The sequence below is a fragment of the Lontra canadensis genome, unplaced genomic scaffold (assembly GCF_010015895.1).
Source record: "Lontra canadensis isolate GAN:19392208 unplaced genomic scaffold, GSC_riverotter_1.0 scaffold5, whole genome shotgun sequence".
NCBI lineage: Eukaryota > Metazoa > Chordata > Mammalia > Carnivora > Mustelidae > Lontra > Lontra canadensis.
Window position 1 is genome coordinate 22,364,914 of NW_022630999.1, and position 288,358 is coordinate 22,653,271.

A 288,358-nucleotide genomic window follows, 5' to 3' on the forward strand; every position below is an offset into this window, starting at 1 on the left:
CATCTGAGGCCAGTTAGGCTGAGAAGCAGTTTTAGGAGGTTTTATTGATTGAACATACTGCCACCTCCCTCCTTGAAGGGACATGATGGACTGGGGTGAACAGATCCAACCACGTGATTAGAGATGGCATCGGGACAGAAAGAGCACTTCAGATGGTGGGGAACCGGCCGGTACAGAGATGGACCTTAGGTTGTTACCACTTAGGTTGTTGTGCTGTTATGCCCACCTTTAGTACCAAGCCAGGCAGGGGACTGTGCCTCGCCTCTGCACAGAACGCTTCCACGGGCATCCTGGGAGAAGATGCTTGCTTCGCACCGCTGGATCTGACTGAGAACTCCGCCGTCAGTTTGTCTGGCCTCTGGGGTTAGTCCTGTCTCTGCACTCTTCCAACCCTCATCAGCAGAGGGCAGCAGGGGGGCGGGCGGTGGCCTCGCAGAGACCTGGAAGTTTCTTTAGGCCTGAGAGGTTTGCATCTTGAAGGTTGAAGCTTCAAGTCTCCTGAAAGTCTAGGAGAGGAACGAGAGGTCTGTTCTCACTCAAACCATCTGGATGGAAAGTGAGTCAAGCACTGAGCGGGGTGCTTCCAAGAGGCACAAGACAGCCCACTGTTGATGGAGCACTGAAATATGCCAAGTGAATAAGTACTGAGCTACAGGCCTTATCTGCACAATTTCATTTCGTCCTGCGTTCCCACCAACCCCATGAGAATGTATTCTTATTCCCATTTTACAGATGATGGAACTGAGGCTTTAAAAAGCCAAGAGAGCTTGCCAGAATGACAGAGCCAGGAGATTTAGAGCCCACATCTGTCTGCTGCCAATGCCCTTTCTTTGTTTCTGTTCAATGCTGCCTTCTACTGAGGATGAAAGGGATTGCAGAGGAGTTAAATAAGCTGGGGGGCAAGACAGAGAAAGCCAATAAAGAAGTCAACCACCAAAGGGTGTTTCTCCCTCAGAGGCCAATATGGTTGGCCATGTAGCCCTCCAACTTGGAATAGGATCTTCTTGTTCTCATCTGTCTTCTCATCTTTGTTAGAGTTAATGACTTTGGAGTCACTCCATTAATTAACCCTTTGACTCACCCACCCCTCCAGAGTCATGTTGCATGAAGCCATTTCTAGGTGAGCTTCAAAGCAGTTTTGAACGGTCCGCCTGCAGGTATATAAATGCTTCCTTTAATTATCATTTCGACTTCGAGCCAGCTGCAGTGCTCTTCCACACTTTGTGGGGAAGGGTATTCCCTGATGTAAGAGAGATTTCATTTTCCTGCAGCGTTCAGATAAAACTTTCAGAGAGATTATTAGATGGTGTTGCAATTAGCTCTTTCTATACTGTGTGATATTTTGACCAGCTGGAGATTCAGATGCATAACTTGTAACTATAATTATTGTGAAACTGGTTGCCTCCAGATAAAACTCTATCATTCAGAAGATGATCTTACTCAACATATCCAAAATCATCCCTGTTTACTTTCTGGCATTTTGTACATTCTCTTGTGAAACCCTTAATTAGAGGTCATTTCCGGAACATCCAGCCTGAAGGAAAACATCAAAATTGACTGATTTCTCTGGTCTGGTTTCAGAAATTGCCCCTCGTATGGTGTTATCGTGTTCAAGCTCAGAGTCACTGGGGCCTTAACTGACTATGTTAACTCCCCAGTGTCCTATCTTGCAAAATGGGCTTCCGGCCTGATTTTTTGCTACCCCTCTCACAGTTTGAAAATGGTACCATGCATTCACAGGGAATTCCCTTATCCAAGGTTTTGGTTCCAGGTGCATTTTTAGATTTTGCATTTTGTACCTCTTAAGGCTATTTCTATTTGGATGTATTGAATATTTATTAGTGTACAGTGATTGCTAGGATTCACAATGAAAATGTTATAAATATCTCTAACCGTTTATAAATCACACATAGTTAAAGGTTGGTTCTAGCAAATAGAACTGTATGTTTTAATAAATACAATATATATGGCCTGGGTTCAGTATTTGCCCAAATGTCAGACAACCAAAAATTTCCCTTAAATAAAAATGATTACGTGGCTTCATGTTCCACAAAAGAAAAAAAAAAATGGACTACATATCATTCAACATTTGTTCAACAAGTAAACATCAAATGCTTCCTGTGTTCCTATGATACACTCTGCTGAGAGCTATGGAAACAAAGATGAAAAAAGCAGTCTAATTTACTTTTTAGAAACCCCAGGTAACTCATTTAAAAAAAAAAAAGCAATAAAATTATAATCCATCATTTAGGGAAAGAACAGAAATTAGTCAAAGGGGAGAAGAGCTCAGAAAAAGTGATGGAATCTCTCAGGGGAAGGGGGACATCAGGAAAAACTTTACAAAACCTTGCTACTCAAAGTGTGGTCCCAAGACCATCAATAGCAATATGACCAGCTTATGAGAAATCTGAATTCTCTGACTCTACCCTGAGATTCCCTGAATGGGAATCTGTGTTTTCACAAGATCCACAGGTGACCATAAGCACATTAAAGTTTGAGAAGTACCATCATAGAGGATATAATGTCTGACTCAGTTCTGAAGATGAATTATGGGGTTTTTTTAGGAAGTAAGTGGGCAGAAATAAGAGAAATACTTTCCAGGTAGGGCTAGAGGAAATTGAACGTGTGCGGAAGCTATTATCAGTTTATCTCACTGGAGCGTAAGTTATGGGGGTGGGCGTGAGGTGTTGGCAAAGGTAAGGATGATGGAAGGAGTTAGGCAAATTGAAACAGAAGCTATAAGTCTAGGTAAAGACCATATTTTGAAAGACAAGAAATGTGGGAACTCTACCGATAGATAGGAAAGATGTCACGGAGCAAGGAGAGAAGGTCAAATCTGTGTTTAAAAGCTCATTCGGGCAGCAGCACAGTCAGTGGATTTGAGAGAGCAACGCTGATGGAAAAGAAGCCAATGTGAAGATGATTTTTTGCCTTGTTCCTAGTACCAGAGTATGGTTCATACTCATTCACTGTCATCTGCTGTGTGGGTGACACGTGGAATTTGTAATTCAGAGTTCTTCAGTCACAGCTGGGCAGCAAAAAGTACCTGTACCTGCCTCTTAAAATCCCAGTGAAATAAAGGCCGGCTTGTATTTTCGGTCTGCTGAGCTCTCCCTGTACCTTCTAGTTTGCCAAATGTCGACGTCCACGGCAGGAGCCGATTCATGCACCAGAGGACCGTTTGGCACGAGGAAAAATGCCTGTGGTTTCTACACAGTCTTTGGTGGTACTCCCCTTTGGGATTGCCTCCCACTGGGAAATGACCCGGATATGAAACTCCTAAAGCAGTTGGATGAGCAGCTCTGCTTCTCAGAGCATTTATCTGGCAGACCCAACTTTCTCTGGAATCTCCCAACACACATGTCCACCACTCTGAGGAAGAGATGGAACATAATCCATTCAGCAAGATGGGCCGTGTATATTTGTGTATTTCTGCGTGTGTGTGTGTGTGTGTGTGTCTTCAATGACTTTGAGACTCTCTGCAAGTCATGATGTGTAGTTGTCTTGTGGGATCACAGAGTAACTGTTAGAAGGAGTTTTAGAGATCATTTAGAGATCATTTCTTTACTTCATAAATAATAGTTACCGATTCACCTGACATTGCCTGGTACTGTCAGGTGTATAAGATGAATAGGATATCTTATCAGTTAGGCACCAAACACTTCACACTCAAATTAAGATACATCAAGGAGGACTTATTTATGAAAGGGAAAGGATTATTTAAAAAAGAGTGTGGGTCAGGTTTAGAGAGAGACCCACAGAAAGTAGTACAGAGGAAAAGAAGCCAAGGAGCAGTTGCCACCTGGAGGCCTGAAGAGACAAGAGGAGGAAGTGCTCATTTGAATGTGAAAGCAGACAGTCCCCTGAAGGAGGTTGCCTTGAGAGGAAAAGACCTTTAGTTAGGAAGGCAATGTCCGTCACAAAGAGGAGCCCAGGGGAATAAATACACTGACCCTTTCATCAACTGATCTATACATAATCTTACACACTCTCCTCTCTTACCCCATCAACTGCTGGTACTTCTTGTTGGTTACCTAGTATGGACACCAGCCTTCCCATAAGAAGTCCTCATGCAACACGGGGGGTTAAGGGGGTAGGAGAAGAGTAAATGAAACAAGATGGGATTGGGAGGGAGACAAACCATAAGTGACTCTTAATCTCACAAAACAAACTGAGGGTTGATGGGGGGAGGGGGGTTGGGGGAGGGGGAGTAGGGTTATGGACATTGGGGAGGGTATGTGCTATGGTGAGTGCTGTGAAGTGTGTAAACCTGGCGATTCACAGACCTGTACCCCTGGGGATAAAAATATATTATATGTTTATAAAAAATAAAATTAAAAAAAAAAGAAGTCCTCATGCTACTAAAAGAAAGTCCAACACATAAACAAATACAGCTGATGCCCGTTATTTACAGCTTCTATACGTGCAGATTGCCTGCTCGCTGACATTTATTTGTAACTCCCAAATCAGTCCTTTCATAGTCATCCATGGCATGCCCATGCCGGCGCCATGAAAACCGTGAGCTGCCCTGCACGCACATCCCCAGCTAAGGGGGAGCAAGGAGCTGCTCTGCCTTCTCGTTTCAGCTCTCATTCTGTAAACAAGTATCCTTTTTGAGGTCTATTTAGTGCCATGTTTTGCACTTGGGTACTTTTTGTTGGTCATTTTGCTGTTTAAAATGGTCCATAAGCACAGAGCTGAAGTGCCGTGCAGTGTTCCTAAGAGCAAGAAGGATGTGACATTTCTTTCAAAGAAAGTGTGTGTCAGATAAGTTTCATTCAGGCATGAATTATAATGCTGTTAACTGTGAGTTTAATGTTAAGGAACCCACAAGTATATTAAATAAAGTGTTGTTGTTGTTTTTTTAACACAAATATGGGTAAAACAGGATCATGTATGGATCCGTTGATGAAAACGTGACCAGAGGCTCACAGGAACCTATCCCTATACTTCCGCTAGGAGCAATGGTTCAGTATTCACTCCTTCAGTGTCCATGGCAACTTTATAAAACACACGTACCAAATAATGAGAATCACCTGTGATTGAAAAGGGCTGTTGTAGGTTATGGGATGGAGGAGTGATCACAATATGAGAGCACAGAGGGTGAAAACACCTAAGGGATCAAGGAGGGCTTCCCAGAGGAAGTAATGTTTGAGCTGTGCTGAAGGGTAAATAGAAGCTCCCAAGGAAGAAAGAGTCTAGAAGAACATTTCAGGGAGAGAAACCGGAATAAAACAAAACAAACAAGCAAAAAATACATCTTATTCCACCTTCTTCCCTTGCATTATTTTTTAGTTAGGACTGGGAACCTTGAGGACAAAGGTAATAGGTGCTAGCTAACATGGTCACAGGACAATCAGTCAAAGGAGCTGAGTGCACTGTGACTCCTCAACATCCAGGTCCACCTCTACCCACACCCATTGACACCCATCCGTAGTTGTGAAGGAGTTTCTGGTCCCTTTCCAGCTTCTCAGAATGATTTAGAGTACAAGTGCCGATAAGGTGAAATAAACTATACAAACATTTCATTTGCTTTTCTCTTTTGTATATCTCAAAGCACTTTCCCATCTAAGATGATGTTTGATTTCTCGGCACCTTTGGGATGAAAGTGGGAGTGCATGGGTCTCACCTTACAGAAAAGGAAGTGATAAAGAACATGCCAGAGGTTGTAGAGCTATATAAAAAGGTGACATTAGAACTCAGATCTCGGGGCACCTGGGTGGCTCAGGAGGTTAAGCCTCTGCCTTTGGCTCAGGTCATGATCTCAGGGTCCTGGGATCAAACCCCATGTCGGGGTCTCTGCTCAGCAGGAGACTGCTTCCCTCTCTCTCTCTGCCTCTCTGCCTACTTGTGATCTCTGTCTGTCAAATAAATAAATAAACTCTTTAAAAAAAAAAAAAAAACTCCGATCTCCTTCCAAGTCCTGCATTCTTCCTAGAGGTCACACCAAAATTCGAACCATGTTAATAACAATAATAACAATAAAAGCTTCCGTTTTTGAGCACTTATGATGACTCTGCTTAGCATGTTACATTTACTATTTCATTTAATCTTCTAACAGCCCAAGGGGTAGGTACAATTACAATCATTTGAATTTTACAGATGAGAATGGGGCTCTGTAAATTAGGGAAACACTTCATGGTCCCACAATTAATGAGTGACAGAATAGGGGCTTGAAGCCAGACCTGTCTGTCCCCAAATTCCACGCTCCCATCCCTTCTGTGGGGCTGATTAGGGGGTCACCTTTGCTAGCCCCTGACAGTACAGCAGCACGTGGCCATGTGCCTGTTACATTGGTGCATTCCAAATTCTGTTCAGAATATGCTCTACCCTCCTTAACAGATCTTATCTACAATCACTGTGTATACAATTTGTTTAAATGAAGATGAAAGGTTCTTTGCTGTGAAGTTATGTGCAAACGATCTGACCTTCAAGGGAGACCAGGTCCGTAGAAGTTGTGAGAAATGAGCAAAGTGAGAGAAAGACAGCATGAAGGGAGGACATGCATTTCCAAATGGCCCAGTTTGGAGCTGCAGTCTTTCAGCAGCACACCAGCTGTCAATAATTCGTTTATAAACTAATGGGGCTAGTTCTTAGGATTTCATGAGGATGAAATGAGCTAATCCATATATAGTACTTAGCACAGAGGCTGGCCCTCAAAAGACATTTAATAAATGTCAGTTAAAACATATGTTTTAGAGGCACCTGGGTAGTTCAGTGGGTTAAAGCCTCTGCCTTTAGCTCAGGTCATGATCCCAGGGTCCTGGGATCGAGCCCCGCATTGGGCTCTCTGCTCTCTGCTTCCCCTCCTCTCTCTCTGCCTGCCTCTCTGCTTGCTTGTGATCTCTGTCAAATAAATAAATAAAATCTTTAAAAAACATATGCTTTAACAAATTATTCAGATTCAAAGAAGGAAATAGGCAACCCAGTTTCCTATGGAAAGACCTGGGTCTGGGTCCAGCCGCTGTTGGGCAACCCTTCCTCTTTCTGGGCCCCAGTTCTTTCATCTGTAAAATGAAGCAATTTTGAGCAAGTGCTCAGGTTTTATCTAATGGACAAGGTAAATTGCATAACTGACCATCAAGTTTCTCTTTTCCTGCTAACAACATGCACCAAGTGTGTGAGTCTACTGTATGGAGCAAACCCATTGCACTTAGAAACTTCTTTTGTATTATTCACAGTTTCTCGCCATCTCACACCTTTTTCCTTCTTTCTTTTTAAAAATTTATCTTTGCGCGGCACTTGGGCGGCTCCGTTGGTGGAGCTTCCTCCGACTCTTGATTTTGATTCAGGTTGATACCAGGGTTGTGAGATCAAGCCTTGAGTTTAGCTTCGAGCTCAGCCTGCTTGGGATTATCTTTCTCCTTCTTCCCCTCCCCCCACTTGCACTCATATGCTCATTCTCACTCTCTGCCTCAAATAAATAAATAAATAAATAAAATCTTTTAAAAAATTTATTTGTGATTCTAGAGGCACCTGGGAGGCTCAGTCAGTTAAGTGCCCAACTCTTGATTTCAGCTCAGGTCTTGATCTCAGGGCTGTGAGTTCAAGCCCCACATGGGGCCCCACACTGGGCATGGAGCCTACTTAAATATATATATATATATATATATATATATATATATGGATTCTAAAACATTTTAGCCATTATTGTTAATATTAGTATTTATGTTTTCTCTCTCCAGAACCAATTCTTATACCTGTTTTAGATACTCCGCTATTGGTTTCTATGAAGCAGGATCTGTGAATTTTAAACAGAGACCTGGATGTCCTAAGTGACCTGAGACTCTTCTAAAAACAAGGCAATGTTGCCACACATGGAACCACAGTGCGTGGGCCACAGCTTAGCAAGTGGCAAAGCAATTTTTGCCTGAGAGCTTCGATTCTCTCATTGCTGATGGTACAGCCGGGGGTTGGACATGAAACATATCTGGAGGCAGTAGACAGATGGCTACACATTTCACTGGCAATATGTAAGCTAAGATTTTACTTTTGATTATTCATTCAACTCATATTTACTGAACTCCTATTAAGTACTAGTCTCCGAGGAAATGTTGAGAAGCAAGAAAGACACATCCCTTCTCTCTTTGATTTTATGCTCTAATGATGGTATGTAGGAAATTAGGTCAGCAATCACCACACAGCACACCAAGGAGGGATGACAGAGGAAGTCGAGGGGGCTCTGAGTGCATGAATGACTAACCCTAGCCTAACGCAGACAAGAAGGGAGCTTGAAGGAACAGACAGGTAAATGGATCCCAGAAGAATGAATAGACGTTAGGCAGCAAACTGGGGGCAAGTGCACAAGTGGGAGGGAAAGGAGGATAGACCATTCTAAGCAAAAGCCCAGCTTACACAGAGGCCTAACACAGCAGATATGGGAACCTAAAAGATTGCTTTTAGCTAAAAGCAAAGCGCTTGCTCACAACAGAAGAGACCGGAGAGGTAGATGCTAGATCATGAAGAAAGACTCCTGTGGGCCATTAGTTAAGGAGTTTGGGCTCCACACTGAGAACAATGGGGAGCTAGTGAAGTCCTTTAAGCAGGGCAGGAGCACGTCTTTCTTATGTGATTTTAACTTATGTGATTTTCTACATGCAGAAGGATTTTGGAATATATCCATCTTACTTCACTGTATAGAGGAGGAAACAGGTGAAGTGACTTGCCTAGGGTCACTTAGTTGCAAAACTGGGACCAAAAGGCAAGCCTCTGGATTTCCAACATAGTGGTTTGAACAAACCACCTTGCTTCCCCTTTTAAGCAAATGGAAATCAGGGGTCAGGGAATTATTTTTGCCTAAGATCTCAACAAATATATATGTAATGGTCTCTTTGTTTCTTTTAAGCAACTTGTTCTTGGAAGGTGAAAAGACAGGAAAGGAACAACAGGGAGAAATAGGTCTTCCAGAAATCTACAATATCCAAAATAGTTGTCCCTTTAGAATGAAAATCCAATCTCTCTTGTTATATATTTGTAAACACTGACACTCAAAATCCTAAGAATCACAGTGGAAAATGAAAAATTAAAAAAGAAAGGGAGAAATGAAAAGGAAGGGAGGACGGAGGGAAGGAGAAAGAAAGAAAGAAAGAAAGAAAGGAAGAAAGAAAGACAAACCAGTTTTTAAAAAGCCATCCTCCACAAACACCTCCACAGCTTTCTCACAGGGACAGAAATGTGTGTGTGTACATATATAGATAAGTCATCCTTTCTGAAATAGCAATTTAAATTAGAATGAGTGATGTAACATTAAACCATAAGGGATCATGAATTCTGAGTGTCTGGGAAATGGTATGAGATCAGTGAGGGCAAAGACTTCACAAGTCCTTTCCTAGAGACTCGGGTAATACGGCTCCTCTATAAATAGCCCCTAACAGGAACAGCTAAGTGATTAAGTATAAATTTGTGGGCCCTACACAAACATTTCAGAAAGCTTCCCTTGTAACAGGACTTCATCTTTTATATCTACACACACATTAAAATGTCTCAAATGCTTTCCAGTGTCTACCTGTGAGGTAGGAAGGGCAATTATTATTCCTCACTTTCTAGTTACGGAGGCTTCTCAGGAACATGAAATGACTTGAGCAGGGGGTCTGGAGGATGGATCCGAAGGTCCACCAGGCTGCAGCTCAGGGAGAACCGTTTCTTTGGCCAGCCCTGAAGGGCAGATAAGCCTCGAAGAGAAAGGTGCCTGCCTGTCCTTTCAGGTTCCTCCTGTCACCGTGTGTGTTCCTTTTTGTCCGTTAGGCAATTCCTGAGTGAGGTTGAGGCAGGTCCCTGCTTAAGAGATGGCAGCTTCAGGGATTTGACTCCAAGGAACTGAGAAGGTATTGCTCAGCAGAGGCGCAGCACTGGGGACCAGACTCAGTTGCTGCGAGTCCCCTCTCCCCAAACCTCAGCTTTATTTTCCATCATTTCACCCCGTTTCTTTCCTTCGCAGAACTTCTTCCAGCTGTAACTGCACATTACTAGGGTAATTTACGCCCTGCCTCTCCTGGTAGATGACAAGCTCCAAAAGGGCAGTACACCAGTGCATACTCAGCTTCTGGCACGGGGCTCGGAACAAAATAGCTGCTCAATAAATATTAGGTAGATAAATGAGCACTTGGAAATAACGTGAGATCGATGAGACCTGAACCGAGCCCAGAGCTTCCGCCCTCCCACTGCCGCAGGTGTGGCTCCCAGGCATGCGAGACCTGGCGGCAAGTCCTCTCTCCCTTCCCCATCCGGAGGGCCGCGCGGCTGGCTGTCCTGGGGCAGCAGCCGGGGTGCAGGTCGGGGATGAGCCGGCAGTACGCCCCTCGCCGCAGCCATTTCCTGCTCTTTGTGTGACAGCCGCCGCGGCGGAGGGGCCGACACCGCGCGCGGGGAGGAGCCTCGGCGGGCAGGGGGGCGGGGCCGAGGGCGGGGCCGAGCGCCGCGGCCGGCAGAGCCGAGCCCAGCGGGGCAGAGCATCCTGCGCCCCGGCGCGGGGCCCCGCGGTAGCCTTAGGCTGCTCCCCTGGACCTGCCGCAGACCCAGGTAAGCGGCGCTCGCAGGCCTCGGGGCCGGCATGGGGACCGGGATGCTGCGGGGGACGTCGATGCGGCCGTGAGGATGCGCAAGGGGCCGGCGCCCCTTCTCCCAGCCCGAGGGGGGCGCTCGGCGCGGCGCTCAGGCTAGCGCGGCCTCCCTCCCCCCCCGCCTCCAGCCCCAAGCCCCTGGAGGCTGGACTCCAGGCCCTGCGCGGCCCCCTTCGCCCTCCGGCCCACCCTGGGCCCCGCGGTGCGGACCCTCTGCGAGGAGGCGCGGACACTCAGCGCCGCTCGGGCGGAGCTCGGGCGCGGCGGCGGCAGTGGCAGCGGCAGCGGCAGCAGCAGCAGCAGCAGGTGCGCGGCCTGGGCCGGAGCCGTGGGCCGGAGAGGAAGCGGCGCTAATCCCGAGCACGGGAGACACCTGCCTCGGCCGCGAGCCCCGCGGCTTGACATCCCCGAGCCCAGGTATTGCAGAGCGCCGGCCGCCGCCTCTGCCGCCGAGGCCACCATCACCTGCTCCAGGGCCAACGAGAGCCGCGTGGGCCTGCCTGGTAGACGCCTGGGGCACACAGCGCCCTGCAGTGAACGAGAGATGGGTGGGGCGAAGGTCGGAGCGCCAGTGTTCGGGGGTGGGGGATTTAATGAGGGAGGAGGCAAGTCTGACCCGCTTTGAAGCCTCCTGGCCTACACTAGCATCACTCCCCCAGCCGGTTGGCTGTGGGCGGGGGAGGACAGGGGGAAGGGGATGAGTGGGCTGACTCCTGGGGAAAAGGTTGGATTTTCTTGAGCTCTGGAGAACCGGAAATATTGCCTACCTGTGTGTTGTAGCTTCTGCTTTTCAGGACAGCCCTCCCCCTCGACGGGTGGGTGAAAAGGAAGAGAAGGGGATGCTCTCTGTTTAGCGGTGGGGGTGGGGGCAGGAAGCATGGTCCGACAGGAGTATGGTTCTCTGTGCTGAGGAGAACATGGCAGGAAAGAACACTGGCACTGCCCTGGCCCTTCCCAGCCCAGGGAATCTGACTTTGACTTCTTCTTCCCTAGTGTATCCAGCTCAGCAGAAACACTCACCTAGGGCTGATGGGCCATCTGCTCCCCTTCCAGCCAGGACAAGAAGGTGGCAAGGATCTTTTCCTGCTAGCTCCCAAGTGCTTGTGCCTTCCTGGCGTGGATGAGGAGACTAGGGCTGTCCTGCAGGCGTGAGGAACGAATTAGGGGAGTGCTCTTTCTCATACTCCACTTTTCTACCTTTTACCTATGTCTCCCTTAGGGCATTGTGTCTTACCTTACTTACTTTTGGGCACAGGCCCTGTTGGGAGCCATGCTGCTAACCCCGGAGATTATAGATGTTAGAGTGCAAATTTCTAGGTCCATATCCCTGAGCAAGATTGCAAAAGCCATGAAGTCTGTTTCAGCACCATAAGACCTTCTCTGTGATGCTCCCTGAGGCCTCCCACCTCCACCTCCATGTTCTGTGCTTCCCCCATTCTCCTGTGTCAAAAATTATTTTCAAGAAAGGAGCCAGTGAATATGTTTATCTTTTAAGAGCTAAATACAAAAGAATTTGCCATTCGATGCAGAGCAGGTCCTTTAGAAGTCATTTAACTGGAAAGGAAACAGAGGCCAGGAGGCATTTGAATGGAAAACAAAGCTTTAAGTCAACATATTTGATATCTCTAGCGGTGGAATTTCAGGCAGTGGGCTGCGAGTGGGAACAGAGAACTGGGTAGCAATTTGGGGAACAGCTCACTGAAATGACAGTATCTAGCCGTGGTCAGCTCTGTTTGCTGCTGGGGCAGAAGTACTATAGGACCGTGTGTATGTGTCACTGGCCAGGGGTTACTGTCACTGGAAGGTATGTGTGGAGCACCCAGTATCCACTTGGGGGGGAGGGTAAAACTTTCCTATAGAGAGTTACTCACTGGCACTGGCTGCCATCTGCCTGGGCAGTTAGGAGGCCACAAGAAGAGTATGTTGTTGCTTACAATGCTAGTGCTTCTGCCTAGTTCTGAACACTGAGCCTCTGGTTGGGGACATTAGCTCTTTGCTCACTAAGGTTCTTTATTATATTTCCTGGCCAGTTCTCTCCAGTTCTGGAGGCACCCAAGCCTGCCTTGTTCTGTCCCTGCTGAAAGTGGAAAAGGAAATACTTGCTTTAGGCATTGGGCCAAGAATGGGGTATATGATCCAGTGGGGTTGGAGAGTTTTTCTCAAATCAAATCGGAGGCTGGCCCAGAAAAGGTAGACATGAATTTAAAATCTGGAAAAGCACCCCAGGAGAAAACTCCACATCCCCTCTGATAAATTGTGCCCTCTTGGGAGTTCCATGGGCCTCCACTGCTGTCATTGACCAGCAAGCTGAATGAGGTGATGAATAAGCAACAAGCTAATTAGCATTGGAAACAGCACTCCTGGAAAACAGCACAGGCTCTGGTCCCTACATTTGAGGATTGGCCTACACTCTCACTCAGAGAGGTTTCGTTTGGCTGCTGTCGGCCCCAGGGATCCACCAAGAACTTCACAAAGTGGTCTTTTGTAGCCTCCGTGTGGCCACCATAACAATGAGTCTATTTCTTTACTAGCAAGTATTAATTATTCACTTGTACTTGACGAAACCAGACATCGGTCACTTCATTGGAGCCTTTGTAACAGGCCTTCGGTCTTGTTCTGAGCACACCCATGCCTAGGGTCTAGAGGATAGACCTGTTTTGGTAGTGGAGCATGCTGGGCAGTGACTGGGAGGCCAGCAGGGGTGGGGAAGGAGTTGGTCCTTCAATGGGTGCTCTTTTTAAGTGAGGGACACATGAACGTGTTGAGTAGAGTGTCTAGCACATAGTGAAGTGATATTCCATTTATGCATTTATTGGTTATTTTGAAGATTTTATTTTATTTGAGATATGGAGAGTGAGAGAAAGAAAGACAGATAGAGCACGAGCAGGGGGTAGAGGCAGAGGGAGAGGGACAAGCAGACTCCCCACTGAGCAGGGAGCCTGATGTGGGACTTGATCCCAGGACCCTGGGATCATGACCTGAGCCGAAGGCAGACGCTTAACCAACTGAGCCACCCAGGTGCCCGTGTATTTATTATTTTGATGTATTAATTACATAATCATTAAGAATATGGTTCATGTGTGTAGTCAACCCATAGCTCTTCCCAGCTCCTCTACCTCCAGGGCCTTCCTGGATTTTGCTTTTCCCACGGGGAGTTGGCTCTGTGGCCAAGAAATCTAGCCCCGGCAGGGTTACCTGCAAAAGGTAGCCACGAGAGTGATAGGATGTGCTATCAGTAAGGCCTTCAGGTAGGAAGTGCTCTTGAGTATATAACTTGAGTAGGCAGAAAGAAGGGGAGGGAGTACACTGAGCCCAAGCGCAGAGGTAGTTCTCACATTTCAACGCACAAAGAGAGGTCAGGAAGGAACTTTCTTTCTGTATGCATTTAGCAATCAGCCAAAAATGTTAAGGGCACGCTTCACTTCCCAGGCAGACGGAGCAGCACCGTGGCCTTCGGACACAGGAGTTATCCTCGACTTGCTGTCGTGCCTTTAAATCCTGCGCTGCCTCTCTCTCACTTTCTGAATTGGCCACGGGAAAGCAGCTTGCCCAGCCTGTTACCTACCTGTTGCCACAGGAGCCTGCAGATGAGATAATGTCTATAAATCCCAGTCTTAGAAGAAAAGGCCATGGAAACAGAAGAGAAAGAGGTTTCTGAATGTGTGGCTCTTTGGGAGGACTGCCCTTTATTCCTAGAGGAACAAGTTATTAATTATATATTGTGTGTCAACTTAAGAAGACAAATCTGTGGCCTCTCTGTAACAGCGAGCCAAGGGGACACTGAAAGGCACTGTGTGATTCACAGATTCTGTCACGGCCCCTGGACGGCCTTGTCTGTACAAAGACATTTCAGATTTCAGTCAGTGGGTGTGGGGCGCCTCCCAGGATGCAGAGTTTGGATACTGGCTTCCTAGCCATGGCCATTATGCCAAGGGCTGTGTGTGGTGTGCCTCAAAGGAAGACCATTCAAGCCATACTTCTTGGGCCTTGGCAGTAGAGGAGGAAACCAGTTCAGTGCAAGATCCTTGAAAGAGATTGCTCTGAGAAGGCAGAGCTGGGGTTCAGGCATAATTTCTTGCAGGGACCCTTCTGGGTGAGTGGCATATGGCTAGACTTACAGCAACTCAGAAATAGTGCAAGGAGAGAGGGAAGTAAATGTGACCTTCTGGAGAGATACCAGAGAAGGACCCAGTGATGACTTCATCAATAGGCCTTTTGATTGTGTGTTTGCATCATCATTAGGTCATCTTAGAGCTGTGGTTCTCAGACTTTAATCTCTTCGTGGGATAGAAGGATGTTTAGTATGTCCATGTTGTATGGTTTCTGTCTTCTAAATAAGGGAGGAGATGATGTCCTCTGCAGAAAGTAAAGGTGGCAGACTGGTTAGGAAAGTTCAGGAGACTTCCGGAGGTTTGGAACAGCTGCCTCTGTGGGTGGAATTAGAAATTAGCTGGGGATGAATGAGAGGATTGTCTCACTTTCTGAGACCAGAGAATCTGCAGGGTTGACCCTCACAGAAGATACTCAGTAACCCAGTATTAAGTGAAGGGATACCTGAGAAAGATAGCCAATTTGTGTTTTTAAATCGTGACGTCTTAAGACTGATTTTGGCAAGGTATGAAGGGTGAGAAAAGAATTCAGGACTAGGGGTTGGCCATCAACCTTCAAGTATATTATACTGTCACATGGGAAAGAGAAATAAGGACCTGTGTCTTACGGGTTAGGGTGAGATCGGTGTGTTCTAAAGAAGTCCCCTCAGAGTCTTCTAGCAATAAGGCTGACTTAGATGTGATGTCATAGAGAACTATAATGTTTTAAGTTAAAAATTTTTTTTTTTACCAGAAGACATGAACTTGGGCCACTCGCCAATGTAGTCAACAAGTTGTTCCTGTAGTGCTTATTAAGTAAATAATGTATAGAATGTGCCCTGATCTGTACTAGGGCTATGGGTGAAACAAAAAAAAAAAAAAAAAAAAAATGACTATTCCTGTTTTTGGTGATCCAAAGAATTAGTGAACACATAAAGCAATTTATAATGCAGTAGGAAATTGTGAACGCTGAGACTGAGCACTTTAAGAATCCAGAGAAATGGAGGTTTGATGGAGTTTGGCTGTTCAGAACTTCATGGTGGCCTGTCTTGAACTGGGCCTTGACAGGGGTCAAGGGTAGGATTCCAAAAGGGGAGAGGACAGTCTACTGGAGAGTGGAGAGAGTTGGAGCAAAGGCAAGAATGCTCATGGGCAGGTCCATGGCCTCTCATACATCTTGGCCAGAGTGGGTGTCCATGTTAGAGAACCGTGGTCTTGAAGGAAGCCCTTTGCATGGAGGGTCCATCTGCTGTCAATGTCTTTTTTTTTTTTTTTTTGAGTTGGAGGTGGACAATATTGACATGTTCAACCCACCACAGCCACAGCTAGCCCCTCCCCAGCCACCCCCACTCAGGGAAAGAGATATAAATGCAAGCAGGGTAACATGGGAGCACTTGGAACTCTCCCAAACACGTAATAAAAAGTACCTTGTTTACAAACCTCATACTTAAACTGTCACTGGTAAAAGTTGCCCATAAGAACCTTGACAATGGACGTTTTTTGACATCACAGTAGAGAACCACTGCCTGACCAACCTCCCTGTTTCACCGACAAGGAAATGACCTTTTTAGAGTGAGTGAAGATGTGATTCCAGGGCCTAAGTCGGTCTTCAGTTGGAGCCATAGTCGAGCTGCAGCCTCGTGAAACTGAGGCCTGCATGCTCTGCTCTTGTGGCTGAACTTGCCGTCTCGCTTTTTGTTTCCAGGGCAGACCCAGGGTGACTGGCTTCCCTTCCTGAGTTTGAGTAGGTGCTGCTGAGACGCAGCTCCTCTCCCCAGACAGAGGTCACGTTGGTACCCCTCACGTGGTGGCTTGTCCCAGGAGGCCCCACTGGGAGCAGATCGGCAAGCTGGCAAGCTGCTCTCAGAGACATGACCGCCCTGCCACCTCCCACCCTGCCAGAGGATGGGATCTGACCTGCCCTGTTGGGTTATCAACGGAAAGGATCCCTCAACCCTCAACACTGACAACACAGGAAGCAGCTGGGTAAAACGGCCGGCAGGAGGTGGGGTGGCAATGTCTCTAACCCAGCCACGGTATTGCTCTTTGCTGTAAACAACCAGGAGGGTAGGACTTCTCCAGAGGCCCAGGGCGTGGACTTCTCTGCTCTGTCCTCCTGTCCCTTGTGTGGAGAGAAGCTGCTGGGGATGGGGGTCTCTGTCCCAGAAGACCTGCAGTGAGGGAGTCCAGGAGTGAAGGCTGCCTGAAGACAGTGCTAGCGGCTGGTCAGATGGCATCAGAGATGCTAGGAAGGAGGCCTTGGGTTGTTGTCTTTTAAAGTAAATTTAAAAATTTCGATCAAAGCAATACATGCTTTCAAAAGATCAAATAGTGGGGTTCCTGGGTGGCTCAGTCGTTAAGCAGCTGCCTCCAGCTCAGTTCCTGATCCCAGGGTCCTGGGATGGAGCCCCACATCGGGCTCCCTGCTTGGCAGGAAGCATGTTTCTCCCTCTCTCACTCCCTCTGCTTGTGTTCCCTCTCTCACTGTTTCTATCTCTGTCAAATCAATAAATAAAATCTTCAAAAAACAAAAAAGATCAAATAGTATTCAAAGACGCATAATGAAAATAGCCATCCGGTGCCCACCTCCCCAGAGAGGCAGTCACTTCTAACTCACTATTTCTCCCAGCTCGTGCTTCCAGATCTTTTAGGAATATGCTTATGCTGCCATTTCTTGATTTATCTGCTCTATGCATTGTCTGTTTACTTCCTGCTGTGATAGATGAAGACTTTGCTTTCTTATACCATCCGCCTCCCTCCCCTGTCCCCATCTCCCAATATAGCGAGAGCTCTGGCTTTTTTTTTTTTTTTTTTAAGATTTTATTTATTTATTTGACAGAGATCACAAGTAGGCAGAGAGGCAGGTGGGGGGTGGGACTTGCGGGGAGACAGGCTCCCTGCTGAGCAGAGAGCCTGATGTGGGGCTGGATCCCAGGACCCTGAGATCATGACCTGTGCTGAAGGCAGTGGCTTAACCCACGAGCCACCCAGGCGCCACTGCGAGAGCTCTGTTTTAACCTAAATCGTGTCTGAAGCATCTACATTATTAAGACGTGTAAATGCTGATCACAAAAAAGATAGGTAATGTCCTTTGATTTATCTCCTTTCCTACATGGCTTTTTTGTTTTATTGTAGAATTAGAATTTTCTCCCGTCCCCTTCCTTCCTATTTAATATCACTTTTTTTTTTTTTTTTTAAACAGCTCTGTCCTATCTGTTAGTGTATCAGATCCTCCTATCTTCCGGGGCAGTTACTGTGTTAACCCCAGCTCCACCCCTAACTAGCTAAGTGACCTTGTACTGGTCTGTCTTATCTCTCAGCCTCAGTGCCCACCCCCCCCCCCCCCCCCTTCCCAGCAGAAAGAGAGCTCAAGGAAGGAGGAGGACTCTAAACTGGTCTTTTTCTCATTCTAAACCTCAAAGACCATTCCCCCATCTCAGAGGCTGTTGCTGTCTGAGCAGTCTCTTCCCCAGGGTGGGGAAGCCTCCCACCCAATCAACAGATGGCAGTGCACCCAACCTGGGGGGATTGGGGTGCTGGTTTGGGCCCTGCCCCACGGTGGTCCAGCTTGTCCTGCGGTCTAGGGGCTGCCCCATGGGGTCCTGTGGATGGGTGTGTCTGTTGCTCTCTGGTTCTGTCCCACTTCCTCTGGTGATTTTTATTCAACAGAATCTGTGCTTGTCAGGGGGGCAGCATCGTGGTTCTCAAACTCGCCAAGCTCCTACTCCAGCTCTCTCTCTCTTTGTACCACTCCTGCATATGTAATACCCAAACCGTCCCCAAGTACTCATGCACATAAGAACATTTTTTGGTACCAACACTTCAGTTCACCACTTAAAGCATATGGTTCAGTAATTTTCAGTATATTCACAGAGTTGTGCAACAGTCATCATGATTGATTTTATAACATTTTCATCACCCCAGAAAGAAGAACCTTCATGCCCATTAGCAGCATCATCTATTTCCTCCAGTCTCCACCCGGAGCCTATGCACCCACAAATTACTTAATGTCTCTTTTGATTTGCTCACCCTGGGCATTTCCTTTAAAAAGCACACTATGTGTCTTTCCCTTAGCAGATTTTCGAAGTGCATGTTGTGGTATGTGTCTCTACCTCATTCTTTTTTATGGCTGAATAATATTCCGTAACAGGGATAATACCATATTTTATTTACCCATTCATCAGCTGATGGACATTTGAGTCATTTCCAGGTTTTGGCCATCACAAACGGTGGTGCTGTGAACATTTATGTACCGGTTTTTATATGGACATATATTTTCAGTTCTCTAGGGATTAGACAAAGGAGTTGTAATGTTGTATTTGGTAACATTGTGTTTGAAACTTGGAGGGACTGCCAAACTGTTTCCCAAAGTTGCTGCACTATTTTACCTTCCTTTCAGCAGGGTATGGGGGTTCCAGTTTCACATCCTCACCAACATTTGTTGTTACTTGTCTTTTTGAGAATAGCTGTTCTAATGGATATGAAATGATAACTCACTGTGATTTTGATTTGCATTGCCCCAATGGCTAAAAATATTAATAATTTTTATGTGCTTATTGTCCATTTGTATATCTTCTTCGGAGCAAGGTCTGTTCCTATCATTTGCCCATTTTAAAGATTGGGTTGCCTTTCTGTTACTGAATTTTAAGAATTCTTTGTATAGTGTATGTAAATAGCAGACGACATCCAGGTGGTCTCTTCCATCCTGTGGATTGTTTTTTCACTTTCTTGATGATGTTTTCTGAGGTACCAAAGTTTTAAGTTTAATTTTGATGCTGTCTATTAATAGACAGCTAATAAAATCAAAGATACTTAACCTATTTTTTTATTGCATTGCTTGTACTTTTGATGTCATTACATATTCCCGAGTCACAAAGATGTACTCCTGTGTTTTCTTCTAAGAGTTTTATTGTTTTGGCTGTTATAGGTCTTTGATCCATTTTGAGTTGATTTGTTGTGTGGTGTCAGGTAGAAGTCTGGCTTCGTTCTTTCACATGTGGATATCCAGGTGTCCCAACACCATTTGTTGAAAAGAATATCCTTTCCCCATTGAATTGTCTTGGTACCCTTGTCAAAAATCAATTGACCATAAATATGAGGGTTTATTTTTAGATTTTCACTTCTGTTTTATATCTTTATACCAATACCACACTTTTTTTTCCACACGGTTTTGATTACTGTAGGTTTGGACTAAGTTTTGAAATTGGGAAGTGGGTATCCTCCAGTTTTGTTCTTTTGGGGGTCGTTTTGAATTTCTGTGTGAATTTTAGGATTAGCTTGTCAATTTCCTCACAGATGCCAGCTGGGATTTTGATGGGGATCACCCTGGATCTGTATCAGTTTGTGGAATACTGCCATCGTAACAATAAGTCTTCCAATCTATGAAAATGGGATATCTTTCCATTTATTTGTGTCTTCTTCAATTTTTGACAATGTTTTATAGTTTTCAGAGTGTACATTTTATGCTCTTTTTTTTTGGGCAAATTTATTCCTAAGGATTGTATTATTTGTGATGCTGTTATAAATAGAATACTTTCCTGATTTCATTTTTTGACCATGCATTGCTAGTATAGAGAGATACAATTGACATCTGTGTGTTGATCTTGTATCCTGTAACCTTACTGAACATAGTTGTTCATTTTAATAGTTTTTAGTGGATTTCATAAGGATTTTCTATGTATAAGATTAAGCATCTGCAGATAGAGATAATTTTACTCCTTCCTTTCTAACGTGGATACCGTTTATTTTGTGTTTTGTTTTGTTTTGTTTTGTTTTGTTTTTTGTTTTTTGCCTAAATACACTGGCTAGAACCTCCAATATAATGTGGAATAGAAATGGAGAGAGCAGACATCCTTGTCTTCTTCCTAATTTTGGGAAAGCATTCAGTCTTTTACCATTAAGTCTGAAGTTGGCTGTAGATTTTGTTTTGTTTTGTTTTAGCTGCCCATTATCAGGTTGAGGAAGTTCCCTTCTGTTCCTAGTTTGCTGAGTGTTTTTGTCATGAAGGAGTGTGACTTCGTCCATTTTTCTTTCTGCATATACCGAGATGACCCTGTGGGTCAATTATCACATTAATATTTATTAATATTAATTAATTATTTATTTTAATGATTATTAATTTATTTTTGATTCAATAATTTAATTTGATAATTTATAATTAAATATTATTAAATATTAAAATAAATATTATTAAAATAAATATTATTAATAATAAATAAAATAATTTAATTTGATAATAAATTAATTATTAATTTAAAATATTAAATTATTTAATTGACCCTGTGGATCAATTATTACATTAATATTTATTAATATTTATTTATTAATTAATTTAATAATTATTACATTAATACAATTATTACATTAATAATTACATTAATAATTTTAATGTAATTAATTATTACATTAATTGATTTTTGGATGTTAATGTTAAACCCATCATACATTTCTGGGCTAGATCTCACTTTGTCATGATGTATAATCCTTTTTATACAATGCTGGATTTGGTTTTGTTGGGCAGATTTTATTGAGCACTCTCCACCAAGCAAGCTGTTTACATGAATTAACTCATTCAGTTTTCAAAGCCTATGAGGTCGGAACTGTTATTATTCCTCCTATCAGAGACAGGGAAGCTGGGGCTCAGAAGCATAATGCCATCTTCCCAAGGTCATAGAGCCAGCAATGGCAGTCAGGATTCGAGCTAGTTCTTCATCCCACTCACACCAGATAAACCACCTCTTATGAACATATCAAGAGTGATGCGAGATGATTTTCAGATGATACCCATTGTTTTCATTGTTTTTATATTTTATAGTTTCCCTTTGTTTATGCCCAAGTGATACTAGTTCTCTGTTAGTGATTGTAATCTGAGCTTCCTTCTAAAATATATTTATAAAACCAAACATAAAAAGTCTTTATAGACAAAAAAATTAAGTAAGTAACTGTATAGACAGTTTATGGGTATAACTGCATATTTCATATTGATTTAAGTTATCAGTGCTGTCAGTAGTGAAGGAGAAGGAATGGAAAAACTAGAAATGAAGACATGGCCAATTCAGGTCAGGGGATTTCTCCTGTGTCGTCAGGGGATTCAGATGTGTTCATGCATTCATCTGCTACTTCCTCAGTGCCTAATCTGTCTTCAGAACTCTGCTAAGGTCTCTGAGGTTTTTAGTGACGGCTAAGAAATGGCCTGTCACCTCATGGAGCCTACACACGCATGCCTCATTCTACGCATCTGTGTTTTCTTTCATGGGCAAACGCAGATCAATGTCCAGTGCCCACCTGGACCTCCGTGTTTCACGAGGAGGGTTCTGAGGCTGCCTGGGGACTCACTAAGAAATAAAGCCATTATCAATTAGTAACGGTGGCCCTGACATGGAAAGAGGAAGTATCGGTACTCGCCACCCTTCCCAGGCAGCACGTGTCAGCAGAAAGGTACTGCTGGTGGACCTAGGAGTGCCATTGCTGTGTCAGAAGGTCACTCTGTGTTCTAAAATTTGAGGAACTGCTACAGTTTCCCAAAGTACCGCATTGTTTTACTTTTCCTACTGGCCACATCTGAGGGTTCTTATTTCACAGCCTCACCAACACTGGAAGGGAGCAATTACATCCTAGCGTGAGTGACCTTGAAGGATGAGTGAAATCAGGTCATACGGTGAGAGAAGGAAGAGAGTTTATTTCAGAGATAACTGTATACAAAACATTGAAGCTTTTCGCTTTAAGTGCTCGCATGTTAACTATTTGAACCATTTTGAAGGAGTTCTTTCTAAAATATAAACAGGTTTTTTGCTATTTATATTCCTTTTCCTCTGTTCCCACTTTTAAAATTCTGGTATCTAGAACATAGTGATGGCTTTCTTGATGTCTTGGGTTCTCTGGCCATTACTCATGAAAAAAGATTTTTACTTGAGAGAGAGCGAGGGAAAACACGAACAGGAAAAGGGGCAGAGGGAGAAGTAGGCTCCCTGCTCGCTCCCTGCTGAGCACGGAGCCTGACCTGGGGCTTGATCCCAGAATCCTGAGATCATGACCTGAGCCAAAGGCAGATGCTTAACCAGCTAAGCCACCCAGGTGCACTTACTCATCGACTAAATCTTTATGTAACTACAAATGTGTGCTTGAAACTGTGCTGAGAGCTGGGTGTCAGACACAGCTCCTGCCCTCAAGAAATTTGTCATTTAGGGCAGGAGAGATGTGGTAATAGGTATAATAAAGCATTATGGATGCCACAGAGGTAGGGACACACTGGGTTTTAAGGAGGGCCAAAGGGGAAAGTGAATTTGGGTAGTGGGTAAGAGAGTCGGAAAGGCTCCTGAAGGAGTTAACCATTCCCTTCGGTCTCCCTGAGCCCTAGGGTCATCCTGGCAGTGTATGAAGTGTTTGGTGAGTTCTGTTGTGTGCTGTGATATTCAGCAATATCTCAGCTAGGATTTAAGCTATTGGAATATGTAGAGTTCTGCTTCTGTACTTTGTGTCCCCAACTCCCATGCTTGTAGTTTCCTCTCCATGCACCATGGTGAGGCTTGCTGCTGTCAGCGTTGGGGCTGCGCCTAACTTACGGTTTTATTTTATGGACCGGGCGATGCATTAAAAGAAGTGCCAAGGGGCGCCTGGGTGGCTCAGTGGGTAAAAGCCTCTGCCTTCGGCTCGGGTCATGATCCCAGGGTCCTGGGATGGAGCCCCACGGCGGGCTGTCTGCTCTGCAGGGAGCCTGCTTCCTCTTCTCTTGTGATCTCTGTCTGTCAAATAAATAAATAAAATCTTAAAAAAAAAAAAAAAAAAAGAAGTGCCAAGTGGCTGCAGTGAGCTTTGGAACCACAAGGTTTGACCATGGAGTCAGTGGAATGTTCTTGTAAAATTCTTCACTTCCAGGGACACCTGGGTGGCTCAGTGGGTTAAACCACTGCCTTCAGCTCAGGTCATGATCTCAGGATCCTGGGATCGAGCCTCGCATCGGGCTCTCCTCAGCGGGGAGCCTGCTTCCTCCTCTCACTCTGCCTGCCTCTCTGCCTGCTTTTGATCTCTATCGAATAAATAAATAAAATCTTAAAAAAAAAAATTCTTCACTTCCAGACTATTCAGGAAAAGCCACATGCTCCATTCTGGTGGGGTCTTTGGAAGTCCTGTAAGATGCACACGGGTGACTCTGAGCCTGCCTGGGTCCTGCACCTGTGAAGTAGCTGCCTCTGACATGTGGAAGGGTCTTGGCTGCAGAGGAAATACTGACCCGTTGTCCCACGTCCTGTCACTGCAAACCTGGGCCCCTGCACAGTCCCCAACATGCCCAGTGTGTACACATGATACACTCCAGGTTCCTTCTTTGGATTTTTCCTGCTCAGTCAAATGCTGTGCAAGAATACATTTTTTTTAGGGGGACAGTGTAAGCCTCCTTTTATTTTCTATGTATTTATTTATTTACATATTTAATTATACAATATTTCTATACATAAATACTCACATATTTATCAGTTTTAACTATGTATTTAATTGCTTTCTAGCTGGAGAGATTTACAGGCAGGGAAAATATTTCCTGACCTCTTGATGTTTGTAGGACTCAAAGGTGACAGTTACCTAATCTTTCTAGGTTGGCAGAGTCTTGTCCTTCTTGAGGAGGGAAAAAGCAGCCCACCTGGAGGGGAAAAAAAGAAGTAAAGTCCTTGGTACCTTTTATAAAGGTACAAAAGTAGGTGTGGCCTAGAAGAAAGGGCATTGAACTGGGAGTCAAGATATCCACTTTCTGCCCTTAGCTCAGCCACCAGCTGGCCACGTGACTTTGAAAGAACGTTTTTCACTTCTCAGTAACTCTGTGCCCTCCTTAGAAAAACAGCAAAAATAACACCTGTCCTCTCGAAACTGCAGGGTGATTGCGACTGAGGAAATCAATATGAAAGACCTATAGAGTTGAGATGTTAGAGCTGAGATAATAGTAGTCCCCTCCTTTTTTTTTTTTTTTAAATAGAATTGTGGCAATGTTTGATTCATCCATTCATCACGTTCAAAAGAGGCCACCCGCCTGCTAACATTTCCCAAGGGCTTACTTTGTGCCTGCTATTGGGCAGCATTCCACATTCTATAATGTTATATAATCCCCAGAATAAATCATCGAGAGCAGGGACCATTATTAATTATTGCCCTTTTAAAGGTAAGGAAACCAAGACTCGAGAGGTTAAGTAATACACTTACGGTTATGTAGCTAGTATGTGGCAGATGACAGATTTGAACCCATGCTATACTTAGCCCGCTATTCCACTTCAGTAAAAAGATCTTGTTATTTTTCCTTTTCCTTCCAGAAAGTCAAATAGGAAATGACAATGCAGATCTTTTTTGCTTCTAGATCTTTTGCTGGGTTTAGGGTTAGTCAGCACCTGTGTTCCCCAAGCCAGGTTCTCCTGGCACCCACCTGGCATTTTGGGGGCCTACCCCCACTTGCTCGGACTCCATCAGCCATGTCAGCCAGGGTGCCCCTAAAGCCCTTCTCCGAAGCAGATTGCCTTGGAGCCCAGTGCTGTGAGTCCTCGGTGAAACCAGGCCACTGCGTTTGAGCTCGTTAGAGAGATGCTGAATTTAAATCGGCTGTGAATGCCCCACCCTGAGAGGCCGCAGCTGTGCCTGGTAAAATGACACTCCCAGAACACGGTTCGTTTTTAAATATTTTTATGAATTTCTCTTCCAAAGTGGCAAAATGGCCACGTGTTCATTGACTGGATATGAAGACTTACTCTCCTTTGGAAGATTGCATAATAGGCAGGACACTTGAGCCAGAAAGCAAGTCCTTATTTTCAGCTGTATTGCTTAAAATTTCCAGAATGTCTTTTTTTTCTTTCTGATTGATTTGGAGTTGGCAATGACTTACAGCCCTTGAGTTAAAAATGTCTGATTTCCTTCTCCCTGAGACAGTGAATGATCTACAAACAAACACAGGAATCCATTAAAGAAGCTGCATTTACAAGGAGAAAAGAAAGGTTGCATTAACAGAAATAAAGACTTCTAATTTACTGGCTGGTAGGCTGTTCACTTATTGATTCTCTTCGAGGGAAGTGCAGGGGTGTTACTGTGTTAAAGGGAAAACCTTAGGGTTATTCTGGTAGAAGAGTTATTTTGAAGTGTGTGAAGTCCAGAAGAAACCCAGGGTGTAGGAGGAAGGTGAAGGGAAAGATCATGGCAAGTGGGAGTCAGGGAAGGTGAAGGAAGGGGAGATCGGTTCGAGCTGGTGGTGTATACACCGAGCCTGAGGATTTCATGAACATTTTGAAACATGTGGCATTGAATAGAAAGATACAATAAATCCCCATGTAAGCATCACACAGCATTAACAGTTACTAGCTCACAGCCAATGTTGTTTCCTCTGTTACTCACTTTTTCCCTCTCTAGTATTATTTGGAAGCAAACTCCTGTATCATTTTATGCATATTTTAGTAGATGTTTCTAAAAGATGCAAACTCTTTTAAAATATAACCTTGATATTATTTTCACATCCAAAAAATAATAGCACTGTTTCCTTAACTTTATCGAGAACCCAGTCACTCTTAAATGTTGCAATTTCCTCATATATGATTTTCTTCTGATGGCTTGTTTCAAAGACAAGGGGACACACTGTGGCAGTCTGTTAGTCCCCTATAGGCGATGGCTTCCCCTGCATCTCTTGTTTTCACCCCCATGGAATTTATGTGACACTGAGTCATTCGTCCTGCATAGTTTCCCATAGATTATGTTTTACTGATTACATCACTGTGACGTATTCTAACGTGTTCTTCTGTCCTGTTCATTTACTATCAATGGGTGTCAAGGGCTTGATTGGGTTCCACTGTTTGTCTTTGGGTCCAGCATTCTTTGTAAGGCGACGGTGTGCTTTTCCATCAGGAGGGACATGATGTCTGATTGTCTTTCACTTAGGGATATTAGTGGTGGATGATGGTCTGTGCCTATATCCATTTGAGGAATTAGAAATACAGGGATTTTTTTTTTTAATTTTTTAAAGATTTTATTTATTTGACAGAGAGAGAGAGAGCACACAAACAGGCGGAGTGGCAGAAGGAGAAATAGGCCCTCTGCTGAGCAGGGAGCCTAATGTGGGGCTCAATCCTAGGACCTGGGGATTATGACCTGAGCTAAGGGCAGATGCTTAACTGATTGAGCCACCCAGGGATGTTTTATTTGTCAATATTTCTGGGGAAAAAAAAAGAACTTCTCTATCTGTAGAGATGAACATTCCCCTTGGTTACCCAGTGGTCAGTGTGTATAGGAAAGGCACGTTAAATGTTTGCTTCTTTGCTTTTTTGTGCCTACTTTCAACATAAAGGTGGTTCACTGGCATCCTCCAGCAGTATAACAAAGTAATAAAAAAACCAACGTTTTAATAAATGTCCTTATGATTTCATGGATTTAAACCTATTTTATATTGCTTCCATTGTACTGAGTTATACTAACTGATGCTCACAGTGCTCCTTCGTTGGCCAGTGGAAGCTGCCTCCAGTTGGCTCCTGGGTCCCTTGGACACACCGCAGGAGTCCTAGATAGAGAGCTGCTGCTTTGCTTTCTGCTCTGACAACTTGTTCTAAGCCTTTCTTATACATTTTCTGTCCCAGACCTGGACTGAACTATTTCTCCAATATATTGGTTCTTTTAGCAGGAAATAGTATTTGCAGACCAAAGCCAGGCAGTAAAAGTGCTCATTGCTCATGGGTTGGTCATTGTGTCCTTGTCTTTTCAGTGCACAGAGCTAGGAGATAAACACACATACACATACATACAAACATACATATATATGGTATATTTAAAGTCAAAACATGTGATGACTTCCTACTGTTACCCCAAATTCATATTCAGGGCTATCTAGTTGACTTGGTTTTCTATGTCCTTTCTCTCATCAAAAATACCAATTCTCAGCACCACCAGGAATGATAGAGTATTCCACAATCGCTATTTTGTCTTACCTTACAGTGCATTCAAACTTTCTTACTGCAACAGTTAACCAATTTTTTATGAAAAAAAGCTCGAGATACTTTATTGCAACTCTTCATCATTCTTAGGCTATCTTCAGCCAGAAATTTCTGAGTTTTAAAATCACTTGGAATAGGTTCTTTCTGTGTAGTTATGCCAAAAACTAATACACATATACCTTAATTTGTTTTATCTTACTTTTGGGGGGTAGTGGTTGCTTTTTTTTTTTTTTTTTGAGATTTTATACATTTATTTGACCAAAAGATAGCACAAGTAGGGGAACAGCAGGCAGAGGGAGGGGGAGAAGTAGACTCTCCACCAAGCAGGGCACTGGATGTGGGGCTGATTCCAGGACCCTGCCATCATGACCTGAGGCAAAGGCAGCCACTTAACTGACAGAGCCCCATGGAGTGGTTGCTTTTTAAATTTAAAAATATATTATAATTATGTAAAATATATGGTTTCAAAGTCAAATCTACAAAACAGGTTATTTTCAAAGAAATCGTGCCTCTATCCCTACCCATTTAACCATATTCCTGTTTATCCTTCTTCCCCAGGGATGGCCAGATTTTAAAATTAGATGGTTTATCCTTCCATTGTTTGTTTTTTAATGTGTGTGTGTGCATGTATACATCACTCCTTTCTTAGATAAATGACAGTGTATTGTACACAGCATATCCTGGAGATCACCCCAGACTTGGCATGTACAGATGGATTCCTCATTCCTATTTACTGCTGCCTAGTATCTCGCTGTGCGGTGGCACATGATCTATTCAGACAATCTTCCGTTGAGGCATGTTTGCATTTTGCACACTTTTGCTATTGCAGGTAGTGCCCCAGTGAATAGCCTGGCGCAAATGTCTTTTTGCATTTTTATCAACGTGTCTTTGCGATAGTTCTCTAGAAGTGATTACTGGTCAAACAGTGAAATGCGTATACGAGTTTGTCAGATATTGCCAGATTTCCTTCCTTGTGCTGTTTCACATCCTTACTAAGGTCCTAGGGATGGAGCCCAAGCCTTTTATTATTAAAAAGCCATGCCTGTGCGGGGTGCCTGGGTGACTCAGCAGGTTAAGCATCTGGCTCTTGATTTTGGCTTAGGTCATGATGCTGGGGTCATAAGATTGAGCCCCACATCAGGCTCTGTGCTCTGTGTGGAGTCTGCTTGATATTCTCTCTCTCCCTCTCACTCTGTCCCTCCCACCATCAATAAATGAATAAATGAATCTTAAAAAAAAAAAAAAAAAAAGCTGTGCCTGTAGTACTTCGGCATAAGCACCAACAATTGAAAAGACTTAGCACAGGGCCCCTGGGTGGCTCAGTTGGTTAAGTGTCTGCCTTCGGCTCAGGTCATGATCCTGGGGTCCTGGGATCTAGTCCCACATTGGGCTTCCCTGTCAGCGGAAAGGCTACTTCTCCCTTTCCCTCTGCCTGCCGCTTCCCCCTGCTTCTGCTCTCTCTGTCTCTGTCAAATAAAAAAGTAAATTTTTTTTTTTTTTTAAGAGAAGACCTAGCATGGAGATGGACCTCGTGTCAGTACACACAGACTTGCAATGTGAATCTCAGCACTTGGAAGGAAACCCCAAATCTGAAGCTGGAGACATCTAGATTCCAGCCCCAGCCCCACACTTTTCAGCACTTGACCTTTTGAAATTACTTCAGTTCTGAGCTTCTGTTGGCTCTTTTGTAAAATGGGAATAATCATAGCACCTACCTTTATAGGGTCCATGCAAGATTAAAATAGGGGAATGCTTGGCAGAGCATAAAGGGTAAAAATATGTTGGTTTTATTACTACTACTACTACTACTATTATTATTTGAATTAATGAAGAAAGTTCTTAGGGCTTTGGTGCTTGTAGATCATTATGCTCTATAAAATTATTAGTCCCTCCTATAAAATGAACATAATACTAATGTAAGAAGGGAGACAATTTTTTGTGTGTTGGTTGGCAAATGGTTTTGCTGTAGAACTGGATACCACACTTAGAACTCAGGGGAGAGAACAGGAAGAAGCATAGGTATGGAGAGGACCTAAAACCACCCCCATGAGGCTGAGTGCCTGCAGCGAACAGAGGGGAAGTCACTTCGGGGCTCCTCAAGCCCTCCTTGGCTATGGCCTTTGCTGTTGTCCCAGGCATGATGGGGAGGTGTGCTAGAAGGCTCAGTGACGGGTGCAGCAACACTAGCTGCTTGGCCCTGACCTGCCCTCCCAGCCGTGGGCCGGACAGAGACGCTGGTTTGGGGCAGCATGCCCTGGGGTACACTCTGCAGCCCCTATACCCAGCTGTCATGTCAGTGACCCTTCTCTGCCCTCATGTTGGACACCACATTTCCTGACAAGCAATCAAGACACATTTTCTGACACTTCAGAACTCTAGCCTACAAGCCCATCTCACACTTGCCTGAGATTGGGGAAGGGAGGGGTGCTCAGACCATCAGCACAGTGGGCTTTCTGTTGGTTTCCTTCTCCAAGTGTGCTAAAGGGGAAGCTCGCTGTTACTATTAATCTCATGAAAACTCAGTTTTTAGACTTTCGTTCACCTAGTCTGCTCTTCCTTTTGTTCTTTGCTTCATTTATTTCAGCTTTTGTAATGCTCAGTGCCTGCACTCTCATTTCTTTGGGTTGATTTCTTATTTTAGATTTTTTTTTTAAAGATTTTATTTATTTATTTGACAGACACAGATCACAAGTAGACAGAGGCAGGCAGAGAGAGAGAGGAGGAAGCAGGCTCCCTGCGGAGCAGAGAGCCCGATGTGGATCCCAGGACCCTGGGATCATGACCTGAGCCAAAGGCAGAGGCTTTAACCCACTGAGCCACCCAGGCGCCCCCTTTTTTTTAGATTTTTGAGTGAAAATTAGGTTCATTTAGTTTTACTTTCTTATTTTCTGCTAAATGTGTTTAAGACGTTTATTTATGTTCTCTTTCAGTCCTAAATGGTTTATGATTTCTATTTGAATTCCTCTTTAACAACAAATGGCCTTGAGGTATTTTTTACAGATCTTCATAGGTAGGGGTGTTTTTTGGGCTGCGATCTGCATTTTTGATTTTTAATCGTATTCATGGTAATCAGTTAATGTGACTTCTAGGATGTCATGTTTGGGGGAACTCCTAAGAACCTGTTCTACGGCCTAAATCATGATCTTTTTTTATCAGCATCTCACAGAGGCTTTGAAAAAAATGAGTATTCTGTTTGCTGGGGGCTGAGTTCTTAAAATAGTAGTTAGCTCGGCCTGGGTAAGTGAGCACGTCTTCAGATCCCCTTCTGCCTCACTGCCCAATGCAGCTCTTGTCAAAGCCACCGCACTCTGTCAGGGTCCAAGACACAAAAATATCCATTTAGGACTGATGTGTTTGGTGTGCCTCACAAAACCCCTCCAGGCCAAGGAAGATCATGGCACTTCCATTTTTGTAAATAAGGTTAATCATGCTAGAGTCTGAATTATTTTAGTTCTGGCTTACTTGGCCTGTAAAACGTAGGCCCTGGTTTGAAGTGGAGAATCGTGGCTTCTCCCGCACGGGTGTTGGTGCTGTGCAGTGATTCAGGTGCGGACCGGCCATGTATCTTCAGAAGTAGCCGAAGCTGGGGGCCGGCCACGGCCCGTGTCCAGCAGCAGGCCCCTCTGAGGCCGCTGGGCCTTCTTCATGGTGCTTGTCTGGGCGTCCCATGACTGCGCCGAGCCTTCCCTCTTCATCCCTTCTGTGGCTAAAATACCACCCGCTGTGTTGATCACAGGGGGTTGCGGGGTGGCCCCGTCCAGACAATAGATGTTCCAAAGGAAAAAAACAGCACAGGAGTTTGTAAACTGCAAAGAGATCGTCAACTATCAGGCATCAGTTGCAAACACTTTGTGAAGAAGGAGCGAGTGGAAGTGGTCTCAGTGCGTGTAAACCCTTTCTTCTCTGGAAGGAGCCCCCCCAGGGGGAGGCTGAGAGACCCTTGGAGGCCCCTGACGTCCCTCTCCGTCGGCGCAGAACGGGGCAACCGCAGCCATGACCACCCACGTGACCCTGGAGGACGCCCTGTCCAATGTGGACCTGCTGGAGGAGCTGCCCCTCCCCGACCAGCAGCCATGCATCGAGCCGCCACCGTCCTCCATCATGTACCAGGTCTGCTTGCCCGGAGCCCCGGGTGTTCCCTGAGGGCTTGCCCTGAAGGCCCCCGGGGGAGGGGGTCTGGCTGCCTCTGAAAGGTGAAAGGCCCCGAGCTGATGGAGTCCCTCGAGCCCTGCCGGAGCCGAGGATAAGGAATAGATTAGCTCGTAAACGTACACCGGGGCTGTTCTCCTCCCCAGGGAAGGCTTGTTGATCTGCTCTGACCCCAAATACCTTCCCGGCGGTTCCTGCTGCGGCACCAACCAAGGATTTGGCAGCTCTCATCTCATGAATTAAATATTACAATTTAGAAACCCCTGGAGCCTGCCTGGGTAATTACTTTTCCGTCATGTATGTGAGAAGAGCTTTCAGCTCCCCAGAGCAGCTAATGGCTCAGGGAAGCCAGTCACCATTGTTTGCGTTTGCCTGAGCTTGTGACAAACCATGATCAGATTGCTCAAAACCATGACCGATCCCCCTCACCTTAGGGCAAGCTGGGAAGGGCATCGGTGTAGCTAGAGTCAGCCTCGCAAACAGCCCCTCGTCTGGGCGTGCTGGGTGAGTATGCCACTTGAGGAAAGAAGTTATACACATTTTTAGTTGTATTTGACCTCTTGTAGGTTCTGGGGCTGCTAACTGAGACTAAATATGAATGCATAATATATTTGTAATTTCGTTCATTAGTTAGATTTTATTAAGCACGAACTTGGCCTAAGGGTCAAGTCACAAACTTGGCTTATTCACATTTTCTAACCCAGGTTGAATTTTTGATTACATAAGTATCTTTTTTATTACAAGCAATACAGAAAAGTATAACGAATAAAAATCACCCTGTAACTGTGACTACACACACACACACACATACACACACGCCCCTTTTTACCATATATATGATATAAATATATATCATACATAGATATAGATATTTTTAACCAAAAAGGAAACCATACTATATATATATGGGTCTATGATTTGGCTTTTTTAACTTAAAATTTATTATGGGTATTTTTCCATGACAATACTGCAATGCCACCATTTTATTTTTAACCCGACCTCGTACTTTTAAGTCCATCGTATGGATATACTATGACTTATTTAGCCTTTTGCTGTTAATGGATATTTGGACAGTTTCAAGTTTTTTCTGTCGCAAAAAATGCCGCAGTTATCGTCCTTGTACGTAAGCATCTGCAGCCTCAGGTGAGTGTTTCTGCAACGGCCAGGTGAACGCGATGCCCATCTTAACGTTCAGCAGCTAGTTAGGTTTCTGAAGTTTACCCATTTACTTCCAAGTCTCAGGCAACCTGGGGAAGCAGGTGCGGGCCCCGTCTCGCCGGCGCCTGCCCAGTGTGAGTGAGTCAGAGTGGGATTTTCCTGGGGGAAGATCAGAGGACGATGTGGAGATAGGTTTCCACAGAGACCTGTGGTGTTGGTTGGCAAAGGTTTGGACTCATTTTTGGACACCCAGCCACCTTGGACTTGTTTACCAACAAATGTTTCTGTCCTCTAATTCCTGCAGGCTAACTTTGACACAAACTTCGAGGACAGGAATGCATTTGTCACAGGCATTGCAAGGTACATTGAGCAGGCTACGGTCCATTCCAGCATGGTAAGTCGCCGCGATCCTGCCAGCACCGGAAGGAGGGGCAGGTGCTCGGCTCTCCCGGGAGCTGCCTGCCTCAGTCAGACCCATCTCCATAAGCCCGTTCTCTTGCCCTGCCCCACCCTCTCCCAGGGCCTGGGGCATGCTGTTCTGTCTTCCAGCTTTGCAAGCCCTACTCACCTGTAGGGCCCCACCTGACCCTACTCTTCACGTTGCTGAACTTCTGGAGCAGTATAGGCTAACATATGATCAGATCCTGCCTTGTCTTACACTCTACAGCTTACTTACTGGCTGGGTGGACATTTCTCTCTTGACCAAAGCAGAAGATTTCTCAGAATGAAGAGATGATGGTTGTAGAATAATATGTCATTTTCCCAAGGCAGTTGGTGGTCCGAGTTATTCACAGGGGGAGCGATGGTCGGATAGGTCTGTACCTGACCCATCTGTGAGGAAGCCCCCTCTTCCCTCTTGGGCTTTCATTGATGTTATTCTCCTGCAGCCCTGGAATTTGAGGCATTCAAGAATCCTCCTTCAGAGGCTTCATCTGCAGCTCACTGGACCTTTCTCACTGTACCAGTTATATGCTAAAGCCTGGACTTACCGTCCCTGACCCCATCCATTTAATAAATACTGTGTACCTGGTTCCTGCAGAGACTGTGCTAGATGTTGGAAGGGGATGTCCAAGGACAAGTAGGGGCCAGTCTTGATTCTCAGTGAGGCAAGTGGGAAATAGACAAGTTTTCCCTTTATTGAACACTTTCTGTGCAGAGAGTTTATTTATTTTAAATTTTTTTAAAATTCTGGTGTAGTTAGCATACACAGTTATATTAGTGTCAGGGGTACAATATAGTGATTCAGCACTTCTGTACATGACTCAGGGGTCATCATAGTATCCTGTCCATCCCATTCCACCCAGCACCCACCCACCTCCTCTCTGGTAACCATCAGTTTGTTCTCTGTAGTTAAGAGTCTGGTTTTTGGTTTGTCTCTTTTTTTTCTCTTTGTTTGCTTATTTTATTTCTTAAATTCCACATAGTGAAATTATATGGTATTTGTCTTTCTTAGACTAACTTACTTTGCTTAGCATTTTAGTCTCTAGATCTCTCTAGGTCCATCCACGTTGTTGCAAATGGCCAGATTTCATTCTTTTTTGTGGCTGAATATTCCATTGTATATCTCTACCACATCTTCTTTATCCATTCATCTATCAGCGGACACATAGGTAGCATCCACCTTTTGGCCATTATAAATAATGCTGCAATAAACAGGTGCATATATCCTTTCAAATTAATGTTCTTGTACTATTTTTAATTTGGGGGAAACTTCCAAATGGACTTCCACCGTGGCTGCACCAGTTTGCTTTCCCACCAACAGAGTGCGACAGGACTCCTTTTTCTCTACATCCTCGCCAACACTTGATGTTTCTTTTGCTTTTGATTTTAGCCATTTTGACAGATGTGAGGTGATAGCTCATTATGGTTTTGATTTGCACTTCCCTGATGATTAGTCTTTTTGAACACATTTTCATGTGTCTGTTGGCCTGTCTGTCTTCTTTGGAGAGATGTCTGTTTGTAAGCTCTGTTTTGGATATTATAACTGCACTGTTTGAGTCAGGTCTCACCTCTACCCTGTGAGACAGGTTTTATCACAATACCCATTTCACAGACAGGGAAAACCAGAGTCCAGAAAATTTAAGTAAATTACTCAAGGTCCCACCACTGACAAGTGATGTTGCCAAATGCAGGTCTGTCTGACTACAAAACCCGTGCTCTGGATTACTCTGCAGGCAAATAGAAATGCACAAAGTCAAAGGTAAATGACATGACAAAAGTTTAAAGCTCTGTGTTTTTGAAGGGTCCTTGAGAGGGTCAGAGAAAGCTTGATGAAAGAAGGGGCTTTTGAATAGGGCCTAATATACTCTATGTATAGACTCACACACACATTTTAACCAAATGTAAGATGACTTAAAATGTATAAGATATTCTCATACATGATCTCATTGGAGCCTTATAACAGCCCTGTGACTTGCAAAGGGATCATTACGTCCATTTTAGAGATGAAAAACTGAGACCTGGAGAAGTGAACAAGCAAGTTGCTCATGATCCCACAACTAGTAAATCACAGGGTGGAACCTGGGATCCAGGCTTTTGATTCCGAGTCCTGATCTCTTTCCACTCATCTCTGCTGTTCCACATAGTTGGAATTCATCTGTCAGAGATGAGGTGGGGAAAACATCCTAGGTGGTGGAAACAGCAGGAGGAAAGACACAGACAGAGATTCTCAGAGACTCCCGGGGTTCGGGTGTCTCTGCGCATGCACATATATGATGTCCCTTTCTGTGCCCAAATTCCCTTTCCTGAGCCACACACTGGAATTGCCTTGAGAGCATTAAAAAATACTGGGGCCTTGGCTCCTCCCCCAGGAATAAGGGTTTGGCTCTGGTGGGGCATGGCCTGGGCATCAGGAGTGAACTGGTGATTGGGGCCAACTCTACCTGAGAAAACTGGTGACATTTTCAAGGTAAAAGGTGAGCCCAGGCAGAGCCAGGATCAGGACTTAAGTCTTCCCGAGGCCCCACTTAGGGCTCTTTCTGCCACACCGTCCTGATCCCTGTCCTCCAGGCATCTGATGGATGGGCACTGAAATACCCACAGGGCAGAGTCTGCACCGTTCCCGTTTGCTGCCCTGTTCACGCCACAGAGCATAGAGCCTGGGACCCCGACCACTTAGTAAAGCATTCACTGGGTGAAAGTCAGACTCCTCCCCCTGCTGGTGGGCTGTGTGATGCTAACACGTAGACACACATTCCCGAGGTTATTATTGTCACTTCCCATTTTTGACCTCTGTTCTGAAGCAGAAGCAGCAGGAAACCCACAGGCTTGATCTTGGTGCCCTCTGGTCCCAAGGACAACATGGTATTGATTTTAAAAGGGGTCCAAATTAAGAATTGAAAGTATGGCTCCTCATCGACATTTGCTATGGAAATCAAAATTATAAGAAGTAATAAATTCCAAATGAAATCCGATCTTGTGCTAAGGAGATATTATGAAGTAAATGTGATACGTGGAATAAAAAATTTAGGCTCATTTAAAAAAATTTAATAAAAAAATTAGGTTCATTTTTCTATCAGCACAGACATTTACAAGAGAGAGAGTCTGGCGATGCCATTTTTATTGCTTTTTTGTCAACTTCATACAGCATCAAATTCACCATTTAAAGGGTATAATTCAGTGTTTTTTAGTGTATTTACAATGTCATACAAACATCACTGCCATTTTATTTCTGTCACCACAAAAAGAAACCCCAAGCCCATTAGCAGTCAATCCTAAGTCCTGTCTCTCCCCATCCCCCAATCTGCTTTCTGTTTCTGTGGATCTGTCTGTGCTGAGCAGTTCCTCTGAATGAATGACGAGCCAGGTGGCCTTTGGGGCCTGGCAGAAGGTTCTCCACGTTGATCCACGCCGTGGCCTGTATCAGCACTTCCCTCCCACCTACAGACCAGCACTGCTGCTTTCTGTGGCTGTGCCACCCCGTGTTTATCCACGAAGCAGTCAGTGGCCATTTGGCTAGTTCCCACCTCTTGGTGTGAGGAGAGCGCTTCTGTGAACAAGGGTGCACATTTCTGGGTGGACGTGTGTTTTCATTTGTCTTGGACGTATGTACCTAGCAGTGGAATTGCTGGGTCACGTGGTGACTCCGTGTTGCATTCTTTGAGAAAGTGCCGGACTCCTCTTTTTTTCCTAGTAATACTCTTACTTCCCTTTATGGACCACCTGAAGTGGGGTGTGCGTGTGTGTGTGTGTGTGTGTGTGTGTGTGTGTGAGAGAGAGATTTAATTTTTGTGAAATCATTGGAGGTTGTCCTTGTCGTTATCATTAAACAGATACTAAATGGAGAATTTTAGGTTAACTGACTTCTTGACGATCAAAGGACTAAGAAGTGATGAAGCTGGGATTTGAGCCCAGCTATGTAGAACCTGGGTTTAGGGCTCTTAGCACTTGGCGAGGTGAGGTGAGTCGTCACTCTATTTTTCGGATTCGTTTTCCATGCTCTTACCGGTTTTGCCATCTGCTGGGAATTATTTAAAAAAAATGGAGCTTAATCATTTTCCTGCTTCTGGAATAGTAGCATGGGCTCTTATAAAAGGGCAACCTCGTACTCTGTCATATGATAGAGTGTGTCCAGCCCCACGGAGAGCTCACTCGTTAGCTTCATGACTCTTGTACCAAAGTATTTTTCAGTACACAGCAGTGTACTTCCATAATTATTACTCTTTGTTTTTTTTAACCTACCGGCTGTACGTACTGTTTTGCTACTTGCTTATTTTCTTGCTCACAGTATACCCGAGACAAGGCAGACTTTTGATCTGCCGCCTTTTTTCTAAGGTGTTTTCCATCTTTGAAAAATGCAGCCAGCTGGTAGCTCCCTGGGGTGTCTGAGGAGGCTCCCTGAAGCCGGGGCTTCTTAAACCTAAGGGTGGACCTGGGAAGATGAGTCACCTGGGAGCTGTATTGGAATACAGATTCTGATTCCATAGGCCCAGGGTGGGGCCGAGAGTCTGCACGTCTCCTCGCTTCCCAGGTCTCCGAGATGCTGCTAGTCCCCTGGCCACTGTGAGGCATTGAGGCTCTGAGGGGCCCTGAAGGAGCCTTCTGCCACCAGCATAATTTCTCCCTGCTGAGGGCGTGCTTTGCTTTCCAGAATGAAATGCTGGAGGAAGGGCATGAGTATGCGGTCATGCTTTACACCTGGCGCAGCTGTTCCCGGGCCATCCCACAGGTGAGTCTGTCCTTGCTTGGTGGCTCTCCGGGGCCCTCTGCTTCGGCCCCAGCCAGAGAGCAGAGCTTTCCCAGCTGGCGGGGAGTGAGGCAGGGCCTGGTAGTCAAAGGAGCTTGCTCAAGACATGTGGAGAGCTTCCCATAGCACTGATGACAACTTAAAAAATATTTGTTCAATTTATTTCAAGATCAGTATGGACTACCTGTGCGACACCCAAACCATGGCCCAAAGGTATAAAGTAAAAAGCAAGACATCCCCATCTCCTCACCCCCACCACCCAAACTCACCTCCCACCAAAGCAGAATCACTGTGAATACTTTGCTGCATATTCCTCTGGATCTTTTCCCTTGAAATCACGACTATTCCTACAAATGTTATTGTAAATTATCATTGACTTATATTTATAAATGTATATTGTTTATACTTATTCTGCCATTTGCTTTTTCCACTTAATTCCTTTTTAGTAACTTTTTTGTGTTGAGTCATGCAGATATTCTATTTACCATAATTATCAACATCATATAGTTCATGGGTACCCTTATAACAAAATGAACAAACCACAGGTGTGCAAAGTAAACAGAAGCTATTCCTCTCTCTTCCTCCTACCCTTAGTCCCCAGAGGTAACTACTTATTAACAGTTTGCTTTGAGCTCTTTCAGATTTTCTATGCCTCTATTATATATGGACACACACACACACAGTTTTGTTTTGTGTTTTGTTTAACAAAAATGCGGTTCAATTACCCTTCATGTCCTGCCGGTTTTTTCACCTGTCAGTTTATGGTAGCAATCTCTCCATGTCACTTCTAGCTTCCCCATGTCCCTTCTAGCAGCTTTATGATGATGTCATATGAATATATCATACTTTATCCATTTAATCATTGACTGGTGGGTATTTAACCTTCGTGCTACCATTTTAAGAATTCCTAAGCAACGGTGTGAAGAATGTCCTCATTCTTATCCTTCACTCACTGTTCAGTTTCACCTGACCAGTTAGCAGTCTTGGGTGTGCAGGCTATGAAACAGCTTCCATGGGATTCTGATGTGTTGAAAACCAATGGACAGAGAAAATGGGTTTCTGGATGGGGCCAGGCATGGCCAGAGGGCCTCATGCTGTGTGCACGCAGAGCAGTGGCTGGCACATTATTCTCTGCTTAGACGCTGATGGGCTGCAGTGGGTTAGGAGTGGGGGAAAGGCTGAAGGAGGGAGACCTTGCAGACCAGGGTAGATGTGTATACAGCTCAAGGTCAGGGCACTGAACAGATTGAAGCGGAGGAGGGTTTGATCTCAGAACCAGCTGGTTTCTTTCCCACAGCCAGGGTCTGGGGAGCAGTTCTGCTCTTGGTCAGACCCATCAGACAGGGCTACCCCAGCCCCCCGCTCACTAGGGTGATCACTGCATTTATCATCCTAAATGAGGTGCCTTCAAGAGTGCAAAAGAGCTCTGTTAATAAGACGACAGATGTGAACCAGAACTCCCTTGGCAAAGGAGGGTGTGTGATTCCCCCCTCTCCCTACAGGTGAAATGCAATGAGCAGCCCAACCGGGTTGAGATCTACGAGAAGACAGTGGAGGTGCTGGAGCCGGAGGTCACCAAGCTCATGAAGTTCATGTACTTTCAGGTGAGGGTAAGGGTGGGTCTGAATCAGGAGACTCGAGAGGCGCGGCTCTGCCGGCTACTGGGGCGTAGATTTTTGACCCAACTTATTTACCTTACCCACTGAGAAGATACCCCTTGTGTGCTCCTGACACACTCCTTGGTGAGCAAGATAGATAAGCCTCCCTCTGTCCACGTGATTTACGTCTTAGGGAGCCCATGAGTGTGTTTCGGGAGGAGGAGAGACTGCCAGTAAAAAACACACAATCCTTTTCAGGGTGTAGTAAGTGCTGTGAGTAAAACCAAATTAAAAAATCCTAAGTCTGGGGTGGAGGGTGTCTGTGACCTGGTGTAGCTGTGGGGATGGCCTTTACACTGAACTCTGTAGGTGACAATCATCTGGCGTGTGATGACCAGAGAAAGAAGGTTTCAGGCGGAAGGAACTGCAAAGGCAAAGATCCTGAGGCCTGAAGGGGCACAGCGTGTTTGAGAAATAATGGGCAACCAGGGCTCCCCAGTGAGTAGGGCGGCTGATGGAAGGTGACCCGGGGAAGTAGAAAGGACCCGCTCTCCAGGGCACTGTAGGCTGGGAGGTCAGACATGAAAAGATTACGTGCATTTTGCTCAGGCCTCATAGAAGCCCCTGTGTCCTTGTGACATGTTCTGGTTTGAGGTTTTGCAGCACTGTTCTGGCGCTGTGTAGGAAATGGATGGGAGGTGGGGAGACAGTTACAGATGCAGAAGGTGGGAGGGGAGAAGAGTGACAGCAGGGAGGCCAGCTGGGAAGCCAGGAAGAGGAAATCATTTCAGGAGGAAAAGAGAAAAGAGCACCGTGGGGCCTCCATGAATGGAAGGCAAGAGGGCAGGCTGCTTAAACAGGAATGGCCAAGGGAGAATAAAGCAGAGTGGTTGGTTCCGACAGTCATGTCGGACCCCATGCGGGACTGCAGGTTGAAGACTTCGAGGCTGGTCTGCACCCTGGGGCGGGAGTCGTGGCACACACTCTCTGCCCTCCACACGTTCCACTGAAGAGCTGAGTGTCATCAGGAGCCTCGCAGGCCCTGGCCGGGTGTCCAGCCCGCGCCCAGCTCTGCCCAGGCCTCTGGGGGCGGGAGATAGGAATGGTTGGGGAAGGCGCACACGCGTGCAGCCCAGGGTAGGAGGGCAGCTTCCGAGGCAGAGAAACTCAAGGTTCTGCACACTGTCCCTGTGAGACTGTGTGTTCTGTAACATCTAACCCCTTCAGCTCTCTCACCTTGGAAATCATGCCTCGTCTCAGGTGTGTGGGAAGGATAAAGGAGTTCTCTTTGTGGAGAGCCAAATGGAGCCCTGGTTGCAGAGTAGGTGTGACAAATGGCAGCTGCTGTGACTAGCCTGGTCTCTTTAGGAAGGCAGGCCCAAGAGAGAACTATCCAGAGGCTGACTGAGTACTAAATGAGGGGGCCTTCCGACAAAGAATTTAGAGAAGGGAGGATCTGGAGTAATCTACAACTATGTTGTTGAACATAGTAGCCATTAGCCATATGGGACTATCTACGTGAAAACTAAATAAAGTTCAGGTCCCCCAGCACACTAGCCATGAGGTGAGAAGGGCTCAGTAGCCACATGTGATGAGCAGCTTCCATATTGGACAGTGCAGTTATGAAACATTTCCATCATTGTGGAAAGTTCCACTGGACCTGGACTTGAAGGAGAGAGGATGGCTTGTCTGGGCTTTGGAGAAGGGGAATGACTGACTGGGACAGGGTATCCCATGTCCATGGAGTGAAGTTCACATACCAGGAGGGATTTCTCTCCTTCCCCCTCTCCCCCTCTTCTTCCTTTACTTCCTCCTCTCTCTGTGTCTTTCTCTGAATTGCTGCTTTATCTATTTTTGTTATTGGTCAGCTGCTTTTTTCGGTAACAGATTTTTTGAGATGTAATTCACATACCATACAATTTATCCTTTAAATTGGACAATTCAACAATTTTTTATTCGTATATTCACAGGGTTGTGCATCCATCACCACGATCAGTCATAGAACATTCTCACCCCCCCAAAAAAATCTCTTCCCTTTTAGCTACCACCCCATTATACCCTCCCCTCCCCCTCTCCAGCTCTAGGTAACCATGAATCTGCCTCACAACTCTATGGAGTTGCCTCTTCTGGACATTGCATATAAATGAAATCACAGAATAATGTGATTTTTGGTGACAGACTTCTTTCACTTAGCATATTGTTTTCAAGATCCATCCATGTTGTAACATGTACCAAAATATATGACAAAATACTAAGCTACTGTATGAATCTCCCACATTTTATTTACATATTTATTAGTTAATAGACATTAAGGTTATATCCACTTTGGGATTATTTATGAACAAGGCGACTGTGAATATTCACGTATATATCGTGGGATAGACATATTTTTATTTCTTTTAACTATTCTCCTTGCTTCTATCTTTGCCCCCTACTGTGGATTCTCACCACAGCAGCTATTGTGACCCCCTTACAGTACAATTCAGACCATGTTATCCTTGACTCAGTCAGTGTAGAGACCTGAGCCCTCACAAAGTCCTGTGAGAGCCAGTGGCCCTGGTCCCTCTGTGCCTCCAGTTTCTTCCTTCTGCTCACTTCACTTCAACCACTGGCTTCTTGCTCATTCTTCAAACATGTCAGGGATACTTCCACCTCAGGGCCTTTGCACTGGCCACTCATGCTGTCCAGAATGCACTTCCTTCAGTTATCCCTGTCTTTCTCCTCTTCTTTCAAACTCTTTTCCTAAAAGTCGCCTCTGGATGATTTCTTCTCTGATCTTCCTACTAAAGTGTACAGCTCTCCCTGCCCTCCCTATCCCCCTTTCCTGCTTTATTTTTCTCCATGGTGCATATCACATTCTAACATAGAGTATTTGTTTTGTTTTCTGCCTTCACTCACATATAAGCACCTTAGGGCAGTTTTTTTGTTTGTTTGTTTGTTTGTTTTTTCCTGTTTTGTTCTCTACTTTCCTGGAGTACCTAGAATGGTTCCTGGCATGGAGTAGATGCACAATAAATACAATTTACTGGCTGCATGAGTCTCTCTCTCTCTGAGTGTGTCTCTCACTCTTGGTCTCTACCCTACCCTGTCTGGTGCCTGGCACTGTCCTAGGTGCTGGGATACAAAAAAATGAATAAGACACAATGTTGCTCAGCAAAGGCATAGTGAATGAATTCCTTGGTTTGACTCACTTGGCTGCAGGTTCTAGGCTCCCCTCTCAAAGTAGCTCTGGATTTAGGGGCTCCGCTAAGAAAGATCTCCTTGCAGATCTGACTCTCTCTAAATGTCCACACTCTGACCAGAGCCCCAGAGGAGGGAGTCTTGATCCTGCTCTCCACCGAGAGCACCTTGAGCCCCCTCCGGGCCGCCTGTCCTTACCCGCTAACCCTTCCCCCACAGCGCAAGGCCATCGAGCGGTTCTGCAGTGAGGTGAAGCGGCTGTGCCATGCCGAGCGCAGGAAGGACTTCGTCTCCGAGGCCTACCTCCTGACCCTGGGCAAGTTCATCAACATGTTCGCCGTCTTGGATGAACTAAAGAATATGAAGTGCAGCGTCAAGAACGACCACTCTGCCTATAAGAGGTCAGGGCACCCTCCCTGCCCCTCCCCCTGCAGAGCCCGCCTAGGGGAGGCGGGGCCTGGAGCCCTTCTGCCGGGCTCCTCCTCCAGAAGCGAACCAGCCATTCCCTGCCACGGGGGGGGGGGCCTCTCTGTTTTTGTAGGTGTTCTGTCTCAAGACGAGGTCAGAGCCTCATTTTTCCCGACCTATAGTGGTTTCCCATGCAGTTTGGGACCAGAAAAATAATCATAAGATAGTCACATCGGTCAATTCCTGCAAGATTCAGAAAGCCAATTCACACTGTTTCTGTAAAAGAAGGAACTGGATTCGCTCCCAGAACGGAACGGTTTCACTCTATCTGGATCCAGATCCTCAGGTGATGGTGGTCCAGTTCCCGCTACCCCTCGGCTCAGCTTTCCCTGAGAGCAGCTTCATTCACAGGCCGGCCTGTGCCCTGGGGTGGTTGCTGGCAGCTGGCGGCTTCCCTCTGACCAGCGTGGCAGCCCAGCTCCGAAGGAAAGAAGGGGCGCTTCTTTCAAGTACTTTTGCCAAAGTCCCATGGAGGATTGTCCTGGCTCTGGTCTGGGTGGTGTGTGGAGCCCTCCCTCTGTTACTGCTGGCAGTGGGGGTTCCAAGGGGCAGGTGCTGGCCAGCGTCAGCTGAAAGAAGGACTGAGTGCGTCAGGGACTGTCACTCTCCAGAAATTAGGATACAGCCATGCAGAAGGTGGCAGTGGGCATTTGAAAGCAACAGATACTTTCCTGCATGTTGTTGAGGCTCCCATGAGCTCTGCAGTGTCTAGAGACGTGTCTTGGGAAGGCTCTTCTGTGTCACTGATGAAGAGGGCCCCTCCTTGAATCACATCCTCTGGGCCTCCAAGATAACTGGAGAAACCCGGCAACAGACCAATTCCCACCATTTTCTCTTCCTGAGGGACCTGCGTAATCCCGGGGTGCATGTCCACAGGCAGAGCCCCATCTCCAGACTGGTTCAGAAATAGCCGCTTTCACAAAGATTTCGTAGACAGCACATGGCTTACATAGTTTCTCCCATGCCCCTCCCCACCATCCTTCCTCCCATTTCTTCCCAGTTTGGGCTACTCTTTGCATTGTGATCCCAAGTGACACACTCAGAAGCCACGTGAGCAAGGCATACCTATGCTCTCACAGTCGGCCATGACTCAGGATGCACCACCACCAGGCTAGGCTGGAACTGCGCAGGGTACCGTGTGGTTCCCCTTTGAGCCCTGTGTATGTTCCCCATGCCCATGATCCCTTCCCCTCCAGTCCTGTTAGGTGGAATAGACTTCTGTTTCCATGCAGTGCTTTGCTTTAGAAACTTGGAGGTTTTCTGTAAATAACATAATCCACGCAAAACCAACGCACCCTGCCTGGGATTCCTCTCCATGACTGCTTGCGGTTTCACAACAGGTCATAGCCCAGCACGAGAGTGCTCATTTCACTCTGTCTTGCCACCTCTGGCTGGTTCCTAGGATGCTAGTTGCCCTTAAACTTGCTGGGTTGGACCTATTCTTGCCTCTTAATTGTAGGTGCCCTTAATATAGGGTGTACATAGCCCCAGATGAAATGACTCCAGAATACGCTCTCCTTTGATTTCAGAGTCACCTGTGATATTCAGAGCTCCCTAACCCCAGGGGACAGTGGAACTCTGGGTTAGGTGGAAGTGGGAGCCCCTGAGGCCTGGCTTGGGCGGGTTATGTCTGAGCATTCCTCTCCATGACACCATGTACAGGGCAGCCCAGTTCCTGAGGAAGATGGCGGACCCCCAGTCTATCCAGGAGTCACAGAACCTTTCCATGTTCCTGGCCAACCACAACAGGATCACCCAGGTGATGGCACATTCCTTGTTCATCTGGGCCTGGGGTCTCAGGACACAGGCAGGGGCCTGACAATGGAGGGACCACGAGCTGGGAACCAGTCCAGATAAACATCCCCACTTTCCTACTCGTGAATTAGCAGATGTAAGTCTCCTCTCCCAACCACAGATGACCCTTTTACCCTCTGCGGGGTTTTGTTACCTGAAAGCCTTCTCGGCCCACATGCCGCCCTCACGTCAGTGAGGACTGAGAGCCTGGGTTCTGGAGTGTGACGGCCTCGTTTTCTAATCCTGGATCCTCCACTGACCCCTTGTGAGAACGTGAGCCAGGTCTAAGCCACCATTTCCTCATCTGTGAAGTAGAGCTGTTATTTTGAGAATATGAGATTCCATCTCCTAGGACTGTTGTGAGGAATGAGAGACCATTTCAAAAGGCCGTGGTGAGCAGAGCCTGACGAATGGCAGAGCATAAGCTGCCATAGCTATGGTTACTGCCGCCACTTTGCCGGGCACCCCTGCAGCTATGGCTCTCCCGCTCTGACTTTATGTAACCTGTCTTGCTCACGCATTAGGCCAGCCTAAACGGGCGCCAGTGAGAATGTGGGCAGGGCGCTGGCTGAGAGGGACCCTCCATCTTGGAAACGTTTTCAGGCCCAGACCTCTCTTGGGGATGCTGCTGGCTTCACTGGGCCCTTCTTCCTGTTGGCTAACTGCACAACACTGTCAGTGTTGACATGTTTCTTTCCTGAGATTCAGCCCCAGGTTCTGTGGAAAGCCATAGCAGTACCTCCCACGGCCTCCCCCACAGGGCCCCAGGTTGTCCCTTTGGAGAGAAAGTGCCTGAGGTGGAGACCACAGACCCTTCTCTGATGGGAAGTGCTTCTGTACCACCGTGCCCTGCAGGAGGGGCACGCCTGCTGGTCTTGCTCTCCTCCCCTGGACTGGGTCTTTCTGTTATCATCTGAGATGTCATAGCTAAGTCTACGCCCTCAAAACCAAGCCTAGATTACCACAGGCCTGTTGCTGGAAAGCTGTACTGCTTTTCAGTTCAGCCCAAGAAAGGAATTTCTAACTGTCAGAATTGCTAGGAAATAAAATGGAGTCTCCAAGCGGGGTGGCTTCCCCGCTGTGGGAGAGTCACAGGAGCTCTGACCAACCACTGTGGGGACTTTGAGGAGGAGACGCAGGCTCCGTCCACCTGGGATGGTCAGGGGGTTATGCTCTGTCACTGCCAACCAACTGTGGGCCTTCTAGGGTGGGGGTGAGGGTGGTGGGGGCGGTGTGGGGGAGGGCAGGGGAGCAGGAGAGGGGCTAACCTGCAGGGGGGCGCTGCTGTTCAGTGTCTCCATCAGCAACTGGAAGTGATCCCAGGCTATGAGGAGCTGCTGGCAGACATTGTCAACATCTGCGTGGACTACTACGAGAACAAGATGTACCTGACCCCCAGTGAGAAGCACATGCTCCTCAAGGTACGACAGCAGCCACACAGCCCGGGGCCTGGGCTTGCCCCCCCCACCCCCGTGCCTACCCCCCCACCCTGCTTACTGGAAATCTTAAAATACACACACACACACACACACATTTATTTTTTCTTATTTAAACACTGATACAGATCTTACTGGACACCATTTTTTATAACCTGGCTTTTTTTTTTTTTTTTTTGCCTTTAATATGTCATATATACCTTTCCAGATGTTAAGGGTATTTTCTGGGATGTCGTTTTTTTGTTTGTTTGTTTGTTTTTTAAAGATTTTTATTTATTTATTTGACAGAGCAAGAGATCACAAGTGGCAGAGAGGCAGGCAGGGGGTTGGGGGTGGTGGGGAAGCAGGCTCCCTGCTGAGCAGAGAGCCTGATGCGGGGCTCCATCCCAGGACCCTGGGACCATGACCTGAGCCGAAGGCAGAGGCTTAACCCACTGAGCCACCCAGGCGCCCCTGCAATGTTGTTTTTAATGGCTGCTGAGTATCCCAATGCCCGTGGACATTGTCTTTAAACAAATCCTGTCATTGGCTATTTGTTTGCTAAACTGCAGTGAACATTCTTACAGCACAACCCCTGTGTCCACACTCTTGCCAAGTCAGACGTCCCAGAGGAGAAATTGCTGACTCAGAGGGAAAGCAGCATCTTCGAGCTTTTGCTGTATTTTGTCAAAGTGGTCACATTGGTTTCAGCAGTTTACAAGTTTCATTTTTAAATTATCAAGTAATAGTTATTGTAGAAAATTGGGAATATATGGAAAAGCACAGAAAGTTTTTCTCCCTACAGTCTTTCCATCCAGAGGTAACATTTTTAGCATTCTGATGTATTTTCCTGTACTTTTTCTGTGCTTACAGACGTTTTCAGCATATGCCATATGCATAAATTGTGTGTGTGTGTAATTTTTATCGCATTTGATTAGACGTAGCGGGAGTGTCATGCTGCTGCTCAGTGACGCAGTCTGGATACCCTTGAATTTCTTACCCATTCATCCGCCTCTGGCTGCTCGGGTTGTCCCTGATTTCTCTCAGCAGTGGTAGCACAGAGACGAGCGGCCTTCTGCATGTTCTTCTGACACGCCGCCCAGCCCCTTTTGAGTCTTCTCCAAAGCCTCCCCTTTTGATGTTCTCCTGGTATTTTATTTTTCCTCCTCTCCTTCGTGCCACCCCCTCTACCCTAGAAATCCCAGCCCTGTTGGGTTCCCTTCTTTCTATTCCCATCGTGCCTTGATAGTGTTTGCAGGACAGGGTGGCTCAGTGACTTGTTCACTCCAGCTTCCTCCGCCCCATCAGAAACCCAGAGTGCCCCAGAGCCTAGTGGTCTCTCTCAGCCCCTTGCTGTGCCTCCGGAATGGCTGCTGCCACATACCAGCTCACTAAATTCCAGCCCACCAAGCACTCTGAGATGCTGCCAGCAGATTTGCTCTCACCGGCTTTTACGGTCTCCGCACCTCTGCTTCCCAGCCCTGAGCTCTCCACCTCTCCCAGCCCAGGCTCCGGGTCTCGACGCTGGCTGTTCCTCCATTTTGCAGTTAGTGTTCATGAACTCAGATGCCACCAGGGTGCCTCTCATCTAAGGTGGGAGAGTCTGGCACACACCCTGCAGAGCATAGGATCAAATGGGATGAAGAAGGGGGTGTGACCTTCATAGTCCTCTGGTCCAGGCCCTTACGTGTCAAGGGTGACTTCCCCACAGTCACAGCAGCTGCGAGCCAGGAGAAGCTGCCTCCAGCCTAGCTGTTCAGGCCCTGGTCAGGCTTGCTGCACATTTGATAAAAGGAGCAAAACATGTCAGCTTTCAAGAAGCTATTAAATGGACCGACATATCAAGAGTCAGCCTGGGACCTGCTTATAGAGTGTTGTCAGGCAACAACAAAATGTGTTCTGAATGAAGTCACCAGCAGCTCCTTGGGAATCCGTGCATTGTTTTAGCTTCCTCGAGGAAAGAAGTGAATAGTTTTCACATTCATACAACACCGGGCATGTATTTTCAAGTCCCTCTGACAGGCTAGCCCCCAAGGAGGCGGCAACAGGCAGTGCTCAGCCCTGTCTTGCAGGAAGCCTCTACTTGAATAGAAGTTGTGGTCAGGTCTGCCTTCAGACCCTGTCTCTGCAACCTATTAGCTTTGTGACCTTAGCAGGCTGGCCAACCTCTCTGTGTCTCTAATTCCTCGTCTGTAGAATAAGGTCACTGTGTAAACTTGACTCCTAAGATGGCTGTGAGAATTGAGGAAAATATCCAGGGAAGCCCTACGTACAGACTCCGGCCCCAGGAAGGATTCTGCAAGCGACCACCATGATAACCTACTACAGGGTGGTCTGGACCTCTACACAGAAGTCCAAGTTTAGTTGAAGTGAGGTTTATGTCTCCTTTCTTCAATTGAAGACACGTGGGTTTTGAAAGAGGAGGCATCCCTACAGGATGTGCATGTGTGCGTGCAGAGTCCTTCTTTTTTTTTTTTTTGAAAAAACTTTTCCAATAGTCATGATGGGCTTCTGTGCTCTGCCCCTTCTCACTCTAGGTAATGGGTTTTGGTCTCTACCTGATGGATGGAAACGTCAGTAACATTTACAAACTGGATGCCAAGAAGAGAATCAACCTCAGCAAAATTGATAAGTTCTTTAAGGTCAGCACCTGAGGGTGGGGCTGCACCACAGGGTGGTCCCTCTGGGGAAAGGGAAGAAATTGGCTCCAACCAGTGGGGCTTGTTGGTGGAGCTTGTAAAGGCCCCCAGGAGGAGGAGGAGGAGGATAGAATGAGAGGGCTTTCCGCTGCCCTCCCGTAGAAGCTGCTACACTAAGTCTGCTCAGGGCTTGGCTGAGAGGCCTGACAGTTTTTCTGCATATTGCCTTTGCTCTTTCCTGAAATCCCTTGCCAGCTAAAGAAAGAGGTGCATCCCAGAAGACAGCTCCTGCCTTAATTTTCCACATAAATCAGAGCTCACAGAAGCAGGAGGATTAAAGACTGGATTTTAAATTGATTCGCATTTGCAAAGTCACAGCCTCTCCTGGTCCATGGGCGGGGGGTGAGGGGTTGGGAGGGGGGGGGGCTCCCTTGGCTCACCCCTCCCTCTGGGCACTAGGCCTCATCATGGTCCCTTATACACTCAGACCTTTGCAGTGCCTCAGATGTGTGATCTTATGGCCCCAAATTTCTAAAAATAAAACCTTGGGATTAAATGAAGCCTTTGAGGCTTTCATGAAGGGATTTCCTGCTTTGGAATTGAATTCCATGGTGTCAGTTGTACTAGCATTGGGCACGCCAAGGTGGAGCCTCAGAGGTCAGACATGGAAAAACCAGGCTTAACATTCAGAGTGGAACCACTCAGAAGTGTGGCATGGGGGACACTGGGCTGGGCCTGGGTCTCCCTGACTCTTCCAGGTTAAGGGGGAAATGAATCACCAAAAGGTATCCTGTGGCTTTGCATGTTTTCAAGGCGGGAAATTTCACTTTTCTCTGGAGCTGCCCCAAATGAAAACAGGGCTCATCTCAGGAGACTTTGCAAAATCCACCCCTGCCCTCAGTCAGCATGAATGAAATCGGGGTGCACTTGAAGAATACAACTTTGCCACAGTCGGGCCTGGGTTTTAGTCTGGCTCTGCCATTTGATAGCTGGATAACTCTGGGGAAATCACTAAACCTTTCTGAAATGGAGTTCCCCAGTCTGGAAAATGTGAACACTTAGGGTATCTACTTTCTAGGGTTCCCTTGAGGATTCAGGAGGAAGGACATAGGTAGGTCAGAGCCCTGGATTATAGTCCTGGGTCCTTTGTGTAAAAATCACTTGAGTTACCTAAACCTCAGTTTTTTCATCTGTGAATTGGGGATGATAATAGTACTGACCTATTGAGGGATTGAGATACTGTTTTTTGTTTAATAAACTATTTTTTAGAGCAGTTTAGGTTCACAGCAAAATCGAGCAGAAAGGGCAGCGTTTTCCCATTTCCCCAGAGTCCCCCGCCGTGAGCAGCCTCGCCCACTATCAAAATCCCCCCACCAAAATCCCCCTCGCCCACTATCAAAATCCCCCCACTATCAAAATCCCCCCACCACTATCAAAATCCCCCCCCCCATCCTCTACAATCTGCAAACCTCCACTGACACATCATTATCACCCAGAGACCATAGCTTACATTAAGGATCACTCTTGGCGTTTTACATTCTACGTGTTTTGACGAACACAGAATGATGTGTATCCACCACTGTCCTAAAGATCTTGGGGGTTTGAAGAACTTGACAGGGTGCCTACCGCCTAGAATCCAGCAGTCCTCACCGGCCTCCTCTCCATTTGGGCTGGTCTTCACTTAGGACCTGTCTGCCTCACCCAGCTAGCGGCATCCAGGCACCCACTCCTAGTCCAGCATTCACAGCGGCAAGGACCCACGAATCCCAGGGAAGTTAGAGCAGAGAGAACCCTGCCCTGGGAGGCAGGCCGTGTCTGGTCCTCTTCCTTCATCCATTCTGCCTGCTGTGTCACCTTGGACAAATCGCTATGCCCCTCTGAGCTCAGTTGCTGGAACATGGGTTGGCTGGAGGCAGGGGAGGCCCTGTATACTGTCTGGTGACCCAGGAGCATGATCAGAAGCAGAGCCTAGGGGTCGGCCTAGAGGTCCATGGAGGAGGCATGCTTTCCCCAGTGGAAGGCAGCCGGCCGGCCCCTCCCTCAGCATCTCATGCCTTGTGTTTGCTTCCTTTGCAGCAGCTGCAAGTGGTGCCCCTTTTCGGCGACATGCAGATAGAGCTGGCCAGATACATTAAGACCAGTGCTCACTATGAAGAGAACAAGTCCAAGTGAGTGCCTGCCATAATGTCTCTCGGCTCCCATGAGGACGCCCGGCCCGGGCAGGGGGCCGAGGGGCCACTTCAGCCCCTCCCCCCTCCCCAGAACCCTGGGCAGGTGGATTCCATTGCCACACTGGCACCCAGCCGGCCGGAAGGGAACAGCGGAGGGTGCTCTGAGCCCTTTTGTATCTGCCCTTTGCCGCCAGGGTTCAAAAGCTCTCAGAGCACAGCCACGCCCCTTCTGTGTCCCGGTGTTGACCCATGCTGCCCGCAGTGGGACAGCAGGAGCCCTCCTTCCCTGGAGAAGGGGGAGGACTGGCTGGCCCTCAGTGGCCAGGCGGAGCAAGATGGTGTTCTTCAGCATGTTCATTCTCTCCTCCGATTTGTGTCCGTGCAGTAAGTATGTCATTGAGAATATGGTGTAGACGGCTCCACCTGTGAACTGAGTTGATAGCTTCACCTTGGATTGTTATATAAGCCACTGTTCTACGTCATCTGTGCTAGAACCCGGGGTGTCAGGGACTCACGGCAGGTGGGTGACACCCAGCTGCGGTCTGGGCCTCTCCATTGATCTAGGGGGTTGTTAGTAAGGTTCCTTTTGTCTGCATCTTACCCAAAGCTGAATGAATATGACCTTTCCCTACAGAGAGGGACTGACTGTCCTTTAGTCAAAAGTGAGTGTTTGTGCCTGAAAAATAGGTAAACAGAGTGTCCTTCAACCCCACCAGCCTTGAGCCCCCGAGAGGGAGTCTCACCAAGGAAGCTGGGTTAGTCTCTTCATAACCTGATTGCTGCTAGCGTGTGAGGAGGTTTTCTAGGAGGAGCATGGAACCGAGAAGGCTGAACTCCTTTCTTCACGTTTCCTATGTGTATTGTGGGCCACCTGAAGTTGGGTGGGAGTGCTGATGTGGCCACAGAGGGGTGTCAGAGGTGTAAGTGATTGTGTCCTCATTCCTGTACAAGTAAGCCAAGATAAAAGTCAGGGCAAAGTATAAGCATGAGGAAGTCTATCCTCAGTCCAGGCACTCTTGTGAAAACCACTTCCGCTTCAAGGAGATCCTTTTGAGAGACTAAATTTTTTCCAGAATGTTTATCTGTCTTGTTTGGTGCCCATGCTTAGTCTGTCTCCTGGGTCACCCAGCACCAGATGACAGAAGGCAGTAAAGGGGCCTGTCTTTTGGGGGGGGGGGAGGAAGTAAAGTCTTTCATTCATTGATTTCCTCTCCATTTTAGGATGGTTTTCCCAATGATATCTTTCCAAAGGAGAAAGGGGAGGGGCAAGGGGAGCAAGAAGGTGGTGGGGGGAGAGAGAGAAGGAAGGAGGGAGAGCATTTCAGCAATACCTCTCAGAACACATGTTATCCATCACCGTGGAGTCCTTTCATGTTGCCCGATCACTGTTGAAACAAGAGGCAGGATCCCTGTGAGCCTCCGCAGTCCCATCCTAATGGCCCCAACAAAGCTAGCTTCAGTCTCAGGATGTTAGTGCTGACCGTCGGTAGGTAGGCCCGGGGAGGTTGCCCACCTGGCCTTTTCTTTGCTCGGTTTCCAGCTCTCTGTAGCCCTAGAGAGGTTCCTCATTCGTATAACTGGTAAGTACTGTGGACACAAGTTACCTGGGAAAGCCTGTGATTGGATTTTAGAGGAGGAAAAAGATTATTCTGCTCAGCCTGTGGCAGGCTGTCTTCTGGTGACTGGGACACTTGCTGGGTCCACCCAGGGCAGCCAGCCACATTTGGCTGAGCACCAAGAACAACTAGTGAGTGCAAGGAGCCTATCCCACTGTGGCACATCGGGCTAGGACGTTCTCCAATCGTGTGATTTTCTGCCCAGGTGGACATGTACCCAGAGCAGCATCAGCCCCCAGTACAACATCTGCGAGCAGATGGTTCAGATCCGGGACGACCACATCCGCTTCATCTCCGAACTTGCTCGCTACAGCAACAGCGAGGTAAGCTCGCCCTGCCTGCTGAGAGGGAGCCCAGGGGGGGCTCAGGGTGTGAAGGGGCAATGACTGGCCAGAAAGGAAATGATCCCAAGGATGAAGGAGAGCAGGAGTGAGGCCATACATATCGGAGGCAAGAAGGCAAAGGGGCCAAGGGCATGGGTTTTAGAGCTAGACAGAACTGGCTCTGCCACTGACCTTCACAAGTTATTCACAATCTCTGAACCTCAGTTTCCTTATCTGTAAAATGGGATAATCGTGTCTGGAAAGGTTCACTGAGAGACTAAAACGGTAGAATGCATGGAAAACGCATCCTGCGCAGAAGATAACAGTGACCCAGTAATGTGGTTCATCTGCACATGATCCCAGCCATTTCCACTCTGGATGGCAAGAGAAACAGTTCTGAACACTTGCTCAAAGCATGGAGTGTTTTAAAACTCCACAATAATTATGCTTGTAACACATCAGAAAATACAATTAGGGACAGAAGAAGCCCGTAAAATCTCTTGTAATCCCACCAATTACATTTTTACTGGTGTTACGTTTTTCTTTCTTTTTTTTAAATATGGAAATATAGTCAATGCACAAACCTCAGAAAAATTACAGATATGCAAAGGAGGGAAATCAACCATGTAAAATTTGACCAGCCAGAACCAACTGTGATTAATATTTGGGTTTATCTGTCCTCCTGGACTCTTCCCATATATACCTTTCTATTAAATGTGTGTGTTGGTTTGATAAACACGGTCCCTGATTTGAACCTGGATGACTGCTCACTGCTTCCACCGTGTGGCTGGCAGCCATAGTGCGCATGCTTTCCAAACCCAAATTCTGAAAAGGTCTTTGATCAAAGGGCAGCATAGTTGAAGTGAGGACAGTCAGACACGGGCACACGGTGTGGTCGTTAGACAGGTGGCCCATATTCTTATGAGGGCTCCGGGAAGATATGGACCGAGGTTAAGCCCCACCCTTCGGCTTTCTTGACCATATGCCACAATCATCTGAACTAAAGCAATGGGAATAACTTCAAAGCCAGGCCTCCTTCATCCTTGTCAAGTCTTGATGTGATGTAAGAGCGAAGTTGACGTCAAGGTTTTTTTAAGTTGTACATTTTATGCATGTGTATCCACAAACAAGTCTCGTTATTTGCAGTAATTGTATTCTGAAAAGTGGGCATGAATCCTGGATCAGCAAATACTGAACAATTCCTCCCAAAGGAAGTACAGAGTTAAGTTCCTCTGGTCACGACATTTTCATAGACTGATGAATATATAACCTTGTTTTCTGTGCGTTTCTATTTAAAGATGCCATATGTAATATATATTGTTGATTTACGGACATTAACTCACATGCAACAACACTATCATTTAACGTCCAAACAAAGCGTATCTGAAAGAGGTGCTTTTCCCCTCAGGCACGTCATAGCCTTCTTTGCAGTTAGGATTACTACACTGAACTTTAGTATTACACTTGGGGCCATTTTAAGTAGTGAAGTCACCGGTAAAAAGTACAATGTGGAAAACATGGCGTTAAATGGACCATATATATACAGTAGCGTCACTGAAATGAGAACACTCAGAGTCGCTGTGTTCCGCCTCTGCTGGACAGGACTCAGAATTGTCACCACTCTGCACGTACCTGCAAATGACCAGTGAAGGGACTGCAAATACTGACTTGGGGATTACAAATACATTTTAGGGAGCAGGCAAATTCACAACTGCAGAACTCAACAAGAACGAGGACTGACTCCATACGTGTGTACGGGTGTGCACGTACTTACACATACGCCCCTGCATACATCCGTATTGCCTTATGGAATAGTGCACAGCCAGACAGAGGTTAGTCTTCAGCGCTTTTTAGCTGGTGGGTCATTATCTAATTACGGAGTTGTACAGTTAATTCAGTGAGTTATGATGGGCATTTTGTAGGACATGGACTGGCCCATCAGAGGAGTTCTCATGTGTTTAGAATAAAGTAGCTATATGAAAAGAGTTGGTGTATATTTATATGATATTTAAGATCTCTAGGCAGGTATGTGTTCCTGAGTCACTATGTAGTGTGCACTTCCTACTGTATTTGCAGTTGAAAGAATTTGAAAGCCGCAGCCCTGCAGGGTAGTTCTGAGTGGGGCTGTGGGTCACACCATCTGAGTTTAAGCCCTCAACCATGGACAAGCCATGTGGCCTTCAACAAAGAACTTGTCTGAACCTCGGTTTGTCTCTCCAGGGGGTATAACAATAGCACCTCCCTTATATCATTCTTGGGGGAATCAGAGAAATAACGTCTAAAAGGGCCAGGCATGTACATGGTGAGGGTGACGGCCCATGTTCCCAGGTGGTGACGGGCTCCGGACTGGACAGCCAGAAGTCAGACGAGGAATACCGAGAGCTCTTCGACCTGGCCCTGCGGGGCCTGCAGCTTTTATCCAAGTGGAGCGCCCATGTCATGGAGGTGGTAGGTGTCCTGCAGGCAGATGCCTGCTCTCCCCGAACCCCTCCAGCCTGACCTCTGTTCACAAGGACCCTTGTCTGCCCCTGCCTCGTCCCAGCATTCTTCTTTTAACAGCCTTATTGAGATACAATTTGCACACCATATCATTCACTCATTGAAAATGTAGATTCATTGGTTTTTAGTATATTTGCAGAATTGTGCAAACATAGTCAAATTTAGAATCTTTTTATCAGTTCCAAAAGAAACCCTGTGCAATCAGCCCCCATTCCCGATCCCCACAGCCCTGAGCAATCTGTCTCTGTCTCTAAAGAGTTCCCTCTTCTGTATGTTTCCCACAAGTAGGATCATCTACTTTGTGGCTATTTGCGTCTGGCTTCTTTCACTCATGCCTTCAGCCAGGATCTGTGTTAGAGCATGAATCAGAACTTCATTCCCTTTTATGACCGAGTCATATTCCCCTGCATGGACGCACCACATTTGGTTTTTCCCTTCATCTGCTGATGGAATTTGGGTCTTCCCTCTCTCCCCAGTACTCCTGGAAGCTGGTTCACCCCACAGACAAGTTCTGCAACAAGGATTGCCCTGGCACGGCGGAGGAGTATGAGAGAGCCACACGCTACAACTATACCAGCGAGGAGAAGTTCGCCTTCGTCGAGGTGAGTGCTGACCCCTTGCCTCCCCCCGCCCCCGCCCCCACCCCGAGGCTGCTGCTTGGTGTCCATCCTGGTGGCTCCAGGAGTGCTACTGAGCAGGGTGGCAGCCCTGGTCCCCTTAAAGACTTTGTGTTGCTCACTTTCTTTTATTACCATATTTCTTATCCTTTTGTTTGGTTGGTATTTTTTTGTGTTTGGCTTCTTTGACTCACCACCATAATTTTGAGTTTTATCCTCATTGTTCTGTGTATCGATCGTTTGTTTCTTTTTCTTGTCGAGTAGTATTCTGTTGTATGGATACTTACTGTGATTTGCTTACCCATTCAGCTGTTGATAAATATCGGGCATTTTCCCCTTTGGGCCAGTATGACTGAAGTCGCTTTAGGGATTTGTGCCGAAGTCTTCGTGTTGATGTAGGTTTTTCTTTCTCTTGGAATGGTCGTAGGGTCGGTGAATGCTTAACTTTTTAAGGAACTGCCCAGTGGTTTTCCAAAACGCATGTGCCGTTTCATGTTTCTGCCGACTGTATCTGAGAGCGCTTTTGCTCCACACCCTCCCAGTCCTTGACACGGTTAATTTTATTAACTTTAGTCATTTGAGTGGCTGTTGAGTTGAGGTTTGAACTTGCCTTTCCCTGAAGACCGATGACATTGGGCATCTTTGCATGTGCTTACTGGCCACTCATCTATCTTCCCTGCGAAATCCTGTCTTCTGAAATCTTTTGCCCATTTTTTAAATCGGGTTTCTGTCTTCTTTGTATTGAATTATGAGAATCTTTGTTGCAGATACAAGTCTCTAGTCATATATATGTTGTAACTATTTTTTCTAATTGGTGACTTTGTCTTTTCATTTTCTTAGGTTGGGGGGGGGGTATCTTTTTAAGAACAGCTGTTTTTAATTTTGATAAAGTCCGACTTATCAGTTATTTTATAGTTTGTGATTGTTGTGTTCTAGCTAGGAAATCTCTGCCTCGCCCAGAGTTGCAAAGATTTTCCCTTAGGTGTAACAGATCTGTACACTCTGCTGTGTTTGGAATTATTCTGAAACATCTCCATTGTCTCTTCCTTCCTTTGTCTCATTATTTCCTAGTACGTCTCTAGCCAGAAACCCAGATGCTTTTGTGATGTAATTTTCCCTTAAGGCTTCTGTCCCATTATCTCTCTGCACTAAAGCTTCTCTCCAGCAAAACCACTATATTTGTTGTTCTAATGAAAATCCTCACCGCCTGAACTTTGTTCTCACCCTTTCCTCTGACTCAGATATATGTTCTATTATTCCTTTAAGGTTTAGAGGAAGAAAACATCTTAGCATGTAAACTCATTCATTGCCTTATTCATTCCTTTTCAACAAAAATATTCTGATGGCTCACTACAGGCCCAAGCGGTGGGCATAGGGCAGGCAGGGCGTCTCTGGGCCTTGCCCCTGTGCACTGAGAGCCCAGAGCAGAGCCTGGGAGTCTGGGACATCATCATGAGGACCTGCTATCATGTCATCAGACCTGACCCATCATGTCGGGGGCTGACATGGCTTGCGCTATACCCTCTGAATTCTGAATCACCCTAGATATTAACACTTGTGGCTGATAGGGGCCAAAGGCTCAGGCTTGTTGCTGGGGAAGCTAGACTAGGGATGTGGCTTGTACCCAAGGCCACCCAAGACTTCTTATTCCTCCTCCACCCCATTAAACTTACCTACTGGGAAACCGACAAAGCAATGGCAGAAACACATGCCTCTCTTCCTCGGGACAGGGAGGGAGGAGTAATTGCTCAGAGAAGAGAGGAACTCGGGAGAGAAGGTACATGCACACGCCAAGGCGGGCCAGGATACACTCATCCCAAATATGTGTCTCCCCGTGTCTGCAGCTGGGGGAGCAAGTGAAGGGACTAGGGAAGCGGCAAACAGAAGGGCAGAGGCTTCCCCTCACCCGAGACTTCTGTAGAGATTTTATGTCACAGGAGGAAGCTCTCTGGACTCAAGCAGCAAATGGCCAAGTTATTTCAAAGGCAAAGATTGTAAAAATTCTATAAAAAATATTATGGTCAAACAAAGGTCTATTTGACACAGTCGGTGGGTGCATGGTAGATAGAGAGGTCTCTGGAAATCAAAGAACCATGAACTGGCTGCTGTTGGTCAGCCGTCAGCACTAAGATGGGGAGCTGGTGTCAGAGTGGACGTCAGCCGCATCCTGAAGGTCACGGTTCCATTTAGCTGACATCTCTGCTTGCAGCAGAACTTGTCTGATGCAGGAAGCAGAGCGCTCCTCTCCATTCTGGCACACGTCTCTCACCTTGCTGTGAACTGGCACTTTGAATGGCGCCGGCCTCTGGCTTCTGGACATCTCACGCAGCACCCTTCCTGCACTCTGGTGGAGGGTGCTGGATGGATAGGTAAGCTGAGGCCCAGTGAGCCTGACCTTGATCTGTGTGGCCCGGCCAGGTGATCGCCATGATCAAAGGCCTCCAGGTCCTCATGGGCAGGATGGAGAGTGTCTTCAACCAGGCCATCAGGAACACCATCTACGCAGCCCTGCAGGACTTCGCCCAGGTGACTCTGCGTGAGCCCCTGAGACAGGCGGTGCGGAAGAAGAAGAACGTTCTTATCAGGTGGGTCTCTAGATGGCCCTTTCCAGGGGTCACATCAAAAATCAGAGGTGGGTCCAGACCACAGGGGAAGTTCCTGGCTCAGTTAGCTTGAGCACCACCTCTGCACATACACAGACCTTTCTAGCAAGTTCTAGGAGGCCTCCTTAGGAGATCAGACATTTGAAATGAATCAAGCCTCAGGCTCTGGGGTTGAAGTCTGTACCCATCACTAGCTGTGTGCACTTAGTCAAGTAACATACTTCCTCTGAACCTCAGTTTTCCTCATTTGTGAAATGTGGAATATAATGGTACTTACTTCATTGGCTATTGGGATGATAAACTGAGGTAATCAGTGTGTTGACCTAAGCACATGGCAGCACGGAGTAAGTATGCAATAAATGTAAGCTATTATTAGAACTTCAAACATACGGAGATGTAATTGGACTAATGAAACTCCCCTGTAATGAGAAGGAAAAAGAGCCAGTGGGCATCAGAGTCCCCTGTGGTGCTTATTGAAGAGCAGACTTGTGGACTGTGGCTCAAGCCTGGGAAACCAGAACCTTTTGGTGGGGGGCGGGGGGCGGGAGGGCAGGAATGAGCGTACTTCCACAGTGCCCAGGATTTCTAAGAAAAGGTGTCCTGGACCATCACAGACTCCAGAAACAGGCTTGCAGGGCCTCCTTCCAATGCTAAAGCCAGGTCTGAGTATCGGTTCTTCCTTCCCAGTGTCCTACAGGCAATTCGAAAAACCATCTGTGACTGGGAGGGGGGCCGAGAGCCCCCCAATGACCCGTGCTTGAGAGGGGAGAAGGATCCCAAGGGGGGATTTGACATCAAGGTGCCCCGGCGTGCTGTAGGGCCCTCCAGCACACAGGTAAGTGGCTCTGAGGCCAGCCAGGCCATGGTAGCTCAGGGGCAGGGGGCTTCAGGCAGGAGGGCAGGGTCCCCAGCAGTGCTAGTCTTACTCTGCCATCTTGTTTTAATACAGGAGGGAGGACTACCAGCTTAAGATTCAGGAGACCTGGATTCTAGTCCTAGAAACCCATGTGACCTCAGGCACACTGTACAGTCTCTTTGTGCCTCAGTTGTCTAATCTGGCAAATGGGGGTCATATCAGGACTGGCTCTCTCCTAGCCCTGTGAAGTATAGGCTTCATAGCATAGGAGGAGTTTCCAGTAGACTCTGTATGCATCTATGCTGTCCCTCTTCACTGAAGCCGGGCCCCCTCACCCTGCATTGACATCCTAGCTTGGGAACTCAGGAACTCAGCCTCTGACGTGCTGTGTGATCTTGGGCAAGCGCCGTGATCTCTCTGTACTCTGATTATCATCTCCATTTGGTGAAAAATTTGAAGTAGATCATGTTCCCGACCAAACATTATTACTATTATCCCCTCAAATGCACAAGTATCAGAAGCCTGACCCCTTAGAGAAAGCCTAGTATTCGGAGATACTCAGAGTGGCTAAGCAAAGCTTCTGAACAAGAGGTCACCTGTGATTTACCCAGAGTAGTCATTAAACTACACACACACACACACACACACACACACACACACACAAAGTCAAAAATAATCTGGGCATCTTGGTTGAATCCTTGTCACTTCCTTAAGGATAAGCAATTCCTGGTAGGCTTTTTGAGGTATTAGAAAAAAAGCGTAAGGGTCCATCAAATGTTCAGGGGTCTTACAGGAGCTCCCCCTTGACGTGACCTTTCAGCCGGTCTCAGCTCTGCAGCCATGAATCTGAACCATCTGAGATGAGCTGTCTGAGCCCACCACCCCCCTTCTATGTGAGTGTGTGTGTGTGTGTGTGTATGTGTCTGTGTCTGGGGAGGAGGGATGGGGCAGGACGGCTTCTCAGCACCGTAACTTCCCTTGGCTTCAGAGCCTGTGGGCCAGTGTGCACTAATCTTGTTGGTCTTGGAAATCCCAAGGAAGCTTCTATAAACACTTCTGTGTAATGTCCAGGACCAGAGGCCTTTCCAGCCTAGAATATCCTGGAGGGGCTAAGCAGGGCTTTTGGGTGTGTCTGTAAGTCCCAAGACTTGAGTGAAGAAGACACGGACAAGGCAGAAGGGAAACAGGAAAGGAGGATGAGGCTAAGGGCCAAAGAGGCAGAGAGGGAGGGAGAGAAGCAGAGGAGTAGAAGGAGTGTCTATACAGGTGGTCTGAGAGGGGAGTGTAACCAGGAGTTAACCCCCCACCACCGCTGAATCCTTTGAGGTGGCACGGGTGCATCGGGTAGACCCCAACAGTCAGAGTTGGAAGAGCCCTTAGAGACAAGCGAGTCCCAGTATCCTCCCTGTTTTACAGATGGGGAAACTGAGGTCCAGAGAGGGGAAGTGACTTGTCTAAGTCACAAGGCGAGTCACTGGTGGAGGTGGGACAAGAACCCAGGTCTCCTGACTCCCACCCCGGGGCTCTGTGAGGGCCTTCCGAGCATAGTAGACAGGGGCACCTAGCCCAGCTGGGATGTTGGCTGATGCCTTGTTCAGTAGAAGGAGGTGGGGAGAGGATGGATTTTTAAATAGAATTTGATACAAATCCATCAATCCCACATGGGTTGTACTTGAAGAATCCTTTTCTGGATAACTCCCAAGGCCAACATAAGAACGGTGCTTCTCAGTGCTGAGGGATGATCAGGCCCACCCCTCCATGGGGCTGGCGAGGGTGGACCGGCCTCCGTGCTAGCTTGCGGACCGTCACGGGAAGTGCTACGGTAGGGGCACTGCTCCCCTCCCCTATGTGGCTGCACTGCCCGGCCCTGGGGCCAGGCGCATGGTGGGGACGGTTCTGGAGGAGATCCGGAGGCAGCCAGGGCGGATGTGGTGGCAGAGGGAGGTTGGAGCTTCTGAGAGGTGGTCGGCAAGTGGCCCCTAGCACTCGCGGCGGCTTTCCCACCGTATACAATACCTCTTGCTTTTCTCTCTCTCTCTCTCTCTTCTCTCTCTCCCTCTTCCCTGTCTCTCCTGCCCTCCCATCCCCTCCTCCTTTCTCCTATCTATGTCTTAGGCCTGCCAGTGGTCCCCGCGGGCTTTGTTTCACCCCACTGGTGGCACACAGGGCCGAAGAGGCTGCCGATCCCTGGTATAACACCGCCTGGCTGGGTTGGTTGGGGTGTACTTCTCCAGGAGGCAGCAGGAATGGACTAGCCTGGCTCCTCAAGGCCCCTTCCAGCCCTAAGATTCAAAGGCATATGATGTGGAAAGATCTAGATTAGCACTTGCACCCTTTGCACTTAAGGCCCTCTGTAAGTGGGAGTTGGTTGTCTAGTAGACCTCCTGTGTAAGTACCTGTCCTTACCCGCTTTCCACCCAGGATTTTGGTTGGCTGTGCGACGCAGCTGGCGCCACCAGAGGGCGCCATCCTCAGCAGTGGATTCAAAGTGCTAAGGATCAGGAGCTTGAGGTGGTGGGGTGGGGGGCTTGCTCTGATCAAATGGCATTTCGCAGTTCCTCAAAATATTAGAGCTGGAAGGGACTGGTTTGAGAAAGCATCTGGTGCAACCCCTCATGTTAGCAGATAAGAAAACTGAGGCCCAAATTGGGACTTTGTTGCCCAAGATCACACAGCAAGACAGTTGCAGTGCCTGGCCCTAGACCCAAGTCCAGGGCTCTACCCATGGTGCCACCCAGCCAACCAGTAAAGCAGAGACTGACTCCAGAGTGATGTTACCTGGGGTTCTCCTCTGATGCCCACGCCCTTGGCCAAGCAGAATGGGCAAAAACCTGGGCCTTGAATGACTTCGTATCAGGCCCTGGGTAGACTTTCCTTCCTGGGCTGGCCGGTCTCCCTCCTGAGGGTTCACATGTTCCAGATTCACTTCTCCAACCCTAAACTGGTGCTTCCTTAAGACAGTGCTTTTTAAGAGCAGACATCTGCAGAAAAAAAGAAAAACATAAATACAGCTCAGAGACCTTGACCCCAGGGTGGAGGGCCAGCCCCTGACCTTCTCGTCTTACTTTCTTTTTCAAGCTGTACATGGTGCGGACCATGCTCGAATCTCTCATCGCAGACAAAAGTGGCTCCAAGAAGACGCTGAGAAGCAGCCTTGACGGACCCATCGTCCTCGCCATAGAGGACTTCCACAAGCAATCCTTCTTCTTCACGCACCTACTCAATATCAGCGGTGAGCCGCCGCGTCCAGGCAGCGGGGAGAGGGCGAGGGTCCCCGGCCCCAGACCCACTTAGGCTTTGGACCAAAAGTTGCAAAAGAAGACAAACAAACAACAACAAACCCAAAAAACGTGGTCATTGATCAAAAGAGGCACATTTTGCTACCGAGATAAAAAAAAAAAATGCACCCTTTCTGGTGGACTTGGAAAGGCCAGACTCAGTCCAGCTATTCTCACTCTGTTAAATTTGTCTGGTCTTAGTCCCCTCTACTAAGGACTTTATTAAAATCAGCAGCACACCCACAATGACCAGGCATTCGGTCAGTCTTTTGTTTCTAAGCAGTAGCTTTGAGCTGATTTACTTGCTGCTTGTAGCGAAGGAAGCTTCCGGGCTACACCCAGCCCTGTGTCCCCGTTTCCTGTGTCCCTGTTAGCAGGACGACTGTGCAGGTGGGATAGGGCAAGGGGGAGGGAGAGCGGCAGCCAGGGATGTGGGAGGGATAATGCATCTGTCGTTACTGAGAACTTCTCCATCAGAATGCAGACCAGGGCACTCCATGGCTAGTAAGCGGATAGAAGCCAGAATTACCGCGTACAAGGAGGCCTGACTGTGGGTTTTTAGGATGGCCTTGTAGGGGGATCATGGAGATTACAGGCACCTCTACATTTCTAAAACATCACTGCTCTCCTTCTGCCTGGGGCTGCTACCATGAGCTTAACAAATGCTGTTTTCTAAATAGATATTAGACTGACCTCCAGGTACAAGCGAGTGGGACCTACTGATCAAGTCGTACTTATGAGCACCTGGTGTGTAGTAGTGTAGGGGTAAGAACAAAAAAGCAGTAAGAACAAGTTAATAACAATAAGAGCAAAGATCTTTTGGTGCTTCTCGTGTATAAGCCACGACTCTCTCCTTTTTGCTTTCAGAAGCCCTGCAGCAGTGTTGTGACCTCTCTCAGCTGTGGTTCCGAGAATTCTTCCTGGAGTTAACCATGGGCCGGCGAATCCAGTTCCCAATTGAGATGTCCATGCCCTGGATTCTAACAGACCATATCCTGGAAACCAAAGAACCTTCCATGATGGAGTAAGAGGCAGGCTTGGGTCCGAAAGGAGGTTCCCAGGGTGCAGATGGAAAGTAGTTTGCTACAGAGCTCTGTTCTTTCCAGAACTTTCCAGATCAGGCAGTGTGCCCTTCTATGGAGAACGCTCGTCCCAAGGATCAGGTCACACCAGATTTGACTCAGCCTTGCAGATAGGCTCAGGATTGTACCGGCCCAGCTGCCCTTCCTGGGTTCTGTCCATCTCAAAGCAGCTGTGCTTGGAAGATAGTCATCTCTGGGGACCAGGAAGCTAATGTCCTTAACTGCCACCTCATTTCTTTTGGTCCCAGACTCATTTTTTCAGGACGTGGATTTATTAGCATCATGAATGTTCGATTTCTACAGGCAAACTGTAAAGTAAGGCATTCCGGAGGCAGCCTGGAAACATCCGAATGCTGGGAGGCTCTCTCTTCCCGACCCCGAGCTTGTTCCCGTGTTCACCCAACCCTTTGTTTCCCAAGCTGCATCAGTTGGCTTGTCTTCGGAGAGATTAGTAAGCTGCCGGCCTCTGCTTTTCTCTCTTCAGGTACGTCCTCTACCCTTTGGACCTGTACAATGACAGCGCCTACTATGCTCTGACCAAGTTTAAAAAGCAGTTCCTGTACGATGAGATTGAAGCTGAGGCAAGTGATACGCTTCTTTTGTTCCTGTAATCTTAATCCTAGAGTCTGGACTTTTTAAATCTGTAGCTATCAGCACAAAGTGGGCTGTCTTAGTACACTCGAAGGCTGCTATACCAAATTACCCCAGACCGAGTGGTTTATAAACAGCAGAAATGTGTTTCTCACTGTTGTGGAGGCTGGAAGTCTAGATCAGGGAGCCAGCACTGTTGGGTGAGGGCACCTTTCTGGGGCACAGACTTCTCATAGTCCTGGCAAAGTGGAAGGGGTGCGGGAGCTCTCTGCGGTCTCACTCTCATTCTTTTTTTTTTTTTTTTTTTTTTAAGATTTTTATTTGTTTATTTGACAGACAGAGATCACAAGTAGGCAGAGAGGCAGGCAGAGAGAGAGGAGGAAATAGGCTCCCTGCTGAGCAGAGAGCCTGATGCGGGGCTCCATCCCAGGACCCTGGGATCGTGACCTGAGCTGAAAGCAGAGGCTTTAACCCACTGAGCCACCCAGACGCCCTCACTCTCATTCTTTTTTTTTTAAATTTTTTTTCATTCTTTTTTTAAAGATTTTATTTGTTTATTTATTTTAGAGAGAGAGAAGGAGGGCATGCACACAACTGGAGGGAGGGGCCGAGGGAGAACATCTCAAGCAGACTCCACGCCAAGCATAGAGCACAGTGTGGGGCTTGTTCTCACCACACCCAGTCTCTTGAACAGTTAACCGACAGAGCCACCCAGGTGCCCCCCGTCTCTCTCTTATAAAGCACTAATCCCATTCATGAAGGATCTACCCTCATGACCTCATCACTTCCCAAAGGCTCCACTATCTAATACCCTCACTTTGGGGGATTAGAATCTCAACATATGAATTTTGGGGGAACACACACATTCAGACTGCAGCAGTGCGGGATCAGTGACTGGTTCTGGAGAATAATCTCTTTTTATGACTTTTCTTTAAGATTTCAGTACAGTTGACACCAAATGTTACATTAGTCTCAGGTGTACACCGCAGTGATTCTACAACTCTGTGTATCCTGCTGTGCTCACCACAGATGAGCTCCCACCTGTCCCCACTCAGAGCTATTTTAATATCATTCACTACATGGAGGGTGGTCTTTGCAAATCATGATCATCAAAAAGGACCCAGACCAGGAGGATGGTCTTTCTTTTTTCAAATGTATTAAGGGATGGCAGATGATGGAACTGCATGAGTAAAATTAATTTTCTAATAGGTCTTTTATGGTTGAATTATTTGGCTAATAATAACAGCAATATCATGTATCAGTATTTATACATTTACAACTTGCCAGGTGCAGGGTTAACCATGGTAGAGAGAGATTTTTTCAATAACCTTTACAGCAATTTAAGGAGGTATATGCTATTATCTGTTTTACAGGTAATAAGTGTTAGACTTGAAGTGGTCAGTTATTGTTATGCCAAGGTCACACAGCTTAGGGTGTCACTTGCTAGTACTACTAGGACTGAAGAAACAATCCTTCCAACTATAAGTTGTTTATTAGAGAGTCACTTGGTAGCTTTATTTCTCTGACAAACAGGATAAGCTAGGTTATGCTGCAGTAACAAATAATCACAAGTTCTTAGTACTTTGAAATCAAAGGCTTATTTCTCCATTATGGGTTGGTTGGGGACTCTGGTCCACATAGTCTTCAAGTTGGGACACACGTGGAACGTTCACTAATTGCCGTGTCAGGGGGAGGTGTTCCTGGTACTTAAAGCTTCTACCTGGAAATGATACATGTCATTGGTCAAAGCAAGTCTCATGACCACACCTCCTTTTCAGAGAGGAGCAAGGAAGTACAACCCTGCCACATGCAAGGACCAGAAGCACGAGGCCAATGGTAGTGATGGCTACCAAACTTTCTCAGTTTTGCCTTCTGGGAACTGGGATGGTAGTCTCGGTTCGGCTTAACTGCATGGGACTATATAAACACAGACTGAGGCCCATTAGGTGAAAATGTCATAGAAATTTATGACATTCTTTCTTTCTTTTTTTTTTTTTTTAATAAAAAATATTTATTTATTTGACAGAGATCACAAGTAGGCAGAGAAACAGGCAGAGAGGGGGGGGAAGCAAGTTCCCCACTGAGTAAAGAGCCTGATGCCGGGCTTGATCCCAGGACCCTGAGATCATGACTTGAGCTTAAGGCAGAGGCTTAACCTGCTGAGCCGCCCAGGCACCCACATTCTTATTTATAAAGGAAAGACATGAACGTTTCACCACCAACTTAGTCTGACAGCTTATGTATCTCAAAGGAGATCTAGTAGAGATGCTGCTTGCTTTCTCTAGCCTCCGATTTCTATGGGAGTTGAAGATCTTCATGGGCCCCAATACAGATCTCTTCTCCCAAGCACAGACTTGGGAAGAGAGATTCCAGGAGACCAGTGAACGGGTTACATCTCAGCTCTGACAGCTTCATGTTCTGACACGATCTTATATACTTGTGTTCTCCAGCAGGTGAAAAACAAAACAGATCTAGAGTGTCATGTGGCCAAGTGAGCTTTTTAAAATAAATGGAAAGAAAGCACACAACCAGGCCCTGGGTAATATTTCGAGGGCATGCGGCCGAAGTACACATCGAGACCCCCAACTTGTGGCCTGCCCCCTTTCTCTTCCTATCCCCCAACTCTGTTCTGCATGACGAAGGGCCTCATGTGCACGTGTGCGGATAGCCAAGCTGTGGCTGCCACCGCTGCCCACAAACCGTGGCCCCTGAGCTAACCCCCGACACCTGCCGTGGGGTCCACGCTCAGGGGTGATCCTAGGGAGAACAGCAGACAGGCCTAGAAGGGGCTTGGGCTTCTGGGGCAAGGACACGCAAGGCTTAGGGTATGAGTGGGCACCCTGACCTTGACTCTGCAGGTTCTTCAACTAGAGGATGGCCCAGTGGGGACCCTTGAAACACAAAGTCCAGAGCAGAGGCCTTGGTTCCCTGCAGATGAGGGCAGAGCTGCACACAGCTCTGGGTTGCATGTTCAGAATAACATCTGGGGTGTAAAATCAGAGATATGGGAGCTCCTCAGATAAATAATTAACCTTCCGGAGCTGAGAATTCGGAAGATCAGTCACCTAAATGGGCTCCATTGGGCAGTCCCACGGCACCCCACCACCACGCAGCCCAGGCTCATCGAAGCCCCACCCTGGGCTGCTTCTTGCCCTCCGTGGACGGTTTGGTTTTGATCCTGTGTCCGACATGAACGTCTCACCCAAGCTTCTTGGTCTGCCACCAATGTGACGAGTCGCTGAAATGGCACAAGCATCCCATATTCATTAAGAACCAAAGGTTTTTAATGAAACTTTAAGTTTGGAAAAAAGAGATTTTTCAGTTTCCAAGGACCATCCGATTCTTCCTTGGTCAAGCAAAGGCAAATAGAGTGAAAGGGAAAGGTGAGGAAGTCCAGCAGGAGAGAGGATGGGTGGAACGATGTGAGCCACTACAGGGTATGAAGAGCTATCTTGCCTTCCCCGGGGAGGGCTGTTCCAAACAGCTCTTTGAACTTTGCCTTCTCTTTGCCTAAGGGCCTTGAAAGTGAGGGACCAAACCTCTTAACTTACTTAACTCCAGAATCTTTTTTTTTTTTTTTGCTATTCAAAGTGTCTTGCCCCACAGCACACAATAGCACCCAGCTATCCCCTTGCGTCTCATGTATAATGTAAGCTAGACATGCGCAGCTGACGTTCCTGCTTCCCTGTCCCCAGGTGAACCTGTGCTTTGATCAGTTTGTCTACAAGCTGGCGGACCAGATCTTTGCCTACTACAAAGCCATGGCTGGCAGGTACGAGGGTCCCAGGGCTGTGAGCAACAAGCGTTCTCAGCCGGCTACCTGTGAGACATGGTTTCCTGTCATAAATCCTCTCTTCTTCTTTAGCCACTGAGCGATCCTGTGGGCCTGGATTAGGTGCTAAAATATAGGAGAAAGAAAAATAGGCAGGTTTGGTGCTGCCCCTCATGGAGCTTACAGTTTAGGAGGGATATCAGACATTAATACAAACCAATAAGAGCACAACAAAAGTGAGGTTGCGTGCTTCCCACAAAGGAAACATTCATGGTAATCTGCAAATCTATGACAGTTAAACCAGGACTAGTCTTCGGGGTGAGGAACTGGAAAGGCTGTCCTGAGAAAGTAACATTTGAGTTCTTATCTGAAGTTATAGACATTAAATGAAACTAAGGATGGGACAAGAAGTTGCAGGCAGAGGAACTGCTTGTGCAAAGTCCCTGTGGCAGAAATATTGTACTGACAGCATGCCCACTCCATAGGGCAGTTGAGACTGTTACAGTGAGTTAGTTCCTGTAAATGTCTCGTCCACAGGCCACAAGAGGAGGCAAGCTGCACAATAAAGCTGTAGAGATAGGCCAGGCTCACGTGATGAGCCTTGTAGGCATTTCTCTAGGAGGAATTGAATCTCCCAGGATGATTTCAAAAGAATGACAGGGACTGAATTCAATTTTTATTTTTAAAAATTTGCCCTTGTAAAAAACAAAAATGTGGAGAATGGATTGGTGATGAGCAAGAATGGGTATATAAAGGCCAGATAGGAGACTGGTGAAGAAGTCGGGGTAAGATACTTTTCATGGGTTGGGAGGCTCATTGGTAGTGCCAGTATATGTGGATTGAGTGAATTCCTGGGTTTCAAGAACCCATAACAATACCGGTCAAGAAAAACCTCAAAATAGGTATCTCCCTTCTTACTGGAAACCCAATGTACAAACCAGTTGTGTCAAGAATAGTTACTCAACTGTCATAAATTATTTTTCTTTCCACATGGGGCATTTGCTTCCTTTTGCTTTGACAGCTAGAGTTGGTCTGACGTATTTCATGTAGGAGTTGATGTCAGAACACACCAGTTTCTGTTAACACAGATGCACATTGAATGAAGTGAACAGCTCTTGATGATGGAAAGTACACAAAGCATGTACTTCCAGGGAAGACACAGGTTACACAGCCTTCCATGAAGTAGTCACTTAGCACGTATCTGGGTTGTATAGAATGCAGTTACAACAGGGAGCTGGGCTTCCAGTGTCTCTAAGATGATTCTCCTTTCAAATATGCTGTATATACAAACTCAGACTTGCCAAACCCTGGGTCTTTGTATATTGAGTTTACAGAATATTCTAATCTGAAAAATGCCCCTGAATCTGTACTACTCCCTGTAAGATCAATGGTTTCCTGGGCGAGATTGAGAGAGGTGAGGAGAGTCCCAGAAAGCACGGCAGGGAAAGAATGATCCAGGTCAGTGCTGTCCATTAGAAATGCAGTGGAACCACAAATGTGAGCCACAAATATCATTTTACATTTTTATAGCCATATTTTTAAAAGGAAAGAATAATGGTGAAATTAATTTGAGTAATATATGTTATATAATCCAATATATCTAAAATACAGGTTCAACATGAAATCAATATACAGATTATTAAAGAGCTAGTTCTCTTGTTTTTTTTCTAAGTCTTCAAAATCTAGTGGCGTGCTTTATACTGCTAGCACATCTCCACCCAGACTCACCACATTGCAGGTGCCCCGCAAGCTCCCATAGCTGGTAGCCGCTGTCTGTGCCTGATGGTGTAGACTCAGATGACATCACTTTCCTACCTAAAGCCCTTCAATGGCTGCCAGTGACATCTAGAAAAATCTAACTTCTTTACTGTGGTTGATGTCCCATGTGATCTGGCCTCCAGGTTAACTTTTTTTTTTTTTTAATTTTATTTATTTATTTAAAAGAGTGAGGGAGTGAGAAAGCACAACCCAGGGAAGGGGCAAAGGGAGAGGAGGAGCAGACTCCCCACTGAGCATGGAGCTCAATAAAGGGTTTGATCCCAGGACCCCAGGATCATGACCTCAGCTGAAGGCAGACACTTAACGATCAAAGCCACCTAGACACCCCCCCTCGGTTAATTTTATCAATTCATTTTTGCATCATGGTCTCCAGCATGCCTGGTCCTTTATGCATGCTGACCAGCTTTTCTTTTCTCTGCCAGAAACACTCTTCCCCCCAGATCTTAATATTTTTAGCATTCGGGAGTCCAGCCAGACTGCTTCAGAGAGGCTTTCCCTGTCCTCCAAACACAGAATGATCCTATTTTATTAGTTTCAGAGCACTATTACTCTGCAGTCTGTACCTCGGTATGAAAGGTGAAAATAGTACGTCTACAGAAGATTGTCATGAGATTAAAAATGACTGTGTACATGCAGGTGTGCACCTGATAAGTCATAAATGCCATGCAGTTATTTCCTCTTCCCTGAAATTACTTTATTCCTCTGTTTATCCAGTTACCAGTTTCTCTTCACTAGACATAAGCTCCATGAGGACAGGAACTTTGTGTCCCCGGTACCAGAGTATTCCCTGGGATATAACAAGCATGCACTCGATTGCTTTTTTGGTAAATGAATAAAAGAGGGAAGTGGTTCCACTTCTGTGTTGCTTGTCTTCAACTTAGAAATAATGCTTCATGTTGAGCTTTGTGGCTAAAAAGAAATCTGCATTTTGCTCTAAAGCAAAAAACAGTTGTAATTGAAATACATAAGCTAGCACTTCCTAGAGTAGACCCTCTGGTCGGAAATAGATGTGGCTGGGTGCCTGAAAACCATCCACGATCATGTTTACTGGCCTTACGTAACTTTTCTCCCTTGCAGTGTCCTGTTGGATAAACGTTTTAGGGCTGAATGTAAGAATTATGGAGTCATCATTCCGTACCCACCGTCCAACCGCTACGAAACACTGCTGAAACAGAGACATGTACAGGTACGGTGAAGGAAGCCAGAGGGCAAGTGGGACAGGCTAGAGAGTAGCCATGAAATGAGCGGGGAGATTAGAGATCAGGACTGCGTACTCTCCACCCCGCATGCCACCCGTGTGGACTTCTGAGCATAAGTGTGGCACAGCTTCAGTCTTACAAGCGATAAAGAGACGTTGACATCCTGTCTTCAAGTTCTAGGGTTCTCAGTCCACCTGCAGCTCACCTCCGGGGAGTCATGGCCACCAAAGCCTTTGTCTTGTCATAAACTATGGCTCACTTCCTTCCATGGGGGCTGCCGCTCAGAAACGGGTAAATCTCTTCCTGAGCAGGGCCCACACGCTGGTCCAAGTGAAGGCAGGCTGCTTCGGGCTTTGAAATGAAGCGTGTCCGCCAAGCCCACACTAGAAATTAGTTTGTTTTTGTGGAGTTGCTTTCTGTTCACTTTTGACTCCAGATGTAGAGAAAATAAATGCTGTCAGGAGCTCAGACACATATTCCTGCTTAAAAATGTTCACGTGATGGCTAGAACTAGAGGGTATCATGCTTAGCGAAATAAGTCAATCGGAGAAAGACAACTATCATATGATCTCCCTGATATGAGGAATTGGAGATGCAACCTGGGGGGATTAAGAGGGTAGGAGAAGAATAAATGAAACAAGATGGGATTGAGAGGGAGACAAACCATAAGTGACTCTTAATCTCACAAAACAAACTGAGGGTTGCTGGGGGGAGGGGGGTTGGGAGAGGGTGGTGGGGTTATGGACATTGGGGAGGTATGTGCTATATTGAGTGCTGTGATGTATGTAAACCTGGCGATTCACAGACCTGTACCCCTGGGGATAAAAATACATTATATGTTTATAAAAAATAAAAGGGAAAAAAAATTAAATCGTAACTAAGGAAAAAAAAATGTTCATGTGAGGCAGGCAGGCAAAATACGAGATGTTCCCGCTGTCAGCCACGAGGAGCTGGTACGGCCTTGATGCCGTGACCGCCTCGCTCAGGATGTGGGCCACGGTGTTTGTGGGGCAGACCCAGGTGAAGGTCCACAGCCTAGAAGTGCCCCAGGTGCAGAGGAAGGGGTTACCTTGGAAACCCTGGGCATTTTCATTGCCGTGAGAAATCAAAGGGAAGTGGAGAATAACGAGAGGGAAAAGCATATCTTCACCTCTGTCAGCAGCAGGAGCTCAGTGCTTTCCCTCTGGCCTCTCAGGAAATTACAGCCATCAGTTACTGTTGCAGCCAGAATTAGTCACAGAACATTAAATACTGAGGGCTTCAGGTGTGCACAAGGTGCCTGCTGGGGGTCTTAGTCAGTTGGTAGAAAATCTCCCAAAAGGGAAATAGAAAGAAAAAAAAAAAAGTAAAACAGTTCAGAATAAACCTTGGGCACCTAGCAAAGTGCAGTGCACACAGCGGGTACCGAGTAGATGTTTACTGCTATTTGCACAGCATCTGGGATGATGCCCACATGTGTGTGCCCTGGTGGGAATTAGCAGAAGTTCTGTTTTCCATCCAGCGCTGCATTCTCATGCTTGTATACTCATCCCCATAAAGGCCGGCAGTAGGCCCTTGTTGAGGGAGCTGCTTCTCTCCAGTGATAGAGGTGGGGCACAGGACCATTGTGGGAAGGACCTCACGGCTAAATTTAAGATGTCAACATTGCATGGGGTGCTGGAGCTTGTTCTGAGCCTTTTCCAACAGTCTGGAGGCACCCTATTTTTCCTCAGCTTCTTATATTTCTAACTTACAGGAGTTGAAGGAAAAACACAATGAATATATATATATATATATATATATATATATACTCTACAGGCAGATTTGTGATCATTAATATTTTACCCAATTAGTTTACTTTCTCTTATATACATATTTTTTTCTTTCTCACGAATACAGTACAAAAAATAAAATAGTTGGGAATAATCCTTGGACACCTAGCCAAGAGCAGTATATGAATATGCATGTGTATGTGTGTGTATATCTCTAAAATATAGGTAAATAGTACATAAATATATAAGTAGTATATAATATATATTATAAATATAACATAATGAAATAGCATATAAATAGTAAATAAATACATAAGTAGTAAATAAATATAGCATATAAAGATATAGTATATATATAAATAATTTAAAAGAATACATATATATGTAACGTTAAATTATATTTATGTTTCAAATATATGAACTCTTTTTCTTAGCCATTTGAGAGTAAGTTGCAGATGTCATGACACTTTGCCCATGAATACCTCAGCATATATCTCCTAAGAATGAGGGCATTATCTCATAATCAAGATAGAATGATCATACTCAGGAAATTTAACAATACTGTTTTCTTCATAGAGACCCCATTTGTCCCAGTAATGTTCTTTATGCTTTTAATCCAGTTTCTTATGTTGCATTGCATTTAGTTGTCATGTGCCTATGAGAACATTAAGTAACTTCTCTTTCTGTCACTTTCATGCAGCTTTTGGGCAGATCAATTGACTTGAACAGACTCATTACCCAGCGCATCTCTGCTGCCATGTATAAATCCTTGGACCAGGCCATCAGCCGCTTCGAGAGTGAGGACCTGACTTCCATCGTGGTAAGAGACTGGGGGCCCGTGGGAGTTCTGCTCTGGGATTCCTTAGACTTGAAGCCTAGTTGGAGGCGTTGCTAGCCTAGTACTGAGCTAGTTGAAGAGAAGCAGTTAGTCTCTTTCCCAACTGAATGGAATGGGGTTGGGGGAGGAGGGGACTTAAAAAGAACGAGAGTTATCTTACCCTCCTGATTGACTTGAGATCTCTGACATGCCTAGCCCTGGGGCACGGTTGCTTGTCCTTTGGGTTTCTACAGAGCTGAGCCGGTGCCGGGAAGAGAAGCTAGGGAAGGTTGCACACAGGGTGGGCATTGTGGGTGTGCAGTATAGAGTCAGAAGGGCTCTGTGCTGGGTTTACTGCTCTTCCGTTGCCATCTTGAAATCCTTAATTTTAACAAGGGTTCCCACGTTTCCAGTTTGCACTGGGATCTGGAAACCCTGTCGTTGATCCTGATGCACAAGCAAGGAGCAGGCTCCCTTCATTGAGATGCTCTCTGCGCATTCTTCCTCTACAAGAATTAGAAAAAACTTGATCAACCAGTCCGCATCAACAGAAGATTTTAATGTTTCAAAAGCAGATGAGTGGGAGGAATGAGAGAAACAGAAAATCACCATGAGAATGCCACAGTGACAGTTGTGGGCAAAATCCAGCAATGGATGCTAAAATTAGTAGGTGGGACTTTAAAAAGCACATTTTATGGTTCCTCTTATTACGAGGTCCTTAGAGTAGTCATATGCATAGAGACAGAAAGTGCGATGGTGATTACCGGGGACAAGGGTATTAGTGTAAGGAGTTTTGGTTGAGGGAAATTAAGTTCTGGAGCTCCATGGTGGTATGGTGGCACAGTCATGTGAAGGAACTGAATGCCACAGAAGTATACACTCAAAAATGGTGTCAGTGGTAAGTTTTCTGTTACTTACATTGTAGATATAAAAATATAAATATTTTTAAAATAAAAATATAAAATATAAATGGACTTTTTATAAAAATAAAAAGTAAAAATATAAATGTAAAACTGACCACAATTTTAAAAATTACTCAGAAATTTAAAAAACAAAAAAACAAACAAAAGAAGAAGAAGCCGGATTCTTGCATAGTCTCAAACGATCTCCTTCAAGATATTTATGAACTCCAAAAGGAAGATTAGTAATTTTACCGTGGGAACACCATCTTAACCAAGCATCAAAAGTCAATAACACTGGTGATAATCTATATTCATGTAACCCCTGCTGTGTATTCTTCTGTGGTATTCTTGCTGAAAGGCATCTTCTCAATCTAATCATGAGAAAATATCAGGTAAACCCCAATTAAATGGCATTTAAAAAATGAACAGCACTCTTCAAAAGCACCCAGATCATAAAAAGATGAAGACTGAAAAATGTCAGTGATTGAAAAAAGTCTAAGAAGACATGACAACCAGTAGCAGTGTGGGATTCCAAATTGAATCATAGAACAGAAAAAGGGACCCTCGTGGAGAATCTGGCGAAATCTAAGTTGTGTCATTTAGTTAATAGAAGGGGACCAATGTCAATTTCCGACTTTAAATAATTATGCCAAGGTTATGTAAGCTGTTACCATTGGGGAAATTGGGTCAAGGATATGTAGGAACTCTGCTTTTTCACTCACAGAAAAGTGAGTCTAAAATTATTTCAAAATTTTAAAAATTTTGTTTTTTAAATGGACAAAGTGGTTTAAAAAAAAAAAAAAAGTGACTAGAGACTAGGGCTCTAGAGTCAAAAAGACCTGGGGTCCCAGTCCTGGACCTGCCACTTACTAGCCAGCAATTTTGGCCAATTAGTTAATTTCTACAGGCTCCTTTCCCCATCTACACGATGGAGGGATATTAGAATCCATCATATAGTGTTTTTATAAGGATGACTCTTTTCCTTGCACTTAATAAATAACAGCTTCTGGGGAAAAAAAAGTGAGAAAAAGAAAGGGAAAAAAAAGATAGCATAGAAATTTGGGGCTACAATGAGACATTCTCAGGGTGAATTTTCAGCAGCATTTCCTACAAGGACTTGCCCCCATCTACCCACCTAAGTCCTGGGTCAGTTACTTTAGGAGACTTCCATATAGCTCATGTTCTTCTGGGAGATCTATTTTAAGAAGTAGATTTTTCCTGAAAGGAAGGAAGGAATGGGTTTTTCTTTGTTGATGCCAGAATGTTAGCAGTGATCATCTCCAAGGGATGGGATTTTTTGTTTTCATCTTTGTTGTTTATCGGTATCTTCAAGCTGTCCAGTAATGAATGGGCATATCTCATGGAAAAACTGGTTTGGGGTGTGTGTGGGTGTCCACGGCCTCTTCCCATCCCTTGAAAGGCACTGAATGTTCTTTTAGCTGAGAACAAAATCAAAACAAGCAGTGAAAGCCGTTGTTTATCAGGTGAGGACATCAGCCCCCGGGGAGGAGCCACTCCCTGCGAAGACCAGGAGGAGGAGACCCCAGGGATGCTCTCTCCTGTGGGGTGGGGAGGCCCCTACTGGTCTTGGCTGTGAAGCTTCTGCCTTTTCTGAGAAACAGCCTGAGGAATCTGCTCCCTCAGCCCTTCCCTCCACCTTGGAAACTCCATCCTGAGTTGGGAAGGCAGCTTGATGAGGCCAAGCTGGGAGGGTGACAGAGATTTCTTCAGTCAGCCGTCCTCATCCTACGCAGTCAAGCAAATAGATTCCCGGAGAGATCCGACACTGAATCTGAGGGCTGGCAGCTTGCAGGCTGTGTTTTGTTTCGGCTGCAGAGCACATGTGAAATTTTGAGCCAACATTTAACATTTGGAAGAATCTGAATAAAAGTGCAGAAGCTTTGGCAACCTCACACCAGCCTTTCCAGATGGCTGCGATCATCTAGAAATGACTAGACGATCTCGTCAGCCGGGCTGTGCTCTCTTCAGCTTGCGGCCAGCCCTGCTGGCACACCTCATTCCTATGTAGGACCTTCATGCCCCGAGGCACCTGACTTGGAGACCCCTGTTCTTCTCGCCCGCCTGGGGCCGCAGAGCTGGTCAACAGTCCAGTGTGGCTGGCACAGCTTTTCTGGTTCCCATCCAAGAGCTCTCTCCAGCCTTCACAGAAGTTGCCCCACTAGGTGTTTCATGTCCCCAGTTCTGCTTCTCTGTGTTGTCCCCAGTAAACCAGCTCTACTGCAGAAAACTGAGACCCTCTCAGAAGGTGGCTGAACCACTCATGAGGCCTTTTCAACCTTCTGCGCCAAACTTGATGCCCTGAGCTCCACATCCCAGAGGCAAGTGCCCTCTTGTGATTTAAAGGCTGGAAGAACACCGGTGAGGCCAACACAAGGCTTGGATTACCTATCAGAAACCTCGATAGGATCACCTATCAGAAACTGTTGCGTGGCGGGAGAAGTGGACCTGCATTTCCAGCAGCCCCATATCAGCAGTGTTGAGAATTCCCTCTTGCGGTCTCCCGTGTAAATGCTGACACGCATTTGTGAGACTTAAAATCACAGAACATTAGAACAGAAACTTTGCCTGGTTCTTCATTGGGAGTTATCTTCCTGGTAATACAGCCCCTCAGTGTGCACAGGACTCCATAAAGTCATTGACGTTTACTCCATTTATTTTATATATTTCATTTTTTTACCCATCAGAAGCCAATGGGCACAAAGGGTCCAGCTCAGTAGGCCCCAAGAGACTGAAGCTGAGGGGTGGTGAATCTGTGTCTCTGCCCTTCATCGACTTCACGGTGCACAGGGGCTGGAGACTTGCTCTTCCAGCTGCCATTCCAGAACTGAAATCTAGATTTTGACCTTCTTTTGAAAGACCATGAGCACTGGCCTCACTGAGCCCATTCTGAGGAGGCAATAGCTCTGTGGATTTAAGTAGCAGCTCCACACTTGTCTGGCCAGACATTTTTCCACAGCCAGCAGCCCAGACCCCAGGAATCCCACCTGCCCCTGCCCATCTCCCTTCCCTGAGCTGGCTGGCTTCCACAGCCTTCGAAGTTTGCCAGCTTCCATCCACTTCTACACCCCCAGTTTAGAGCCATAGCATCTGACTTTCAGAAGGGCAAAGCTCCAAGGTTGGAAGTGTGTTCTGGGGCCTCCACCTGGCCACACTTGGGACCCCAGCCAGCATGGGGGTGCCTTGGGGCCGATGAGAACAAAACTGATTCCCTGGTGTGGGGCTGTTTCCTATAACCGACTGTAGGCTCCTGAGCTCCTTATCCCAACCACTGAAGCTGGCCCTGTGGCTGTCCCACCTCCTGGCCGCCCTCTGGTCCACTGCCCTTGCCAGTGTTCGTGGAGTTTTTTTTAATTGTCAGACCATTTTTACTGTAATTATCATTACTTTTCCAAGGGCTTTCTTAGCAAATTGCTTTTTTATTCCAGGCAGCTCTGTCCTAGGGCCCCAAACACATGTGATTTGAAGGCAGAAAACCCGGGTTCACACACTAAACCGTGGTGTGTGTTCTCTGTGTGACTTTGGAGTTACTTCACCCTCTGAGTCTCATATGTCCCCTCTATGAAACAGGAGCTGTTGTACCTGTCTCAAAAGAGGGCTTGACCACAACAATGTGGGAGTGTCCTAGAGCCTCACAAAGAGGGACGGCTTCTCTCTCTGCACAAGACTGTGCTTTGATTCTTTTTCATAGCAGAACGACAGGGGACTAAAGCCAGCCCAGAGGGTTTCACCCTCCTTATACTTGCCAACGAATACGGTGACCTGTCGTGTCTGCATATTTTCCTCTTTGCTCCCATTCTCTGCCTGAAGGCAGGATTCCAAGCAGTCAGCCCACAGCTCACGTGAGACCTCGGCCCACGGCTTTTAGCTGCAACCTTTGCCAACTCGTAACCAACCCTGTGACCAGCAGACCCAGGAGGAACCCAAAGGAGGGGGCATTCTGCCTCCAGCTAGTTTTAAGAGTCCTGTAGTATACAGTGATTGAGGATATGGACTTCGGAGCCCAGCTTCCTGGATTTGGAGTCAAGTGATTCAACTTCTCCATGCCTCCGTTTCTCTAATGCGTTAAGGGGTTTCTTAAGCATTAAATGAGTTAAGACACATTAAGTGCCAAGGATACTGTTTGGTGTATATTAAATTGAACCACACAAAACTACTCCTATTCAATTGTATTTAACCTAAAAAAACAGTAATTTCATGTGGTCTGACCAAGTAGTAAGAACGTAACAGGTGGTAACTCTTACGATAGCTTTCTGCACGGCAGACATACAGCCCCTGGTGACCGCCAGGCCCACCTTCCTTTTGTTTACTTGCAACGCTGAGAAGCAAGCTTTTTCCTCACCAGTGTGGAGACTGGAAGGCAAGCGGGCATGTCTCCACCGAAGGGGGTACAGACGGGAATCGTGCGCGGTCTGTGGCCCCCTTCCCAGGCCAGGCGTGCAGCTTTCCTGCGCACAGTCTTGGGGATCCCTCCTCCGAAGAGGGGCATGTGGTCGCGTGCGGTCTCCCGTCAGGCGTGGGGAGCTTGCCTGAGGGGCTCTCCCCCGTGGGAGAGGAAGCCGTGAGATGAAGCGGGCCGCGTGGGGAGCACGTAGGGTGTGTGTGTACACCCTCAGCAGCCGTGGGCTCTCTCCGGCAGGAGCTGGAGTGGCTGCTGGAGATCAACAGGCTCACGCACCGCCTGCTCTGTAAGCACATGACCCTGGACAGCTTCGACGCCATGTTCCGGGAGGCCAACCACAACGTGTCTGCCCCCTATGGCCGCATCACCCTCCACGTCTTCTGGGAGCTGAACTTCGACTTCCTCCCCAACTATTGCTACAACGGGTCCACCAACCGGTAAGGGAGTCCCTGTGCGCAGGGGGCCGTGGTGGGCTGGGGGGTGGGGAAGCGGTCCCTTCCTGGAACAGGCGTCTCTGGGAGTCCCTGTGTCCGCACAGTCTCTGTGCTGGGGGTGGGGAGGCCACAGGGAACAAGCCTGCCTCTGAGGGCCTTCAGGCAAGGAGGATGCAGACAAAAAAATGGGAAGAGTGAATTATGAGATGGAGGAAAGCCCCAGTCATGAGAGAGAAAACACCGCCACCTGATCTGACCTGGGAAGTGATGGGAACCCCAAGAGAGGCTTCCTCCTCTGACAAGTAGTGCTTGAGTAGAGATGTGAAGGGTAAGTAGGAGTAAATAAGGTGAAAAGACAGGAGAAGACTATTCCAGGCAAAGTTTCCAAGGAGCCGAGAGTGCATGGTGGGAATGGCTCCAGTGGAATGAGGCGGTGCCGCGGAAGTTAGTACAGCCCAGCCTAGGGGCAGGCATGGCGCCTTCTGAGCCAATGGTACTTCGATGAGGATATCCACATACATGAATACGTTTGTGCAAAGTAGGCACACACAGCCCTGTGTCAGGCACCGAGGGGAGGACGTGACCTTATCCTCATAGAGGATTCCTCACAGAGGTTCAAATCCTACCGGAAGCGGAGAGACATGTTCACCTGCAGAACAAGTCCACGAGGTCCCACAAACGTGTGTGTGTTTATAGGTCCTCTCAGTACCCTCAGGGCATGGTTCACGGCCAGGATTCAATAAGCCTGTGCTGAGTGAAGAGAAGGCTCTAGGAGGGAACCCACGGATGAGCCTGAGCCCACATACTTAGCAAGCCAGGCTTGTGGTTCTGTAATGATTTGGGACTTTGAATCATCTCAAGCAGAGGTCTGCAAGCGATCGCCCACAGGCCACGTCTTGCTGCCAACTGTTTCTATACAACCCAGGAGCAAAGAATGCTATTGACGTTTTTGAACAGTTGGGAAAAAGAATCCAAAGAATTATAGTTTGATGACAAGTGAAAAATCATTTGAAATTCATAAAGTTTGACTGGAACCCCGCCATGTTCATTCATCTATAGTTGTTTCTGGGCACTTCACGCTACGAGCCACACTTGAATAATGGTGACAGAGACCATCTGGCTTGCAAAGCTGAGAACACTTCCTATCTGGGCCTTTCCAGAACGAGTATGTGGAACCCTGCTCTGAAGAAGCCAACCGGGGGTGGGGGGAGGGATCAGAGCCCCAGAGAAGGCCATTTCCAGGCCCAGCCAGTGGTCCCTTTCTTGCCCGCTGTCCCTATGAGCAGCCATAGCCCAAAGGCTAGCCTGGGAGTCTGGACCACGGTTTTCCCACCTATGGGAAGGAGACAGCAGGTGAATGAATGGGAGTGTGTCATAAGAGTTTAGTCATTTTACAGACAGCCACCTAGAAACTCTGTGGTTGCACCTGGTCAGGAAGGGCTCTGGCTGGGTTGTGTCCCATGAAGAATGCTCTCAGGACCCAGTTAACTCCCACCCCTCTCTTTTCCTCTACTAGTTTTGTTCGAACTGCCATTCCTTTTACCCAAGAACCGCAAAGAGATAAACCCGCCAATGTCCAGCCTTATTACCTCTATGGATCCAAGGTGAGTAGTCTTGCCTGTGTCCTCCTCCTAAGAAGACTAGTGAGCTTAAGCAAATACAAAAGTGTTCCCCAAATCAGAAAAAATAAAAAGGTACAGAGCTAGAGAGGCAGAACCAACTGTAAGTATACTCGTCTTTATTTGTGCACAGCTAGCAAGGCTGGGGGTAAAGCAGACTTGGCAGGGTGGTTGCTGGGTGAGAATTATTTGGGAGGATTTCACTAAGGCGAGCAGGGAAGTAGGTGTGTGGGGCTTCTTGTCTTCATCCTGTGTCCTCCTGTTACTCAGCTGATTCATTGCAGTGTGTTCGTGTGATTCTGGGATTTTGTGTTCCAGAAAGGCAAGGGTTTTGCTGACAGGTAGCCATGGAGAAGGTGGAGTTCTGAAGGAAATCCCAGAAGGCTGGAGCTAGAGCTGGGAGACAGGTCTTCTCCCATCTCTCTGCTACTTTGTTCACAATACACATCCTGACATTAACCAGGCCTCCCAAATGGTGCCCTGTTCTAGACTTTCAGCCCTTTGCCATTCATGAAGCAAACATTTATTAAGCGCCCACAATAAGCCAGACATTGGACTAGATTCTGCATGCTGGGGATGTATCAGAGATTAAAACAAACACCATCTCTACCCTCCTCGAATTTCTACACCCGTGGTAGGGACAGAGGGCAATGTTCACAGAGTCTCACCAACACTATGATAGATGTAGGAGATCTGTTTCTTACCCTGTGGGTTTGAAGGGGAAGAATGCCACTGCAAGAGTGAAACATGTCCACAAAAACAAAGCCAACATTTTCCTTTGTGATGGAATAGAAATGGCCACCTTTGACCCCATTTTCAAAAAGTAAGCCCAGATGGACCCAGAAGAACTGATCACATATAAGAAAAGGTACTCCTCTAGGTCAGGGGACCCTCGATTGGGAAGTGTGGTGAACCCATGTGCTCCCACCACTTAGGTCTACAGGCAGGCTTAGACATCTTGGGATGATGCTGGGACAGTGCATATGTCCTCTCGAGGACAGCCAGTCTGGTCAAGGCAGCTTTCTCTAAACAAGGGACACTTGGAACCAGCATTTTGGATAGTTCATAGACATGTCATTGAATGACCCTGACTCACAAAGTAAGAACAACACCTTCCTTTCCAAATCTCTTTCAAACCTTGTGATTATCAAGGAGAAAGACACATTTATGTTGATGCTTATATGTCTTTAATACTTTCTGTTCTCCAATCTCCTTTTTTGTGGAAGCTAAGAGAGCAGACCTTAAGCTCAGAGTCTTTAGTAGGCCATAGAATCTAAGTCAAGCTTAATGTTATTTTGTTTCCATTATATTTATTCTTATGCCTCTTCTATTTATAGCAGGAGGGTACTGGTTTTTCATTTATGGAGTCATATAAGTCTTTTAAAATCCAGTTTAGGTTTTAAAAATGAGTTGATTTAAAGAAAAATGTTGTTAATAATAGTAAAGATAGCCTGTGGTTTAAACAAAATAGAGATGGGGTACAAGGTGGTATATGATAGCCTGAAAGCTGGAAAATACTGTAGAGCAAGGCTTCCCAGTCTTTCCAAAATCATCCCCCCAACAGCAGAGGGGACAGGACGTCCACCTCTGCTGACTGAGAACATACCCCCAAAGAGCCCATCTTCAACTCAAAAGTTTCCTCAAAGTACTGTGTTTTATCAAGTCATGCAAATTTTGCTTTCTGTGCCATAATATATTCATGTTTGTTTAAGCGTTAAAATGCTGTTTTCCATTCCTAACGGGGGTCCCCTAAACGGACGCTCCTGAGAGACGCCATGTTCTCCTTTGGCATACTCTGGGGGTATACGCTTTCCAGCTTGAGAAGCTTTGTCATAGGGCATTCATCCAACCCTCATGACCCACAGGAGCACTGACCCTGGACAGCTTCTACAAGAAGGTTGAGGGGAGGCGGAAGGGTTGTCTAGGAGCACATGTTTACAAAAGATCTACTGTATGGAGGGCTTTAAGCTACGGGGTGCGGGCCGCCTCCTCCCTAACCCTCACTCCCTAAAATGAGGCAGCATGGCAGCATGATCACCCCCACCACCCTGCAGTAAGGCTCCCACGTCGGGGACATCCTGATTGGCGGCATCCTCATCAGCTCCGTCTTCCTGGTTGGCTTCCCCTTCGGCTTCTGGTTCTGCTTCTGCTCCGGAGTTCTTGCGCGGCATTTCCACCAGGGGGAGGCCCTGCAGATCTTCCTCTCTCTGCCCAAGGGCGGGGGCCTCCTCTGGCCATCTCACCAACCCATTGGCTTCCTCCATGTGGCCGGCTCTGTAAGACCATCGAGGCTCATGGCAACGGATGCACCAGAACTGGAGGCAGATGAAAGCTAAGACGGCTGTGAAGCAGGCCAGCAGAATGGCCATCAACACCCACAGGGAGATCTGGGGGTCCACCAGCGAGCTCCCAGATGCCAGCGGGCTCTTATCCAGGGTATGGAACATGGTGCAGTAGTGCCTATAGGGGAAGGCAGCCTTCTTGCAGCTGATGCAGAGGAAGTAGAGAGTGGAAGGGGCGAGGTGTTCCAGCACCACGGAGCTGATGGTTCGAGGCACCTTCTCCTCGTGGTGGAAGCTGTAGCGAAGATAGCCGGAGAAGATGCTGTTCCAGTTGGGCCTATACATAATATGGTAATAGTCCTCCAGGCAGGGCTCTGAGGATGACCAGGAAATGATAGCTCCTGTGTGAGAAACGTTCCCAACCTCGATGTTCATCCTGATTCTAGAACCAGAATCAAAGTGAAAAATGACATCCCCTTATTGAGGCACTTAGGTACGATATTCATAACCACCATATGTTGAGCATTCATGATGGAAACTAAGATTGCCCCTGTTTCACAAAGAAATGGGGATCAGGAGGTTACGTTACTCAGTGAAGGCGTAGCTAAGAAATAAGAGATCGGAAGTTCACATTGGGGCTGTCTCATGTCAAAGCCCTGGCCTGCAGGCCTGAAAAAGAGGCACCCACATCCCCCAGCCTTATCCTCCCCTGACTCAGGTCCTTTAGATGCAACATAGTTTCCAACCCTTTAAAAAACGAAGAAAGGCAATAAAAGAAATCGGACAACCCGATTAACGTGCCCTTGTTAGTCACCATGGCTCTGCGGCCTCCAAGTCAGACCATTCTATCACCTACGGTATCCCTTCTAGACCTTCTGTTTCTGCCTCCAGTGCTGTGAGCTCAGTCATCTAGAACATTCTGCCCACTGCTATTTTAGCCTCTCAATTCTGTTGCCCATGAGAGAGGAGATTTGCGTCATCACTCCTTGCCAGCTGATTTCTCCCCAAAGCCTCTGCTCATGTTTTGTTTCTTTGTTTGTTAAGGCCGGAGGTCCCCAGGAAATTTGTTGTATAGGTCAAGGTCAAGGCAGTCAGCTCCTAAGACTAGCATAAATGCTGCTGTTTCTTACTTCTGGTCCTGTGAGTGTTAACAATGATAGTCATCACCAACAGTTAGTGAGTGATTGCTGGGTCACATCTAGTATGTGTCATGCTCGATGCTCACATACTGTAATAAATTTCCCTTAATCTTTGTCACACCCTCTGAGCATTTCCAGAGTCAAGGCTGCTGGGTTTAGTTACAGATCGTCATTGCAAATTGAGGTGCTGGTACTAACACCCAGTTGCTGTTTTTCCACAAATCAAATGAGCCCTCTTCAGATTATCAGCCCTCCTGCTTTGGTAAGAGAGCACCATCTTCAAGCTTTTTAGTTTCTCTTAAATACTATCTCTCTGAGAGAGAGAGTGTCCCCTCCACTGAATTTCCCCTGATCGAAAATTCAGGGGCAGCCATATTCTTCAGCCTGTGTGTGCTCACGTACAGTCTCCAACCAGCCCTGTTCTCTCCCCTTCCTGTCTCATGTGAAAGTGAAATGCAGAAGCCTGTGGTTTAGATCTTAATGACCTAGTAAAAACCCATCAACCAGATTTTAACCTGAATTGGATGTGAAGCCAAACTGATTTCCATGACAAGCTGCGCTCTCACCTCCCTGCCTCCCTCCAACCTTTTATTTCCGTGCCCGCCTGTTTACCTAGACGAGGTGGGTTGCAGAAAAGCACAGCACTGAGTGATTTTTCAATCCTCGTTTTTCTTCTCTAAGGATGACAGTGAGCTGAAATGCTCAGGAAGGGAAAGAGTTCCCTTCTATTTGGTTGGAAATTTCTTCCCAGAAACATGGGTAATGAAAAGGACAAGACAGGTGTGCTCAGATCCCTCCCGGGAAGGTCATTGCGAAGGAGACTGTTTGCGCTCTCTTCATCAGTCTCCCTTCTTGTGACCTCTCCCGTCCTCTCCGCCCCACACATCCCTGTAAACACACTTCTGACCACAATGAAAAGAGCTTAATTCATTGCTTATAATACAGAGGCAATGGCCTTTGTAAACCCCTTCCTTCAGGGGTGATCAGGAATCCCGTGTTTTGTCATGAATCTTTTCTCCTCTTTGCTTCGCATCTGCTGCTGGCTGTCTTTGCAGACTGAGTTCTCCACAGCAGACATTTTTAAGAGCTTTCTGGCAAGACACTGTGGCAGCATCTTCAGCTTTGGGGACCAGATGAGTCTCCCTTATTTGCTTTTCCTTTTCTGCTTCTGTTTCTAAATTCCCCCTATTTTTAGCTGTTCGTATTGCCATCGCCTGGCCCTATGCCAGGCAGAGTGTGAAAGGAAAAAACATTTCCATTTCCAAGAAGAGCCATTTATGTCCCTTACCTGATGCTCGCGGTGGATCTGGTTAGAACGCAGCCTGCAGAGGCAGGGACAGAATGGACCCAAGCTGAAGGGATGGAGCCTTCTCCCCTCCTCTGCTCTGGGCTCTCCTTGATGCCTCTCTCGCCACTGTCTGAGTAATCCCACTGTCGCCCCCAACGCTCACATTATTCATTTCTTCAGATCAGCATCATTCACCATGGCAACCAGCAGGCATCTGTACGCACGATGCTTTCAGGGACCAGTCTGGAAAGGCTTTTGCCCACTGAGCGGAGCTCTCATTCCTTTGGCCAAAAAAAAAAAAAAAAAAAAAAAAAAAAAAAAAGCAAACAGTCTCCTGCAAACTGATCCTCAGAATGGTACTAATTGTTCCAGGACTGCCAAATTTTCTCTTTGATTGCCTGGTGATCGTTTTTTGCCCCATCTAGACCCTCTTTGGACAATGGCTCAATGTAAAGATGCCCATCTCAGTTATCCAACAATTAAAATAGTAATTTTATCCCAAGCCCTCCCACCCTTACCCTCCCTCTATATCACCTTCTTTCTTCATTCTTGTCTCCTGTGGCATTCTCCAATTATATGTATGACCCTGGTCAAGAGTCTTTTGTTCTCTGGGCCCCGGTTCCATCCTCTGTAAAGCTCTGGGTTTGGGCTCGAGGGGGATGGCAGAGGGAAAGCAGGAGCACTACCCCTGCCCAGTCCAGAACCCTTGTCGGGCTTGCTGAACCATCCCAGCACTGGCACTGATCTGAGTGTCCCATCCAAAATTCTGGTCTACCCAGAACCCCAGAGTGTGACCTTATTTGGAAATAGGGTGTTTATCAATTGAATAAGGTAAAGATCTTGAAATGATATCATCCTAGATTTAAGGGGAGCCCTAAATCCAATGACTGGTGTCTTTATAAGAGAAAGGAGAAGGTTTCCACGCAGAGGGACACAAAGGGAAGAAGCCATGTAGACACAGAGGCAAAGGTTGGGATAATGCTGTTGTAACTAAGGGGCGCCAGCAGCACCTGGAGCTGGAAAATGAAAAGAAGGGGTCTGCCCCGGGGCCTTCAGAGGGGGCGTGGCCCTGCCAGCACCTGGAGCTGAGGCTTCGGCCTCCAGAACTGTGAGATGCTACAGTGTTAAGACACCATGTTTGTGGTAATTTGTTACAACGGCCGGGGAAACTATTACAGCCCTCCACTCCTTCTAGTTGGGCTCACAAACAAGCATCCCAAGAAACTGCCTACCAGCCAGTCACCTGGGGTAGACCCCGGAAATGGAAACTGCTTACTATTCCTGGATTGGATGGTCCTCCAAGTTCCTCTTCTTTGAAGAATCCTGACTCTGCTTCTATTTCCCATAAAGGTGTACCTGCCTCTGAGATTCCATCCCTTCCTGGTCCCCTCAGCCTTGAAAGAATTTGTTGCCATCACTATTGGGACAGTCACAGAGCATGTCAGAAATACAGAGAGAATAAAGTTCTGTTATCTTCAGCCGCCAAGTTTGTGGAAATTTGTCATAGCAGCTCCAGCCAGATTTAGACCTGAATTATTTTACACAAATTATGTGCTTTTAAAAGTCAGGGGTTTTTTTTTTTTTGTTTTTTTTTTTTTCCCTCTTCTTGGTTCTTGGCCAAAGTATCCAAGTGAACCCATGAAAGTCTCCTTGTGATTCACAGGAGTGATAATCAAAAAGTTAAGAAGAGTTTCCTGGGGAGCTGCAGACCCTCCCCTGGCCAAGGGTCTCTCTGAGGCCTGGCGTCTTGGGATGTGCCTTGATTAGACACTTGCTCTGCGGCTTCCCCGTGGCATTAGGTCCTCCCGGGGGCCTGTCTAAACTCTGTTGCAATGTGTGCTAATGGCAGCTCCCTGCAGAACATCAAAGTGTCCTTGCCACAGAAAGGCCAGTGTGGAAGTTTGCAGGTGCCTTTTGAAAAGGTTATTTTGAGGGAAATAAAAATACCAAACTTAGGAGACCTATAGAGTGACGAGACAGAGCTCAAACCTTTGCCACAGAAAATGGAGATTTATTTTTAATGCTCCTGGATGCCATTTTTAACACTAAGCCCTTCATTTGAGAAGTTGAGACACGGAGGATGGGAGTGAGGCCTAGAAACCTGTTTCCCAGATCCCGAGAGAAGGGTGGCATTCCTCAGGCCATATGACTGACTAGTGGCAAAGCCAGGGGTGGAAACCAGGTCCCCAACTCGCAGTCCTGGGTGTGTCCTGCCCCTTTGGGCCATCGCTGTCCACCAGCAGCAGAGGAGCCAGGGCAGCCCTCAGGGTGTGAGATAAATCTTCCGGGGCACTTGCCTCAGGAGATCACATCCCAGCCAGACTCCCTCTCTCTCCCCCTCACGGAGGACCCTCCCGTCATGTGTCCAAGTTGTAGCCTCGTGGGCAGGCAGCCTGGGAGGGCCCTGACTGACTCACAGCTCTAGTAAATTACTGCCAGAGATCAGCCCTACAGGTGTCCCCGTGCCCTTCCTGGAGCTGGCAGCAAAGGGATGATGCGAGGGCATTCCTGGGCCAATCCCAAAGCTGAACGGCACCCAGAAGAAGGTGGTTGTTCAGAGTGCAGGCCCTAAAACCCCAAGGCTGGTTGCAAATCCTGCCTATGTAGACTTGGCAGATCCCCTCACTTTTCTATACCTTGGTTAACTCTTCTGTAAGATGGGAATATCAAGAATCCCTGTGTTAAGTGTTGGGCCACGAGATGAGCCTCTCCCCATAAGTGCTGGGCCTAGGAACAGCCGTTACTCTTCAGGAGACCAGCTTGTGGGCCAGAGCCATTTCCTGAGTTGACTGTAGCTTCATCCAGGAGTTGTCAAGGGCAACTACGTGATGTTTCCCTCCTTCCTTTTTTTTGCTTTCATAAAACAGTTTTATTATTTAGAAAAAAAAAAATGCTCGTTGTATATAAATTAAAGAATACAGAAAGCCCAAAGACAGCAGTCAAACCTGTACAACTCAGAAATAATCAGTGAGAACATTCTGGTACATCTTACCTGGGCTTTGTCACTTTACTCAGGAAACAACTCTTTGAGGTAGGCTTCTTTTTTTTTTTTTTTTTTTTTTTAAGATTTTATTTATTTATTTGACAGAGAGACAGTGAGAGAGGGAAGACAAGCAGAGGGAGTGGGAGAGGGAGAAGCAGGTTTCCTGCAGAGCAGGAAGCCTGATGCACGGCTCCATCCCAGGACTCCAGGATCAGGGCCTGAGCCAAAGGCAGATGCTTAACAACTGAGCCACCCAGGCATCCCTGAGGTAGGCTTCTTATCACTGTTATGCAAAGGGAGAAACTGAGGCTCCCAGCCGTTCATTACCTTGACCATCATCACGAAGTGGGGTTTGGCAGAGCCATGCCACCTTCTGGTCTGTGGTCCCTAGAGCTAGAGCTCCTGGCCAGCCTCCCTGACACGCTGCTCCTCTCCACTGCCATTCTTCCGTCAACGGCTGTCAACAGGAACACTCACCTTCACTCAGCTTCTCTGGAGAAGTAGAGACAGGACTTCACAGTTTAGTGGATTCCAGAATGATGGGAGCAGACAAGTAGCTAAAAGACCTCAGAGAGAATGTCCAACCACCTGAGCGCAGCCAGCAGAAGCAGGGACACCATCGAATACACCTGGAGAAACGCATTCCGAGACTGTTTCTGCTCCCTGCTCTGGAGCCTGGAGTCCACGTACCCCTGACCAAGAGCTCTGTCACTTAGGGTGAGGGGTAATCCTCAATGTGAAAAAACGTTTCACAACTGGTCCAGGAATGGAAACTAGTATATGAGCCTGAGTTTTAAACATATACTTCTCTAAGTAAAGTGAATTATATAGAGTCTATCAAAATACCGCCTTCCAGGTGACATAGAGTGTCACACAAGGCAGCCCTTAAATGATACCAATAATTTCCCAACACTTTTTCAGTCTTTAGAAATTGTTGGTGTGACCTTGTGTTTGGCGTGATCGTCACCCACTAAATGATCCCTTCCCCTCCACCGCCGTCTAAGCCATGATTTGACCTCCGGGAAACTCATCCCACTCTTGGAGTGCTTTCTCCATGAAGTCATGGTCCTAGGACCTAAGGCCCAGTGCTTTGCTGCAGACAACTGAGTACGTCCCTTCTGCGTCCATGTCTTGCCTCCAGCACTTCCCACCATTGCCTGCCCCAGGGAGTCTGCATCAGCCCCACTGACGAGACCACCAGCCCCACCACTGGCTCTGCTGTGCGCCGCACCCCCCCCCACCCTCATGTCTGCATGGCACCACTCCCCAGCTACATAGCATCATTGATCCACCAGTCCAGAAGGCTTTTATTTTGGCACTTGGCATGCATGGCAAAATAGCATTTTGTGTTTTTCTTCCCTTAGATTCTGCCTCTGCTAAATGGGGATGATTGTACCTTGCCTTACCTGGTGTAGGAGGCTGGTAATGCCCCCAAAGATATCAGGTCCTAATCCTGTAACCTGGAAATATTACTTTATTTGAAATAGGGGCTTTGTCGATGTGAATGAAGGACCGTGAGATGGGAAGATTAACCTAATTAGCAGGTTGGGTCCTTAATGCTATCAGGGAGGCAAAGGGAGGTCACCCACATACTGAGGAGGAGCCCACCTCTCAGGAGATGGGAGGGAGGTGGCCAAACCCAGGCACCAGGCGCTGGAAGAGGCAAGGGATGGGTTCTCCCCTTTCAGCCACTGGAGGGGGTGTGGCCCTGCTGACGCCTTGATCTTAGCTCAGTCATACTGATTTTGGCCTATGGCTTCCAGAACTATGAGAGAATGTATTACTGCTGTTTTACCAGATTTGTGGTCATTTGTTAATAGCTGCCACAGAAAACAATACACCTGGGTGTGATGAAGGAATTATTCACAAGCTGAGACACATTATACACTTGTGTACGGGTACAGGTTATTTAAAAAGCGATGACATCGGTTTCTTCCAAAACTTAGAATCTCTAAGTATCATAGCATTGGTATGACACTGCCAAACAGATCTCCATCTCCTGTTCTCCGTCTTTATTCATGAGACAAGAAAGGGAGGAGCATCAACCCTTGAGGTCTCTAGAGCAGTTCCCTTGGATTTTTTAACCTCTGAGTTGAGAAGCCCAAGAAGGAACCCAGACGTTGGAGACCCAGCCTGTGGCTCACTACATATCAAGAAGGGACAGACAGAAATACCAGCAAGCCGTCCTGATGCACTTGAACCTGTAACTCAGGGTGTATCAGTCCTTCAGCCCATCTTAGCCGCTGGGGTCTCCCAACAAGGACGGACTTGCAGTTTTACTCATCTCTCAGTCTCCTTGCCCTGCGGGTTTCAGAGAGCTGAGCTGCAGCCTGAATTTAGCCTGGATTGGGGGGCCGTGTTTGTGTCCCTGGGCTGCTGGGATTCGGATTATTCATGGAACATTAGAGAAATTGTGACTAATGTAGGAAATTAGAAACAGTTTTAACTCCTCTTGGGATCTCGGGAAGCAGGGATTGTGATTCCAGAAAGCAGAGATGCAAGCTGCTTACAGATTCAGTTTGCCGAATACATAGTCCTGACCATCCGGAGGGGCTGGCCGCGCTTAACTGTCAGTGAGAGCTGGAGGCCTTGGGACTTAAAAGCCCCTATACAACACTTACAAATGACAAAACTGGTAACTTTCATGTGATATATACATTACCACGGGTGTGTTTTTTTAAAATCCATATCATAATATATCACAGGGCCCAGGATCTGCCAGATCAAACTCACCTCATCGTCTCTCCTTAAAAGACCGTCCTGCCTTTTAAAAAAATAACAAAATAAAAATGCACATCGATGTCACGTTTTAAAAATTACGGTTCTAGTTTCTGAATCAGGATTATTTCTTGAGATCTCACAAAGGTAGCTCTTTTGTGCAGTATGGATTCCAGCAAGCTTGATTTGAAGCGAGACATCCTAACTAGGGGGCATGATGAGTTCGTAAGGCAGGCTGGTGGGTTGTTACCTGAGTCAGCGAAATTGCTTCAGTGGTAAGAGATGTGTGGCAAGTTTCCAATGTCTCAAGTCCTGTTGCCTTCCTGTTTTTCTCTGCCGAACCTCAGAAAATGGCCAGGCTCCCATATTCCCACATTTTCTCAATAGGGCCCGGCCTCCTCCTGAGCCAGCAGGTCAGACGGGTGCCCTGCGGGGGTGTGTGTGGGGTGTGTGTGTGTGTGTGTATGCATGCACTTTGCAGCATGTGTGTGTGCTTTCTCTTGCATGGCTCAGGGGTTTGGGGGGCTGGAGGGGTCCGGTGAGCTTATTCACTTAGGGGGACTTGGATTCTGCTCATTTCGTGCTGATCTTTCCTGAGCGTGGGCCATCCATGGAGGCCTAAATTTCTGGTCTCAACCAGAATCCAAGCCTGAGGTCAGCTTCTCTCCAAGAGGCCTCTTCTGTGCCCTGAGCGGGTCTGTAAGAGGAATTCTTTACACCCCTGTGTGTCGTAAAATGATCCCAAAATTATTCTCCTTCTCGTCCCAGAACTGGGGAAGCTGCCAAACAGCTTCCATCTACCAGAATATGTTTCTATTTGCACTTGCCACACGTGTTAAGGGAGACTTGGTCGTGGAAGCTCCTTGGGTGGGAGTGAAGATTAGGACTGCTAAGGACGGGCACCGGGGAAGCCAGCCCCACAGCCGGGAACTCTGACGGGGGAGCAACACATCTATCCAGCCCTGAGTGCAGGCTGGCGTCCCTTCTAGCAACAGCTTCTCAGCCTCCCTGAGACCCTGGCAGCCGTGAGAGCCTCTGCCCAACACAGTCTGTGCTTGGACACCTCCCGCTTTTAGAGTGTTGTCAGTATGGAGCTAATCCACATCTCTGTTGTCCCATCATCTAGTCCCAGCCCTTATGACCTCTGCCCCATCCCCATGGGGGATATACCATGTGTTGTGTAAAATCGTACCCCAGGTATGCACTCCCCTCTCCACGTTCAGGGGATTGTGACTGTAGTTAATGCTGCTGGGGGCCATGTGACCAGGAATCCGTATGTTCTTCATCTTCACTTACCAAATTATCAGACGAAGGAATATTAACAGCAGTACTTGGCATGAGTGGTCCCAGTGTGTCAGGCACCACGCGTAGGGTGAAGTTTTCATGTGTTCTCTCATCTAAACTTCCAACACCCAGGGGCGCCTGGTGACTCCGCCGGTTACACAGATGACCCTTGAGCTCTGCTCAGGTCTTGATCTCAGGGTGGTGAATTCAGGCCCCTCCTGGGGCTCCACGCCGGACATGGAGCCTACTTAAAAAATAATAATAAATAAAAATAAGCTTTCAACAACCCCACTGGAGTTCAAATTAGTATCTTTACTTAGGGAAAACCACGGCTTAGACAGTTGAAGTAATTTGCTCAGAATCATCTAACTAGTAAATTTGTGGACCTAGGATTCAAACTCAGGTATACCCACCCTAGAGTCGAACTTTAGAATCAGACAAAGCAAGACAAAAAAGAGAATCCGAAAAAAAAAAAAAAAAAAAGGAGTAGTTGATTATTTTTGTGCCCTTCAGGGGTATCCATTGGAAAGCTCCCTGCTGCTCAGAAATCCCTTTCGTAAGATATTTGAGAAGGGATGAAGGAGAAATGCTCTGAGCAGAGGTCCAGAGGGCCTGGTGCATGTGGGAGGATGAGAAGATGGTTCTAGAAGTCAGTGATCTCTGGCACATGCCCTTAGCACAGCCGAGTTGTCATTCCCTTGTTCCTGGGCGGGCTTGAGCTGCAGCCCTTTTCAGGAGGAAATTCAAATCATGGTTTTGGTTTTTTTTAATCTTTGAAATGTTGGGAAGTAAATTAGGCTATGGTATGGTCCAGTGGGTTTTATTCAGTTTACTTCTACACTGAGTTAGAATCATATACAGGAAGTTGCACAGTCTTAATGATTTGAGGCTGCTCTAACAAGACTCTCAGACTGGGTAACTTCCACAACATTTATTTATTACTTAGAGGCTGGGAAGTCTGAGACCGTGCATTAGCAGATCAGGTGTCTGGCACAGACCCACTTGACAGTCTGCACATGCCTTCTCACTGGATCCTGCGTGATGGAGAGCAGAAGGAGAACAAGCCCTTGCTTGTTTTCTTACAGGGCACTAATCCCATTCACGAGGTCGCCAACCTCAAGGCTTAATTACCTCCCAAAGGTCCCACTCTTAATCCCATCACAGCAGGAGTTAGGATTTCAACACATGAATTATGAGGGGATCCAACCATTCAGTCCCTAACGTACACAGTCATAAGTGCACATACAGTTTCATGAGTTTTGACAAGGGTATACATCTGTGTAGACAGCAACTCCCGCACCAGGTGGGGCATTTCCATCCCCTAGACAATTCTCTCCTGCCCCTTTCTCCTCAGTCTCCTTCCCCAACCAGAAGTCGGCCGCGGTGTTTGCTGTATACTCCTCATCCCTAGTGCTGGAAACAGGAAAAGACAGAACAGGGCTTTGATAATAGGGACAGAGCTAGGATACACTCAGTTAGGAGAATGAGCGTCTCACCACACGGTGTCCCAGCCCTGTTTGCTGCGTGGCCTCTTACAGAGACACTGAAATGGTTTATTTTCATACACAGAAAGTGCCCAGCCTGGTTCCATGATTGGCTGAATCAAACTCAACAACTCATTCATATATTTCCGGGGTTTGTTGAACATGGACTTTGGTGAACTTCGTGCATTTCAATCCGTTGTATTTCCCTCCCTACATAAACCTTCCCTGCCTCACAACATTTAGAAATCTCTAGTAACTACATAGAAGATATCCTCCCCCAGGTTCAAGTAGAATTCACTATGATGGTACATCAGTGTCAAGTGCAGAATTCTGCCCCTTCTCGTGCCCAAGCCTTACCAGATGTAGGCATTCCCTTACCAAACGAGCTATTATTCAACCTGCTGGATGCAGGGGTGTTCTGATTCCTCACGAGTTCTTATTATTAGTGGGTCCTCGAATTGTACTCTTCATGAATCCTTGTTATTAGAGAGTACTATGAATGTGATGCTTATGTTGTAAAGTTTAGAATTCATATATAGTAGAACAGACTTACTACAAAGCCTAGACTGAACATGATTACATTTTCCTTCAATAGCTCCAAAGGGAATTGAGACTCTTATATCCTCCAAAAGCATCATTTCAGTTCGTATTTAATTCATATAGAATTTCTAATAGCCAACTAATAGAAAATTTCCCACTAATAAAACATCAGATGTGGTCTTTACATATTTGCATGTTCCATGTATAAGATTTTTACAATTCCAGGTAGGAAACTACACTCAGAACTAAGCTTTGAAGTGACGCCTTATCTAAAAAACGGGATATGGTTTCTAATAGAATTCAGCCTCCAAAGTCCACTATTATATATAGAGGTGAAAAATGTGGGCTTTGGAATCAGACCTCTCTGGATTCAAGTCAGAGTTCAATTACCTAAGGACTGTGACCTTGAACGAGCTCTTTACCACCCTGAACCTCAGTCCCTTCATCTGTGAAATGGGGCTAAGAGGTGTCTGTGTGGATGTGTGTGTTGCAAGGATTGAACGAGAACACACATGGAGGGCTTCACAAAGCCTGACATGAGGTGGTTTGTAAGTAGCAGCATTTCAAAAATCAAGTCAACTGTAAGTCACCCACTGAGTGAGACCAACTCGGGGCCCTATATTTTAGTCACATATTCCCAGACAGAAAAATCTTAAACAAATTCCATGAATTCGGTGAAGGTGTGTCATGGAATCTAGAGGACAATGGAGGTGGCCGGTCAGTGGCCAGGGCCCCGGGCCCCCAAAGCCACATCCCAGCTACATGATACATTTCATTGGACTACTTCTTGAAAAGTTATGAAACGCCTGATTTAATCCAACACCCACATCTCATAGAAGGCTTGGAAGAGAGTTGGTGATTCACAGGTACTCGGCACAGGTCTCCTGACTCCCAGTCCTATACGGTCCCGGGACCCTACCCCGTTACAAATGGAGACAAGGAAAAGTAGAAGGAGACAGTGCTGAGTCAGCTACTGAGTTTCCACACGGTTCTTCCAGTCAGTTTCTGGTACCAAAGAGGTCTCTAGAAAGACAGAATCATTTGTTTTACCTCCACCCTGTGCGTCAATTTGTCAGAGTCCTGGTTTGTGGGGGGCAGGGGTGCTTGTAAAAAAGATACTTGCCTGGACACCCGTCCTCCTCTTCTGCAGGGGACCACTCTTCACGGAGTGGCCTTCACGCCACCCTGTGGTCACGGACCACACCTCTCTCCATGACCATCTTCTTGCAAACATAATCGTGGGGGTCCCCAGTGAGAGATCGCAGATGATGTCAGGTTTTCATCCCTTTTAGCAGCCAAAAATCTCCCTCCAGGACTCATGCCAGCATTCACTTACTTCCCAGCCTCTTACTTTGCGGCAACCTCTGTCTTCCAGCCTCTCAACATTGCCTACAGCCACATCTACAGCTCGTACAGGAACTTTGTGGGCCCCCCTCACTTCAAGACCATCTGCAGACTCCTGGGTTACCAGGGCATCGCGGTGGTCATGGAGGAACTCCTGAAGATCGTCAAGAGCCTGGTAAGGAAAGGCCCTCTCCATGAGGCCTGGGACATGCCTTCAGCTCTGTCCATAGGAATCAGCCTGGGAATCCTGTGTCCTTATCCCCGGGTTCCTCTTACCTAGCACTCTGTGACACTTCTGTGTACCTTCAGACCTTGTGGCTTTGCCTCTCCTTTTCTGACCCAGAGCTCACTTATTGTGCTTGATAGCTGAACTCAGCAATCCTGATTTGGACCTTTAGGGCCTACTAATTACTGCTTATACTGTCCTCCTATGTAGTGTTTTCTAATTTGAGCATGACAAATCCATGACATGCGTGCCACCATCTCCCCCCAACCTATGCTCATGGCAGACATCTCTAATCAATCACCATGCCTCTCTCTCTTGGGATCTCTTGCTAAACACTTGCAGTACTGCACTGGCCTCAAGAGAGTTCTATGTCCGCCCCAAATATGATCATCAGAACCTTCATTTAGTTCCCTATGACACTCCGGATTTTCCCGAAATTTGGAGATGACGAAACAGAAGTAAACAAAGTAATGAATAACCATGCCGAAAGTGGGAAGGAGCATTCACCTGCTAACTCCAGCCCTCTGGGGACAGCTGTGTAGAGTCATGAGTTGTTACAGATTGTGGAGCTAAAGCCAGAGTAAAGCCTGAAAACGTAACAGATTAGAGGTGTCTGCCTTGGACAAACCTATGGATTGTCTGTGTTTAAATTACCTAACGTGCCTCAGGCTCCACAGTTCCCCGGCCCATGACATTTTAGATCTTAGTCTGGATCCTATGTAAGCACCTCGATGCCCAGGAAAGACCCTGTGCCTAGAAATTGCCCTCCTGGAAGTCTCTATGCCTAAGGGACTGAGACAGCTATCTCTTCTGTCTCATAAGGGCCCATTTTTCTGTATAAAGGAGGATGGGGCTGTGCCCCAGCTTTAGGAGGGAACCTCTTCCCCCCTCCCAAGGAGCAGTGCCTTCCTGTCTTACGCAGTTCAGGCTGCTAGAACAGAATACCACAGACTGGGTGGCTTCACCAACAACTACTGATTTTTCACAGTGCTGGAGGCTGGCTTTCCAAGATCAAGGTGTCAGCATCGGGGTAGGTCTCTAGTGCAGACCCTCCTCCTGGTGTACAGATGCCTGCCTTCTCACCGTGTCCTCCCCTCTCTCTAATCTCTTCTCACAAGGGTGCATATTCCATCATGAGGCTCCATTCCGGTGACTTAATTACCTCCCAAAGGCTCAGTCTCCACATGCCGCCCCATTGGGGGTTGGGGTTTCAGTATATGAATTTGGGGAGGGGAACACAAACATTCTGTCCTTAGCCTTGGCCCACAGGCCGCAGCAGAACCCCGTACACCCCAGTAGCCTGTGTTCAGTCCAGAGATGCACCTGTACAGGAACAGTGGTTACTCACACATGTGGCCCTCTTCTCTTGTCAGCTCCAAGGAACCATTCTCCAGTACGTGAAAACACTGATCGAGGTGATGCCTAAGATTTGCCGCTTGCCCCGGCACGAGTATGGCTCCCCAGGTGGGTGAGGGGCTCCAGGGGCAGAGGGTAGTGACAGGGAAATCCTGCAGGCCCATCCCACGTTGTGGGGAGGACAGGGGGCCTGGACCTCTCCCAGGGAATGTTCACCTCTCTAACATGCAGACAAGTTGGGCCCACCCTGGGTTTGCGTCCTGCCCCTGTCACTAACTAGATAGCCTTGACCTCCTTCTGGGCAATAGTACACCTTCCCCAGTGAAAGTAAATGATGTGTCTGGACCTACCTCATGGGACTACTGTGAGGCTGGAGAGGACAGCAGTCTGCTTGTTAAGGTCTTTCCTAACTCAGCACCTCTAGGGTCCCTTTTCCGTTTGCCCACTTGTGGGAGGCAGGTGTTGCTGGTGGTGGCACAAGTGACATTTCCAAGGTGCGTCAGGAAACAGATGTTGCCACTCTGCCTCTGAGCAGAGGCATCATTCTTTCCTTCCTTAAGAATGAATGGCACAGGGACTGAAACTGGGGCCTGGGGGATAAGGAAAGATTGAGGCTGTGAGTTTGGCACCTGGTGTTTTTTTCCTAAAAACCAAGCTGTCTGGTGCTGAGTGGGTGTGATTCAGAAGAGAAAAGGGCTTGCACTCGAAAGCTCTGGTTTTTCAATTCCAGCTGCCCCACTTACTAGCTGTGTGATTGTGGGCATGCCACCTACCCTCTCTGAGCCTCATTTGAAAATGAATAAAAGTGCCCAGTTCATGGTATTCTTGTGAGTATTAAATGAGAGGTTGTAGAAAAGTGCTTAGCACAATACCTAACATTTATAAATAAACGTTCATTCATGCCATTATCAGGATCATTAACAGTGTTTGGAGGGACTGGGAGAGATCTAGGGATGCTTTATTTGTGCATGTCTCTTTTGCCCCAAAAAAGATTTGAGCCAGCCTCCTGAGCTTTCTTTAGTCCTGAGTCCTGAAAGAAATCTCACCCCTGGCCCAGATATGGAGAGGCATGGGTTTGGTTTTCTGCTTTCCCACTCAGGCCTGGAACTGCTGCTCAGTCAGCACTTCCATAATCCTGGCCGAGCAGGGACGGTTTCCCACTAACCAGCTGCCTTCGTCCCCCAGGGATCCTGGAGTTCTTCCACCACCAGCTGAAGGACATAATTGAGTACGCAGAGCTCAAGACAGACGTGTTCCAGAGCCTGAGGGAGGTGGGCAATGCCATCCTCTTCTGCCTGCTCATAGAGCAAGCTCTGGTGAGTCCTGAGCCCAAATGCAGTGGGGAACCCCACCCCAGCCAGATACTTTAGGCCCCTCTAGCGCGCCCTGCCCGGGAAGCCTGCGGCATAGACTCATGCTCTTCCCGCGCGGGGCACACCCGACATCTCGGTTCTGCCTTTACACTGCTCCGACCACTTGAACCCTGGGAGGAGGGCAGGCACGGGCGCTAGGCAGACCTGGGTTCCTGTCCCAGCCCCACCTTGCCCAGCTGCGGGATCTTGGCCACCCAGTCAGGCTTAGTTTTCCATCCTCTCATTAAATAATAACCACTTGGACGCCACAGGCCAGGCACTGCCCTGGGGGATATAGTGGTGGCCAGTCCCTGCCCCGTGTCCTAGACAGTAGCAGGGAGACTCAGGCTGAGCAAGTATTTACGCAGAGATGCTGTGTGTATGTTACCACAAGTGCTTGGAGGAAGGAGTGCAGGGTTTCATGGGAACATAAGCTAGAACCTGGTGTGGTCCTGGGGGAGAAGGAGGACTTCCCTGAGGAGGTGACCAGGAGAATGACCAGGAATTGGCCTGGTGAGGAGCCAGGGGTGTAGGTCCAGGCTGAGGGAAGAGCTTGGAGCGCTTTCTTCATTGGTCATGATGGGAGGTGGCCATTCTCACCCGCAGGGTAGCTCAGAGGCCAAAGGAGAGAAAGCATGCAAAGTGCATACAGTAAGAACTAAATAACTGCTCATAGTTATCACACCGCACAGAAGCTTGCCTCGCCATTCCCCGACCTCACAGGCCCACACGGACCCAGCACACCCTTCCCCGCCTGACGACTCATCTGCCCCCACCAGCCCTCGTGGCTCAGGCACAGAGGCTGCCTTCTTGTTCTCCCTAGTGCTCTGCACTGCTTGCTTCCCTCCGTGTTGTGGGGTTCACAGCCCTCCAGCCCTGGGGGCACAGGTGCAGTGGAGCGGAGCATTGGAAGGAAAGGGAGAGGCCTAATCCCCAGGAGGCAGCGGGAGCCTCTTTCAGCCAAGGGGTCCAAGAGCCCCCTCATTGCTAGTGCGGTGCTAGCTTGTGGGTGAACGGCCTCGGGTGAGGGAGACAAATTACAGGTTCTTCAGCTCCCTAAAGGAGCACGACTGGAGAAGTCAACAACCGAAGACTGGGAAGGCAGAGGGTGTGACGTGCTGTTAAAGAATGAAAAGCAAAACAGGATAGTGAATGCTGGGTGTCCAGAGGGACGAGCTGCTTTTGCAGAGGGTGGAGCCTGATGTCTTCAAGAAAGAGAAAGAACCGTGGAATGGCTGGAGTGGGGAGGCAAAGGGGATAAGATAGTCGCTGAGGAGGGAGAGGCAGGTAGCCGCGGGCCTGGGCGGGAAACCACTGGAGTTTCCTGAGATGGAGAATGAGGGGGTCGGTTTCTGTTGGTGAAAGGCCCTTTCAGCCTCCGGAGAAGCACTGACCATAAGCAGACCGAGGCTGTTTGCAGCTACCCAAGCCAGTATTCTGGGAGCAGGAGGTGCGTGGAGAGGGCAGGAGAGAAGGAAGGAGCTGGGGAGGAGGCAGAACCGAGGTAAAGCCAGAGAAGAAAGCTCAGAATGAGAACCGAAGATTCTTGCTTCTTGTTGTCCTCATCGTCCATGCGAATGAGCCGGTTCACTCCATCCTGCAGTCCCACCTCTACAAGGGACGCGTCCCATCTGCTCTCGCAGACCCTTCCCCGCAGAAAGGCTCAGAGACGCACACGGTTTTGCTCCCCCTCCGTAAGGGGTAATTGCCTCTCTGTTCCCCTTTAAATAGACTCTTGAGACAGCTAAGTGTTCCTTTTTACGGGAACAGGTTTTGAACACGGTTCAGTGGCCTGAGTTGCCATGGCAACTTAGCCTTCAGAAGTCACAGGGACAAGATGAGGAGGAAATATTGCTCTGTTCAAGGCTTCAGGAAGATGGGGAGAGGCTCCTGGGGCACCAGGAGGAAGGGAGCTGGGGGCCGGCTGGCCCCTGGAAACCCAGGGCCTATGTGTCTCCTCTTAGCACCTTCTCTCACAAGGAGCTGTGACCCGGGGAGCACCAATTAAATTTCCCCTGTACAAGCCCCCAGAGGCAGACTATTTATTGATGGGGATACAAGGAAAGGAAAATTTTTTCTCAGGCATCCCTGTCGGGTCGGGGTGGTCACTTGCATATATTACTGCAGACAAGAGGACACTCAGGATAAAAGACCTGTAGAGCCGAGAGGCCCCAGCCTGTGGTCCCATCCCCTCCATTCATATGTGAGGCAGTGGGAACCAGAGAGGGGACCACTCTCCTGGGGTCCCAGGCGCGTCAGCAGCAGGGGTGGAGGAAGGAAAGCCCCGGTTTCCAGGACTGATTCCTGGCCTGACGGAGGCCCACATAGCAAGGACTAGGGCTCCCTAGAGCTGTGCCCGTGCTTTCTACCTGACAACTGGGGGACTCCACAAACCAGACAGTGCTTCCTAGGATGAGAATGAGGCATGACGTATGCACTGTTGTAATTAAAGAGGGGTACTATCAGCACTAAAAGAAAGGGAGGGAGGGGCCTTAATGACCATCCACGGAGGAAGGACTATTTAAACTGTGGAACGTCTACCGGTATGGAGGACTTGGAAGCAGTTAAAAAGAGTAAGGTGTTCAAGTAGCTTTGTGTATGCACATAGAAAATGCTGAAAGACATGGTACTGAGTGAAAAAAAAAAAAATCACAGGACAAAACACACATTATGATGCCATACATGTAAGATAAACAAGAAATAAAACCCACAAAATATCACTGCCTTGCAATCAAAAATCTAGGGGGAAAAGTATACCAAATAGTTCAGTCTTTTTCTCTAGGTATCAGGGAGAAAACTGGGATTAGGGGTCGACAGGGACTTTAATTTTATCTGGAATGTCTAATATTTTACAAGGAAAGTATTTTCATGTATTATTATTAAACTAAAAATTAATTCAAAAAATAGTAGTACCTAAATAAATTAGTAATAACAGAAAAACTGGAAGAATACTGAAAAGCACAAAGCAGGAAGTTTTTTTTTTTCTTTTTTTAAGATTTTATTTATTTTATTTATTTGAGATAGAGAGCACAAGCAGGTGGTTGGGGGGGGCAGAGGGAGAGGGAGAAGCAGACCCCCCACTGAGCAGGGAGCTGGATGTGGGACTTGATCCCAGGACCCTGATATCGTGACTTGAGCTGAAGGCAGTAGCTTAACAACTGAGCCATCCAGGTGCCCCAAAATAAGAAGTTTTTTTGCCCATTCATCTCGCATTGTCTTTTTCTAATAGATTTGTAGAATTTCTGATTGGGGATTCCATATCAGAATTTTTGCTGCAAATACCTTGTCTCATTCTGTGGCTTGCCTTTTTGTTTTTAACCAAGATGTTACTATATCATTAATTTGTAGGTAGGCAAAATATAAATTGAAAAGATTGATTACTTCCACAATGGTATATTTTTTTCTCTTTCAGTTGGGTGCTTGTGAATATTTCTCAAAATCCAGGGGGTAGTATTAGTACGGAATTCTCTATACCTGTGAACAGGTTGTTTGCTTGGCGTGTTTAATTATGGTCTATAACATACATAAATATATGGAATATGCAGGATTCTCACTGCATAGACTAATTGAATCATCCGTGCTACTGTGGGTGGGCATTTGGGCTGTTTGCAGAGTGAATAGTGATGCTATTATGAACGAAGATGCCTTGAATGTTCTTATCCATTTCTTTTGGTAGATCTACGCTCTCACTTTTATTAGGTGAATTTGCCGTGTCGTAGAATGACTAGGTCAGTGTGTGACTAGACACTGCCAAACAGTTTTACAAAGTGTTTGTGCCAATGTATTTGCTCATTCAGCGATGTGGGAGAGTTTTCATTTCTTCACATTCTCATGAACACTGGCTCTGTCTGTCTTCCGTCATCGCCATTCTGGTGGGTGTGTTGTGATATCTCATCATCGCTTTGATTTCCCTGATCACCATGGATACCGGGCCTCTTTTCATAGGGCACTGCCGTTGGGACAGCCTCTTTTGTGAAAGAAAGCCTGTTCAATATTTTTGCCTGTTTTTTTTTTTTTCTTAAAGATTTTATTATTCATTTGACAGAAATCACAAGTAGGCAGAGAGGCAGGCAGAGAGAGGAGGAAGCAGGCTCCCCGCTGAGCAGAGAGCCCATTGCAGGGCTTGATCCTTGGACCCCAGGACCATAACCCAAGCCAAAGGCAGAGGCTTAACCCACTGATCCACCCATGAGCCCCTTTTTGCCTGTTTTTAAATCAGGTCATCTTTTCCTTGTTGATTTATATGTATTCCTGATATATTGTGGGTACGTGAATTGTAAATATATTTCTGTGGCCTGTCTTTTGATAAACAAAAGTTCTTAACACTTGGTATATTTATCATTTTCCCCCTATGTGGTTGGTGCTTTTGTGACTTGTTTAAAAAAAAATCTTTTCTACTCTAAAGTCATGAAGATGTGTTATCTTCTGAAAGTCTTAGAGTTTAACCTTTTGAGGCTTAACAGACCTTTAAGTCTGTTATCCACTTGGAGTTGATGTGTGTGTTTCATGGGAGGTAGAAACGCATTTTCCTTCCTTCCCCAATTGTCCCAGCACAGGCGACTGGAAAGACCTGCTTCTCCCTGCCCCATGGTGGTGTCGGCCTGTACGTCAATGATCAGGGACCCACAAAGGGTCTAGTCGCTGTAGCCTCTTAAATATTTGTTGGGTCTAGCCTGAAATGAATCAGCATTTGTTAGGTATCTATTTATAAGTCCTGTTATGTTTTTGAAGGAAACTCAGTTATTAACATAGTATCCCCCACCCTGAGAGATCGTAAGGTGGTCTTCAGGGAAATACTGCACAGTCACGCAATCTTTGCTCAAATTTTGTGTGCTTTTTGAGCCACGGGCCCATTGTTCATTGTGAGGACACACGCCAGAAGAGGGCCCTGTTTGTCTGCGTGAGCAAAGGAGGGCCCGGCCCTGGAAGGAAGATGGCCTGTCTGAGGGCCTGTCTGCCTTTGATGGCAGGACTTCCCCTGCAGGACTCCAGTATTCCCTGCCTTGGGCCCTGTTGTTCATTCCTTCTCTCCTGTCGAGTGGGCCACAGCCAGAGTCTGGGCAGTCATGAGCGCACGGCTCCTCTTACAGGAGGCTCCAGGACAGGCCGGGCCCAAACTCATAGAACCGAGCACGGTGGAAGCCAGGTTTCTCAATGTTGGCACTGCTCACAGTGTGGGCCAGATAACCCTTTGTTGTAGGGATCTGTCCTGTGCCTCATAGGATGTCGAGCAGCATCTCTGGGCTCTACCCTCTCTCTAGGTGCTGGTAGGACCCTCCCCCATTGTGACAACCAGAAAAAGTCTCCAGATACTGCCTGTTATTCCTCTAGAGGACAAAACAAACCTCCCCCTGTTGAGAACCACTGATCTAGCGCAATCCCACATTTTGTAGATAGGAAGCCAAGGCCCCAAGAGGGAGATGACTTTCCCAGGGTTACAGCTAGTTGGGGTGAGAAGCAAAGATGCTTACAGTCAGCACACTCAGGGACAGTGGGCTGCGCGGCAGAGCCTTGCCTATGGCGTTGTTGGTTTCTGTTTTGGTTTTGGTTCCAGCACCACATCTGACCCCTCTCTCTCCTGCTTCCACTTTATAGTCCTTTTCCTTTAATTTTGTTTTTCTTATTGCATAACTGAAATGAATTCATGGCTAGAAAACCCAAAGAAGCAGAAAAAAGGAAACAGAAACCACATTGCCACACAAAGATAGCCACTGTTCACATTCCAAAGGGTATCCTTGCATATTAATGTTAATATTATTAATTTTATTAGTAATAATAAAATTAATATTAATTTTATTAATATTAATTTTTCATTTTTTAAACTTTGTTTAGTTAAGAGTAACGTTCACTGAGCTAGGAAGGGTAGTAACCTGCATGGGGTGTGATGGGAGCAGGAGATAGGGGTCTCCCACTTTTCACTTTACACTCTTAATTATTATTTGAATTTTGTGCAATAAATATTTTTGTTTCTTTTCCCTTAAGAGGAAGTACTCACACATTTAACAAATGTACACAATCCTGAGGCATGGGGAATAAAACAGCAAAGCCCACCCTTCACTGTCCATCTCAGACCCTCACTCCATATTCCCACCTGCTCTTGACCCAGGGTTATTTTTCCCATCGCCCTGATGAAAGACCCCTCCAGCCATTGAGGAAGCACATTCTGTCCCCACATCCAGGCACCACTAAGCAGCACCCCTCAGCCCACCTACAAGCAGCATGTCTTCTGCCCAGTCTCAGAGCCCAGTGATGTTCTAGATTGAACATGAGCCAGGCTTTGTGCAAAGGAGGCACCTTGACTCCCAGTAATACCTTTCTTGTACACTGCCTTATAGTTTTTTTGTTTGTTTGTCTTTTAAGATTTATTTATTTATTTGAGAGAGGGAGAGAATGAGTGAGAGTGCCAGGGTGGTAGGCAGAAGGAGAAGGAGAGAGAATTTCAAGCAGACTCCACACTGAGCCCAGAACCTGACTCGGGACTTGATGTCATGATCCATGAGATTAGGACCTGAGCCGAAACCAAGTGTCAGACACTCAACTGACTGCATCACTCAGATACCCCATGGCTTTACAGTTTTTAAGTATTTTGACCTTTTTTCAGGTATGTCCCAATCTAGGAAACAAACCCACTAGCTTCATCAAACTTGGTCCAACTGGTGAGAGTCACAGATTCTGCAGACATGACTGAGAGCCCCCCTCCCCCGCCACGGGCCAGTCAGTGTGTGCGACTTCAGGACTCAGAGGTCATTGGACAGGATCCCTTCCCTGATGGTGCCGTTTCCAGTCAACACCTTCAGTCTACAGCATAGAAGGTTAGCTGTGCAGGGATGAGGCAAGATGATCTCTGCGTTTTTAACCTGTTACTCAAAAAATAAGAAAGAAATTAAACCTTCCTATTTATTAACACACTGTTCAAAAATGACAGCTATCCAGAGTTGATCAAATAAATACATGTCAGTTGAGGTGTTGGCTCAGAATTTAACTGATGTAAGCTTGTGATCAAAAAAGTTTGGGAACGCCAGGGCGGCTCAGTGGGTTAAGCCACTGCCTTCGGCTTAGATCATGATCTCAGGGTCCTGGGATCGAATAGGGCTCTCTACTCAACAGGGAGCCTGCTTCCTCCTCTCTGACTGCCGCTCTGCCTCCTTGTGATCTCTCTCTCTCTGTCAAATAAGTAAATAAAATCTTAAAAAAAAAAAAATAGGGGGAGCACCAGCCACAATCCACAACAAAAGAGTGATAAGGGTATAAAATGGTGGAAACAGGGAGGAGGAAATGATAAGACAGATTTCCTGTTTGAAGGTCATTTTCATATCCTCCATGCCTAACACAGGGCTCTTATGGCCTAAACGAGGGGCATTTTAGCTCCCTTCTCGCTGACAAGTAAAAACATCCCTGTTTATCCTCCAGTCTGTTCCAAAGTAACACTACTCTGTTTGAGACAGAGACGGCCAGTCACCTTGATCCAAAGCCATACCCAGTCCTTGAGACATGTCCTGGTTGTTTCATTACTTGCCAGTAATTGCCAAGAAACTAGAGCCTTGGTTATTCAGTTCTGGACCGACAACTTTTCTGTGGGGAGCCCCCAAGGATAGAAATGCCGACAAGCCGAGGACTCGGGGGTCAGAATGCAGTTTGTTCCCTGGCAACTGTCTCCAGGCTTCCAGGAAGTGGTGTCGTGGTCCCAGCAGTGGCTACTCAGCACAGTCGCTCACAGAGCTCCTTCAGCATCCCCTGTACTGCTTCCTGCCCCAAGGAGGCCCTGGCTGAGACCCCAGGCCCAAATCCCCATGCCTGAGGCCAATGTGCAGCCAGGATGGGGAACCCCTGGTTTAGGAGGAATCTTCTTAGCCAGGGTTTCCAGAGCTTAGCCATTGATGTGTTGTCACAATTCTTACCATATCTATAGACTCCTAGTCCCCTGGTTTGCAAAATATTTTTATTTAAATTTACTTTTTTTTAAAATTTTATTTATTTATTTGACAGAGAGAGAAAGATCACAAGCAGGCAGAGAGAGAGGGGGAAGCAGCTCCCCGCTGAGCAGAGAGCCCAATGCAGGGCTCAATCTCAGGACCCCGAGATCATGACCTAAGCCAAAGGCAGAGGCTTAACCCACTGAGTCACCCAGGTGCCCCTTAAATTAACTTTGTAACTTAAGTTTATTTTAAAAGGATGCTTTATAGCACTTTCATTAACAAAAACAATTATCTCTTGCCATCATTAGAAAGCAACCAGAGCAATAAATTCAATCAAAATAAAGCAGAGTAATGTAATTCCAGCTGCTACCTGCCCAGGCCTCTGAGCCTGAGGCCTGCTGTCTGTTAAAAATGGAGTGAGCAAATGTTAGGGAGGGGGTTAGATGTGCTGGGACCAAGTGGAGACTTTCTTATTGCAGTTGTCAGAAACTGAGAAGGAAAGAACTTTCTCAACGTGACTCAGTGTTGTTAAATATCATTTCCCTGCATCTCCAGTACCCACCTTTTAGGAAATGCCAGCCTTGGAAGACACTGACATGCACTGGGGGCAGGGAGTGGTGGTGGGAGCTACGTCTTAAGCCAGTTTCTTGGCTGTAGATCTTTCCCAGCTGACCAGACATGACTCTGATCCAGAATCATAATTCTTTTTCCCTTTGACCCTTCAGGGGGCAGGGAGAAAGAGCAGAGGTGAGACATGGTAACATACAGCATTATTCGACTGAGGAGCAGATTGGTGGGGAAAGACCCCCCCCCCCACACACACACACACACCCACGGATGCACAGAATCAGATAAGATCACAGATTTATTTGGCCAGGTTTACAAAGAACTCCTGGGAGTGAGGGCCCCACAGAGCAGGAGCAGATGGACTGTATCACTGTCAGGCTTTCCACTGCACCTGGAATCCCAGGCCAGGAGGGGCTAGAAGCTGGGGCTCATGCTTTCCTTGCAAAGCTGAGTGTGGGAAGCCTAATTTGTTGCTTGCTTCACGGGGCCCTGTACCTTTGGGGCTTAACATCAGCATGCAAGGAACACTTCACTAATCATCCATGTGTGTCCATATAAGGAAATGTTTAGAATGCTGGACTCTGGTTAGGCCCTGTACACCCCCCTCCCTTGCCCCACACACAATCCTCCTACCAGAATACCAGAGTGGGGTTTCCTAGGGGGTGGGGGGGTCCTCAGCCTCCAGTTCCCAGCTCATTTCTCCACACTTGCTTGACAAAGACAAACATAAAATATTAGTGTTAGTGTAACTGTCTTTTTGTTGCCTCAAAACTTAGAATATTAGGAAAATAGTGTTCTGAGACTGGTTTGGTGATTCCCTTTAGGAGATGGGCTAAAACTGATACATAGTTTTTTCCACCCAGAACTGGAGCCTAAAGGTAACATCTGATGCTGTTGTATGTAAATCCAACATGTGTAAGATCACATTGACACTTTTTTTTTTTTTTTTTAATATGTATCCTGAATCTGTAGGGTGTCTTTTACACAAGAGAAATCATGTCTCCAGTTAGCCTCAGGCTGAGTGAGTTGGGAACATGAGGTTTTGTGATATTTGGTGGAAATCCCTCACGGTCAGGGGCGCCTGGCTGGCTCAGTCAGTGGAGCATCTAACCCTTGATCTTGGGGTCGTGAGTTCAAGCCTCATGTTGAGCAAAGAGTTTACTTAAAAAATTAAAAATAAAAATAAAACAACAACCCAAAACTTAAATCACTAGTTAAAAATATTTCCCCCAAAAAAATGAAATGAAGGAAAGAAATTCCTCATGGTCCATGAGTTTTAATAGCAAAGAAAAAATTTTAAAACTGAAGCCAATACAGAAAATAAAGTAGTCATCCATTGAAGAATTTGTATGAGGGTCCCTTACAATAAAATATGTTTGCAACCCAATTCCAAAACATCTTCACTTGTACTCGCTCTGTTGACAGAGCGCAGTTTCACAGTAGCTTTTGGTTCTTATTAATCATCTCATGATCACTGCCCTCATAGCCGTATGGTGTTAGGAGTTGTCCTAAGCAGCAGGAATAATACGCATGAGCATGGCACTCGCTAAGTCCAAAAGTGGCCTGATGGCAATGGTCACTCACTAGCTCCTTCCAGAAAGAGCCCCATGCAGAGAGCCCCATGTGGAAGCAGGAGCATACAGCAGTTCCCCAGCAAAGAATTCATTGAATTCCTTTTGTGTAGAGCAGTCACACTTCTTCACACTTTAGAAAACCCATTATGGTTGGATCCTGGTTCCAAAAAAAGAAAGGGGGGGCTATAAAAGGAACATTTTAGAGACAACTAAGGACATTGTAGTATCAGCTGCATCTTATATGATATCAAGAATGTCTTTGAATGCCTGTGCTCACAATACTGAGGATCCTCTCAGTTTTACTGCTGAAGTAGCAAAGACTGAGGAAAACAATGACTTCTACTTGCTGTTGGTGATTTAATAAAATGCACGGAGTCAAAGCAGAAATGGGAAAAGAATGGGTCACTCTGACTATGTCAAGACTATAAGGATGTACATTGTTCTTTTGGGTATTTTATAGGTTTGGTGTTTTTCATAACAGGGTTGAAGTGGGGGGAAGAAACTTCATTAAAGAATCTGGGAAGTTAAGAAGAAAAAGGGTCACTTAAACAGACAATGTCACAGTGTATAAGGAGGAAGAAAAGTTATGAGGGTTTTTGTTTTTTCCAGCTACTTCTGCTAGTGGGTAAGATTTATTTTTGGTAACATATGCTTAGGAGCTACTTCTGACCTCATTTTTTTTTTTAATTTATAGAGGCATCTGCCAGTGCTAAACTCAGCCAGGACTCTCCTGCTGCCCGTCCATTTGATTTATAAGCAGGAAAGATCTGTGTAGAATCGTGGAAAGGCAGATGAAGCCAGGAAAGCTGTCTGGTCCAAATTAGAAAGAGACTGCACGGGATTGTAAGCGGCTTTGAGTGAATAGCCAGCGGGCCATGTCAGCTGCCCTCTTCCCGAGGGCCACGGTGGGGAGGCTTTCCCTCTACGTCAGGGTCTTTTTTTTTTTTTTTTTTTTTACGTCAGGGTCTTTTAGGGAAAAGAAAACAATAATACCTTCTCCCTAGGTGCCACTTAAGAGCAATGTCTCAAGCCCAGCGTTTTTGAGGGTTGCTGCCTTTCCATTCTTGTTAAGGGTGGAATTTACTAGTAGGTAAGGCATTAGGGAAGAAAATGGCAGAGCTGATTTTCCAGGTAGCAGCAAAAGCACCTTCATACAATTATAAATCAGATCATGTTACTCTCTGGCTTAAAACTGACAGGTGGCTTCTCCTCGTACTTAAAATTCTAGCTCCCAGCCAGGACCCACGAGATCCAGAAGGTTCAGCCATGCCTGTCCCCCACCCTCATTCATCTCTTAATACACTCTGTCCCTGGGTGCACAGTGCAGCCTCACAGCAGACTTGGAAGGTCAGGGTACAGATAAGAAAACCAAGGTGCACTGAAGGTCTTGGTCAGGGTATGGTGAGATCCTACCATCCTTGGCTTCTACCCTTATGCTTATTGACATTGACTTCCTTGGTGTTATAATTCAAGGGGCACCAAGAGGACTCCCCTCAACCCCAAGCAAAAGCATCCTTTCCCTTTTCCATCAGTGTCTGAAATTCTCCTATTAGAGACTTTTGATTTGAAATGTTACCTGATCTTTAAAAGTGCCACTAAAAACACAAAGTCTGCTGAGATGGGTTTGGAGAAAGATAGCCAGTACTTTAGTGGGTAATCATTTATCGAATAATTTTGAGAAGTAGGGTGTCACTCAGGCAAGGGTGTGGGGAAGCATAAGACTCCTCCAGGCCAAAACAAGAACAAAGACAAAGCAAACAGTAAAGGAGAAGTTCTGTAAGATGTTGATAATATATGCTAAGGGATGAAAAGAGATTACAGCAGAGTAGGTGTTTTATGCTCCATTATTTTATTTTTTAAAGATCTTTATCTGAGAGAGAGAGAAAAAAAAAAAAAACAAGAATGGGGAGGAGGGGCAGGGGGAGGGGAAGAAGCAGACTCCCCTACTGAGTGTGGAGCCCGACGCAGGGTTCGATCTCAGGACCCTGAGATCATGACCTGAGCCGAAGGCAGATGCTCAACCAACTGAGCCATATCTCATTATTTTAAAATACATACTTAAATGTTAACATGTGTAGAAGAACCTGACAGGATAAAGCCCAAAATTTATCAGTGATGACCCCTAGGTGGTGGGATTATAAATTTCTTCCTTTAAAAAAAAAAAAATGCATGGGCATTTTCTTTCCCTTCTTTCTTCCTCCTCCTCCTCTTCTTCTTCTCCTTCTCCTTCTCCTCCTTCTTCTTCTGCTGCTGCTTCTTCTTCTTCTTTTTCCAAAAATGAGCATAAATACTTGAGCAGCAAAAAGAAAGAAGCTTAGAGTAGCAACTTTAAAAACATATCTGCTGTGATGTCCCATACAGCATGGTACCCAGAGTTAGCAATACTGTGTCGTATACTTGAAAACCACTGAGAGAGTAGATCTTATAGGAGCTCCCCAGCACCACCACTACAATACAAAAGGGTAATTGTATGAGGTGAAAGATGTGTTCTGGTAACAATTTCCCAATCATCCAGTCATCACAGGGACTCCTGGGTGGCTCAGTCAGTTAAATGTCTGCCGTGGGCTCCAGTCAAGATCTTAGGGTGCTGGAATCGAGCCTCTTGTGGGGCTCCCTGCTCAGCGGGGAGTCTGCTTCTTCCTCTTCCCTTCCCCCTGCTCATGCTCACCCTCTCTCATGCTCTCTCTTGCTTTCAAATAACTAAATAAAATATTTAAAAAGAAAAATCACATTGTGCACCTTAAAGTTACACAGTTTTGTATGTCAGTTGTATCTTAGTAAAGCCTGGGGGAAAATCTACCAAATTAACAGTTTTTCAGGGGACAGTCCTTGCCTGAATTAAATATTGGGTGAATTTTCAGAAGAAAGTGACAAATGTCAGTTCAATGAACACATATAAAGTAACTAGAATGTTGGTGGGGTTGAGGGTTTTTAGAGATCAAGGATAACAAATTTAACTTCAGTGCCCTTGCTCCTCTGCTAGCCCAAGGCAGGCAGTCATAATCGATCCCGCTGAGCCTGAATGTATTGTCAAAATCCTCTCCAAAAGGAGCCACTGCCTCAGTCAGGGGTGGGACTAGAGATGACCCCAGGGTCACTGCTTGCCTCATGCTGTCTGCTGCAAATCGTGAGAAGGACTCCTTCCTTGATATGTTTCCCTTCTTTCTTTTGAAATATTACCATAATATATTGATTTTTAAAGAACCAAATACATCTACCAGAAAATGATCATTATAAATAGACAGTCTCTGGTGTCTGTGGCGTGTGTGGCGCCCGCTAGGCTGGGTGGACAGGATACTGTCTTCCTAAACCACTCCTAGCAATCCTGAGCGGTGCTTTTTGTCACCTCGGCTGGAAATCATTAGCCCCTTCCCCCAAAATAAACAAACCTTGACAAGATGACGTTATCCCCCAAAGAAAGCAAAGTAGCCCAAGACCCCTGGAACCTGCTTCTAGGGAAAGACCCTCAGAGATCATTTAATCCGCCTCTTCATTTTGTTCCATTTAAGTTGTTCTTAATTGCACATGATAAATCAAATAATACAGATGAGCTTATGATGAGAATCATCATTCTAAGCCCCGTTGCACCTCTTCCCACCTGTATCCCAGCCCCCAAGGCAACTTGTTTTCATCATTTCTATTTCTAGCCCTTGTCGTTGTTCTCTCCGTGATGCTTAGTAATAGGAGGATAGCTTCTGTTTCTTAATTGGCAGCTCTAGACACGACTTACTGACTCCCTAGTTGGAAAGATGAGATTTCAGCTCATTTACATCTCTCCCCTTACTTCCTTTTAATATTTGATTGTTACTTATTACCTCCGTTGCTTCTGTTGTAATCAGAGATAATATACTTACACCACTGTGGCTTCTTATTGTAACAGTATTTACTATCTTGACTTCTGTCTGTACAAGATGTGGAAGTTAACATCCCCAACTTCACTTCTAATACTTCCACAAACTCAGCTACACTTTTATTTCTCTGTGCTCAAAGCTGTATTTTTGTAACATTTGTATTTTCTTCTGCATCTGTAACTTATCCTTCAGTGTAGCTTAAAGAAATCAAAACAAAGCAAAAGCATACAGGATTTGTGTTGTTAAAGCTATGCAGATATCTATTCCTTGCTAGACCACGTGGCATGCTAGGAGTCCATTTCCTTCTCTCTAATGCCAGCTCAAAACCCCCAAAGCTCCATATTTTAAAGTTAAAAAGTAGTTACTTTCAGAGTTTTTTCAAATCAATTTTTTAGAAGTAATATATGTTCAATGTAGAAAATTCAGTATATACATAAAAAGTAGGGGGAAAAACAGGGAAAAAGAGAGGGATAGAAAATCAAGAACACCTGCAAATCCCACCACTTGTAGCATTTCTTTAAAATGCTTCATATAATTTACACAGGGTAATCAGTAAAACTGAAGAGCAAATACTTTTATTAGTAGTAAAGGGAAACATGCAGCCCCACATAAGATGGGCCCACATCTTAGAACAGGAGAGATACTGTCCTAAGTCTCAATTCCCTTATATGCTGCAGACATTAAGTTTTCACTGTGCATGTTTACTGGGCATTTGCCATCTAACAGACACTGGGTTCACTGTTGGGACTAAAATATGGTCAAAAATAGACATTGTCCCTACCTGCGTGAAGGTTACATTCCAGTAGGGGGAGGTAGACGTTAATCAAACAGTCATGGGTAGGCAAGGATAAAGTATAAAAAAATTGAGTTCAAACGTTGAAAGGAAAAGAACTTGATTCTTTAAGGACATCTAAGGAACCCACCCAGGCTCAGAACCCCCCCTTTCTTGAGGGGGTCAAGAAAGTCTCCCTTGAAAGAATGGTAGTTGACTTGAGATCTGAAAGAAGAATGGGAATTTATTAAGCAAAGGGAGTGTGGGCAAAAGGTAGGTTTGGGAGCCTTCCAGAGAGAAGGTAAAAATTCTATGATGGGAGCACAGATGGTACACTCAGATAACAAAAGCTGTTAGTTATGGCTGCAGCAGAAGGAGCCAGGGGCACATGGGAAGAAACCCACTCTCCGAGCACTTCACATGCCAAGGGCTGGATGGGTTCCTGGGCACAGTGGAAGGCCAAATGTGGATCCTTTGAGATAGAGATTAGGTAAGGAGGAGGTTGACCCATTCGCGTAGATGCCCACTACAGAGGCTTGTTGGGCTCCCTGACCCAAGCCTTTGTGTGCTCTAATCTGGACATTTTTATCAGTTGCAATGGCCTCATCTAAGGAATGCCAAACAGATACCTTCCCTGAAAGGTGTTGCGGGGTTTGTAGCCACCTCATTATGCAAATGGCCACATAGCTCATCCTCTAGGACCTTTCAGGCAGACGCTTTCCCACCTCTATTAAGAAAGCACATTCTTCTGTCTTTTCTCGCCTTCAACAAATTGCTTTAGAAGGTAGAGAACACACAGGAAGTACACGCCGGAAGGAAGTTCCCCTTGCCCCTACAGTTGTTAATTGGAGGACAGGGGGATATGCAGAGAGGGATAAATGGAACACTCTTGTCCCTCCCAGAGAAATCTGAAAGGGAAGCTCATCTTGTAAAATGAGTAAAGTAACAACTTTGCTCTTGTTGTAGAGGATCCAGAACCTTCTTCCTTCCTCCATCCCCTAAGGTGGCACCCAATGTCAATTTTATTTACATTAATAAAATAGAAAGCTGATAGTTCATGCGATAGGCAACTTTTCTAGTAAGTTCATGCAATGGGCAGCTTTTCTAGTAAGAAATTTCTAGGGCGCCTGGGTGGCTCATTGGGTTACGCCTCTGCCTTTGGCTCAGGTCATGATCTCAGGGTCCTGGGATCGAGCCCTGCATCGGGCTCTCTGCTCAGCAGGGAGTCTGCTTCCCCCTCTCTCTCTATCTGCCTCTCTGCCTACTTGTGATCTCTGTCTGTTGAATAAATAAAGAAAAATCTTAAAAAAAAAAAAAGAAATTTCTAGGGACAACTGAAATTTTTGGAAGAAAAGAGGAAACATAGGAAGACTTGTCAGTGGAGCTATCATAACCAGTCCTCTGTTTAAAATACCTCCATGGTTCCTCACTGCACTTAAGATAAAATCCAGACTTCATACCATGCCTATGACCCCACATGATGTGGTCCCTCCCTATCATTAGCGCCTCAGTCTGGACCGTGATTCCCAGCATGGCACACTATGCTCTGGCTTACTTTCTGCCCCCAGGGCCTTTGTACTGGAATGCTCTGACCTCAAATCTGCATGGCTGGTTCCCTCGCTTATTCCATCTTCCAAAAGTCTCTCCCTCCAAAGTTTTCTCCTAATCACCCTTCCTCCAACAGTCCCCTCTCCATTCCCAGTCCTCTCTAGCCTATTACCCTGTTTTCTTTCATCACTATCAGAACTTTTCTGATTTGTTTGCTTGCTTTTATCTGTCTCCATCAACTAGAACATAAATTCCATGAGGGCAAAGATCCAGTCTAACGTGTTCAACATCATACCAAAGCCTAGAACAGTGCCAGACACTCAACCAGTATTTGTTGGATGAATGGATGTAATGGTATTCTCATACTTGGAGGCTAAATATGTGGCTAAGTAAATTTATTCATCTAAGAAAAATATGAGCTAACAAATATGCATTCATTAATCAATAATTATTGAGAAACTGTTACATCCTAGGGGATGTTAGAGGCAAAATTAGAGACAGCATCCACACGCATAAAGGAGCTCAGAGTGTTGTGGTGGCCAGTGGGAAAGAATGTGGAAAGAAGCCAGAGACATGAGGATTTAATGGTCATAAGAAGTGAAGAAGAGAGGAAGTAAGCCCCAGGTTTTAGGCTTGGGCAGGTAAGGAGATGGTCATGTGATTCTGTGAGCAGAGGAACCCTAGGGAGGAAGGGGGGAAAGGGTCAACTTTGGAAATGAGGTGTGGAATATCCAAGTGGTGATATCCAGCAAGGAACTGGATAGACAAGTCTGGAGTTTAGGATTGGTGAAAGGAGCCATGTCCTTGATATGTATAAACCCCCAAAACTCACTTGAGAAAAAAATTGGTATCCTGAATCATCTGTTAAAGAAATCTTATTTCTAATTTAAAAACAAAACAAAACAAAAAACAAAAAACTTCAACAAAGAAAACTACACGTGCAGATGGTTTCACTTGTGAATTCTCCCGAACATTTCAGGAAGAAATAATAACAATTCACAATTGTTTCCAAAATACAGAAAATAGGGAAACTCATCCCAATTTATCTTACAAGATCAACATTATCCTATTGTCAAGATCAAAGACACTTGAAAAGAAAACAGCAAATCAGTGCCTCTCATGAATATAGAGTAGATATCCTCAACAAAATATTAGCAAATCAATTCCAACAATATATTAAAAGCATCATGCATCACAACCATGTGAGGTTTATGCCCAGAATGCCAGGCTGGTTCATCATTGAAAATCAATCAGCATAATTAGTGAATTAAAGAATATCGTGACCAATAAGCCAAGTTTTAGATTATATGATGAATCCAAGGGTCTATGTTTAGAAATAGCAATCAGTACCAGGTTATTTGATATAGTGGTTACGAGAGACATAGCTTAAAAAAGAGGGAAAATTTCCCCTCTGGCTAAGAAATTAAGAATGACACTCAGGCAGGGCCCTTTGAAGGGTTCACTCATTTTTGCTCTGCTAGCCTCACTTCAAGGAGTGACCCAGAGTAAAAAAGGAGTTTGGAGGTTCCCCACCGTGAGCGGCCAGCCTTCCAGATTTCTAGGGCGGCGCATTCCATCCATGTGGAGAAGGCAAGCCACGAGCACTCACAATCCTGATTTTCTCAGATGCTAAGGATCCAAGAGTGCCAGACCTGAATGAAGTCTGGATCTTACCTAGTCCAAATCCCCACAGTTTAAGGAAGAGAAACCAAGAGTCATGGAGGGTGGCTTCTCTAAGTCCCCTTACCCCATCCCCTGTTCTAAAATCCAGTGATCACAAACTGGCCCTGGGACAGCAAGCCCATTAGACTCTATCTCCCAGGCCTGTCCTTCCCAGGTGTTTCCCTCTTTTCAAGTAGTTGTAAAGCTCACTTTATTTGCATAACAAGTCACCATCAAAACCCATCTGTCCTGGGTTTTAGTTTCTCTTTTCTCAGTAGTTGGTCCTCTACATGGTGGGTTGGCAGATTGGCCCAGCCGCCTACTTTGAGCCTACAGGCTTCATGGCCCAGTCTGGGCTCATCAGCTCTTTTCCATTCCTCTGTCACTCATGTGAAATCCTCCACAGATTCTTCATAAGATTATAATGGAAGTGCACTGCACACTCATTATGTGTCAGGGGTTATGCTAAAAGGTTATGCATTCTCTCACTCAATCTTTACAAAAACTCATTAAATAAGTACAATTCTGGTCCTCATTTTGCAGACAAATAGGCTCAAAGAGGTTAAGCAACTTGTCCAAGGTGCCACAGCTAGTTAAGAGGAGAAGCCAGAATTCGAACCCTGGCTGACTGTGGGGCTCAAAGTTCTAGGAATGAAAATTCTTCATGGTTTAAAATTAGAATTGCTGGGGCACCTGGGTGGCTCAGTGAGTTAAATAAAGCCTTTGCTTTCTTCTTGGGCCATGGTTCCAGGGTCCTCGGATCGAGCCCCACATCCAGCTCTCTGCTCAGCAAGGAGCCTGCTTCCTCCTTTCTCTGCCTCTGCCTGCCTCTCTGCCTTCTTGTGATCTCTGTCTGTCAAATAAATAAACAAAATCTTTAAATAAATAAAATAAAATGAAAATTGTTTTTCCTTTCTTTCCTTCCATCTCTGTTTGCAGTCTCAGGAGGAAGTCTGTGATTTGCTCCATGCTGCACCTTTCCAAAACATCTTGCCTAGAGTCTACATCAAAGGTAAGAAACCACTAACAACAGCTAAATAGCCAACTTGCATTTGAACTTGACACTCACCTAATCCCAATAAACTCAGATCTGCCATCAGAAAGGGAAAAGGTTAAATAAAGCTTTGGGCAGCTATTCAATATTCATAGAATCGCAGCGTTGGAAGTGACATTTCAGGCCTTGTTCCTTGGTCCTTCTAGATCATTTCTAGTGCATTCCTGTCTAGCCTTGGTTTAACTCTTCCGAATGATGGGGAACTCACCACCCCACAAGGCTGATAATTCTGTCATTGGACAGACACCAGAATGTTTTTCCTTCTAGTGAGTTCTGAATCACACTTTAGAACAAAGGAGAGCAGTTCTGCACAGTCCGTCCAAGTTTGGGAGCACAGATTGGTCAGTGGTCCTCTGAGAGTTTTCCCTTCCTCAGTTTCCCCCGGGTACCCTGAGTCTCATTTTCTGCTCTGCTGCTTCTTTTGCAGAAGGGGAGCGTCTGGAGGTCCGCATGAAACGCCTGGAAGCCAAGTATGCCCCACTTCACCTCGTCCCTCTGATAGAGCGGCTGGGGACCCCCCAGGTAGGACCCTTCTGCCCCAGACTCTGAGAACCAACAGGAACTTGAGAGGGAGAGCAGTTGGTCCAATCCCTTCATTTTACAGACTGGGAAACTGAGGCCCAGAGAGAGGGTAGGGAAGCATGTCTACAAAGCCTGTTAGTGGCAGGATCGGGTCTGGAAGGAGATTTGCTATTTCCCAAGCCTGAGTTCTTTCTTCTACGCCATCTATCAGCTATTGTGTTAAGAAGGAAGGACGTCAGACAAGCATCTGTTATGATCCCGTTCGATATCAAGAATTCTAAGTCAACTCCCAGAATTAAAACTCCACACGCCCTGAGAACCAGAAGCAGTTCACTTCTGGGTATCTTTGCTAGAAAAACACCTGCAAGAACACAGAAGTTTATTGTAGCATTGTTCGTTAAGGCAAAAACTAGAGACAACCAGTAGAGGATTGGCTAAATAAAATGTGGAAAAGTTATCTAAACATTGACTACTTGGTACATAATAATGGAAAGGAAAGATGAGGTCTGGGTGCATCAGTGTGGACAGAGCATAAGCATGTGGTTAGGAGAAAAAAGCATACAAAAACCCTACCAGTGAAACTATTCCTAAAACATGATAATACTTATAGTTCCTTATGGCAGGACCCTCTGAAGAGAGATGAGAGAGACAGCGATGGGATGATGATCTCCTGGGTCAGGAGACTTCAGCTTTCTCTGTAGTGTTCAAATATTTTCCAAAGTGAATAAGATCATAGGCTAATTCTGTAATTAAAATTAAGTTTTACGGGGCGCCTGGCTGGCTGAGTCCGTAAAGCAAATGACTCTTGATCTCGGGGCTGTGAGTTTGAGTCCCACGTTGGGTGTAGAGATTACTTAAAATAAAATCTTGGAAAATAAACTTAAGTTTTACAAACCAGTATTGCTCTGAACATGGAGACAAGTGGGGAAGGACCCCTGCCTCAGAGAACTCACAGACTGTGGCAGGAGTCAGGAAGGAAGAGAAAAGAGGAGGGAGGTGGCCAAAAGCATGTGCTGTGTCTCCGTTCACAGTGATTTGAGTAATCTGCCCATTTTAGGGAGGTGGGCAGGGGAGAAATTCCTGAGAAAGAGAAATGGGGCACTGTGGTAAGACAAGCTGGGGTGGTCTGTTTCCTGCCTTTGCCAACTGTGTAGAAGGGTTAGGATTCAAATCTGTACTTGAACTTCCATTCTGGGGCTCCTCTCTGCTCCCATCACAAAAGCAGAGGAGCCTGAAGGGCTCAGATCCTCAGCAGGGGGCAGAAGGCAGCCTGTTCACTCAGAAATCAGGGCAAGTATCTGGAGCACATTGAGGACGAGATCCGCTCAGGTGTCCCCCGATCAGCAACCCTCGCCAGACCACCTGCGTGCCACTCACTTCCTCCTGCAAACAGTGACTGAATGTTCAGTGGTATTTGGGTTCTTTGAGTCACCACAGAGAGATTTCAGACCCTGTGGAGTGCACGCATTTTCTTTTTTGGCCTTCAGAGGCTGAACAGAGGAGTCCTGGAAAGATTTCCTTTTAGGGAGAAATCCCCCAAGCCAGCGACATAGAAATGTGTCTGCTTTGCCGTTGGTGTCATCCTACAAGAATCTGGCCTCTCGCACCCAGGGTTTGGCATGTGTTTCCACTTAGGAGACTATGAATTCCTTCCCTGTTCTGGTGAACACAATTTCCTTGGGATGGATAGAAATCTCAATTTGTCAAATGCCGAGTTTTTCTCAAACAAAAGCCTAGACGCTCTGCTGCAAAGGAAGTACCAGTTTTCTACTCACTGGCCCTCAAGGAAACTTAGTCGTCCCATAGACCAAAGAAAAGTTGACAAAATATTACCTTCCATGCTCGCTGGAGTGTCGGGGACTTACATAATATCTCAGTCCAAGACGGGGAGATTCTACCACGTAGTTTAAAGTCAAGAGGTTTTAATGCTATTGCCCTGTTTCCATTTATTTCTGGGACATACTAAGGTGCTCTCATGGATAGCACACTCTGACAGGAGGTCAGAAGACAGGGGTTCTTGTCCCAGCTTCACACTTGAACTGATGCACAATCTGGGGCTAGCCACTTACTATCTCAGTCTTTGTCTTCCCACCTGTGAAATGGGCTAAGAGCTGCTTTGCTGCCTCTGTTGCCTTTCATGAATGTCATGATGAACAAAAATGAGTAAAAAAAATTTTTCGAAAAACACAGGCATTATAGAAAGGATTGTCAAGCTATCATTTTCCTCCAGAGTGTACTAAATGTAATCAAAGTATTCCATGCAGAAATGTATTTCCACGTTTATTTTCACAGATGCTTTTTTTGTTCTCTTGTTAATTCAGAAAAGGATGGCAGAAAGAGAGAAAAATCCTGCACTGAATAGAACAGAAAAGAAATGGATGAAATTTATGTGAAACACACACAATATATATATATATAACACCAAGTCACAAAGTGGGGGCCTTTGCTGCAAACAGTTCAATGCACTTTTTCAAAGCAAGAAGGGAAGGATAGACCTACCCAAAGGAAAAAGGACACGGAAGAAAACTCACACCCTAAAAAACAGCAAAAGTGTTCAGCCTTACCAGCAATCACTGAAATGGAAATTAGAAGAAGGGGTATAATTTTTCATCCCTCAAGTTGGCAGAGAACTTTCCTTACTGATAAGAGAGAGCTAGGGAAGGTATAAGAAGGGGATGGTACAGAGTGGCTCAGCTTTCCTTCAGACTAGTTTGCTACTATATTGCAAAAGCCTTTTAAAATATGTACCCACTTCAAATGCAGAATTCTATTTCTAGGATTTAATCCTAAACAAATAGTCAGAGACAAGCTTAAAAAGGGTTGCGTATGAGGACGGTTGCTTAAGAATTATCTGTAATAATGAAAAATTGTAAACATTTAAAAATAACCATTAAGCATAGAAGGCTCGATAAATGGTGGCTCTATCAGTGGCCACTTTCTGTAGTCATTAAAAAATTATGTTACTGAAAATATTGAAGGAAATGGCTTTGTAGATTGCTGCTATCTGAAGAGAATAAAAAGCAAGATAATCTGATCCAAATTGTTAGCTGTAGATGTGTACGCACACTCACATACGTTAACACAAATCATAGATCAGTATCCTAAGAAACCTCATTTCTAGGTAATGGAGTTTGTGGGAGATTTTTATTTTCTTAATGACTTTTTGGAAGTGTTTTTCCATATTGACCCAAGCTACTGTGTTAATTTTCCAGTTTCCAGGAGAAACTGAAGGGTGAACGCTTTTCTGAGGAACGGCAAAGCCCCTGGACGTGTTCTGTCGGGGGCCCTTTTTGATTGGCTGTCGTGGGAGGTCACAAGAGTTCCAAGTCTATCTGCAGATTTGTAAACCCCATGGCTAATTTTTAGTTCCCTACCACAATTGTCAGGCCTTCGGGATTGATTCCCACTAACTGGATGCACAGGAGATTAATTCTTAAACCAGAAGTCTGTGTGTTAATTTACGAAGAAGAATATTCATGAGTTGCGAACAAATATGGGTCCTTTATGTTTTTACTGACCATCTTCCTTGCACCTGGCACACTCTGAGTGGAGAGGCCTTTCAGGGTCCAAATACCAGCACAGAGTGTTGCCTGGTAAGAACAGAATCAAGCACTAGGCTCTGGATTGTTTTTTTTTTTTTAAGATTTTTATTTATTTGTTTGACAGACAGAGATCACAAGTAGGCAGAGAGGCAAGCAGAGAGAGAGAGGAGGAAGCAGGCTCCCTGCTGAGCAGAGAGCCCGATGTGGGGCTCCATCCCAGGACCCTGGGATCATGACCTGAGCCGAAGGCAGAGGCTTTAACCCACTTAGCCACCCAGGCTCCCCATGGCTCAGGATTTTTTTAAAAGACCTATTTCTAGCCACCTGTGGCAACCTAAATGATCTCTTCTCTGCTCGGGAGCTTTCTCTGCCTAAGGAAGCAAGATGCATCACCATGAATCAGAGTTCCCTCTGCTTCATGCTTGAAACACATTGTCAAACTCATCTTCCCCAATTCACGGTTTTGTCCTGGACTTCTCTCAGTTTATAGTTGTCATGACAACTGAGCTCCTGGCCCATTTTCCTAACAGGCTCTCATGTTGTGCTTCCTGATTTATTTCCCTCTGTGGATTAATTTAAAGGTTGCCCTCCTTCTGGGGGCTCCAGGACGGAACTCACAGGGGAAAGTCAGGTGCCCCTCCGCAGGCACTCTGTAACATGAGCTCTCTGGGGAGCTGACCCCACCAGCGCCCCGTGGACCTCTCCATCTCCAAGGCCGGCCTTCTCTAGCTTTGTCCCTAGATTTGGAGACCTTCTTTTGACCTCAGATTTTAATATCAATCTACTATTTGCAGGTGGTTTTGAGACCTCTACCCCTAGGCATTTTTACTCATAATGCAGATAGTAATGTGTTTCCATGTGCTGGTCTAGCCATCTGATTATTAGAGATGCAATAACCAGGACCCAGATGTGAAACTAGTTTAAATTATTAATAGAGATAGTTTATGATGGTCAGAGGACTTCTAATGGGAGGAAATGATGCTGTAAAATCAGTGGCAAATTTTAAGAGTAACATATGCTTACTACAGAACATTCAACTGTGCTAAAGTATTTAAAGTAAAGAGTGAAAATCCTGCCTGTTTATCCAATCCCATCTGCTCCCACAGTTGATGTTTCCTTCTAAACGAGTTTAGACACACAGAAACACACACCTCACATATGGCTTTGTTTGTTTGTCTGTGTGATTGCATGTTGTTGATGTTTCTGGCTTTTTTAATTTTTTTTTATGTTGTTGATGTTTTTAATAGGACTGTAGTATACAAGCTTTTCTGAAATTTGCTCTATATTCACTTAAGAATTTAACCCGTACATCTAGACTATCAGGATTCAAATGCCAGCTTTTACCACTCAGTGGCTCCCTTTCTGAACCTCAGTCTCTTTATCTGTCAAATGGGGATAACAATGGCACCGATTCATGGTGTTGATGTGAGGAATTTGGACCTGATGTATTGTACACACACTCAGTGAGTGTGAACTAGTAGTAGTAGCATCTGTCTTTGCAGTAGGTATATGGCATTTCATTATGTGGTAGACTGAATTTTTTTTTAGTTTGACTCTTACTCCTTGATGCCACCTAGATTTCACTTGCCCCAAGTAAGTCTTACCACAAGATCCCTCTATTGCACGAGGGCTTACAAAGTTAGTGCCCAGCTCTGGGCAAGATATCCACACTGGTGAGTGAATGCCAGATACAGCCAGCTCCGGGGTATAGGAATCTCTGGTGAGAGGTAGAAAGTGAGGTCTGGGGTGAAGATAAATGGTTGATGCACTTTTCTGTTCCCAGCAAATCGCCATCGCTCGGGAGGGCGACCTGCTGACCAAGGAGCGGCTGTGCTGTGGCCTGTCCATGTTCGAGGTCATCCTGACACGCATTCGGAGCTACCTGCAAGACCCCATTTGGCGGGGCCCCCCACCCACCAACGGCGTCATGCACGTTGACGAGTGCGTGGAGTTCCACCGGCTCTGGAGTGCCATGCAGTTCGTCTACTGCATCCCTGTGGGGACCAACGAGTTCACAGCTGAGTGAGTACCCCCAAGGAAGGCTGGCTCACTGCCCAGCTTGCACGTCTCCTCTCACCAAGAGTCTCTAGGCTACCAGGGCTCAACTAGAATGGGGAGCAGGGGTGGGTTGCCCACCAGCTGTTTATGGAAGACCTATGATGTACGAGGTGCTGGACGGACACCAGTGCTCAGACACCAATCCTGTCATCCAGGAGCCAAGAGATCTTGAGAACAAGCCAGTGAGGGCTAGAGAAGGCTTCCCTGAGGAAGTGGTTTTGGGGCTAGGCTGGGCTGGGCCAGCTGTTTTCAGAGCAGCTGCTGGGCCAGTACTTCTAGCCAGACTGATGGGGATGCAAGGAAACTTGCCCGCTGGGCTGTAGCTGCTGCTTGAGGATAAGAAAAACAGCAGAGAGATGACCCCACAGCCTCTGGACTTGCCCAGGATGCCGGTGAGAGCTGGCAGAGAGTCGGCCGAGCTCCGCCAGACCGAGAGCGCTCCCAGACCCCACACCCCAGCACTCCACACCCTGTCCCCACCCTCTCAGCCTACATGGGCCACCTGGGCTTCTGGTTTCAGATGGTCCTTCCTTCCCAAGCATTTGGTGTCTCCTTCACAGAGGCGGGACAGAATCTCATCGGAATTCTAATCAGCCACAGAAATCTCAAGGACTAGTTGAATCTTTTCCCTGCAAAATTGTCTCTTTTTCTTACATCAGTGGCTAACAGGCCGACACCTTTTTGTGGCTAGAGGGACTTATAACCATGGTCCCTGGAACAAATGAATGTACACTTGCATCTTCCCTTGTACCCACTTTACAGATTAAGAGGATTGGCCCTGGGACTGGCTCACTCCCTCTCTGTACTCCTGGCCCAAGATAAGGGCCTTCCCTCACCCTCCTGTGCCCCTCACTCCAGCTGCTTCCTCTCCCCACTCCCAGGCAATGTTTTGGTGACGGTTTGAACTGGGCCGGCTGCTCCATCATCGTCCTACTGGGCCAGCAACGTCGCTTCGACCTGTTTGACTTCTGTTACCACCTGCTGAAAGTCCAGAGGCAGGACGGGAAGGATGAGGTCATTAAGAATGTGGTAAGCAGCCAAGGGCTGGGGCCTGGGAAGTTGGGCCAGGCCTGACAAGCAGGCTTTCATCTGAAAAAGAGGGCAAGCTGCTTATGGAGGCCAAGTCCCCACACCACGGTAGGGTACAAAGATGCTCAGCAGCCAGGGACCTTCTCGTCAGAAGCCTTGAGTCACTTGCTCATAACCTGCTGGGATGAATCAGGCCACCCTGCAGGGCTGGGCCGGCCTCCAGACCTGAGTTACCCCTTCCCTGTGCCGGTCAGACCGCCGATGCTGGCGCCTCGTGCATACAGACTCTCACTGAACACGGAAGTGCAGGCACGCGGTTGGGAGGAGCGTTGCCATGGGGTAAGCGGGGCTGCTGTGGGGGCACTGAGAAGGGCGATCTAAATTGGGCCCAGAGGACAGGTGGGGAGGGTGGCCAGAGAGGAGCTTCCTGTGGAGGCAATGCTTGGGCTGAGACCAGAATGACCACCAGCCAATAACCAGCCAAAAATGGGGTGCAGGCTGGGGGTGCTCTTCCAGAGGGAACAGCTAGCTACCGCAAAGGCTCAGAGACGTGAGGGGGAACGGCTGCAACAAAGAGTGGGTCTCCGGGACCAGCTGAAAGGAGAAGGAAGCAGGAACTACCTCTTAAAGGGGTGTTTTTTGTTTTGTTTTGTTGTGTTTTGTTGCTGTTGTGGTAGGACATACATAAACGGAAACATTGCCATTTTAACCATCATTACATGTACAGTGCAGTGTACGTGTACATCCCACCATTCCCCTCCAGAACATTCTCAGCTTCCCAAACGGAAACGCTGCACCCATCAAACACTAACTCCACTCCCCCAGGCCTCCGGTAGGCACCCTTCCGCTGTGTGTCTCTAGGATTTGACTACTCTAGGAACCTCAGATTAGAGGAGTCCTGCAGTCTTTATCCTTTCATGGCTGGCTTGTTTCCCTAAGCGTGACGTGCCTGAGGCCACCATGTGGTAGTTTGCGTCAGAATTTCTTCCCTTTGAAGGCTGAGTAATGTTCCATTATATGTCTACACCACGTTACATTTACCCACTCCTCCTTCAGTGAACTTGAGCTGCTTCCACTTTTTGGCTCTTGTGAGTACGCTGCTGGGATCGTGGGCGTACAGATGCTTGTTCAGGCCCCTGTGTTCATTGCTTCTGGGTATCTGCCTACAAGTGGGCTTGCCGGATCACGTGTTAATTCCATTTTTCGTGTTTGAGGGACTGCCATACTGTTTCCGCTTTACATTCCCACCAGGAATGCACGCGGGTTCCAGTTTCTCCATAGCCTTCCGAGCACTTGCTCTCTGGGGTTTGGGGTCCTCTCCATCGTAATGGATGTGAATTGCTCTCTTGTTCTGGTTTTGATTCCCATTTCCCTAGCGACTAATGATGTCGAGCGTCCTTTCACCTGCTTATTGGCTATTTGTCTTCTTTGGAGACACGTCTATTCAAGTCCTTTGTTCGCTTTGTAACTGGGTTGTTGTCGAGGTGTAGAAGTTTTTTATATATTCTGGATATTAATCCCTTATCCAATATTCGAGTTACAGACATTTCCTCCCATCCCATGCGTTGCCCTTTCACTCTGTTGATAGTATCCTTTTTGCAGATAAGTCTTTAATTGTGATGTGGACCAATTTATGTTTTCTTTTATTACTGGGGCTTTTGGTGTCATAGCTAAGAAATCATTGCCAAATTCAATGTCATGAAGATTTTCCTCTGTGTTTTCTTCTAAGAGTTTTACGGTTTAGATCCTATGTTTAGGTCTTTAAACCATTTTGAAGTTTGTTGTTGTTGCTGTTGTTGTAGGGGATTTTTTTGTATATCATATAAGGTAAGGATCCAGCTTCATTCTTTTGCATGTGGATATCCAGTTTTCCCAATGTTGGGGTTAATGTAGACAAATGTCATCATCCAGAATACCGGACTTGCTGAAATGTAACACAAGGCCACTGTGTTACATGTAAGGGAGGCCACTGGGGGCGATGGAAGCTTTTGGAGAAGGGTGTAGGCCTTTGGAATGCAGAGGCCTGTGTGACCAAGCAGTGGTAGGAATGCCCGTGGGGAGTTGCCTTCCCAAGCTTTCTTAGCCCAAACAGCCACCCTGTGATCTAAAGAGATGTATGCATTGTCCCCTAGGCTATGTTTAGCAGAGCTCATTGAACATGCAGATTAGCATACCGTATCTCTCCTGTAAACAGATCCTCCTAGAGCTTGCTGGCCATTCCTGCCCCCCTGGCACAAATTATTGAGAACACCACCCCTTCTCCATTGAATGTTTGGGGCCCCCTTATGAAAATTCATGTGACCATAAATGGAAGAGTTTATTTCTGGACTGTCTATTCCATTGATCAATAGGCCTGTCTTCATGCCAGTGCCATACTGTTTTGATTACTGTAGCCTGGTAGTAAGTCTTGAAACTCACAAAGGGTTTTATGGCCAAGTTAACATGTGACTGCTAAGCTCTGGAAACCCACAGAAGGCCTATAAGCAAGAGAGTGACATGATCATCGAAGCTTCGGGACCCAGGACCCCAACCTCACTGCGTTTTCTTGCTCTTGCTTTTTATTTCTCTGACCCCTCCTCCTGCCCCAAACCTGCACATCCCTGTCCTTCTGCAGCCCCTGAAGAAGATGGCAGACAGAATTAGGAAGTACCAGATCTTGAACAATGAGGTTTTTGCCATCCTGAACAAGTACATGAAGTCCGTGGAGACAGACAGTTCCACCGTAGAGCACGTGCGTTGCTTCCAGCCACCCATCCACCAGTCCCTGGCCACGACCTGCTAGGTGGAAGGGCCTGCAGACCCTTGACCTGGAGGAGGAGAAGAAGCAGGAGAGAGAAAGCCATGGCCAGCCTGCAGCAGGGTCCGGCTGGACAGCGTATGGGATCAGCCTGGAAGCAAATAAGAACCTCCCCAAACACATTTACGCCTCCCAGGGGCTGGGCCTGTGCATGCTGTCCCATGACATCTCCATGGTGGTTTTTCCATAGCATCAATGAAAAAAAAAAAAAAAATGAAAAGAAACAGGGCAGTATGTGCTTTTTTTTTCTTTTTTCCCCTCAGCCGTGTTAAGAGCCCTAGTTTCACCCCTTCTCCATCTCGCAGCCCCACCCCACATCCATGGTTACTTCTCAAGACCTCCTCCCAGATGGTGACCTCTTTCCCAGGGCCCACATGCGACCTCAGAGTGAAGTCTCAGAGATGGAGAAAAGAGCGTGGCCGTACCCCAAGATATCAGATATCAGCCCAACCTGACAGGCGTGTCTCCACTTCCTGGCTTCTTCATTTCCTGTGCCTCTTCCCCCAGCCCCCATTTTCCCAGGCAGCCTCTCCTCCTACTCTGGATGCTGAGGATTTGACCACCAACAATACTTGTGGACCAGATGCTGAGAGCCACAGGAAACAGAAGACGAGCTTCCTGGTACTGGCACCATGATAGATGGTGTTGGCTCTGGCCTTCCCCGGACTCCCCCAAAACACACTCCCCTCTCAGGGTGCTCCTAGAGAGGACTCAGAAACACATTCACAACCGTGTCTCACTGACTGGAATTTGGGTAGAAAGGTGGTCTGGCCTGCTGTGCGGAAGCAATGTTTATTGACATAGCCAGAAATTCCATTGCCCCAGACAGAAAGCTGTGGGACCATCTCAGTTTGATGACGAGGTGGTTCCTTTATTCATGAAGCAAATACTGTGAGCAGCAAGGTGCCCAGGGCCGCGGATGGTGGGAACACAGCCCTGGACAAATCAGGCACGTGCTGCCCGCAGCAGCAGCCGGTGACCACATTCGGGACGGCTTCTCTGAACACTCTCTCATCAAGGAAAGCTCCCACGAGAAAGAAAATATTAAGGGGTTATTTCAACAGCAGCCCAAAATGTATTGGGTCAGGGGGGTGAGGAATATAAATAGTTCTTGTCAATGAGTTTTTAATACCAGGATACACTCCAGAAAAGCAGTCCTGTTTTAGTGAATCGGGACTCGCATTGTCCTAGAAGCTGAGAAATTCTTAGGATATTTTATCTTCTGCTCTCAACATCCCCAGTGTTCCTTAACCTAGATTTCAAGGCATACGCCTATCATAGGGGCCTGTCTACTTCCATTTCTCCAGCAGAACCCAAAGTCTTTGCAGAATCTCCCACCGAGCATGGGGAGACTGTTGAGAAGGATGGACACCTTTGGGAATGAATGTCTCATTACAGAGCTCCTCTTCTTCAAAGGGAGCCTGTGACCCTGAGCTTGTGAGAAAATATAAAGTGAGACATTTGATATCTCTCCCCGAATCCAGGGACAAAAAGAAAAATGTGAAAATAGAGCAACAATGATCCCCTCCCTCAGGGCGGATGAATGGAAATGGTTACCATCATTTAGATGGCCCATTTTAACCCATGGAAAGGGCAGAAACAGTCTATAGCAGGTTTGTGTGATACACTGTGCTCCCCAGGGAGGAGAGAGATGGGACTCACCACGCGTGGCCCAAAGGCCTCCAGCAGGATGTCCTGAGGTTAGTGCATTTGGTGCAGATTTCCGGGCTCTCCCCCAAACCAGTTAAGTCTGCATCCCTGGGAATCAGGTAGGGAAATCTGCACCTTCCACAAGCTTTCTGACCTGTTCTGTTGCCCATGGAAATCTGAGGATGGCTGCTGTGGAGGGTCTCTCCTTCGAGAGCCTGGGCCCTGAGCTCCCTCTGAGCCAGGAAAGAAAATATTGGTGGGGCAGGAAAACAATTCAGTGTGGGAACCAGCAGATCCCCCTGTCTAGAGATGTCGCTTCCTATTCTGATTTGTTGTTGTTGTTGTTTATTCCTCTTGATGACCATGGATATGTCCCAAAGGCAGAAGGGAGAGGCTACACCATATGATAGAACCTGCATTCCAAAGCCAGGTAAAATCTTTAAGCTCCAGAGTCTTCTGAATCTTTAGTCCTGTGTGCGGACAGTGGGTCTTTCAGACAGATGACCCGCTCTTAAGTCCTAGAGTTTCTTCCAAATCCTTGCCCACTGCTTTGGTGGAGATTTGGATCATCCATTTGATGGGATTGCTGTTTCAACAACCTGCCCCTCCATCCTGCGTCTGTAACCCTGAATCTGACCCCTGGATAGAATCCTGTTATCTTAAAGAGACTTGACCCTGGTAAATCGAGGTCTTCACCTTAAGGAGAGACATTTCACTTCCCTAGCTCGCTGGCGCATTTATTTATGAATACCAAACAGGTTTAATATTCTTTCCTCCCTGGTATTCCTGCTCCCTTTGATTTGATTTTTGTGTGTGTATGTCTAAGAACCAGGAAAAAAAAAAATCTTAGGTTTTAAAAAGTTTTAAAAAAAAAATTCTGTTTCAGAAACTGTCAAATGTACCATATTTGTATTAAGAGTTGTTGGGGATTTTTGTACAATGAATTTACATTTATTTATGGTGACTTATATTTACGCTTGTGATCAAATAATGATGTTAAATTCTTAAATCATATTTGCTATGCAGCTGAAGATGATATTTTGCTTTGTATTTTGGGGTACCTGTGTTGAGTTGATAAACATTTCCATCTCCATTAAAACTGCTTCCAAACCAGCGTCTTGGCCCTCATTCATTGTCCTACTCCAAGGTTCCTTGAGCTGTGGAAGGTCGTGTGGACACTGGCTGGTAAGGAAACATCCTGAAGAGAAGGGAAGGAGATGGGGTACAGCGGGTCAGTGCTTTCTTGCTGGGTGCATTACCTTTACCGGTTGATTGACACTGGCCAAGATTCAAGCAGTAGTTCCTGCGCTTCAGGATTTCATAGTCTCACTGAGGGATCCCTAGTTTCAGAGGAAGGAAGGAAACCAATGTTTAATGAGGTCTGATGTGTGCAGGCCCCAGGCTAAACCCCATTCCTCCCGCCTGTTGAATTAGCTGCAATCAATTTATCTGTTATTTCCCACCTTCTAGAGTGAGGCTCTGCAGCGTATTTATTTTCACACAGTGAGTAAGTGGTGATTCTGATTTGAACCCAGTTTCAAAGCCTGAGTGTTTGCTCACACACTATAATGAACAGATCAGCCAGGCCAGACCCCTAAACTAGACTTAGGGCCACTGAACTTTTCAGGGCTTTCGGTGAGTAAGATGGAGCAGAGCCTGGGATCAGAAGGCCCAGCATGGCAGCGGGGGAGTTCGTCTCCAGGCTGAAGGTACCTCTCACCTTCATCAGAAAGGATGACACCAGAAGAACTCTACAAGGTTGTGTTTAAGACCAACACTGGTTCATGGAGTCTCACGTTTTATGCAGCGGCAAGTTTCCCAAAGACCATTCACAAGGATGAGTCCTAGGGCATTAGTGACTCCCCCTTGGCTATGGCCTTGGACAGCCAACCCTATCATGTCTCCAGGCCTTGGTTCCCTCTTCTTCAAGTTGGACAAAATAATCTGAGGTCCCTTCTAGCTCTACTGCCCTGATTTTCGGGAATGTCCCAGTGGGGTGCTTTGAGGGGCCTGACTACTTCACAAACTTGAAATCTTTTTCAGCCGTGTATCTCTGCGTCCAAGGAGTCTCATCATTATGGGCTGCATATTTGAGCTGCTGTAGTTGGGGGGCAGTTGGTATTCGTCCTGAGAGATGCTCACTGAAAAGAGGGTTCTGTGGTCACATGGATTTGAGGAATGTCTCCTGCTCTTTCCCTCCTTGAAGATCTGTAGGGCTCTGAGTCCTGCAGCACTAACCAGCCTGGAATGGCACCCCAGAACCTAGTGGCCGTGACTTCGGAAACCCCTTTCTCAGCAGCACTAATGAGCTTCTCATGGAACATGCTTTGAAAAATACGGGGTCGAGAACATAGAAATCCATGTTCGATATATACAAACAAACAACAACAACAACAATAAAACTCCCACAGGAGAAGGACCACTGCCTCACAGGCAGTTGTAACACCTGGACACAATCCGGGAAGAGGGACCTGGCAATGTACTGAAGGGTTTCAGATTGAAGGGGAAGCCTTTTCGTGATGGGAGAAAATAGGGTGGCGGAGCGTATCCATTTGCCAGGGCTGCCATTACAAAATACCATGGACCGCATGGTCTGAACAGCCACTGTTCTGGAAGCTAGAAATCCACGACTAAGGTGACGTCAGGGTTGGTTTCTTCTAAGTGTCTCTTTGGCTTTTAGACGGTGTTTTCTCCCAGTGTCTTCATGCAGTCTTCCCTCTGGCTGTGTCTGGGTCCTCATTTCCTCTTGTAGCAGGACCCCAGGTATATTGCATTCAGATGCATTCGTATGACCTCATTTTACCTAATGTACCTTGTTAAAGACTCTGTTTCCAAATACAGCCCCATTCTGAGGTACTGGGCATTAGGATTTTAACATATGAGTTCTGGAGGGAGGGGGTGAAGGATGACACAATTTGGTCCCTAACGCTGGAGAAGAGAAAGGCTAGAGCTAAAAAAGCCTCTGTCTCTGAGGGCCCTGAACTTATTCGACGGCTGGGAGAACATTGCTTTGAGAAACACATCTGGAATACTCACTATTGGCAAGACTCTCTATAAGATTAAAAATTGATCATAGCCACAGACCTAAAGGAACTCCTGGAGTTGAGGGAGGGATTTTTAAAAAATGCATATAGTGAATGAGAATGAAGGACAGAATACGGTGATTGTAATGATGGCTAGCAATTGTCAGGCCTCCTCATGCCAGGCATCAGAAAAAGGGCTGAAAATTCTTCACATAAATGTCACAACTTACAGGAAGTGGGTGCTGTTATTTGTCCCCATTTTACAGATACAGATACTGAGGCCCAGAGTGCAAAGATGGGAAGGAAGGGAGCTAGAACTCAAAGTCCAGGAAGTCTGGATCCAGGCCCAAGCTCTTCACCACCAAGCATATGACAGTATGTTAACAGCACCTCTATCCTAAGGGACCCCTAGAGACAGATGAAGTGTTTTTCAAGATCAGAGGAAGGACAGTGTTTTTCCAGTTGGGATAGGATAGAGTGAGGGCAATATCAAGGAAGGCTTCATGGAAGAGGTTCCATTTCAGCCTAAACTTGAAAAATGAGCATTTGAACATAAGGAGATGCAGGCAGCAAGAGAATGAAGACAAAGAATCTTCCAGCATCAAATATTGGCCAAGAAAAGGCCCCGATTGGCTTAGATCAGATGCACTCTAGCCCTACACTCTACCAGGCCCTGAACATCACATTCCTACATAGAAGTGCATTTATTAAGTAGCATTAAGCAATTACATCACTCCTTACTCAGTGCGGGGCCCACCACAGCCTATAATCTTAAATATCCCCCCCCCCCCCCCCCCTGACCAATGCTGTTCAGGCCCGGCCGAGACTTTCTCCCTTATTTCTTGCCCACGTCCTTGAACGCAGTGACTTCCAAGTGTAATGAGGGTTCAGGCATCATGCTGCCACTGATATCAGGGGTGCGTTCTGCTTGGAAAGTGTGGAAGCTGGAGCTGCAGAGGCACATAGGTGAGGAAAGAGGTCAAACCTACGAGAATGGCTCCTTTAGACAAAAATGCAGGAACATCTTTGTGCCCCATAATGCACACAGCTTGAATTTGTTACTAGAAAACATGAGTGACAACGTGCCTCTAATCATGTCACCGCTTTTGAAACAAAAAAAAGGTTATATTTATATATGACAGTGTATGGAGCTGTTTGTCCAAAGATAGAATGTTTGATGAACCACATATCAGATTTTACATCATAACTACTTTCAGACACTCAATGGAACTGCTGGAAAATGCTGTTCAAGTAATTAGATTTAATTTAGATAAGATGAAAGATGCACTAAAAATTTAAATAAAGGCACAGAAGATCCCAAAAAAAGTGAGAAGCAGTCTTAAGAGGCAATAAAATTCATTTTCAATTTACACGATAGTCATTTGGTCTGCACTATGGCTTACTGTTATTAACATTACCCCCAAAATCAATGACATCTAGGTCTGTCTAATTTGCTCCAAGGGGACTCAAACATTTTTACAAATTTTAGAGAAATCAACCTTCCTAAATGAACATGCATGTGAAGTATGCAACAAAAACGCCATTGCAATGAAATAGAAATCGAAACAGTGAAACAAAAAATATTTTGCATGACTAAGAAGATTCATATGCAAATAATGCCAAACTAACTTATTTACAAACTATTTTTTGGCCATGATTGGTCAAAGTATAGTCTTGAGGAAGACCAGAACAAACTGAGCCACGGGCCACTTTTAGGGAGGTTTCCTTATAATATCTCAAAAATTGAACAATTTGAAATAACACAAAATACTATATGTTCCAGATGCTGCTTTAAGAGACAGTGAAAATTCTATCATCAGGGATATTTATATAATAAAATGAAAATGTTTCATAATATTTTCTGTTATAATAATTGTATGTGACCCCATTGCAGGAGTTGAATGTGCTATGTAAACTATCTTGCTTATTTTTTAATCTAAGTATTGCTTAAAAAGTCCTATCAACAATTTCAGGTGCCATCTTCCTATCGGAGCAGAATTTCTTCAAACTGAAATTAGTGAAAACCAGAGAGGAACAGTGACTCAAGAAAGGTTGTCTGATCTGGCGTAACTAACGGTAGAGCACAAAGGAGAGAAAATGCCCGATGATACCGAGATTTTGAGTGTTCTCACCACACCAAAAATGGAAAGGTAATCTGTGAGGTGATGGCTGAGTTAATTAACTTGGTTGTGATGATCATTTCGCTGTGAACACACATATGCACCATCACTTCGTGCTCCTTAAATAGATACAATTATTTCAATTATATCTCAATAAAGCCAGGGAATGGGAGGTCTTGATTATAACACACAATGGGGCTGAAATGAAGGCAAGAGAGGTAAAACGTCTAGTGTAAATGCCTATTGATGTACAAATTTGATTTATGTCTCTGTTTTATCCATCCACACACCACCAGCCCAACAACAGAACACCCGGAAATACGCGATGGTAGTGAATTCAGTCCTCTTTGATATTTCTGCCAGCTTTCTGCCCTATAAAACCCACAGCGTGACATGCACCTTCTTTTGTGTTGTAAAGGTGTATTTCATTGTCAGAAAGAGCATATTTTCTAACCATTCAATAGTGTGATTGAGAACTTTTATTTAGAAACATCCGGTATTTGGTACCTTTGACCCAGACCCTGCAGATGGTTGTAGGGCCCTGCTTCTGCCTCCAGTTCCCCTAATGTGAATAAAGCCGGAAGGGGAAAGAGACAAAGACCCATTTGCTTCTAGGCAAGGAGGAGAGTAACCAGCCCCCCAGGCCAGCCCCCACGTCCGCATCTGGTTTGATTTACTCTGATCTCCTCAGTCCACTCCCTTCTCAGCCCACTCCCGCGTTCCCAGATGCCCCACCGCCTCGCTAGCCCAGAGCTTCCGGCGGAATGGGGAGAGTGGAGGGTTTCCCTGGGAAAATATGCTGTGAGATGCTATCAGAGCTAAAAATACGCAGCCACTGAGCTCCACCTTCATTCGTCAGAATAAAACCCAGGGATTTCTGCCTTCTGGAGTTGCAGACCAACAGGAAGAGGGGAAATCAGAGAGCCTCCTGGTTGGGGCTTTTCTAAAAACCTTTCTGGCGAGGAGCCAGGCCTTGAACTGGAGGGAGCTCATTGGCCTCATGGGTGGCTGCCACAGACAGGACAGACTTGAGTCAGCCCAGCCCTGGCTACAACCGAGTCTCATTTAACCAACATCCCCATGTTCCACTTAAGGATCCCGACTCAGAAAACAGTAGAAGTTGAGCCACCACACCACTGGCCTTTTTCAGTTCATCCTGGACACAGGCTCTCCCCTGTCCTCTCATAGGCTCACATTCCCCCCCGCCCCGCCCCGGACAGCCAGGAATGCTTGTCCCCCCGCGCCCCCAACCCATCTTCACAGATTAAGGCTTCCTGTCATCCTTCAAGTCTCACTTCAAATGCCCTTCTTCCTGGAAACCTCAGTCCCAGTCGCCCTGTTAAATACCCCGTGCATTCTGTACTTGTCATTCGTCACAACTGTGGTTCAAGGTGAACTGTGACCACTGAGTGATACAGTCCGTGAGGACGGGGGCTGCATATGTCTTGCTCACCATCCCCGGGGCTGTGCTTTTCACAGCAGGTGACAGACCCGTAAGTGCTCCGTCTATGTCTACTGACGAACTCAACGTGTCATTACAGGACACCATGTGTAATGGTGTCGTACTGCCCCCTGTGTCATTCCACGACACCATGTAATTGGTGTCAACAAGCTAGCCTACCTCAAAACGACAGCTATCACACAAGAGAGAAAAGGACCAGTCGTCTGGTGTGGCCGGTAAGCCTTCAAGGCGTATTCTCCAGGACCGTGGGGAGCACTGTCGAGGTGCGCAAGAAGCAGGAGGGCAGGGACAAATACAGGAAAGAGAGTAGTGGAGGGGTGTTAGGCCTGGGGGATCACATGCAGGCAGAACCTGCTGGGAGCCATTGGTGATGGTGATTCCCTCCCTTTTGGGACCCTCTTCCTCCAAGAATGGGGACGAAAGAGTTAACTGGTTAACTAGCTGAAAGCTCAGTTTCTGAAAACTCAGTTGTGCCGGAAACTAGCAAGTTCTTAATCTCTCTCAATGTCAGGTTCCTTATGGATAAGAGTAGTAACAGTGATAATTCCTACTTCTGGGGTTGTGGCAAGGATAGAATGCTATTACATTATCCACCCTTACTGCCATTTCATTTTCCACATTTTCATTTACTCAGGGTCAGCTGTGCTCTGGAAGCAAATGGTCATCTTTCTGACGTCTTGTCAGAAGGTCAACAGTAGCCTAACACTACATCACGATGCCTACGTCATTGACCTCACTTCATCTCATTACGTAGACATTTTAACGTCTCATCACCACGAGAAGAAGGCTGAGTACAGCACAAGAAGACATTTTGAGAGAGAGACCACATTACATTTATTACAGTGTTTTCCTTTCATTGCTCTATTTTATTGTGGTTAATCTCTTACAGTTTAATTTATAAATTAAGCATGATCATAGGTATGTATGTAGGAAGAAACATAATATATATAAAGGGTTCAGTACTATCCAGAGTTCCAGGCATCCGCTGGGGGCCTTGAAACAAATCCCTTCTGGTTAAGGGGGGACTGCTGTCCGCACAATTATCTTACCTTAGGCTTTGCACATTGTCAGTGCCCAATGACAGGAAGTGATTCAGAAAAGGGGGTTCAGCCAGCCAGGGTCATTCATCTTTTTCCCTCTGCAGCTGGGGACCCTATTTCCTTCTCTTCTACCAAAGTTTCCTCTCAGGACACCCCAGGGAAGGTCAAAGCATATCTTGGAAGATCTTAGCACCACTTCTCCCCCACCGCTTCTCAGTCCAAAGCTGTTTTCCAACTCAACCAAAGAGCTTAGAGGAGGGAGAAGAAACTGGTTGGAGGGTACTGTCCCCAAAATCAAGAAGGCAGGAAATCATATTGGGTTTTTCCAAAAACCAATGGGGAAAAGGCAGGGTCTATATCCATCCTACCCTTTTTTTTGAGAAGCCCTTGACTTCAAGAGAAACCCATAATGAATTCAGAGGACCTGGAGCCTGAGGCCAGGGGTCCCTGAACAGGCCTTCCATGGGAACATTCCCCACCCCAACAGAGCCAAAGGGCAGCCTAGGGAGGCCTTTATGGTCTGTGGTTGATCAGTTAAGAAAACTGTCCTCACCTGTAACTTGAAGTGTTTCTAACACCCAGCTGAGCCCAGAAATACTTCCCTACTTCCTCCTCCCTTGCAGACAAAAGGTATACAGACCAAAGAGTATCCAGGACCAGGAATCGTAAGATTTAGGTCTGGTCCTAGTTTTTCTACCTCGGGCCTCATTTTCTCCATCTCTAAAATGAGTGTGGTACACATGGCCTCCAAGGGGTCCTCCTGTACCAACAAGTGGTTAGTTCCCAACCGGAGACCACAGATACAAATCTCAGCCTGCCTTCGGGGAGCTGGCGAGGGAAGAGGAAGCTGGGGCCCTAAAAGGACAGCTCTAACCTTAGGAGGTCCAGGGACAAACTTCGGGGGTTCTGTGTTTTCTTGGAAATAGTAGACACATAAAGAGGTGCATTTTTTTCTTCCTCAGAGAGAGTGCCTCATAGATCACCTCATACTCCAAAAGGAATCTAAACAGGTTAACAACTTCTGGTCGGAAGAGCGTGCAGCCCTCTCGTGGTCTCCGATTTATTGCTGCTTTAACAAGTTACTGTCAATTTCATGGCTTAAAGCAATACAAATTGTTATCTTAAAATTACAGACATCCGAAGACCAAAGTCTTCCAATTTAGACACTAGGCTAAAAAAAAATCTAACATTTTTTTTTTTTTACATTTTATTTATTTATTTGACAGACAGAAATCACAAGTAGGCAGTGAGGCAGCGGCCGGGGGGGGAGGGGAAGCAGGCTCCCTGAGCAGAGAGCCCGATGCGGGTCTCCATCCCAGGACCCTGAGACCATGACCTGAGCCAAAGGCAGAGGCTTAACCCACTGAGCCACCCAGGCGCCCCTTTTTGTTCTTTTTTAACAACAACAACAACAAAATTTTTTAGATTTTATTTATTTGGACACTAGGCTAAAAATCTAGAAGTCAGCGGACCTGGTTCCTCCGGCGACTGCAGAGAACGGCCTGTTCTTGCCTCTTGTGGCTTCTAGAGGCTGCAGCTCAGAGCCACGACTCCAGTCTCTGCTTCCATCTTCTCATGGCCCTCTCCCCTGACTCTACCCTCCTGCACTCTGCTGAAAGGACTCTAGTAATTAAATTGGGCCCACTCAGACCACCCAGGATAATCTGCCCACCTCAAGATTCTTCAATCCATCACATCTACAAAATCCCTGTTGGGACGTGAAGTACCAAATTCACAGATTCCAGACATGTGGATGTGGATGGGAGCGGGGCAGGGCACTAATATTCAGCCTACCACAGCCCTTTGGGAGGAAACATTTTGTTTGTTTGTTTTTAAGATTTTTGTTCATTTATTTGACAGAGATCACAAGTAGGCAGAGAGGCAGGCAGAGAGAGAGAGAGGAGGAAGCAGGCTCCCTGCTGAGCAGAGAGCCGGATGTGGGGCTCGATCCCAGGACCTCGGGACCATGACCCGAGCCAAAGGCAGAGGCTTTAACTCACTGAGCCACACAGGCGCCCCAGGAGGAAACATTTTAAATAAGCAAACCCTTTACCCCAGCAATTTCACTTCCAGAGTTTCTCCTAGGTGTAACTGCCACATGTGTGAAGATAGATGTTCAAGAATGTCCATTATAGCAGAGTTTATAATCCTAAAACCGAAAGACAACCTGCCTTACTGATAATCAGTAGATATGTAGTTAAGTTATGATTGGGATATCCTAAAAAGCAGCATTCTACATATAATGAAGTGTATTCATATATACTAATATGAAAAAGTCTGTTAGATACCTCAAGGTGAAAAAAGCAACTTGAAATACAATCTGTGTAATGTGATCCCATTTTTTTAAAGAATGCACATTTTTGTGGGTATATGCACATCATTTCTAGATGGATACCAGAGAATCTGTTACTGGTGGCAACTGTCTCTTGAACACAGATTAGCCGGTGGGCTTTTATCCTTTGATACCCTCCTGAACTACAATTTTTTTAAATTAAAAACTATTATGAGTTTTATAATTTAAAAACCGTACATTAAGGGGTAGGGACGACTGGCTGGCTCAGTGGGTGGAGCATGCAACTCTTGATCTTGGGGTTGTGAGTTCAAGTCCCATGTTGGGTGCAGAGATTACTTTAAAAAAAAAATCTTTCGGGGCGCCTGGGTGGCTCAGTGGTTAAAGCCTCTGCCTTCAGCTCAGGTCATGATCTCAGGGTCCTGGGATCGAGCCCCTCATCGGGCTCTCTGCTCAGCGGGGAGCCTGCCTCCTCCTCTCTCTGCCTGCCTCTCTGCCTACTTGTGATCTGTCTGTCAAATTAAAAAAAAAAAAAAAATCTTTCAAACCCCATACATTTCAACTGAAATTCAGCACTTTGAGCAAAAAAAGTGGTGGGAGTGGGGTCCTAGCTCTGAGGTCATCCTTAGGAAGCTCTGAGCAGGAGGCATGAGGGAGAGCAAGCATCTCCTCTTCCAGGCGCCTGGGTGGCTCAGTTAAGCATCTGCCTTCTGCTCAGGTCATGATCCCAGGGTCCTGGGATGGAGCCAGAATTGGGCTCCCTGCTCAGTGGGGAGTCTGATTCTCACTCTTCCTCTGCCTGCCAACTCTGCCTAATTGTGCTCCTTCTCTGTCAAATAAATAAACTCTTCCTGTAATTTCAGCTCCCATCCTCCTCCTTCCCCACTCCCCATCCCCCTTCTGCTACTGGAGCCAAGAAAAGAGGACAGTTAGCCTACAGTGGTGGCCCCGTGATGTCACATAGGCCCGGGGTTGCATTCCATTGTGACCACTGACCAGCTTTGTGGTCTTGGTCTTAACCTCAGTAAACCTCTGTGTGAAATGGTGGTAATACCGCTTGCCTTTGATGTGAGAGTTTAAGTTAGGCATGTCATAATCACAACTATAAGTTGTGATTACTAGTACTCCATGGTTTGTGGTATTAGCACTCAATGACTTGTAGTTGTGATTATTAGTAAGAGTGACTTAACCAGAGAAGGCACCTTCAAGGCTTATCATGCCAAGTGTGAAGATCAGTGGATTTGTACGCATGTGTAAAGCCTCAAACTACTATATGTCATCCAGATTCCATATAGAACACTCCTGATCTTCACTATTCTTTATGAAATGTACATTCAAAAAGTTAGTGTTTTTCCCCCTTTGGCCAAAAACCAAGGGTTATTAACCTGAGTCCCCCTGAAATTCAGTGAAGTGTAGGTACAGATAGCTCGGTGTGTCTTCCTGGGGCAAGAGTTCACAATTTTTGTCAGAGTCTTAAAGAGATGTGGGGGCCTCTAAAAAAGTAAAAACCACCAGTCAGGCCCTTCCCTAAAATGTGGACCACTCACTCTTCGTTCTGCTTGGGTGTGACTAAATGTCAGACCCATCTGTACAGACCAGGCTTTCTGGGAAGGCGGAGTGCAAGACGGAGAGGCACAAACATATTTATTGGACTGGTCGCAAAACAAACATCTACATTTTTCTTCGCAGAGCTAAATGCAGATAATTATCACCAGTTCATCTTAAGCTCAAATGGGGGGAAAAAAAAAAAAAGGGAGGGGGCGTGGCTTTTTATTTGGCCCAGAGCCTTGGTCTGCGGCCAATCCGGAGGCTCGTGGCTCTGCCCACGCCCCCTCCTCCACATCCCCATCCCAGTCCCCTCGAGGCAGAGGTCCTCTGGTAGAGGGGCGGGGCTGAGTGTCCTCTCCCACCTGACAAGCCGTGGAGAAACCTTAACCCACGCTCTGGATTCCTTTGGGGCTCCTTATCCAGTCCCGGCTCACAAACCAGAATTTCCAGTGTGACTGTGTTGGTATTCAGTTAACGAGCAACAGAGGAGGAGGCTTGGGCACCCTCTGCACCCTCTGCAGTGGATCTAGTCTTTCTCTCCCAATAGAGACGGATGGGAGAGGTGCAGCTCAGAGAGTGGAGGCCAGCATTGAGCATGAAAGCCCTGAGGTGCACGAGCTGGAAACCCTTAAATATATTCATCACTTGCCTGTATTGAGTGCGTGTTGGATGTACACCAGGACTTGGGCTCTACACAAGTCTTACATCAAAAATTGGGCTTGAACGAAACGGCTGGGATGTGAATGCCACAGCTTGACCACTTTGTAGCTTTGTGGCCCTGGGCCAGCTGTGTACTGTGTGTGTGTGTGTGTGTGTGTGTGTGTGTGTGTGTGTGTTTGTGTCTGTTAGGACCCTCTTCTCTAGTAATGGACATAATAGTAGTATCCACCCTAAACTCTTAAGCAGAACCTCTAACCTGGCCCCTGCCTAGAATTCTGATTTTTTTGAAACTTGAGATACAATCCACTCACCATAAAGTTCATCCTTTACAAGTATACAATTTAGCAGTTTCTCATATATTCATAAAGTTGTGCAACAATCACCATCATCTAATTCTAGAACATTTTAATCACCCCAAAAGAAACCCCATATCCATTAAAAATCACTCCACATTCTGCTCCCCATCTCTCCTCTGACCTGCACTCCAGCTCCTGAATACCATTAATCTACTTTTTGTTTCTAGAGATTTACCTATTCTCGACCTTTCATATGACACGTGACCTCTGTGTCTGACCTCTTCCACTGAGCATAATATTTTCAAAGTTCACACATGTTGTAGCATGTATCGGGCTCTTTGTCCTCCTTAGGGCCTAGTAATACTCCCTTGAATGAATGTGCCAGACTTTGTCCATTCATCAGATGAACATTTGTGGTGCTTCCACTTTTTGGACATTGTGATGAACGCTGATACAAACATTTGTGTACAAGTTTTCGTAGGACAAGTTTTGGTGTTTTTATTTCTCTTGGGTCTCTACCAGGAGTGATTTTTGTCTTATACCACTCTCTTCCCCCTTCATCAAAAGGGTTTTCCTTCTGCCCCTCAAACCAAGATTGCTTGCCCCTCAGGGCCTTTGTGCTAGCTGTTGCCTCTGTCCGGAAGGCTCTTTCCCCACATCTTCTTAATGGTTCACTCCTTGTCAGTCAGGTCTCAGTTTAAATATCATCACCTCAGTGAGGCCTTCCCTGACCATTTTATCAGTCATTCTCTGCCCCTTATTCTATTTTATTTTCTCTGCATTAGCTACTATACTCTGATTTACTTTTTGTTTGTTTACTTGTTTGTATCATGTCTGCCCCTTCTAGAACGTGAGCTCCATGAGAGCAGAATCCTGTCTATTATGACATTAGCCATCCCGGGCTGCTAGAACTGACATACAGTAAGCACCTATTAGACATTACTTTCTATTACGTGGTACCTCACAGCAAAGTTAGGACGTGGGTACCATTAGTATCTCCATATTACAAACAAAGAAACCGAGACTGAGAGAAGTTAAGAGATCTGGCTAAAACCACTAAAGTAGAAAGTGCCAGAGCCTGGCTCAGAAGGACCATCTGGCTCGAAAGCCAGTGTTTCGTGAACGAAGCTTCCTGCTTATCCCAGCTTTCCTTCCTGAGCCCATCTCAGCTTTGCAAAGTGACAATTCCAGCAAGGATTCCTCTGAGCTTGGACAAGAGACAGGGAGAGAAGGCAGCCATGTGGGCTGTTGGGTCTGGTACCATGAAGAGGCCTGGCCCCGGGGGAAGGTGGGGAGGAGCATCCCTCCACACACGCCTTCTGGAAACTTTGGCTGGAGAAGGGGCTCCTAGGAGCTGCTGGCAATCCGTGGCCTCCCTCCATCAAGGCCCTGGTGGGTCCTGGCTGCCAGCAGCCAACTCTCTAAAATAGCAGTAAACTCCCCTCCAGGGCAACGGACACTTGGGTAAACTTCACTTTATGCAAACTCTAGTAGGAACAGTAATCATTAACTACATTATGCCAGTTGCTGATCTGACCACCTTTCTTGTATTAACTCATTGAGTCCCCTGGTTTGCCTGAGGAGATAGATACCACTTTGTCCCCATGGAACTGATGAGGAAATTGACGCCCAGGGAGGTGAAGTAACCTGCTCAGGGACACTCGGCTAGGGAATGGTAGAGGAGGATGGAAACCCAGTCTGTCCAATTCCATGTTCTGCTTTTAACCACTATTCTGCCCTGCATGTGCCTCAGGAGTGACTTTGACTTTAGAGCTCCTACCCTTACTGCTGTATGACTTTGGATAATCCAAGTAAGCTCTCTGGCCTCTAGTCACCTTATCTGCAGGAATGGGAAAGAATCAGCTTCCTTCCCAGGAGTGTTCTTTAGAACAGGATGTTAATAGGTGTTATGGGAATAAGATATTTGTGGGGTGAGGCATGGGAATCTCATGATTGGGGGGTTTGGAACACTCCGGGTTAAACTAAATTGATCAGGATTCTTTGCGGGTAGGACTTCTCTGTGCCTTTAACGTGCTAATATGCGATAAGCGTCTCTGAGAGGAGAGTTGAGAATGTAGCATTTCCCAAACTTTACTGAACATGGGACAATGTGGAATGGTGTTGCATGGATCACAGTTTGGAAAACAGTCATTAAAGAAGCACTTTTTGCAGGAGAAAGGTAATTTTTCTTGAGATCAGGTAAAATTCTCTTCCCTTCCCCTACTTTCACTTACTGGGAAGAGACTTGTAGATGGACATCCCCCTTCAGGCTTGCAGGGGACGTTTTGGGCATTTGACAGAAGATGAGGAACCAGAACCCATTTACTGAACACCTACTACATGCCAGTTCTGTGATTATGATGTAGGTTGTCTTTTGTGATTCTCAAAAGAACCTTTTGAGGCAGGTTTAGTTTAAGAAGGTAGTATAATGTCACAGGTGAAAATGTTGACTTTGGAATGAGAAAAACAAGAGTTTTCCTGCCTTGTGCTAGCTGGAGCTGTGTGCCTTGGGCAAACCATCTAACTTCTCTGTGCCTCACTAACTTCTACATCTATAAATGGATCCTACAACACCGGCCTCATAAGGTTAATGTGAGGATTTGCTGGGTTGTAACAGATGAGACGCACTTACACAGAATCTACAAAGCAGGTCTTCAGTGAGAGGTAACTTTATTACCATTGTTATCATCATCATTATCCTTGTTTTACAGATGGGACAGGAAAGGTAAGTAACTTGCCTAGGGCCACACAGCCATTGTGTGTGATGGAGGTGAGACCGACATGCACCCCAAACCTCCTCCCCAGAAGCCCTGAAGGAGGCTGAGCTATCATAGGCTGGCAAGTAAAACACATCTCCCAGCCCACTCCGCCTACAGCGCTCTCACACCCAATGCTGAATGCATCCAGAGTGTGTGGGAATTTCCTCCTGGGACTCAGACTGTACCACCCACGCAGGGGGATTCAGACCCACTCGGCAACTGTGTGACTGTGTCTCGGGGCCTGGAGAACAAATGGGCCTAGAGAACTAAGGTCCTGAGCCCACAGACAACCCTTCAAGAGCCTCCCTGTGCAGGAAAGTCTCTGGCCATTCTTCTGAACCCCAAACTGGCTCTAGGGAAGCATCCCGTAAGATGAAAACATTGTGTGCTCAGGAGGCCACACAGGCACTCCACAATCAACATAGGATCTTCCAAGTCCTAGCATGGGTCGGGGGTGTCAGCAGCAGGGGAGGGGCAGCCGGGAGACAACATGGAAGCCAAGGAGACAAGGTTCTAGGCTCTTCCCCCAAAACAATGAAAGTAGTGCCTCTTGAAGGACATTTGTATGTTGTCCTTCAATTTAACGTTCTCCTTGGGAAAAAAAAAAAGTTTGGTATCTACCCCCATCTCAGAAAAAAAAAAAAAAAAAAAAGCTTTAAAAACCACTATCTAGTCCTTTATTTTCATTACCCATATTAGGGAGACTGAGATTCAGATGGGAAGGACCTGCCCCTGGTCCCAGTATATTAGTGGCAGAATGGGGACTAGAACTCACATCCCCTAACCCTTTAATACCAACCTCTCAGATATCAAAGTCTAAGATGGGTTCATTTATTAAAACTCAAAAGGAAAAAACAGAGCCCAAGTTTGTCCTTCCTTTTGAAGGTGACTCTTCCCACTTTAAAAACAGGCCTCCCTCTGGTCACAGAGCACCCTGTGCCCTTACCCTCTCTGTTCCCACAAACAAATAGGTGCGGGAGAGGAGCATCACTACAGTCTGAGTTGCCAGCCTGAGCGATGACTCCCAAGAGCAAAAGACAGGGAACGAGGAAGAGACTGAAGTAGAGCTTTGAGGACCTGCTCAAATCTGGGCTTAGCCACTTCTTATCTGTGTGACCTTGAGCAAGTCATCAGCCATCCTAGGCTCTTTCTGTCATCAGCTAACTATAAAACTAGGATAACTCCATTGCCTTATGGGACTGCCACGAGGATCAGAGAACCTGCAACATAGACGATGCACTGCCGTAGTTCATTTCAGTAGGAAGGGGACCATAGCTAGTTTTCGATAAGATCTGAAGCTCTTTTCCATGAATTAAGTGCATTAGGCTCTCTGCACATCCATGCCAAGGCCAAGCAATGCAGCCCTTCCACATACATTCCTCCCAGTGAGCTCTACTCTCCGTAGGAATTTGAAACGTCTCCCACCTGTGGTCAGATCCTCTGATAGGGGATCCCCTAAAATGCAAGTGAGATCAGCCCGAGGAATGTGGTCAAGAATGGTTCTAGAATCTGCTGGTTTTCCTCTTGGCTGCAGTATTTAATTGCAGACAAGTTCCTTAGCCATTCCTAGTCTCAGTTTTCTTATCTCTAAAATGGGAATCATAGCAGCACCTGACTCAGAGGCTTATTGTGAGGAGTAAATGGGAGCAGGTACATGAAATCCTTAGTGCACTGGCTCATGCTTAAAAAGTGGCCAAAAATAATAACTCTCATTATTTGCCCTAAGGTCAATCTTTTCTGCTCATAAAAAAAGCATCGTGGGATATAAAAGTGCTAGATCAGGGTTGGAGTGATTATCAATAAGTTTCTGATTCTGCCATGAGTTAGCAGCGATGTTGGGTGTGACCTTCCCCCTCTCTGGGCCTCAGTTTCCCCACCTGTAGACTACGAGGGTTGATTAGTTCAGCTCTAACTCTGAAGGTTGTGTGGCTCTCCGTGTGGCTTCTGGATGGCCCCGGTCTTCCCAGCTACCCATAGACAGCAGGACCACGAAGAGGTCTGGGAAGAAGCCTCTAATCTCCCAAAACCAGTGCCTTGGTTAGGAGAGCTGCTCTAGGGACACACAAGCCCAGCTGGAAGTTTTGTCTTTACCATTGCATGTGACCTTGGTACAATCACTTCATTTCTCTGAGCCTTTATTCCTCCATCTGTAAAATGGGACCTAAAATGGTATCCAGATTGCAATGGTATCCAGATTGCAATGACCATTTGAGGCAATGCCTGCAAAGCGCTTAACACACAGAGGAAGAAGTCAGTAACAGTGTGCTGTTTTAATCATCATTATTGATGCCAGCTGCATTTGGACTCATCCCTAGGCATGGTGCTCTACTTAGAGTCAGTCTGAGTGCGCCTGTGACCATCCCAAGTATTATTTCTAGTGACAATAAAGCTTTTTATGAGAACAGCAGCCATCCCGGGGACCCACCTAAAGAAGAGGAGTTGGCCGGCTTCTGCATGCCAACAGGCAAGATTCCCATGATTCCAGGTCAGTCTGAAGGAGGTGATAGCCATCTGTCTGTCCCCGCCCTGCCCAGAAGACCAGCTCTGCAGGGTGGGAAGGGACCACAAGCTGCATCTTGTCCAGCCCTTGTACCTGGGGTAAGATGCCAGGAGGGGAAGTGACCTACCCAAGCCTCATGGCATGTTATTAGACCTAGGAAACTTAGTATGTGGAGATCTGAAAAGTATGTGTGTGTTTGATTTTTGGCTTCTCTCCTTATAGGCTCAGTGACCTCCCTGGGCTTCATTCCTCATCTGGAAAATGGGGATAATAATAAAATCTGCTTCCTAGGATTGCTGCAAAGATGAAATGAGCATGTGTATACATATATACACGTAACTTACATGCATACATCATATAACAAGCCCTCTAAAATAGCAATGTCCAATAGAATATAATGTGAGCCGCTATGTAATTTTAAATTGTTCTGTAGCCACTTTACAAAAAGTAAAAAGAAGTAGAGAAAATTAATTTGAATAATAAATTTCATTTAACCCATTGTATCCAAGATATTATCATTTCAACATGTGATCAATACTAAAAAGTTATTAATAGCTTACATTGTTTTTCTTATTAAGTCCTTGCAATCTGCATGGGTTGCAACCTGGGGAGATTTTGGCAATTGTCTGGAATGCTTTTGGCTGTCATAATGTGGGGAGCCTGGGAATGGGCAGCAGTGTATGCGCTGGTTTGAGACCAGGGACACTGCCAAAAATCCTACAGTGCATAGGACAGCCCCCCACAACAAACAACTATGTGGCTCAAAATATTAACAGTGTCCATTTTACGCACTTAGCATAGTTCACATTAGCTACTTTCCACATCCTGAATAGTCACACGGAACTGGTGGCTACCATATTAACAGTTCAGTTCTAGACCATAAAACTTTCGGACATGCACTTAGGAGGGTCACATTTTTGGGAGTTTGGGTTTCGGCAAATTAGTTCTCCTATTCATCAGAGATAACTGGCCACAGGAGATGTGACTGGTTCACCAGAGTCTGGCTGGCTAAGGACAGAGCCCATCTGTCTCTGACTGGTCAGACCCTTCCAAAGCCACCGCCCTCCCCTGGTCAACGAGCCTGGGACAGACAGTGAACCCTGTTGTTCTTTTCTGGGGAGACAATGCTACAGGCCCTGCTACCTGCCTGACAGTGCTATTGTGGCTCAGGGAGAAAAGGGCTTTGTCAGGACAGCAGGCGAGGAGACTGTGGTTCAATGGGGTTCATTATTTCTGTGCTCCCGGGATGCTGATGCCAGCCTGGGGAAGCCCCGCCTCCTTCTAGAACAAATGGGGAGCCTGAGGCCCAGAGAGGGTGTGGAAGGCCCTTCAGCAGATCCCAGCTCCTTCCACCTCAGACCACTGCCCTAAAACATGAAACTCACGGACCTCTGAGAAGCCTTGTCTCGAAGCACAGGGTGAAAGCCCTTAACTCGGGACAAGGGAGCCCCTGCCTGGAAACCTAAAATGTAGCGGCCTCACAAATCACAAACCCATCCACAAACATATATATTAAAGCACACACGTGTGTATCTGTCCCTCAAGATCTGGGCTCAGCTCTGGCACAATGTGACCATAATCTAAACATCCTCTCTTATGATTAAAAAAGCCCAGGCCAGAAAGAAAGACCACAGATCTCTTTTTCTGTGTCCTTGGAACAAACACAGTCTAGTGTGCAGGCGGAGAGTGTTTGAGCGTGGTCTTCCGGCCAGGCTGAGATGGATGCTGTTTTGTAGTGCGTGTTAGATCTGAGCCGCAGAAATGCTTAGGTAAGAAAAAAGGCCAATTAAATTCTCGTGTCCGATCCTCCTTCTCAGACACCTCGAGGCTTCCGTAATGAACTATCATTTCCGATCACCCAGTTTCCGGTTGCGCTGTGCTCCAGCTCCTACTGGACTTGGAGGTCTCACTTCCACGTGAACTCTGGTGCCACATCCCTCCAGAGTGAGGGGAAGGACTGGGAGCATTAAGGCTCCTTGAACTTCGAGGTGTAATGTTAGTAATAGCTGTGATTTTCCTTTTCCTTCTAAGCCCTACCTTACCCCATGGTCACATACACACACACACACACACACACACACACACACACACACACACAGAAAGGAGCTCTCTTATTTGACAGATGAAGAAACTGTTTCTCCTGGACAGTACGTGACTTGTTTAAAGTCACCCAGAAAGTTAGGGGAAGCCACATGCTGGGAGAACCCATCTTTTGCATCCCAGCTAGAAGGCCACAAGTTGAAAGGTGGAAAGTGAAGGCAGGGAAGACAGGCTGGTTGCGGGGGGGGGGGGGCCGCAGAGCCTGTTTATTCCTGGTGCCCTCACTAGCTGTGGGAACTCCGGGGCAAGTTTCTGAGTATTTCAAATATGGGCTATTTCTATTCCTATACAAAATGTCAACATTAAGGGATCCTGGTAACAGATATATGGGCACTTTGGGTACTACTTCTGTGACTCTCCTACAAATCTAAAGTTATTTTATAACCAAAAGTTTTTTTTTTTTTTTTAAGTACAGTTTTCTCTCACTTGTACCATGGACAGAGTAATGGTACGTACCAAATGAGAGGTCATGTCTGTATAGGGTTGAAAGATTTTATTTATTTATTTATTTATTTGAAAGCTAGAGAAGCACGTGTAGGGGGAGGGTCCGGGGGGCAGGGAGAGGCAGAAAGAGAATCAAGAGGACTCTGCTCTGAGCAGGAAGCCTGAAGTGGGGCTCAGTCTCAGAACCCTGAGATCATGACCTCAGCCAAAACCAGGAGCCGGACACTCAACACACTCAGCCACCCTGGTGTCCTGTGTATAAGGTTTAGTACAGGATCTGTCCCATAGCGAAGACTCCGTAAGTAACTATTTTTAAAAGCTGCCTCCTCCAGGAAGTCAGTGACCATGATTGCCAAAACCGGCCACTGCTTTCTTGGTGGTCCCATGTCTTCACTACTCAGGAGCACAAGTGTATTTTGGGCTAAAATGCCAGGCATTTTATTAGTGCAGCCATGGGGAGCATGCTCTCCATCTTCACTCTCCACTTCCTAGCTGGGAAACCTGGTAAGTTACCTGATCGCTCTGTGCCTCAGTTTCCCAAGTATATACTGTGTATGGTTGCCATGAGGATTAAACGAACAGGGATTTTTCAGCACTAATAACAGTGCCTGGCCTATAGCAAGCATTGCACAAGTGTTTTTATGGTCCAGAATAGTGTTTCTCTAATTTATTTTTACTATTACCCATAGTAGCAAATATAGTTCCTATAATCACAGTTGGGGTGGTTTTTTTTGGGTGATTTGGAAGACACCAGTTTCTAGATAATAAATCCCATTTTGTTTCTCTCATTAATATATAAAGTTCTCCAGGGACAGAGAATATGGCTAACACATTTTGGTCTCCAGTCCCTCGGAAGAAGAAATATACTTCTCTCAAGCGTCTATCGTCCATTCATTCCACGAAGACGTAGTCACCATTTTGGGGGCACTTACTTACTGTGTGCCTGTGGTGTGCTAGTGCCCAGCACAGTTCGGTCCTATGTTGAATGAATGAACAAGGCAGGGAGGCAGGGAAGTAGGAAGCCGGGAAGGCAGGCAGGCAGGAAAAAATCCAGGGTCTCGAGAGCACCACCCCCAGTCTGAGAGGGCTCCAGTGCCCTGCAGTGCCTTTTCCAACTCCCACGTTTCCACTTCCACCTTGGCCAGGAAATCTCCCCCTCTCCCACCTCTGAGGACCCATCAACTCTGTCCCTGCCGAGGCAACTGGGTGCAGTCCGGGGCGTCGCGGAGGGGCGGTGCCAGGGGACCCGCCCCCTTGCCTCCTGCCGGGGGCGGGGGGGGGCGTCCTCCGCAACCCGGCGACTCCCTCCCGGGATGCCCCGCAGCCTCCGCACCCCGGGAGGGCGCATGCCCTTGTGCGGGCAGCCCGGGCGCTGGGCCCCCGACCCAGGCAGTTGCCCAAGACGCCGGGGTGACTCCTCCCCGGGGACCGTCCCCCTCCGGGGCGCGTCATTCTCTCCACCCCTGGGTCCGACCCCAGCAGCTTCTCGAACACCGGCCAAGCCGGGACGAGTCTCGGCCACCTGCTCCGGAGCCGGGGAGCCCGGGGCGCCAGCTGCCCGGGCGTCCGTCTGTCGGTCCGTGCGCCCGGGGCCCATGGAGCTGCCGGCCAGCAACGCCAGCTGCCAGAACGGTGCGTGCGGGCCCAGGGGAGCCGGGAGCGCCGCGCGCTTCGCGCCTTCCCTTCCCCGCTGCTCCTTTCCCTCGCGTGCTCTCCTGCGGCGGCCCAAACCCGGGAGGGCTGGGTCAGCATGACCTATGGTCGGGCCGGTCTCGGACGGGGGAGAGGAGCAGCGTTCTGGCTGACTTCTCCACCTTCGGAGCTGGGGAGCTGAGAGGGAGAATGGGAGGAAAAGGGACGCGTGGGGCGGGAGGAGGCGGAGGCAGGCATAATTGATTGGAGCTGGTCAGCCAGAGGTGGGGGGTTTCACGGTGGTTTCTTATGTACAGTTGCTTCAGATTCTCTTAGCTGCCCGGGTCTGGTTGTCTCCCTGGGGCCCACCAAAGACCAGGGAGAGGGACGCAGACACTCACCACCGCCAAACCCAAATGCACCTTGTAGGAAAATGAGGGAAAGAAAACCAGGAAGGGATGAGGAAAGACCCTGAGCTGTGCGTTGAGCTCTTACCAGGAATGCGGTGGTAGACTAGACCCTTTACCTGCATTATCTCATTTAGTCCTTAACTCTAGAGGGCAAGTAGGTATTATTACCTTGCTGTCTCCTTTCTGGGGAGAAAGAAACAGAGGTCCTGAAAAGTCTGATAATTTGCGCAAAGGTTCTGCAGTTGGGGGAGTGGAATGTAAAATTAGAGCTCTTGGATTCTCAAACCTGCACTCATGTTGCTATACTCCTTTCTTGATGTGTCTCCATGCTCCTACCTCCCCTTGCTCTGGTAGCCTGTCAGAGAGCGCTGTTTCTCTAACTTCTCTTGCCCAGAGAAGTGTTCACAGCTCTGTGGGTGTTAGCTGGCTTTGGTTTCCTGACCAACAATGCAGTCCATTTTTGGCCCCACCTTCCTCTGGGGAAGAATATGTTCCCTGGCCCTAGCATATTCTGGAAGAGAAATGGGAATCACCAGGCCCAACAGCCATTTGCCTAATGAGCATCCTCCCCAGAGCTGGATTTCCTTTGGCCATCAGCCCCCTCTCTCTTTTTCTTTCTGTCCTTATGGGAAAACTTAATTCACTGGAGGCTGCTGAGGCCTTGGGCGCTTCAGGCTTCCCCAAAACAGGCAAGTTCACTGTTTGGCTCCACCTCCTGGAGATGCGCCTTCAGGAAGGCAGGTGAAGGGCGTGGGAATGGGATTGGCCTTCTTCTAGGGAGTCACCTTCCTTGGCCCATATCCTGGCTCTGGCTCATTTCCTGCGTTCAGGGAACTCCCCAGACTTGACCGTCTGAGCTGAGAAACAGGAGTGAGAGGTCAGACCAAATCTGAGTAGGGATGGAAATGGCTTCTTGTCATACCTTCTCTTGATTGTGACACAGGTGTTTGGAAGAGAGATCACCCATTGCAAAAGACACATGGATGTCCCCAGTGGCTTCCAGGCCCAGCTCTGCCACTAGGTTTTTGTGAGACTCAAGCAAGTCCTTCCCCTCCTCAGGGCCTCAGTTTTCCTGGCTGCAAGTAAGAGGGTTAGCCAGCCTGTCTTCCGGGGCTCTCCAGAACCATTGTTCTCTGCTTCTGTGCCATGGAAGAAAGGTCAACATTGCTCTTTCTTTATTCGACCAAGATGCCACTCTATGATCCAGATACCGCCAATGCCAGAGCTGCCTGACCTTGGACTTTGAGGCCCATCCAGTGCCGGCCTGTAGTTCTCATTGCTCTGAGGGGAAGTGCCTGGCCCAGGCTTCCATCCCTGGCACAGGAGGCTGAAGTTTTGTGCCCCACAGTTTGAAAAAGACCTTCTACTGCTGGCGGTCACAAATTCAGATGCCTACAGGGGCTGAGCACATAACCCAAATGATTGAAGGGCAGCAGATACGGACCCCGGGGAATTACATAGAACGTGTCCTAAGCGGGCAGCCACTCTCAGCAGCAGTCAGTGGTGGGCTCTGGGAAGGTGCGCTCCATCAGGTAAACAGAGGCAGATCAAAAGCTGGATTTTCGTGGGAAATCTGATTTTTTTTTCTTAAAGATTTTATTTATTTATTTGACAGATAGATCACAAGTAGGCAGAGAGGCAGGCAGAGAGAGGAAGGGAAGTAGGCTCCCTGCCGAGCAGAGAGCCCGATGTAAGGCTCGATCCCAGGACCCTGGGACCCTGACCTGAGCTGAAGGCAGAGGCTTTAACCCACTGAGCCACCAAGGCGCCCCGGGAAATCTGATTTTAAATGTAGGTAATGAATTCATAGTTTAAAACAACCCTCAAGAGACGAAGCGAAGCCCCAGCCTGCCCTTGCTGCCTGCCCTGTGGGGCACCAGTAGCAGTTAAGAGCATGGCTTTGACATCACACGGAGAACAGTTTGGCTTCACTGTGTGCTGCCAGTGTCATCTTACTCAGTTTACCAAACTTATCAGGGCCCCAGTTTCTTCGGCTAAAACCCTGGACATGATCCCTGTGCCATTTCCACAATAGGAATGCTCTTGGAACACCCCGGAGCAGAGGAGCATGTGGTCCTGGCGCTGGGGGATTACTGGCTGTGATTTAGGTGGTTTTTCTGAACTTGGGCAACTTAGCTCCCCTGACAGAGGGTGTGCCCCTCGGGCCCAAGGTTGTCCTATTGTCCTTAGTGTTTGTGCCAGAAGGCAAGCAAGGGTTGGTGGGTTCTGGGACATGAGGGCTGATTCAGGCTCTCAGGATCTCTAGGACTTAGAAGGCGAACTAAAGGGATGCTCCATGGGGCGACAGGGACAGTAATCCGTCTGAGGCTGGAAGGAGGCCCCCGCCACTGACCACGGGCCCCAGAGGTCTTAGAATAAGGCCCAGGAATGGTCAGTTGTAACCAACAGGCTGCTTATATTTAGTTACCTGCAGGCCCTGAAGGGGCTGTGGGAGTTCTAGCCTCACTCCATCATGTTAACTATCAGCAGTCTCAGTTGTGGCTGGAGGTGGGGATATGGCAGTGAAGAGGCCGCTTGGAGGGGAGACTCCCTGTGTGATCCTGAGCTGTCAGAGGTCCAGAGGCTGGGAGGGGATGCCTCGGGAGGGTGGGAGGTTGGAGTCAGTGATGTCTGAGAGCTTGGAGGACCCTGCTGGGTGTGTGGGGCATCAGAACACCTTAGTGGTCACGTGCTAGAGTTCTGGAGTCAGACAGTCTGTGTTCTTAGGCAAGGTGCCTGACATCTCATGGCCTCTATTTCCCGTCTATGAAATGAGCACTCAAGGCAGCACTGATCTGACAGATAGTCATAAAAATTGGATGAGTTCCACAAATAAAACCCCTAGCCGGGAGTAGGCACTCAGAGGATGCTATCTATGGTTGTTGGGTTGAAGCCCCTTGTGTGGATGGAGGCCCACTGTGGCTGAACTATGGGGTCTGAAACAGTAGCCAGTTCCAGGATTTTGAAAGCACACCGATGTCCCCGGTGTGACTCTCTTATCGTGCTCTTCCCGTCCAGGTTCCCTGATCAGCCTGTACTGCTCCTCCCACCAAGTCCTGTGCCAGATCGTCGGTGACCTCAGCCCCCAGGTGCCCAGCAATGTCACCTCTCACAGCTGGAAGGAGAGGTTCAGGCAGAACTATGGCTTCTACGTTGGTCTGGGTCTGGCCTTCTTGTCCAGCTTCCTCATTGGCAGCAGCGTCATCCTCAAGAAGAAAGGCCTTCAGCGACTGGTGGCCTCCGGGGCCACACGGGCCGGTAGGGTCCTGGCAGGGAGGATGGGCGTAGGGTGCTGAGCCCCCAGCCAGCCCTGTGAACCTCCCTTCACGGGGGTCCCCTGCGGCAGTTGGCGAGCTTAGCCTCCATGGTCACAAAGGGTTCATTGTTAATCCTGCTGGGAATCCAGTCCACCCTCAGGAGATCTCCCTTTAAAAATCCAACATTTCTGGAGAACTTCAAGATAAGTTAATTGGGGTACAGATAAGGAAAAGTTTCAGGGCCAGGAACCCAAAACCCCAGATCGAGTCCAGTTCTATTTCTTACCAGCTCTGTCATCCTGGGCAGCCATGACTTCCCTGCCAAATGGGACTACAGATACCTCTGCCCAGAGCAGTGGTATCTCCAGTGGTATCACCGGTATCTCCGGTGGCCCCTTGGCCTCTCAGATGGAGCCCCTCACAGGCCACAAAAGAATGACTGAGGCTCTGTCCACAAGGGAGTTGTTCGCTTGGAAATAAGGTGTGTATCTATGAACCCATTCTGGAGAAAAGGAATCACGTGTAAAAGAATTCGTTCATTTAATTATCATTCACTGCATACCTGCTGTGCCAGGTCCCACGATGGACATGGGAACCCGGGACCCATGGGACATTGAGCCAAGTGGGGGACCCAGGCAACTGTTCCCCAGTCTGTGACGTGCTCTTTATCGTGGGGAAAATCCAGGACACTTAGTGGGTATTTTGGAGGGGCGTGAAAAGCCCAGGCCAGGAGGGTTAGGGGAGGTTTTCTATAAGGTGATCTGGAAGCTGGGACCTGAGTGATGAGATGGCTAAGGGAGGGGGAAAAGAGGAGGTCATGGTAGAAAGAACAGCGTGTGCAAAGGCTCCAAGGTGAGAGAACATGAGTGACGTTAGAAGCTGAAAGTAGCTCAGAGGGCTGGGAGTGGGGCGGGGCGGGGGGGATAAGAGACGGGAGGGCGGGGGAGGGCCAGATGGCAAAGAGTCTTATAAACCGGGCTGAGTTTGGGCGCACTTGTAAGTGACAAAGGTTTTAGGCAGGGGACAGACATGGTTCCATTTACGATTTGAAGGAATTCCGGGTTGCTGCATGGATAATGGATTAGGGGACAAGCACAGCACCTAGGAGGCCAGTTAGGGGAGAGAGAGAGCACAGCTTGGACTGGGGGAATTGTGGGAACGGAGACCATGGTGGAGTCCAGAGGTAGCTTTCAAAGGCAGAACATACTGGGTTTGGTGTTGACTGGCTCCAAAGGGAGGATAAAACAGAGTCGAGACTGACTCAGCTTTCTGACTTGAGCAACTGGGGAGATGAGGGCACTGTTTTCTGAGATGGAGAATGCAGGATGAGCAGGTTTATGGCATCAGGATGGTTCAGGTTTGGACATGTTCAGTGTCATGTTCTGTGAGACACTGTGTTTTGGAAGCAGACTCCTGACGTTCCAACTGTAGCTCCATTTCTAGCCCAAAACACAATTTTGGGTGTCATAGTGTCTCCATTTGAGTGGGGAAAAATGCCAGAAAATAAATACATTAACTCAAATTATAGTACCATGAAGGAGAAGAGGTGGGTGTGATAAAGAGAATCCCAAGGGAGATATCACAGAGATAAGGGGTCAGGGAGGGCATCTTAGGGGAAGCAACATTCAAGCAAAGCCCTGAAGAGTAAGGGTAGAGATAAGCAAATGTCATTAAGAAGACTATTCCTGACACAGAAAAGCAAAGGTCTTAAGGCCAAAAAGAGCTCCTCATTTTAGAGGAACTAGAAGAAAGCCCCGGTGGCTAGACAATAGTAAGAAGAGTGGAGAGAGGTACCTTTGGAGATGTGAACAGGGTCAAAACTATGAACTGGCTTGTTTAGGATTTTGGTCTTTTATAGAGTATTTGGAAGCCATTGGCCTTTTACAAGCTGAGGAGTGACAGTATGATTTACATCCTTAAAAGACCATCAGCTGTTCTGATTGAATGGGTTATAAAGGGATGATGGCAGTGACACCAGAGGAACCTTGGGAGGCTGTGGCCTCACCCCAGGCCAGAGTGGGTAGCGCCTTGGAGTTGGGTGGTGGCAGTGGAGTGGACACATGTGAGATGCTCTTTGGAGAAGGAAACAGCAGGTTGGATGGAACCCAGAAGGTGGAGGAGTGGGAGAGTCGAGGGTGATTCCCTGGTTTCTGGCTTAAGCAGCTAGGTACATGGAGGTACCACTTACTGAGTTGCCTGTGGTGGGTGGGTGGGCAGGGTGCACTTATAATCAAGAGGTCTGTTTAGGACAGAGTTTGGGATGCCTGTGGGAGATCCAAGAGACATCAAGTAAGCAACTGGACATTCATCTAGGCTCAGGAGAAAGGCTCAGTACCCATAAATGAAATAAGGACGCCAGTATAAAGATGGTATGTGCAACTTTGGGAATGGATAAAGTCACTAAGCAAGGGAAACATATTGAACCCCTCAAGACTGGAGAGTTAAGGTAGAGATGAGAAAGGACCTGGGAAAGCACGGCCAAGTTCTGACTTTGTGCCCATTCCTTTCTACAGTGGACGGAGGGTATGGCTACCTGAAGGACGCCATGTGGTGGGCTGGCTTTCTCACCAGTAAGTGGGCTCTTTCCTAACAACACTGACGCACTGATGGCAGAGGCGGACACGAAAGGAGGGGTGGTGGGGATATTTCTGTCTTTGTGCGAAGTGTGAATCTCAAAGGGAAAACCTTGGCAGTCGTTGCAGGTAGAACATCTTCCCCGTATTTCGGATCACATTCTCCACCCCAAGTCAGTCCTGCATCCATGAAACTTGTATCCCCAGAGAGGCTTGTAGAGAGCTGCTAATGAGAAAGGTGTCATTACTCAACTTCCCTTGAAATGGAGAGACTCCAGCTGCCGGTCAGAGCGTTGTGGCGCCCCTCAGCCAGGTTTTCCATTCCATAGGCCGTGTGTTGGCTGACGTAGTACACGGCTGGTCTGCCACTTAAAGTTTGCCCAGATTTACACATTTGCACATTACCCCCGCTTTCCACCCACCCTCGCTGGCTTTCCAATCCTAATTCTTTCAAATGGAAAAATTAGCCAGCTTTCCATTTATAAGTCAGGTTTTGATCCCAGTCTTAGTCATGGCCATCGCATTCATCCTCTCAAAGGGCAGACCCAGGTCATTCTCTACCAGCAGACACAGAATATGCACTTACAGAAGTCTGCAAACTAGAAACTCAAATGTGGAGGATAAATACATTCTATGCATCTCGTCCGGGCTGTGGGGGGATGTCAGAATTTCTAACCACCTGCCCACAGTTTCTCTGGGACAGATGGCTCCATGACCAAGTGGTACCTGGAGAATCAATAACTAAATGTTTCTTTGGCAATTAACACTTCCTAGAATGCACCTTGTAGACAGACCAAACATCGGGTGTCCCCGAGGCATACTTCACGGTGGCCTGGACTAGAAGCCAAGATGCCTCGGGGATAGGAAGGCGTCCTTCCACCCACATGCCATGTGACTTTGGACTCTGGGCCTAGCTTGTCCCATCTTTAAAATGGAAGGATTTGATCAGGAGCGTCTGGGCCTGACATTCCGATCAGATTCGCCAGGGGCAAAGCATATGGACCAAGATTCTAGGGAATGTGGCCCGAGATTCTGGGAATGGTTGATCACTGAATGAAACTGTCTCCACCCAGGTTAGTTTGGGCTGGAGATGGGGCATCGAAGCCACACTACCCTGTTTTCTCCCTTCATTTCCTAGTGGCTGCTGGAGAAGTTGCCAACTTCGGGGCCTACGCATTTGCCCCTGCGACCGTCGTCACGCCTCTGGGAGCGCTGAGTGTCCTCATAAGGTTATCATTTCCTCTCTTGCTGTCTCTCCCTCCTTCCTATTTTCCGTTTGTTGAGTCTGGAGCTATAAGTGGGGTCACCTGCCGCTTGCAGTCAGGGACCTGGGTCGGTCCCAGCTCCCAGAAAGAGGCACTGTGCTGGTCCTAGCCCCGAGCCTTGGACTGTTGGCTGCTTTTTCTCTAGCACCCCTCAGAAGAATGGCCAATAGAGGGGGCGGCCAAGCCCAGACCAGCTGGAAGGGCTTCCAGGGCCACCAAGCCGGACATCTCACGTCAATGTCTTGGTGGGTCAGTAGGCGCAGCATTCAAGTTGGAAAGCAGGAGCTCGAGATTGGCTCTCCCTGAGCTCTGACCTTAAGCTCAGCCACTCAGTAATTACATTACCATGGGCCAGGCCCTTAACTCCCCTAAGCCTCTGTTTCTGCTCTGCTCAGTGCGGATGCTAATAATCCCTAGGGCATTGCTTCAAGGACTAACTCTTCAAGGGCTTCCCATTGCCACCTTCCTCTCGAACTGTAAGCATAGTTCCTGGACCGAGGGGGGTCTTGGAGCCCCCTTTGAAGCTGGCTGTGATGATTGGCTTTAACCTGGGTGCCTTGGTAAATCCCATCAAACCACACCCAGTACACACAGTTTCCTTTGTTTTGTTGTACCATCTTGATGACAATTTTGTAACATTGACACAATCAAGAATAAACAGAGGCATGACTCACATCACACAGCTGGCTGATGTAGCCATGATTACACTGTCGCCTATCTGATTACTGTACGAATTTCCACTCTCAGGGAGTTGGGAGAGGTAGGGAATTCTCCACTGTGTGACCTGCCTATGCAAATGCCCCCAGCCTCTCTCAAATGCCAGTGTTTTTGGTAGTTTTAGAGGAGAGACGGAAGACATTCAGAGGAGCTTGGACATCAATCCCCTTTCTCTTGGTACCTTAAACAGAACTTTGGGGAGTAATTCAGTCCTAGATCAGCCAACTGCCTTTTACCCTATGCTCATGTTACCTTCCTAAAGAAACAGAAAGCTGTCCTGCGATCATACCTGCCTTGTCCAGTTTCCCTCCCTTCTTCCCTCACCTCTGCCAGCTCATCTGAGGATGTGAGGGAATGAAAATCATATCACCAAGGAATAGCAAGAAACTGGGGGGGTTTTGCCCAGGCAAGAGAAAACACAGGGAACTCACAGGAATTCTCTTCAATGAGGTGTAGAGGAAAAATCATAGGATTTATAATTAGACAGAAACTCAGCTAAAATCCTGACCCTGCTACTTACTAGTTGTATGACCTTGCCAAGTTATTTTAACTTTTAGGAGACTCAGTCTTCTCATCTATAAAATGGGGATAGTATATTTTACTTCTCAAAGAGTTATAAGATGTTAATGGGATATAATAAGTAGAAAATTCCGGGCGCCTGGGTGGCTCAGTGGGTTAAGCCTCTGCCTTCGGCTCAGGTCATGATCTCAGAGTCCTGGGATGGAGCCCCACATCGGGCTCTCTGCTCAGCAGGGAGCCTGCTTCCCCCCACCCCCGAGTGCCTCTTTGCCTACTTGTGATCTTGTCTATCAAATAAATAAATAAAATCTTTAAAAAAAATAAGTAGAAGGTTCATAGCATAATACCTAGTACATAATATATGTAATGTATTACATATATTATGTACTAGGTATTATGCTAGGACATAGCGCCTATAATTGTCATTGTGGTGGTTTATATTGACATATACAAATGGAAGAAGGAACAGATCTGTTCTATACGAACTCAAGGAACTCAAGGAGCAGAAATAGGACATTGAATAGAAATTATCATACTTTTGGTAATTAGAATGAACCTTCGATAGAATCATTTGCTTTGTGAAGGGGTGAGTTGCTTGCCATCAGAGGTATATAAGCCAAGCCTCAAAGCGTCTGTTCGTAGTGTTACGGGGAGATGTGCTTACTGGGTGGGAAGTTAGACAATGCCATGAGGGCTTTTGTGACATCTCTGTTGGGGGATCCTTTTAGTCTCTGCAGTGAAAGAAATCCACATGTATGTCCATTCCTCCAGCACATACCAGAACCCTCCCATACATAAGTATCTATTTCAAACATTTTGTGGGGGAGAGTAGTGAGTCCTGATCTGTTCTTCTCCATGAATGCTTGCTCAGCCACCATTTTCCTTCAGGACCCTGGGACAGGACCGGCTGCTAATCCCTCTCTCCCATGTCCACCTGCAGTGCCATCCTGTCCTCATACTTCCTGGGAGAGAGCCTGAATCTGCTGGGGAAGCTGGGCTGTGTGATCTGTGTGGCTGGCAGCACAGTGATGGTGATACACGCCCCCGAGGAAGAGAAGGTTGCCACCGTCGTGGAGATGGCTGCCAAGATGAAAGACACAGGTAGGACTACGCCCCGTCCCGCCCACAGAAGCTGGAAAGCATAGGGGATGAACCCCAAGGAAGGTCTCACTGGGTGCTGACCATGCCAGGTGCTGCCACCTGGAGGAGAAAGAGGCTAAAGAAGGAAAGTCGGGAGTCGGGGGGCGAGGGCTCATCTTAGGGTTGGCTCACAGGCTTCCCAGCCTGATGTGTATTGATGTCATTTATTCTGTGTTTATTATGTACCAGGCACGGTTCTAAATACATTCTATGCATTGTCCTGGTATTTTCAGGCCACTGTAACAGGATACCACAGACTGGGGGGCTTATAAACAACAGAAGTGTATTTCTTATACTTCTGGGAAGTCCGAGATCAAGGCCCTGATTTGGGCCACAATTTGATTCATAAATGGCCAACTTCTCTCTGTGTCCTCACATGGTGGAAGGAGTGAGGGAGCTAGCTCTCTGGGGTCTCTTTTATAAGGACACTGATCCCATTCATGAGGGTGCCATCTTCAAAGGGTGCCACCTTCCAAAGGCCTCATGTCCAAATACCATCACATTGGGCATTAATGGGGGTGGGGGGAACGACACAGTCTTATAGTTTGCATTATCTCATTTAATCCCACAAAAAAAGATCTATGAGAAAGGTCCTATTATTAGCTCTATTTTACAAATACGGAAATGGAGGTTTTGCGCTTTAATTAATAACCTGCCCAAATTATTTAAAAGTTGTGACCTGGGGCTGGACCCTATGTCTGTCTGACTTTAGGGCTTAAGTTTTTAGTGCTATCTCCCATGACCAGGGGTAGAAGGTTCTGGAAACTAAGCACCCCCTCTGCAGCTCAGTTATCTGTCTCCCACCCCTCCTGAAGGGTACATCGTGTTTGCTGTGCTTCTCTTGGTGTTCTGCCTCATCCTCATCTTCATCGTCGCCCCACGCTACGGACAAAGGAATATCCTTGTCTACATCATCATCTGCTCTGTGATCGGAGCCTTCTCCGTGTCTGCTGTCAAGGGCCTGGGCATCACCATCAAGAACTTCTTCCAAGGGATGCCAGTGGTGCGGCACCCCCTCCCCTACATCCTGTCCCTCATCTTGGCACTCTCTCTCAGCACTCAGGTCAACTTCCTCAACAGGGCGCTGGACATTTTTAATACCTCGCTGGTGTTCCCCATCTACTATGTGTTTTTCACCACAGTGGTGGTTACCTCCTCAGTCATCCTCTTCAAGGAATGGCAGAGCATGTCTGCAGTGGACATTGTGGGCACCCTTTCTGGCTTTGTCACCATCATTCTGGGTGTGTTCATGCTTCACGCTTTCAAAGACCTGGACATCAACCAGACCAGCTTGCCCCACATGCACAAAAACCCAACCCCCTCTCCCACCCCTGAGCCCACGGTCATCAGACTGGAAGACAAGAATGTCCTTGTGGACAATATAGAACTCTCCAGCACCCCATCACCAGAAGAGAAGCCCAGAGTATTTATAATCCATTCTTAAAACTTGGAATCAGTGAGTGAGAAGATGAGCTCTACGGTACAGCCTGACCTCTCCATTTCAGAGGCACCTGGTTATTTTCGCCCCCACTGTTACCAGCGGGCTCTCTTTTCTTGAGACGTTCATTTATACCTCATCACTGTTTCCAGAAGAAGGTTCCCTACCCAGTGAGTGGTGGTGGCAGAACTTTGTGGAAACAGCCTCAGCGACCAAATACATCGGTGCCAACAGGTCCCTTGGACCTCCCTTCCCACTTGTGTCCTCGGTGCCATCCCTGCGTTGTGGGGAAGAAGGGAGAATCTGACCCGTTGAATGTAGCAAAGGCCAAGACCTTCCCTGAGATGCTGGTTTTCGGGAAATCCTTAGTTCTTGCTCTCCTGAGACTGAATCCCATTCCTCCGCCCAAGGAGGAAGCGTGTTGCTAGAGGCCCAGACAGCAGCTCCTCACGCCTCCCCATCCAGGACTGACGACTGATGTGAGACGTCCTGCTGCTTTTGCCACTCGGGCTCTGGGGACAAAAGCATGACCTCGGCTGACCTTCTTACAGTGAAAACCACCTGATGTCTCAGGGACCATTTGCAGCAGCCCCGTTCCCTGAGCACTCCAACCTGGAGGTCAGCGTCTTAGTTTCCGTCCGTCCCCAGACCTGCCCCTTCTATCTCTCTCTCTGTCCTAAGGAGTCGTCACTGAGACATTTGGGCAATTACCTTAGGACTCAAGACAAAAGGACAAGAACAATGGCGACAGAAGATCCTCCACAGCCAAGCCGCACCGGAGCAGCCCAGTGTTTCGTTTCGACTTGCTCTGGAAAGAGAACCGTGTTTGCGCTGGTCTTAAAAGTAGTCCAGCTGTCGTGATAGCATTTGGCGGAATACACTTTCCTTTTCCTCAAGGAGTCAACCAAAATATGATTTGTGGAGATGGGGAGAGGGAGGAGCAACGTCAGAAATTGGCAGAAAGCAGCCAGAAGCCGTCTAGAAACCCGGAGCTAACTTTTGTGTTTACTCTGGTGGCCAACCAAGAATCCAGGTGGGAGGGCCTCTGGGTAATTTCTGGGCTATAGCCTCAGATGCCTGAGCAGTGGGATCCACCTTGAACTTTAGTGACCTGTGGGGTTGTAAGCTTGGCATGGGGCGCATTCTGGCTGTTGATCTGATTGCCACCAAGTTCCCAGGGCCACTGATGAGCTCCCCGCCCTGTGAAATAGCAGGTCATGACTGCTCCAACACCACCTGCTTTGGGGACCACCTTTAGTCCCCTCACATTTGACCAGAAGCATTCAATACACAAGAGCAGGTAGAGAGAGAGAGTTTGCTTCCTGTCTTCTTTCTAGCTCCAGGTGTTGGTGGAAGGACCATTGAAGGGGAAGTAAGAGAGCCAGTATGTCTATAAAGAAGGAAGGCTGATCCTTGTCCCCTGGGGTGGGGACGTAGAACTTCCCTGTATAACCCCGTACCTGTGTCCTGGGTTGACGCCCCCTCCCCTGAGCACAGCCAAGCCCGGGCTGGACTCTTGTTGGCCTTGAACCTCCACAGGCTCCTCTGACCGACAGACTGGCTTCCTACACCTCCAGCCTCAAATTCCCAGTTTTTAATGAATGTGGATTTCTGTCTGTGGCTAAAATCAATGCAACATGTTGGATCTTGAGAATGGCAGTCATCGAAGGGCCCTGAGAGTGTGGTCTGCGGGGTCAAGAATAAAGACCCCGAGTATGTTTACTCAATACTTGTGTCTTGGCCTTCTTTGGACGCAGAACAATGAAACTGGTTTGTATGGGGCTGGGGGCTGGTACCCAATCTCTGGAGGGTTGTGGCTGCCAAGTAAGTCCCTACAGTAGCTTTTGCAGCCACCCCCTCCCTGCAGTGGGTAAGACCGTTTTGGGAATAGTCCATTGAAAATATGCATCCCTTGTTAATGCCTGAATCCATACTGGGAACTGGGCACAGTACTAAGAGCTTCATGTGAATTCTTTTAAGTCCTCACAAACCCCCAAGGTAGATACATTTTTTTATCCCCGTTTTATACGCAAGGAAAGGGTTACAGGGAGGTTAAGTAATCCCCCAAGGTCACGCAGTCAGGAAGATTCAAAGTTGATATCCGGCTCCAAGCCTAAAGTCTTAACGACCAGGCAGTACATCTCCCCAAAGGACTAAAGAAGGCTGGCACTACTTTATTGTTTTCTTTTCTGTGATCTGTGCTGTTTCCCTCCTGTAGACGGAAGCCTCATGGGAGTTGGTCTTTATTTGCTCTTATTCTCACTGCTCAACACATAGTTGGCACTCCTAAAAACATTTTTTGAACGTAGGGACAATTCTGTTCCAATAGTTCTTCTTTGCCCAAACGTTTGGGGGCCAGCTCTCAGTCCAGATCAGAATTAAATGAACCCCCCGACATGTCCAGAAGAGCAACTCTAAAACTGTCATAGCAGTTTCTGAGCACTTGGCTTGTGCCCGGCACAGGTGGGTGCTATCACGGGGCGCACTTCCCTGATGATCACACTTTTTTTTTTTTTTAAGGTTTTATTTATTGGGGCGCCTGGGTGGCTCAGTGGGTTAATCCTCTGCCTTCAGCTCAGGTCATGATCCCAGGGTCCTGGGATTGAGCCCCGCATCGGGCTCTCTGCTCAGCGGGAAGCCTGCTTCCTCCTCTCTCTCTGCCTGCCTACTTGTGATCTCTCTGTCAAATAAATAAATAAAATCTTTTTTTTTTAAAGATTTTATTTATTTATTTGACAGACAGAGATCATAAGTAGGCAGAGAGGCAGGTAGAGAGAAAGGAAGGGAAGCAGGCTCCCTGCTGAGCAGAGAGCCCGATGCCGGGCTTGATCCCAGGACCCTGGGATCATGACCCGAGCTGAAGGCAGAGGCTTTAACCCACTGAGCCACCCAGGGGCCCCTGATCACGACACTTTTGAGGGAGGTGTTATTCCCACGGTTATCTCCCACAGTGTAGCAGAAAGAGGCTTAGGGTTCTGGAACTCATCCACTCTCTCGCATCTAGTAAGCAGCAGAGCTGGGACGCGGACCTCGGTCTGTCCATCCAGGTTTTGTGCATTCTGTTGCTGGCCAATCTAGGACTGGCGGCTGGTTTAGATGATGGTGTTAAGCCAGCAGCAGCGTTTCGGTAAGGGGCTAATTTCATGAGCAGGCATTGCAGTAGTCAAAGCATTTGTGCTTGATGCCTTTGAAATCCTTAGGCAATCTCAAAGCCCTGAGAAGTTAGACAAATAGAATCAAATCCCAAAGACCTCTCAGGGCTTTTGTGAGGATTAAATGAGATCATTCACATAAAGAAAGTAGGATACAATGCCAGCTCAAAACTCAGTGGATGTTAACCTGCTCTCGTGGTTATTATGTTCTCTTGGAGAACCTTAGAACTAAGGTGGGGATCAAATGAGAGAATAAGGGTGAGGTCCTTTTGCAGACTCGGAGGCACTACTGGATGTGAGCTGTTGTCACACAGGGATCTGGATTCCAAAAGCCTACTCAACCCCAGCCTTCGCTCTGTACCTGCCCACTCAGCCCAACAGACCTTGAGCAAGTCTCCCCCCACTTTGATGTGCATCTGACCTATAGCAATAAGATGAGGAGGCGAACACAGGATCTTGGTTGTCTCCTAAACACAATAGTGTAGCAAGACAAGAAACACAGCAGAGAATCCCAGGATCATTCATGCCTTTATGACCCAAGAACCAACTAAACGAGACCAGCCTATGTCCAGGTACAGAGACAAACAGCCCCCTCAACTGGTCATGGGAAAACCCAGGGCTTTTCTGTGGCTTCAGGCCCGACAGGTGGACTGATGGTCTTTGTGGGAACTCTTCTGCCGCGTCCTCATGGGATGGATCCTACCCAGGCTGAGCAGGGGGAGATTAAAACAAACAAAAAAGAGCTGCCAAACCAGACAGCATTTCAAATGACAATTTATTTTAATTAAATACAAACAAGGAAAAAAGGCACCATGGCCCATTCAAGTATTTTGCATAGATGTACAAATATTGTAAACAATTAATAGGCGGACAAGAGAGAAAAGGATCTGTTTTTCGTGAACGATCTCCAAATAAAAAGAAAATTCACATTGCCCTAGATCCCAGACACATACGTACACACAGTGGATGGTGTGAGAGGCTGCACAGAAGGGTGACTTTGGGGACATTGGATTGGATTCTACAGAACCCCTCTTAGCAAGCTTCCCTAGGGATGGGGCACCTTTCCAGTTGGCATTCCCTTGGGTGTCCAGCAGAGCTGTTATACACATATTTAACACAATCATGACTTTAGAACTGGTCCCCAGTGTGAAATATGCAAGTCTTCCATACCCTTTGCCAAATAAGAACAAATTTGGACATAGGCGAGGGGAGGTTTTATTCAAAAGGATTATTGCAAGAGACAGCAAGGGGCTACTGCAGTGTGGAGAAGGGGCTCCGCCAATCCTGTAAGATCTGCAAGCATCTCAGAGCTGGGGCAGAAAAGTGGCTTTTAGGGAAAAGTCAACGAGGCTAAAAAGAATGAATGGCAAGTAGGTAGTTACAACTTGGAGCCAGGCACCTGGGATAAAATCCCCCAGCGACAGGGAGACAGGGAGACAGGGGTGCTAGCCCCTTGAGGTTTACATTTCAGAGATGGCTCCCCAGTTCTTAAGGAAAACATTTCCATTGTAAAACTGGCAGGCTAAGTTAGTGTTTAAAAAGATTTCTATCCAGCTCCATCTGAACAAAGGGCAGGTTAACTCCACCAGACTTTAGTTGGGCTCCTCTTCTCCCCACCTGAACTTGGACCCACACTCAGGTCTGAGCCAGCACCCAACACACAGCAGCCCCTTCCCGGGGAGGCTGAGCACAAGGATGGCCCTGTTGCGGCTCTCTCTGGCCAAGTCCACTCCAGTGATCAGAGAAAAGGCCCCTTCATTCTGAGCTTTGAGATGCTCGTGGGATCTTGCAGGAGGCCCCCTGAGCGGTCTCCCTCTGCTAGAGCCCATGCCCAGATCACAAGTTCCCTTTCCCCGCCTTGCAGTAAGCCTTTCCAATAAAGCCCCTCTTAAGGCTGTAATTGCTTTTATTTGTCACCTCAAAGCAGCACTCGGGCACAGGAGGGCAAAGGGAGCTCGCAGGGGCCGCTCTTGCTCCCGGGCCGCCTCCCTGGCCTCCGCCAAAATGGCGACTCCTAGTCCCTGAACACAGCCAGAAGTGAAACTGTAAAGAGAGCCGGCTGCCAAAAGTCTCCATCAAATTTTAAAAATTCAACCTTCTTCCAGTTCACAGTACAGTTTTACGGGTGGAGGTGGTATTAAAATAACGGAAGACAAAAACGGAAAAACAATAAAATACAACTCAGGGCTCTTTCCGGTACGGACGCAGGGAGGGTGGATTTCAGGTTCGAAAGGCTCATGCAGCCACAGTGGCTGTGGCATTTTCACTTCAGAGCCTTTGACCTCCTCATGTCTGGGAGAAAAGCTGGACATACCACAGGAACGTCTGGGAGGCATGCGGGTGGGTAGAAGTGTGATTTTTTTTTTTTTTTTTTTTGGCCAAGGTGTTTTCACCTTTACTTTTGAGGGACCCCACCCTGAGGCCTGGGGCATTTGAAGTTACACAATTACACAGAAGGCTGCCCCCTGACCTAATCACGCAGCAAGGAAGGTGGAAACTGGCTCTGGGGATCAACCAGGGCCCAAGTCTGGGAGACGGAGGCATGAGTAACAGTCTACCTGAGGGAAAAGAACCTCATTTTCCTGAGATCTTTCTAAATCCACCCCATGTGTGTTCCCAGGTGCGTATGCCAAATCTCCCACTTGTCTAAAACCCAAGAACATCTATTGAGCACCTGTTGTATGCAGAGAACTGTAAGGGGGCCCTGGGTTGGTGGTTGGGAGTGAAAGCTCAAGCTTCTTCCTTGCTTTGAGGTTTTCAAGAGTGAACAACGGCTCACTGCAGGAGGTGGGGACAGCACAGCACCCTTCTGGGGGTGGGAGGCCGTCACCAGAGAACATCTCCAGTGACGAGTCATCCACTTTAGCAGAGCACCACATAGCCTTCCTTCCCTGCGCTGGGGCTGGGGGGGTTGGTGCGGGGGGTAGTACCCATTGGAGTGCCATTTCCCCAGCTGCTCCAAGTTCTTTCTGTAAAGGTCAGATAAGGGCAGTGACCAGAGGAAAGAACACAAGGAAGTAGATGATAAAAATCCTGGTGTTCCCAGCTCCGATTCTATTCCATCAAGACTGTTGGCTGCTTCTCTACAGATCTCTAGAGACAGGTCAGCTCTCTGCTCAGAGGGCAATGATCATGCCTCAAATAAATGACTAGGCCTAGGGACAGGCTGGGGCGTGGCCCCTTTGCTGCCATCCATCCCTGAGGACCTACCTTAGATTTCCATCAGGGAGTAGAGGGTAAGACCTTCACCCTGCTGAGGCCACAAAACACAATGGCAAATAAAGCTTCGACGCTCTTGAGACACTCTTGAGAACCACATGGCAAATCCAGTGGCCAACCACTGAAGCAGGCTCCTCGCTTGTAGGTCACAAGCACCAGGTCTCCAAGAGGCTGAAGTGCTGAAGGCCCACTCACCACACATCAGGTAGGTCAGAGCGGGGAAGAAATTTCTGAAGGAGAAATCAAAAGTGCCGAGCACTTGGAAAGAGAAGAAAAGAAAAGGCAACCAAGAATGATTCCGAGTTGAGAGCCACAACCTTTGGCGTTGGCTCAGAGGAGGCCCAAGCCTGGTGCTCCCTCTGCTGTCTACACTGCCCACAAGTAGTACCTGTCAGAGTCAGGGGGACCCGTGTAATTAAGGGGAGGTGGGGCTTTCGGGGAGAGGGGGGAGGGGAGGGGACTTCTCTTGGTCACATGTGGCACAGACCCAGGAGTGGTGACCTCAACCAAGCCCTGGGCAGGGCCCCGGTGGAAGCTGGTTTGACCCCTCTCAATCTCAGAGCTAAAAGGGATGAGTAAGCATCCGGCCTCTGTCTAGCTTGGGACTTTCAAGGAAGACAGAAGCCGTGGAAAGCTCTGAGGCATAGGACGCGGATGGATGGCTTCTCCAACCCAAGCCCTGGGCCGAAGGGCTGAACAGGACCTTTCCCAGCTGGGCTTACCAGCTCTGACAGCCCAGACCATCCCCACTGGCACCTCTGAGGTGACGGGCCAGCAGGAGGGAGGCTGGAGAAGAAGCCGCCATTCATCCTCGTCAGTGCTCTCTCCTCCCTTCCCCAGGGCAGTATATTGCACAAAACAACGCTTTGATGCCATCGGATAGTAGTCTCTCTGGGCCTCCCAGGAAGCTAAAGAGGCACCGAGTCGAGAAAGAGATTTCTGGAGATGCAGTGGTTCTGGGAGGAGGGAAAGAGAGGAGGAAGGACTTGGAGGCGGCCAGACATGCTTGTTCCAGACTCCATGGCCAGAATCCTCTGGGGGGGTTCAGAGTCCTCAAGGAAAGGCAGAAGCTCCTTCAGAGGGGTCTAGGTTTTCGAGCCGATCATCCCCCTAGCCCTCTGCGATCTGTATTCAGGAAACTGTGGAAAGACAGAGAAGAGAGAGAGAGAGAGATCAGCTAAATACTGACCGGTAGAGTCGACGGGAGCTGTCCTCCGGCTTTCGGCCGGTCAGAAGGATAAACAGACCTTCGAGTAAGAATGGATTCCCACAGAAGTCTGTCACCATGTCTGTGTGTCCACTGTCGAGCCTCCAGCGAGAAGCCAGGTGGGGGCCCCAGCCCGAGCTGCAGGTCAGCCTGCAGACTTCCCAAGCCTGGTGGGAGCCCAGGGCAGTCAGCCAGTTTTCTCGCCTCCTCCCCCCTGCCCCGACTCCCGGACTGGCAGCCTGAAAACATCAGCCCCAGGGAAGAGGTCAGAAGAGGGGCCATTTGCAAACCGCCTCCCATAAGCTGGTGGAAACGAACTGCCTTGACCTTTACAGCAGCCTGACGGGGCTTGAGAGCGAGTTGCTCAGAGTCATTCAGCAGGAGAGTTGTAGACCGTCTGGAAGCCACCATAGTTCAGCCTCCCAAGCCTCACATCTCATAAGAAACCAAAAAACTCTAGCCCTAACTTAAAGGATAGTCATACAGGCACCAAGTAACACTAAGCTCTTGTCCTTGGCTTTTGTTCGGGAAATTCACACCCCTGCTAAAAGAGGCACGAATTGGTCTGTTTTCTCAACCACGTTCTTGCCTCCTTGGAGCCCCATGGCCCCAACTTATGCCTTGAGGGCTTCCAAAGACTTCTAAAGACTCACCTTTGGAACAGGTGCTCCCAGAGGCCGGGGCTGAAGAGGGGTAGCGGCAGTGGGCTGCAGGATGGAGGCACCGCCTGGCCGAGGGAGGCTCTTGCGGCCGGGCACTGGGTTTGCTGGGAGGGCCTTCTGCGGTGGCCGCGGCCTGGAGAAATCCTGCGGAGAAAGCCACAAGCCTCACTCGAAGGCCAGAAGGGCCTATTTGAAAGAAAATGCTACCCAAATATTACTGATCCAAATCAGAGGAGCGAAGAGATATACTGCATGGCCCTATTTAAAAACAAATTGTGGGGGCTCCTGGGTGGCTCAGTGAGTTAAAGCCTCTGCCTTCTGCTCAGGTCATGATCCCAGGGTCCTGGGATCGAGCCCCGCATCAGGCTACTGCTCAGCAGGGAGCCTGCCTCTCCCCTTCTCTCTGCCCGCCTCTCTGCCTACTTGTGATCTCTGTTAAATAAAAAATAAAATCTTAAAAAAAAAAAGAAATTGTGTGCATGTGTCTACAGTTTTAGGAAAAAGCCTTTCTGGACAGCAAGTTGGCATTATCTGTTAAAATGAGAAATGGTCATTCTCCAATCTGATCATTCCATTTCCTGCTATTTGCGTAGGCACGCAAGAATGAAACTGCAAGGATGTCGCTTGCAACACTGTTTGTGACAGCAAAGGCAATCACAAAGAGCCCAAATGACAAGTTAGTAAAGTTATATAGTGACAGATGAAGTGGTGTTTGAAAAGAGTAAAGCAGGGCGTATAGCTGAGATGGAATGATTGTAGAGAGCCATTGCCAGCTGACATACAAGTCGGAGAGGACGGTTTATGTAAAATAAGTCACCACGTTGCCCTTCCATCACCCCCACCCCAATGTCAATGTAAATGTACAGAAGAAAGTCAGAAAGGATATAGACCAAACTGATAACAGAGGTTAGGGATGGGGTGTGAGTGGGGAGGGGGTCATCCAGGGGAACATTCAATTATTTTTAACATGATCATATATGTGTATTACTTGAGTAAATTAAAAAAAAATTTTTTTAAAGAAGGAAACATATTTTCTGTACTGGTTTTCTGTGGGTGGTGCAATTAATGGGATCTTCACTTTGTGCTTTTGTATTTGTTTTGTTACCTTCTCAATAAGGTCTTCCCTGACCACCTTACTTAAAATTACAACACCCCTCACCATAGCTTTCAGGACTCCCAGACCCTTTTATCCCAATCTCCTTTTTTTGGAGAGGACGTATATATATCACTTATCCCTCCTCCAAAATACCATAGAACTTACTTATTTCTTCTTTTCTGCCTTTCCACCTGCCACAAGACCAGAAGCGGGGGCAGAGGTCCTTGTCTGTTTGGTTCACTCACTGATCAGTGCCTAGTACACAGTAAGCACTCAACACATATTTGTTGAATAAATAAATTTCTGAGGGGCGCCTGGGTGGTTCAGTTGGTTAAGCCCCTGCCTTCAGCTCAGGTCATGATCCCAGGGGTCCTGGGATCAAGCCCCACATCAGGCTCCCTTTCCCTCTGTACCTCCCCCTTGCTTGTGTTCTCTCTCTCTAATTAGTAAATAAAAAATATTTTAAAAAATAAATTTCTGAGCTAGTCAAAATTCTTCAAATATGTATTTCTTCTGCAATCAATTATTATTATTATTTTTTTAAACAGGGCGAAGAATGGACCTACCACCACTCACAAAACCCTAAGACTGTGAGGTGTGAGACAGAAGCCAGTTTCAGTCACTGGGAGTTCCAGGGCCCAAAGTCCTTGATTGTTCCCCTTCCTGAGGTCCCTAGCAGGCCTAACAATGGCCAAAAGGCAAGCAAAGGGAGAGGGCAGGAGCAAATCAGAGAAGTGGGATTTTGGGAAAGAAGCTTCTCATCCATCAGAAAACAGAGCAGACACTAAAGCTCAAAGAACAGAAGAATAGCAGATTCTTGCAACCCAAAAGCCATGCTGTCCAACTCCATCCCTTCCCCCAAGGACAATGCAATCAATCTCCCACCCTTCCAGCCCGGACAGCTACCAAACGGTGGGGGCTGCTGGAGGCCGGGACAGAGACCTTCTGAGGAAAGGCAACAGCTGCGAGCAGATGTCAGGCTGCTGTGGGAAATGCTCTGTTCCTGAGCTGCTTGCCGTGCAAAATGAGTAATCGTGGGGCAGGGCGGGTATCTGGGCAGGAGCCGGGCAGGCAAGGCAACACCAGGCCTCCCACAGCAGCATCCTGCCACAGGCCACATTGCAGACCCAGCTGGGCTCAACCAGGGACCTCAGCCAGCACTGCAAGAGGCAGAAACAGCCATGAGATGCTCTGGCCCACTGCTCACTCAGGGGGGCAACACCTCCCTCAGCCAAGCTGCGTGAACCAGAGACGGGGGGCATCAGCAATTGTTCCCCAAGTCCCGTCAGTTTTCTCTCTACGCATCGCCCGTCAGCTTCGATCCAGCACTCCTGCCACTCCCTGCTCCGGGCTACCGTCATCTCTCCTCTGGGAGGCATTTAAGCCTTCCGACTAGCATGTCCACATACCCAGTCACAGCCCCTCGCATCAGTGATTTATACTGCAGCTGGAGGGGACCTTCTATTTTTTAAAACCAGTGTTTTAGAGTTGAACTGTCATATGCATATAAAAATGTGAATCATAAATGTACAAGTAGATGAATAATCATGAAGTGAACACACCTATATAATCCCTACCCAGGGCACGACAGAAGATTAACAGCCCCAGGAGCAGCTGGGGGTCCCTCCCAGCCACTGCATCCTGCTCCTGCCTAAGAGGTAGCCCAAAGAGCAATCCTTATAAATGGAAAAGTGGATCATGTCACCATGCCCCACCATGGGCACCATGCCCCACCACTTGCTCTACATTCCTTCCCAAGGAATGTAGAGCAAAGCCCTGACTGCAGTCTGACACAATCTGGCCCTTCCTGATTCTCCAGCCTCATCTCATAGCTCCTCAGGCCCAAAGGAGCTCCCTATCGGCAGGTCTCTGGACCAGGAAAAAGCTCTCCTCTAGAGGTCACCTCCTCAGGGAAGCCTTCCTAGATTTCCCAGAATAGGTCAAGTCCCCCTATAACTCTCTTTCTGAGAACCCCGACCCTCTCTTCTCAGTACTGTTCCCCAGTGTAACTACGCACATTGGGGTCTCTTGTCCAGTGGAATGTGAGCCCTGTGAGGCTGAGCTGGCATCTGCTTTGCTCACTGCTGCCCAGTAGGGAATAGAAGAGCTAGCGAACAGTGGAGCTGAGATCTAGACAGTGAGTGCCCCCAAGGCAGGGTGGTATCTCATTCAGCTGGGGAGACCCCATGGCGTAAATGAGGAGCTGGCACACAGGGTGGTAGAGTTTGGAGTCAGACCGGGATTAAATCCTAGCTCTTCCAATTACTAGGTTGCAGCCCTAAGTCCCCGGACTTTGGAATGAGACTGTATTTGGAGACAGGGACTTTAATGAGGCAATTATGTTTAAATGAAGCCATGAGAGTGGGCCCTCATCCAGCCCGACTGCTATCATGAGAAGAGGGAATCTGGACACAGAGATATCAGGCACAAAGGAAAGACTGACCGAAGACACAGGAGAAAGTGACCACCTGACCTGCGAGCCAGAAGAAACCAACCCTGCCGACAGCCCGGTCTTTGTTTCTAGCCTCCAGAACTGGGGGAAGACAACTTTCTGCTCTTTGAGCCCCTGGTCAGGGGGTTGGTGGGACTCAGTTAGGGCCCCAAAGCCAACTAATGTACTCTCTGCCTCCTCTCCTCATTTCTGCTCTCTTGCTCTTTTCCTTTCTCCCCTCTCCTCTCTTCCCTGCCAGGCCTTCCCCTCCCTTTCTGCATGACCATTTTCCATCCCATTCTTGCCTCAGAGGAGAAAAATAGGGGGCCGGCAGCTTCACGTCACAGAAGCAAACCTGACGTGCTCAGCTCTGCTAAACTGCAGCGCGGCCCCGTGTCCGGGGGACCCTCCCAGAGCTGGGGCCAACCCTGCAGTGTCAGCCGGGCCCAGTGGAGCCCCTAACCACGCCCAACAAAAGCTGTCCCAGGAGGAAAATAAACAAGTTGCCCATCTCACTTGAGCGGTCACCCCCAGAACACATAGGATGGCTCTGGAAGGCACCAAGCTCGACCCCAGCCAGGGAGATGTGTGTGTCTCTGGTGCGGGAAATTCTGCAAGAAGATGCAGTGGGAGCCATTTGAGCACAGACAGGCCAGATAAGAGGCTGCTGGCAGGTGACTCCCACCTTCCAGGGGCCCCTGCCCCTTGACCTGCCCTTGAATTAGTATCCCCCGTCAGACTTCCCAATTAACAGAAGGTACAATTTGGTGGGACAAGCACTATGATGAGAGAAGTACAAGGGCACCGGACTCAGGCTTGAGGGGTCAGAGAGGGCTTCTTGGGGGAAGTGGTCTCTAGGAGGACATCTGAGGATGAACGGGAGGTGGCCATGCAGAAGTGGGGGGAGAGGCTACCAGGCAGAAGATGAAGCATTTGCCAAGACAGAGAGGAGCACAGGGAACTGAGGGAGGTTCATTGTGGGAAGAAGGGAGGTAGTGGCCTGGTATAAAAAGGCCAACCCAGAAGGAAATCCTCTGTAGTGTGGGGGCTGCCTGGGGAGTCCATTTCTCACGCTCACCAGTCTCCCACTCTGGGTGCTCCCTGCGTTTCCCAGAATGCAGGGAAGGCGGTCCGCTCCCGTCTCAGAGTCCCATCCGCACAGCCTGCCACTCCCTATTGCTGGCAGCCCTGAAAGCATGGCCCTAATCCAGGGCTGCTGGGAATCCACTTACCTGGGAGAGGATGCAGTTTGGAGCCGGGGGAACAGGCCGGCTTGGAGGAGGCCCCCTGGATGACTCCTTCCGCTCTACTTGAGACCCAGCCCCCGGGGAGCTCCTGGCAGTCCTGCTGAGTGGCGTCAGCAATGGCACCGGTGGGGAGCCACCATGCAGGTAGTCGGGAGGAGGCCGAGGAGGAGGCTGGGAGGGCTTCCGCGGGGTCTCGGGGGTGTTGGTCACCTGTATGCATGAGACAAGGGATTCCTGAGAAACAGGAATCCTCAATATGCTGCAAAACTCAGAGAGCCCTTGCACGTCTCACCGGGATGGCCGGAGGCCAAAGGGAGGACGTGTGGACGTACCAAACCCCCAGGGGCCCAGGGGTCAGGTGCAATCTTTAAAGTCCTGAGGGGATGTGAGAACCAGGAGAATCTCTGAAAGTGATACCAAGAAAGTGGCTTTTGTTAACAATCCCACACGCCCACAGAAAGCTTTTAGGAAAATCCAGCAGGGTCCTGGGTACAAAGGAAAAGCAGCCAAGTTCAGTGGTGCAAAGCCCTTACCTTTCGCTTGCCCTGGGGCGTCTGCAACTTAAACGTTGGGTTGGCGTGGCCAGTTCCACTGTTCTGAGACACCCTGAAGGGACAACTAGTAACAAGGATGGGGGAGAAGGAAGAAGGGGAATGTTCATCGAGGGTTAGTGTCTGAGTTCCCTCTGGCCCAGCACGGCCACTAAGCAGCTAAATCCCCCCATGTCTGCTCTGGACAACATGGGATTAGTCCCCCTGAACCCCGGCTCCTTACATGTGGAGACACTGTATGGCCAGAGAACTCTCAAGGAAAGAGAGCTGACCTTTACAAAACAGAATTTTCCTTGACACCTTCTCTTTTCCCTTTTGTGAACTTTCTTGTTCAAGGAGACACAAGGATGTCACCAGCTATCCACCAATTCCCTCAGGCGTAGATCCAGGTAGGCTTGGGATTTAAAATCCTCTCCAGAACAAGTATAATTTAACAGGGGACTCAGAAACCACATACCCCCGGGACCCAAAGGAGTGAATTGCTGGGGGGATAAAAAAGCCTTTGTCTTGAGTGGATGTCCAGCCACCCCTGTGACTGACTTAGGCTGGCCAGTCCTTCTGGGTTGCCTCAGTTTCCTGCTCTTTGAAATGGAAATCCAGACAATTACAAAGAGGATGGCAAATAGATTTCATTTTGTATTCCAACTGGAATTGGTTAGAGACATTCTGCTGAGGATTCTGAAGTGAACACTAGTAGAGAGAACTTACAGTAAGATCAACTAGTAATGTTTGCCATGGTGGTAAAGCAGGGCAGAAAAGAAGATGGCGGCATGGATGTCTCACTTGCCTTCTCTGAATTAGACCCACTACCACAGGGTGTTTTTTGTTTTGGGGTTTTTCTTGTTTTGTTTTTTGTTTTTGTTTTTTGCTTCTACCACATTCTACTTACAAAAAACGTTATGACCCACAAGTGGACCCAAGTCCTTTCTGGCACCCCATCATACCTGAACTGTTGCCTCAGTTTCAAAGGGAGGGCTAAGGGCTTGAGTTGGCCCAGTTTGTTGTTCTGTTTACAGCAGTAGTAGATCAGCAAAAGGACCGCCAGCATGAACAAGGCCGTGAACACTCCAGCTATCACAGGACCAACACCTTCCAGAAAAAGAACCCGAGTGAGAAATTCAGAAGCTGTTCAGGCTGCAGCAATGGCCTGATTCTTCTTCAGATGTTTGATTTACATTTAATTTGTGTTATTTCTTTTAAATAAAGAAGTATAATGAAACACACACATTAGGTACCACTGGGAAACCACGAATATTGGCTTAAACAGGCAGGTCAACTGGCTTTGTGCGGACCTTATAATGAAGCTTCTCCAGTTCCTTCTGTTTAATTGGAGAGTTCCTTTTGAGACGAGGAGCTCAAGTTCGATTATTACTTACCACTAGTTTTCAGCCCGAATATGACTTTTCTGGATGCAAAGCAACCAACCCAAAATGTTGAGAGGCTGACACTGATCAAAGACTAGAAGTCTCACAAATAGTCCACAATTTCACATTCGGTTTCATCAAAGCTGCCTCAGTGTTCTCACAAATTACACATTTAAATGAACAAAATATATATACACCTGTGATATTACTACTTTTACCCATTTTATAGATTGGGGTTTCTTCTCTAAAAGACTTCATTCCAAATAAAAGTACTTTGCTATTAAAAAAAGAAAGAAAAAAAAACCTTGGAAACCAAAAGGCTAGAATCTCTGTGATTTACCCTAAAAATTGTAAATTTTTCCACATGTCTGTTTCTCCATTTTAAGCTTGGTTCATCCAAGGACTCTGAACTGCTATAATGTGCCCCAGGTTCATGATTCTTTTTATGTGGCTGAGAAGGACTGGTCACCAGCCTCATAGTCCAAAATGAGATGAGATTATTCAATAACCCATGATCTCTCTTGATCTCTCCCTCCCTCAAGGAGTGTCACCCTCCTCAGAAGAAATAAGGGAAAGAACAGCTGAGATGAGCCCCACACCGGTCTGCCAGCCTTAGCCGCTCTCCCACTTAGCCCCCCTTTTTGTTCCCTCATCTACAAAGTCAGGACAATGGAGCGGACTCATTCTTTGTCTACATCATGCCACCCACCCCTTCTCACAGAAGTGGGCAGAGCCCCTGTGCAGGCCAGATACTCACTGTCGAGGGGCATCGGCCCGCTGTCGATGCTGCCCCCCTGGCCGGGCGTGTTGCAGAAGGGCGGGGCCCAGCCCGGGAAGCAGTGGCAGTTCTGGTTGTTGTTGCAGACCTGGAGCGAGGGAAGGGCACACGTGTCAGCACCCTGGAGGGCTCTGGTCCCCCAAGGGGCCTGTCCCCCCCAAGGCATTGGCACAGAGGAGCCCCAGAACCCTGGGCACACGTACCCCGTGGCCATTACACTTCTTCCCGCAGCCTTCCGTTTCAAAGAAGGAGGTGTTCCTGCACTGCCCCTCGAAGCAAATCTGTAGCGAGGAGGAAACCAAACTGTCAGTCCAATGGAAGGGATGCTGTTTAGCCACCAGGAACCAGGGCTTTTACACTTAGAACATGTGGGACTCAAAAATGAACTCCGTTTTGGGTATTTATTACAGAGAAAAACTGAAAATGGCCTAAAAAGGGGCACCTAGGTGGCCCAGTCGTTAAATGTCTGCCTTTGGGATCGAGCCCCATGTCGGGCTCCCTGCTCAGCGGGAAACCTGCGTCGCCCTCTCCCACTCCCCCTGCTTGTGTTCTCTCTCTCTGTGTCAAATAAATTAAATAAATAAATGAATGAATGAATAAATAAATAAAATAAAAATAATAAATAAATAAAATCTTAAAATAAAATCTTAAAAAAAAAAAAAGAAAATGACCTGAAAAACCAGGACAACGTGACGGTTAACTAAATTTTGCTATTCCCTTTGTGACCGGGGAGAAAATAACAAACATTACATTTTTAAAACATTATATTTAATATAATAAATATGTTATTACATTCTACATTAATGTGTCAGTTATATGTTAGTTACTTTGTTATATACTCATATGCACTGATTTTAATATTATCCTTAAAAAATAACAAAGGTGACAGCAGTCAGCTCTGTGAGTGCTTCATATGTTTTTTATAATTTTGTTCTCAGTTAACTGTGAAATAGGTGCCCTTATTTTCCCCAGGCTTCTGGACTAGAGTTTAGTCCATTCCATAAATCATATAATAATTTATGATGAGGACAAAAGTGATACAAGCTAGCTACTCTTTACAGGGATGCTCTCATTTAATCCTAATGACAATTCTATGGGGCGGGTCATGCTATTGCTAACGTGCTTTATAAAGGAAGCCACTGAGGCTCGGGGAGGCTGGGAAGGTGGGATTGGAGCCCAGGCACGTTCCCTCCAGAGCTCACATTTGTCAGTCACTCCTCTCTCCCCTGAGTGAGGCAGTACTCACATGGTTGTAGCCACACTTGGTCCCAGTCATCACCAGCCCTGGGTCCAGCATGTCACCCTCCTCCTCGGGACCACGGTAGACATGGGTGCCCCGGCACCGGATCTGCCTCCCGTTCAAGATGATGGTGGTATCGATGGGCACTGCGTTAGACTCCAGCGGCCGGGCCTCAGAACTCTGACACTGGATCTTCCCACACTTGGCATCTCTGAGCCCGAGAGAGAGGGAGGGAGGGAAGGAGGTGGAATCAGAGGCAGGGGAAGAGCTGGGGCACAGAAGAGCTTTGGTCTTTCTCCACCAGGAGAGCAGCTCAGATAGGGGAGGAGCCAGGGAGCTGTGTGTGCTCTAGGAACCCAGCAGGAGAGATCTCATGTGAGCTTAAGACTCAGTACAGGAAATAAGATCCTTGTCCGCAGGTAGATCTAGGCCGGAGAACCAGCCTGGGGAAGTCCTCTCTACTGCAAAGACAACTGTCTGACCTGAGCAGTGTCCACTTATCCTCCAGCCACCCCCTTGCACTCAGGGCTGCAGCCAGAAGCCTGGTGTCAGCCCCAATGCCCCATTCTCCCTTGCTCCTGGGTTCAAGTGATTTTTGAGCCGTCAATCGTCCCTCATACAAATTAACCCTAAATCACATCACCATCCTTCTCTACCTGGACACCGGGGGTTGGATCTCCTTGCCTCCTGTCTTGCCTCCACTGGAGTCCAATTTCCAAACTCCTCTCAGCCAAAGTCCAAACTGCCCTAATCATGCCTTCATGGCTTTTCATGATCTGGTTCCTGCTCAGCCATCCAGGCTCATTTCTCAGCAGCACCCCCTCCACTATACCCCAACATCATACTTAACTACATCAAACTGTTATCACCTCCTCTACCACCAGCTTTTCTCTACTCATCTATCTACTCTCCCATGTGCCCGCACCATTCCCCATCCTGTTCAACTAGATAATTTCTCCAGATCTCAGTATAGGTGTACCTTCCCTTGGGACACCACCTTGACCTACGAAGACCAGGTTGGGTGGCTCTCTCCACAGTTCTGTTATCACCTGGTATTGTTAATTAAAAGTCCCACATATTAGCATCATACTGGCACATGGCAAACGCTCAACAGATGGGTGGATGGTTGGTTGAAATGAATGACTGACTGACTGAATGAATGAATGACAGGCTATTCAGAAGAGGGTATAATTAGCATCCCACAGAAATGACCCAAGAGAACTGATTCCCTGCCCAACTGTAAGTTCCCAAAAGGAAGCGTAGCCAGCTCTCTAGGAAGCACTACCATCCACACTGTCGCTGACTTCCTTAGACTGAATGGTACATTGTCTAACAACGAGCCTGGAATAGGGGACTGACTGACAATTATTAAAGGCCCAGGCTGCTGATCTAGGCAGGAGTGAGGACAGAGCAGAAATGGCCCTGTCACCCTTCATCTTCTGGAGTTAGCCCTAAGGTCATCACCTCATGTTGCACTTTCTGTGTTCCCCATTCATGTCTTTTCCACAGTTTCCAAAGGTGTCCCCCGCCACATTCACCTTCTCGAAGCAGAGATCAGGAGCAGGCCGGGCTCCTGGGTGGGCAAGAAACATTTATCAGCATACTAGTCAACTTTAGGTGAAGTCAGAAGCCCCCAAAGTGCAAAGCTAGCCCTTGGTAAAGTCATGAGGTTAAGAACGTTTCTGGGGAGGGAATGGTCAGATTCTTCTTCCAGTACCCCATCAGGTTGTTCCACCCCCAACTCCTCATAAAGACCTATTCATAGAAAAAGGTTTTATGTCAGTTCTTTATACCATATTGAGGTGTTATATCTGCGGGAGGTTTGTGTGCTAAGCCTTTTCTGTAATGAAAAAGCCATGTCCCATTTCGGATTTTAAATTAGGTAATAAATGCACAGAGTTTTAAAGAAATAAAGTATGTATTTTTCTAAGTAGCCATTCCTGTTCCTACTTCCTCACAACCCTGAGAAGTAATCACAACTAACAGTGTATCTTCTAAAGATAACTGTATCTCTCTTCTAGAAACAATTCTTATGTATCTTCTAGAGATAATCTATCGAATAAAGAATGGCAGCAATTCTAATCACTATTCTGCAACTTGCATTTTCCACTTAATTTATTGTGGGAGATGGTTTTATTCAGTACATACAGAGTTGTCTCCTTCTTTTACTTTGCTGCAGTGGGGTCTATGACATGGGTGTACCAGGATTAATTTAATTGGTCCCTACCGAAGGATATCTAGGGTCCTAGAGTTGTCACTAACACTACCGCAGTATCCTTCTAAATCTATCTTCACATACATGGGCAAATAGAGGAGTAGGATGCTCTCCTAAGTAGTGGAATGGACAGGTCCAATGGGAAGCTCACATGAATTCTTATATCTTCAAATTGCTTTCCATAGGGGTTGTACCTATAGGTCTCCTCACATTTTCCACACTACATTATTACCACTCTTATTATTATAGTTATGGTATTAAAATGATATAATGATTATTGTATTACTGTTTCAGTCTTTGCCAGTCCAAGATATGAGAAATCCCATCTCATAGTAGTTATAATTTGTTTCCACTTAATATAAGTGAAGTTAAATATCTTTTCACAGCTGAGGGTCATCTGCATTTCCTTTTCTGTCTCCATCCTCTGCCCATTTTTCAGTTGGGTTATTCTTATCTTATTTACCCGCTCTGAGGATTTAAAGCATCGAGGAACTGGGAAGAATGCTGTTCACTGTCTCTCTGAAGGTCTACCCTGAGTCAAGGGGAAGCAGAAAGGTAGTATCTAGAGATGCCGCCTGGAAGCGGTGGGGTGGGAGGAGGGCTGCTCTGTAGGACAGTCCTTACCAGGCCCCCACAGCTGCTGGCACTGCTCCTGGTAGGTGAGGCACATGCCATTGTAGCAGTAGGCCTGGCCGCCCTCACAGGGAGTGCCGTCCATCTGGTAGAAGTTGGTGGGGCAATGCGGAGACTTGCCCGTGCAGAATTCTGGGAGGTCACACTGCCGTGCCTGCTCACGGCACAGGGTCCCAGGCGCCAGCAGCTGAACCAAGAGGAACAAGAGGGGAAAAAATAGTCAGTCTCCTGCATGTCCTCAACCCGACCAGCAAAAGACTCGTGAGCATCCCTCTCGTGGAACAGAGTTTCCCTTTTCCATTATCCCAGGCACCGCTGTTCGCATGACCTCACTAGCTTCAACCATCATCGACCTTTTAAGATGAATAATGACTTAGAGGTTTTCAAGGTGTTTTCACAGATGCTAGCTCATTTCCTCTTAGCAGTTTTAAAAACTAGGTAAGAATAATATTTAGGCAACAATTTACAGTTTACTAAGGGCTTTAATAAGGATGGTTACTTTTATGGAGCTCCCACTTAATGGCCAGTAAGAATATTACCTGATTTACCTTTCCTGAGAGTTCTGTATAACATATAGTTATCCCTACTTTACAGATGATGAAACTTGAGGCAGAAGAGGTTAAGCAAGGTATTGAAAAGTCTGCTGGTCAGTAAGCGGCTGAAGAGGCAGGACCACTAATAAATTCACACGAATGTGCGTGCGCACACACACACACACACACACACACACCATTCACACAACACCCCCGAGTTTACAAAGCACTTGAGCAATAATATATCCCCCCATTACTGAGCCAAGCACTGGGCTAAGTTACACATTCTGATCCCATGTGAGCCTCACAATATCCATGAGCCAGATGCTGTCATTTGCCTCTTGGTGGAGGTAAAATAACCTGATCGATAGCACAACGGTGGGCAATGGTAAAGATGAAGTTTCCCATCCGAGTCTTCCCATGTCCCTGGGTGGTCAGTGGGTCCGTGTTATTAACACTCCTCCCATTTTGCGGATAAGGAACTTAGACTCACATGGTTAGTAGGCGGCCCCAGATGGCACCAGAGGGTTTGAACGGAAGGTCGCAGGCTCCAAGCCTCATGTTTCTGCACGCACTTCTCTCTAGAGAATCCTCTCTGAGAACCAAACTGAATGGGCATTGTCCATGCTTATTCTCCGGCCCTTGTCCAAGCCTCAAAGGACCCCACCCGGCACAACCTCCACGGGGAGATGCCAAGTCTACCCTGGAGTCAAACTAGATGGTGAGTTTCCCCAGGCCTGTAAGGAAAGCTACATCTGAGAAGAGGCCCTCCCTACTCCCAGGGCACCCCACACCACCCACAAGGCCTTCTCAGGAGAGAAGGCAGAGAAGTCCTATGGTGGCAGACACACACCCAGCAAGTGCTGAATCTGAAGTGGCCCTGCTGAACAGTCTGCTGAAAGCACGGAGCCTTGGCTGCCAGGGCGGACCCTGGCGATGCATGGAGGAGGAAGAGGCAGGACGTGTCTCTACCACCAGAGCAGGAGGGAGGTGGAGAGGATGCACCTGGATCCAGCCTGCCTGGCTTCAGATCGCAGCTCCTTAACCAGCAGTGGGGACTGGGGCAGCTGCTTAACCTCTCTGGGCTAGCACAGGGTCAACGGGGATAATAACCTTTTCATGGGATTGTTACAAGGACTGCTCTCAAACAGAGCACCGGAACAGTATCTAGCACATAACGAGCACTTGGCAAGTGGGGAATGGAAGCGTAGGTCCAGAGTTCCTAGCCAAACTCTGGGGACAGATGGGCTTCTGACTTTTCAGATTTCAGAAGGTAGACATTACACACGTGTACACACATATGTACGTATATGCATTCGCACATTACATATGTCTATTATATGAGCCCCCCAGGAAGGCCTGGGGTTATACTTTATAATCAAACACATTAATTTTTCTGCAGCACCACAGAAATATTCACTTTGAGAGTATCTTTCTTAAAAAAAGACTGTCATTACGTCAATTCAGGTAAAATTTGCCACCAAATGTGTTAAGAAATTTTTTTCCCGGTTTTTAGAATTTTCTGAATTTCAGAATTACAGATAAGAGATTGTAAAGCGATAGTGGCAACGAACAGCAATACCTTCCACATCGATACTAGGCGTGTAGGCTCCAGAAGCAGGGAAGCATGGTTCAGCCCCTCCTGGCCGTGTGACTGGGGGTCAGCCACTTATTCCCTGAGTCCCAGTTTACTCATCTTAAAGTGAGGAGGATGTTAATAGACGTCTCATGGGACTTTTGTGAGGACTGAATGAGATAATATATATAATATATATCTCTGCATAGTGCCTGGCATCTAATAAGAAGTCCACTGATATTAATCAAAATTAGGTCGATTATTACTATGAGCTCCAAATGAAATCAAGCCGACTCTCTCTGAACACTTATTTTAAGAGAAAAAAAAAGTCTTCCTTCCATAAAACAAAGTCAGGGAGATAGACCATAAGAGACTCTAAATGATAGGAAACAAACTGAGGGTTGCTGGAGGGAAGGGGGGGTGGAAGGGGGTAACTGAGTGACAGGTATTAAGGAGGGCACGTGATGTAATGATCACTGGGGGTCATAGACAACTGATGAGTCACTTAACTCTACCTCTGAAACTAATAATACACTATATGTGAATTAGCTAAATTTAAATAAAATAAAGTTTTAATAAATGAATAAATAAAATCAGTCTTCCATCTTCCATCTTCCAGGTAACACAGCCCTCTGGGATGACTTGAAGCCAGTGAGGCACGGTACAGGAAATAGTAAACTTTATCCGGGGGGTCAGCCCAGCTGCATGTTCCTGAAACTCGGCCACCATCACTTCCCCTGGATGGAGGCTGAGTCCCAGCCATTAGCCCACAGCAGAGCACTGAGCTGTCGGATCAGAACCCTGGGGTTCTGTGGGCAGTGGGGTGGGAAAAGGGCCTCTTACCTTACACCGGTGACAGCAGGCGCCGTGGGCACACTCAGCTCCTTCCCTCAGGGTGCAATTTGAGGCATTGCAGCACGGGTTTTTACATTCCTACAGGGGCGGAGGATATGGCCATGAGCCTCTGGGGCAGCTGAGCAGGGAGACCGGTGGGGTGAAGCCCTTCCCCCACCTCCCACACTTCCCCACCCCTGCCCCACATGCCCCTGGGGCCCAAGCTCCCTAGAAAATCTTTACCACAAAATTCGCTTTATAGGTTTATCATGAAGCTCGTGTATATTAATTACAGAAAATATACAAAGGCACAATCATCAGTAACATCACAACGCAGACACACATTTTGTGTGTGAATATTTACCCAGGTGTTTTTCCCTTCCACAGAGACAGATACATATTTATTTTACAAAATCATAGTAGTCTTGCTGCTTTTTAATCTAATATGTACATTTCTCCGTGAAGTCCTGTATTCTTCAAAAACATGATGTTTAGCATAATATTATACTATAAAGGGATTCTGGGATTTGTTTTCTCATCCTCAGTAGAACGCCCAGAGACCACATCTTCTGCTCCTGCCCTCCCCACCCCCACACTCCTGGGCCTGATATCCCATAAGAAAAGGCCACCAAAAGCAAAGGCCAGGCTGGAACAATCTGAAGTTTATGTCAGTCCTGAGTCCTGTCTCCCCAGACTGCTCTCACCACCTGCTGCTCTTCCTCACCCTTCACTGGCCTGGACCTTTCTGGAACAGAACGTCTTTATGGGTTCTTCCTTCTTGCCTTATGGGTCCTGAGGTACTGATGTACAGCATAAAATTTAAAAAGATGCTGAAACATCCCAATGACCCTGAGTGTCCTTATCACTCTCCTGCTATATTCGTAGGCCTATCCTAAGCCACTTGACAATGTGACAGGTCCCCTACGTCCACCACAGTGCTGTGAGGCATGATGGGGAAATGGAGCTCAGATAAGTCCTATGCTGGCAGACACACACCCAGCAAGTGCTGAATCTGAAGTTAAGCCATGTCTGCCTGGGGCGTGTCCCAAGCTTATGAATCATATCATAACCTTAACCGCCCAGGTCTGGCAGGGAGAGACACATCCCATGCCCGGCTACGATACCCATCCACTTGTTTCCCCTAAGAGAAGGAAGAGGCCGCTCTCTTTCCATTAATCTCCCACTGTCCTCGGCTCCAGGCAGGGTTTCCTCCTGCTTCAGGGTGGGGTTCCTCCTTTAGCTGAAGTCCGCTTTCTCTCCCTGAGCTCCTCAGAACTCCTAACTTCTTTGCCTTCAGATATGGGGTCAGAAGTCACACGCCCACCTGAGTAGGGCAGCTGCTCTCACAATGCAGGTGCTCACAGCACATACCACCAGCCCTCCTGAGCCTCTATCAGAGATTGTACTCATATACTTTTGCATTATTTGGTCAATGTATGTTTCCCCCACTAGATGATATGCTCCACAAGGACAGGAACCCTGTCTGTTTTTGCTACCCATCCTGTCCCTAGCACCCAACATAGTGCTCCACGCTCAGTAAGTACTTGCTGAACATAAGCCAGCTGGCTGAGCCCACTTGCAGACTGCTCCTCAACTCCGCCAGACCCTCCATGGTAAGAGGGCTGACTCCCTCCTTTCTGATGGGTCTGGATCGATCACTCTGAACTCATGGTGGTGGGAGTGGCAGAGCCTTTAACTAGTTTTGTTTAACTAGTTTTAGTTTTGTTTTAGGAAAGTTGTGTGCTGGCATTGGAGACAAAACTCAGGGGTGACTAGATGGCTCAGTCAGTTGAGCATCTGACTCTTGGTTTCAGCTCAGATCATGATCTCAAGGTCGTGAGATCGATTCCTATGTTAGGCTCTGAACTGAGCATGGAGTCTGGCTTAAGACTCTCTTTCCCCGCAACCCTTGCTCTCTCTCTTTCTCTGTCTCAAAATAAAAACAATACAAAAAAACAAAAATCTAACCATAGAGAAGGTTATAACATCAAACAGTCGTATACAAACCCTCAGTCTCCCCTTCGCACAGTTGACTGTTTTGCATACGTTAACGTACGTATTTCATCCTTCAGAAAATGGACACAAAACCATCCAGTTCTCCTTTTTTGCAGAACAACACACATCTGGCAAAAATGACAGAGCTCTGCTGCATGCCCACCACTCAGTTTGAAGATCAGAAGGAAGTACAGAGCTTGAACACAAACAGTTCTGTTCCTTCTTCCTGCGGCAGCCCTTTCTAGACCTAACAGTACTTCCTACATCCTCTTTCAATCCTCTCTTCTCCAGCCTAAAGAGCACAAGCTTGTTATTTTAAGCCTCCTCAAGGCCCAGGTTCGAGTTCATATATCCAACCATGTGGCCTCTAGAATAAAGTCTGTGCAGCTGGAGGACCAAGAGGCCATCTGTAACCGCACTGGGGAGGAGACGATGGGTTTTGGTTAGACCAGAGACACTCACAAGGTGGACATCACCAGGGCTGACCTCAATCTGAGAGAGTCTGGACAAATGGTCCATACTGAAGTCTTACTCTCCACATCTGATTTGTGATGGGATGTTTGACAGCCATGCTATGTGGGAAATGCCTAAGACTAAGAAGTGGTCAGTTGCATTCTCCCTGACGCAAAGATTCGAAACCAGTGCACACTCTCCCCTTCCCACTAGCATTACCATGACACCTTACCTCTTCCTCCCCACAGTCACATTCTTCTCCATCTTCCAGGTACCCATTCCCACACCTCCGGCCTCCATACAGCGTCCTGGTGTCTGGCATATTGGAGAGACACATCCCACCGCCTGACTGCAGATACCTGTCCAGCTCCTTCCTGTTGCAGCCATTGAACACTCTTGGAAAGGGATGCCTGGCAGAGAGTAAGGCTGGAGTCAGCTGGGATCTGAGCACCAGGCGGCCAGAACAGTCTCAGTCTGGCCGCCCATGAGGCTGATTCCACCTAGACTTAGACCCCCATAGTCCCAGGCACACGCATTCTGTCCCCTAAGAACATCACCGATACATTATCTTACAATTGTTTCTCAGCAACCCATGACGTTCTTTTTTCCCTCACTGTGCACGGAGGAGGTATGTGAAAATCAGAAGCAGCAATTTCTGCCCTTTGTAGGAAAGGGTGCCATAAATAAAGGGTAATTGATTATGTTATAATAGGTTTCCTGAGTTTTAGAGCTGAACAGAATACTAGCCAATCCAAACTTTCCTGAAGCTGTTATTAGATGGAGATTTTCTTGGAACAAAAGAACAGGCCAAAAAAAGCCAAGATCATGGGTTTAATTTCTTCACTGGGGCCAGGGATCTTATGACCTCTACTCTAAGGATACAGGCAGCACTCCAAACTCAACCAGTAATTTACATATGCATAGTTTTATCACAAGATTATGAAAGGTGCCGTGTCTTTTTATTGGGGAAAAAAAAAAAAAGAATCAGAAGTCATACATTCTCTAGCGTTGGGTCAGTACCACAATTTAGGTCTGTAAAGGAAGAGTTATCCTGTCTGCAATGCACTAAACCAACTAGAAGTTAACCCCTTCCATTGTTCGTTCTGTCATAAGGCATTTGTGGCCAAAAATTTTTAAACTACTTCGGTAGTTTATATTTGCGTATAGTTTAAAAAAAAATGGAGTAATAATTAAAATCACTCCCAACCATATGACTATAAACACGCTTTTTAGATTGAGAGAGAAAGGGGTGGCCTTAACCGTGAGCTCTTAGGGAGTTAAGCATGACCCGTGGAGTTGTATTCTGTGCATCAACATCATCCTTTGTATGTCACAGCCAAGAAGTGACAGACAAACACTGGACACTGGAACTCCAAGACAGTTGCATTTCCTCTTAGGGACACTGAAACACCATTCCCTCAGAAGCATAAGCAGGGTCTAACGGCTTGGGGTAAAGGGAACACAAACTCCCACCACGATACCTTCCAAAGAGTGACTCAGGTCTTGGAAGAACCCAATGCCCTCTGCTGCACGAGTTCAGATACTAAATATTAAGAGTGGTAACTAAGAATTGTGGGTGTTAACAGAATTCTCTTTCAAAAGCTCTTGTTAAAAAACCCTTCACAGATACAGGGAGATGTAGCTGGCTTGCTTTTGTTCCTCATGCTAAATGCAACCTATAAATTCCCTGAGGAGTCACTTATGTGGGCATGGATGTTCCCTGTCCTTTTACTTGTTGTGCAGGCTACAACAGAACTTTGACTCAGCACTGACAAAGTTCCTTTGGGATGAAGGGACTTAAGGGCTGGAGCTGTTCAAAATGAGTCCTCTTCAAAAATTCATGAAGTGAAAAGGATACGTGGGGTCAGGCCAATTTTCCAGCTGAAGACTCTAAGACAGAAATTAAATATATCTAGGGTTCTACCAGCACCAAACCACCTGCTACAGACCTAGAGCTCCTTGCACACATTTGCTTTCTTGGTTCTCTTCCAATTTCTTTGTCATCAACCACATTTCCCTCCAAAGCCCCCTCGAGAGCTATAACAGAGGCTCCTAGGGCCCATGGGGAGGAACACTTGGGTTGTACCATCCTCATACATTCTGTTCTCCCCACCTTGCTGTTTGACTCACCCGGTGGCAGCCGCCATGATGCACCCACCATCAGCCGCGCTGGCTGAGCAGCAATCCGCAGAATCATGGCTCATGCCAAAGTTGTGGCCCATCTCGTGGGCCATGGTGGCAGCCACGCCAATGGCATTCTCAGAGTGGTCCTGCCCAAGGAGAGAGTTCAGGTCAAGAAGACATCTCTCCCTATTCCCTGCTTCTGTCTTTTCTTAGCCAGGCCTCATAACTGCCCACTGATTCCATGATCAGCGTGTACAGACTCCGTGATGGAAGCCTGTGCTTTTAACTGTCATGCTACATCTGTGGGTAGGGGTGTGGACAGACAGATGGGAGAGCAGGCCTCCTTGACATCTACTTCACAGGTTAGAAACGAATCGTCCAAACAGTCCCACAGAGCCAGAGAGAACTTCAAAAGAAGGCTTGAATTTCCTAACCACGACTTTGAGACAGGCTCTTGTTTCATAATGATATGCATAATAACATAAAACCTAGGATAAAGAATATTTTTAAATTTCTACTATCTTACTATTCTCTAGTCCCTGGTTTGGAACACATGAGAGATCTAGCGACATCACTAGATGTAATGTAGGGCTCTCCTGAGCTTAAAAATTGGGGATAAACTATAATAAATGAAATTTTACCCCTGGATACTTCCATCTTTTAGAATTTAGTGATTTCGTTTTAAACAACTGCTGTACTTGATGTCAAGAGTTTTTTCCCCTGCAATTATTTATATATATATATTCCCCCACACAAGACAACCTCCTGTCCTGTGAGGCAGTGTTCTGCCTTCTGCAGCACCAACAACCTGGCAGAGACTCACCATGTTGACTCCTCCAGACTGGTACACGGAGCACATGGCCATGAGGGGGGCCAGCCCGATGGTGGTGCCGTGGAAAGACATGCCCCTGCAGGAAGGAACAAGAGAAGGTCATTCAGATGGCAGGTGTGAGGGTTGTTCCCTGTGCCCGGGAGCAGGCAGCCATCATGGTGTTCCCTGGCCCCGCTGCCATTCCCAGATCGTTGCCAAGGAGAGACCTCGGTGTTCTAGGCCAGCTGGACAACTTCCAGGTCACCACACCTCTCCCTTCCTCGCACCTACTCTCTCACTGTTCCAGAGAACTAGAAAGGGCAAAAGGCCACTTTTTCCCACAGTATGTCCAGAGCCCCATTCCCTGGAAGGAAATGGACGGGGCTCCTAAAGCTGCATCCCATTCCTGCTACAGAGGAAAAGGTCAGAGGGAGGGGCTGAGGAAGAGTGGCACAGGTTCTGACTCTTAAGTGACTCATGACCACTTCTGCCAGCTGCCAGGGTCCTGTGCCATACCCTCGGCTCTGCGGTATGCGGGACAGGGAGGGGCGGAGGGATTGGGCAGCAGCTGTGGGGGCTGATGCTTCACTTCCACATCACTTTGGGGCCAAAGAAACAGATGTGTCCCATCAGGAGCCTCAGAAAGTGCAGCTGGGCGCAAAGATGAGCCGTTTCTGCCTTTGTTTTGCAATGGTGATGCAAACCTGCCAACAGCCAGTGACACACCCCCCCCCCGCCCCCCGCCCCAGCTCAATCCATCCCTCTCTCAGCTGTATCCATCCAGGGCAGGGGAGAGGGAATGAACAAAACACCAGTATTCTCGTGCACGCCAAAAACAGGGAATTTATTTAAAGGATCTATATGGAAATTCATTACGTGGTGCTCTCATAGCTCCCTGTTTGTCTTCTCATCTAGACCATGAGAACTTGAGAGCCAAGATGGCCTTATTTCTTTGGGGGGTTCACCAGAACTTAGCATAGAATCTGACACATGGGGGCACTTAATAAGTGTTTGCTGAATTGAAGGCAGATTCTTCTTCAGAGAAACAATTTGCAAGAAAACACATAAAATACAAGCAAATCTCTATGAAGCCCCAAAGGTTATTTTATAAACTTAGAAATGACCTTAGGGAAGTCTTATTGGACACATGGATTCAGGGTTTTGCCCAAAGCAGGGCACCAGGCTTCCAAAATTCAGGCAAACCCCCAAAATATCCTAGGTGAATGTACCATTGTGAAATAACCATAGTCTATATTTCTGGTACAGTTATTTCCCCAGTTCTTTTAAAGAGTTGTTTTTTTGTTTTTGTTTTTTTTTTAAATTTGACAGAGGGAGAGAGAGAGAGAGAGAACACAAGCAGGGGGAGCTGCAGAGGGAGAGGGAGAAGCAGGCTCCTCGCTGAGCAGGGAGCAGGATGCGGGGCTCAACCCAGGACCCTGCGATCATGACCTGAGCTGAAGGCAGATGCTTAACCTACTGAGCCACCCGGGTGCCCTCCCCATTTCTTTTAAAGAAGCAACAAATGTTTAAATGATTGTTGATTCAGAAAGATTTTTTAGGGAACAAAAGGAAATAGTTTTACTATGTAATGTGCCTTTTCTTATAACTGTCTCAGAACACCTTTCGAAGTCAACACTAAAAATACCAGATATTCACACCCCCCGCACCCCTGGGGGACTTTAGGGGCCCTCATGAACCCCACACTATCTATTCTTTTCTCTCGGGAATTGAAGAAGTTCCAGCACAACTCCCCCCACCCCCAATGTCTCCCTCCCCTCCAACGCACGGTTCCTGCACTATCTGCCTCTTGAAGCAGTTCCGGCTCTTGGTGCTGAGCCCCTGGGAACAAAGTGAAGGGCAAGCTGAGGAAGCTACAGCTTTGGCAGATAAGCGTGCGTTCTACAACGAAGCACCACGAGGACCAAAAGGAGCCCCTTAGGCTGTTTGGAAGCAGCCCCTGACGGTCAGTCACTTCCCAAATACACGTCCTGCTGTTTCAGATGGATCAACGGAATGTGTGTAAGTCTAAGCTTCTCACCTAGATCGTCAGCACTTCTTGGGGTTGTTTTGACTCTTAGGGTTTTAGTATTTTCCTGGGTGTCCTGGCGGCAGAGCCCATGTCTGAGAAATAAGGATTGTTTGGACCAGAGTGGCAGGATGGCTAGGGCCACCCACACTGAGTACCGGGTGGGTGGGGGAGGGCGGGCACAGGGTGCCCACACTGCAGGCGCGTGCTGTGCAGTGAGCGAGCCCCGAGGAAACACACATGCACGAAGGCCACGTACGTGATTAACTGGGCGTTGTCATGGTTCTTCTGAGTGAGCAGCTTGCGTCTCCAACTGAGAAATGACCAGAGAGTAGAGTAGGGGTTCTCGGAAACTTCACACATATTCCCATGCGTCCAGACTTCCAAGCCCACAAGCGCAATCCGGATGTTCAAGGATCGGTAAAACTGAAAACGCACACAGAGAGCCACGGCATCGGCTGTGAACACCACCCTGAGATTTACATGCCCCTTCCTAGCCTCAGCACGCAGAATGGATCCCAGATTTCTCTTTGGCACATGCCCCCCAGGCATGGGGGGGCGACAGGGGCTATGAGTCACATTTCTCAGGAGAGAGCAGTGAGACCCTGAGAAAGATGGCCAACGTTGTGCAGGCAGAGCTGGGGTCACTTAGCTTGGAGGAAGGATAGGACACAGGACACAGACTTGCTTCCGCATGTGGACAGGGCTATCCTGTGTAGACAGCATCAGTGCTGTCTCTAAACTGCTCCTGAAGTGGGGCGTGGCCAATAGGTATGACAGACAGGAAGACCCGTTTCACTTTAAAATAGGAAAAAAAAAAAATCCTTGTAACTAAAGTTAGTCATAAGGAAGCTCAGAGCTAAGCTTCGCTGTTGTCTGTGATAAGGACCCTGGGCCCAGGCATCCAGAACAATCCTCTCTCCCAGTTCCTTACATGGTTACTTATCTTTATTTATACATGTCTAAAAAGTTCTGTTATACAAAATTCCTCTTATACGTTGAGGTGTAACTTACATAACATGAAATCCACCCATTTGGGGGCGTACAGATCAATATTTTTAGTAAATTTGCCAAGTTGTAAGATGATCACCACAATCCAATAAGACAGTATTTTCATCATACCGAGGAAGACCACCATGTCCGTTTACAGTCTTTTCCCATTTTCACCCCCAGACCCAGGTGATCACTAATCTGCTTTCTGCCTCGACAGATTTACCCTTTCTAGATGTTTCCTCTAACCAGAACGACCAGACCACACATGAGGTCTCTGCGTCTGACTTCCCTCACTCAGCATGTTTTTGAGATTCATCTCTCTCATGGCCTATATATCACTTTGTCCTTCGTTCTATTGCTAAACAGCATTTCGCTGTATGGATATGTCAGACTGTAGATGGATGCATTATTGTGTGGGGTCTCCTACACCTTGAGAGATATGCTCATTCGCAGGTTTCCTTTCTCGTCCCTGGAGGTGTTCGGACTTTGTCACGAATGCCATGAACAAGTGGCCAGCATTAGGCGGCAAAGGTCCCAGATCACCTCTCGACTTCTGTCCAGAGATCCTGAAATTCTAGAAACAAGACCTGACTCTCAGGTTCCTTCAGACAAGGGTGACACCTGAGCTTTGTGATGTGGTCTCTGTCATCTCCTACACATACACGCAGGAAGAGGGTTCTCTGCAAAGCTAAGTGCTACCGGAAGGCACAGGTCCCAGGGATTCTTTGGCCTACCCTAGAGATTACTGAGGCAGTTACTCTGAAAACAAAATTGCATGGAAACCCAGGTCTCGTGAGCAGAAGATACCATCTTAATCCAGAATTGGCGAGTAGTGCGGCAGCTAAAAACAACAATCGTCACATCAATGTTTATTGAGCACATTCTATGTTCCAAGCACGGAAGCTTAGGAAAGTTCAGTGACTGGCCCAGAGTCTCAGCAGGAGGACGGTGGAGGCGGGATTAAGGCCCAGACGATGAGATCGGATCTCAGAGTCACTCAAGCCCCTCGCGGCTTCGGGGCTGGTGTATTCACACATCTAGAGAATCATCTTGCCCCCTAGAAGCTGCGGCCTAAGATGGGCTCCAGCTTTCGTGAAAGAGCAGTTGATTGCCCAGGAAATTCTGATTTTCCCGTTTTTGTGCCAGGTCAGTCGTTACAGGAAATAAAGGGTTTTATTTAGGATTCCAATTTGAACTTGCTTCATGAGGGAGCTTTTAAGGACTTAAACTTGGCTTTTTTCACAGTTAAGGAAAAACATTTTGGATTGGGTTCCTGATTCAGCAAATTTAGTGCAGTTCATTCCAGTTTTAGTTCAACAACAGTTCAGTTCAAGTAGCTGGGTCAGCAAGCCCCAGAAGTGCCTTCCTTCACCCCAGCCACAGTGACTAAAATCAGCTGCTCAGGAGAAAATCAAGCCCGCTCCCCCAGAAGGGACCAGCTAAGCAACGCTTCGGGCTTCACGTATGGGCTGAGGCATAGTGTCGCCTCTCTCCCACTTTTCATCAGCACCGTTGGTTCTACCCCCACAGACCAGCTGGAGAGTTCACAAAGGGGAGACCCAGCCAAGCTTCCCACCTGCTGGGTCTCCAGAACAATAGACACCACGTGGGTGAGAACAGGGTCTGCCTCCCTTCTAACCCCCAGGAAATGAGCTTCTCTTGTTTTCCCAGATGTTGAGTGTTTGGGATGTAGGATCATTTAAATGTTATTGTTGAGCGAACTGAGAGCTAGAGAGAGGACTGAGCTGTGTCCCTGGAGGCCTTCCTTCCAGGAAATGCTCATGACTTTCACCTGTCACCAGTGTTTCCAGAGCCATCTAGGGCGAAACAAAAACACAGACCACAGACTCTCCCGCCTGATGACTTCAGAGTGCTACCACATTTGCTTGTAAATCCATTAAAAAAAAAATTTTTTTTTTTAAGTTCTCTTCTTGATCTTCTAATGTTTAGAAAAAAATAATTTCCCCTTTGGACCTGGGCTCCATGAATCCCGAACAGGCCCAGAGCTGCAGAAGCACTGAGAGTGCACTGAAATTGTACAATAAGTGTTTTCAGATTCTTAGAGACCTGTGGCCTTGAACATATTAAAATCTAGTTTTAAAAGCTATATACTACTAGCCTGTCAAGAGCGTACTGTAATTTAAGGTTATCTATTCTACTGCATTTTGCAGTATAACAAATGCCCTTTTTTATATGAACAGAGTATTTCCAAGTCCCAGACCAGACTATTCTAGTAAAATTCAAGAATTTGGGTATTTCCTACGGGCATGTTTTAAAAGGGCCTGGTCTAGGAAAGTTAACCACTCACATTGTGTTTCTGAGAGAGAAATAATTTTAGAACCATTTTATAGATGAAGACCACACAGTCTTCATGATACATGAAGTGTATAGATGAAGACTATATACTCAATATTTAAGGCTCTGTACCTTTCCCATGCTCACCTACCTCAATTCTCCCCTAACTCAGGAAACTTCTGGGCTTTATGCCTGGAAGGAACCTTAGAGAACCTTAAAGCTTTCTTCAGCTGGGCTCTTCCATGTCTTATGTTGCCTGGCAGCCATTAGCAGGGGTGAGGGGAATGAGCAAGAGGACCGCACTCTGGATCCTCACCCCTGCTTTGAGAGTCCGTTTTTATCTTTTATATTAGACACGGCATAAGATTTCATTGAAAAAGAAGAGTTCCACCAGAAAAACAAAAATTTTGAAAAGCCACTGATTCAAACCAGCCCCTCTACTTTGTAAATTTAAACATAACACAAAACTGCAACCCAAAGAAGCTAAGTTCCCTGGCTAAGGTCACAGAGTTGAGAGCTTTGTCATGACACCCTGAGCCTCTATGGCATTGCTATTCCATCTCAGAGATTGGCTGGGGTGACCAATCCCTGAGGCAGCTCAGGTGCCATGCCATCTCCTGTCCTGTGGCCCCTCTGAGGTGCTGGCACCTTTCCCGCAAAGTACACACCTGGTCTCACCTTATCAACGTAATTGGCGATCTCCATCAGCTTGTGTTTGGTGGCGTCCTGGTCTCGTCGATTCTTCTGAAACTGAATGGAGCAAGCAGAGCTCGGTGAGGCCCCAGAATCCCTTCCTGGACCCTTCCTGGACCCCATTTCTTGTCTTTCAATTAGCTTTTATTTTCTCCAGGCTTCTATGAGAGCAGTTATTTTTATACAATTTCCTCTCTCCCCACACCCTCCCTACAGTGTCAGCTCAGGGAGGGCAGAACCTGGGTCATGGTCATCTTGGTATCCCCAGCTGCCAGCTCAGTGCCAGGCACACAGTAGACATGTCATAGTTATAGAGTAAATTGAATTCTCTTCCTCCAGGCCTTGAAGTCAAACCTGTTCTCCAGTCCTTCAAATTACCAGGTCTCCTGCAAACTCTCACTGGGGCTTAGAAGTGGGACCAATCTGATCCTTGTGTTGCTCATTGCTCCAACATGAAGCCATCATCACAGGGATCTCACGAGGCCTCGCTACATGTGCTCAATCATCACTCATCAAATTGCTGCTAAAAGCTGCCATGTGCAAGGCATTATGCTTGGCACTAGATAGGACACAGTATGAGATCCTGGTACTGGTCCATTTGGTCCATTTGGTCCAAATGGTACATTTCCATTTTAATGGAAAGAGAAGGGCACCTGGGGGGCTCAGTCGGTTGAATGTCTGACTCTTGGTTTCCACTCAGGTCATGATCTCAGGGCTGTGAGATCAAGTCCTGCATCAGGCTCTGCACTCAACAGGGAGTCTGCTGGAAATTCTCTCCCACTTCTTCCCCCTTCCCCCTGCTTGCTCATTTGCTCTTTCTCTCTAAAATAATCTTAAGAAAGAAAGAAAGAAAGCCAGCCAGCCCAAAATAACAACAATGGCAGAATCTGTATTTAAGAAATACACAATTAAAATGGGCACGTAAATAACGGCAATGGGAAGCCGCGTGAATGACACACTTGGGGGCTGGCAACCAGGACCATAAGACCTCGGCACACAGGATTCGTCTGACATGCCACTTGGATCAACTGGCAGGGCCTTCTACAGTGAGAAGAATTCTGAGACGGTATGGGGTTCAGCAGGAAAGAGTGTTGTGCTCAATTATAAATGTCTGCCATGGGAACCAGTAGGGAGGAGACATTTCAGTAGGTAGCCTCACATTTATCATTCCTGCCTGAGAGGGAATCCATCTCCTTCAGCTGCAATGATGAAGGAAAGCTTCACAGTGTAAACAGAAAATCTGCTACAACTGTAACCTAAATTTGCAAATGATGGGCATGTCCTGTATGCTGCCATTGTCACAGAGAATCTAGGGGCCTATCTGATGTACCTTGCACACACTGTATGTGGTACTTCAATTCCAACCTTTCGCGTCCTTCCTCCACCCCATCCCAGAAAAACATTCAAGCAAGAATCACAAAGAACAGCCAGATAAAACACCCTGGGAAATCTCTTGGGACGAGGGTGTGTCTGGCAAAGAGCCGGCGGGAAAGCCACTGTTTCTACTCTCCCACTGCTTGTGGACCTTCCTGGGCTTCTTCAGAACTGTGGCTCACCAGAACTGTCCTCTCACTTGACCCTTGCTTTTTAGAGTGCAATTCGATGCGAAGCCCTATGACTTGGACCTATGACTTGTGACTCCTGAAGTTTCTCGGTCGTCCCATTTCTAAACTGGTCTCACTGCAGAGAAAGGGTTGCAACTTATACAGAATATTTATTAGAACATCAGAGTCAGAGTTCACTGTTTTTCAAATATATTAACCCTGTCTTTAAACAACTGCCTGATAATACCACGGAAGTTGAAGACATGTTGAAGACAAGTTGAAGACTCAAGCAGGAGTCGCAAACTTTCTGTAAGTGGCGAGACTGTGAATACTTGAGGCTCTGCGGACACGCTGTGTCCCTTCTACTCCACTCTGCCGCGGCAGCTCAAAGCAGCCACAGACATCACATACAAGCAGGAAGCATTTCTGCCAGAAGGACTCAATTTACAAAAACATGTGGTGGGCTATAGGCTAGAGTTTGCGGACCTCTGATCGAAAAGAAAGAAGTATCTCAATCTTATACTTTCTAGGGGGACAAAGGAAGTAAAATGTGGCACATCACCTGGCCTTTGCTGGCTACCCCACTTTCTGTCCGGAGCATGACAGCAGTCTGCAGGCCTGGTTGTACAACCACCCCACACCCTCCTGCAACAGCCTATGTTGTTCGTTCCCTGCCTAGATTTCCTATTTCACCTGCGGAATGAATAAATGGAGAGCCGCCCCAGGCCGTCCCACCTAGGCCCAGCTGCTTGGTCATTTTTACTGCACTCTCTGGGCGGCTGTGCACCCTGCGCCAAATTCAGAGCCCAGAGAAGGAGCCTGGCCTGTCTCAGCACCAGGCTGTAAATCACAGATAAGGCAGCCCTCCCCTTCCCTGTTTTCCCCACCTCTCAGATTAACTAACTGTCAGGAATTCACTTCTGCCACTTGGAGAGGGAGTCTGGGAGAGGTGGTGTACGAGGTAGGGATTTGTGAGCCTGTGAACCTAGCCTGGCTGATTACAACCCCCTCCAGTGAATCATTCAAAGCCCAGGACCCTGAGCAATGAGCATGTGCCCAAACCACAGGCTGCCCGAGTCACTCCCTGTAGTCAATGCCTATGGGGCCGGCGCTGGAGGCTCTCTCCTCTGGAACAAGATGGCCCTAGACCACACCACAGTCCTAGAGGCAACTTGGGGGCCACTTTTCCTCTTTGGGCTCTGCTGTGACACCAAATGCCACGAGACTGAAGATGCTCAATCCCTAAACCACCCCCACAACTTCAGTTTCCCGAGTTTCACACCAGTAGGTTTTAGAACCCTCCAGCCAGATGCCACTGGGCCAAGTGCAGGGTTGAAGGGGAGGATCACTCCACCTTCACATTAGAGCAGGAGCTTTGGGGGGCCTAGGAGCTTTATCTGAACAAATGATTCTGTGGCTAAAATATATATATATATAAAAGAAAGTTTCAAGACCACTATATGAGATGATCTTAGATCATCTAACAAAAGCTTAAATGGAAAAATGTCCTAGAGTCAGAGGAGCTCAGCTTTTTTCCAGCAGCCCTCTCACTGCAAAGGCAGTCCCGCTGGGCAGGGCCAGCGTCATTACCTCTCCCCATGACCGTGGAGCCTCGGCTTTTAAATCAACTTTAGATTTTGCTCCCCAACACTACTCCCTCGTCCTACACACACACCAGCCTTTGGAAAGGAAAACAAAAGAGAAAAAAAAAAAAGGAAAGGGTGCTGGAAAAACCAATATCCACATCAGTTACAAAGCTAAATTCTTCTCAAAGCAGAACCTGATGTTCCCTCGGCCTGAAATACCCTTCACCCCCACCTTTTTGCCCAGTTAACACCCCCTTGTCCTTTAAGGCAGCTCAAGGCCACCTGCTCTTGCCACTAGCGTTCTTAAAGGCAGCTCTTCAGGCCTGAAGCCTAGTTTCTTTCCATGACCTGTACTGCTCCAGTACCCGTGCTTTGGGAGTGTGGACTAGATAAAGCTGCCTTGGGATGAGGTCTTTTTGGGGAGCTGGTAACTACAGCATCTGGATGGGGCATGAGACAGATGGAGCTCTGATGAGTTCTGTCCTAGGGGAGCCCCAGGCAAGGCTGTGGCATTAGATCATGGCAAGTGTTCAGCTCATGGGGACTGTCCCTGCCCAGATGTGTTTAGCTGTGGCTGAGTCACTACATAAAGTGAGAATTGGAGGTGAAATATGGCTAGTTTAGGCAAATACGTGCTCTGGAGCCTGAACCTACTCTTTTTTTTTTATATTTTATTTGTTTGACAGAGAGATAGCACAAGTAGGCAGAGTGGCAGGCAGAGGGAGAAGGAGAAGCAGGCTCTCCACTGAGTAGGGAGCCCAATGTGGGGCTTGATCCCAGGACCCTGGGATCATGACTTGAGCCAAAGGCAGAGGCTTAACCCACTGAGCTACCCAAGCGCCCCCTGAACCTACTCTTATGTGTCAGCGTCAACATCCTCCCCTAGGAGCTTTCCCCAATTCCCAAAACCATGCCAGACCTTTCATGATCTTTGCTCTAATCCTCTATAATGATTAATCTTGGCAGTCACCACACTTGAGTTTTTGTGCTGCTACTGTAAACTCTGATGTCAGGGACAGGTCTGTCTTAATCTTCTCGGGCCAAACACTGTGTTTGACACATATGAGAAAATCAAGATATCGTTGATGAACAGATGAAATGAAAGAGTGAGAGAGATGAGTGTTCATCAACTTTTAGGAGTCAAGCCCCGTGAGAAGCTGGCTGATTTGAAAAATACAGAATTAAAGGGTAAACAGCTATTCCTTAGGTCAGTAATTGTCAAACTTGCTTGTGTCCAGAATCACCCAGAAGGCTTGTTAAAATAGGGATTCTTGGACGCCAGCCCCACAGATTAGGACTCAGCACTGCATCTGGGGTGGGGCCCAAGAATTTGCACTCAAAAGTTCCCAGGTTCAGCTGATGCTTTGGGAACCATGGTTCTAATTTGGCACCAAGGGGATTATAAAAATGGACCCACACATGGGCAGGAAAATTGTATTCAATAAGATGACTGATTATCCTTACTATGTTTGCAAAAAGTTTTTTGGCAATTTCTGTAGAGAATTTATGGGCTCCCTAAGAATAAGCACCAGAACCAAAAGGTCTTAAGACTCAGTTTAAGAAATGTTAATACAGGGGCACCTGGGTGGCTCAGTGCGTTGGGCCTCTGCCTTCGGCTCAGGTCATGATCTCAGGGTCCTGGGATTGAACCCTGCATCGGGCTCTCTGCTCAGCGGGGAGCCTGCTTGCTCCTCTCTCTCTGCCTGCCTCTCTGCCTACTTGTGATTTCTATCAAAAAAATAAATAAAACCTTAAAAAAAAGAAATATTAATCCAGATAATGCTAGTTGCTGATCTTCTATTTGATTAATGTATTAAGCCAGAGATTTTTTTTTTTTCCCCAACTATATTTAAAATAGCTAGAAGAGCCCTTGGTCAGATTTAAGGCCAAACTCACATGACATACTGGAGAAAGAAGAATGTTTCAGCATTTCCCCAAAGTGGTTGGAAGCCTGAAATGGAAGCTATCAACAGAGTAGCTTTTCCGCTAAAACCCACTGTCTCCCCCTTACCTCTGCATAATCAGCCACAAGGTAAAGCTCCACATACTTCATGGAGTGTAAATCTTCCCTTTTCATCTAAGAAAGAGATAGGAGCGGATCAGAGCTGTAGAAGTGGTGGGTGTGGCCTCATTTTAAAACAAACTGCTTAAAAATGGTACTGGTTAATAAGCAGTGCCCCCCCCCTTACTGACTTCACACTTGATGCTGGCCACAGTCCCCACCACCGTCACGACACCTTCCGCCCGCCATCTTGGTTATTGCTGGGGCTGCTCTGGGACTATGGGTCCAGTCCTTCATACTCAAAAACTAATGAGCTGGGCTGGCAAGTACAGGGGCCACCAAACTGTGAGGGAACATGCTGACAACCCTGTTCCCAAAACACACTGAAACCACATACCTCTATTTCCAGCACACATAAACACAAGTATTCTGTGCATATGGTTAAGCGGTTATTCCAAAAGGAGAGGCATATTTTTTTTTCTCACATTTTAAGGTTTCTGAAATCAGCATCTCAGGGTGTTTTAAATGTCGTAGCGCTTTTCCCCAAAACAGTTATTCCATCCAATACAAGTGTATCTCACACAGCAGTGAACAAGATAGTGACTTAGAATTTTTATTCTAAGAGAAAGGTTATTTCTTCCTCCCTGGCCATCTCCTTTAATTTGGAAATACTCATGGATCCAAAGGAAGGATCCTCAGAGGGGACAAACCTACCCCCAGGTTTATTCCTATACTGAGACTCACCCTGCGAGGTCGTTTCTTGGTCTGGTTGGTGAAATGAAGGACCCAGTCCCCGGGGGTGGACTTGGAGTGCTCGGCCCCACAGTTCCCCAGGGGTAGCTTGAGATGTTCAGATCTGTAAATAAGGTGGTGGCCCTCGCTGTCAGGCAGGGGCTCGATGATGTAGCTGAGGTTACTGCTCACCACAATCAGTCCCCTGTCAATGGGAGAAACAGAATCTCTGATCAAAGATTATAGTCTTGGAAAAGTCTCTTGCTCAGACCTCAGGTTTTCCATATGCAAAATGACATGGTTAGTTCTGATCGTTGGTTCTTAACTTTACTATGGGATCATGAACCTTTTGGTAAGAATCTGACATCAACTCGGACTTTCTCTCCAGGGAAATCTGTACATGTATATGAAAGCTGGTACACAATTTCAAGTACTGAAAGCTGGTTACGGAGAAGCTGAAAGGGTCTAAAAAGGCTCACCAAGGACAGTTAATAAATAAAGGATGGTAAGACAAGGATTCCAAAAAGCCCCCCAACTCAAACATGGCATATGACAAATCAAAAGTTGAAACCTAGAGACTGAGAAAATGATGGCCTGGTGACTGGAAAGGAAAACAGTGGTGTGGGAGTGGGGAGTCCAAGTTCTGGTGTTCACTCCAACGTTAAGCTGTCAAATGGTCTTCAACAAACCTCTTTAAAAAAAAATCGCTCACTTTTCCCATGTGTAAATGCAAATGATAATTAACTAATTTAACAGGACTCCAAATGATTAATGGAAAGATTTTTGTGTACAGAAGAAACCGAAGCTAGACGCATCACCGATGTGATTGTTACTAGCCCGAGTGGGGCCGCTCTTCAGTGAAGTTATGTCCACAACCAAGGATGTGAGACTGCTCTTGGCTCCTGGTTATAGACACAAACACTGAACTAAGAATAAGGACATGCGTTCATTCATTTTATTCTTTCACTCACTGAACTTTTTACCTGTACTAGATGTTATCTAGACATAATCCCTGTCCTCAAGTCATTCTCAGTTTCAATGGAGGACGGTCATTCATTCCACAATTCAGTCATTCATGGTTTCCTGAGCTCCTGCTATGTGCCAGGCATCGAGCCAGATGAGGAGGATGGAGACGTGAACAAGACAGACAGAGTCCCGGCCCCCGTGGAGCTTAGACTCTGAACCTGGGAATAAACCACTAGAGTACAGAACAGAGTATATAACAGAGCACAAAGGTTTCATCGCCCCTAACACTAATGGATTGGACACAGCTGCCTGGGAGCATCACATCAATGAGGCTTCCAAGGCCATGATCTACTACTGATCACTACCACACATAATCCATGGAAGGGTGAGTACGGGCCCATGTAGCAGGCGTGATGCGGTGAGATGAATACTGTAGCAAAGGAAGGCATTCAGTCAGGGCTCTGAGGGAGGAAGAAGCCCAGTAATAAGTCCCAGGGCACCAGTAGTATTTCATGGGCTCCAAAACCTCAGGCCCTCATCTGCCCAGAAATTTCAAAGCTAAGGTATCTCTAAGTCGGTCTTTGCCTCTCCAAACTGGCAGGACCTCTCTCTGGCTGCCCCAGCTTCCACCTCCACCCCTACCCCCTCAAATCCCCATCCAGGTTTTCCCCTTTGGGAAGAGCCTGTGATGCTTGCCAGAGAGATAGCGCCAGGCGGATCAGCAGCAGCCTTCCTGGAACCCATCCCTGGCTGACCTCATTCCGGTGCCAGGGAGCCTGACGACTTCCCGGCTGCCTCACCCAGGCTGACACAGCAATCCCCTCGGCAGGACACGGGTGCTCCCTGAACAGCTGGAGGTGGGAGTGGGTGAACAGCCAGGGTCACATCCGCTCTCGAGTCCAGACAGGAGAGGGCAGAGCCACTGTGGGCATCCTGTTCCAAAGCTTTTCTTCTCATCTCGGCTGACCAAGGCCCCTCCCATGACCTCAGTTTCCCCCAGTGACTCCAAACATTGGAGACAGAGGGCTTGACAGCAAGTCAGATGATGGTTTTATGCCCATCAGGTTGTGGCTGCGAAGATAACACCCAGTGAGTGGAAAGTTCCGCACAGGAACCAGTGAAGGTCCCCATGTGGCCAACCCGGCAGGCATTGCTTGAACCTGCCTCTGGTCAAACAGAGCAGAGACCAAGCCAAAGTTTGGTCCATGGTGAGTAATATTAATCATGGTGGCTATGTGGAGGTTTTGCTATGGCCCGGGCACTGTGCTGAGTATTTCCTTCTTCACCCTAACATTTCTGACCCCCATTGTGCAAACAAGAGCACTAAGGCTAGGTGAGGTTAATAAACTGCCCCGAAGTCACACAGGTAGTCAGAACACAAGCAGTCTGGTCCCAGGTCTCACAACCTTAACCACACTGTCACACTACCTCTGTCACACAGCCCTGTAGAGTGGGGCAGAAAGATACTCCCGGTTTACAGATGGCTACAGCTGACAGGCATGAGTAACTCTCCACAGAGGTGAGATCGGCCCGTCAGAAGCAAGATACCAGTCTGTCGGGAGATAAGAAGTCAAAGGAGGCATTTAGCCCATTTTCCTTGTGAGAGGCCATTTTTTTGAGAGTTAACCAAAGGCCAGGCTCTGGGCTTATAATCATCATTCTTTTTTTTCTTTTTTTCAGTGTTATAAGGCATCATCATGAGTCCCATTTTATAGATGAGGAAACTGAGCCCCAGAGAGGTTGCATAACAAGGTCTGATGGGTATCCAGAGCCAAAGATTTAAGTTCTGGCAGCCTCTGGGCCATCTGCCTCCATCAGTGAGTTCCAAACTGAGGGGTCATAGATCTCCAGGATCCGAGCCCCCAGAGCTACCTATCAGACCGTTCTGAGGTGTACATTAACATGACAGATGTCGGAGACTCTGATTCTGGGGCTGGAGCATCTGCAGCGTAAACAAGTTGAGCGGTAATTCCCAGCGCAGGCACACTCAGGAAGTCTGGCCTGGAGCCCAGGCTTGGTGGCAGAAGCCTGTCCTTTCACAAAGGCCCAGACAATTCTGCTTCGGAGAGTGGCAGATACTAGGTCTCAGGACACTGAGAATTCATGGCCACTCCCCACCCCTCCCCCTACTGTGGTCCCTGGTAACAGCCCCGTGGCACAGCTGCAGTCCTCCCCGACTGCCTGGGTTGGAGGAGAAGCTGGCATGAGCCCCAGCACTTCACAGTGAGCACCAGCTCCCACGATGGTCAGGGGATTTCTTAGAATCCACTTCCCGTGGCCCCCCATCATCACCCCCAAATCTTGCTAGCTGCTCTCCCCTGAGCACCCACAGGTCATTTATCTTTCCAAGAGCCTCAGTTGATCTAATTTGCTAAATGTAAGCACTGGCAGAGCTCAGTCAGGGGGCACAGGAGGGGCGCGCAGGAAGCTGGGAGGCTGGGACCTCACACGCTATTCTCCAGTCCACTCTCCACCCTATTGCTCATTGTTAAGAGCTTGATATAAATGAAATTATAAAGAGGAACCTTGGCAGGGAAGGGCAGGCAGGCAGTGGCGGGTGATTCATGCTTAACTCCTGAATGATCACAGGACTCCCCCAAATGCACCCTTGAATGACCTAGGCAAGAAGTGCCTCGTAGGAATGTGTCCATTCAGAGCTAAACCTAAGGAGACACATCCCAGGTCCCTACATCCAGAGCTGCCCTAAGAGGTAACCACCCTGTTCCCCTTCTTTCCCTCCCCTCCTCGCCCTGGCCCCAATCTGCATCCAATGAGAAAAAGGCATTTCGATCATCAAAAGCGGCACAGAAGGAAGAAGGCACATAGGTGATGTGCTCCCTTGGGTATGGGGTGGCAAGGCACAAGTGGAGAGCATAAGCTCAGGAGGGAGCACACCTGGCTCAAACTCCGGCTGCTGTCTACTAGCATTGTGCTAAGTCCACAGTGCTGGCCGGCTCACACCGTGGCTGTGATAACTGACTGGAGTATAGGGAACTGTTCCCTAGCCACTCAGCACACATATACGGAACCTACAATGAGCCAGGGACTGTTTTAGGCACCGGGGAGGCAACAGGACTGAAAGGAGTCCCTGCTCTCAAGGAGACTGCCCTCATCCCCTAATGTAAATCCACCGAAGATGTCACAGATGTTCTCATTTTATAGGTGAGAAAACCAACGCCGGGGAATTAGGTTCTAGACTGAGACTGGTTCGATTCCAGGATCTACACGTCACGGCTTACTCTGTGCCGGACACAGAGGCAGCGTTTATGATGTGTTCTTCAGAAGCCAGGCCAGGTTTTCAAGGGCGGAAGGCCATGCCCCTCCCCGGGAGAGGGGCTGACGGGGCTGGCTTGCTGTGGGGCGGCGTAGGAGCCACCCCCTCCCGCCCCAGGTACCCGCCTCCCTGGGACCATGCACTCTCTGTAGCTCAGAACTTCCAACGTTCAACAGTCCTTTGCGTGATCTGATCTGTTTTCTTTTTCAGATGAGAGGAACCAAAGCCCAGGGAAAAAGGAACGTGCACATTTACCCAGTGAGTTAGTGTTAGAGCTGGGGCAGATCCCAGCCTTCTGGTGAACAGGCTCCTCATTCCCCAGGGGGGCCCTGACCCCAGTCCCCGGACCCTGGACCCACGGCCCCACGGCCCCCTTCCAGCCTCTGTCCCATGAGCACCATCCACAACAAAGGCCCACGGGAGACGCCAGTACAGCCAAGGCAAAGACAAGCAGAGAATGATTCAGGAAAGGCAAAACTCAGAGACCCCATCTCCAGGTGTGGAGTCTCAAAGGTGGGTCCCTTGACCAAATTCTGAGCTCCTTCCAGGCCATCATGCACACATTCTTACACGTTCTCTCGCATTTCTGATCTCATGTTCTCTCTCCCGCCCTCTCTCACAGACCTGGATCCTGAGGCGAAGGGTCAGTATAACCACAGTGGAAGTGGGGCCCAGGGTTTTGAGGACAGAGTTGCTATCAGATTTACTATATAACCTTGAAAGACCTTCAATGTAATTAAACTTGCCTGACATTCATAAAGACACTATGTAGCTATTCGAAGAATGAGCTAGATCTATGTGTGCCTAAGACATAATGTTAAGTGAGAAAAACATTTCAGAGTGTTATGTATAGGGTTATCTTATTTGGATTAAGAAACACCATGTATACACACACTTACGTCTTTCAGTTATATATATCCCCAACAGCAACTGGTTGGAACGGTGGGAGGGGATAAGGAACTTCCACTTCTTTTAACTTGACACTAGATTATTTGAATGGTTAACACATCAGTTATGCAATAATAACTTTTAAACAGCATTTTGTTTAAAAATAAGCAACTTACCAATGAGGTTAAAAAAAAGTTTTACTGCAATCAATACCTCTCTTGCTGGCAGAGAGCGAGCTAGGGACACATATACACGCATATACACACACAGCGTGTCTCCTAGAACCCGTAGGTTCACTCACGGTCACTTCATCCCGATACTGTCTGGATTCCTTCACAGATAACCATCCCTCCTTACATTGATCCTATGTGCTCCTCTGCAAGGCGTTTGTGCATGCAAGAAGTCAGGTGGACATTTAAAGGATGAGTTGTTGATCAGAGACGGGCTGGGGGGCCTGGACACCCAACATCCGTCGTGAAATGGTATGCCCCTTCTTTCTGCTGGTGTTTTTTGTAAGGATCCGTAGCTGTCACACAATTCTCAAAGGTGTCAGCAGCCCAAATACGATTATAAAACAGGATATGACCTACCAATGTTCTTTTTTCGCAAGAAATATTTCTAAAAGGATAAACAAGAAACTGCTAACAATGGCTTCCTCTGGTGGAGCGGGGCCTGGAAATCCCGGGTGAAAAAGGACCCTATCTTTCATTGTACCCTCTCTTTTGTACTACTTGAATTTGTTTTTACCATGATCATGGATCACTGCTCCAATTAAAGTCACTCAAACATTGCTTTGGAGAGAAGAGGGGGGCCCCGCAACAATCTGGAAACTCTGGAAACTCAGGGGAACTCCTCTGTATTTGTATGACCAGCCAAAGATTCCATTTGGTATAAATCCTACCTATTTTCCCTAATCAAAAGAGCACGTTCCCAGGAGAGAAGCGCCATCACTATGGAGGTTGCTCCACGAAGCATGGCTTTATGAGCCGTGGGGAGGGACTTGAGGGTTATATGGTTCTGAAGTCTGCTGCTGCTGCAGCTGTTCCTTCTCTAGGGTCTGAATGAGACATCTGGTATACGTTTCCGGCTCTTAAGCCAGCCGGGCCCACAGATGCCCTTCAGTTCTTAAGGTGTGCAGTGAGAAGGCTGGGAAAGTAAGATGGGTGACAGCAGCAGAGGGAAGCATGCAGAACACAAACACATGGGCGGCTCACCCGGTTTCCCCCTGTCAGCACGGCTGCGGGAATGATTTGTGAGAACCCAAGCCAAGTTCCCACTGCTCCAGACCATGGACACAGAGGAAGAGGCAGGGAGAAGCGAGTCACACCTGCGTGTTCCCTTTCTTCCTTCTTAGGACAGACATTGTTTACTTGCAGACCACAGGTGGTGGCAGCTGGGCCTGTAAACACCACTGGAGACCAGTTGGCTTGGCTCAACCAGGTCATCTGAGCAGAGGATTGGGAGCCACGGTTATGTCTTCCAGCCAAAGCTTATTTCCTGCCTAATTCCCTCCGGCAGACGCACTGAGAAGCCTTACAGAGGAGACATGGCCCAATTTATAAACAAACACATGGGATCTCAGCATGAGGGGCCTTGCACTTGCATGTGAGCCTCGGTGAAGTCTCAGCACAGGGCTTCACTGTAGAGGCTCTAGCTAACATAGATTCTCTGCCTCGCCTGTCATCCTGAAAATCACCTAGCTTCTCCCTTCTCTTCTGCCCTCCTCTTCTCCTAAATGCCCGGTTCCTTTTTCATCTCCTGCTAGTTCTGAGACCAGCAAAGAGCAAAGGAGAAGTGGAAATAAGCACTCACGCTCATTTCAAGTGTATGAACCATGACTTTTATTTTCTGTATTATGATGCTTTGACAGCTGGGGCCTTGCCCTTCTCAGGATTAGCCAATTCCTAGGGGCGGTAAACAACTTTGAGATGCAGGCTCTCACCCTCTTGGCCAGTCCCCCTGCCCAGATCACCCCGGGGGCAGGTGCCACCCCCTGCCCTGATCACCCTGGGAGCTGGTGCCAGACAACTAGGAACAGCCCTTTTGCCCCAGATCCCACTTCAAAGTGGCCAATCCAAAGCCAGCTTACCCTGCCATGCCAGTTTCTTCCTATAGAAACCGAAGCGAAGACTCCTGCCCACATCCCCTCACCTCCCACAACCTGGCCCCTGACTGACCCCTGTGCTTCCCTATGTGGTGTGCCCCTTCTCTTGGGATCTTGAGTACAGCAAACTATTTTTTCAGTGGTAGTCATCTCCTGACCTGCTGGCTTCCCCATGCCCAAATAATAAAGAAACCTCAAGTTCCTCAAGAAAGAGAAAGCTCAAGCCCAGTGAATCTGTGGATTATCTGGGACTTTCCTTGTCTCTCCGAAGCTCAGCCCTTTGTAGAACTGGCTTGCATACACTCTCAATGGACAGCCTCTCAAGGTCCCTGCCCAAGGCCAGCCCTGCTTGACCTAAAAATTCCACGCGTGTGGGGAGTGCCAGGCGCCCCCCAGCGCAGCCAGGGCCTCTTACCTCATTCCCCGGCACGTGCTGAGTGTCACACTGGACTGCTCGGCCTTCCTCACCGTCCCGTGGTAAAAGCAGTGGTCCTAGCGAGGAGAAGAGGGGGCTGGTCAGGCGGAAGGACACTGATAAGCTTGGCAACGTTCAGGTCTCGTGAAGGTCAGGGACGATTATGCATGCCCTAACTTACAGTCTGCAAAGAGCTTCCTAAACCACCCTTTTATTTGATCCTCGTAATAGTCCTGGGACAGAGCAGATGTCATCATTCCAGTGAACAGATGGACAACCGAGATTCAGAGAAGCAGAAAGATTTGCTGAAGGTCTCCCTGTTAGAGAAGCCAGGACTTCAGGTCTAGCTCAGGGCTCTTGCCATGACACGTGACTACAGGCCACGATGGCTTCTGAAGAGCCTGCCTCCCCGCTCGAGTCACCTCCGGGATCCCCTGCAGAGTTGAGATGCGTGTCCTCCCAGAATCTCAGAATGTGACCTTCTTTGGGACAGGGTCTTTTCAAATGGCATTAAGTTCAGATGAAGTCATACTGGACTGATGTCCTTAGAAAAAGAGGGGAGGACACAGAGAGCCCGAGGGAGAGAGAAGAGGCCATCTGAAGTCGACTTCAGAGATTAGGGTGATCCAGCTGCAAGCCAAGGAGCACCATGGACTGATGGGGGCTGCCAGAAGCTGGAGGAGGCAAGGAAGCATCCTTCCCTAGAGACCACAGAGGAAGCCTGGCCCTGCTGACACCGTGATTTTGGACTTCCAGCCTCTGGAACTGTGTTTTGCACCTCTAAGTTCACAGTGCTTTGCCACAGCAGCCCTGGAAGACGGAGAGCTCCCCACTTCCCCACCTCCCTGAATCCCTGTGCGCCTGGACCAGACCCGATTTGGCACCTGCAGCCACAGAAGCCTGGAGGGCTGATGCTGCTCTCACGTCGGTGTGTCTCACAGCCATCTGGTCCTCCTGACCTGGCTGGACTCCCCTTGACTACAAGCAGCTGCTGAATGCTGCTCCGGGCCAGGCCTCCGGCTACGTCCGGGAGACACAACAAGGAGAGAGCACGCACGTCTCCAGCCTTCCTGGGACTTAGCGTCTTGCGAGAGCCAATCTTAATTAAAAAGCCATACAGAGATTTAATTACAAACTCTGAAGAGAGGCTTGAAATCCAAGTTGGAGGTGCCAGCCGAGTGTATTATAAGTAGGGGAACCAGAGCATCTAAGAGGGCACCCGGGACACAGCTGGGAGCAGCAAAGCACCAGAGACGGATGGGCGCAGCCCACGACTGTCCCCAGCACACACAGGGGCACACTCCTATAAACTTTTTCCCACATAGTTCAAGGGAGCTCAGCTGCTCAGAACAGAGAGAAGGAAAAATCCCGGGGCAGAGGCGGGTTTCGCAAAGGTGTTAGGAAGGTTCTGAGCTATGCAGCTGCAGACACGGGGGAGTTTTCTCTTTCCCCACAGTGCCCAGGCAGGTTCAATCAGAAATCTCGGGCATCTGCCTACGATCTGCCCAGCGATCCCTCACTACCACACTTGTTGTGGTCGTTCCTCAGTCCAAAGCCAGCAGGGACAGGACCCAGGAGGCCGCAAACCCATTCGTTCGCAAACCCATTCGTCTGCACTCTCTGGCCCCACCTCCCGCCTAGCTCTGGGCAGGGCAATGGCCTGACGACTAAATGCCGGCACGTTGGTGCAGCCCAGCTGGATCTACATGCAAGCGCCCACACCTGCCTGTGGTCGAAACAGTTCCACAACCTCCCTCCGACCTCCAGTGTCTTTGGTCTCTACCTCATGAGGTGCTTGTGAGAAAACTCTCCATCGAGGACCTGTGGTGGGCAATAAACCTTAGTGATCGTGATACAGGCCTTAAAGTCAAAGGTGGGATGTGGCCACGAGGGAGCCGGAAGCCCACCAAGGGCCTGAACCCTCAGTGGTCCCACACCAATTCTGGGTCATACACAGCTGAGCCACATGCCAGGTCACAGGCTACGGGCCAGGCCGGAACTCAGCTCAGGGGCAGGGTCCAGAGCACTGGTGCCCTCTCTCGTGGCAACAACCCGCTGGCTGGCAGTGTGGCTCGGCTCCTCCACCCGTTCTAGCTCAGGACAAGAGATAGGCAGCGGCTTCTCTCTTTGCATCAAACTCTCCTGGACTTCCAATGCACCAGATGCTGGCATTCAGAGGAACACTGAGGAAAGGCGCTGTGCCGGCACCTGTGAAGGAAGGTGAGGCAGGCATAACCCTCCTTCCAGCCAGGATTCCACCTGCTTGCAGATGCCGGCCTGTCACACAGTTCTCCCCCTCCGCCAGACTCCCAAGACCTGGAGACATATCATCAAACTCGCAGCTTCTGAACCGATCCTTACAACTCAGCCACAGGGCCATGAACTCCACAGCCCGAATCATTCACCAGTGGAAGACGAGGCCAGGCCCATGTAGGGTCAGTGGGGTTTGCAGATGTTGGAATGATGGAGAGTCAAGAAGTTCAGAAATGAGGATCAGCTACAGTTTCAAAAATCCGGGTCCCTCTACAAATCAAGAGAATTCAAATCCAGGGATGGACACGAAGAATCCCCGGGCCTCTTCCCATCTTTGAGATGATGCTAATAGTGTTCACCAAGGTGCCCTCTCAAACAGCATAACAGTGGACTTTAATTAAACATGCTTTAGATCGACCAAGCGCTTTCACACACATCATCACACATGCTAATGATACCTGCCACTTCTGTTGTAAACCATGAGGCTAACATCCATCCAGCCCTGGAGACTGGGGAAAAAACTAATGGAGATTTTTTTTTCCTTTAATTCTGACAATCTCACAGCCTTATGAGGTAGATATTTTAACTGCCATTTTTTAAAAAGGGAAATTAAAGGTGGGAGAGGTTTCCTGTGGCTCACAAGGCCACACAGCCAGGAGGAGACTGGAACCACGGCAGCCTAACTTGAGACTCGCCAGCCTCTCTGAGCAAAAGCAGCCCCAGGAAAGTGTGCAGGAATGAACTGGTCACAGCTCTACTCTCTTCTAGCCCCACCAGGGACTTAATTCTAGTCTAAGCCTTGCCACTGGCTGGTTATCTGAACATAAACATGTTACTTTCTCTCTTCTCAATTTCCTCATGAGTAAAATGTGGCGCTGGCAGATATGTTTACAAATTCCCACAAAATCGGTGACTCATCTTACCCTTCTATAGCTCTGAGAGTCAGATCTTAATATATCCAATTTTCTGATGAAGAAACTCAATACCATTGTGGACAAAAGCATTGGTTAAGGTCACAGAGCTGGTTAAAGGCAAGTCTACATGCCTGGCCTCAGACTCCAAATCTGGAACTCCTGCTGGCCTGAAGGATGAGTCTGACGGTTCCCAGGGCTCCCAGTAGCCCAGGCCAAGGCTGGTCGCAGGGCGTAGCCCTCCATGTTTGGGTCAGGCACAGCTAAATGGTGTATTCTATTCTCATTTCTCTTTGAAGTCCTCAGCTCCCAGGTAAGAAAGCGGAGAAGGAGTTCCATGGGGGCTTTGCAAGAGTCCAGTAGGAGGGATGTACGAAAATAATGGGTCGTCCCATACTGCAGCTAGGATGTGCTTCGGTTAACAGGACCTTCAGGAAGGAGGGATGTTCTGGGGGTGAGGGGAAGTTCTCTTCCACTCCTTTGTTTCTGAAAGGCCCTCACAGCATCTCTGCCTGACGCTGAGTGCACAAAGAACAAGTAAATGAACAGTCATGAAGTCACCGCATTCCTTCTCAGTCTCTCAGGCTGAGGGGGCCACCCAAGGGGGCTTTCACAGCAGGAAGTATGAGCTCATGCCAAACTTGTGCACTGAGACCCATTCTTGAGCTGTGGGTGGAGAAGTGCCAAAGCCAAACTCAGAGGACAGTGCTTGGTGAGGTCCTGGGGCTTTCGAGGCACGCCTGCTTTCTCCCTGTCTCCCTGGAGGCAGAGAGTGGAGGTCTCCATAATGGAGGGAGTTTCGACCAAGGGGCACTGAAGAAGGCGAGGAGCCACGCCTAGAGAGCCTCCCCAGAGATGAGAAGACAAGGTCAATCTGCCTGCCCGTGGATCCTGGCCACACTGCCAACTCCTCCCCCCTCCAGAGAGGTCTTGGTGAAGAAGACAGCATTGATGGAACACAGCTCCTCAGCTACCTGATTGCTATGCTCCCAACCTCTCAGGTCTGTCAAAACTTAGAAGTCCTGGGTCCCTTTCCCCATTCAAGGCTAATCTGATAAACTAATCTGAGCTTTTACTGACGGAGAGTGGCTGTCATTGTCTTCTGGATGTCTGCGCTCCAGCAAAGATATTTTAAAGATGGGTCATGGAGACCCATGAAGCTTCTCTGATTCCACGAGAAGCTTCCAGAAGAACACTGAGGCTAAGGGGCCTGTCCTGCTACCCTATTCACCACACTCCGCATCTGCATGCCACCAACTTCCATGACGTCCTGCCCCAAAGGCAGAAGACCACTGCTGCTCCTGCTGGAGTCCATCTTCCCTCCTTCACCCTATTTCATCTGCACATACTGAGAAAGTTCACTCTAATCCAGAGTTTCTCATCTTGGGCACTGTTGACATTTAGGGCCGCATAACTCTCTGTTGTGGAGGGGCCACCTTATGCATTATAGGACACTTAGTGGCTTTCCTGGCTTCTACCCACCAGATGCCAGTAGCATCCACCTCCCAGTTGTGACAGTCAAAACTGTCTCCAGACGACGCCAAGTGTCCCCTCCTTTGACGCCAAGTGTCCCCTCCTTTGCTGGCTAAAATGGTCAACCAAACAAATAGAATATTTTTTGGTAACTGCATCTGATTAAAATTGACCTCATCAACATGAAACCTATTTTCTTTACGTTAACAAAAGTTTAAGTAAAAGAGATAATTTAGGCAAAATTCCTCCTAGCTAAGAACCACTGCTCTGATCCCGCCAACACTAACGGTCCCCTGGTAGGAAAAGTCAGCAAACCATGAAATGGGTACAGTTCACTACCTTAAATGCCCACCAGTGGGGTGTGGTGAAGCACACTAAAATGCATCCATATGACAAACGATTTGACAGACTATTTTTTTTAACAGATTTTACTTATTTATTTATTTGAGAGTCCAGCAGGAGGAGGGAGAAGGACAAGCAGACTCCAAGTTGAGTGCAGAGCCCAACTCGGGGCTCAATCCCAGGACCCTGAAATCATGACCTGAGCTGAAATCAAGAGTTGGATGCTAAACCAACTGAGCCACCCAGGCGCCCCTGAAAGACCATTTTTTAAGTGACAAATCTTTGTGCAAATATCTGAACTCAAAAACACTTTGAAAGAAAAAAAAAAAAATCCAATATAAACATGGCAGCAAAACAAGAAAATCTGCATAGCCTTAAATCACATTGAGAAGGCAGACTACAAAACCTTATCCATCCATATGGGAAAGGATCAATTAAACATCTAATTAAGTGACATGGCAGGATCCCTGGTAATTCATTTCCTTCACTTACACTTTTGTTAATATGTGGGTGATTAACACCCAACAAAGAAAATGTATGCTTCGTAATGATTTATGCCAATTTTAATCAGATGCAATTACCTAAACTACTGTTCGTCTGACCATTTTAGCCAGCAGAGAAGAGGGCGGCCTTATGAGACAACAAATTTACAGAATGCTTCTCCTGCTCACGCCCTTGGTCTTGGGTCAGGGCAAACAAACCCTTCAGAGGGGGTCTGTCTCCACCATGCATCTCCTCACGCCCCAGGGGTGGGACGAGGAAAGGCCAACTGCAGATCTTTGTTGACCTGAACTTACCTCAGATTTCAGCCTGGTGGTCTGAGGGCTGCCACTTGGAGTATAATGGGTTTCTGTGTAGGCTGGAGCAAAAAGGTACCTGCAAAGAATAAACACAGGCTTTTGTCTCTTTAGGTGATGGCCTCTGCCCTCCTGGAAACAGCGGCCAGCCATTCTCAATGACCCAGGAAGAACCACCCAAGCTTCTCCTAGCACAAGAAAATAAGCCGCCATAAGGACCTCGGGAACAAAAAGAAAACCATAAGGAAGGGGATTAGTTTGTATTCAGTGGGTTCATCACCTAGTTTGGACACAACCAGAAGAAGCAGACAAAGCTAAAGCAGCATTGCAATGCTTTCTGCAACCTAGAATATATACACGCAAACACACACTCAGAACTTGCCAAGGTCCGTGGACTCGGATCTGGGACCTACACCGGTAATGTTAGCACGGCACCCACCAGCTTTCAGTATCAGCATGCCAGTTTTCTTTAAGGGAAACTCTTTCCTGTTGCATGGTTTAGTGTCCCACCTGGCCCTGGCCAACGGTGTCCCACGATCCAAGCTAAACCAATGGAATGATGTTGCAAAAACCGACCAGATGGGAGTCATTCATCTGTTCCTTTGTTCCCGCTGTGTGACTTCCCCGCACGGCCTTTGCCTGCCTTTTCTGAGACCTAGTGGCTCAGATTTTTTGAGACCTGCTGCTTCTGTGCATTACCCTTATAGACAATTCCGGTTTTTTTTCTTTTCTTTTCTAAAATTGGACATTGGTTTCTCCCTTGCCACAGACCCCTTGAGGCTGAGGCTAAGAATCTCTCACCAAAGGCAAAGGCAACACCAAACAAGGTTCCTAGAATTTCTCTAAAAGTTTAAAGAAAAATAAAAGAGCCAAGTGTAGGTTTCAACTAGCTCAGCCACATTAAAAGCAAAATGCATCTATAGAAAGTTGAAGTCCAGGGGCAAAGAGGTGTCTAAGGTCCCCAAGAGAAGAGAAATTGGGAGTCTAACAAAAAAAGAATTAAGTGAAAATGCGTGAAGAGAGCTTAACGGCAAGCCTAGACTCACAGAGTGAGCTCAGTAAAGGTCAGCAATCATCATCATTGCTTCCACCAGGAATAATAACAGAAGAACCCAGAAAAAACAGATGGAATGTACCTCTTTCCCCCTAACTGTCCCCAGCCATTAATCCTCCAGCCCTGATCACTTGGGAGAGGTGAAAAAGCAATTAGCGCATTCTCAACCCCATTTCCTGGGTCTGCTTTCACAGATAGCATTATGGACAGCTAGTCATGGGTTCAGAGTTTAATGGTCTATCTCAGTGCCAGTGGGAAACCTGAATTTTCTCACAGGAAATGCACTCCTGGCAAATACATTTTTAACCTCTTTTTGAGTCTTAGGGCGGGAGAATCCTTGATTCAGTCACATGAAGATGCTCCGAAGAGAACATTCCAGATTGAACCTCAGAGATGGCCACATTCTTGTCAGTCCCTGGCCACGTCTTCAGCAGGATAAGCATTGTTCTGTAGCTTCTTATTCTGAGGATCTCGTCATAGGACTCTCAGAGCCTCAGGGTTAAAAGGGACTTTTGTAATCATTTAGCCAAACTCACTGGACTGTGGGTTCCCTGAGAACAACGGCACAGGTGCTTTGTTCAAGGCTTCTCCCCACCTCCCAGCACCTCCCAGCAGGCAGTACAAGTTTACTCTGTGAATTAGTGGATGAATGGATGAATGAACAGGTGAATGAATGAACCTTCTACTTGTGTGGGAATCTGCCAGATGGCCAGTCAGTACTGGACATCTCCAGGGACACGGAGCTCACGAGAGCCCCCACTCTAATTCGGAACCCATTTAGCAGTCAGAGAAAGTTCTTACACAGAACCTCTCTGTAACTGGCACCCACTGGCCTCATTCTGTCTTCTGAATCCACATGGAATGATCTGCTTCTTTTTCTGCCTAACAGCCGTTTCAGGACCAGCAGCGGCAGCATAGTCTAGGAATTAGTTAAAACTGTAGATTGCTAGGCCCCACCGCAGATGTACTGGGGCAGAGAGAAACTCAGCCATCCTTTGTAATAACTCCCGAAGTGATTCTGATGCAGAAGCACCACCCTAGACCACAAGTTAGTGAGTTAACTTTTAAGGTAGGCACACCTCAGAAATATCAAAGTGTCTCACTCCCCAAGCCCCCATCATCTTCCTGCCTCTACCACATCCTGGATCATTCTGAACCTGAAAAACCCAGAAAAGTTCCATCAAAACAGTTCACACATATTTAAGTGTTAAACCATTGAACATACCCACGTACAACAGACCCCTGAGGTAGGTCCTAATCCTTTCCCCACTGTGTGACTAAGGACCCTGGAAACTCCACATTTAACTTGTCCAAGTTCTCCCGGCACGATGTCAGGGCCAGGTTTCAGACCCGGAGCTGTTGGCCCAGACCATACTTCGTAAGCACTTTTCTGCTCTGTTTTTTCTTAGAAAGTGGAAGCATAAAACTAAAACACTTCCAGGAACCAGTGTCCAGACCACAATTTGATGATAACGATAGAGGCCTTGGGGACATACGGGATGTCACAAAAATGTCATGAGCTATTAGATGTGCATATATGCAGAGAAAAATATGGGTAAGCAAAGCACGCGACAGGAGAAAGAGGATGAATACATAAGGACTTCAGGGCCAGTTTTTTGAAACAACAACCCTTTCCCCAAATGGGGTTGCCAATGTTGGCCAAGGTCCTTCTTTCCAGAAGCAAAAGGGTCACGTTTCATCACCACCATCCATGCAATTTTACTGAGAGACAAAACACCACTTTCACATCCTCCCCACAGCCCTGGCCAGGCCCGCCCATGCCTGTGTGTCCAGGTGGTACCCTGGCAGTGCTCTTGGGACTCAGAGAGGGGGCTAGGGCGTCAATGAGCAGCCCAGCTTGGCCCATCCACCCCTTCTTCGGCCACATCTTGTTCTCATCTCCTCCCTGACAAGGGGCTGGCTCAGCAGCTCAGCAGGAAGCCATCTCTCACCACTGGAGTGTATTAGGATTTTCAGGAAACAAGTTGTGAGTGAAGTGAGTCCAGGAAGGGAGAAGGACTGTCCAAGATTTCCCACCCCACCCCCTCCTTTTTCTGGCTTTGATGGAAAAGCAGTTTCTATGACATGCTCCCCCGCTGCATACACACACCCTCCGGGCTCACAAGCCCACAAGACAGGCAGAGACGATATCCCAGTGCTAATAGAAGCCACCATGGAAATGCTCACTTGGGGCAAAAGCCAGACTGCTCAGACCCTATGTCCTCCAGCAAAACCTGCATCTTCCGAATCCCACCTGGGAAAAGAAGCTGTCCCCCAAATACTAGACATGAGATTGCTCTCCAGGGAAAGACAATAGAGCTGTCTGGAGGCAGCCAGGGCCCTACGCGCGGAGGCACAGCCAGACCCCAAAAGTACACTGCAGTCTGAAACAGCCCTGACCCCTCTCCCCAGAGGATTAGCACCTTCAAAACCAGAACAATCCCTTTAACGACTATTCTATTCGCTATCAGACACATTTCAAAGGCCTCTCCAAACTTCAATCTCTACAACTCCCTCTGGGGAGAGAGGCAGCAGGGCTCAAAAAAACAGCTTCTTGGAGCTCAACCCTCCTTCCTCTGCTTGAGATAAGCACCGGGTGAAGACAAAGGGATAACAACCTACGCAGCCTTGCTCGGCACAGGTCCACATTACTTAGCTCATCCCACAGTGGTTAGTTTCATGGACACCTCATTCCCCCAGAGTGTGCTCCTTCTAGGTCTGTCAAGAGTATCCTGGCGCTTAAATACTGGGGAAGTACAGCCCTGCTGGCCGCTCTCATTTCCCCTGCAGGATCCTCACAGTGTCTACCCACGCTGATGATAATGCGCGCCTCATTTGTCGCTCATACTCTCAATGCCGTCGTCATGGGACTTAGACCAGGAACTGCACAACACCCGGAAGCACTGTGAAAAACTATAAAATCCCAGGCCCCATACCGGCCCCGCTGAGAATTCTATTCTCCAGAGGACTGAGAAATCTGCATTTGTAATAGTTTTTCCAGGTGATGCATTTCCAGGCTCTGAGAATTCTCCTGCTCCACTGGATCTATGTTAACATTTTAAACTCTGTTTCCCATTTTTAGGCTCTTGATCACCCCTCCAAACCGGAAGATGATACCAGCCCAGCACAGAGGGCAGGTCTAGGCTCCGAAAGCTTTGGTTTAAGTACCAGCAGCACTGCTCTCTAGATGACTGTCCTTTGAAACCCTAGAAATGAGGCCAAAGATGACCACAGTTGCTTTCAATTTCGTGGAGCTGAAGGCTCAGAGAGGCCAGGCTAAGGGTCTTCAGACTCCATGGGGGCGGGATTGGGGGGGGACACTTAGTTTTGAAAGACTAGTCAATTAAGGCTGCTCTGCTACAACCCTGTAAGATGAGATGTTAACTTGTCAAAGGCTAATGAGGTACAATAGAGATGCAAATGTTTTCCACCCAGTAGAAAAGATGACTCCAAAGGTTGTGGTTACATTTCCCGTAAAGTGATATTAACCAATTTTAGATCTAACTTAGCGATCTTATCTCAACATTCATTTTTTTCACTATTAAAAAAAATATACATGCCTACGTATATGTTTCCCTTACCCAAGTTTTAAACCAGTTTTAACATCTTTCTGGCTCCCCCATGAATGAGATAAATCAAACTTTCACAAGTGTTAATTAGCATTTTAACTGTCATTGACCAAAGGAACTTGAGCCATCTAAACCACCTCTGTGGCTTAGCTGACCAAAATCCAACCAAAAAGAACAGAGTAATAATTACTATCTCACAGCATCGCTGAAAGGATCAAATGAGAAAATGACATTCGAGCACTAGCTCTGACACTTCAAATTCGGGGGAGCTTGGGCAAGTCAGTTAACCTCTCTGTGCCTCAGCTCTCATCTATAAAATAGGAAGAATTTGAGAGTCTACTTAACAGGGTTGCTGTCAAAAGCCTATGAAATTTTGTCAAGTAAAATCAACAACTATGAAAGAACTCTTTGTAAAGCATAAAGTATTTGTGTTCTACAAATCATTGTTATAATTTTCTCCAGGAATAGCTAGGTGTACATGTGGCAAGACCTTGATAATTGGTAAATCCAGAAAATGCATATCTGAGGGTAAAAAATACTAGTCTCTTTCTTTATGGGGCTTAATTTTTTTTTTTTTTTTTTAAGTAGGCTCCACGCCAACACAGGGCTTGAACTCACAACCGTGAGATCAAGACCTGAGCTGAGATCAAGAGTCAAATGCTCAACCAACTGAGCCACCAAGGCACCCCTGGGTGTTAAAATTTTTTAACTAGCTAGGGGACATTATGCCAATCACAAGCTACTCGGCGTTAGTCCCCCTTTCAATCAAGCAGAAATAGTCCAGGACAGGGAGGCACTGGAAGGATTTTTGAAAAGCAGAGTGCTATTCTAATGTAATGGCCAATGTTTGCCCATATTTGGAACAAAAAACAAATTCAGTTAAGTATTGTTTTCTTTTGTTTTCGAAGGAGAAAGTAAAGGGGAGAAGAGACAGCTGTTTCAGAACCAAGATTTCCAAACCAGTGCTCATTCCACCTCTGACTCCAGAAGAATGGAAACAAACCAACAAGCCAAAGGCATGGGCCCTAACTCCAAATAATGATCGACAAGCCCAGGGGCCCACAGGCAGAAGCGTTCCTTTTTGGAGGGAACAGAAAGGCCAAGGAAAGAGGAACTTTAAACATTGGTCCTAATCTCAAGATTGGGGATCTCCTCCTATCCCAAGGACTTCCTTGAACAAGTATCATCATTCCTGACAGAAGACCAGCCCCAGAAGCAACACTTTGAGGCAAGATGGCGCCACCCATAACCCTGGCAAGAAGCTACATGGCATGTTTTCTTTAACCTTTTATTAAGGAAGTTTCCAAACAATGCATTAAGTCAACACTCCTTTTCACCAACTGCTTCTCATTACATCTTCTCCCAGTCCGCACAAGACCTGGCATCCTTCCGACCAGCTCCTGGTCCTGTGTTTTGCTTTTATATACCAGAGGATGTTTAGATGAGCACTGTTTACTCCTTTGACCAGCAGGGTCTTTATTTAATCCTCTTCATGCCTCTCTCCTGGCTAACTCCACAAAAATGAGTAACCTCTCTGTGCAAACAGGGCTGATTTCTTGGGGTCGGGGAGCTTAATTGTCAGGAACCTGAGGTAAGGGACCTAAAAATGGCTCACCCAAGAGTTTACAAATTTGTTCTACAGTGTGCTGAAAAGTCCATGACGAATATTTATTGGACTGTTAACGAAAGAAAAAGGAGGAGGAGGAGACAGTGAAGGAAAAGAGGAAGAAGAAGAGGAACCACCACCACCACCACCACCACCACCACCACCACCACCATTAAAGGAAATGGGGCACTACCTCTATTTCTTAGAAAAATCTAAAAAATGAAAACATTATCAGATAGCTGCCTCTCTAGCAACCCATTTTTTAAAAAAGATTTTATTTATTTATTTGCCAGAGCGAGCGAGCGAGCATGAGCACAAGCAGAGGGAGCAGCAGGCAGAGGGAGAAGCTGCCTCCCTGCTGAGCAGAGAGCCCAATCCGGGATTCAATCCCAGCACCCTGCGATCATGACCTGAGCTGAAGGCAGACGCTTAACCCACTGAGCCACCCATGCATCCCTAAATACCAAATTTTGATAAATAACCATAGTGCCCATTTAACAGATCAACCTGAAGGGAGGGGCCAAAGAAAGAGGCAACAGGCATACTGTAGAGATATACTTTGTGATTAAGACAAAAGGTAAGTGAAGAAAAGGAAACTCTAAGATCACTGGGCCTCTGAGAATATGCTAGGAAAAAGGGGAATGGGGGACCATCCTACAAAAAACAAACAAACAAACAAACAAACAGCACATGGGTGAAGACCACAAACCAACCTGCCCTAAATGTGTGTTTGGTCCCTTTCAGACCCTGACTGAATATTCCAGTAACTTTGAAAAACCTCATCCCATGTTTCCTAGCCTCCTAAACCACAGGTCTGGCACAGTTAAGAAGGTCAGATGTTGGAAAGCCCTCCTCGATCGTAGCAGACAGCTATCATCCCAGCCTCCAGCATCCCTGCCACCTTCTTGGCAAAAGATTGCCCCGATTTGCCTTGAGACAAGTGTTCTCCTCTCACTGCATACTGACCATAGGCACCTGGGGGTCAATAGTGACAAGCCAGGATAATCAGGTCTTACTTCACCGAATTCCATGGTGGGTGACATCTGGTGAAAATGGCTGGAGCAGAGTCACCCCAGTGGTGGAACCTGAAAAGGCTGCCTATGAATTCCTAGACCCTGTCCTTTTTGAGCCCTAGTACTTCAGCTTCTTTTCCCAACACATTCTATATGTTTTCCATAAAGTATCTGGGGTGGGGGGGGATCAGGATACAAATGGCAGAGTTGACTGCAACAAAAGCATCTTTACTTGCTACCTTCTCTGTCCAATACTTCCCCTCAATCCACTTTTATAGAATTTGAGAAAGAGCAAAAGCAGCTCACCCAACATCACATAGTTGTATTTCGCTTCTGAACCCATCAGTCTCAATAAACAAAAGCCAGCTAAAGGTCAGTGGCAGGTAATCCTAGAGTTGGCCATTCAGACACTCCCAGGAGGCAGAGAGGAAGGAAGGACGTTTGTGCAGGCTCATCATTAACCGTTTATTGAACAGCATCGTACCGTGCAAACTGCGGGGCACACAGCCCCAGCAAGACCCAATTCCTCCGCGCTTGAATTCATCCTGTATTTGCTCTGGGTCATCCGCCAAGAGGCAGAACCTCTTCTGAGCCTCAGCTTCTGCATCTGTAAACCCATTTACTCATTCCACAAATATTGACTGAGGCCAGTGGTGTGCTGAGCACCCAGCCAGGAGACTAGGGGATGTGACTGAAGCAAGCACAGATTTTCCGTCCTCCACCCAGCTCCTGCATCTCCCATCACGAAGATCAGAGGAGGCAGAAGTAGGGCAGAACAGGCCACTCAACAAATAGGCCACTTTAGTACAAGGATTGGTTTGCACTGAAGGTGACTGAGAAGCAGCAGATACAAAACAAAAACAAAAACAAACAAAAAACCCCAAATCAATCCAACCAAACAAAAACACAAAACGTCTCTGTCCTCCCCCATTTGCCTAAAAGTAGGACAAAACTTCAAAGGCGTCCCTCCTCCCCTCTCTACCGGGAAGGACAAAAGTTAATCACCAGAGACAACTTCAGCTTTTTTACTGACTAGATTCTTCTGCCTCCCATTAGTTCCCCATATATCTACCTCTCCACATTTTACCATCTTTGGAAGCCTAACTGCTTTCCTCTGTCCTGTCATTTCTCTACAGATGTATTGTTCTTTGGGAAAGATGCTACATAAGCCTGAATTCTAACTCTTGGAGTTACTGCTCATTTTTCCCTGGGTATCTCTTACATGCATGTTAATAAACTTCTGTTTGTTTTTCTCATTAATCTGTCTTTTGTTACAGGGTTCCCAGCCAAGAACTTAGAAAGGTAGAGGGAAAATGATTTTTCCTTTCCTACAAGGTCAGCTATGAAAGCACTTGGCAAACATGAACAGACCACACAGAAGGTGGGTATGACCATCTGGTCGCTGGAGGCCGAGTCACTGTTAAACAGCCTATCTTCCTTCCTTCCTGGAATTGCTGCAAAGCCATTAGGCAACCAGCTTCCAAGTACCCCTAACAAGCTGCCTACACATCTATGGAGGAAGGGTGCTTATGCAACTGTGTGTGTGTGTGTGTGTGTGTGCGCGCGCGTGCGCGTCCATGTGCGCGAGTGAGTGTGTGTTGAGGACAGAGAGGAAGAGTGGAGTAAAGGAATAGGAACTAAGTGTCCTTATTCAACATTTCTGCTTTCCTTCCCCCAGCCGTGTTCCCCCCACCACATAACTGAAAGGCTAGTTCAGTCTTTGCACCCTTACCCAAGCCCCAAATTTAGCACCAAGAACTCAAGAGATAAAGAGCTTCTAGAATATAAGAAGCCTGCTATCTCTCCCAACACTTAGATCACCTCTTTCCCTAGCATTCCAGTCTCCCTTCCAAAGGAATCCCTTCCCATGACTTGCCTTTCCTTTCAGGGGAGGAGGGGGCTTGGAAAAAGAACCATGTCTGATATAATGCAGCCATTATAGCCCCTTTGGCCCATCTGGACCTCTCTCCGGGGAGACTGATGCAAGAGGAGAAAATGTGGAGGCTGCCAGTTTTCCACAAATCTGTAACCTCAGGGAGAAAGAAGGAAAGGGGGCAGTGGGGCACATGGGAGCTATGGAAAGGACTGGAAAAGAGCCATAAGTACAGAAGTCATAAAGACCCTATTTCTCCTTAAACCGGCTGAGGAAAGCCTGGCCCAGCCCCACCCACTCAATGATATCATTGTTTTCAACAAAAGCGGGTTTGAGAACCCCCAGAAAGGCCCCCAGTGAGGCCTCAGCTGCTAAACAGGCAGAGGTCTCACCAGTTCCTGGGTGATTAAGTGCTTAGAATTACAGATAAGGAGGGAAAACTATGTAAAACCCCAAATTACAAAGATAACCAGGGTAAGGACAGACGTTGCTTCTGCCCGGCCTTTTACGGTCATGGAAAGAGAACAGGACACCATTTTACACTTAGATTTTATTTGTGGATCCCCACCATGATCCCACAAAGTTGGTGACTGGGGATTATTGTTTTCATCTAATGAGAAAACTAAAAACCTGAAATAAAGAAGTGGCTTGTCTGAGGTCCCAGCACAAGCTAAGGACAAACCCAGGTACTGGCAGCCTTGCCCTGCTACCTACTCAGGCAGGACACTCAGATTGGCCCTGGAATCCATCTCCTCCCTCAGCCCAGAGTCAACGCATCTCCCAGTCTCCGTGACTCCCCTCTGTAAACACCTCTGTAATGCATCCTCTTCTCTCCATATCAGCTACCTCTTCCCTAAATTCGACCACCATAATTTCTCACTCAGATGATAATAAAACTTTTTAATGGGTCTTAGAACTTCCCTAGTCTTGTCCCTTGGAATCCCTCCTACACTTCAGTTGAAGTAGTCCTTCTCTAATGCATTTTGGATGCTTTTACTACCTAAGTTTCAAAATACTCTTTAGTTCCCCATTGCCCTCAAGATAAACAGCTAAGCCATTTAAGAAGCCTTTGAGGCCCTCCAAGAATTCACCCTTATCTACCTAGCCAACTTCTTCCCTCACCATTTCCTCCAGTCCCCTCCCTCTCTGCTCTAACCACAAAGAACTTCTTTACGTCTCCACATGGTAATCTTGCTGTTAGGCCTTTGTTTCTGCCACTTGTGCAGCTTGAATATGCCAACTCTATCACACCCTCCTCCCCCCAACCCTACTTCTTCCTTACTTCACTTCCTCCCAGAAGCCATCCCTTCTCCCCAGTTCAGAGTATGTTTGTTCCCCTTACTCAGGTCCCACAGTGCCCTCCACTTCCTCCATGACAGCCCTACCTTGTTCTGTAATAATTTGATTCCCTATTTCCTCCACTAAGCTCTAAGCCCTGTGACAGCAGAGACTGTGTTTTGCTTAATACTGCTCTCCTGGGAACACCCATGACCTAGCCTAACACCTGCCACATGGCTGGCGCTCACAATATTTGTTAAATGAAGGGAGAGAAGGAAGGAAAGACAAGAAATTAAGAGTTCCCAGTGAGTAGTCTAGAGCTCAAGCCCAGTACAATAGAAACTCTCATCAGAAAAGCCAATGACTTGGGGTGCCTGGTTGGCTCAGTTGGTAGAGCTTACGATTCTTGATCTCAGGGTCATGAGTTCGAGCCCCATGTTGGGCATGGAGCTTACTTTAAGAGGAAAAAAAAAAAAGAACCAGGGATTCTCTGATCCAAAGTCTCCCCATAGCTGAGTCTGAGCAAGACCTACAACTTGTACCATGGTGCCCAAGGGCCCATTTATTTAGTATTCAAGGTGTCAGCTAAAGGTCTGTGTAAGTTCCACACAGAGAAAGAGTAAGCTCATTTTCTTAAAATCAAAGTATTTCCCGGGTGAAGTGTAAATGCAACTTCATTCTCAGGACAGAACCCATCCAGAGGCTCCAGTATTGACCCCCTCTTCCCTTAGATTTTTCTTGGGATACTCATGCTCCATTGCCCAAGTACAAAGGTTGGGGAGTGGAAATATCCTCCAACTTCTAGAGAGTCTAGATGAAGAGCCTAGATGCATCCTAGCAGCTAGGGAGAAAATAGAAATCTTGAAAGTGGAACTTCCACACTTCTCCCAAGTCCAAAAGTACATCCTCACATCCATCTGCATCCCGCCCACCATGCCCCACTTCTTAAGAGGCTTTCCCCCATCCCTAAGTTGGGAAGAAGACACTTCTGTCTTAGGCTCACTCCTCAGTCCATGGCTCCATCCACTAGGTATACCTCTATCTACTTGACTCAACCTGAATTTCCTTCATTGGGGAGGACTGGGGGAAAAGCTTCTTCTCATCCCATGTGTAAAAAAATATAGCCTAACTTTAGAGTGTACCTCAAGGATATTTCCTGGAAGTACCCCACCTACCTCCCTGATCACATGGTTTTACCTGAGGGAAGAGAGCCCAACTCAAAGTCAACAATAAGAGAGACTAAAACATTGAGCTTCAAGGCGCTGAAATCCTTGGGTAGCAAGATGTGGAAGGAAAAATAAAGCCCTTCCCTATTCCCTACATAATACCCCTCTGAATTAAAATGATTTGGCTAGTTGGAATACTGAATTCCTAAGAGATTATTAGCAGTACAGCTTTGCCTCCCCTTGATCCAGGCCAAATATTTATATATTAATTTCTCAGTTTGAATTCCTTTCTCATTCTTCCAGTCACCTCTCCTCCCTCCCTCATCCAAAGCTTCCCCTCCTTTGGACAAACCTAGAAGGTAAAATGCTAAGTGAAATAAGTCAAACAGAGAAAGACAAATAACGTGTGATTTCACTTTCATGTGGAACCTAAAAGCCAAAAACAGAAATAGACTCATAGATAACAGGAAACAAACTTGGTTATTGGACGAGGGGGAGCTTGAAATAGGCGAAGGGGATGAAGAGGTATAAACTTTCGGTTATAAAATAAGTCATGGGGTTGTCATGCACAGCATAGGGAATATAGTCAACGATACTATAACTTTGCATGGTGAGAGATAGTAACTAAATTTATCCTGGGGATCATTTCATAATGTATAAAAATATCAAGCCAGGTACCCCTGAAACTAATAGGCTATTGTACATCAATTATACTTCAATATAAAAGACAAAAAACAGCCTCCCCACCTTGCTCCTGCAAGACAGAGCTCCAAGTGACTGTCCTTAGGGAAGCTTTCTCTATCCCCAGCCAGAAAGTCTCTATTCCCACCTGCCTCCTCAGCCCTGTATTTTCAACTCTGTTATTAAAGTTGTAATTTGCCTTGAGTTATGCTGCTTGCATGTTTTCCCTCTCACAGAGAGCAAACTGCCAGAGGGCAAGGATGGTGCGTTTGCATATACTCCCTACAGCACATAGCATAGGAGTTTACACCTATGTGCTCAACCAGCATTTGCTGAAATCAACCTTGGGGAATGGACCCAAGTTAGCTCTGGCTTAGTAGGCAGCAGATCCATCAACTGATGAATGAACAAAATGTGGTATATCCATACACTGGGACAATATGTAACAACAGAGAATGAAGTACTTATACATGCTATTCAACATGGACACAACTCACAAACATTACTGTAAGTGAAGAAGCCCAGTGACACACACACACACACACACACACACACAATTATATAATCTCTTTTATATGAAATATCCAAAATCGGCAAATCTCGACATTAGTAGGTCAGTGGTTGCCTGTTGCTGATGGGTGTGTGGGAGAATGAGGAGTTCCTGCTCATATTAGTTTGTCAGGGTTGCCTACACGACCACAAACTGAATGGTTTAAAAAACATTGATTATCTCACAGTTCTGGAGGCTAGAAGTCTAAGATCAAGGGGCTGGCGAGCCATGCTTCCTCTGAAAGCACCAGGGAAGGATTTGCTCCAGGCCTCTCTCCCAGCTTCTGAGAGTCCTTGGCTTGTGGCAGCATGACCTCAATCTTCACACAGCCTTCTTCCTGTGCACATGTCTGTGGCCAAATCTCCCCCTTTTATAAGGACACCAGTCATGTTGGATTAGGGGCCCGCCTTTCTCCAGCATGATTTCATCTTAACTGATTAAATCCACAATGATTCTATTTTCAAATAAGGTCATTCTGAGGTCCTGGGGTTAGGGCTTCAACATACAAGTTCAGGGGACACACTGAACCCATAAAACGGCTAATGGCTTCTTTTCTGGAGTGATACAATGTTCAAAAACTAGAACATGTGGAGTTACACAACTCTATAAAACACTCAATTGTATACTTTGAGTGGATAATCTATCTGGCATATGAATTATAGATCAATAAAGCTGTTTTTAAAAATGGCAGGAGAGCTGGGTTTAAAGAGTGTCCCCAAGCTCAAAAATCAACCCATTGACAAAAGTGTATGAAAACAAGTTCTCTCCACAAGGCTAGAGGATGTAACTTGGAGAGAAGCCAAAGTAAATGTGCCTTTATCCATGTGTTCCATGTAAAGTCCCCTGATCCAGGGACTGAAACCTAGAAGGTGATCCTCTAGAAGTACCTTCCAAAGAGTACAAGGGTGCTCACTTCAACACTGTTTGTTAAAAATGGAGAAGAAGAAGAAGGAGGAGGAGGAGGAGGAGGAGGAGGAGGAGGAGAAGAAGAAGAAGAGGAGGAAAAGAAACAGCTTGAATGCCCATCAATATGGGGTAATTACATTAATGGTGATATCTTTATTATTACTGTATCTGGATGGTGGGTATATGGGGATTCACTATTTTATTCTACCTCTGTGTGCATTTGATGATTTTTCATTATAATAAATTTTCAAAGTTAATTATGGCATACACATACAATGAAATATAAAACAGCTATTGAGAATTGTTGCATAAAAAATCATCTGTAAATTTACATGGATATGTGTCTATCATGAGCTCTCACATTCTGCTTTCTGACTGCAAAATGGTACAGCCTTTCGGGGGTAGACACTGTGGAGTGAGAGGTACAACTCATGCAAATTTAAATCATTTTCAACATATATGCTATATGACCTTGCAACTCTATCTGTAGGTATCCATCCTACAGAGATGCTTGCAAGTGTTCTCAAAGACAATGTGTCAGCTGATTATTGCAGCATTATTTGTAATAGCAAGAAATTAGAAACCTAACTGTGCATTAATAGGGAAATTAATAAATTTCGATCCATCTATTTAGTGGCATCCTATGGCACCATTAAAAAGAATGAGACCGACCTATAAATATGCTAATATGGAAAGATATCGAAGATAAATAATAAAAAAGCCAACTATGGCAGAGCATATAGAGCATAATCTCGTTTATTCTGAAACTCTATTACGTGTGTAATTTTTTTCCTAGTATTTTATTATCAAACTTTTCACACACTCCAAAAATTTCTTGTGTAAAATTTTTTAAATGATTTGATGCCTGTCTGTGCTCTATTTCTAAGTGAAAGAAAATACACACATAAAACTGAGGATACAGTATAACCCCATTTGAGTAAATTTATATGGAAACTTACAAAGAGTTAAAAAAAAAAGTAAACTACATAAAATGGTAAGTTCGGGGTAAATGCTCCCACACCGGAAAGCCCGTGATCGTTGTTATCTTAAGGTAAACAACCTGATGGCAAAGGGATCCTCAAACTCAGAAATCAATCCTGACTTCCTCCAAAGGCACTGCTTCCCTTTGCTCTGACCATGGTCCATCTAAGGCCAGCTGACAGCTTCCTCCCATTCATTTCACCCCGTGCTCCTGCTGCAGGGCCTCCAGGAGAAATAAGCCTGAGACAAAAGAAAGCCATGGACATCCTTCCTGGCTACACAGGCAGCCCTGGCTGTGGGTCCCTGGAAGGAGAGAGAGCCGGTACCGGTGAACACATCCTGGCCTCCTTATCGCACAGTTCAGGGCCTTGCCAAGGGAGTAGATGGGCACTGAGTCCACAGGCACAGAAAAGACGTACAGTTTGGCTGGCTGGAGAGCCTTGCAAGGCTGTGTGCGTGAGATACAGTGATGTCAAACTGGCCGTAGCTGGAGAGCAGGAGTGACTTTCCTCTCTCAGGCCATGGGTTTTAAGGTCACCCTTCCAAATTACATTTGGAAACCAACTCAGGGGAATTCCCTCTTACTTCATTCTTAACTGTTTTTCCGACCCTGCAACATACAAATAATAGCGACTATTTATTGCACTTTCATGGTGCACCAGGCACTGTGTACATCCTTTAGCAGCATTACATTATCGAATTCACACAACATCCAGCGAGGTGGCCACTATTACTAGCCCCACCGAGTGGATGAGGAAACAGATTCACAGAGGTGAAGCAACTTGCCAAAGCTTACATTGCCAGTGGGTGCAAGGAGCCAGGCTCTGAGTCCATACCACCCGGACATCACGACTATCCCACACTGAAGTCCGGATACTAATCAGGGCCTAGGACAATTAGGAAGAAAGGGAAGCGGGAAGGCAGGATGGGGAAGTAATGCCAGTTCTAACAAGACAGAGCCTACTAAGCAAGAATAAGGCATCTGAAGGCATCTGTCTGTTCACAGCCCCAGCTAAGAGCCTGGACTTCAGAATCAAACAGATCTAGCTTCACATCCTGGCTCTCCCCTTCCCAAGCAGGGGCCCCTGAGCAAGTCACAATGCTCCATAACTCATATCGGCCACACAAGGCCGATACAAGTCCCTCCACCTCAGAGTTGTTGTGAGGATTCACTTAGATGAACCATCTATGGACCTCAGAACAGTTCCTACTACATAGGCAACTTCTACATGGTAATAGCTAGGATTACCATAATTGTTGACATCGTTATTATTATGTGACCATCATCCTCAGCCCGAAGCAACCTGAAGGCAGATGGAGCATCCGAGAACATGACCGGAACTTAGGAAATGCTGATGAGTGATAACCACACATGCTATTTCTCAATATGTTTTTCTCTTGTCGCCTCATACTTGAAGATGTAGCCACAGGGGCACATGCAATGCTATGCATTACCCAGACATTTCAGAAAATATTTGTTTTTGCTTTCACATTAATAAAAGTTAACGTGTATTGAAACCTGCTTGTTATGTGCTGGGCATTGTACCGAGCACATCCTAAGCTGTTACCACTAAACCTCATGAGGTGTATTTGTTTCCTGTGGCTGCTGTCTATTAACCAAAACTTAGTGGCTTTAAACAACAGGAAGTCCCGGTTCTGGCAGCCAGAAAAATGACAATAGTCCTACTCAAATCACCATGTCAGCAAGACTGCATGCCCTCTGGGAGGTGTCATTCCTTGCCTCAGCAGGCTCCCAGTGGCTGCCTGCATTGCATGGCTTGTAGCCACATCAGTCCAGTCTCTGCCTCAATGGTCGATCAAGTATCCCTCTGCTCCCTCTTACAAATATAATTGTGATTTCACCGAAGACCCACGTAGATAATTCAGGATAATCTCTTCTCAAGATCTTTAACTTAATCACACTCACAAAGACTGCTTTTTGTCGTATAAGGTAACATATTCTCCTGTCCCAGTGATTAGAATGTGAATATCTTGGGGAGGGCGGCCTTTTCCAACTTAGCCCAATCTGCAATGAAAGTATTAATATCTAATTTCTGTGCATGTGGTAGAAGATAGTAAGAGACGGGTAGATCTGAGTTTGACTCCTGGCTCTGGCTGATGTTCGGTAAATTACTTAAACTCCTTCCATTTGAGTGTCCTTATTTATAAAATGTGAATAACAATAACAACTCTTCGAAGGGTTGCCATGAGGATTATCTAGAACAGTACCGACGTGCCTCTGCAGTGACTGGCTCTCAGTACATGCTCACTAAGGAGTGAGTATTATTATGAATACAGATGAAGAAATATTCAGAAGGCAGGTGATTGCCAAAGGACACCTACCCAGGAAGTGTCAGTGCCTGGAACTAAATCTGGGTCTCTCTGGCACCCAAGCTGGAACCTGTTCTACTCTATGGATTATGGAGGCTTATATGCTCCTGGCCTTCAGAATCAACACATCTAGGTTATTTCAATTCTAGACTTTCCCTCATACTCTGTGTGGCAAACGTATGGCTGCATCTCTTCAGAGCAGCTCTCTTAATTACCGAAACTGAATTTATGCAATGGCCCCTGAGACAGCAATAGCATGTCTCCAGTGATTTGGAAATAATAAAGACCTGCTTATGAGAGAATTCGGCTTGCAAAAAGATCACCTTAGATTGGCTGGCAGTCCATATGGTCTTCAACTCCAGGGGTTCTGGACAACACGGGAAGTGCAGATGAAATCAATCTCAGCCTACAAAGCTACAGTTGGAAACTACATCTCAAACAGGACCACGAGGGGTCTCTGAGGCAAGGTGCCTAGCACAGTGCTTGGAATTTGTATCCACTTACACATTCCCTGCCTCAGAGTCAACACAGAAGGGTTAACTCAGTTCCCCATGCTTGAGAAAACGTTTGAAGTAAATTCCAGACACTCAGAGGCAGCTCTCATCAAATTCTGGTGTCCCCACCCATCCACTCAACCATTTCCTTGGCACAGGGTTCTCTGGGTTACACGATCTCCACTGCAGGGAATGGGGAGCCCAGATGCATGCCGAGTTTGGAAAAACATTTTGAATGCTTTAGATCTGCCAAATACTCGGTTAAGGAATGATATCCTCTAATTTCTTAAGCCCTATGTATTTTAAGTGAAATGTAATCCATATGTCTGTTGACTCATTTCAATGAGACTCCGTGAAGCATGGTTTACCAAGAGCATTGGGATAGCGCCTAAGCCTTTCTTAAGCTTCTCTTTGATCCAGGAAATTGAATTTTGCCAACAACAAATGAAGCTCCTGACAAGAGAGGGTCAAACAGAGCAGTCCTTTATCCTAGATAAGATGTTAAAGCCTACTCCCACCTCAAGAGGAAGCTGGGTGGATGCAGCAGAGAGTGCCATGGCCTGCGTGTAGTCAGGATTTTACTCTGGATCAGCTACGTATTTCCACCAGGCTTCCTTGGAAGAGAAGTGGAACACTAAGAGGTGGTAACTAATCCAGCCTCTGTCTTGCTGAAAACTCCTTTTCTTCCTGCTCTTCTCTCCTCCTCCAATCCTCCAGTATTATAGAATTCAAATAGAATTGAGGGGGAAAGGAGAAAATGAGGGCTCTAGATCACTCCCTTAGCAGTGAATGAATGTTGATTTTCCAAGTTGTCTCTTGACTTCCAGGACAACAAAAGCAGTCTGCTTCACAGTGACATCTCTGAGGGACTAATAAGAAATTAGAGAGATAAGGAGAGATGAACTTCAGAAGTAATGGTGGACGCTACAATCACTGAGCCTCTAAAGGCCCAAGTTCTGCCTCGACAGTTACTGTTCTCCATGAGGTCTGGAGGTAGACATACACACAAAAGAAAACAAATGTCCATTCTTATTAGCTAGACTCGTGCAAACAGGATCTCCCTTTCGCTAGCTGGGTTGGAGCACAATGAGTGGAATGAGACCAAAAGATATCTCTCTCTTTCCCAAGCCAAAATCTGAATCTTATCATCGTTTGGACTCAAGGAAGGACAGTATACCAAGGAAATTAAGAGTTCCAGAATGTGCTCAAGAGACCAGCAGAGAAAAGTGCATGGCCAAAGGTCCTCTGGGCAGAGTGCCCACTAGTTGAGCTGCTCGTGTGTTTTTGAAGGTGACCCTGTAACCTAGTGATCCTGCCCTTGAGTAATGCAGTCCAATGAGCATCCTGCAAGCTGATTCAACAGTTCAGTGGGCCCTCCTTGGGAAAAAGTACATAAAGGAGAAAGGAGTGAGCCACAGCCTACATTTCCTGGAGGTGTTCATCTCCCTAGATGCTTACAGCTAAGGAAGATTCCATTTAACTTCAGCAAACAAATTTTTGTTCAGTACAGCTTCTGGGTTGATGAGGCAGTCCTCAGGGCATGGGGGAAATTATATGCAGAAACAATATTTGTGGCTTGTGGAAATAGCAGCCTATAATTTCTTCCCTGTCATTTCCTTTCTTGTGTTTATGTTGCCTAAGTGGTGAATCCTGAGCTAGGAGTTCATTCTCAACTTCAAGGTCCATGGATTTGCGGCATTCGCCTTTATCCCAGTGCCCTAGTTTCAAGGATGTCTCTAAACTGAATGTCTCTAAACTAAATGAAAAGCAAACTCCCTGAGGTCAGGAGTTCTGTTCCACTATTCTACTGACACCATGTCCTTTAAATAGGTAGTGTAAGAAAAATCTCTTAGAGCCCAACGGGGACAAAATCCCCATTTTACAGATGAAGAACGTTGAGATCCAGGAAGAGCCCGCTGGCATGTTGATCATCCTCGTCTGTCTCTGAGTTCAGTCCTCACTCCACAAACCACACTGCCTCAACCACAAGTAAGGCTCTCCTAATAACAGCTCTGCACCAACCTTAGCAAATTATGTGTATGCCTGTTGAGTGAAGCAACATAATACATACTTTTATTAGAGTAGAATACTACCTTCAGATGTACAGTTGAGTCTAAAAAAACAAGTATGGAACAAGATACATAGTATAATCTCATTTCTGCTCCTCCCTCCCGGACAAAAATGGCTGCCAGTATGCAATTGTGTTTACGAGTATCTGTGTGCATGTTCTCACAGATGCAGACAAGGTCCAGGGTATCCCCACCAAACTGCTAACAATGGATTCTTCTTGAGCGTGGGAGACTTTCACTCTTCTACTTACCATATTTTGGTATTGCTACATGTTTTACGACAAGCATGTATTACTTACGCAGTTAAAACATCCTGAGCAAGGAATAATATTAGCTGCCATTTACTGAGTAGGACTGAAGCCAGGCAGCGCATCGGCTTTCCACACACCATCTCATGTCATCCTCGCATGGCTCATGGCATGGACTATCTTTATATCCCAGATTGGGAAACTGAGACTTAAAGATCACACAAAGCTAATAAGCTGCAGAGCTAGAATCTGAACCTAGGACTGTCAGACATGAAAGCCATATTAAGAGTAGCCCTACAACGCCACTCCTTTTCGTCCGCACTCAGTAAAGCGTGTGTGTCTCCCATGCGGACGCATCCACTTATCCTGAGTTGCTTCACAGAAGGAAAAGGCTGCCGGTCGTCATGTTATCGAATTAAGACAACGTGGGGTGTCTGCTTCCTGAGCTGAGGGCCCGTTTGCTATGTGCCTGCTCTCCTGGCCCACCCCCTTGCTCCTCTATCCTCACCATTCTTGGCAATCTCTTCAAGTGCGAATTCCATTAAAGGCCTGCTCACTGCTATTTTGGGCCACACATTAGCACGCCGGCTCTGACTTGATGGGAGAAGGCCAGACACCCCGGGATGATGAAAAATAAATTAGAAATGTCCTCTCCCTTCCCTCACGAGTCCCAGAAGCCCTTGCCCATGGCCGTTGCCTTAAGAGGCCTGAGAATCCAATATATGGGGAAATGCTTGGGGGGGGGGTTGGGGGCTGGTGAGCTGCGGAGAAAGGGAACCTTCATAACCCATCAGGGGCTTTGAACTTGTCTGTTGCCTCTCCCTGGACTTGTCTTCTCTTAGTCTTCCACATGCTCACTTCCTCACCTCTTTCAGATCTTGACTCCAATACTAATTCACCACCAAGGCCTTCCCTGACCCCCGTGCTGAAAAGGCCCTCCCTCCTGACCTGTCCCCCCACCCCCCACTGTGGTCTTGGGGCATACCACAGTTCCCTTTGTTCTTTTGTTTACTGTTCCTGCCACTAGAATATAAGCTCCATAAGGGCAGAACTGTTCTGCTTACAGCCAGGTCCCCAGTAGGGACGCTGGGCCAGCAATGCTATAAATGCATAATGGGCGAATAACAATGAATTGTTATTGAGGAAATTCAGAACCAGAGTTTGAGAAGTCACCTGGCACAGGGCCTAGTTTCCCCTCAAGTATCATGGGATTACAAAAACTTTAACGCAGCACTTTGGAAAAAATCAGAAAAGCCTCGCTCCCCGACCCCTCCCCACCCCTGAGCTGTTTTGAATCTGGACTCACAAGCTTCATGAATGAACAGGCTTGGGGAAATAAACACACTAGGAAGTCGTGTGCAGTTAGAGTTCCGCTTACTAACACATGTTCAAAAACAAAAAGCCCAATTTAGACAAAAATAGCAGGAAGCCGTCCCCCAGGGATACCTGGTGAGGTCATACTGCTTGGCTCGGCTACTTCCATTTTTGTCAAGTCTCCTGCCTTCTGCCAGCTCAAGGAGGCCAGGAACCGTATCCAGTCCCCCGCTGCTCGCTGGGTAACCAAAGGGCTGCATGGGGCAGCAGACAGTAGAACTACAGGAGGGCTCTGCTCCGGAAGCTGTCAGTGTGGGACCGTAAAACTCAGCACCCTGCTGCTCACTCACCACGCTCTGTCTTGAGCACACTGCCTCATTCACAACCACCCTATGGTGGTAGCTTACTACCCTCGTTTTATAGATGAGGACACTGAGCTGACATACCTCATAGCAAGCTGACCCAGGTTACACAGCTAGGAACTAAACCGGTGTTTTTTCCAGACCCAAGCCAAGAACACAAATGATCCTAGTCTCACCTCTCTCAATTACTTGCTGTGCAACCTTAGACAAGTGCCTGCCTATCTCTCTCTGATTCAAAGTTTCCACGACTATCATACAAATGGCCAACAGCATAAGACCATCGCGCCCAGTGTTTTCTAAGACATCTTCCTCCTCGAACTTCCTATGGCCTCTTGCACAGGTTCCAAAACGTGAGGGAAGAATGAGTCCCGGGATCCCATTTGCCCATGACATCCCCCCATCACTTGGACCGCCCAGAGGAAGCTGAAGGGTCAAGGGGTCCTCTTGAGGCCAAATAAGACAGATTAACCGCGGGTGACAAGAGGGACATTCAGCCTGGAGCTAAAGGGCTAAACGAAAGCAGGCTCCCGAGAAATTGACAAGAAGAGACCCTCGCAAGGCATTTCCTGCAGGACCAGAGGAAGACAACACAAGGAGAAATCCCAGGCAGGCAGAGTCGACACCTTCTGGGGACATAGCCAGCCAATTCTGTTCCAGGCAAATGGGACAAAAGGAAGCCATTCTTGGGGTGGTTTCACTGTTAGGAGGAAAGCAGCAAAAATGATTGAGATGCCCAACTTTCCAGCTTCCCAGAGGCCACCATATTCTGGAGGCAGAGGAAAGATGTGGATGAAGCCAATTCCTGTACATGCTGCTTAAGGCATGCTTTTACCACACTACCAACACTACTCACCCTCCTTTGCAAGTATCCAAAAGCCCAAATTTGGAATAATTTCTGTTCTTGCCTCCTATCCGAGCTTAGCAGCCATTCCCATCCTTCTGGATACGGGAAGGTCCCTATCCATCCCTTTCTTGGCAGTGATGCGTCTGATTACTCATCTGCTTCCAGGGGACTCCAGAGGCTGCCAAGAGGAGGCAGGCAGTTCTCTGAGCCATACAGTCTGATCTGGGAGGTCTGCGGGGCAGAACTAGTTAGTGGGAAAATACCAGAGGCCTCAGCATCCCCCAGCCAAGGAAGGAGAGTGCTCGGGTGGCCAGGCAGATTGGGAATGGCCGCTGAGCAACCATGCATTATGTCCACTCACCTGCTCAATAACATGAATCAAGATACAACTGCGCTCGATAGCAAATCAATGTGGAAATATTTCTGAGCCAGGCAGCCACCCGAGATGAATGAGGTTAGGAAGATGGCGGAATCGGCCTGATGAAGCCAGGAGACTGCTGACCATGCTCTTATCGGCAGAAGCTCAGACTTATCTGACCCAAAACACACGGAGCAGCCCGTGTTCAAGGCACAAATCCCACAACACTCCACCCCGCCTCTCTCTCTGCTTTCTGCTGTTTTCCTCTAATCTTCACTTCCTGCCATGCTGTGCTGTGCTGGAGCTAGTAAGTCAGCTGCCAAAGTCCTCCATTCCATCCCTCCCTTCGTCACACACACACACACACACACACACACACCCCTGTGTGCCTGCAGTGAACTCTAGGAGGCCCCGGAAATACAGTCAGAGGAAATTCAAGGAAGACGTTAAACAGTCCAATAATTTCACAGCAAGTCAAGAGACTGTGGATATGCTGTCTTTGCAAGATACTCCCCGCAAAGGAACCACAGATTGAGGGCTTGGTGATTTCACAAACCGCTTCCTTCCAAAACAGTGGCACCTGCATCCGGCATTGACATGGAAGTGAATTTTTTCATTATGGATAAATGAGGAGTCCACTTACTCATTCTTCTCAAGGTCCAAGATGAATTCTCTCCCCTCGGCCTTTATCCTGAGCTCAGCTCTGTGTGGATGCTGAAAGCAACAACAAAAGAATGTCAGTTCCTAAAAGCAGGGAACGAGGCTCCCTGGAACAGGCACAGGATCCAGCACAGTGCTCTGACATTGATCCACAGGAAGTGAACGAAAAAGGGTCAATTGCATTTCCAGCCCAAACATGAAATGACTTCAACCCCCAAAGGACCCGGTTCCCCTCCCCCATCTGCCTCCTCCTCACACACAAAGGAAAGGAACTCCAGGCTGAACTATGATGTAAGTGCTTCCATGCAGGTCTGATCAAGGCACACACTCGACGATCTTGGACAGTCAATTTTCTGTGCAGTCAGATCTGGATTCCAGGGCTGGCTTTCACGCTCCAGGTACGTGAAGCTGGGCATGCTACTGAACCACCCTACCGCTCAGCTTCCTTATTTGTAAAACAGATAATAACAGTCAGCCTTATGGGAATCTTGTACCAACTAAGCAACATAGCAAATGTAAATAATTTGTCACAGAGCTGGCGCAGAGAAAACCACTGATACTTGTTGGGTATTACCAAAAATACCAGGAGACCACTCTTCCGAGTGAGTTCGTATTTTATTTCATTTTGGCTCTCAGTTTCATTTCGGGTCTCAGTTCCCCAACCATTTCAGAGGAGACAGCTGGGAGAAGATACATTTTATACATGAGAAAAACTTATAGATGGCCAAAGAGCAGCACACCCAGAAGAGATCACACGAGATATCATACAGATGGCTCATAAGCACGAAAAACATGTTCACCATCAGTGGTAACTGCTCCCCACCGAAAAGGAAAAATTTTTAAAGATACCTTAAAAAAAAAAAAAAAGTGACAGAGATTTTTAAAAACCCATAAATCACAATGAGCACACTGAAAAATAGGCACTCTCATACCCTACCAGTAAGAATTTAAATTGATACCAACTCAGTGGAAAATAATTTGACAGATGGACAAAGAGTTTTTATTTTTTATTTTTTATGATTATTTTTTTAATTTTATTTATTTATTTGACAGAGATCACAAGTAGGCAGAGAGACAGGCAGAGAGAGAGGAAGGGAAGCAGGCTCCCTGCTGAGCAGAGAGCCCGATGCGGGGCTCAATCCGAGGACCCTGGAATCATGACCTGAGCCGAAGGCAGAGGCTTTAACCCACTGAGCCACCCAGGCGCCCCGAGATGGACAAAGAGTTTTTAAATGTTTAGACAAAACTCTGTCCGAAGAGAACAAACGGAAACAGGCAAAGGTTTATACACAGGGATGCTCATTACTTATAATAATGGCTAATGAAGTATAATTTGAATGTCCAAAAATAGAAGAATACTTAAATAAATGATGACCAAGCATATGACAAAGCACTCAACAGTCATTAAAATCAATGACTTGAAATAATTTTTAAACTATCAAGAAAGTAGACATGATAATTATTAAGCACACAGAGGCTCAAAACAACGCCATATATTTTATTTAAATACACTTTTATAGAACGAAATAAATCAAAAGGTTACCACAGTGACCTCTCAGCAGTGGCGCCATGGGTTAATTTTATTTTCTTTGTGGATCTTTCCATGTTTTGAGAATTGCTTTGATATTTTAAGTAAGGGACTTTTCATCTCTTTTTACCTTACTATTGCGGAACATTATATAACGAATGAATCACTGAACACTACCACAAAAACTTATGATGTACTACATGCTGGCTAACTGAACATAAAAAAATGAAAAATTAAAAAAAATATTTAAGAATTTAAAAAAAGGAAACTTCCATGTTTCAAGCGTTCAGCTTGAGGTGGGTGAGCTTATTTCGAAGGCAAAGTTATTTATTTAAAATGAGATACATTTTTCAGCATCTTAAAAACAGGCTCAATTCTCTGGTGTGTTTTAAATACATGTTCTCTAACTTGGGACCAAGGAACTAATAAATTCCTGAAGTTGACCCCAAAGCTTAGTTTCAGCATTGGAGAAAGTGGGTCCACTGCTTGGCCACCCCTGGTTGGGGGCCTTCCTCTTCCAAGCACACTCCTCTTTTTATTTGCCCCAAACGGCACTTCCCTTTAGGGTCCTAGGCACTGCGCATCCCTGAAACATTCAGGCCACCAAGGGCTCCAACGAGATCTGAACATTCTGATCCAGAAAGCTTGGGCAACCCTGTCCTTTACGATTTTTGTATGAATTCATCCTACTGACTTCTTTTAAAAAGGACATTTCAAAACCGCGGGGAGAGGAAGTTAGGTGGTTGTTTGCCCAATAACTTTCACTAAGGGATCCACATCCCTTACATCTCTAACGCCCTGATTCAGCTCCGATAACTCCTATTCTGGTTGCTGAGGCTCTGCCACTTTATGCCGGATATTCCAGAAGACAGACCCTGTCCAGTCACATTAAGCATCAGGGACACAGTCGCAAGTGGGCATCTGAGGAACAGTACACAGCAACAGAACTGTAGCAATTCCCTTATTCAAGCGTGACAGTCCACACAAAAAAGGAAAGTTGACATCAAATCAAACACTGTCACCTCTCCTCCAAAGAGACACAAGCTGCAACATGAGTACAAATGCCTACAAGTGGGTAATCCAAAAATATTTCTCTCTGGTGTGGAAGATGCTCAGACAGTGATATTTAAAATATGTTGTCCCTTGTTTCCAAGGGACATTTCAAGCAAAACAATGAAACAGTTCTATCAGGATCTATGGATCTCCCCTGCTGAGCTTTTCCCTTGCAATTCCACTCTGTGCTATGAAGAGGCAAGCTCACCTCTCCTAGGAGGTGGAGGGAGCTGACCTGCTGGCTATACTTCCCGTGAAAGGTTAAAATTCCTTTCTCTTTAGGGGTAGATTAAATAGATCTTCAGCTTCATAGGGTATCAGAAATCTGTCCTGTGTATGTGCACCTGCCACTTAAGATCTAGTATAATACTTACTATACCGTGAGTGTTCAATTAATGTTTGGTGAATGAATTAATTATAGAAATGAGAATAAGAGGCCTGACTGAAGTCTACCTTCTACACCCTCTCTGACATTCATTCATTCGTTCATTCAACAAGTACTTCTGGCACCAGGCACTGTGCTGACTATTCCTACAAAATACAATGACCCAGATTCTGGGCAGACAATGGCTAGGAATAAAGACAGGATCTGGAGCTCTACTTTGTTTCTCAGGCCCTTCCTGAGGATGCCAGGCATCCCACATCTGGAAGGAACAAAGAACCTCTACAGAAAGTAATGGATCCATTCCTCAAGCAATAACAGATATGTTGGACTACCCAAGATCCTAATTTTTAAAAATAACTTGCTCTAGGAAGGCCATCCATCAATCTGTCTAGATTTTTCCTGAAGCTATTCTCAGCCTTTCCTACTTTTTGATGAAATAAGGTCCACGCATTTATTGTCTTTAGGATAAAATGTTACTTTCATTTCTCCCAAATTTTTTGCTGGAAATTACCTTAATAAATTCGAATGGAAGCATTTTGGACATGTGTGTATTACCCTAGCTATAACTTCAAGGATTCCAGGCATTTCTCCTCTCCATTTCTGACATTTTCCTGACACAGCTCTCTCTCCGTTTTCTTCTACTATAATCTTGCTTTTTTATATGCTGCCCAATAAATCATGGACCTTTTGAGCCCTAAAGGACCTTATTAACTATCGCTTCTCCCCATCCCTCTTTATTGCTATCCCCTAGAATCCCTATTTTATAAATGAGGAATCAGAAGTTCAGAAAGGGGAAGGTCCCATAGCTGGTTTCTGGCACACAGCAACTGTCCTCCTTTCTAGTTCTTTCATGTCGCACTTGAACTGTAAAGACCAGAACCACAAAGAATATCGTGGATGTACAGGTCCTCTTTGTATAACAGGTTAATGTTTTCTGTCTTGTTCCCAATCCCCATGATAAAGCCGGTGCATTTTCCTGGTGTCATGGCCCATGGAGACTATTGCATTTTAAGATATATCCCCCAGTAGGAGATTCCTCCCTTGTCTCTTAAAAATAGCTTGAATTATTATTTTTCTCTCCAAGTACATTATCTCATCAATAAAGTAAAGCATGTATTATATAAAGCAAAGATAACAGTGACAATATTTAATGAATTCCACTTGAGAGCTGGTGATTTTTGTGACACGTATTTGCACTTAGCTTGTGTCAAGCATTAATAATTTTCATTTCCTCAACTAATAGCATTTGGAAGTGTTCTAGAAGTTTGTCACACAATGAAGGAAAGTCCCATCTGGGATTTTCAAAACCAATGCACAAAGAGGACAGAGTAGGCCTGAAACAGAACTCATAGCAATGACCGGACTTCCAGGAAAGTTGAGAAGGAGGCCCCGCATGTCACAGAATGGACTTGTCAGCTCCTGCCTCTGAAAATGAGATATTTGGTGTCTTACCTTTTCTTTGGTGGGGCTTTCTGCAGTCTTCCACTGAGGTATTATTCGTTCATGCTGTAGCTGGGGGCTACCTTCCCCATTTCCTCCTGCCAAAACAGGATGCACAACCATTGGCATTTCAGAAGTCTGCATCCCTTAGCTAAGCTAAGCATGCACTCCCAACTGGAACAACCCCCTTCCTGGGTCATTAGACTACCTGCTGGGTGCCAGGCTCTTGACCCTTACTGTAAGTCAGGCACTGTTAGCTGTTGGCCATATAGTGGTAAACAAGGAAAACAAGGTCTCTGTAGTCCTCACTTTTACCTTCTAGAGGTGGGAGATGCACGATACACAAATATTCTCAAATGGCCAGTAGGGTCATGGAATAAAGAGACACCGAAGAGGAGGTACCTATTTTAGACTGGATGGTGAGCAAAGATGGCATTTGAGACCTGAGAGACCGGAAGAAGGCAGCCATGAAAAGACCTGGGGGAACAGTGCCCCCAGGGAGAACGACCAGCAAGGGCAATGGTCCTGCCTGAGCAGAAGGTGACTTGGCCCGTTTAAGGAACATGCAGAAGGCAGAGCTAGCTAGAATCTAGTAAGTGAACAGGGAAGCTGGTAGGAGACATAGTCAGCAAAACAGCCATGGTTCTGAGATCCCAGAGGCCATGGCAAGTGTCTGGATTTTATTATAAATAGTCTTGGAAGGCACTGGAGGGTTTAGACACAGAGCAATATGATCTGTATTCAGGTTTTTAAAAGATCATTCGGCCTGCTGGGTGGAGATGGGGGGTCCACTGGGGGAGGGGTGGGCATAAGAATAGAAGCAAGAAGGCAAGTCTGGGGACCTGGTGAGAGATGACTGGTGGCTCAGACTAAAATGAGCTCAGTAAAGAGGAATGAAGTGGTCAGATTCTGGGTATGTTCTGGAAATCAGGCCCATGGGTTTTTCCCCCGAGCTGCAGTTTGCTCATCTGTCATATGAAGACAGTGATACCAGCCTGCCTATTCACAGCAGTACTGGACAGAGTCACCATGAAACTGCTCCCACATCCACAAAGCATCATCACACTACCCTGAGCTTCCTAACGGCAAGTCTGCCTTTGTAGATCACTTCCTACTTTCTTAATCACTATCAATCAACCCTTGTCATCCTCAAGACAAGACAGGTAGCAGGACTTCTATTTTCCAAGAAAGGTGAGCTGAAACTTGTTTGGGGAAAGACTTGTTCTACATACCGCCGACCTCAAAATACTTTTTGCAGATCACCTTAATAAAGCAGTAATGCCCCAAGACCTAGACAAATTAGTCTCCACAAGAAGGGACCAAATCCATAGGACGCCTGGGGTGGGAGTGAGGATTTCAAAATTTGTTCTTTTTTTTTTTTTAATTTTTTTAAATTAACATATAATGTATTATTAGCCCCAGGGGTACAGGTCTGTGAATCGCCAGGTTTACACACTTCACAGCACTCACCATAGCACAGACCTTCCCCAATGCAAAATCTATTCTCTCAAAACCAACCACATTGATCACACAGAATACAATAAATGGCATGAAAGCCGGCCACAGTTGTGCTAGGAAAATGGCAGGATTATGAGTGACTAATGTTCCTTTCAGATTACTGATACGATGCATTCTCAGTCAAAATACATCTGAAAAATAATCCCATTAGACAAGCTTTAGTTTCATCGTACTAGTAAAAATCAGAAGCAATGCATTCATTTATTCATAATGTGTTTTCTGAATGCTTAACTAGCTACCAAGTACTACGCTAGGTGCTTGATATTCATGGGGGAACAGAGAGGCATATTCCTGCTCTGGTGGCTCTGGTAAGTCTAGATTCTTTGCAATAAAAAGGAATTATATGATATTTAATGGAATGTTTAAAGGAATGAAATTATCTTTATGATTGCCAAAAAAGTATGGAGAAGAAGGCCAAATAATAGAGGCACACAGTACATCTTAAGAAAAATTATTCAAAACTAGCAAATGAGGCAAAAAGCAAGCAGGATTGTCCTTTCAATGTCACATTGGAGCACTGTTTAACAGGCCCTCCCATTGATCACCATATTTTTCTAGGGGAATGCCCCTTGGTTTGACTTTTTAAATTTACAACAAATCAAAAAACCATACTCTGTGAAGTTACATGTTAACTGTAGATTTTTGTCTGGTAGAGATGCAAATGACTTCCATATTATAGAAAGAGAACTAAGAATTAAGGTTCCTTGACCCTATGGGAGCACTGACCACTTTGTATCTGTCCCAGCACGCGATTTCAACCTTTTCTCAGATGCTTGTACCACCCATTCCTCCGGAGCTTTGCACCAGCTTTACCATTCTACTCACCACCTCATTAATGAATTGAAGGAATGTCTTCCTCCCATTCATCCTATATTTGTATGTTATGTTTTTAACTTTTTGAAAATTACACTTATGCGATTTCTTGATGTAATCTACAGTCATTAAAATCATGTTTTTGGAGAATGTAACGATGTGGGCTCATAATGTGAAATGGAGAATGCAAGGCACAAAACTGTACATATGGTATGTCTCCAGTTTTATCGACATATATTTATAGGAACACACACACCCAGACTGGGGAGGAGAGACTAGGAAAGCAGCAGAAAGAGAAGCCAAAAGCAGAAAAACAGTGAAAACAGAGAAAAGCAAGCCAGGGAGGGGACCGGCTGTTTTCTGCCTGCTCTGGGTCTCCCGGACCCCCACCACCTCCCGGGGCGCACAACGTGGGAACAAAGCCCGGACTCCCAGGCTGCGCGACCGCGGGGAAGCAGCCCTGCGGACTTGCACGGGGCGACTCCCAGGTCCTCGGGCCCCCGAGCCCACCCGCCCCCATCCTCCCAGACCCCCTCCCCGTACCCCGCCACTTACTTCTGGTCCACCCCGGCAGGGCGAGCGCCAGCAGGCAGAGCCGGACGGCGCCCACGCCCCCGGGCATGGTGGCAGCGGCCCCTCGCGCGCTCCGCGTTCACAAGCACGCGGCCATGCCAGCCCCCCGGCCAGGCGGCGGCGCGTCTGGAGCCCACTGCTCGCCCAGCGCCTCCCAGCCCGGCTCCCAGCCATCAGCAGCGACGCTCCGCCCTCAGCTCCGCAGGGCTCCGCCGCGGGGTGGAGGAGGGGACGCGCCCGCCAGGATGGGGGCGGGAGGGACCGCCGGGAAGGAGCCCGGGGGACCCCCGGGAGCCGGGTCGACTCAGGTGATGGGGAGCAGCGGAGGGAGGGTCCGAGCCCGCGGAGGGGCAGGCTTCACGGTGGGCGCGGCCTGGGGAGGGTCGGAGGCTCGGCCTTCTAGGAGTTAAACTGGACCCCTTTCTGCCCTGGGGGCCGTTTCCTCTGTCCCGCACTGTGCTAGACGTCTTGGGTGACACCCAGAGGCTGCTCACCCAGCACCGTGCCTCAGAGGCCGCTACTCTTGGAGGCAGGCTCTGAAAGAGTTAACAGAACCACCAGGCACAAAGAGCTAAGTGCTATATGGAGTTGTTTTCTTAGCAAGACACAAATCAAGGAGCCAGTCCTCTGCCTGGGAGGAGGAGGGTAGTGGAGAGAGGATTCCCAGTGGAGAAGACAGCTGCGCTCTGGAGGAAAAGAAATGGAGCATCAGGCAGAGAAAACGGAGTAGACAAATATACTAGGGCAGCAAAGCCTAGAGGCTATATGGGGGGGGGGGGGGGGGACAAAATTAGGTAAAGTTAGGATTTAGGGCTTTGGAGGGAAATGAAGGGAGATGAAGCCTGAACATAATAATAAGGATCTTACTTACTGAGGACTTAACTATCTGCTAGAATAAGGGGGGGGGGGCAACTAAGAGGGATACAGCCTTTTTTAAGTGCCAGAAACTGTCCTTGGCACTTTGCATACATTAACTTAATTAATGAATGAATCTAGGAAAATAACTACCTTTATTGTCCTTTAAAATGTGCTGGGGACTCTGGATACATCATCTCTTAATTAACCCAGTAATCCCTGGGGTAGGTACTATTATTCTGTTTTCGAGATGAGAAAACCAAACTTGTGCAAGGTCACACAACTAATGTCAGAGTCTAGATTTGAAACCACATCTGTATAACTTCAGAGCCTGATGCAGCACACTTTATTTTACAGATGGATAATGATAATCAGAGAGAAGTGGCTTGCCTAAGATCCTTTAGCAAGTTTTGGCCAAGCCTGGTTCTAGAAACCAAGCTTCAGACCTCTTGTCGTCTGTTCCTTTCACTGAGCCTCTTTCTTCACACCCAGGTTTGCACAAGTCAACAAAATACTGTGTGTTGAGATGGACAAGACACTCCTGAAGATGATGACTAGGTAGGTGGGTCTGTCAAAATCACTGGGCACCCATGGGATAAATAAAAGATATGGTCTTGCCATTGATGTATTTAGAGGCTGTATTAGTCTGCTTGAGCTGCCATAACAAAATACCACAGACTGGGGGGCTTAAACAACGGAACTTATTTTTTCACAGTTCCAGGAGGCTAGAAGTGCAAGATCAAGGTGCTAGCTCTTCTCTCTGCCTCTTCTTAGAAGGGCACTAATTCCATCAGGTCAGAGCCCCACCCTTATCACCTCATTTAATCTATTACCTCTGTATAGGCCCATTGCCAAAAACAGTCACCATGGGGGTTAGGGCTCCAACATGTGAATTGGAGGGAGACCCAATCCATAACATTTTCCTTTGACCCGACCCCCTAAAATTCATGTGCTCATTGTATAGAAAATACATTTACACTATCCCAACAGCCCCCAAAGTCTTAACCCATTCTAGCATCAATTCCAAGTCCAAAGTCTCATCTAAATATCACCTAAATCAGATACGGATGCAATTCCAAGCATGACTTATCCTGAGGCAAAATGCCTCTCTACCTGGACACCAGATGACTTATGTGCAAAATATAGGTATAAGATAAACATTCCCATTCCAAGAGGGAGAAATCAGGAAGAGGGAAGGGGTGACAGGTCCCAGACAAATCCCCCAAAACCTAGCAAGGCAAATTCCACCAGATCTTAAACCTCTAGAATAATCCTTTAGCTGAATTTTCTGCCACCTGGGGCCCACTGGGGCAGTATTGTCATCCCTCTGCCCTAGGTAGTAGCCCCACCTCCCCGACTCTGGGCAGCCCTGATGATCTCTGAATGTCCTTCAAGCTCATTCTTCCCGTCTCTTGAAGAATAAAGCATATTCACGCCAAATAGCTCAGCCATCCTGAGCTGTAGAATCCTGGAAGTCCAACAGCCTTCTTTATTTTGTCCCTTCTTTGTTCCCTTTGGTCCAAAGTGGCAGTGTCTCTTGCTAGTATACCTTTCATCTCTATTACCAGTTTCTGCTGAGATGTCTGATGAACTGCATGGGGGGCCTCCTTCTAGAGTTGTTGGCCAGGCACACCGTTGGTGTCCTCCCTAAGACATGCGTTCTTGGTTGTTTTTGTTTGTTTGTTTTGTTTTTTGTTGTTGTTGTTGTTCGGTTTTTGCCAAATGGGTAGGCTGAGAATCTTCCAAATCTTCAAATTCTGGTTCTTTTTTTTGTTTAGCAGTCCCTTCCATTTATCCCTCTCCTCTCATGTTTTATTATGAACCACAAGGAGAAATCAGGCCGCACCTTCAACACTTCACTTAGAAATCTCTTTAGCTAAATATCCAAGTTCATCACTTGCAATTTCCACTTTCCATAAAACACTGCAACATGGTTCAGCCAAGTTCTTTGCCACTTTGCGGTTAGGATCACCTTTCTGCCAGTTTCCATTTCCATGTTCTGCATTTCCATGTGACACCTCACTAGAATCGCCTTTAAGGTTCACAGTTCTACCAACATTCTGTCCATGATGATGTGTGTCTTCTCTAAAATAATAGATGCTTTCTTTAACAGCTCTTCTCTTTTCTTCCTTAGCCCTAACCAGAACTATCTTTAACACTTGATTTCTACCAACAGTCCCTTTAAGGCCACCTAGGTGTTTTTCCTAACATGTACCCCAAATCTTATCCAGCCTCTGCCTATTACCCAGTTCCAAAAACACTTCCACATTTTTAGGCATTTGTTACAGCAACAACCACCCCCCCCCCAACGTCTTGGTACCAAAATCTGTATTACTCTGCTAAGGCTACCATAACAGAAAACCACAGACTGGGTGCTTAAACAACAGAAATGTATTTTCTCACAGTTCTGGAGGCTGAAATTCCAAGATCAAGGTGTTGGCAGGGTTGATTTCTCATGAGGCCTCTCTTCCTGGCTTGTAGACAGCCACCTTCTGCTGTGTCCTCTTGTGGCTTCTTCTCTGCGTGTGTGCAGAAAGAGAGAGAGCGTGCTCTGGTCTTCCTCTTCTTATAAGGACACTAATCCTACCAGATCAGGGCCCCATCCTATGACTTCATTTAATCTTTTTTACCTCCTTATAGGCCCTGTCTCCAAATATAGTCGCATTGCAGGTTAGGGCTTCAACATATGGATGGGGCGTGGGGGTGGTGGTGTGGTGGATACATAATTCACTCCAAAACAGGGGCTTTTAGAACCATGAGACGAGAATTCTAGCCCCAGCTCTCTCCAACAAGCTCTGTGACTTTGGGTAAGTCACTTCTTTCTGGGCCTGAGTTTCTAACCAATGACCTGGGAATGGTAATGGTTTTCCCAACCCACTTCACCCAGAAGCTGTGAGAAGATATGGAGGTAATTAATGGCAGTGAAAGTGCTCTGCCTGGTGAAAAACACAGGTGCCAAGTCTCACTGATTCTATTGACAATATACTCACAAAAGGCATACAGACTCTGTACCTGAAATTTGCTTCCATTTGGTGGCATTCAGGGAACAATATTTAATCAGCATGTGCCCCTGAAAATTGAGCAGTAGCTCACAAGAGGAAAGGTCACGTGGTTACTGCACTGACCAAGTACTGAGAGCGTTCCCAGTTCTGTCTCTCATCCACCCCCCCTCCATACTTACACAGACACAAACATACAAACAACTTTTGACTCTGTAGAAGCCTTTCCATTTGTTTGTAAAGAATATATTTGTTGTTTTTAAAGAATACTACATCTCTGTGTAATCTTTAAAATATTCTTGACATTTAACCTAGTAATTACATTTCTGGGAAACTATCCTAAAAAAGTAATCTATAAGATTTATGGACCAAAATGTAAATAGTGGTGTTATTTATAATAGTGAAAAGGAGCAGTTAATAAATTGTAGAATATCTATATGATGGATTATCATATATCCATTTAAAATAATGTTTATGAAGAGTTCATGCTCTGATTTTAAGTGAAAAAAGAGCGGGGTCCAAAATTACATTTATGTATAATCTCATCTATATAAATAAAAGACATTTTTTTTTAAAGACTAGAAGGAAATGTGCCAAAATGTTAGCAATATTTACCTCTGGGTGGTGAGACTATGAATGGATGAAGCTTGTCTTGTTTAAGTTGGTTTCTTGGGTTTTGTCTTTTTTTTTTTTTGCCTCTTCCATTTTTTATAATAACTCCATATTACTTTATTAATGGGAGAGTGTGGGCAAATAGCAAGCCCAGGAAAGGCTCCCAAGAGGAATCACGGTTTACCCTGTTGTCTTACACAGAGTTTTGCATGCTTGACTCTCAACTCTGATGTTAGGGAAACTGAGGTAGAGTTAGAACAACCTGTTCCACATTTGGGGAGTTCAGGTGACCAGGTCACTGTTCCTCTCTAGCTTCAGTACTCGGTCATGGTTAGGAGATGGCCATCACACCAGCGTTTAATTCCCGTTGCTAGTCTTTACAGCTGAGTGACCAGGGGTGAATAAACTTTCCCATAATGGCTCCTAGCTCATAGGGTTTTTGTGAGGTTTAAATGGAGGCTTAGAATAACACCTCTCACAAAGTAAGTGGTCCATTAAATACTAGCTTTTGTTATCCTCATTCTACTGCTATTAAGTACAGGGATAAGAAGTGTATTCCTAATGCTGAGCTCGTCCTTTTAATTGTGTAATGTGTGAAGAGTCTAATTATATGCTTGTTCTTTAATTATTATCAAAGATAACGATCATGTTATACTGTAATTTTCTTTTTCTTACCCCACTCCCACGATGTTGTGAATCCTTTGTGAATAGGAGATGCCCTGACTCTTTTCTCATCCCCCTAGCATTTGGAAAGCACAATAAATGTTTAATTAAATAAATTATAAGTTAAATAATTAATAATTATTGTTTCATTCTGGCTCAGAACTCTTCCAAGTTGCTCTTAGGAGAATTGTCTCCATTGGCCCTTACTATGGTAATAATGTTGACCCAGTGATAGCTTTGCTTTGTAAACCATTTCCTCGGCAACTAGCTCTTTTTTTAAAGTCTGTTTTTTTTTTTTTAGTATAATTTACATATGTTAACATTTTCCATTTTTTTTTAGTGTACACGACTATGAGTTTTGACAAATACATACAATCAAATCACCACTTCTACAATAAGGATCTCCAAAAACTTCCCTCCGGTTTCCTGTCACTCCCAATCGCTAACAGTTACTGATCTGCTTTATGCCCTTATAGCATTGCCTTTCCCAGAATATTATATAAATGGGACTATTCAGAATTTAGCTTGAGTCTGGCTTCTTTCATTCATTAAAACGTATTTAAGATTCATCCATGTTGTTGCGTGTATCAGTAGTTCCCATCTGCTTACTATTCAGTAGTATTCCCTTGTGTGAATGCACCACATTTCCTTTCGCCATTCACCAGTTGAAGGATGTTGGGTGTTTCTAGTTCTTGACAACTGTGAATAAAATCACTAGAAATACTCAAATTTTATGTGAATGTAAGTTTTCATTTCTCTAGGGTAAATAATTAGGGGTGAATGTGCTAGGGCTTGTGGTTAAATACATGTTTCATTTCATAAGAAACTACACAAAGTATTTTTCAAAGTGGTTGTACAGTTTTGCATTCTCACCAGAAATACAAGAGAGTTCCAGGTGCTCTGCATCCTCGTCAGAACTTGGTATCATCACTTCTTTCAATTTTAGCCATTTTAGTAGATGTGTATTTTCCCAGCAACCCTCTTGCAATTCAAATACTCTGTGACTGAACAAGGTTAGGATTCTTAGATCCATTCTGACAGAATGAATTAAAGCCTAAAGAGGTCTTTTACTCAAGTCCCTTGGTTATGTTCAAGATTTTAGTCTTTAATTCCTTTTTTTGACCCCAGTAATCCACAAGAGAAGCAAAGCCTCCCAACCCCTAGGAAACCTATAAAACTCTTGGAATCACTCATTCAGTAGCATTTCTTGAGCACTTATTACATGCCTAGCATTTGCTAAAATCTGCAAATACAAAAATTTCTAAGACAAGGCCTCCACTATAATAATTAGGGTAGGGAGGGGTCAGGGAAAAGAGAGATGGGAGTAGGAACTGGGTAGTAAATGAAATGACAGTTACAGAGAATGATCGAGTTTTTTAATGTATGTCTTGGGTCCTTTGATTTCTCAACAACAGGTGCTGTCCCCAGGATTGTGGATAATAATAATAATAATAATGATCATGTGTTGAGCACCTCAAATGGTAGCAAGCTCAGTGCCTATATTATCTCCTTGAGTGATAATAGTCCCATAAGAGATATAAGGTCAAACCACATGGAATTGTTGATTTTGTAGGTCAGAATGGGTCAAACTTTGGCAATGTAATATGTCCACCTAATAATAGTAGTTATGATCGATTGCACAACACACCATGTGCCAGGTGCATTATCGCATTTTATCCTTGGGAAAACCCTTCACCATAAGTACAACTGATGTTTGTACTTTGAAGCTAGAGGTGGGTGGCAATGGAAGCCATGTTCATGCACTTACTAGATTGGAGAAAAACCCAAATTCAAACTGAAATATGAGGAGCTTCAGAGCCCCTGAAGCCATTATGGTCTGTAACCACTATGCCGCTGTGGTGTTATTACAGATGAGCGCACTGTGGCTTGACAAAGTGAGGTTGCCTGAAGTGGCTGTGAGATCTACCATGCCTGAGTTCACAGGGCAGCCCAGTTTCAAACTCCTGGCCACATTGCCTTTTTTCCTCATCTCCTCCTTGTCGTTCCGGAAACTGGGCTGAATTCACGCCCTTCTCAGAAGAACAGGGTGGTGGTAACTCCACTGCTGGCAGAACAGCCAGGAAAAAGGTTTTGATATTTTTTTTTGTACAGGACCCTAAAGGAAATATATTTTTCGAATTAACAAACTTTATTTTTCAGAGAAGTTTTAGGTTCACAACAAAATTGAACAGAAAGCATAAAGAATTCACTATACTTCCCTTCCCCTCAACACACAACCTATGCCACTATTGACATCCCCCACCAGAGTAGTACCTTTGTTATGATTGATGAAATGAGCCTACACTGATAACATCATTATCTACCAAAAGTACCTGGTTTACATTAGGGTTCACTCTTGGTGTTACACACTTTATGGGTTTTGGCAAATGTGTAATGATGTGTATCTACCATTATAAATATCATACAGAATAGTTTCGCTACCTTAAAAATCCTCTGTGATCTGCTTATTCATCTCTCACCCCAAAGCCCAAACTGCCTGTCACAGATCTTTTTACTGTCTCTCTCGTTCTGCCTTTTCTGGAGTGTCAAATAGTTGGAATCATATGATATGTGGCCTTTTTAGACTGGCTTCTTTCACATGGCACTATCCAGTTAAGGTCCCTTCATGTCTTTTCATAGCTTGTTAGCGCCTTTCTTTTTATCACCGAACAATATTCTGTGTTGTTTTGATATACCAGAGTTTATTTACCTGAAGGACATCTTGGTTGCTTTCCAGTTCAGGGCAATTATGAATAAATATGCTATATATCACATGTGCAGGTTTTTGTGTGGACATAAGTTTGCAATTCATTTCCAGGAGCATGATTGTTAGATTGTATGTTAAGACTATGTTTAGTTTTAAAAATAAAAATAAATAAAAAATAAAAGAGTATGTTTAGTTTTGTAAGAAACTCTCAAACTGTCTTTCAAAGTGGCGGTACCATTTTACATTCTTAGCAGTAATGAATGAGAGTCCCTTTTTCTCCATACTATTGTCACCACTTGGTGTTCAGTGTCTCGGATTTTAGCCATTCTAATAGGTGTGTCGTGGTATCTCATTTTAATTTGTGATTTCCTAACAAAATATGATGTCAAAGGCCTTTTCATGTATTTATTAGCCGTCTGTATATCTTCTTTAATGAGGTATCTGTTAAAAATTTGGCCCATTTTTAAATCAAGCTGTTTATTTTCTTATTTTTGAATTTTAAGTGTTCTTTGTATACTTTGTTTAAAAAAAATTTTTTTTTTTCATTTGAGAATGAGAGCTATAGCATGAGCAGCAGGTGGAGAAGCAGAGTGAAAGGCAGGGAGAGAAGGAAAAGCAGAATCCCCACTGAGTGGGAAGCCTGACGTGAGGCTTGATCCCAGGATTCTGAGATCATGACTTGAGCCGAAAGCAGATGCTTAACCAACTGAGTCACTCAGGCACTTCTGTTTTGGATAACAGTCTATTACCAAATGTCTTTTGCAAATATTGTCTGTGGCTTATCTTTACATTCTAATGATACTGTCTTTCACAGAGGGGAAGTTTTTCATTTTAATGAGGTCCAGCTTATCCATTATTTTTTTCATGGATTGTGCCTTTGGTGTTATATTTAAAAAGTCACTGCATACCCAAGGACATCTAGGTTTTTTCCTATCTTACCCTCCAGTCTGTGATCCATTTTTAGCTAATATTTGTGAAGAATGTGAGGCTTTTATCTAAAGTCCTTTTTTTTTTTTTTTTTTTTTGGTATATTGTTGTCCATTTGTTCCAGTGTCATTTGTGGAAAGGAAAAACCTTTGCTCTATTGTATTGCACTTTGTTCTTTCTCAAAGATTAGTTAATTATATTTATGTGGGTCTATTTCTGGGAACTTTATTCTGTTCCATTGGTCTATTTGTCTATTCCTTTGCCAATACCATACTGTCTTGATTAGTGTAGCTTTATAGTAAGTCTTGAAGTTGAGTAATATCCAACTTTGTTCTCCTTCAATAGTGTGTTGGCTTTGCTAGGTATTTTGCCTCTTTATGTAAACTTTAGAATGACTTTGTCAATAACCATAACATGCCAAGATTTTGATAAGGATTGCACTGAATCTGTAGATTAAGTTGGGAAGAACTGATATCTTGACAATAATGAATTTTCTATCCATGAACATGGAATATCTCTCCATTTACGTAGTTCTTTGATTGCATTCATCAAAGTTTATAGTTTTCCTTATGTAGATCTTGTACATATTTTGTTAAATTTATGCCTAAGCATTTCACTTTAGGGGGTGCCAATATAAATGATGTTGCATTTTTAATTTCAAATTCCACTTGTTCATTGCTGGTGTATAGGAAAGTGATTGACTTTTGTGTATTAACCTTGTATATCTTGCAACCTTGCAAAAATTACCTATTAGTTCCAGGAGATTTTTTTGGTCAATCTTTCAAATTTTTTACATAGATGGTCATATTATCTGCAATTGAAAATAACTATTTTTTCCTTCCCAGTTTGTACATCTTTTATTTTCTTTTCCTATTACATTAGCTAGACCTTCCAGTATGATGTTGCAAAGGAGTGGTGAGGTGCATCTTTGCCTTTACCTCATCATATTGGAAAATGTTCCATTTCTCATCATTAAGTATGATGTTAGCTGTAGGTTTTTTATCAATAGCTTTTATCAAGTTAAGGAAATTCTCTTCTACCTCTAGTTTACTGAGAGTTTTTATGTTGAATAGGTTTTGGATTTTGTCAAATGCTTTTACTGTATCTATTGATATGATCATGTGATTTTTCTTTTTTAGCCTGTTGATGTGACAGATTATATTAATGGATTTTTGAGTGTTAAGCCAGTCTTGCATACTTGAGACAAACCCCACTTGATCACTGTACACAATTCTTTTTGGACATTATTGGATTTAATCTACTAATATTTTATTGAGAATTTTTGCATCAATGTTCATGAGAGATTTTGATCTGTAGTTTTCTTTTCTTGTAATGTCTTTACCTGATTTGGTATAAGGGTAATGCTGGTCTCATATAATGAGTTAGGAAGTGTTCCTTCTGCTTCTGTTCTCTGAAACAGATTGTAGAAAACTGGTATAATTTCATCTTTATTGTGTTTAGTAGAATTTACTGGTGAATCCATGAGTCTGGTGCTTTCTGTTTTAGAAAGTTATTAATTATTGATTCAATTTCTTTAATGGATATAGGCCTATTCACTGTGTTTATTTGTTCTTGTGTCAGTTTTGGCAAATTGGTCTTTCGAGGAACTAGTCCATTTCATCTAGGTTCTCCAATGCATGAGTATAGAGCTGTTCATAGTATTCCTTTACTATCTTTTTAATATCCATGGGATCTGTACTGATGTCCCCTGTTTCATTTCTGATATTGGTAATCTGTGTCTTCTGTCTTCTTTTCATAGTTAACCAAGGAGGCTTATCAATTTATTCATCTTTTCAAAGAACCAGCTTTTGGTTTAATTGACTTTCTATATCGATTTGTTGTTTTCAGTTTCACTGATTTCTGCTCTAATTTTTGTTATTTTCTTCAGCTTACTTTGAATTTAATTTACTCTTCTAGTTTCATAAGATGGAAGCTTAAGGTATTAATTTTTGATTTTTCATCCTTCTAATATACACATTCTATAAATTATCTTTTAATCACTATGTTCACTGTATCTCACAAATTTGATGAGCTGTTTTTCATTTTCATTTAACCCAAAATAGTTTTAAATTCTTCTTGAGATTTCTTCTTTGACCCATGTTTTACTTAGAAGTGTGATTTAATCTTCATGTACTTTGAAATTTTCCATTTATCCTTTTGTTATTGCCTTCTAGTTTAATTTCACTGTGGTCTGAGCATTGACATAGTATGATTTCTATTCTTTTTAATTTGTTAAGATGTGTTTTATGGCTCTGAATATGGTCTATGGTGAAGAATGTTCTATATGATCTTGAGGAAAATATGTATTCTGCTGTTGTTGGATAAGCTAGTCTATAGGTGTCCATTACATCTAGTTGATTGATGGTGTTGTTGAGTCAAACTATGTCCCTACTGATTTTCTGCTGGCTAACCTTGTCCATTTGTGATAGAGGGGTGTTGAAGTCTCCAACTATGATAGTGGTTCATCTATTTCTCTTTGAAATTCTATTAGTTTTTGCCTCACATACCTTAATGCTCTATTGTTAGGCACAAACACATTAAGGATTGTTGTGTCTTCTTGGATATTGACCCCTTTATCATTATGTAATGCTCTGTTTTATCCCTAATAATTTTCCTTGTTTTGATATCTGCTCTCTCTGAACTTAATATAGATGCTCTTATTTTTATTTGAATAGTGTTGGCATGGTATATTTTCCTGCATCCATTAACTTTCAATGTATACATGTCTTTATATTTAAAGTGGGTTTCTTGTATACACAATATAATTGGGTCTTTTTATTCACTCTGACAGTCTCTCTCTCTCTCTCTCTCTCTTTAATCTCTCTCTTTTTTTAATTGGTTCACTTAGACTATTGATATTCCAAGAGCTTATTGATATAGTTGGATTAATATCTGTCATATTTGTTATGTTTTCTATTTGTTGTCCTTGTTCTTTGTTCTTATTTTTGTCTTCCTCTCTTTTTCACCTTTTTGTGGGTTTTTTGAACATCTTATATGACTCCATTTTCTTTCTTAGTGTATTGACTGTATTTCAATACTTAAAAAAAATTGTTTTAGTGGTTGTTCTAGAGTTTGAAATATGTATTTACAACTAATACAAGTCCACTTTCAAATAACACTATACCACATCAAGGGTAGTGTGAATACTTTATAATAACAAAATAACCTCAATTCTTCCCTTCTGTCTCTTGTATCATTGCTTTTATTCATATCACATATATAAGCATATATATACTAATTCTTTGTTCTCAGGTAATGCTGATGTTGTTGATTAGAATGCATATTTTGAGAACCACTGTTCTTGGGTGCCTTAAAAGAAATTGCAATTATCCTTTTGCCTTATTGACAAATTTTAGATAATTTTTGTCAACAGTTACCAACATTAAAAAAAACAAACAAACAAAGTCAGGAGTTGTTTTTGTTTTGTTTTGTTTTTAATCCTGATCCTGGTTTCTTTTGAAACATTAAAAGGTTGGATAATAATAAGCCTAAATTCTCCCATGGTGAAAACTGGCAGATAGTATTAGCTGCTCCTTTTAGGGAGAACATTTGTTCTCCATTTTGTCACAGTCACCACCAACCCTAGCCCACATCACTCATTAATTTATAGATATTTGATTTTGCTACCCCTCCAAAAGATGGCAGAGCTATATAATGCAGAATTTTGAGGAGGGTCATCAGCATAGCTGGTTAATCCTATCAAATTAATTCAGACATCCATGGCTGGCTTCACAGAAGTGGAACCCAGGTAGATGCACAAGACTCCACTCTCAGAAGGGCCCCATACTTGACTTAACGCTTTGCTGTTGCTATCTTGAAACTCAATAATTTTGGACATTTTGTATGGGAATCGACAAATTAAGTGGTTGGTCCCACAGCCACCTCACACTTAATGATAACCTTCTCATCACCAGATTGCTAAGGAGGGGAGAAAAATAATGCTGGGATCTGATATCTGAGGGGACACTTTAGAAACCATCTTATTCAGCAGATGGGGTAATTATTTCATTTTATAGCTAGAGCTACCAAGGTCCAGAAAGAGGGAATTGACTTCCTCAAGGTCATGGACAAACCCTGAAAAAGGAGCCAAATTGGAAGTCTAAAGTGATGAGTCTGCAAGGCAATGAATACTAAGGCTGCCAGTGAGTTTATGTATCTGATGTACTTCTGCATACCAATGAGAAAATTCCTATTTGTCACTTAGCTCAGTCAATTTTAGGTTGATCTGATTGAAGCAGGTGAAGGAGGTGGATAAAACAGAAGGATGGGAGCATGAGATTTAAACAGAAAACTGTATAAACAGACTTAGTTTAAGATAAGGATTGGGAAGGAGGAAAATGTTATATATGAACTCCACACCTATATTTGTTACAAAGGGCAGACCACCTAAAACTCAAATAAATTGCAAAGGGCGAAGGCATTCAGGGAATGCCAATATACTGCCTGAATAAAAACGGCAATCAAGGTTCAGGGAAGCACTTAATTTTAGCTGGCCTCACTTAGCTGGAAAATAGTTCAATTACTTGTAGGTCTCAGCTGCCTGGTTTAGGTTAATGGCTGCATATGCCCAGTGAGAGAGCTGAGTCCCTGCAGCTCATCAAGTGGTAAGTAGGACTGGGAGTTAGGCAAGTAATTAGCCCCAAGTGGCCTTGCACTTGTGCACATCTATGCTTGTGGTTTGGATGGGGTAGAGCCTCCTCTCCCACCCATCCAACCACTCAGAGACAGTCAAGGAACCAAGGCCTGGGTGTAGAACTCCATCCCCATTCCCACTATGCTTGGCTCAGTAATGGGTATATGGCTCTGAGCTGGCACAATGAACATCCTCCCCAAGATTCTTGACAACCCTATCAAAAAGTTGCTTCCTTTTCTTCTGAGCTGGTTAGCAGTGTAAGCTTGGGACTGTGTGGGTAGTTCTTTTGCTCCTGTGTCAGAAAACAACCTGTCTTAAATGAAGTCAAATAGTGACAAGAAATAGAAAGAGACAAGAGCCTAATAATATTATTGGAACTTGTGGATCCAGTCATGTCTGAAGGAAACCTGCCCCTTGAATTTCTCAATTACATGAGCCAAAAAAAATTTTTTTTTTGTTTAAGTCTATCTGAGTCTATCTGAGCCACCCTTGTGGTTGAAAATGTCTCATTAACATAAAGGCTCTCTCCTTCGTAAGCAGTGTGCTAGGTGTGTGCTGAGGTTAAAATAGTGGGCAAGACATACATCATTCCTATCTTCAATGGTACTTAGAGTCCAGTGGGAGGATGGTAACAAGCAAGCAACTACTCAAATAAATCAAATATAATAATTTTCATTGGGATTTGTAAACAAGAGAAGCTAAGACAGAGAATAAGAGGAGGGGTACTTTAGACAGCATGGGTGGGGAAGGCTCTCAGTTGAGTATTTTTAAAGCTGGGAGTTAGTAGTACGAAGAACAGAGGAACAAGATTTCTGGGCAGAGCAAACAGGACCTGCTCTTAGGCTTGAAAAAACCTAATTCATTCAAGGAATTGAAAGAAGGCCCTCATTGATTCATCCATTGACCCATTTAGATGTCAATTAGTCAGTGGCATGATGCTAAGCACAGGGAGACAGAGACAAATAAAAACAGTCCCTGACAAGTTGGCAAGATCTATTGTAAATTGTAAAAATGTTCAAACCATTTGATTTAGCAATCCCACTTCTAGGAATTTAGTCAAAAGAGGAAAAAAAAAAAACTGGTATATCTGCAAAAATACAGCTACAAGGATGTTCATTGCAGCATTTCTTTAGCTTTGTATCGATGTACGACATACATGTGTGTATTGAGTAAACATATAATAGAGTATACTGCTCACCTGTTTCACAACCTAAACACAGCCATGATTGGTCTCAGATCAAGAAAGAAGACATGCCCAGCCCTCCAGAAGCCCTCTTTTGCCCCTTTCTACTCACAGATGCCCTTCCCGCCAAGGGGAACTATTAGCTTGACTTCTAACAGTAAAGACTAATTTTACTCTTTTTGTACTTTATGTAAATGGAGTCACACAGTATGTGGTTTACATTGCATGGAGTTGGGGGAGAAGGAAGGTTGGGATGCCCTGGCTTCTTTTACTTAACACTATGTCTGTGAGATTCCACTACACTCTTTATGTAGTTATAAGTTACTTGTTCTGTATAGTTGTCCATTACTGGAATATACCACAAGTTATTTACCTATTCTGCTATTTTTGGACATTTGGGTAGTTTCCAGACTACAAGACTGTTGTAAACAGTGCTACTGTCAACATATTGTGGTTAAGATATATCTGCAATTCTTTGGAGTGTATACCTGGGAGTGACAATGCTGGGTAATCACATATGATCCACTTTAGTAGATAGTGGATGAAAAAAGTAGTTGAACAAAATGATTGCACCTGTTCGCACCCCCACTAACTTTGTAAGAGAGTTCTGGTTTCTTAACATCCCTGATGAAACTTTAAAAATTTTTTAGCCATCTGGTGGGTGTGTCAGTATCGAGGTGTGGTTTCAATGTTCATTTCCTGATGATTAATGAAGTTGAAAACTTCCTAGAATTATTGGTCATTAGATATCCTCTTTTCTGAAAAGTCAGTTCAAATCTATTTCCCTTTTTAAGGTGCCTTTTTACTCACATTTGATTGAAAAAAAAATTCTTAATATTGTCAAATTTATTAATTTTTTATGTTTAGTACATTTTTGAATCCTGTTCAAGAGATTGTGCACTTGCCTAGGATCAGAAAAATGTTCTTCCTCTAAAAGCTTTACTGTTTTCATTTTACCTTTACATAAGCAATCTATCAGAAATTGATTTTGTTTACAGTATGAAGTAAAGGTCTAGGAAATATTTCCATATGGCCATGGTTCCCAAACCATGTACCAAGTCACCATTGGAAGCCATAGTGAATTCGCAGGGTGCTGGAAGGTATTTTACATTTTTGAGAGAAGCACAGTGACACCTGTTGGATACCACACGAACTATTAACTTGGAGTAGTTCACAGTTTAACATTGAATCATACCACATTCTCTTCAATGATATCATATTTTTGCAAATCTGGGTTCTTTGAAGTTGCTGTGGTAAAAGTAAATACCCCTTGAAATCGGGAGGTATGAAATGGTGTTCAATATGATTCAAGGCCCAAGAAGCCCTACAGTGCCCAACAGGAGTGTAAATCCATTAGCAAAGATTGTGATTGCTTAAAAGTAAAATAAAATATTATTTTTCTTTCAAATTATATGTACTGTTTTTTTCCAAATGATTGTGAAATTGTTAGGATATAAATATTTACTAAATTGTTTGGATCTAACTACTTAATAAAAAAAATGTTAGGTATTTTTTCTGGGCTAGAGGTGCCATGAAAAAAGTTACTGAAACATTACAGGTGCCATGTATCAAGCAAGTTTGGGAAGCTCACTGAGGCAGAGTCCAGGGCAGCTGCTATGATTCCCACACTGGTGCTTATATTCTAGGGTGATCCCTTCCTCATGAGTGTGGGTGGGATCTGTGAGTTGTTGCTTACTCATAAAATATCGGAAAGGTGACAGGATGTATGTGATTATGTTACTTAAAATTGTAGCACCCAATTAAGGAGGAGTCTCTCTCTGAGCTACTCCATGGAAAGAGGCATGCAGCAAGGAGGTTAAGGACGGCCTCAAGCCAAGAGTCAACAGAAAACTGAGGCTCTTGGGGAGCCTCAGTGGTTAAGTTGGTTAAGCATCCAACTCTTGATATTGACTCAGGTCATGATCTCAGGGTTGTGGGATAGAGACCTGCTTCAGGCCCTATGCTCGGTGGGGAGTCTGCTTGAGATGCTCTCTCCCTCTGCCCCTCCTCTCACCCTACTATCTCTCTGTCTAAAATAAATAAATAAATCTTAAAAACAAACAAACAGAGGCTCTCATTTTGACAGCCTGCAAAGAACTGGATTCTCCCAATAACCACATGAATTTGATTGCAGATCCTTCCCCAGTTGAACCTTCAACAATACTGCAACCCTAGCCAACACCTTGATTGCAGCTTTGTGAGACCCTGAAGCAGAGGGCCTGCTTAAGCCATTCTAAATTCTTGTCTACAGAAACTTTGAGATAACATGTTACATTGCATTAAAGTAAAAGTTTGTGGTAATATTGTGACCCAGCAATAGATAACAATTACACCTGCCATATGGGTATCTCATTGATCAGCATCATTCAATGAAAAGACCATTCTTTGCAGTGTCATCTTTGGCAGAAATCAAACACTGTGTTTTTTATAATAATGAGAAGTAAAAACCACTAAATTTCCAATAAAGGTTTTTTTTTATTAACATATAATGTATTATTAACCCCAGGGGTATAGGTCTGTGAATCGCCAGGTTTACACTTCACAGCACTCACCATAGCACATACCTTCCCCAATGTCCATAACCCAACCACCCCCTCCATACACCCCTCCCCCCAGCAACCCTCAGTCTGTTTTGTGAGATTAAGGGTCTCTTATAGTTTGTCTCCCTCCCAATCCCATCTTGTTTCATTTATTCCTTTCCTACCCCCCAAACACCCCATATTGCCTCTCAACTTCCTCATATCAGGGAGATCATATGATAATTGTCTTTCTCTGATTGACTTATTTCACTAAGCATAATACCCTCTAGTTCCATCCATGTCATCGCAAATGGCAAGATTTCATTTCTTTTGATGGCTGCATAGTATTCCATTGTGTATATATACCACTTTTCTTTATACATTCATCTGTGGATGGACATCTAGGTTCTTTCCATAGTTTGGCTATTGTGGACATTGCTGCTATAAACATTTGGGTGCACATGTCCCTTCGGATCACTACATTTGTATCTTTAGGGTAAATACCCAGTAGTGCAATTGCTGGGTTGTAGGGTAGCTCTATATTCAACTTTTTGAGGAACCTCCATGCTGTTCTCCAGAGTGGTTGCACCAGCTTGCATTCCCACCAACAGTGTAGGAGGGTTCCCCTTTCTTCGCATCCTCACCAACATCTGTCATTTCCTGACATGTTAATTTTAGCTATTCTGACTGGTGTGATGTGGTATCTCATTGTGGTTTTGATTTGTATTTCCCTGATGCCAAGTGATGTGGAGCACTTTTTCATGTGTCTGTTGGCCATCTGGATGTCTTCTTTGAAGAAATGTCTGTTCATGTCTTCTGCCCATTTCTTGATTGGATTATTTATTCTTTGGGTGTTGACTTTGATAAGTTCTTTATAGATTTTGGATACTGGCCCTTTATCTGATATATCATTGGCAAATATCTTCTCCCATTCTGTCAGTTGTCTTTTGGTTTTGTTAACTGTTTCCTTTGCTGTGCAAAAGCTTTTGATCTTGATGAAATTCCAATAGTTCATTTTTGCCCTTGCTTCCCTTGCCTTTGGCGATGTTCCTGGGAAGAAGTTGCTGCGGCTGAAGTCGAAGAGGTTGCTGCCTGTGTTCTCCTCAAGGATTTTGATGGATTCCTTTCTCATATTGAGGTCCTTCATCCATTTTGAGTCTATTTTCGTGTGTGGTGTAAGGAAATGGTCCAGTTTCATTTTTCTGCATGTGGCTGTCCAATTTTCCCAATACCATTTGTTGAAGAGACTGTCTTTTTTCCATTGGACATTCTTTCCTGCTTTGTCAATGATTAGTTGACCATAGAGTTGAGGGTCTATTTCTGGGCTTTCTATTCTGTTCCACTGATCTATGTGTCTGTTTTTCTGCCAGTACCATGCTGTCTTGATGATGACAGCTTTGTAATAGAGCTTGAAGTCTGGAATTGTGATGCCACCAACTTTGGCTTTCTTTTTCAACATTCCTCTGGCTATTCAAGGTCTTTCCTGGTTCCATATAAATTTTAGGATTATTTGTTCCATTTCTTTGAAAAAAAATGGTTGGGATTTTGATAGGGATTGCATTAAATGTGTAGATTGCTTTAGGTAGCATCGACATTTTCACAATATTTGTTCTTCCAATCCATGAGCATGGAACATTTTTCCATTTCTTTGTGTCTTCCTCAATGTCTTTCATGAGTACTTTATAGTTTTCTGAGTATAGATTCTTGTCTCTTTGGTTAGGTTTATTCCTAGGTATCTTATGGTTTTGGGTACAGTTGTAAATGGGATTGACTCCTTAATTTCTCTTTCTTCTGTCTTGTTGTTGGTGTATAGAAATGCAACTGACTTCTGGGCATTGATTTTATATCCTGATACTTTGCTGAATTCCTGTACAAGTTCTAGCAGGTTTGGAGTGGAGTCTTTTGGGTTTTCCACATATAGTACCATATCATCTGCAAAGAGTGATAGTTTGACTTCTTCTTTGCCAAATTAGATGCCTTTAATTTCTTTTTGTTGTCTGATTGCTGAGGCTAGGACTTCTAGTACTATGTTGAATAGCAGTGGTGATAATGGATATCCCTACTGTGTTCCTGACCTTAGCAGAAAAGCTCTCAGTTTTTCTCCATTGAGAATGATATTTGCTATGGGTTTTTCATAGATGGCTTTGATGATATTGAGGTATGTATCCTCTATCCCTACACTTTGAAGAGTTTTGATCAAGAAAGGATGCTGTACTTTGTCAAATGCTTTTTTAGCATCTATTGAGAGGATCATATGGTTCTTGTTCTTTTTTTTATTAGTGTATTGTATCACATTGATTGATTTGCAGATGTTGAACCAAACTTGTAGCCCTAGAATAAATCCCACTTGGTCATGGTGAATAATCCTTTTAATGTACTGTTGGATCCTATTGGCAAGTATTTGGTGAGAATTTTCTCATCTGTGTTCATCAAGGATATTGGTCTGTAATTCTCTTTTTTTGATGGGATCTTTGTCTGGTTTTGGGATCAAGGTAATGCTGGCCTCATAAAATGAGTTTGGAAGTTTTCCTTCCATTTCTACTTTTTGGAGCAATTTCAGGAGAATAGGAATTAGTTCTTCTTTAAATGTTTGGTAGAATTCCCCTGGGAAGCTGTCTGGCCCTGGACTCTTGTTTGTTGGGAGATTTTTGATGACTGCTTCAATCTCCTTACTGGTTATGGGTCTGTTCAGGTTTTCTATTTCTTCCTGGTTCAGTTGCAGTAGTTTATATGTCTCTAGGAATGCATCCATTTCTTCCAGATTGTCAAATTTGCTGGCGTATAGTTGCTCATAATATGTTCTTATAATTGTTTGTATTTCTTTGGTGTTGATTGTGATCTCTCCTCTTTCAGTCATGGTTTTATTTATTTGGGTCCTTTCTCTTCTCTTTTTGATAAGTCTGGCCAGGGGTTTATCAATCTTATTAATTCTTTCAAAGAATCGGCTCCTTGTTTCGTTGATTTGTTCTACTGTTTTTTTGGTTTCTATTTCATTGATTTCTGCTCTGATCTTTATTATTTCTCTTCTCTTGCTGGGTTTAGGCTTTCTTTGTTGTTCTTTCTCCAGCTTGTTTAGGTGTAGGGTTAGGTTGTGTATTTGAGACCTTTCTTGTTTCTTGAGAAAGACTTGTATCACTATATATTTTCCTCTCAGGACTGCCTTTGCTGTGTCCCAAAGATTTTGAACTGTTGTGTTTTCATTTTCATTTGTTTCCATGAATTTTTTCAATTCTTCTTTAATTTCCTGGTTGGCCCTTTAATTCTTGAGTAGAATGCTCTTTAGCCTCCATGTATTTGGGTTCTTTCCAAATTTTCTCTTGTGATTGAGTTCTAGCTTCAGAGCATTGTGGTCTGAAAATATGCAGGGAATGATCCCAATATTTTGGTACCATTTGAGACCTGCTTTGTGACCCAGGATGTGATCTATTCTGGAGAATGTTCCACGTGCACTAAAGAATGTGTATTCTGTTGCTTTGGGATGGAATGTTCTGAATATATCTGTGATGTCCATCTGGTCCAGTATGTCATTTAAGGCCTTTATTTCCTTGTTGATCTTTTGCTTGGATGATCTGTCCATTTCAGTGAAAGGGGTGATAAAGTCCCCTACTATTATTGTATTATTGTTTGATGTGTTTCTTTGATTTTGTTATTAATTGGTTTATATAATTGGCTTCTCCCACATTAGGGGCATAGATATTTAAAATGTTAGATCTTCTTGTTGGGCAGACCCTTTGAGTATGATATAGTGTCCTTCCTCATCTCTTATTATAGTCTTTGCCTTAAAATCTAATTGATCTGATGTAAGGATTGCCACCCCAGCTTTCTTTTGATGTCCATTAGCATGGTAAATTGTTTTTCATCCCCCTCACTTTAAATCTAGAGGTGTCTTTGGGTCTAAAATGAGTTTCTTGTAGATAGCATATTGATGGGTTTTGGTTTTTTTATCCATTCTGATACCCTGTGTCTTTTGATTGGGGCATTGAGCCCATTTACATTCCAGGCAGCTATTGAGAGATATGAATTTAGTGCCATTGTATTGCCTGTGAGGTGACTGTACTGTATATTGTCTCTGTTCCTTTCTGGTCTACTACTTTTATGCTCTCTCTTTGCTTAGAGGACACCTTTCAATATTTCCTGTAGAGCTGGTTTGGTGTTTACAAATTCTTTTAGGTTTTTTTGCTTGTTTGTTTGTTTTTTGTCCTGGAAGCTTTTTATCTCTCCTTCTATTTTCAGTGATAGCCTAGCTGGGTATAATATTCTTGGCTGCATGTTTTTCTTGTTTAGTGCTCTGGATATATCATGCCAGCTCTTTCTGACCTGCCAGGTCTCTGTGGATAAGTCTGCTGCCAATCTAATATTTTTACCATTGTATATTACAGACTTTTTGTCCCGGGCTGCTTTCAGGATTTTCTCTTTGTCACTAAGACTTGTAAGTTTTACTATTAGATGACAGGGTGTGGACCTATTCTTATTGATTTTGAGGGGAATTCTCTGCACCTCCTGGATTTTGATGCTTATTCCTTTTGCCATATTAGGGAAATTCTCTACAATAATTCTCTCCAATATACCTTCTGCTCCCCTCTCTCTTTCTTCTTCTTCTGGAATCCCAATTATTCTAATGTTGTATTGTCTTATGGTATCACTTATATCTCAAATTCTCCCCTCATGGTCCAGTAGTTGTTTGTCTCTCTTTTGCTCAGCTTCTTTATTCTCTGTCATTTGGTCTTCTATATCACTAAATCTCTCTTCTGCCTCATTTATTCTAGCAGTAAGGGCCTCCATTTTTATTGCATCTCATTAATAGCTTTTTTAATTTCAACTTGGTTAGATTTTACTTCTTTTATTTCTCCAGAAAGGGCTTTTATTTCTCCAGACAGGGTTTCTCTAATATCTTCCATGCCTTTTTTGAGCCCAGCTAGCACCTTGAGAATTGTCATTCTGAACTCTAGATCTGACATATTACCAAAGTACATATTGATTAGGTCCCTAGCCTTCGATACTGCCTCTTATTCTTTTTTTTGTGGTGAGTTTTTCCACCTTGTCATTTTATCCAGATAAGAATATATGAAGGAGAGAATGAAATACTAAAAGTGTGGAAAAGGCCCCAGAAAAACGTGAGTTAACCAAATCAGAAGAGACCCCAAATTGTGGGGGGAAGAAAGGGGGTAAAAAGAAGTTCAAAAAATTTTTTTTAATTAAAAAAAAAAGAAAGAAAGAAAATATAGATATTAGCCTGGTGAATAGAACAGAGCCACCCACTTAATTTTGGGAGTACTTTGGTCTCTAGAAGAAACTACCTCCCAAAATTTTAAGGAAAGAAACACACACACACATGCACACACACACATACACACACACACACACACACACACACACACAAATAAGTGTAAACACGATGAAGGGATGGAATATGACTGTAAAGATGAAAATTTTTTAAAAAATTCTAAAAAAGGAGTTGATAAGTTGGTTGGGAAAAGAAAAAAAAAAAAAAAAGAAAGTGGAGAGAATTTGCTCAGGCTGGAGACTAGAACAAAGCCCTGTGCTAGATTTAGGGTATATTTTGATCTATTAGAAGAAGTTGTATCCCAGCATTTTTTAGAAGAAAAGACCCTATGTGTACACAAAAAATAAAGTTAGATACAATGAGGGATAAAATATGACTATAATAATGAAGGTTCAAAAAAATTTTTTTGAAAGGTATTGTTAAGATAAACTAGTTAAAAAACGTTAAAAGAGGAAAGAATAAAAGTTTAAAAAAATTAGAATAAGAAAAAAATAAAATTAAAAAAATTAATTAACTTTGCCAACCTAAAGAATCATGAAGAGAAATACATGAATTCCATGCTTTCTTTCTCTGGAATTTCTCTGGAATTCCGCTGTTCTCCTTGAGAAGTGAGTTTGGTCTGGGTGGTATTTCTTGCTGATCTTCTGGGGGATGGGCCTGTTATAGTGATTTTCAAGTGTCTTTGCCCGAGACAAAATTGCACTGCCCTTGCCAGGGCCCGGGCTAAGTAATCTCCTCGGGTTCGCTCTCGGGAGCTTTTGTTCACTGGACGCTTTCTGTAGAGCTCTGGAGGATGGGAATGAAAATGGCGGCCTCCCAATCTCTGGCCCAGAGGAGCCAAGAGCTCAGGGTCCCACTCCTCAGTGTGCCCTTGGAGAAAAGCGCTCAATCACTCCCATCTCCCTGGCCTCCGGCTACGCGCCGAGCTCACCCAGCCTGCAACCAAGTGTCTCTGTCTCTGGCACACAGCCCCACCTGGAGTCTCCAAACTCAGCAGATCACTGCCACTTTTCCAGGGAGGTGTCCCTGGATCTGCCACTTGTGGAGTCCCTGCTCAAAGAGCAGTGGCCTGACTGTGCCACAGATCACGTTTAAGGTAACCCCGAGCTGAGAGCTCACTCCTCGGCTCCGTCTCTGTAGCTGGCTTCCCTGCTCTAATATCTTTAAGCTCTGCAATACTCAGACACCCCCAATCCTTTGGTGACCCCACAGGACCCAAGACTATGCTGTCCCCGTGAGGGCTCCAGACCCACTTAGCCTTGGAGCAATGTCCCTCAGTGCAGACTTTTAAAAGGTCTGATTTTGTGCTCTGTTGCTCCGCCACTTGCTGGGAGCCAGCCCCTCCCCCTGCGTCTATCTTCCCATCGCTTTGGATTCACTTCTCCGCGGGTCCTACCTTCCAGAAAGTGGTCGATTTTCTGTTTCTAGAATTGCTGCTCTTCTTCTCTTCAAACTCCTGTTGGGTTCATAGGTGTTCGGAATGGTTTGATAAGCTATCTAGATGATCTCCTACTACCTGATGTCATCTCAGCCTGTTACTCCTCTGCCATCTTGACTCCTCTCCCTCCAATAGAGTTTTGATGAATTGCCCATGATACCTTTTCTACCTGACTAAGAATAATTGATGGCCAAGAAAAATCATGAGGAAAAACAGCTAATTAGATGGGAGAGTTTTCACAGTGTATCACGTTAGTGAAAAAATGAAGTTATAAAGTCATATGTTCAATTATATTGTACTTATGCAAAATGTGAGTTTTGTGTGTATCTGCATTATAAAAAGACTGTTAAAATGTCTTTGGGAGGGGCCCCTGGGTGGCTCAGTCAGTTAAGCATCCGACTCTCAGATGATCTCAGGGTCATGGATCGAGGCCCACATTGAGCTCCATACTTGATGCAGAGTCGATTCAAATTCTTTCTCCCTCTCCTTCCCCATCTGCCCCTTCTCTTTCTCTTTCTGTCTGTCTAAAATAAATAAATAAATAAATAAAAAATAAATAAATAATCTTTTAAAGAATGTCTTTGGGAGAGAGAGAATTACAGGTGTTTAACAATGTTTTAAAATTTTTCTATAGCAAATTATCCACCACTTTTCTACAAAGAGAATATATTACTTTTATACACACACAAAGCCATACACACATATTTTTTAAATCAAAGAACAGTCTCTGCTTGAGGGAATTTACAGTACAGTAGGAGATATGCTATAGACAAATAAGGGTGCTATAAAGTTAGACATTGTATATTCATGACCATTTGGGGACCCAACTTGAACTGTCTTAACACAAAAGGCTCACAGACTGTGACTGGCCTTGCTTGGATTGTATGCCATCCTTGAACCAATTGCAATATCCAGAACATGGGGTTCCAGGTCTGGATCGTGAGACCACCTGATAAGCCCTGCCTATCATCAGCACCTCATTGAGTGTGGTGGTGGGGGGGTGGAGGGGACTTCCTAATGAAAAAAGGGTGCCGTAACCAGAAGAAATAAGGAGATGTGACAGTGAAAGACCAAACAAGAAGCAAAGGCACAGAGGAAGTGACACTTAACCTGAGTGTTCAAAGGTGAGGAGATATTTCCAGGCAGCTGGGATCAGAAGGGCATTTGAGAAGGATGAAGGTAAACAGTATGAACAGTGGTAAAGGAAGAGAGAGAGAGAGAGAAACAAGATCCTCTAGGCTAAGATGTTGAGCCTTCATCCTGAGGGTAATGGGGAGCCCCAAAAGGATTGAAAGCTAGGACAAATGTGTTTGATAACCTTTGTTTACCCTGCAAGGTACAATGCCTGATGAATATTATTACAAGTAAGAATAGTAATAATATTTTCTGTCTCCTGCATGAAACTCCATGAACTCTCCAGTGACTGTGAGGAAGATAGTTAGAGGAATCTTTGACAATACCCTCCACTAAACCAGTGTGTTTCTATGTTTTTGACCATGATCCTCAGTAAGAAATACCTTTTATATCACAATTCAACTGAATTTCACTGAATCGTTTAAACAAACAAACAAACAAACAAAAATTCTGCCCTGGACTACCTACTCCATGATGGCAGTGACCATGACTGTATGACTCTTTTGATTATCACTATACCTTCTATGTCTGGCACAATGTTTGTCCCATGGTGTGCCCATAATATTACTATTATTACCAGTACGTTTTCACTGAATGAATGCATGGGTGGATTGATAAATGATTCAAAATGCCTTGCTAACTACAAAGAGTTATATAGATGCCAATAATTGGTCTTAGCAACCAACTCAGAGCTATGTTTATGAGACTGTGTGGTAGACAAATCACCAGAGCAGGTGGGGGGAGGGGATGCTGAGGGCAGGGCAGAGTTGGAATTTAATGCCAACAAGGGGTGGTGCCCCATGTACCACATTGGAGTGATTCATATTACTTCCTGGGCCACAGTCCTTGTCCATAGCCCTGCTTCTTCTTTTACAGACTGAGTCATTTTAGTAGTATATGGGGACCATGAGTCAGAGAATGGAGATGAGAGAGTTTCTTTTGCTGGCCCAAAGATTCCATCTCAGAGACTGCAACAAATGCACAAGTTAATATTTTTCTCTGAATACGGACCTGGGTTTAAAAAGCCATTGTTGTACATATCTTGAAATTGCATTTGGCTCAAGAGGGTCGCCAGGGGCCACTTAAGCCTGTCATTTCCTCCCTGCCTCTTGAAGGTTATTGATCAGTATCAGTGGCAAAGCCCTTCCCATGCATTCTCTGTAACCAAGTTCTTTATACAGAAAGCCAAGTCAAGGAAATGACTTTAAAAGAAGCAGTTTGCCCAAAGATTAACAGTGCTAACTGGGGCTGAGCAATGACTTCCTCCCAGTATCAATATTCCTGCAGGTTTGAGGATTAAGATCCCATTTGAAGAAGGGCTTGTCAGAAGAAATAATGATTTTCTGTCTTTTAAAGAGCTAGAAACCTTCATTATAGACAAAGTCATCATTAAAGATCTTTATTTCAGGACTGCACTAATAGCTTAATAGTTACAGATGACTGGGAAGGGGTTGGGGGAAGATTTCCAATACCAATCACAGGGAGCCTTTTTCATTCAACAAGCAAGTCAAGAGTTGAAACCACGTTCTTAAAGAGGCCTTGAGCTTCAAGATTAAGGGACTTTGGGAACCAGCAGATCTTTGTTGGTTTTGTCTTTCCCCTGTCTGTGTCTTCTAAGTAATCACTTTGGTCAAGTTAAAGAACACACCTTCCCTGAGCCTCAAATTCCTCAGCTATAAAATTTCAAAGGCCTTTGAGATTAAGAAAAAAAAAAGTATAGAAAAGCATCTAGTACTGTAGCTAGCATGTAATTGTTAAACATAGTTCTCATGGTGGTGATGACGGTAATGGTAATGGTGGTGATGATGGTAATTCTTCTTATTATTATTATTTTGTTTTAAAGTAATGTTAAGAAATAGAATATCAAGTTCATATTCAGAATTCAGTTGGGAAGGTGAGTTGGATTTCCAAATAAACATAGTGCCAAGCAGTATTTGAGAATAGCCATTTCTATCTTCCTGTCTTTACACAAGCTGTTTCATCTACTGGAAAAGACTTCTCACACCATGTTCCCCTACTCAAACAGAGCCAGACTTCATTTCACATGCTTTTATATAGAATAAAAGAGAGGGCTGTCCTTGGTCACTCAAGTCAAGCAAGCTGTTCTCCAAGCTCCCCTGTTTCTCTTACCCTTCACTTGTGTGATTGTCCCCCTATAGCCTTTCAGTTAACACTGCCTCTACTTGAACTAACTTGAGTGAGTTTCTGTTTTTGCAACCAAAGAGCTTTGATTAGGATACCACCAATGAGTGTGGTTTTAAACGTTTTAGGGTGAGGGTGTTGGGAACAGGAGGACTGAAGCAAGCCAAACAGAAGGTGGGATGTGGAAGTCATGGGTTGATCATCAGAGGTCTTTAGAACCCATGGGATCTCTGTGGAGGGAAAGAGAGATGATAGAAAAGACTAGAAACACGACTGACTTCAAGAAGAGCTTAGATAAATTTTTGTCCCACTAAGTGAAATCACAGTATCTAGTGTGTATAGCCAGCACAATCTAGGCACTGGGGAGAATGCAAAGAAGAGTAAACACAACCTTTGCCCTTCAGGAAGCCACAGTTCTACCTACAACTTCTACTGAGTACAGATGAAGTGTAAAGATGACTCTCCAGCAGTTTTCTTAGGAGTCTTAAAAGACTGATATGGAGGAAAAGTGGGCTTTATAAATGGAAAATAGCTTTGTAAATATAATAGATGTTAGTCTTCAGACCAGGAATAATAACAGTTCAGTTATGATCTACTGTGCCAAACACAATTACAAATCTTTTACATATATTATTTGAAGGAAAATATAGTGCCCTGCAAGTAGGTACAATTATCCCATTTTACAGATAAAGAAATGGAGCCTCAGAGAGATTAAGTCTTTGTCCAAGGTCATAGCCAGTGAGTAGCAGGACTAGAAGTCAACTCACATTTATGTAACAACTGGATATCTGTATGAAAAAAAAAAAAAGGATTTTTGTCTTTTACCTCACATTATATACAAATATTGCTTCAAAATAAATTGTAGAGCTAAAAGCAAAAGCTAAAACTACAAACTTCTAGAAGAAATCATAGGAGAAAATATTCACAACCTTGAGGTAAGCAAAGATTTCATGGACAAGACACAAAAGTTTAAACCATAAAAGGAAAAACTGACTAATTAGACTTCACCAAATAAAACACTACTGCACTTTGAAAGACACTACTAAGAAACTGAAGTGGCAAGCCACAATATGGGAGAAAATATTTGCAATGCAAATATCAGATAAAGGACTTGTAACCAGAATATAAAAAGAACTCTAGAAAGTCAATAAAGAGGGATAGTTCAATTAAAGAAAAATGGACAGAAGATTTTAACAAACCCTTCAAAAAAAGTGACATATGAATAGCCAATAAGCACATGAAGAGATATTCAACATGATTAGTTAGAAGGGAAATGAAAATTAAAAGCACTATGAGATACTATTTGATACCACTGAGAGTTACTAAACTTGAAGGGATAGCCAAAACCAAATATTGGTGAGGGTGTGAAGCAACTGGAACTTTCAGTTACTCCACTTTGGAAAACTGTTTGGCAGGTTTTTATTAAGTTAAACACACACTTATTTTATGACCCAGCAATTCCACTCCAAGATATTTGCCCAAGAGAAATGAATGCTTATATCCACAAAAAGATTTTTACATGAGTGTATATAACAACTTCATTCATGATAATCAAAAGAAGCAAACTCAAATGGCTAGACAGATTGTGATATATCCATGCAGTAGTATATTACTCAGCAATGCAAAAGAACTGTTGATATATGCAATAACACTGATGAATCTCAAAAATTTTATGTCTAGTGAAGGAAGTCATGACCAAGATAGTACATACTTTATGATCCAATTTATGTGAAATTCTGGAAATGGCAAAACTAAGTTGCAGTGATAGAAAGTAGATCAGTGGTGGCCTAGAGTGGAGGCTGGGAGGCGGGGATTGGCTGGAAGGAGCAGATAAGAATTTTTTTGAGGTGATGGGGTGGTGGTGGTTGTATGGGTGCCCACATTCATCAGAGTTTATCTAGTGTATGTGCACTTAAAATGAGTACATATTATTATATGTAAATTATATCTCCAAAAATAATTTTTTCAAAAGGAAAGAACCTTGAAACATGGAAAATTGTTCCACAGGTGCTGTAGCAGGGAGAGGGCCTCCACCAGCAGACATGTGGAAGATGTTGAAGCAGACGACAGCTGGAAACCTTCAGAGAACATTTTGGTTTATAAAATCACTCTCTGCTTTGCCAAGACCTTTCGTTCTCTAAGAGGTGACAATCCCTTCTCAGGTTCTATCAGACAGCAAGTGCTGGCCTGACAAGAACAGAACTGTCCAGAAGACAACAAAAGGGAGAAAGGGGCCCAGTTTTCTTACTCAGCTCCCTGGAATCCAAGAAGATAACCTGATTTATTCTGAGTTCTCTATAAAAACCCTCATGTCTCTCTCCTCCTCTTACCTCACATCCCCTCTCACTTCCTTAGGAGCCCCTCTCTGGCTCTTCCTCACAAGATCCCTGAGGCAGCACAGAGACTGTACATAGCCACCAACTCCCAAGCCCTTTGCTTTCTCCAGAGAAACCACAGGAAACACTGCATGGAATAAATCCCTCCAGTCACAATTATTCAGACATTCTTATAAGTACTGTTCTTTTAAAAAGCTGGAAATTTGGGTTGAGGAGTTTGGGGCTATTATTAGCACCAAACACTATAAAAAGGAAATGCCACTGATAAACTTGGATAGCTATATTTTTATATGGGATAATTCAAGTTTCCTTCTTTGAGTTCCCAGTCATAAGAAATCCTTAATAAAAATACTACCTCAGGTCATACCCTCAAACCCAGCTTAAACATTGCTGAAATCCGCTGGGGCTATTCCAGCCAGGACTGACTAGGAGAACTAAGATTGTGTTTTTAGCCTATTTTTATGGCTGCTCCCTTCTGAGCTGCTCAGGTCTGTCCTACCAAAGGAAAATAATCCACCAGCCCACATACAAATATTTACTTGTAGTGACTATGTGGAGGCAGCATGGCAAAGGGGTTGGTATGCAGGTTGGACTTAACCAAGCTTGGTCCCATGAAGCATCAGGAAAGTTACTCAACCCTTTTGAACTTTCCCTACAAGATGGGTTGCTGTCAACCCTATGAGTTAATGCCTGACACCTGACACTTGGTAAATTTTCAGTAAATGTTAATTCATTATTATGTGTTCAGTCATGTCTCTTACCCTAGGAACTGCAAAAATGTGATTTTACCTTTGGAAATTCTACACTCTTTCTTGATACACAAAGCATACCAACAGGAGAATAAAAAAACAACAGAAATAATGAGATCTTGTGTGGATAAAGTTGCTTAAAAACGTACTTCAGAGATCCTGCTAGCCTCCCGCTTCCAGCTCTATAGGAGAGCAATTTGTCAATGTGTGTCAAGAGCCTTTAAAATATGTTTGCCCTAAAGAAAACAATTAAATCTGTGAGCAAAAATTTATAGTGGATATTAGAGTAGCAAAAAACTGTTAGTCTAAGTGTCTAACAATGGAATTTCCATGAATATTTAGACATTACAATCGAACACTTACTCAAACCACATCATAAAACAATATGTACACTATGGGTCCAATCAAGGGTATGAACTGAAGCATTGCTTTCATTAAGAATTTCTTGTGACCAGGAGCTCTAAAAAGAAAATTTGATTTACTCCCATATAAAAATATAGATACGTGGGTAAATGTATACGTACATGTAGGAAAGGTCTATAGACCATGGCTTGACACAGTAGTTTCATGTGTGGGTGCTGCTTTTGAGTGGGTTTTTTGGTTTGTTTATTTGTATTTCTATAGAGATACATTGCTTTTATATTAGGAAAAAAAAGCCCTCAAAATTTAGAGAAACAGTTCAATGCATCTAGGGAAACAGAACAAATACAACACAATAGGTAAATAAGCAGTGGCCTATACTTTGCTTGACGTTTCTAAGAATTCTACGCCCTTTATTTAGCTTTCCACAAATAACACTGATTCACTGTGTGACTGGGCAGATTTTTCCCCTCTCTGGCCCTCAGTTTTCCATATGTAAAATGCACAAGTTGGACTAGATTGGGGATGGCAAATGAGTTTACCTTGAGTGTCAGTGCTGTATCATTGCTAGAGACTGCCTGGACCACCTCTGTGATGAGAATGAATGTTTGAAAGTGGGCTAGAGCTCTGTGACTAACAATGTGTGTCATGGATGTAAGCATGTGGAATGACACAGGAGGACCATGCAGTTCCTATATGTAGACTAGATAACTTTAAGGTTTTTTGAAACACTATGAGCCTGGGGCATCTTCCAGCAAAAATATTAATCTGAATTTGAAAAGTCACAGGGGTTGGGGGAACCTAATTCCATGTAGTCACTTTCCATCTTATTTTATGGGAACCAAGACATAATTTGCGGTTTATTGAAGAAGAAAATAGTCATGGCCTTTGTGTCTCCATCATATTTGCCTCTATCACCTCCCAACCCCAGAACAAGGAATAAATGTGCAGCTGTTGTTTCAACTTCTTCAATCTGAAAGAATTTGAAAGCCACAGCTGTTAGAGGCATAAACCTGACTCTAGATCTGTTCTTGGTCCATGTCTCATGTTTCATGGAATTCTCTAAAAGCCACACCTCTGGGATTCGAGTCAAGGAAGGCCACTTCTGTCAATCACTACACTCCTAGGATCAGAAGTGCTGAGTGCTCATTCCCAAGGGGACTTTCCTGTATGAAGTAGCGCCTGTTCCTGTCCAGATTCAGTGGAACCAAGCCCTGAGAGGGGTGCTGATGTTCCTAAGGTCATATGATGAGTTCAACTACCACCCAGCTTTTCCCATTTGCAAGCAGACATGGATAATTGGGCAAACATCAGCATCTGGCTGCCAGCAGGTTGGCTATTTGGAGGAGGGGCAGGCTAGAGGGCTTTACTGCGTCTCAAGTTAACCACACTCATCTACCCTCGCTTCCACAGAGAACAGCAGGCTACATTCAGGGATCTCGGCAACAGCTGTGCCTTCTAAACCAAGATGCTGTTCAGAAAGACGATCCAAATGTAGGCTATGTGTTTCAGCAGGAGGTGGTGGGACTTTCCTGCTCAAACGGCCCTTTGTGTGCTTCTAGAAGATGGGGCATTAACCTCACACGTGGCTAACCCATGATGGATGACTTGGCATTCTCAATTTACATTTGGCTGGTGGTCAGAACTGAACTGTCAAAATGCCTGGGTATCTGAAGCACACAGTGCCTGACTTGTTCAGACTTGTTTCTGATGAAGTGGGTGGATCCTGGGGCTTTAGCTCTAACCAGATTTGATAAGCTAAACAAGGCTGGACTGTTACAAAGGCTGGCTCCAGTGTTCCCCTCAGGGCAGCAGAAATCAGTATTCTGAATCGGTGGCCTCCATTATCAACTTCATTTATATTCAGCATCTTTATCTATTTCTGGGTCTTCCCTGACATTTACCTACTTGTTGCAAGTGTGGTTCTGCCCAAGACTGGGGTATCAGGAGCACAGGGCCTGTGCTCAAGTTGCTTCTACTTAGCTCCATAAAGTCACCTGCTGGGTCTTCTTGCCTTTGTAGTCAGACACTTTGCAAGTACAAAGTGCTTCTGGATTCATCAGTGCTCTGAATTGCCTTCTCAGGGCAAGGGGAGTCAGAAGTTGGCCGGCTGTACCCCTACTTGTCATGGGCTTGCACCATTATATGATAAAGTTCAACACTTCCAGGATGGCGCTAGGAGGGGTTTCTCTGCCTCCCTTCTCCTTCAAACTAGAATAGAGATAGAGCTACTAAAGATTCCAGAATGATTCAAACATCTTGATTCCCAACAAAAGTTGTGAAGGAAACTCAGGCCAGCCTCGTACACTGACTCCTTGAGTATGACAAGGGTATCACATGGGAGGAGCTCAGCTAAGTACAAGTCTCACAAGAAGTTATAAACCCAGAATCAAGGCATTATCGTCCTAACAAAGGATCCAAGGAAATGATCCCAGACAGTCTCCTCTGGCCTGGAAGCCCTTTACTCCACGTGGGTGTTGAGACCAATGTGTGGGCAGCTCCCCCATGAAGAAGGGGTGCCTAGGGTGAGGGTAGAGGGTGGCTGCATCTGCCATCATGGACCCCAGATTGATAGGCAGCCTTTGCACTAGTCACTGGTTTAGGCCACGGTAAAGCAAAGTAAGAGCAACCTCACTAGAGTGAGATGTACTTCCACTTACCCTTAAATCCAGCCAGCCTTTATGCTGTGGCCTAGTTCGGAGTTATCAAGAGAGCCTCTTAGAAAGTTTAACTCCTTGGAACCTTCTCAAAGGTCATATATTTTGAGTGCTGGCTCTGCATTTACTTATAGGAATCTAGTCTAAAGAAAGGAATTTGTTTTGGCCAAAAGGCTGTTGTATCAGTGCTGGTAATCACGATACATGTAAGAAACAATTTAAATTCCAATAGTAAGTGATTCGTTAAAGAAATTATAGTCTATCTCTATGAGTCAACCGTTAAAAGTTGTGTTCTAGACTAGTACCTCCTGGTGTAAATACAACCCACCACCTAAGAAATATTCTGATCAAAACTCTAGATCTAACTACTAATTGTTAGAAAATTTAGGGGACAAAGGAACGTGTTAAATGACATCAAGAGGATGCAATCAGCAAAATTCAGAATGTAAGCACTCTACAAAACAAACCTAGCTTCTTCTTTAACAAACAAAACAAAACAAAACGAAACAAAACGACATTAGGCATACATAAAGAAAAAGAGACTTAGGAAATATCTGAAACAAATGCAGTAAGTTGACCTTGCTTAAATCCTGTTTGAAACATGTAATTATATTTTTTAAAGTCATTTATGAGACAATTGGGAAAGTTGAACATTGGATATTTCATGGTACTTATGAACGATTGCAATTAGTTAAAAGAGCTCTAATCTTGGAGCACCTGGGTGGCACAGTTGGTTAAGCATCCAACTCTTGGTTTTGGCTCAGGTTGTGAACTCAGGGTTCTGAGATTGAGCCCCATATCAGGTTCTGAGCTCAGGATGGAGACTGCTTTGGATTCTCTCTCTCTGTGTCCCTCCCACTTGTGATCTTTTTCTCAAATAAATAAATCTTTTTTTTTAAAGAGTCCTATCTATGAAAAACTCACAATGAATATTATTCTCAATGGGGAAAAGCTGACAGTCTTCCCTTTGAGATCAGGACCAGGACAAGGATGTCCACTGTCGCCACTGTTGTTCAACATAGTCCTAGAAGTCCTAGCAACAGCAATCAGACAACAAAAAGAATAAAAAGTATTCAAGTTGGCAAAGAAGAAGTCAAAAAAAGGAGTCCTAATCTTTTAGAGATATATACTGAATATTTATGGGTAAAATAATATTTGCAATTTGCTTTTTTAAAATTTTTCTTCAGTGTTCCAAAATTCATTGTTTATGCATCACACCCAGTGCTTCATGCAATACATGCCCTTCATAATACCCACCACCAAATCCACTGAGTAAAGTGCATAGGGGGTATATACTTGGTAGTTGCTGAATGTGGGTAATAGGTACAGGAAATTTATTACAATGCTTATGCTATTTTTGTATAGTTTGAAATTACCATAACAAAAAGTTTTAGAAAACATGGTGTAGAGGAAAATCTGTGTCACAGGTTAAGTGTTTATGTCATATTACATGAAAAGAGAGAGAGTCTACAAGGGGTTGTATCTTAAGTTCCATCTCGTTTTTGTAACTGTGTGAGTATATGCGTGAAAGAATCTGCTGAAATACGTGAACCAAAATGATTAATGAACTATGATTAATTATGAATGCCTGGACTACAGTAATTTTTTATTTTTATGGCATTTACTACTCTGAGTTTTTTCCAGTAATCATTGTTACTCTTATAAGCAGAAAATAACGATAAATCTATTTATAATTAGAAAAAATACATGCATAACTATATTTTCACAGAAGAAGTTACAGAAAGAGAGTACTTATGGAAGAATTTGGGACTTTTCTGTGTTTTCCTAATTCACGCAAAGAGTACAATTTATTTGTACAAAGAAGTTTAGAACAAGTACACCTCAGCTTTATATCAAGGCATTTTAAGAAAATGTCTGAATATTTCATAACTAACATCTAATGATTCTATGCCTGTACAAAGTTGAACTTCTCCCTGGCAGACCTGAGTTCTGTTCTTCCAACAAGGAGGAACTGTTTGATGTGAGACAAGTCAATGGCTGTTCTCTGGGTCTCAGTTTCTTCACCTTGTGTTTTTCATGAAACTCAAATGGGAAAGCAAATTGTTCTGGTTGGCTTTATACAAGTGTCAGGAGGTGGTAATGGCTACTACTCTCCCAACAATTATACCATCACATCTTAAGGAGGAAAAAAAGCCAACACTAGGGCAGGTAAACACCTGAGTAAGACAAATTTATTTCCCTCCCAATCATGTTCTCAGGGTTGGCCTTGTTCTAGCAACCTGGAGGTGTCCCAGAGACATTATAAAACAGAGTGGGGAGGGGGATGCTGCGTGCCATCGCTGAAAGAGAAGAGGGAAACACAAGGACACAACTACTGCTCATAATATGCCTCCAGCATTGTGCACAATCATTAATCCTCCAAAAAATGAGATATGTGAGATATGTATAATTATATACATAATTATGTGATATGTATGTGAGATATGTATAATTATAATTCTTATTGTCCAGGAAACAGGTTCAGAGAGCTGAAGTTACTTGCCCTATGTCACACAGTTCCAGAATGATGGAGCAGGACTCTTTTCTAATTATGTCTGATCCCAAAACTTGCAGAAATTCTTAAACATTATTCTTTACAGTAACACTAGAGGTAAAAAATGCACATTGTAAGGAATATTCAGAGTTTCAAGAGTTGGCTGGCTCCTTGCACCACAGGAAGGAGACTTTTTATATGTCCCTGTGATTGTCAAGACTAATATGCAAGAAATAAAAACCTACCACCATTGAGGAAAAAATGCTTGAACTAGCTAACTGGCTCAAGAACCAGTATAGGCAGGTATGAAGCAAAGCTCTGTGGTGACTGGAACCAAAGACTCTGGATTCTCTCTCTGTCTTCTTCCTTTGCTTCTGTGTTGGTATCACCCACTCCTACCAGAGATGTGCCTTACCCCAGAGAGAGGAAACATGGCCATGGATGTCTCCAAAGTCACTTCTTAGAGAATCATTTTTGATGAGGGAAGGAAAGCTGTCTCACCATGTCCACTTAGAAAAATCCATGTGAAGGCTCTAACTGGTCTGTTGACTAGTGCAACCAGTCCAGGACCCAACACTGCATCCAATGCACTACTGTGATTGCCTACAGCAGAGAGAGCCACTTGGCTTCAAAGGATCTCCACAAGAACAGGTAGGGAGTGATAGTCCCAGGAGGGAAAATTTGGAAGTCCACCACTGTGCTCTGGAAGGTGGTGACAAAATTAGGGATGAGTTGATGGCCCCTTTAATCCTGCAGCTTCCTTTCATGTTTTCTTTTACCCTAAACTAAGTCAGGCTTCCACATCTGGTGGAAGAGAGTTCCAACAATTTGCAAATTCCAGCTGAGGCAGATTTTATTCCAGAATTGTTTGTCAGCAAGGGAAACATGGTAAAGCAGGATGAGTGTTGAGTTTGGAGGCAGAAAGACTTGAGGTCAACTGTCAACTCTTTTGCTAACTTCCTGGGTTGCCTTGGATAAGTTACTTCACTTCTTTAAGTCTCCAGATTTTTCACTGGTTAAATAAAGATGATAACACCTATTTACAAGATTCTCATGAGAATTCAGTGAGATAATCAAATAAAATACCAGATACAGTGGCACATAGCAGGTGCGGAACAAAGTGTAGCTTTTATTTAATTAATTCCACAAATACTTAGTGAGCATGTACTACATTGTAAGACACAGTGTTGGGTATCAGGGATCATGAATCAAGAAAGAAAGACAAGGTTTCTATTCTCCCGGAGCTTCTCACAGCAGGGGTTGGTGAGGAGAAAATAAACAAGGAAATAAACAATATAGTTACAGATGGTGATAACTACTTTGCAAAAAAATGAAATTGTTTCCATACTTATAACTGATATAAAACCCTCCTGTTCGATCTCTCTCTCCACCCTTTTATCTATGCATTGGGAGCCATTCTCAAGGAGTTCAGCATTTACAATAAGCTTGAACTTGGAAAGGCATTAAACCCTGGGCTCCTAAGGGACATGAAGAGGAAAGGAAAATGGATTGTTGATAGGAAAATCCTGACACTCTTCTACAGGATGTCCAAGTGCCATTTTGTCAACCTCTGCCTGGTAGGGTCCAGAATCACCTGGGGGAGCCTTTAAAAGATAGTTCCCAGTTCCCATCCCCAAATGTTTAAATTATGGTGGTCTAGGGTGTTTTGTTAAGCTTTTTTTTTTATGGGCAACCCCCATTCTTGCCAGCCAGTCTATGAATTCCATTAGTCACCAAGGCTGAGAATACAGAGCTGTGTCTATTGCTCTGCTTACTACCATATGTTTATGTTTCTAGTTTCTAGGATATTTGTTCCTATTGGGCCTCAAGGGGTTCAGAATCTAGCAGGAGATATGAACAAAGGTGTTGTGGGAATATAAAGCAGGAACAACGTAGTCTGTGAGGGTTGAAGAAAACTTTATGGAAGGGAAGAATCCTGGATAAGTTAGAATTTGGTTCAGCTGCACATGACAGAAAACACAAAATTATAGTGGATTAAACTAGATAGAAATTTTTCTGTCACATAAAGGTCTTGAGGAAAGTAATCCTTTATGGTGGTATGGTGTTTTAGATTCCTCTCTAGTTTTTTCCTCATTCTCATCATGAGGCCTAAATAGTCCAAGATGATTGCTCAGATTCCAGCCCTCACTTCTGTATTCCCTCCAGCAAGAAGGACAAAGGAGCAAAGAAAGGCATAACCTCTCCATTTAAGGGTATATTCTGGAAGTTGCACATGAAAATTCCTTTGACATCTTACAGTCCAGAACTTAGGTACATTCAAGAAATGAAACATAGCTAAAAATATTAAGTTCTATTACCAAAAAAGAAAAGAAAAGCATTGGGAGACAACTGGAAGATCTCTTAGCTGAGATATTAAAAATGATTAGCCATTAGGGAGGGTAAGTCACAGAGTAGACTCAAGAAGAGCGTACTAGTGTGTCTCCATTAGCAGGATGGGACACCATGTCACACTTTTCTTTCCACATGCTCTGTTCATCATCCTTCATATTGGGACTTGAAACCCCCCTAGAATGAGCCTATCTACCTGGCCATTCAGTGCTCAGTTCTAATATGACCTCTAAAATGATATCAAAACCCCCATGTCACTGGAATAATGATTGCTTAAAGGTACCCCCACTCCTTTTGGTCTGTGAGAGAGCTCACTTTGAAATCACATCATTGAAATTACTAGGACAAATTACTGAAGCCAGTTTGGAAAAAACTACAATCCTAACTCTTTCATGTGGTTAATTATGGCACATCTGCCTGAAGCAGTGTTATGCAAGCATGAAAGGTAATCAATTATAAAGTCAAAGAATATGAAAAATAGTTCATGATAAAATACTGAGGAAGTACACATAGTGTGTGCATATGTTGTGATTCTAATTATGTGAAAGAATGTGTATATGGACAAATATTAGAAAGAACATAAAACAAAAGCAATTGTTGGGTGGATGAAAGGTTTTTCTTTTCTAAAAACCAGTGTGGTTACATTACCTTTATGGCAGATAAAATTTTAAATAAGTCTCACAAACTTTACATGCTGTCAAATGTAAGTATGCTGAAGAATTACCTGAGGAGCTTATTAAAACTTCAGATTTCTGGATTCTAGCCAGAGAGACTGTGATTCTATAGGTCTGGGGAATGACTGCATTCTTACCAAGCATCCCAGATCATGTTGTGGGAAGTGATACACTGACCACATTTGAAAAACTGTACTAGTTAGTGTTTCAGAGAACATAAAAAAGTAGTATAGAGTTGAGACATTATCTGTGCTAAAGTAGCCCAACTTTGTGTTGTTTATTGTCTAAGTGAGCTCCAATGAGCTCAGCCCCCACAGACAGTGTCTCAGGGAACACAGGCAAATGCTTAGAGTTTTGAAGATATTCCCTTGAAAAAGAATACATGTAAGATGCTGTTCATTATTTTTAGAAATAAAAATTTTCCTGGTTTCAGAAAAGGAGCCAGAGATATAAGGGTCTAGCAAGCAGAACCCCCAACTTCCCTACGAGAATTCATCACTTGGTGGAAAGTTTACTAAGATTTGTGTATGTTAAAATTATCAGAAAGGAGACAGGAGATAGGTAACGTTGCATCAAGTAGTTAGAATGCAGAATGTAGAGACAAAGGGTACATATCTGTCCAGAGGATGTAGAATTTTTCATCAAGAAGAATTTGAATGTAACTCCTTATACACTTTTTAGAAAGCTGATTTTATTATGAAGCCTTTGGAATTCCTCTAAAATTCAAAAAGTTTAAATGATTCAGAAAGCTAAAAATATGATGTGCCTCAGCAATCTGTTCCAAAATGTAGGCCAGAAATTTTTCAGAATTACCCTGCCCACATCAAAATTATACTGCTTTAAAATAGTGCATGTAGTTCATAGAATCCCCAGAATTTCAGCTTCTGTTCTAAACTACAACTTTCAAATGTAGCTTATAATTTTTTTGGCTCAGGAACAATCCTACTGACAGCTGGTTTGCACTGTGGAAAATATACTTGTACGGGAATTTAGCACATTTGCCCACTTGAATTCTTGGGACGCAATATCAACTTCCATTAAAGAGTCAGTTTAGTAGAGAAAGGCAACTCACAACTATAAGTTTCAGTTCTTTACCTTTTTAAGATCATCAAATACTTTGTGCAAAAACAAAACAAAAAAAAACCAAAAACCAGTTTATTTAACTACTAACGCAGGAAACCATATGTGAAGTTAACAATTGAAAACCAAAGCCACCAGCTATAATTGTATTAGCAACTTCCAAAGTGGATTCTATGAGATGTTAGCAGACATCAATAAAACAAAAAAGGGAGTCTCAAGCCAGTAAGTTTGGGTAGCACTGAGATAAACTGTTAAACATGATTCTTCACTGCAAAACTTTTGAAAACCTTTACAATGATAATGGGCATTCACAATCTCCAAGGTGGGGAAATAGCATGTGTTTCCCAAACTTAAATATTGTCAGAATCTCTAAAACGCTTGGGTTCTAACTAACATATTTAAAGAAACACTGCTCTTGCCTTTCTAAATTTGATAACTAAGCTCTTGAAAATTGGGATTATATTTATTTTTGTTTTATTTTCACGGAGAGCAGTTTTCTTAATTTGCAACTAGCCAGAGCAGTTTTGTCCAAAGCATAGAAAAGTTTGACATTTTAAACATATTGACATTTCAACACACTTTTAAAGAAGGCTAGACTTATTACAAATATAACCTCTGATTTACAAGGACAAACAAGGCAATGAATCCTATTAGAATGTGCTCATGGCTCTAAGCTTAGTGAATTTCACTCTGATGACTTGGAGAGGCAGATGAATTAGTGTCAATGGGGCAGGGCTTTGTTTAGTCTGTAGATCTCTAGTCTGAGTCAACTGTGATTTAAAGAGCTAGAAATGAGCAGATAGGGGCATTTGTAGCTAAGCAGGCTTATTTGCAATTGGGTGACTTTTCTACATAAGAGCTGTCCATATTTTCCAGCCCAAATTATACTGTGGATCTGTACAGAATCTAAGCTCCTGACTTCTGATCCCAGTACTGTTGCTCATCCTAAAACAGCCATTAAGGAGAAGGAAGGAAGGAATTGGTGGGAGAAGGAAGGAAGGAATTGGTGGTGCCGGGCTAGTCTGAAGACAGGTAGTTAGGAAACACTAAACGATGCCCTATAACATTCAGCTGTCTTACAAAGGGATTCCTCCAACCAATTCGTTTATAAGAATAAGGTCTGTCATCAAAACCCAGTTTAGTCACTATGCTGTCATTAAAATGAAATGGGATTGGGGCACCTGGGTGGCTCAGTGGGTTAAAGCCTCTGCCTTCGGCTCAGGTCATGATCTCAGGGTCCTGGGTCC

The 288,358-nt window shown here is 45.9% G+C and overlaps 4 protein-coding genes across 9 annotated transcripts; 2 read left to right on the forward strand and 2 right to left on the reverse strand.

Moving 5' to 3' along the window:
• The first annotated feature begins 10,401 nt into the window (after window positions 1-10,401).
• On the forward strand, window positions 10,402-131,156 carry CYFIP2 (cytoplasmic FMR1 interacting protein 2). Of its 4 annotated transcripts, none has more exons than XM_032851661.1 (32): window positions 10,402-10,518; window positions 31,499-31,698; window positions 33,200-33,289; window positions 37,985-38,062; window positions 39,583-39,684; window positions 43,078-43,259; window positions 44,989-45,085; window positions 46,413-46,541; window positions 49,073-49,177; window positions 51,251-51,342; window positions 53,167-53,284; window positions 55,613-55,732; window positions 56,260-56,385; window positions 58,819-58,985; window positions 59,691-59,838; window positions 61,975-62,049; window positions 62,938-63,091; window positions 64,005-64,161; window positions 64,704-64,800; window positions 68,506-68,582; window positions 71,439-71,547; window positions 74,012-74,131; window positions 79,688-79,887; window positions 81,401-81,488; window positions 96,597-96,740; window positions 98,165-98,255; window positions 99,333-99,463; window positions 118,329-118,401; window positions 118,871-118,965; window positions 124,291-124,529; window positions 125,447-125,594; window positions 128,209-128,376. In XM_032851661.1, the coding sequence occupies exons 2-32, from the start codon at window positions 31,582-31,584 to the stop codon at window positions 128,374-128,376; spliced, it is 3,837 nt and encodes a 1,278-aa protein (XP_032707552.1). In that variant the 5' UTR covers window positions 10,402-10,518; window positions 31,499-31,581. The 4 variants fall into 4 exon arrangements, with proteins under 4 accessions (XP_032707552.1, XP_032707553.1, XP_032707554.1 ...); XM_032851662.1 differs by lacking the exon at window positions 10,402-10,518 and adding an exon at window positions 10,957-10,976; XM_032851663.1 differs by lacking the exon at window positions 10,402-10,518 and having other exon boundaries at window positions 31,582-31,698; window positions 128,209-131,156.
• On the reverse strand, window positions 83,408-86,481 carry FNDC9 (fibronectin type III domain containing 9). The gene is made up of 2 exons (XM_032851666.1): window positions 86,213-86,481; window positions 83,408-84,227 (listed from the first exon to the last, which is right to left on the reverse strand). Exon 2 carries the CDS (start codon window positions 84,218-84,220, stop codon window positions 83,504-83,506), a length of 717 nt encoding a protein of 238 aa, XP_032707557.1. The 5' UTR covers window positions 84,221-84,227; window positions 86,213-86,481; the 3' UTR covers window positions 83,408-83,503.
• A 20,641-nt stretch (window positions 131,157-151,797) lies between the features above and the next one.
• On the forward strand, window positions 151,798-163,897 carry NIPAL4 (NIPA like domain containing 4). Its single transcript, XM_032851667.1, has 6 exons — window positions 151,798-151,915; window positions 155,344-155,583; window positions 158,096-158,152; window positions 159,294-159,384; window positions 161,597-161,757; window positions 162,612-163,897. Exons 1-6 carry the CDS (start codon window positions 151,879-151,881, stop codon window positions 163,238-163,240), a joined length of 1,215 nt encoding a protein of 404 aa, XP_032707558.1. The 5' UTR covers window positions 151,798-151,878; the 3' UTR covers window positions 163,241-163,897.
• Window positions 163,898-167,144: 3,247 nt separating this feature from the next.
• ADAM19 (ADAM metallopeptidase domain 19) lies at window positions 167,145-247,472 on the reverse strand. Of its 3 annotated transcripts, XM_032851668.1 has the most exons (23): window positions 247,299-247,472; window positions 244,425-244,510; window positions 239,990-240,060; window positions 216,650-216,728; window positions 210,874-210,950; window positions 203,239-203,431; window positions 202,504-202,569; window positions 197,348-197,419; window positions 193,641-193,807; window positions 191,368-191,452; window positions 190,551-190,690; window positions 188,653-188,830; window positions 185,982-186,071; window positions 183,021-183,216; window positions 181,646-181,754; window positions 180,188-180,392; window positions 179,145-179,222; window positions 178,921-179,029; window positions 177,744-177,888; window positions 176,782-176,866; window positions 176,234-176,458; window positions 171,466-171,618; window positions 167,145-170,744 (listed from the first exon to the last, which is right to left on the reverse strand). In XM_032851668.1, the coding sequence occupies exons 1-23, from the start codon at window positions 247,363-247,365 to the stop codon at window positions 170,691-170,693; spliced, it is 2,730 nt and encodes a 909-aa protein (XP_032707559.1). In that variant the 5' UTR covers window positions 247,366-247,472; the 3' UTR covers window positions 167,145-170,690. The 3 variants fall into 3 exon arrangements, with proteins under 3 accessions (XP_032707559.1, XP_032707560.1, XP_032707561.1); XM_032851669.1 differs by lacking the exon at window positions 202,504-202,569; XM_032851670.1 differs by lacking the exons at window positions 239,990-240,060; window positions 244,425-244,510; window positions 247,299-247,472 and adding an exon at window positions 236,977-237,055.
• Between the last annotated feature and the right edge of the window lie 40,886 nt (window positions 247,473-288,358).

What these genes read in the sequence shown, in the direction of transcription:
- CYFIP2 (XM_032851661.1), top strand. Translation starts at nt 31,582, where the DNA reads ATGACCACCCACGTGACCCTGGAGGACGCCCTGTCCAATGTGGACCTG. An exon ending in GTTCCCGGGCCATCCCACAG is followed by an intron (nt 38,063 to 39,582) that starts GTGAGTCTGTCC and finishes CTCTCCCTACAG; the next exon opens with GTGAAATGCAATGAGCAGCC. An exon ending in AAAGAACCTTCCATGATGGA is followed by an intron (nt 64,162 to 64,703) that starts GTAAGAGGCAGG and finishes TTCTCTCTTCAG; the next exon opens with GTACGTCCTCTACCCTTTGG.
- FNDC9 (XM_032851666.1), bottom strand. Translation starts at nt 84,220, where the DNA reads ATGAACATCGAGGTTGGGAACGTTTCTCACACAGGAGCTATCATTTCC.
- NIPAL4 (XM_032851667.1), top strand. Translation starts at nt 151,879, where the DNA reads ATGGAGCTGCCGGCCAGCAACGCCAGCTGCCAGAACG. An exon ending in CAACGCCAGCTGCCAGAACG is followed by an intron (nt 151,916 to 155,343) that starts GTGCGTGCGGGC and finishes CTTCCCGTCCAG; the next exon opens with GTTCCCTGATCAGCCTGTAC. An exon ending in GCGCTGAGTGTCCTCATAAG is followed by an intron (nt 159,385 to 161,596) that starts GTTATCATTTCC and finishes GTCCACCTGCAG; the next exon opens with TGCCATCCTGTCCTCATACT.
- ADAM19 (XM_032851668.1), bottom strand. Translation starts at nt 247,365, where the DNA reads ATGCCCGGGGGCGTGGGCGCCGTCCGGCTCTGCCTGCTGGCGCTCGCC. An exon ending in CCACCAGGCTGAAATCTGAG is followed by an intron (nt 210,951 to 216,649) that starts GTAAGTTCAGGT and finishes TCTCCTCGCTAG; the next exon opens with GACCACTGCTTTTACCACGG. An exon ending in CGCCCCAGGGCAAGCGAAAG is followed by an intron (nt 176,459 to 176,781) that starts GTAAGGGCTTTG and finishes TCATGCATACAG; the next exon opens with GTGACCAACACCCCCGAGAC.